At 44.7% G+C, this 288,358-nt stretch overlaps 4 protein-coding genes and 1 long non-coding RNA gene across 9 annotated transcripts in view; 3 read left to right on the top strand and 2 right to left on the bottom strand.

Annotated features, from left to right (window-relative positions):
• Positions 1–73,461: 73,461 nt before the first annotated feature.
• VASH1 (vasohibin 1) lies at positions 73,462–91,078 on the top strand. 3 transcript variants are annotated; one of them, XM_028719049.2, is made up of 8 exons: positions 73,462–73,773; positions 74,037–74,437; positions 80,797–80,885; positions 81,687–81,743; positions 82,553–82,627; positions 83,212–83,593; positions 85,137–85,249; positions 86,468–91,078. In XM_028719049.2, the coding sequence occupies exons 2-8, from the start codon at positions 74,165–74,167 to the stop codon at positions 86,538–86,540; spliced, it is 1,062 nt and encodes a 353-aa protein (XP_028574882.2). In that variant the 5' UTR covers positions 73,462–73,773; positions 74,037–74,164; the 3' UTR covers positions 86,541–91,078. The 3 variants fall into 3 exon arrangements, with proteins under 3 accessions (XP_028574882.2, XP_028574871.2, XP_028574861.2); XM_028719038.2 differs by having other exon boundaries at positions 73,645–73,773; positions 74,071–74,437; XM_028719028.2 differs by having other exon boundaries at positions 73,645–73,773; positions 74,068–74,437.
• Positions 91,079–94,132: 3,054 nt separating this feature from the next.
• On the bottom strand, positions 94,133–108,859 carry ANGEL1 (angel homolog 1). Of its 2 annotated transcripts, none has more exons than XM_028719016.2 (10): positions 108,483–108,859; positions 105,425–106,018; positions 103,658–103,884; positions 103,098–103,167; positions 101,655–102,088; positions 99,971–100,097; positions 99,478–99,588; positions 97,993–98,062; positions 96,593–96,756; positions 94,133–95,472 (listed from the first exon to the last, which is right to left on the bottom strand). In XM_028719016.2, exons 1-10 carry the CDS (start codon positions 108,544–108,546, stop codon positions 95,312–95,314), a joined length of 2,022 nt encoding a protein of 673 aa, XP_028574849.2. In that variant the 5' UTR covers positions 108,547–108,859; the 3' UTR covers positions 94,133–95,311. The 2 variants fall into 2 exon arrangements, with proteins under 2 accessions (XP_028574849.2, XP_028574830.2); XM_028718997.2 differs by lacking the exon at positions 108,483–108,859 and adding an exon at positions 107,729–108,009.
• Positions 108,860–112,400: 3,541 nt separating this feature from the next.
• Positions 112,401–137,686, top strand: LRRC74A (leucine rich repeat containing 74A). The gene is made up of 14 exons (XM_028707138.2): positions 112,401–112,437; positions 114,393–114,512; positions 115,618–115,793; positions 116,719–116,826; positions 118,952–119,048; positions 120,805–120,854; positions 122,403–122,484; positions 126,687–126,772; positions 128,753–128,947; positions 130,181–130,276; positions 132,045–132,188; positions 134,219–134,326; positions 136,075–136,160; positions 137,626–137,686. Exons 1-14 carry the CDS (start codon positions 112,401–112,403, stop codon positions 137,684–137,686), a joined length of 1,446 nt encoding a protein of 481 aa, XP_028562971.2.
• Positions 137,687–142,170: 4,484 nt separating this feature from the next.
• LOC114584928 (uncharacterized) lies at positions 142,171–235,708 on the bottom strand. 2 transcript variants are annotated; one of them, XR_013392077.1, is made up of 3 exons: positions 235,076–235,690; positions 232,279–232,424; positions 142,171–142,516 (listed from the first exon to the last, which is right to left on the bottom strand). It is a non-coding gene; the product is annotated as an uncharacterized LOC114584928 (long non-coding RNA). The 2 variants fall into 2 exon arrangements; XR_003703764.2 differs by lacking the exon at positions 142,171–142,516 and having other exon boundaries at positions 231,967–232,424; positions 235,076–235,708.
• Positions 235,709–287,608: 51,900 nt separating this feature from the next.
• The window catches only part of SWI5 (SWI5 homologous recombination repair protein), a gene marked incomplete at its 5' end in the record, with an annotated part of 795 nt that continues 45 nt past the window's right edge, over positions 287,609–288,358 (top strand). Inside the window, one exon of the mRNA XM_028720569.2 lies at positions 287,609–288,358. This exon is cut by the window's right edge and continues 45 nt beyond it. Coding sequence (XP_028576402.2) covers positions 287,609–288,151 — 543 coding nt within the window.

Raw genomic sequence — 288,358 nt, 5'->3', positions numbered from 1 at the left:
CAGCATGAGTTTGACCAAACTGCGGGAGGTAGTGGAGGACAGAGGTGCCTGGCATGCTCTGGTCCATGGGGTCACGAAGAGTCGGACACGACTAAACGACTAAACAACAACAACAATTCGAGACTGCCTTCCTCTTCTCTGCAAGCTACAGGAGAGGGGAGGGGCTCCACCATTCCTCCTCCTCTTCAGTCCAGTCCCTGACAGTAGAGTTGGAAGGCACCCTGAGGGTCATCTAGTCCTGCAGGAATCCTGCCCACAGCCACCCCTGGGTGGGTTTCGAACCACCTTCTGGTTAACAGCGAGATGCACTGACCCATTGTGCCACATGGGAAATTTATTTAATTTATATAAAGGTAAGGGGTAAAGGGTAAAGGGACTCCTGACCATTAGGTCCAGTCGTGACCAACTCTGGGGTTGTGGTGCTCATCTTGCTTTATTGGCCGAGGGAGCCGGTGTACAGCTTCCAGGTCATGTGGCCAGCATGACTAACCAGAGCAGCGCACGGAAACGCAGTTTACCTTCCTGCCGGAGCGGTACCTATTTATCTACTTGCACTTTGACATGCTTTCGAACTACTAGGTGGGCAGGAGCAGGGACCGAGCAACAGGAGCTCACCCTGCCGCGGTGATTCGAACCGCCGACCTTCTGATCGGCAAGCCCTAGGCTCTATAGTTTAACCCACAGCGCCACCTGCATCCCTATTTAATTTGTATATCACCCTTCAAATATACAGTAACAAATGTTCACACTGACAAGGATTTGTCACAAAGTCACAGGTATGAGATGGAAATCGCAACTTGCGATTTTCTGTGGGTTGCACATAAAGGCAGGAGAGATGTATGAACACACAAACATAGACAGGGCCCTGCTGGATTCATCTAGTCCAGGATTCTGTTTCCACAGTAGACAACCAACTGTTGTTCTCAGCAACATTCTATAGGAGGTTTTGCAAGAAGCTAGAGACTGAATTCATCTGCTAAAGAGATCCAGGAAATCATTGTCATTAGGGAGAGGCCATGAAATTAGTACACTTATTTATTAATTAATTATCCACCCTTCACGCAAAGGTCTCTACGTAGGTACAACAATTTAAAATACAGCATTAAGAACAGTTTCAAATACTTACAATTACAAATAATAATAATAATAATAATATATTGCAAATATACATACTGAGTTGTCAAAAATCCAGGGTTAAGCTTTTTAATCTCATTTTAAAACAAGGGAGTTATTCTCAGTCTTGCCAGCATGAAGCCTTGTAAAAGTAAATGTATTAGAAACAGACACCCTGCATCTCAAACTGAAGAAACATAAGAATGGTTTCATAAACTTGCTGAAAATAGTGTTGACACCTTAGGTAGCAAGCATAGGGATGAGGAAATGAATGAATAAGAAACTTGTCCTGTTGCAGCAGTCTTTAGTATGTAACCTCACAGCCAAATGCATTTCTCTAGTATTAATTTTCCCAGTGCTTCCCCCCCCCCCCGTCGCCTCTCATCATCATTGTATTTGTATTGCATTTTTAAATTACATGGGTAAAAAAATGAATGGATGAATAAATGAGTTTTATATATACATATGTACTGTATATACAAATATAGATTTGCTCTGATTCAACTGAGTGTGTGAACAAAGCGTTCTCTTCCAAACCCAGTAATTGCATAGTAAGTCATCTGTTTGGTGGGGAGGGAGGAACAGGAGGGAGAAAATCCAGCCCTCCAAACAGCAGATAGCACCAGCTACTGGAATACAAATATGAACCACACACACATGGCACCCATTCACACATGCAGTTCCTCAACCAGAGATTTAGGTGGGGAAACACATGGCTCCAAGGGTAAAAAACACAATACATCTCAATTTATACTCGCTTACATCTCGGTTCTCTTCTACCTACTAATACAAGTTATTAATATTTTAAAATAATATTTAAAATATAATGTCAGTGCAAAAAAGACACATAGGTACAATAGAAAGAAGGAATAGGTATAGGAAAAGGAGAAGGGAGAATGAAAACCTGGGAGATGGAGGTCTGGGGGTATTGTTTAAACTGGGAGTGGAGGATATTTTTCAGCTCCATGGCCAACCTTCCAGGGGCCACAGGCCAATGGAGGGCGGGGCCAGAGGCAAACATGGGTGGAGCAAGGGTTATGAGTCTTACCTCTGCACAGTAGGCCACATTTCAGCCATGCTGAAATGAAAGCTTTCATACGCACACTTTTTTTATTATTAATTGGTAAAATTATTCATATACTGCTATTCATTTTTAAAAAATCAGAGCAACCAAAGAAAATCTTTAATAAAAAACAATTTTAAAAAATCAGAGCAGGTTACAACAGTTGTACATACAACCATACAATAAAAATAAATACACAGTTTTTAAAATCAGAAATCAACTACTACCGAATGATGTTTTTGACCGGTCCGGTTCCGTTCCACAGCAAAAGAATTCCTGGACTCGTAGCAGAGCGGGCACAGCGCGTGCTTGACATGTGAGTGAAGAGAGAGTCCACACGCTGTAGTTCTTCTAAACTAGACAGCTTTAAACACCCTGTAAGCACCAAACCTCACAGTTTTCTTACTCACCGGCATTAGCTTGGTGGTATAGAAATGCTGAAGACAGGAGTGCCTGGCATGCTCTGGTCCATGGGGTCACAAAGAGTCAGACACGACTAAACAACTAAACAACAACAACAGCAGAAATGCTTTCAAGAGATGCTGAAAGATTAAAACAGAAGGTATCTGCTGAATCTCTGTTGGCAGAGAATTCCACAGGACTGGGCCAGTAACAGGAGAGGCTCAGTTTCTTGTTGCTGTCAAAGGAGCCTCACCAACTCTGGGGACAATCAGTTATGCTCCTGCAGATGATCTCAAGTGATCAAGCTGCAAATAATTCTTCTGCCAGTAAAGCAATAGGCTTCGTCACACTTCAAAGATGCATTCCAACCAGGCAAAGTCAATGAGGAGAGTGTGGAGCAGAGCTGGTGAAGGCTACAGCCTGGTAAGAGTCCCAAAGTCCTGAGATTCCCCACCCATGGGATGCAGGAGCAGAGAACCTGTGGCTTTCCAGGTGCCATCAAATGGCAAGTCCCATCATCCCCAGCCAGCATGGTAATTGGTCAGAGATGATGGGAGCTGAAGTCCAATAACATCTGGAGGACCACAGGTTCCCCATCCCTGATTCAGTGCAGAGATTCAGGGTTGCCCACGCCATTTGCTCAGCAACCTCTTTTGCTTCTCCTCAATTAAAAACAAGTTCACCTTTAACTGCCTATTCCAGTAAATCAGATGTTCTCTATCACCAGTGTGCAATTCTTCATTCTTCTGGCACTCAGCACTTTTCCATATGTACCTCTCGGAAAAGCCATTTCATGTTTTGGCAATGCCCAGATATCAAGTAATTATCCACTTAACATACACGTCCCATTCCTTTTTAAGCCAAGAGTACTTGTTGCATCTACACCTAATATACAATGTCCAACTTCCTAGTTCTTTCTTTCATTGTCCTATGTTCTACGTGGATTACTCATTTTATTGAAAATATTGAAAATGTTACTTCTTTCATGTCATATATTTTCTTACATACAGTTTAAACTAGCAGATCCCTGCAGATGCTTGATTTATTGAGCTTAGGAGCAGTTGTGTCATAGAAATTCCCAGTACTTACCATTCAGTTGCTGAAATTCATACTCTCTAGCTTGGCTTGAAGTTTGTTCCTTATTATGTGATCAGGTTTTAAAGGAGCTCAACCAGTCCCTAAACTACAGGTTTGGGAAGTAGGGGGATCCTTAATGAGACCTTAACCTTGACCTCTTCGCTCCCCGTCTCAATGTTAGCCAAATCACAATCTCACTATAGCCAGTTATGGTGGTGGGTGTCAGCCATCAACACCAAGGGAGACTTGGCAATCATTTTTTGACTCCCATTCCTTCCAGACTTCCTGCCAGCCAACACTAAAGCCAACCAGGCCTTTAGTGTTGTGGTACCTGCCCTTTGGAATGCTCTCCCCTTAAATATTAGGCAGGTTCCACCTCTGTAGTCCTGTTGGCGCCTACTGAAGACCGTCGTCTTCCAACAAGCCTTTTAAGCGTAGATCTTCCGCAGTCTGTACCTGCACTGGACTTGTTTTTAAGATGTTTCTTGCTTTATCTTTTGTTGTTTTCCACCCTGGGCTCCTTTGACAGGAAGGTCAGAATACAAATTTAACCAGTTAATTAAGGGAAGGACTGGCGATGCAGTTGCTACTTTGCATGGACATCACCAAGGAGCAACATTGCTAACTCCCCACCCCCTCCCACTGTTCCAACATTACTGGAGCCAGCCGCGTGGGAATTAACCACTGCGCTCAGCATCAACCACCCTGCTCCCAGCAGTCACAACAAGGTACCTTCATGATCTGGATCAGAGCCTGGGAGCCAAAGTGCTGCTTAATCAAAGAAAGGGGAGAATTGCAGGGGGTGGGGTGGTTTCAGCCTGATCCCTTTAGCAAACATCCGTTAAGTGAATGGGATCCCTGTTTATATAGTATAAACGTAACCCACTTCCAGCCTTCCTGGTGTGGAGGAGCATTTTCAAGCTGTCTTTCCACCCCCGCCTCCCCAAAACCCATGGCCTCTCCCTTTTGCCTGCCTGCTGTAGATATACAAGGCTAAGTTGATGAGCTGTTCAGCTTAGTGTGAAATGTGTTACATTTTCCCCCCAGCTGCTTCCTGATTGCAGTATTTACTTTTAATCTCCTCTGCCTCAATGCCCGATAAAAACTTTGTCACATTAGATGGTGACAGATGGGGAAGAGAAGGGGGGGATCACTGCAAGGGAACGTCCTGGCTTCCCAATAATTTTTCACAACGCCAATTATGTCCTTCAGTGCTTCCCGGCATGTGCACCCATGTCAGCAGAGAAGGAAATAGAAAGGCATAAATAAAGACAAAACCAGGCGCTGCGTGGGTTTAATCTGCAGAATAACATTTCTCATTTGGGTGAAATATCGTTGAATTCTCCCCCTGGACTACACACGAGGCTCAGGCACAACCAGACTGGTTTGCCATCGGCCTGGAAAAGACCTAATCTGGCAAATGGCTCTTTGGCGCGATGGGTTTTAGAATATGCATGCGGCCTGCCCTGCAGTTCTGAACGTTTCCCTTTAGGGGATGCCATTTCCCCCAGGACAGAAAACCAGCCGCTATCCATTGGCATGGGCCAAGTCATTAACTTTCATGTAAATTTAAAATTGGCCTTTGGACTATCATGGCCTTTGAGCTAAGGAGAAAACAATTCAGAAAGATGCCCCCTTCCTCACCCACCCCTCCAAAAAAACAAACCCCTGCTTGGCCAAGGTACAATCCAATTTCCAGCTGAGTCAAATTCAGCAAGTTCACACTGCCTCACCTTGATCTTAGCCAGGTTTACTTGGGTAAAAAAGTGGCGCTGGTTCAAAGTAAGTAAGTGCAGCCGTTATTTCTTTCAACTGTGTCATGGGTTGGAGAAGCCACAGATGCTCAGGCCTGACAAGGGTGAGGAGATGCAAAAGCAGACAGGGCTCTTTCATCTTTAAATACAGAATACAGAATCTCAGCAGGTATGGCTTGGTGTGACAGGCTGCATTCACCCTCTCTTCTACAGCGCTATTAAAGTCGTGGGGGACCTGTCTGCTTTTACACCAGGCCACTCTAGGCCTGACTGACTAGCCCTATGCAGACGTTTAGAGGTGTGCAGTGCCATACCCTGAATACGCAGGGGAAGTGGAATTATGATGGTAGGCCCCACATTCAGCCCATGCATATTCAGTATACTTCAAATGCAACCTGAAATCTTACAAATAATTTTAGTATCCATGACGGTGGTTTTATTGTATGTCTGTGCCCAATGATTTTTATGATTGTTGTTGTTGTTTGTTCTCCTTCTGAATGATGCCATGGCCAATGGCTAGTGCCATAAAAAGTTTAATTGGAATTGGAACCTGAAATCTTAAGGGAAGACACTTTGAAGCCTCTCCCCAGAAGAGGAGGACAAGAAGTATAACTAAAATATACCCAGAAAGCTAAAAATGTGCTGTATACGTTCTAGTAGAAGTAATAATAATAATAATAATAATAATAATAATAATAATAATAATAATAATAAAATTAAAATTAAAATTAAAATAAAAATAAAAATAAAAAATTATACCCCACCCATCTGGCTGGGTTTATTATTATATTTATTTTATTATTTATACCCTGCTCATCTCGCTGGGTTTCCCCAGCCACTCTGGGCAGCTCCCAACAGAATTAAAAGCACAATAAACATCAAACATTAAAAACCTCCCTAAACAGGGCTGCCTTCAGATGTCTTCTAAAAGTCAGATAGTTGTTTATTTCCTTGACATCTGATGGGATGTTCCACAAGGTGGGCAGCACTACCAAGAAGGCCCTCTGCCTGATTCCCTGTAGCTTCACTTCTCACAGGGAGGGAACTGCCAGCAGCCCCTTGCCAATGCTTGCAGATGCTGCAATATATAGATCTTGTTCTATATAGTTCTTGCAAAAGGCAAGCTTCATCAACTTGTATTTTTTTAAACTCTTGGAAACTTTGAATTAAGGAGAAAAACAAAAAGACCCTTTCTCTTAATACTTTTGAGAAAACCATCCACTGAGAGCTTAGGACAGGAGTCAGCAACCTTTTTCAGCCATGGGCCGGTCCACCGTCCCTCAGACTATGTGGTGGGCCGGACTATTTGGGGGGGGGGGATGAACGAATTCCTATGCCCTACACATAGCCCAGAGATGCATTCTAAATAAAAGGACACATTCTACTCATGTAAAAACCACGCTGATTCCCAGACCGTCCACGGGCCGGATTGAGAAAGCGATTGGGCCACATCCGGCCCCTGGGCCTTAGGTTGCCTACCCCTGGCTTAGGAATTCTGGTTTATTCGCTTCCTGCTTTCTCTCGCTCTTGATGAAAGAAGCTGTAAAACTGACAACTTTACATTCATATGGTTTCTCCTTATTACTCAAGAGGGCTTCCCTGATGGAGGTGAATGTGTGTGGGTGGGGGGGTGCTTTTCCTTTGACACTGATCTACTTAAGCTCCAGCTAAAAGGAAGGGCAGGGCAACCTGCGTACCTGAAAGAAAATATGCCTCCGCCGTGTGTGTAAGCATGCATAAGTGAGGGCATATGGGAGAGATGGTGGGGATCACACACCCTTTTGCTTAACCCATATTTTGGTCATATTGTGTACCAATTAATTCCCCTGGGTCTGAGAGCTTTCTCCTTGTTCTGTTGTGATGCCGTCAAAATATCCTATCTTACCCACTGAACTGGAGCTGAGTTAAGCAAGATCTCTCTTTGGATTTTCCAAGCATCCAATCAGATCCGATTCGGCAGGTAAGATCAGCGACAGCCCTTGAGAGCTTGGCCATGCTTGCTAGGGCTGGTGAGAGTTGTGGTTCAGCAACATCTGGAGGGTCAAAGATTCCCCATGCTTATTACAGGCGGGTAAGCAGATGAAGCTGAGGTTCAGAAGACTAAGCCCTAAACAGTGAGCCTTTAGGTATTCGGTCATTCTGGACACATTAGCAATGTTCTGGAGCCAGAAGTCCTTACATATAGTAGCACCACATGAGCACAAGAAAGAGGTATCAGCAAGTAGACTTGGTGGAACCTCGGGATTTGCAGAAGTTTGAAAAAATATGGGGGGCGCTGGAAATAAGGACGCAAAAATTCAAAACAAACCCCCAAACAGCCCAATGACTCAATAAGCCTTTATTAATTGGAAATACATTTTTTCCAGAAGGTTCCACAATTTTGGCCACTAGTCCTGTGTCCCTTTCCCCATACTGGCAGGGGAGCAGCTGAGTAAGCATATGTGACCATAAACCAGCAGTGTAGTCCAGGTTTAGCATCCAGCGTAACTGCACATCTAATGCACCATCGCCCTCCTTTTGTAGACCAATAGGCAGTAGTAGCCCGACGGAATTTTCCCTGGGATTATATTGTTAGAGGAGTTTAAAGGTAGGCGCTACAATAGAAATTATATGCCCCCTACATGTTTGGTTTGATTACCGTATTTTTCGCTCTATAAGACGCACTTTTTCCCTCCTAAAAAATAAGGGGAAATGTGTGTGTGTCTTATGGAGTGAGTGCAGGCTGCACAGCTATCCCAGAAGCCAGAACAGCAAGAGGGATCACTGCGCAGCGAAAGCAGCGATCCCTCTTGCTGTTCTGGCTTCTGGGATTCAGAATATTTTTTTTCTTGTTTTCCTCCTCCAAAAACTAGCTGCGTCTTATGGTCTGGTGCGAAAAATACGGTATATTGAGCGAAAAATATAGAGAGAGAGTGAAAAATATGGTATATTGTTTGTACGTTTCATTTAGGCCTTTCTGTGTACAGTGGTACCTCTGGTTATGAACTTAATTCACTCCGAAGGTCCGTTCTTAACCTGAGGTACCACTTTAGCTAATGGGGCCTCCCCCTGCCGCTGCCGCCGCCGCCGCTGTGCGATTTCTGTTCTCATCCTGAGGTACTACTTCCAGGTTAGCAGAGTCCGTAACCCAAAGTGTTTGTAACCCAAGGTGTTTGTAAAGGTACCACTGTATTGTTGTTTTTTTTCTAAACTAAAACCTCAGTATTCAGGTTAAATTGCCGTGTTGGCACTTTGCGATCCATAAGTGGGCTTGGGGTTGCAGTTTAGGCACTCAGTCTCTAAAAGGTCTGCCATCACTGCAATAAACGGACCGAAAGCTGAAAATCTGTTGGGAGGGTAGAAAACAAGTGGGCCGGAATGGAGTGTCTTGGAAGGGAGTATTCCTGCCTGGCTGGCACCCTGAACAGGTCTCATTGTTGTGTATTTTCAATACAGTTTTGAATGTAATTTATAATGTAATATTGGGCCACTTTGAGCTCTGCCACCCCGTGCCACATGCGCACACTTAGAAAATAACTACATGGTGATATTTGCTGCTGTTTACCTCTTTTTGCCAAAGCTGAAGATAACACCCGGACTAGTACAAATGATTCAGTTCTGCCTGTAACACTGGAGGTATGATGCCAACATTGGATTCCCTCCCTTTGACTTTTTCTTCCTCCACCTCTGCCTCCTCTGTGATTACGAAAGCCTTGCCTCTCATTTTGCCTCAAGTCACAGTGGTCCCAGGATGGCAAGGAGGGAGTTACGACCCCTTTGAGCGCCATTGGCTCAGCTTATTCATGTCACACAGGAGGGGGCTATTGTTCTCTTGGGCAGCAGAGTACTTAGGTTCTAGGCAGTGGAAACTTTAAAATCTGTTCTCGTGATCAATGAGCATCCTCTGTGAAATAAAACCCCTCATCCATGGCAACATACTGTGGACTTTCAAATGACCCCTTGTTTGATGCAGAGCAACTGAAAGGTCTCTTTCACCAAAAGAGGCAGGCAACATGCATTTATAAACAAATAAATCATTATGCCTAGGTCATACTGAGGTACCTTTATTCGGTTCTTTCTTACAAGATGGATAAACCACTTTCGGAAAAGATTTTCAGAGCAGCTGAATAAATAATATCGCTAAAATTGAAATCAATAAAATACTATCCATACAAAATACAGCATTGAAATAACTGTATTTAAAAAGCTACTGTTTTAAAACTACCAGATAACTACATGATAACTACATAAACTACATTTAGAATACATTATATAAAAAAATTGAAGCTGCATACTGTACTTTTGTTTTAAATGTTTAACATAAGTATGTCAAATTGTTTAAAATGTTCAATTGTCAAAAGTTGAAATGTTAAGGATGTTTAATTCTTTAAAAAATATTCAAAATGTTTTAATGTTGTGTTTTAAATTCTGTGACCCCCACCGAGACCTTAAAGTGAAGTAATAAATCAAAATGGTGATGGTAAGTATGAAAGCAGTTTCAGAGGAAGAGCATGGGATAATTTTAAAAGACTTGGCACACTGCCAGCAAGAGAACAAGGCAGGTGCCAGGCAAACTTCTTTGGGGACAGCATTCCACAACCACGGCAGCACTTCTGAAAAGAGTCTCTTCCGTTGGACTGCCATATATCCGGGCAGAAAGGCGGTGCTTTGTCCTGGGTCTTAGGCAAGTCAATCAAAAAATTGCAGGTTTTTGTTTTCTGTTTTTTGTTTTGCATTTTCCTTTAAAGAGCTCAACAATTACAAAATAAGCACCTGCTTAGGGCATCAAGGGATGGGGAGCACCAAAGAAATTTTCCATTGCTGGATTTTTAACATTAATGGTCACAAATTGCTCGGCTGAGAGTTAATTTTCTCAGTCGAAGTACATTAAAAATCCTAACTAAGAACAACTATGAAGCAAGGCAGGCTGGATGCTTAACTCTACTAAGCATAGAAGCAGATGTGTTGAATAATATTAGTTTTGAGGATCTGATCTTTGCAATTAGAAATAGTAGTAGTTTCCCCCCCAAATATAAATAAAGTGGAAGTATACAAAAATAAATATTATTTTCCATTTTACTGTAGGTTTTGTTTCATTTTGAAAAATAAAATTTTATTTTATGGTTTATTATTGTTTTATATTTTGATTTAGATATATATGGGGATACTAAAAACCTTTGAGTGCTTAGGGCCTCTAAAAGTCTTAATCCAGCCCTGCTTCCATCACTATAGATCTCATTTTCATATGGCAGGGGCATCTGGAAGATATTGCCATTATATAGTATAATCCCTAAGTAGCACAACTGGATTTAGTTGTATCTGGGTAGTCGGGAGTTTCCTGTTCCTGTTCTGTCCTTGTTAGAGAGAGACAATAAAGTTCTTGTCTAGCTGCCTGGGCAGTGAGCCATCTGACGCCTGCATGCCAAAGAACCTTCTTTGGCAAGCTGAGATGGCGGCATGCTAATCCAATTGTTATTCTTTCTCAGAGAACCTTGATAGGATTCCCATCTTGTGGTGGCCATGTCTCCTAGTTTATAAAGGACAGTCCTCTACTGGAAGGGCTGTCAAGTCCAAATCTGTTTTAAAGATAAAGAACCACAAGAAGAGAAGAAGAAGAAGAAGAAGAAGAAGAAGAAGAAGAAGAAGAAGAAGAAGAAGAAGAAGAGGAGGAGGAGGAGGAGGAGTTTGGATTTGATATCCCACCTTTCACTCCCCTTCAGGAGTCTCAAAGCGGCTAACATTCTCCTTTCCCTTCCTCCCCCACAACAAACACTCTGTGAGGTGAGTGGGGCTGAGAGACTTCACAGAAGTGTGACTGGCCCAAGGTCACCCAGCAGCTGCATGTGGAGGAGCGGAGACACGAACCCAGTTCACCAGATTACGAGTCCACTGCTCTTAACCACTACACCACACGAGAGAGAGCAGGAGGGGGCCTTGAAGTTGTCTGTCAGCAATTCGCACCTGGAGAACAGCCAGAAATCACCAAGGGTGGTACTCAAAGCAGCACAAGCTGAGCTCAGATGGGGCAGCAACACTTCATGTCCTCCAACATTTCTCTGATGAAAATAGGGATGTCCTGTTCTATTATTATTATTATTATTATTATTATTATTATTATTATTATTGTTATTATTATTGTTATTATTATTGTTATTATTATTATTATTAGGCTTCCAACATAAATAAAAACATAATAAAACTTTGACCCCATCAAAATTGGCGAAAATGAATTAAAAAATCAGTAGTAAGTGTTGGAGGTGCAACCATAAGGATGGGAATCTATTCCACATGTGGTGGACATGTCCCAGAATTAAAGTATTCTGGGACATGATTTACGAAGAATTAAAAAAAAATGTTAAGAAGCATTTTAAAAGAAATAAAACCAGCATTATTCTTACTAGGTATCTTCACAACAGACATCCCAAAAGATAATAAAAGAGTCTTTCTATATGCAGTAACAGCTGCTAGGATTGTGATTGCAAAATACTGGAAAAGCAACACAATTCCAACAAAAGAAGAATGGTTATTAAAATTAAGTGAGTATCTCAAAGTGGCAAAACTATCAGAATTAGTAAGAAACCAACCAAGTGAAGAAATCAGGAGAGAATGGGATGTCTTTGCAAATTATATGAGGAAAGCAGGTTCCCAAAATTATGATTGGCTTAGCCAAGACTAAAAACTCCACAGGTAAACAAATTGTCTCTCCACAATGTATAAAATAATTACAGACAACCAAGATATGAGATATACTGATATAGGAACCGTATAGTGGTCGATGGAAGTCAATCTTTTTGTTTTATTTTCTTTCTCCCCCTCCCCCTTCTCTTTGATATATTCTTTTTCTTTACTTGTTCTATTTTTAGTTCTGTATTTTTGTATTTTTTGGCATTTTTGTTTCATAATGTATTTTTTGTATGTATGTAATATGTATATAGCAAATAAAAATATAATTCCCCCCCCCCAAAAAAATACCCCCATAATTAAACATTGAAAACTTCCCTATACAGGGCTGCCTTCTGGAGTCTTCTAAAAGTTGTTTAGTTACTTTTATCTCCTTGGCTTGGGGGTTGCATAACTATGTATAAAAGCTGGTGCACATATCCAAAAACGGATGCTGCAAATATTGATAAGATTAGGCATTAGTGGGTGAAGTCCACTATGACCAAGAACTCTCAAGTTTCCTTCCTGCTTTCTGGTTACTGAAAATATGGGTGTTTATATACCTGTCTACTTCCAAGGCCACCAAGGACTGCCTGTGGACACATTGCCCTTTCCATAACATTTTGGACCCCTTCCCAAAAATTTCAGCTTTTTTAAAAAGTCCTTAGGCTGAGAGAAAGTGAATTGCTCAAACCACGCATTTGGTCTAAGGATGAGGTGGGGTTCGAGTCTGGGATATCAGTGTTTCCTTGTGGTATATAAGAGACTTATGAGGAAAGCTTGAATCCCTTGGTCACAAAGCTCATGTTCAGAGATGAAACTGTGCTCAGGACCTAGTTTGTCCTGTCATCATCATTTGTAAAGGAAGTTTCATCCGCCATTGCTTTGTTTAAAACTACCTGAGAGACATCTTGAGTGTGTACTGAGGGTGTGTGTGTGTGTGTGTATCGGAGGTTAGTGGTGTAAGTGGGGCTTTGGTTTGTGAAGGGGGAGAAGGGGGTTCCAGAAAGATTACCTCACAGCTAGAAGTTGTTAATGAAAGAAATAAATTAGCCAAGCTCATTTTTCAGGGAATTCTTGTGTAAACTGGAAATTTTCCAGTCTGTGAGCCCCGTACAGGCCTACCCCATAAATCACAGCAAGCAGGTTGTCTGTACAGCAAGAGCAGCCTCGTTCAGAGATGGGGAGGGAAAGAACCCAGCATATGTTTGCGGAGAAAAGAACCAGAGAAGCAAAACGGAGAAGATGGATACCTCCCTCACCCGCTGCTAGGAAAGAGAAAGGATTGGCCCCGGGCACTGTGACATACGCCATTTCCAAAGAGCCCCTCCCCCCAAACCAGGGGAAGGCACCTGAAATGGGTCAGCTTTTAATTGAATACAATATTAATTACACCATGCACTATTAACGGTTTGTGGGATTTGACTAATTAATGTAATAGTTTCTGAGTCACGCTCATTAAATATGAAAATTACGCTGGCGAAAGGTATCGGTTTCATTATCAATCTTGTATGGACAGGAGGGGGGAGGGGAGGTTGGGTTGAGGGGAGAAGATACCCACCTTGACTTATTGCGCAATTAGCTTCTCCCTTTCGGAGCTCACCTGCGGATGACGGGAACAGGGCTAAATTCAAAAGGGAAGCGGTGATGAAAGAAGGAAGGTGGACAAGGCCATGGAGAAAGAGAGAACACTGCACTGCGTAGGGTGGCCTAGGCAGGTTGACCTGTGGATTCTGTGGATATTATTGCATGTTTGGAGATGCAAGACAGGGAAGCTAATTCGAGAGGTGGCTTTGGGAATAAAAATTCCTGGAGTCTGCTCCCATTTCTGGGACAGAGGATTCGTACATTCACATACTGTTCTGTCCCAGATGGTGGTCTCAGTCAGGTGATGGGTTCCAAACAAGACTTCAGTAGGCCAGCCAAGGCAAAGCTCAATATAAACGTAAAGGGACCCCTGACCATTAGGTTCCGTCGTGACCGACTCCGGGGTTGCGGTGCTCATCTTGCTTTATTGGCCGAGGGAGCCAGCGTACAGCTTCCGGGTCATGTGACCAGCATGACTAAGCCGCTTCTGGTGAATCAGGGCAGTGCACGGAAATGCTGTTTACCTTCCCGCCGGAGCGGTACCTATTTATCTACTTGCACTTTGACGTACTTTCGAACTGCTTGGTTGGCAGGAGCAGGGTCCGAGCAACGGGAGCTCACCCTATTGTGGGGATTCGAACTGCCGTCCTAGGCTCTGTGGTTTAACCCACAGCGCCACCCGCGTCCCAAAGCTCAGTATACTGTGAGGCAAAGTACAGTTTCCAGTAAGGCAAGGTAAAGTTCCAGGGAGCACCTTGGACAGCTCCATGCAGAGCTCAGACTGTAAAGCTACATTTACCATTGCCTCAGCAACAGACAACCCCTGCCTGAGACCTAAGTAGGGCTTTCTGAGTGGTTAATCACCTCCACTGGGAATAATAATAATAATAATAATAATAATAATAATATATAATAATAAAAAAAATTATTTATACCCCACCCATCCGGCTAGTTTTCCCCAGCCATTCTGATTAAAAACAGAATAAAACAGCAGACGTTAAAAACATGCCTAAACAGGGCTGCCTTCAGATGTCTTCAGAAGTCTTTTTTTTTTTTTTGCAATGTAACAAGCTTTATTAATAGTCTTACAATACATTACATATATATAGTGCATCTCGTAGAGTAAATTGAGATTTCAATCATAGACACACACACAAAACATATACTTGTCTTTTCTTACATAGTTATAAACCTTAAGCTTCAGCTGTGTTTATGCTACCTTTTATGTGGTTATTAACAAAGATTATTAACAAAAGTTATTAACAAAAAATATCATAAAAACTTTGGACTTCCTGTCAATTCCCATTGTATGCTTTTATTCTAATACAGTGGTGCCCCGCAAGACGAACGCCTCGCAAGACGAAAAACTCACTAGACGAAAGGGTTTTCCGTTTTTTGAGTCGTTCCGCAAGACGAATTTCCCTATGGGCTTGCTTCGCAAGACAAAACGTCTTGCGAGTTTTTGCGAGTTTGTTTCCTTTTTCTTATAGCCGCTAAGCCGCTAAGCCGTTAATAGCCGCTAAGCCGCTAATAGCCGTGCTTCGCAAGACGAAAAAACCGCAAGACGAAGAGACTCGCGGAACGGATTAATTTCGTCTTGCGAGGCACCACTTTAGTGAATGTACCTACCATTATTAATCTATTCTTTATATATTCTCTAATATATTCTTACAACAATTTGTACCCTTAATCTTATTTCTCCTATATTTCTTTATCCAAGGTCATTCAAATGCTGCCATAGACGAAAAACCATTGGTATATTTTTGTACATATCTCTTGTGTTTCTCCCATTTTTGTGCAAATTCTTGTCTTGAACTGCCCTTTAGGCTGTTGGTCAATTGCGCCATTTCCACCTATTCTTGTAACTTATTCTGCCAATCCATTATAGTCGGAACATTTCCCCCTTTCCAGTTCTTTGCTGTTAATGTTCAGGCCACTGCCGTAGCATATAGAAATATTTCTCTTAAGTTTTTCAGGATATCTTTATCAACAACGCTTAACAAAAATGCTTCTGGCTTTTTAAAGAATGTTGTTCCAAAGATTTTTTTCAGCTCATCATAGACGAGGCCCCAGAATTCTCTTATTTTCCTACACGTCCACCACATGTGGTACATGTCTCCATTACTTTCCCCACACCTCCAACCATTACTCACGATATTTTTATATATCCTGGAAAGCCTTGACAGGGTAAGATACCATCTATACTGCATCTTTAGCATGTTCTCTTTAATATTGTAACACGCCGTAAAATTCATAGTTGTTTTCCAAAAGCTTACCCATTCTGCCAACATTATGGGACAACCAATATCTTGTGCCCATCTGATGATGTCTTTTAAAAGTCAGATAGTTGTTAAAGGGACTTTGCCTGCTTCAGCCGCCATGGACTCGTAGGAGACTGTGGCTGTGGAGTGCTTCTTGGAAATGGGGGCCACCCGGATTCAGTGTTGATGCCTCTTTCCACTCTGACACATCTTCTAAAGTCACAGCCTCATTTGCTGAACCTGGGATGTCTGACCCTGGAATCATGACATGTACATCTTTCTGTGTCCCATCACCCAGTGATTTATCAGTCATTGGTTTGGAGCTGAATGTATGAAGTGCCTCATTTTGGAAAGTATTGTCAACAATGTGATTTTTCATTATGCAAAATGAATTCGTCTCTCCAGGCTTTTCTACAGCCTGCTACTTGATGAGCAACAACAGTGTATTGCATTGCCTAATGCATTTTGATGGCTGGTGGCTACTGCAAGCTTTTGTGCATTCCCCGCCTATTTAAAACCAGCTTTTGAAGTTTGAATGTAAGTGGCAGACACAACAGCAGCAAACTTCGGAATTTTCTGGAGGAAGGTTGTTAAAAGGTATCTGATGGACAGAAATAGCTCAGGGGCTATAGGGTGCTGGGTTTTTTGTTGTTAGGATACTATTTTAATGTTTTAATGTTGTATTTTAATCTTGTTCTTTAAGCTGTATTTCAATCAATTGTTTTTATATCTGGTGTTAGCCGCCCTGAGCCCGGTCTTGACTGGGAGCATAAATAAAATTTATTTTTATTTTTATTTTTATTTTTATCATCATCATTATTATTGACAGCTAGCATGCTTGCTCCCCATCTGGTCAACCTGTACTTTCAAAAAATAAGCAGATGATTACAAAAGGCACCAAAAGTCCCCAGTACACCTTGAGAAAACTGGATGTTTAAAAAGCTGCCCTAAAATTTCGCACATTTCAACACTTGATGTTGCAGTTGATGGTTGATGTTTTGCAAATGGAAGTCAAAACTATTATTTGCTATGTGCCTGCTCTTTCTGCCATAGCTTCTGTGCACTTAAAGGATTAATAATGTCATTGACCAACCTCAAATAAGACTGTTATAAGTGTCAAGGAATGGATACTTTGGTCAAGGCAGAGCAGGGCTGAAGATGAGCTGCATCCCCAACATTCTTCATTGACCTACTTCAGCCAGAATGCTTCTGAATAACAGCTGCTGGGAGCCACAGGAGGAGAGAGTGCTGTTGTGCTTGGATTGTGCTTGCATGTTTGCCGCAGGTATTGTCAGAGACCAGGCTGAAGAGTACAACTCTGATGAGGAATGGTGGGAGCTTCCCCCTCCCCCTGCTCATGGCCAGGATCCTGAAACTCCACAGGAGCAGTGGAGTAGTGTTGATTTGGAACAATGGTTTGCTGAGGGGCACAGTTCAGAAGACAACAGTTGGGCAGAACTGGGAGGGGAACAGCAAGAAGAAGAACGGGAAGAGAGTGAGCTAGCAGACTCTCTCTAAGTGGAAGATGTGCAGCCTCTCAGTCCCAAGGCTAGGGGATTAGATAAGGTAACTTTGCAAAAGAATCAGTGGTTGAGAAATCAGGTTGCTAGGAGATGAGAGGACGGAAGTGACTAGAGGGAAGTAGGAGGGACCTTAATTGAGAACACCTGCACTCTGAGAATGGTTGCTTGTTCTTTTGCTGCGTTCATTAAACATTTCTGTTACTGGTAAGAGACTGCTTTCTCTTTGTACGGCTTATCTACGGCTAAGCAGGGAGGAAGCCGAGCCCCCAAAGCCTGACAGGCATCTGGTTGGCCACCATGAGGACAGGATGCTGGACTAGATGGGCTACTGGCCTGATCCAGCAGGCTCTTAGGTTGGGAGCAGTAGTCTGCAACATTTGTAGGTCATGTACTAGCACCACAGAGAGCTATGTTCAAACGCCTGTTCAACCATGAAGCTCATTGGGTGAGCTTCAGTCACTATCTCTCAGCCTAACCTTCCTTGCCCAGTTATTCTGGGAATAATGAAGGAGCAGAAAACCCCCCACATACACAACACTGAGCTCCTTCAAGTACTATGGGGATATAGGCCCCCCCTTTTTAAAAAAAAATAGCCCTTCCTACACAGCTGGATTTGTTCATTCATACTGGGCAAAAGGGGAACGCGGGTGGCGCTGTGGGTAAAACCTCAGCGCCTAGGACTTGCCGATCACATGGTCGGTGGTTCGAATCCCTGCGGCGGGGTGCGCTCCCATCGTTCGGTCCCAGCGCCTTCCAACCTAGCCGTTCGAAAGCACCCTCGGGTGCAAGTAGATAAATAGGGACCGCTTTCTAGCGGGAAGGTAAACGGCGTTTCCGTGTGCTGCGCTGGCTCGCCAGATGCAGCTTGTCACGCTGGCCACGTAACCTGGAAGTGTCTGCGGACAGCGCTGGCTCCCAGCCTATAGAGTGAGATGAGCACACAACCCTAGAGTCTGGCAAGACTGGCCCGTATGGGCAGGGGTACCTTTACCTTTACCTTACTGGGCAAAAGAGTGAGGGGCAGAAAATCTGTGAGATTCCAAGGTTCTCCCCACCACCACCACAAAGGGGAAATAATGAGGAAAATGTCTAGGTTGCTCACAGAGATTTAACAATGAAACTCATGACAGAAGGAGGCAACGGCTCGCGAGTGAGATAAAAGCCTAACATAACATAGAGGGAACATTTCCCAAGCACTGCAGAGGGACTAAGAGGCCCCATCCCTGTTAACAACAATGAATAAATGCTGCTCAGGGAGCCCCTGGCAAAGCAGGAGGAGGGAGAGATGGTGCCAGCTCTATTATTTTTATTGCTGTCCTTTTGGCTGATTCCCGATGCACTTGGCGTGTTCTTAGTAGCAGTGGGGGGCGGCGGGGGGGTGAGGTGGCCTTATGCCAAAGCTGCAGGCCTAGGTACTTTTCATTGTAGGTGCTCTGCAGCTACAATATGGTGATAAATACACAGAGGGGAGTAACAGAGGGCCCAGAAAGGGTGGGTTATAGAAAGAATATGATCAGTCTTTAAAGAGACAAAGAGAAATGATCCGCAATTAACTTAACACATTCTGAAACTTGGAGGAAAACCAGATTTAAAAGAAATCTGACAATGAATGAGAAGAAAATGCAGAAAGAGAGACACTTTGCCTCCAAATGCCCATCGCTGGGTATCACAAATGGAGAGGGCGCTGTTGCAATCAGGCCCTCTTGCTTGTGGTCATCCCAGTGAGACATCTGGTTGACCACTGAAAGAAAAGGATGCTGGACTAGATGGGCCTTTGGTCTGATCCAGCAGATCTCTTCTTATGTGCTGCAGTGAGCTGCGGTCAGCTTGTGAGCACCAGCTTGTAGAACTTCAATAAAGTCCTGCCCATATTGGTCTGCATTCAATTATTGGCATGAGGTTCAGAAAGTCTACAAAGTTTGCTGCTTTTGCCCTTAGTTCTAGAAACAGGAAAGCTGAGGCAGACAAGAATCTGGCATGCAGAGGCGAATCAATGTCACGTGATCCTTCATTCCTAATTTCCATCTAGAATGGCAGCAAATGGATATGGTGTGTCAGGGGCCCCAGCTCCACAACCTAGGCTGGAGCGATGTTCAGGCAGGGCCCAGAATATAATTTGCAGTAGTCTGAACTTCCTGAGCTTATTCTCAGAATCTTTTGAGATAGTCCAGAGAAATGGATGCTTTTCAAAATGAGCAAGGGGAAATTTGCCCATCTGTTATGACTATGCCCCAAAGTGACAAAGCGAGAGCCTTCAAAAACTGCCCTCTGGTGATGCCATGGGTAGGTAAATGGACCTGACTGAAGAAGTAAACTCAAAGCTTCTTTTCCTCTTCGAAGAGGAAACAACACACCCGCTAAAGCTAGCCAAAGTGGTAGCATAGAGGAAGTAATCTTCCCAGTGGCAACCATTTGACAAAGGGAATAGGTTTTCTTTCACTGTATTCCATATTGCCTGCAGTTAGTTTAATGTTCCAAAGACCCTCTGTTTAGAATAGTCCTGCGTCAAATCTTTGCCTCCACTTTCACGTTCCGGGTTGAAAATAACCCTTGCAGGGAGAATGGCAACCCCTTGTTCGTTGTCATTGCTCCCCCTCAATACGGATAACTTTTGCACTACTTTATGTCCTGGTTAGAGCTCCTTTCTCCTCCCTAGACCAATTCCAGCTAATCAGGGATGATGTCATGAACAAGATGACATTACAGCAGGATGTAGCCAATCAAATTTGGCTATGTGACAATATCACTGAGGACAAAGAAGCAATTTAGGAGTGAAGGTAACACTTCCTGCATAATCACAAGAGTTATCCCAGCCAGTCAGGTCACAGATTGCCCTCACTTTGATTGAGTTAAGTCTTTCAGCACAATCCTTAAAAAATGAAAAATAACTCTTAAAGGGGAGGGAGACTTATTCAGACTGCTGAGAATGTTCGTGGAAAGTGCTCCCCCTTTTAGAGTGCCCTAATTTTGAATAGTTCTAGGTGGAGTATTTGAAAATATGTCAAGGAATATATATATAGAGAGAGTCCAGTGTCCCACGCTTTTGTCTATTGAGATGAAGCTGAACAACTAATGCTTTTACCATCTGACTCAATAAGTTTTTATTAATGGGCCTTTTGAAAGAGGTATATATATATATATGCACTGCACTGAGGCCAACGAAATGGCAATTTGCCTAATAAACAAACAGTATACAAGCTATATGTTTATACATCCGTTCTTCCTGTGCTTTTGGCAGCTTTCCTGGCTGTGTGCTGCTCATTCAGCAGCCCTGCTCCAGCACGAGAGCATTAAGTAGATTGGTATCACTTTCAATGGTTTTCTCAGTCATTGACGTTGAAAGTTTAAGGTGCTGAGTTCATTGAGGAAATCTTTCCTGTTACATCTATGCCTCAAGGAAAGCCAAAATGCGACAGGAAGAGGTTATAATAAAGCTGGTGGCAGCACTTTACGCAGAACTGCAGCTCAAGTTTCCCTTTGTATTTCTTTCCAAAATGCTGAAAGGTGACAGGAGACCTACCAGTGTGCTCTGTTCGTTACTTCTCTATTGCACGTATAGTCCTGAAGTGCTCCTAGGCTCCTGTCCCTGCAGAATACATGGCTCACTATATTAAAAGCAATTAGTCAACCACATAAAGATTTGTGTCTTTGTCACAGGTTCGTCCACCTCTGGACACTCAGCATAATCACAATTCTACTGTTTATCCTGTCACTTATTCCTAAGGTGGAGCAAAGGTGAGCCCTCAACTATTGAGAGGCTCTCTACCTCCCTCTTTCATCTTGCTTCAGGTTGATTCTGCAAAGTGAATAAGGGGTTTCTTCATATGCAGATTACTGTTTGTGTATACTATGGTTTGCATGTGATCATATGCATTGTGGTTTCTCAGGGCTGAGTCGCATGCGCTTGTAAGTTACCCAATGATGTATTAGCATTCAATGAATCACAACTGCCTCTCTTGAAAAGATGGATTATTGATATACTAAGAATCAATGGTGCAGCGGAGGTGGGACTGTAATGGAGTGCAGCTCTGGAACTTTTCTTTTTCAGAGCAGGAACGTTGATGTCATCTGCTGGAGCACAAAGTTAATTAATGGAACTTCCTCCCTCTGGCAAGTGAATGCGGAGCTACTGAGGCTTTTGCTTGTGACCGATTACCACAGAGGAATTCAGAGAACGAGGAAAACAATCAAGCAGAGGCCAGATACATCTTTCTGTTTCTTGGATGGGGTTCCTACTTCATGCTGGCTGTTTAGATGGAAGCATTTCTTTGCAGGACTGTTCACATCTGCTGAAGGCTGCAGATCTTTCAAGTGCCATGTGCCCTAAAAGTTGAACTTGCGCAGTCAGAAATTCAACGTAGCTCACCTGAGGAACTATATCTAGGTTGCAGTCATGCAGATTCTAATCACTTCAGAGTTATGCTATGTACTGATGCGGTTTGGAGGGACAGGATATTTCTGTATTTCTGTATATATACAGCTGGCCGTATTTTTGGACTCTCCAGGGGTAGTGGTGATTATGGGGGCTGTCAAGATAGTGCCTTTACTGACCACAGTTCCCCAACTAAGGATATACTGATGGTAGTTGGTGTGAGTCTTTATTTCTTTAGTAATTATCTTTCATTGGTTTGGGTATTCTGCTTTTTATTGTCTATAGTTTTATATTTCTTTTAAAATCCTAAGGCAAAATATAGCATCTGAGGTAAAATGAAAGCTTTGCCGGTGTGGTTTTATCCTGCAACGATTTTCCAACAGTCATCAACTATTGTTTCCCAGGTACAATAGTTTGTGGGTGAGAGAATGATAAGGGTCCTACGCGGCATATTCCTATCACCCAAATGACAATTTCCAAGAATTTGGGAAACCACAGCAGTTAAATTAGTTACTTATTTGTTTAAGACATTTATATACTGCTTAATTATTTGCATTGCTAAGTGGCAGACATAAAAACAATCCACAGGAAATTGATCAATGTTGCTATGAAGAACATCAATAACTTTGATGTTGTCACTGAGCAATGAGCAGACTCATAAGTTCAGCCTTTCGTTATTGCCTTTACTATATACGGGTGCTTCAAGAGTGGTAACTCCTCGTGATATCCAGGCCCCGCTCTTCCACGATAAGGTACAAACAGAATCTCAATTGCCTTTCCACACTTAGGAGGTTATTGTGCTTTTCTGTGCTTGCATCACAGTAGGTTAGCTCAGTTGGTTAGAGCATGATGCTGATAATGGCAAGGTTGCGGGTTCAATCCCTGTATGGGACAGCTGCATATTCCTGCATTGCAGGGGGTTGGACTTGATGGTCCTCAGGGTCTCTTCCTACTCTAAAGGTAAAAGGTAAAGGGTAAAGGACCCCTGGATGGTTAAGTCCAGTCAAAGGGGACTATGGGGTTGTGGCACTCATCTCACTTTCAGGCCCCCTGCAATCCTATGATTCTGTGTTTTGTACATAGTAGTCAGTGTGTGACACAGCAGAGAAAGGACAATTCTGAGCATGCCATTTCTAATACAAAATTTTAAAGTAAAACTTTTGATCAATTCCCGCCCCCCATATGTGCTAAATCACATTTTCTAATTAGCCACTGTTTGTCCTGACTTGAAAGATTCACTTACAGCATGTTTGCTAAAAACATTCTGATAACGAAGTATCGGCTATAAAAAGGGCTCAAACCAATCTTTGTACCTTTAGTGAGTGATAGTCAACATCAGTCGGAGCAGACTCACTGAAACCAGTGGGACACAGAATCGTAGAACTGTAGATTTTGAAGGGATCCTGAGTATCAACTAGTCCAATCCCTGCAATGCAGGAATCTCAAGTAGATCATACATGACAAATGACCATCCAACCTCTGCTTAAAAACTCCCAAGGAAGGAGATCCCACCACCTCTCATGGGAGTCTGGCCCATTGTCAAACAGCTCATGAGTCCATTGATTTCAGTGAGTCTACTCAGATTTTGACTAATGTTGGATATCATCCACTAGGTGATATCACCCACTAGGGGTTGCCACTAAATGAATCTTCAAAAGTCCATCCCCCCCCAGACCATACTAATCCTTTCTGCCACTTCCTAAAGAAAGAAACAAGATCACATCCATGAAATCGAGACACTACATGAAACAGTTGCCGAGTTCCTAGCCAATCATAAACTGAACTTAAACAAGCCACGGGTGTTTCCATTCAAAACATACCTTGAAAATCCCCCTGGTTCTCAAAATATGCTATCAATAAAGACTGCCGAATAAGTACATTACTGTTTTTACACAGCCGTTTAGATTCTCTCCCTCTCGCTGGCCTGGGGGAGTTATAAACCCGTAATTTTATGGGCAAAGCAAAGTTTCTTACGTGAAGGTTGCTGTTGACTGACTGACACAGCCCTTTCAGAAGGAGGCCCTGGGGAACAGACGTTTCTATGCCAACACAGGATTGGCTCAGCATGTACTGTGGTGGCTTATCAGACAAGATGTACACAATTATATAAAACGTAGCCTGCACATTTTGAAGGACAAATTCAGCAAACTTCCTTTGCCACATTCATACTTGACCTCCGCTTTCGTTTTGCTTTAATTGCAGCATTCCCACAACGATCCATTCCACAAATGTGCACATTCGTCACATGCCATGTGCAAGTTCCTGGATCTCATGATTCCTTGCATATTTCTAAGCACCAAATGCGTTTGAGGTGAAAAGCTCCCAAATCATCCAGCCTGCAATTTTTCAGGGCCTTGAAAGGATTATTATTCTCCGAGGTGCCTGGTAGCCCTGCTCTAACATTAAGCTGAAGCTGTCTTGGCAGTTTGATTCCTTCTGGACATCTCCTGGGGAGGAAAAGGTTCACAGCCAGCTTAGCCCTCGCTGAATTCTGGCATCTCCACAGTGTACCTCTCCATTTGTCAATTTTAAGTGATAATTTCTATTCCATCAGATACATACTATAAGAATATAAACAAATGCCTCCTCCTGTATCAGCTCTGTGATCACTTTCCTTTATAGCCATCATTTGTTACACATGGACAGAAGGTCCTTCTGTGGAATTCCAAAGAGGCTATCACCTGGATGATCACCACGAAACAGGGGCGCATTTACTTTCCAACCAAAGAGGCAGCAGAAGAAAGCCTATGATTTATGCCAAAACTTCAACACGCTCCAAAATTTCTTCCCACTCCAGTCCCATCAGTGCAACTGGAAGACAAACAAATCAAAGTGGTTCGACAGCAACTGGGAACAGGAAAGCTCCATTCAGGGGATTATTTGTTTTTAAGCTGTTTCCGCTTCTCTTTCATTTCTCTTTCTTTCACATTTGCTTCTTAGGGCTGGGGACTACTGTTGCGTGAACGTGATACCTGTACCCTTAAATGTTTGTTTATTTAAGGATCCAAAAACCACTCCCCGATGAATGTTTCCAAAGCAGTGTGAAGGGGAGAGGGGACCATGCACAGGAAAAATCGAATCTTTTTTTAAAGTGTGTTTTTCTACTTTGGCTGCTGGCAATGGCACCAGCCAGCTCAGGGAAATGTGTAACTGGTTGCACAGTTCAGTGCTATGGTGGAGCAACCCTTCCTATGCTGCACCCCAGTCTGAAGTACGAGTTTGAGTGTGGGACCAGGACTAGGGAAACCCAGACTGGTATCTCCCCTTATTCACAAAGCTCACTGTGTGGCAGTGGGCCAGTAATTATCTTTCAGCTTAACATCACAGGGTTTGACAGAGAAAATGTGGGCAGGAATCATGACTGCTCCTTTGAGCTCCTTTGGCAGGATGTTGTTGTTGTTGTTTAGTTGTTTAGTCGTGTCCTACTCTTCATGACCCCATGGACCAGAGCACACCAGGCATTCCTGTCTTCCACTGCCTCCCGCAGTTTAGTCAAACTCATGCTGGTAGCTTTGAGAACACTATCCAACCATCTCGTCATCTGTCGTCCCCTTCTCCTTGTGCCCTCCATCTTTCCCAACATCAGGGTCTTTCCAGGGACTCTTCTCTTCTCATGAGGTGGCCAAAGTATTGGAGCCTCAGCTTCATGATCTGTCCTTCTAGTGAGAACTCAGGGCTGATTTCCCTAAGAATGGAGAGGTTTGATTTTCTTGCAGTCCATGGGACTCTCAAGAGTCTCCTCCAGCACCATAATTCAAAAGCATCAATTCTTCGGCGATCAGCCTTCTTTGTGGTCCAGCTCTCACTTCTCACTTGGTAGGATATAAATGTATTAATAAAGAAGAACTGCTGGATTGCATCTGCCCTCTGAGCCCAACATTCTTTCTCCCATAGCTGTCAACCATATGCCTCTAGAAGCTCAGAAGCAGATCATGGAGGTAGTGATGACCCTTCTCCTTTTATTTGTCCCCAGCATCTAGTGTTCAGAAGTATACTAAAAGGTGCCCGACTGCACCTTTTTGTGCATTACCATAGCAAAAGAGATGTCTGGCCACCTGCCTTGCTTCCATCCCACCCTGGCTTTTGCTAATGCCACGCAGCAATGGACCATCTCTCATTGCTGGGGAATGGGTGGCCACAGGGAACATCTAGGTGTAATTAACCTAACTACTGGAAGGAACCTGACTGTAATTAGCCTAATTAGTCCTGGTAATTGACTAACGGAGGTGGCGTTACTAGGTGGTGATGCATGGAATCCACATTCGCTCTGGGCTGCTTTGAATGCTCATGGCGTTTTCTTTTCACTTATATTTTGTGATGCTGAAAAAACATAAATATGGAGTTTAAAACAAAAAAACAACATAAACATGTGCGCTTATTTGCTTTTCTGCATAGGGCCAGGGACTATCCTAAAGTGAACATAAATGGAATAAGTTCTCTCTGGTCACCAGTTATTAGTACTGAATGCATCCTTTGCCAGCCTGGTGCCCTCGAGATATTTCAGACTCCCATCAGCCCCCGACAGGGATTAGGGCTGATGGGAGTTGTAGTCCCAACCATCTGGTCTCTTTTCCTCTCAAGCAAGCAGCATGCTGGCTCAAACATTCGCTTAGTTTAAGGAAGAAAGAGATCGTGGAAAGAAGCATCTTCTACAGATATGCTGCCTCCCCCCCCAAAAAAAGGGATCCTGTGTATCAGCATCAGGATGCCTTAGGGCTTGTCTGGATGATCAAAAATATAGATGCCTCCAACCACATGATTTTAGCCTTTGTACAATAAGTGATCCTGTGATGTTCATCCAGGTTTACCAAAGTGTGGAAGGGAGGGGGAGAGCAGTACTGCAGGGATAGCTTGATTCCTGTTGCCATCTCTTTAAATGAAAACCCAGGGAAGATGTGTACTGAAGAGGGGGAATTAGACTGGCCTTACCATGTTGAAGTAGTACAGTGCCTACAACTTTCACAATCCCTGCCTGGTGGGAGTTGTAGTCCAGAACATGTGGAGGGCACCAGGTTGGGGGAGGCTGTGATGGTGGCAAAGAGATGAGGTCCTTCCATCATATGTCCCAAACTGAAGGATACTTCCAAATGGCCTAGACCATGGGTAGGCAAACTAAGGCCCAGGGGCCGGATCCGGCCCAATCGCCTTCTAAATCCTGCCCGCGGACAGTTCAAGAATCAGCATGTTTTTACATGAGTAGAATGTGTCCTTTTATTTAAAATGCATCCATGGGTTATTTGTGGGGCCTGCCTGGTGTTTTTACATGAGTAGAATGTGTCCTTTTATTTAAAATGCATCTCTGGGTTATTTGTGGGGCATAGGAATTCGTTCATTATTTTTTTCCAAAACATAGTCCGGCCCCCCACAAGGTCTGAGGGACAGTGGACCGGCCCCCTGCTGGAAATGTTTGCTGACCCCTGGCCTAGACTATGGAGGCTGGGAACACTATCTCCATGCAGAACGTCCTCAACAAGGTGCCTGAACCTGAGCCACTGTGGGAAAGCGCTTGGGTTGTCTTTGGACACTTCCTGTATTTGGCTATTATAGGACTCCCAGGCAGAATGGGAATCTGAACATGACTGAGGGCCAAAAGAGTTATTATTTGTGAAAGTACAGATCCCAATGTTAATATAGGCTGCATTCTACCTCCACTGTCAGTTGTTTTTCCTCTGAATAACACTTGCTGGGAATCTTTGGTGGGCAGAGGGCTGTTGTGCTGATGTTCAGCTTGCATGCTTCCCAGAGGCGTCTGGTTGGCTGCTGTGAGAACAAGATGCTAGACTGAGTGGGCCATTGGCCTGATCCAACAGGCTCACTTCACGTTCTTATGTTATTAATGTAGCAGGCTGTATCCCTTTTTCCTCTCCGAAATCCTTTCTTAGGCAAAATATGCATGAAGGAGAAGTGGAAAGGATGGGGTGTACAGGTTGCATTCAGAAGCCCGGGTGTAATTTTTAATGGACTGAGACATAAATGCAACATGATTCACTTTGAACAGGGCACCTGGAATAGATGGAAGTTAATTAAAACAATCCCTCATTTCTCACCAAGCTTAAAACTTCTGAAGACTGTCTAGAGGAGGAGTAAGAGGAGGGCTTTTTTTTTATTACTCCTAGATGGTATTCAGAAGGCCCATAAATACATCTCATATAGCCGTGATCCCATTCATCTTGCTGCCTCTCCTACTCTTCTTTGCCAACAATCAGATCCCAGTAAACAACCTCAAGTGAAATTTGCAACTGTCAGATAAACATTAAAAATGCTTCCCTTGTCCTTTGCCACTGATAGTCCCATTAATATTGTAATGGAAGAAAAAGTTATGAAAATGAATGCACACCAGTTTGGGAAGTGGATGATGTGCACTGCTGCCAGGAAACACACACACACACACACACACAAACACACACACACACACACTTAGATGGGAACATAGGAGTCTTCCTACTGGATCAGACTGGAGGTCCATCAGGTCAGAGCTGTTGTCAAACCTGTTTCTCATGCACTGCTTGAAATTGTTGGGGTCTCAATGGACCACTGAAGAACCTTTTCATTTGTTTGTTCTGCATTTGTACAAGAAATACTCATTTTGCTTCTGGATTAAAAATGTGATGATGATGATGATGATGATGATGATGATGATGATGATGATTTGTTGGAGCCCAACAGCATCTGGAGAGCCATGGGTTCCCCATCACTGCTCTACTGCACAATTTGACAGGTGGGTCCAATAATTTTCCACAAAACTCCAGCAATGATTCAGTTAAAATCCCAAGATGATAAAAATGACAAAGAAACAAAACAAGACATCTCTATGAACTTAATGTTTTCCCTTCCTTTCTGCTCTCTGAGATTCCAGAACAAATCCAGAGAATGTTATTCTTTGATGCTGTTTCTGTTCATTTGGGAGCAGAAAGCAAAGAGAACTAAAACCTTAATGAGGTGAAATGTCAACCAGGAGGGTATTTTCATTTAAAGGAAGAAAAATAAAAGGAAATGGATATTTTAACTTTTATCTCTGAGTAAGTTAATTTTCACACTTAACTGCTGAACTGGCTAAATTCTTTTCTTTTCTTAAAGACCTTTATAAATTTCATCATTAATAAAATCAGACATTCAATTAGCAGAGAATTTCTGATTGCTTACTGTGATTTTCACCAACTCCTTTTCATTTCCCCCATTCTTTCATTCCAGTCCTCCTTTCCACAGTTCTTTCTGCTCCTGCACCCCATGCCCGAAAAATCAGGGGAAAGTGAAAATTGATCCCATTAACCTCTGTCATTACCTAAATCCATCTCTTAATTAGTATGAGTTAATATGATTAATCAAAATAATGAGACAAACCTATTAAATTAGGGTGTTTAAATTACAAATGGAAGTGGTAAAGGCAAAGGGGCTGATAACAAATAGCTGCAGTTGGTGGTAGTTTTTCAAATGATATGTGACAATCAGCCCAATGGAAACCAACCTTATCCGTGAGAAAGAAACACCCAACACTAACCCAGAATAATTTCGCCAGGCTATTACTGTTGTATAAGAACCCGTAATAGGATATCACTCCACAGAGTCGTGTCATAATAATGTTTACCATTTTGATGGTGCATTTCTAGTACTCAAAGCACTTTTGTTGCTATTTTGGATTGTTTATTCAGCTTCTATCTTCTTCTTCTTCTTCTTCTTCTTCTTCTTCTTCTTCTTCTTCTTCTTCTTCTTCTTCTTCCTCCTCCTCCTCCTCCTCCTCCTCCTTCTTCTTCTTCCTTCTTCTTCCTTCTTCTTCTTTGGCGATCACTTATAGCCAAGTAAGATTGTCTTCCATAAACATGGTTTCAACAGTGACTGTGACTGTGGAGGCCAGTTCTGGATCCACACATCCTTCCACAGTGGGGACATACGTTTCTGGGCAGGAGTGGATCAAGGTGAGGGTTCACCAAGCGTGCCTTCCTCTTAGCACTTTCTCCCTTTTGTCCTGAGTTCGGGCATCTCCAAAGCCCATTATATCTTTGGTAAAGGCTATTCTCCAACTGGAGCGCTTGCAGGTGAGAGCTTCTAACTAGAGTGGTCACTTTAGCATCACCAAGATGAAATTTGAACTGGGAACTATTTACCTCAGGTTATTAGCCACCATGTTAAATGGTGGCCCCGTGTGCCTTTAGACCAGTATCTCCCCACCTGGTGCCCTCCAGCTATTTTGGATTAGGCTAACCCCATCCTCCCTGAGCCATTTGCCATTCTAGCTGAGACTGATGGGAGTTGTAGCCCAAGACCTCTGGAGGACGCCAGGTTGGGGAAGGCTGTTTTGTGGAGGATACTGAATAATATCCATAAAATGCTGTTGTCTCATTTCTCATTCCTCTCCACCTTCTTCACACACCCAGTGGCATCTGGTTGGCCACCATGGGAACAGGATGCTGAAATAACTGAGCCTTCGGCCTGATTCTGCATGCTCCTCTCATGTTCTTTACTTCAGGATGTCACTTTCAGGATTTTTCCTCTCTCTTTTTGCTGCCTTCCTGCACAGACCCTTTGCAGTTGTGAATTTACCATCCTTATCACTACTGGGCCACCAAAGGGCTTTGCCCATTCATACAACTATGCACCATCACATGACAGGAAGTCCCACCTACAATATATATATCTGCACCTCTGCAAAACCAACTCTGCACCTCTGCAAAACCAAGCAAATCTCTCACATTTGACTCCCACATTTTCAGAACTTTAATTTCACCCAATGAGTCATTAAAACTGAGACTCTGGTGTGCTCCAGAAGTGATGTCAAACCTTTATTGAGAAAAGGGCTAGTGTTCACAATTCTGCATGTAACAGGTCTTAAGGCACAAAATATCGATGAATAATGATACTCATATGATACTGCTAGGGACGCAGGTGGCGCTGTGGGTAAAACCTCAGTGCCTAGGACTTGCTGATCGTAAGGTCGGCGGTTCGAGTCCCCGCGGCGGGGTGAGCTCCTGTCGTTCGGTCCCAGCTCCTGCCCACCTAGGAGTTCGAAAGTACCCCTAAGTGCAAGTAGATAAATAGGTACCGCTTTATAGCGGGAAGGTAAACGGCGTTTCCATGTGCGGCACTGGTGCTGGCTTGCCAGTTGCAGCTTCGTCACGCTGGCCACGTGACTCGGAAGTGTCTTCGGACGGCTACGGCTCCCAGCCTCTTGAGCGAGATGAGCGCGCAACCCTAGAGCCAGTCACGACTGGCCCGTACGGGCAGGGGTACCTTTACCTTTACCTTTTATGATACTGCTAAATAAATCATAGCAAATTAGAAAAGGATGTCTCCAAATGGCCCAGCCAAGATGATGGCTTTTAAGATACATGTCAAAATTTGATTTCACTGGCCATAGATCCACATTCCAACACCTTTTAATTTTGGTCATACTGAATATGGTGTTCTTATAATAAAGTATATCATAGCAAGTGTTGGGTATGTCTAAGAAATATATAAATTTCCAGAGGCCCAGATTAAACACACACACACACACACACACACACACACACACACACACACACACACTGTGCAGTGAACCAATGTGGTATGAAGGATTGTGCCATTGGAACCTGTGTCCAAATCTTTGCTGAACCATGACACTCAGAGAGTGTGCCAAGTCCCACAGGCTAACCTAACTCACTGAAGCTAAAACAGAATAGTTCCATGTATACTAGAGGAAGGATCAGACACAAATGTGATAAATAAATTTTGAAGCCTTTCTAGCTAAGCAATGGACTATAAATTAAATTTCTATACTTTGGCTCTGACACTGAATGTTTCTGTGGACTTGGGCAAGTCTCTCATCTTTTCTCGTCTGAATTTCATAAATGAACTCAATAGCACATGCAGCATAATGGAATCTAATTCTTACTGACCAACAATCTTAAAATGTGATACCCTCATTCATTATAAGAGGGCAGGGGTAATATTCCAAAGCTGACCCTCGCACTTTTCATCAGAGGTCAACCAAAGGTTAGACATTCTTATTGGATTTCAATCATTCAAATGTCCTTTTGAGCTACAGTCAAGAAATTTGGTTCTTTCATTTGTTATGGGCCACTGATTAAAGGAGAAAGTGGGAAACAGATTTGACATTTCTGGCACAGGTCACCAAAAGGCCATCAGTTTAACAATTAACAAAAGCTACATTAATTTGTTTCAGGGGATAGCTCTATGGTAGAATTGAAGTATACAGTTTGGGGACAAAAAAATCACCAGGAGTACTTCACTAGGAATGGAGGGGAAATTCAGTTTGATTCAAACTTTAATGAGAACCATCCTAATTCACATTTTTCAAAAGAATATGCAAACCAAACCGCAATAATCATCAAAATTCACACTTCTCCAAATTTTGATGTGCAGGTCTCCAACCAAATAATGTGTACAAAAATGTGTATTTATTAAAATACAATGCATTTATTAGCGAAAATAACTTATAAATGTGCATCATATTGGGGCAAGTTGCTTGCAAAATTGTGTATATTATGAGAAAATTGCACTGAAATGCTTATGAAATTTCATGAAGACTTAAAAAAGAAATTAAGAAGTGAAGCAGAAATGTGGAGAACTGAAGAATGGGTGTGTGTGATTCTTTACTCTCTTATTAGTAAACAAACAAACAAACAAACAATCCAAAAGAGACACACCCTCGTAACTAGATCTCATTTTGAAAGCCACACCTCCTTGCATGGTTGGCATTCATGTACCTTGGGAGACAGAGGGAGTGTGCTTTTTGGGGGGTGAAGTAGCACATTATAGTCTGAATGTCCATGTAAGCGGGTGGGGTTGTGACATTCACCAGTTTTAAGCACAGGTGAGACAAGAGGTTGTGGTGTCTCAGGTAAGTTCTTTTGCCAATCCATCTTCTGTCTAGCAGGGCAGAACATACCTGCAGGTCCTCCAACTTCCACAGGCAAACATGTTCATTGTCTGTGCAATGTTCTCCCCCTTTGTGAAGGAGGGTGACACCTTGCTGCAGCATCAACTCCACAGGGCATCATTTATTTTATACAATTCTTTATTTGGGGGGTATTTAAGCAGGGAGGGAATTCCACAAAAATGGTGCCACCAGTAAAAAAAATAATTAAAAGCGCCCACCTATGTGTTACCAGACGCCAATAATTTTCAGTCCATGCCAAAACCAACTGGGTTCCATTAGCTGACCAAATTGCCCTTACCAGGCAGCAGAGAGGAAGGTGTTTTTTCAGGTAACCTGGTCCAAAGTTATTTAGTAGCAGAACCTGAAAAGTGGCTCAGTGGCTAGTTGGCAGCCAGTGTAGATCCTTCAGAGCTGGTGTGATATGTGGCTAGTAAGGAGCATCACTCTCCATTCAGTCTCCAACTGTCAGGTTTAGCACTTCTTTCATACAAGACACAACACGCTGGCAGTTTAACTAGGTAAAGGTAAAGGGACCCCTGACCATTAGGTCCACTCGTGGCCAACTCTGGGGTTGCAGCGCTCATCTCGCTTTATTGGCCAAGGGAGCCGGCATACAGCTTCCGGGTCATGTGGCCAGCATGACTAAGCAGCTTCTGGCGAACCAGAGCAGCGCATAGAAACGCTGTTTACCTTCCTGTTGGAGTGGTACCTATTTATCTACTTGCACTTTGACGTGCTTTCGAACTGCTAGGTTGGCAGGAGCTGGGACTGAGCAATGGGAGCTCACCCTGTCGCAGGGATTTGAACCACTAACCTTCTGATTGGCAAGTCCTAGGCTCTGTGGTTTAACCCACAACGCCACCCGCATCCCTGGGAGTTTAACTAGTTGAGGTTTATTAGCAATAACAGGCTTCCAGCAATCCGAGCTTCCCACAACTCATTCCTCACCACCAGAGTCAGTTGACTCGACTGGCTTCCTGCCCTTCCCAAGGCCAGATATACCCAGGCCTGCACCCGCTTCCTGTTCGTCTTCCTTTGTTCTAATCGCTTGCTCCGCCTCCTACTTCTTGGAGACTCAGGTGCATCCAATTCCTCCTCCTCAGGAGTTGAATCCAACTTCCTCCTACCACCTGCATCCTGCTCCTTCATCTCTGTGCTGCTGCGAAAACTTACAGGCAGCATTCCAGAGCAAGAAGGGCTTACCTCACTTTCGTTGTGTGAAAGAATCAAGTTTCTATTTTCCTCTGCCTCTTCCTCCCCCTCTGCAGAGTCCTCTCTGCTGGCCATGTCTCCAACACCCGCATTCTGCACCAGCTTCAGCCTCTGAACCAGCTGCATGTGAAGGCTGAAATAAAGCACCCTATGAGAGTCCACACCTGACATTCTCAACACATGAATCTCTGTGACCAACTTATTCCTGTCCAGTAGGGCTGTACACAGCCCCCAGCTGATCTGCCCTATGGCCCCAATCCATGGGGGAAATGGGTTGACCCTCCTGGGGAACCACCAACCTGTCTTGCCCCAGATCTAGTCCCAAATAAGTTCAGGAGTGGGACTGATGTGGGTCATTAAAACCTCAGTTAAACACATATTAAGTGACTTGTACTGGACAGAAATTTGGAAACGTTTCACTGACAATGGAAATAACCACAGTTGCTTGGACTGTCCATCTCTTGAGTCTGATTATAAAATAGATCTTCTCCAGTAAGCTCCACATAAGAGGAGTTCACCGCATTCTTACAGTCTGCTTCACTGTACTCATGGGAGCATCATTAAAATGTCTTCATTACGAGCAGAATTTGTGAAAAATATTTATGCAAGCCATATCAAAAGCAGAACCTTCAGGGTGTGTTATTATCTGCTGTATAAAAATTCAGTCCAGGAGCTGAAAACATACCTTTTGACCAGGCAAAGAGACATGCACTGGTGGGGGAGAAACAGCAATAATAAATCTGAACTATTTGACTAATAATGAATCATGATTACCAGGTTCTTTTCTCCGCACATTCAAGGATGAATCAAGAATGGTTCCTCTCTCCAAACTTACCACCAAAACCACATACAGTGGTACCTTGGTTTAAGAACAGTCCGGTTTAAGAACAATTTGGTTTACAAACTCCGCAAAATCGGAAACAGTGTCTTGGTTTGAGAACTCTACCTTGGTCTAAGAATGGAATCTGAATGATGGAAGGGCACCGGCGGCAGGAGGCCTCATTAGGGAAAGCACACCTCAGTTTATTAACAGTTTTGGTTTAAGAACGGACTAAATTTGTAAACCGAGGTACCACTGTATAGTGTTGATTTGTCACTTTTCAGCTTTATTATCAGTGCCCTTAATCTGAAAATTGGGGTGTGTGTCTTCTGGAACTGTGCTGCTACGTGAGTCAGCTGGCTCACAATGAAGCATGGCACTCAAAAATGGGCAAGTCAGCTGGCCGTCTCCCCTGCTGCTGCCCCTACCTGGCAGCTGCTGGCTCCCTTCCCTTCCCTTGGCTCTCGCTTCCTTCACCTGCACTGCACCTCACACCGTCAAGGCAGCAGCAGCAGTGGCTTTGGCGGTGGCAGAAAGGGTGTTGCACACATCTGCCACCTCCGCTCTGGCAGGGAACAACCTTCCCTGCACACAAGGGTTCCACTTCAGGAGGGTTCCATTGCTCAGTACAAGTGCTGGCTGCAAGCACCGGTTCATCCTCTTCAGTGGCGGCACTGGAAGGCTTCTGTAATTCCATGAATGTCCCAGGAAATAAGGACAGTTGACAGGTATGGTGTGAATGTGGCCTTATCCGCCCATCAAATATGTGTGTGGAGGGGGAAATAATTCAAAAAGGCTATAAATCTCAGCACAAAATTGACAGGCGTGCCCCTTCTGACCAGTACATTAGCTATAAAGTAGCAAAGCTAGCATTAGATTTGCCAGACATTAAGGACGCATCTGCCAGATTAGCCAAGAGGACTCACTGAGGATGAAAGGTGGAGACACTTGGGTGTTCAGCTAACATACTAAGCAGGATGCAGCTCAAGACAGTCCCTCTACAGAGCTAAGGGGAATAAATAATGGTGGAGCTGTACTTCCAGATCAGATGTGGCCATGGCACCCACAGCACATTTTGAACCACTTTGCCTGCCCATTCCACCTATGTGCTGTTCTGACAGCCTCCAGTCCTAAAGATTTAGAAGCCTGAGGAATAGATCAAAGCAAGCTTTTTAAAACACACACAAGCCATTAAATTGGGACTAGTATTATTAAAAGGGGGAAGGGCAAAGGGCATGAGAGGAGTCACAAGGTCAGTGACCCCAGCCAATGGCTGGTCAACCTTTGTTATAGGAATGGAAGGCTGCAGCTAAGAAGGCATTGCTGGTAGCCTAATGGGGGACAACTGTGCCCTGTATAGTTGAAATGCCCTGGGCCAAATATGCCACCTATGCCACCACACACACATGCATGAATACACAGCACAAATTGTACCCCTTCTTTCAGTGCTGAGGATGCTCACCTGTACATCCTCCCTTCGGCACTGGTGTAAGGTAGGAAGAAGCAGCAATGAGGAAGCTCTGGAATCGCTGATGAGGTATTGGCTGAGGCTACTTTTTGGTTCTCCAATGAGAGGAAAGAGGTGGCTCAACGCTGGTGGTGCTGTGGTCTAAACCACTGAGCCTAGGGCTTGCCAATCGAAAGGTCGGAGGTTTGAATCCCCACAATGGGGTGAGCTTCCGCTACTTGGTCCCAGCTCCTGCCAACCTAGCAGTTCGAAAGCACGCCAAAAAGTGCAAGTAGATAAATAGGTACCACTCCAGCGGGAAAGTAAACAGCATTTCCATGCGCTGCTTTTATTTCACTAGAAGCGGCTTAATCATGCTGGCCACATGACCCAGAAAAACTGTGTGCGGACAAACGTCGGCTCCCTCAGCCAGCAAAGCGAGATGAGCGCTGCAACGCCAGAGTTGTTCATGACTGGACCTAACTGTCAGGGGTCCTTTACCTTTACCTTTTACAACCAAAGCAGAGAGGCAGTAGCTGGCTTGGTATGCCTGCAATGAAAGGCTTGAAAAGGCAGGCTGCATCAACTCTGCTGCAAAAAAAACACCTCTTGCTTCTTGGTGCAGTTATTATAGCAGAATCCCATCTGGACAACAAAGTTGGCAGTTGGCTTGGTAGGAGTATCACCGTAATGAAAATCCCAGTGGCGGCAGTGACCACTTCAGGGATGACCATGAGAGTAGAGGTGCTACACCTTGATACTTGGACCATGGCACCTAGCTTGGATGAATGTGGAAAGAAAGGAACATGGAAGGAAAGTTGTTGGTTCTCATGTGAGGGAAGAGCCCACGCCAAAGGTGGGCATGAGGGCCCTCTGGGTGACAACCAGGGTGGCAGTGTTTGTATTAACCTAGGTAAAAGATCGGGTGGAGTTCTTCAATATTTGAAAATTGAGTCTTGGAACCAAACCATTGGATGCAGGTGTAATCATCTGAAACATGATGGTGTGTGCTACTGTTCTATTTTGTGTGGTGATTCTTCAACATCAACTTTATTGGACTGGTCAAGTTGTTTGGATGCCTGATTATTGTCTTCCAAAGCAACTATTCAATTCTGAACTTAAAAATGGAAAGCATAATACTGGTGGTCAACAAAAATTCCTTCCAGTAGCACCTTAAAGACCAACTAAGTTAGACTGAACACACACCGGTGTTCAGTCTAATTATCTTGTTTCTCTTCCTAGGTTCCTCAGTGTGTATCAGAGAGTTCCAAAGATACTGCTCACTGATCTCCAGTTAAGAGTTCCACAAACTCACATAAGAGTTCCACAAACTCACATATCATGCTGCTGCATTAGGGGCCCTGCTCCCTCATTTATGACCAGATAAAAAGCATATATTTTAAAGCAACACTCATTGTTATTATACAATGTTATATAGATTTTTTGTACATGTTGTTGTTTAGTCATTTAGTCGTGTCTGACTCTTCGTGACCCCATGGACCAGAGCACTCCGGGCACTCCTGTCTTCCACTGCCTCCCGCAGTTTGGTCAAACTCATGCTGGTAGCTTCAAGAACACTGTCAAACCACCTTGTCCTCTGTCGTCCCATTCTCCTTGTGAAGGAATGGGTTTCCCAAAACCCAAAACTGACTGTGCCATTTGACTTCCTTCCTCCTGTCCCGGAGCAACACAGACCCAATCGGTGAACTCAAATAAGGCTACACTTGTGCCCTCAATCTTTCCCAACATCAGGGTCTTTTCCAGGGAGTCTTCTATTCTCATGAGGTGGCTAAAAAATTGGAGCCTCAGCTTCACGATCTGTCCTTCCAGTGAGCACTCAGGGCTGATTTCCTTAAGAATGGATGCGTTTGATCTTCTTGCAGTCCATGGGACTCTCAAGAGTCTCCTCCAGCACCATAATTCAAAAGCATCATACATGCTTTTTTTGTACATACTGAAGTGATATAAAAACAGTGGCATTCAATTGTCTTTAGATGGTGTTTTCCCCTCAACACCTCAATGCAATCCTCACTGTTGCATTATATGGCAGAATAATAAATTATTATTATTATTATTATTATTATTATTATTATTATTATTATTATTATCAGTTATAACTTCTGCCAAAACTGAATATAAAATGGAACTAATGGAACTAAATGGGAACTAAAAATGACAGTGATTCATCACGAGTGTGGATAACTATGCTAAAGGCACAAGTACTATAACTATGCTAAATGAAGTTCTATGACCATCATAGAGGCCTTTATTAAGAGAGAACCCAATAACTCTTATAAAGTCTTCCCAGATGATTGTTTGATTGTTGTTTTTCGTTTGAAGGAAATCAACTGCTGAACCTGTGAAAGGATGATTATAATGAGTATGAAATTCTTATTCTTATTCTTATTATTAAAGGTAAATGGACTCCTGACCATTAGGTCCAGTCGTGGACGACTCTGGGGTTGCAGCGCTCATCTCACTTTACTGGCCGAGGGAGCTGGCATACAGCTTCCGGGTCATGTGGCCAGCATGACTAAGCCACTTCTGGAGAACCAGAGCAGCGCACAGAAATGTTGTTTACCTTCCCGCTGCAGCGGTACCTATTTATCCACTTGCACTTTGACGTGCTTTCGAACTGCTAGGTTGGCAGGAGCAGGGACCGAGTAACGGGAGCTCACCCTGTCATGGGGATTCAAACAGCCAACCCTAGGTTCTGTGGTTTAAACCACAGTGCCACACGCGTCCCTCATTCTTAATATTACTATTTATTAACTACCTTCTAAACCACTGCCTGAAGACAATTTACATGTAAGATAATTAAGAACAGTTAAAAATACAAAAAAACAACAACAACACACAACCAAATACATTTAAAACAATACTAAAACATTAACAAGTGGATATTCATGGTAAAGACCTATCTATCCAGCTGGGAAAGCCTGTCAGAACAAAAATATATTCAATTATTTCCAGAAAGTGCCAGTAGTGAGTTCCCTGTCATATCTTGACAGGAATTTAGTTCCATAGTACTGGGGCAGCCACACTAAAACCATTAGTGAGGATTCTGAGATCTTTGGAACAGGCAGGAGAAACTCTTACACAGACTGTGGCGATCTACTTTGTGTGTAAGGGATAAAGTGGTTGCTCAAATAATAATTTTCTGTACTGAAGCTACCTCTGTAATTGTCTAGCTTCCATAGCTAACATGTCCATTAATTAGAAGTCTGGTGTGAGTATCTTCTCCAATACATACCAGAAAGCAGGAAATATAGCATCATACTCCCTGTAAACAGGTTCCTCCAGACTTCCATTTTATTGCATGCCCTCCAACATTTCCCCAATGAAAATAGGGGCGTCCCAAATTCCATAATGGTAATTTTACTATTTATACCCCACACATCATACTGGATTGCCCCAGACACACTGGACAGCTTCCAACACATATAAAAACATAATAAAACATTAGCCTTTAAAAAAAAAAAAAAAAACCCTTCCCTATACAGGATTGCCTTCAGATGGCTCAGGGGTTGGGTAATTCTGTACCCTCCAACATTTCCCCAATGAAAATAGGGACATCCTGAGGAAAAGTGGGAGATTCTGAGATCAAATCAGAAACCGGGACGGCTTCTCTAAATCAGGGACATCCCTGGAAAACAGGGACACTTGGAGGATCTGTTATTACACATTCATGTTTCATGCCCATGATGCTTCCAAGTACTGTTTGCAGTTGCAAATGTTTTGAGGCAAGCAACCACACAGCTTAATTTCCAGTCAGTGCATGTCCTGTAACTTACTTCTGAAATCCCCTAACTTTTTGTACCACCAACAACTGTTCTGGCTTATTTTTGTCCCACTTTCGTTGTGCTATAGCCCTCCCGGACAGCAGTAATGTGGCAGTGTTGCAGAACAACTAATAAAGCAGAATAAATCCACCGCAAATGCACTATTATTATTATTATTATTATGAATGAAGAGCAAGTGCTTCCTCCTTTTTCATGCACACTGAATGGTGAAGTGGGGAGTCTAACCTGTGATAATAAGGACTGTGAGCATGGAACAAAGGAATGGCAGTAATTCAGGATTAAGTACTGTTGTTGACTAACCAAAGTGAAGATTTATAGAAACTTGGCTCAGGCTGAAAAAGTAGGCATTTGGTGCCCCCACGTGGCCAATGGGTCACAGAGTAGCTCATTTTGTTTTTTCTGGTCACAAAGCTGTGGAGGAACTAGGCATAAAAGACAGTCCTTCAGGTCATAACCCAGGCTGCCTTTCAGGACTTAGATAGCAAAGCAGTTTTAAAACCTGAGTTCGTAGAAGATCCAGTTCTAAGTCATTTCATGATGAAGACCTATATGAAGAATCAGGATAGCTAAGAGCTATAGAGTAAAGCTTACAGGCCAGAATAGGGATAAAGCATTAAAATATGGATTCAGGGCACTTCTAGGTTGTTGTTATTTTGGAGTGGGACTCAATCACAAATTCAAGTTGATTTGGAACTCCCCCCACCAAAACAGATCCCAGCTTTTTCCCAATAAGTGACATGAAAAAGCACTGGAAAGTGTGGGAAAACTTGACCCAACATCATCTTCCATCATCACAAACATGTCAGAATAAACCCTTGGGAAATTTTTAATGTCTGGTGTTTTACAATTTTTTATATGTGCTGTAGGCCACCCATAGTGGCTGGGGAAACCCAGCCAGATAGGCAGTGTATAAATAAAATTTATTATTATTATTCAATAAATAACAACTATTGTCTAACCTCCCCGCAAAGTATGTACAATCAAATCAGGGAAAATCTACTATATATTTTGAAAAGTTTTCTGCTTGTTATTCATTCGGACACTTCTTAAGGTGTCTTAATAATTATTGTTGTTTTTAATAATACGAATTTTGCATGATGGTTCCTGAGTTCAAGGAGCAGGTTTTTGTCTGTTTTGGGGTACAACTGGATGCCATATTGAATCAAGATGGTGGACCGAATCTTTCAAATCACTGATATCAAAACTGCACTGTGGTTTTTTTTCTGTTTCTTAGAATTCCTGAGCAATGCTGGCTATGAAGCTGCTAATGTTTAATAATCAGGTCCTCTGGAAGTGACCACGGTAACAGAACTGATGAAATACTCAGAGTATTATTATTGTTATTGTTATTAAAATTTGTATGCTGTCCTATACCCACAGGTCTCAGGGCAGGTCACAAGATAAAATCGCAATATCAAAACACAAAATACATAATCAAAATAAAAACACAAACACAGACAACACAATGCCGCCACCCTCCAACACATTTTAAAAGGGCATAGGATGTCAATCAGACAAAGGCCTGGTTAAAGAGGAACGTTTTTGCCTAGCACTGAAAGGTATACAGTGGTACCCCAGATTACATACGCTTCAGGTTACACACGCTTCATGTTACAGACTCCGCTAACCCAGAAATAGTACCTTGGGTTAAGAACTTTGCTTCAGGATGAGAACAGAAATCACGCAGCAGCGACAGTGGGAGGCCCCATGAATTAAGTACTTAACCTGAGGTACCACTATATAATGAAGGCGCCAACTGAACCTCGCTGGGGAGAGCATTCCACAGACAGGGCGCCGCTGCAGAAAAGGCCCATTCTTGTGTTGCCACCCTCCAAACCTCTCATGGAGGAGCCACACGGAGAAGGGTCTTGGAAGATGATCTCAGGGTCCAGATAGGTTATTATAGAAAGAGGTGGTCCTTGAGGTATTGCGGTTCTGAGCCGTCTAAGGTTTTATACACTTTGAATTGGGCTCGGAAACTAATTGGTATCCAGTGCAATCAGGCCAAGATTGGTGTAATATGCTCAAACCATCTTGCTCAGACATTTCTGAGGGAAATGCTTTGGAAAGTGTGGGATGAATGAATGACTAATGAGAAGACATAACAAGCAAATCAAGATGAATGTTCGTTAACATATGATCTCCCTGTAAACTAATCAGAACAAATGCTCAGTAAAGACTGGGTATAATCTAACCTCCATGCAAGCTTTGTGCAAGCAAGTCAGGATGGATGTGCAAGGCATAGGTCTTCTGGAGGAGCCCAAAGAGAAGCAGAATCCCACACAGGTGTGGTCATAATTTGCCACTCCATATGCACAGCATCTCCTGCAGCCACGCTGGTGCCAAACATATTGCTCTGCTTACTTTTGGACCACATCAGTGAGGCTGAGAGTGGGGTGGGCAGCCCAGGACCTCCATACACACTGCCTAGGCTTGTGCCCCAGGGACTTCACCCCTGGAGGAGCACTCCATCGTCTCTCAAGACAGACAGATGGCAACAATGGACAGGTGAAGCTTTGTAGCTTTGAGTCCCATCACCATTGAGAGGTACACAGTCTACAACAAAAGCATGAGTGTCACTTTTGTGTTTTGAGTGGCACTGATCTTCTCTGAGCCATCAAGAAACGTGTGGCCTTTTACAGAGAATATTACCACTTTGACAAATGAGAAAAGCATGGCTGTGAAATCAATATTTTGAAAGGCAAAGTGTTGTGGACACCCTTCTCTTCCTAAGACATCCTAAAACTATGAGCCCAGATCAGCTTCCCTTCTGATCCTAGCTTGAGGCCCCATGCTTCTGAGCACTTAGCGGCCAACATGGACTACATTACAAATCCATTTAAAATGATGTATTTGCCACTGGGTTCTAGCTTCTGATCTCTCCGGCAGCTAGATTAATCCTCTATGCAATTCGAAGAGCAGAGTTCCCAGCCTCTCAGGTCGTACAAATTCCCCACCCTCCCACTTTGATTGCTGATCACTTGGCACCATAAATCACATAAGAAAAAAACAGCAGCAATCAGAATGTATTTTATCCACTCCCCACCCCCACCCCCACCCAAGATAAGGGATTGGATCTTGCAAACCATCTCACTAAGGCGAAGTATAAGATGTTCAGGTAAATCAGGGTAAGGGAACCTGTGGCCTTTCAGATGCTGTTGGATTCCAACACCCCTCAGTCCCAGCCGGCATGACCAACAGTCAGGGTTTACTGGACTTGTAGGTCAACAGTATCTGGAGGACCACAGCTTCCTCATCTCTTATCCCTACAGTCAGTGGTGCAGCATGGGGGCCACAGGAGTGATTGCCCCAGGCGCAAAATTGTTAGAAGGCACAAAATTTCAACACCCAATCCTGCTTCAATACAGCTGCATGCTTCTGTTGCTGGTCTCCATTGAAAACGGCTTCGCCATGCAAACCAGGAAGTGACCTCTCCAGACAATGGAACGACTCTTCTTTTCTTATCTCTGTGGCTGCAATCTCCTGGGTGACGAGGATACCATTAGGCAGTTGAATGCGCAGGCGTCCTCTGTTCATTTCCCTCCCTCCCACCCGCCACCTCTGTGCTGCCCCAGGCGCTGGCATCCCACGCTATGCCACTGACTGTAGGGATTAAGCAAGCTTCAAGCTGATCTTAAGGGATGGTTCCCTTTGAATAATACATTTCTTAGGGGAGTTAGGTAGACTCATTTAAGACGGATCTGTAGGTCCAGTGCCAAATGATTTTGCCTTTAGTTTAGCCAGTGTATGTGCATTAGAACTTTCTCATTCCCACCTACCAACACCACCTGATTTAGAGAAACATCTGCTGATAGGTATATACATCAGGCATGTATCAGTCCACAGTGTTCAGCAAGGACCAAGAGCCAGTTCTCATCAAGAAAATAACAGAGAGAGATAGAGAGAGAGACCTTTTGCATTTTATTTATTTTTTTAAAAATCATCTCTCTAGAAAACTGGCCTTTTGTGTGATGGCACCTACTCTCTGTCAGAAAGCTGTCATCTCTATTTTCAGTGCCTCTTTATGTCGTTCCTTTTTCAACAAGGCTTTTAAGCGGAGAACTGTATCTGAATTGGATTTGAAATTGCTTTTACATCGGAATTGGGTTGTTGTTTTTCAAATGTTTTGTTTTTATTGTGAAACCACTTCCATATATTTTATGGAAGCCAATTCATAAATGAATTCAATAAGTAGGTGCTATGGAGGAGGTGCAGATCTTTAGTGTACTTGAAATATGCAGGCCTTCCCCCTGCCATCCTGACTGACACCGGCACATCTACTCAGAAGTAAGACACTGGCGGAGTTCAAGGGAGGTTATTCTCAAGTAAGCATGCATCAGACTGCAATATTACTTGTTTTAGTACTGTGCAACCATTCAATTCCCCCCTCTTAATCATCCATCTAACGATGGATACAAGCCACAATATCTATGTTCTCCCTGTGCTGTTGGAGGGAACATGCTTCTAAATGTCAGATTTTCTTGGCTTTCAAGTCCCATCAGTCCCACGGCCAGTGCATATCGTCCAACATTTCTCCAGTGAAAATAGGGACATCCTATTCCATAATAATAATAATTTTCTTATTTATACCCCACCCATCTGACTGGGTTTCCCCAGCCACTCTGGGTGATTTCTAACATATATATAAAAATAATAACGAAACAATCAGCATTAAAAAAACTTCCTTCAGATGTCTTCTAAAAGTTATATAGCTACTTATCTCCTTGGCTTGTGGGTTGCATAACTCTATACCCACCAATATTTCTCCAATTAGGGACGTCCTCAGGAAGAAGTGGGATATTCCAGGATCAAATCAGAAACTGGGGTGTCTTCTGTAAATCTGGGACTGTCCTTGGAAAATAGGGACACTTGGGAGGTCTGCCAGTGGTCAGAGATGATGGTAGCTGGAGTCCAACAATGTTTGGAAGACACCAGGTTCCCCCACCCCTGGTTTAAACCATGTAAGTATGTAAGGCCCATCCCTTATTATGATGTACGCTCCAGGAATTCTACCTGGAGCAGACTGTCCAGATACATGAAGTCTCAGAATCTCTCATGGGTCTATCTTTTAGGGAGCAAGGAAGGAACATGTAGCAACACTACATTGCCAGCTTTCCTTTATTTGTCCCTGTGAAACGCAATCAATATCTTCAGATTGATTAAGTGCATTTGCAAGCTCCTTGTTCTTGAATGTGGCCTGGGACAGGCCGTTTAGTATTCCCGGAAGACAGTGTCCCACCGAGAGTGAAAAATCAATGACCACAACCTTCATGGCCTTTGAGGATATTTACTTATTTGCATGCTACGTTTTAAATTTTTCATTTCATAGTGAAGTCCATTTTTTAAATGATTTTCTGGGGAGCAGTCTTATGGGCTAAATGTTTGCTTTTGCCAGCTTCTCCCGAGAGCAGTTGGAGTTGAGCGACCGTATTCTTCATCATTTATCACATTCAGACTCAATATTTATCAACAAAGATTTTCTGTGGCTGGAGGTTGTATTCCCCATTGCATCCCTCTTACTTTATGTTTCATATAGTTTTTACATTCTGCTTCAACCCTCAAATAAATACTTAAATATATAGATATGAATATAAGTAAATGTTTGACTAGATCTGAACCTTGACACCCAGCCCCAGGGAGAGCTGCAGCACTAAAGGGACAATATCATCAGGGGGCCGCTAGGGGCGCATTGGAAGATGCTGACAATTCCATCTCTCCAGCTCACACGAGGTAATTAAGAGGCTGATATAGGAGTATGCAGCCTCCCTTGTTACCCCAAGGGAATGGGGAACACTGCCTTGCCTGCGGTTGCCATAAATCACCCCCAGATTCGAAAGAAGGGGGTGAGGGCACTAGGCACACAGCCCTCGTGGGAGACGGCTCTCCCTGAAGCTGTCTCTGATCGCGCGTACTGGTTGCAGGAGCTCAAAATAAAGAATCAGAGAGAAGCAAATGCACATATTTCGAGTGAAGATCGGGAGATAAGACTGCTAATTAAAGTGATCTCTGTGAAGTGGAGCGACGGGCTGGACTCAACAATAAATCAAGAAGAAGATTCATCGAAGGATCGGTATGTCGGAGCAGGACTGGAAAGGGGGGGGGGACTTTTCTTTTTTTATCTTATGTGAGTACCTAACAACCCTCCCCCCAAGAAAGAATCGTTGCAAATACTGATTACAAGCAGGATAATTAAGAACTGTGTGGAAATAAATTACTAATCAAAGACATGGCTTGTGGGAACATCGGGAAAGGAATGAAAGCTCTTTGTGACGCAGTTAAAAAAAGATTTGTTACAGCAGGCCTGGCCACAGGATGATCGAGGGGGAGGAGGACCATGGCTTGTTATTACACCGGACTGTGAGTTTGACCTGGCAGGGGCCCCTGAGAAAATTGAGGAGAGACTGGCAGGCCTGTGGAAATTAACGGACAGACTTTGGGAAAGTTTTATACGGAAGTGCGGAAATGGCATCTGTCTATCTTGATATGGCTCTTGGAGGAGTGTAAAATCCACACAGGATATAACAATGTTTGTTTTCAACCCGCTTGTGGAGACTACCAGAGATCACAAAGAAAGGAATTTATGATAACAACAAGAAGATGAGGAAAATAACAAGGAGAAGATCGAACAGAACTGTGAATACTATTTTGACAGAACTGTGTACATTAAAGCAGCAGCAAGAGAGATGCTTGGATCCCTTTCTGAGTTCGAAGCATGGGTACCCCCAACAAAAATTTAAAAATTTGGCTGTGTAATTTGGAATTAATGTGATTTGGAATTAATGTGATTTGATTGGCCTGTTAATAAAAATTATTTGGGGGGGGAAATAAAGGGACAATATCAGGACCAGAGAGAGAACTGGTTGACGTCCTTGTAGGCTCAGACCTTTGCTGCTGTGAGTAGCTGCAGCTTTGTGAGATCAGCACAGTGGTACCTCGGGTTAAGTACTTGATTTGTTCTGGAGGTCCGTTCTTAACCTGAAACTGTTCTTAACCTGAAGCACCACTTTAGCTAATGGGGCCTCCTGCTGCTGTTGCGCCGCCGGAGCACAATTTCTGTTCTCATCCTGAAGCAAAGTTCTTAACCCGAAGTACTATTTCTGGGTTAGCGGAGTCTGTAACCTGAAGCGTATGTAACCCGAGGTACCACTGTAATAAGAGTAAGACAAAGCCCTGTTACCTTGAGAAGTGAAATCTACAATTGGCTTCTGGGGGATGCTCTTCTTCATTTGGCTCTCCACCAGAACTGGGTCACCAGTGGTGGGTAACTGCTGAAGGGATGACCCCAAAGGGAAGCTATATTTGCATTTGATTTTAAGGAACTGTTTGATAAATTTGACTGTACTTACTTGGGTTGCCATATGTCCTCTTTTTCCAGGACACATCCTCTTATTCAGAATTAAAATTTCTGTCCAGGTGGATTTTTTTAATTTGACAAATATCTGGGGGTTTTGTTTGTTTGTTTGTTTGTTTTTTGTTTAAAGTAACCCAAGATTTTTTTAAAAAAATAAAATAAAAACAATTTTAAAAGCCTCATGTGTTGTGCTCCCACCCCTCGCCATTTTTCATGAATGGAATGGGAGCACTCCGGATCGCCCGCATGGCTTCTTTCTTGGGGCCAATGAGGAGCGGCGGCTGTAGGCCAATGTTGTGGTTGTGTGGGTGTTTGTAGTTGCAGCACCTGCAGCTCTGCTTAAGCGAACTCTTGCCTTTCCCAAGCCTTTTGCTCTTCTAAAGCTACTGATATAAAGCACTAAAGATGAGACTAGCAACAACTTTTCCTCCGTCTCTTTCTCCTTCTTCTTTTCCCCCTTCACCAGAAGGCCCTAGGGCAGATTACAGCCATATACAACAGCAGGTGGCTCTGTGGGTTAAATCACAGAGCCTAGGACTAGATCAGAAGGTCAACGGTTCAAATCCCCGTGACGGGGTGAGCTCCCATTGCTCGGTCCCAGCTCCTGCCAACCTAGCAATTCGAAAGCACATCAAAGTGCAAGTAGATAAATAGGTACCGCTCCGGCGGGAAGGTAAATGGTGTTTCTGTGCGCTGCTCTGGTTCGCCAGAAGCGGCTTGGTCATGCTGGCCACATGACCCGGAAGCTGTACGCTGGCTCCCTCGGCCAATAAAGCGAGATGAGTGCCACAACCCCAGAGTCGGTCACGACTGGACCTAATGGTCAGGGGTCCCTCTACCTTTACAACATTAAAAACCGATTAAAACAAATTACAGTCACAACTGGAGTGAGTCCTAACCATATAGATCTCAGGATGAAGAGGTGTGTTGTCGGCATTCAACAAAACCGTATAATGAAGGTGCCAGATACAAAGCCCTAATTTATTCCATTGCCCTGTACAAAATGTGCTTTTCCTGTGGCCACTCATGCTCATTCTATCACCTCACCTGAAGACCAGTTTGAGAACCACTGCTTTACCAGAGTCATTGTGCTCATCAGGGGTGCCAACTTGAACGAAATATTGGAGGGGGTGGCAGGTAAGCCCCACCCTGCACAATCAATCACATGATGCTGCATGTGCACACCATTCAAATGGCAATGCCCATCAATGGGCGGGGGCAAAGGGACCTCGGCCACTAGGAGTTGGCTCCTATGGTGCTCATTATGGTTTTGTACTGATATGAGAATGTAGTGCACAACATGCCCTTTTGGGAATAGAAGGCCTCTTACATTTATGGAAAGGACTGAGATCCAGCAGATGCCACATTCACACTATACAGTAATAGCACTATGACACCACTTTAAACAGCCATGGTTTCCCCCAAGGAATTCTGGGAGCTGTAGTTTGTTCAGGTTTGCTGAGAGTTGTTCCCCTCCCAGAGATACAATTCCCAGAGTTCCCTGAGACGAGGGATTGATGGTTAAACCACTCTGGGGACTGTGACAGTGTGCTGTAAATGTATGGTGTGAATGTGGACAGAGATATCAGAAGAAGGGAGAGAGGATTTTCAACAATTCTCCCTCCCCGCTACAGCCCTCTTGCACCATCTCCCAGGTTGTACCAGAAAGTGCCTCAACCCCCTAAGTGCAGATTTGGGAGTAGGGCAGGGGTCTTCAGGGGGGAGATGGAACTGGCAAAAATCAGCTTCCCACCCACCTGTGCTCCAGCAGGAGTGTCCCATACACAGGAACTCTGGATCTGTCCCTATATACATCGCCACCACTTCAGCTGTCTAAACTTTTACCATCTCTATGCAAGGCTCAGTGTCATTGCTTTTATACTATCTGTGGCAGTCACCTTCCTGTTATCAGTTCCTACTAATTAAAAGATCAGGAGATCTGGAAGGTCACCCTGAGGGACAGGTTGCTCTTTGCTTGGCGAAGAGTTAAATAGCCCAGGCCCTCGTCCAGAGACATGGGGAACCTCACAACTCCATCTGAAATGCAAAGGTATTTACCTGTGTGCTTTGTAACAAGGGTGGCATTGCCCTAATGAACATGCATTTTTTCCCCCAGATAGGACAGCTAATTTTTGAATTTTTTAAATTTTACAAACGTCAAATAAGAAAACAGAATACAAAGAAAATCACATGGATTTTTATTTTGGAAAAAGGTTCAAACTATGGGAAATCAGAAGGAAGGACACCCAAACACAAACACAAACAAGAAGATCACTAATGAAGGGGAAACAGAAGATAACTGGTCACAGTCCTTGGTATTATCACAGGTAAGCTCCTGGGGCAATCCAAGCAAAATCAGCCAAGGAAGTGCTACCTAACTAGAGAGAAAGTTATGGGATTGTAGTCATAAAGCAATGGGTTGTACCCAGTATTACTCATACTCAGAGTTTAGCCATTGGAATGAATGTTACTGAGTTTGTAACTCATCACATTCTCCCAGTTTGTATCAATCCATTGCTGTTAAGAAGGTTGCTTGGGAAAAGTAAAAAAAGGTAAAAGGTAAAGGACCTCTGACAGTCAAGTCCAGTCGCAGACGACTCTGGGGTTGCGGTGTTCATCTCGCTTTACAGGCCAAGGGAGCCGGCGTTTGTCCGCAGACAGTTTGTCTGGGTCACGTGGCCAGCATGACTAAGCCGCTTCTGGTGCAATGGAACACCGAAACCAGAGCAGTGCATGGAACTGCCATTTACCTTCCCGCCGGAGCAGTACCTATTTATCTACTTGCACTTTTGGGCATGCTTTCGAACTGCTAGGTTGGCAGGAGCTGGGACAGAACAACTGGAGCTCACCCCATCACGGGGATTCAAACCACCAACCTTCTGATCGGCAAGCCCTAGGCTAAGTGGTTTAGACCACAGCAGCATTGTGAATTGAGCCTAGAAACTAACTGGCAACCCGTGCGGTCGTGCCAGAATTGGTTTTATATGCACTGACCATCTTGCCCTAGTCATCAATGTGGCCGCTGAACTCTGCACCAGTTGCAGCTTCCAAACTACCTTCAGAAGCTGCCCCACATGTAACCACGGTGGTAAGCTAACCTAGAGGTCACCAGGCAGCAGAAGTTAGGCTGCCACTGTTAGAGAGGAGTGAAGCTGATGGGAGGTGTATTGCACTAACAAAGCTGATGGAGCTTCAAATGACAGTAATGGTGCCTCTAAGTTCTGCACCTGCTTCTTTAGAGGGAGTGTAACCCCATCCAGAGCAGGTCATGCCCCACTCATCTGGTCTGTCACATATGAGATTAATTTATTTTAGTGTTTTACTTTCTTTAAATTTTTATAGTGCACCTCCTTATCTAATTTTCAAAGAAACTCAACGTGGCTCACACTCCAAAACACAAAACAACAATAACAGATTGTTGCATGTGACACTAATTTCTCAGTGGTGAGAGACCTCGGGGGCACTGGCACGTACCCAGGATTCAGTTTCCTTGGAATGAGGGTCAATGAAGAAGAATATACAGTTTTATTGGCACAGATATACAACCTGAGAATAGGATGGAGTTGCTCACAGCATTACAATCCGCAAAGATCTTACTCCCCCATTAGGTTGCCAGGAGAGCCCAAAGTCACAGTTTTGGGTCCAGCACACAGCAGGCACACCTCCGCCCCCAAATTTGCCCATACATGCCCATTGTTCTTCTTCCTAGGATGCCATGGCATCCAGCCCAGTCGGGGAAATGCTCACCCATTTGTCTCTATGGCAACAGGTACAAGTACCTGTAATCAGTGGTACTTAACTGGCTAGGGCCATTACCTTAATAAAGGAATTGGTTTGGCTGGCATCCACTTATGCATTCTAACCCCATATGCACAGGCTTGCAGGTTTGAAAGGGATCCATAGGCATCACCCAGACTGATCCCCACAAACCCATAACAGTATGTCACAATCCCCATTAAAGTCTACCTACCATGCACATTGCAAGCTAATTCCTACATGGTGTGTTTTTCCATGCTGGAATGTCAGAGTAGGAAATGCTGCTGCTAAGGTTCTCCAGGCTCAGTCTTGCTTTCAATGAGCTAAGATGGAACATGTTAATGTGTGGATACAAAGCAACCAAGAAGTTTGTGCTGGTCCTGGAAATCTGTACCTCGGTCATTGGCTAAAATGCAGTTTTCTTCCATATCCCTCCTATTGTATATCACAATCCACTCTTTGTGCCGTGTGATGGCACCTGAGCCTTGCCCTGAGCCCATATTGGCATTCTGCGGTGAGGGGAGGCTTCTGTCCACAGCAGGCTGAGAAAGGAAAGACACACTACCTTCAGGGAAATTTCTGAGCACAAAATGAATGTCATCCTTCCGGGGCTCTTGTTCTTCCACTCCCTCCCCAGCTTGCGAAAAACAAGTGCTTGTTATCTAACAGGGAGAGGGGACAAATTAACATAACCACTTCTCCACACAGCAATTAGTAAATGAAATCAAAACAAGGGAAATGTCCTCCATTTATCTCTTCCTGCCAAGGAGCACCTGACTGCCATATAATCCACAGCAATTAGCCAAATAATAGGACAGTAGGAGATTTATCATGATGCAGGAATTAGGGAGGGCTCGATTAATGTAATGTACATGAGCCGACAGAGCACAGCTACAGGGGGGAAAGAGAGAAATTTGGTAACGTGGCGTTGAATGCCTTGAGCGAATGCTTTTGTAGAAAGCCATATTTTGAAAGAAGGGGCGTTTGCATGCAACAAACTAGAAGCCCATGTTTGTTTCCATTGGAACACTAATGCAAACACTAAAAAGGTAAAGGACCCCTGACAGTTAAGTCCAGTCGCAAATGACTCTGGGGCTCATCTCTTTACTAGCCGAGGGAGCTGACGTTTGTTCACAGACAGTTTTTCCGGGTCATGTGGCCAGCATGACTAAGCCGCTTCTGGTGAAATGCCATTTACCTTCCTGCCAGAGTGGTACCTATTTATCTACTTGCACTTTTATGTGCTTTCGAACTGCTAGGTTAGCAGGAGCTGGGACTGAACAATGGGAGCTCACCCTTTTGTGGGGATTCAAACCTCCGACCTTCCGATCGGCAAGCCCTAGGCTCAGTGGTTTAGACCACAGCGCCACCCGCGTCCCAAATGCAAACACTGGGAGGGGACATTTGCAGGGAAGGACATTCATGCAGGACAGGGTTTGAACCTCCCACCACCTGCTAATTCTACATATTTCATTTTCACTTTAAAATATTCATCTGCTCTCTCTCAGTGTGGCTTACATTGCAGCAGCTTATTATGTTATTACAGAGGCTTCCTGCTTCTGCTGCTGGAAGCAATGTACTTGTTGCTGTGGAATCTCAAATGGGGAGGGTGCTCTTGCAGTCAGCTCCTGCTAGAAGGCCTTTTCCGTAGGCTGACCACTGTGAGAACAGGATGCTGGGCTAGATAAACCATTGGTCTGATCTAGCAGGCTTTTCTTATCAGGCCTGGGGAGGCCAGATCGCTAGGATGAGGGGCACATTTGACCGCCAGCTCTCAGTTTCCCTATCCCTGGCTGAAAGAGGCTTCATTATAATTTGTTTATTTCTCATATCTCTGATCCTCTCCCACAAAGTCCTCTTCTGCAAAGTCCTAGCATTGGAAATGTGTTCCAGCCCAGGCTAAGCAGGAGGCCTGCCTCAAATACAGCCCTCCCCGGGAGACTTCCAAAGTTCAATGGATTGAGCCGCTTCTTCTCATTCCAGCAGGGAGGCAAAAAGAAAGGGAGGGAACTATGGAACTACATCAGGCAGACCCAAATGCTTCTGAAATCTCAGTTATAGAGAGAGAGCAAGACTGGTAATTACATACTGCTCAACAGCCCCATTTTAAGCAGGACACCCCAGAATTACAGAAGCCATCCTAGCTTCTGTTTGGATCTTTGAATATCCTGCCTTTTGTTCTGACACACTGATATTTGTTTTTTGGTCATGTGCTCTGACGGGAGTCAGTTGGCTCGTGCCAGAGTGGCTGACCAAAAAAACGAGTGCCCCGATTTTGATTCCCTCCAGAGTTTGGAGGGTATGTAATTAATACATTTGTAATTATTTCATACAGATACCAAATTATGCTGAACCATAAATACTGCACATTGCAAACACCTATAGGGGTACCAGCATCAGTGAATTCAGCTTACCATGTAAATAAAAGATGTGGCATAGGTGATGTGATTGCAATAGTTAAGGTACCTGAGGAATTGTGTGCTCTGCCCCCTCGGCAGTGCAAAAGGGGATCTGCCTCCTAGTGGGGTGGTGGAGCTGGGGGAAAGGAAAGGAGGGAAAGAGTTGTCAAAACAGCAGGGAACCAAAATGGCTTGTGGACGGGGGCGGGAAGGGAGGACTGATTTGTGTTGCAGCATCTATACTGCCACAGGCATGAAATAAACAAGGTGCTCGTGAGACAGTTGCAAAGCAATTTGTTCACAACAGGCATGCTAGTGAAAAGGGAGAAATTCAAAATCCCACACAAGCCCCATTCAGATATTCCTACCCCACAGGTAATGTGAATGTGCGTATGGAGAAGAGGCGTTGTGACAATAAACCTTGTTCCCTAGGCATATACACTCACTGGCAGATCTGCATGATGGCTGTATATTCATGCCTCCGGACTGTACACATGTAGGCTCATAAGCGCAGTCGGAGGCGATACTATTTGAAGAGTCATTGACTCAGCATATCAGCCTGTTCACAGAACTTTTGGTACACATACAGGCACATTGCAGATGGGCAGATGAATGTGACGGCAGTTCCACTTCCCCTTGTGCACATTCACTGCACACACATAGGAATAGTGCTTCGGTAATACTAAATTCTGGGGCTTTTGTATGACCTAAAATGCCCTTCATTACACAAATCAGAGTCTGAGTTTCATATTTGTAGTGAAATATTGTAATAGAAAACCATAACCAGCTGTTGAACTAGTCAACAGAGTCAAGGCTCAGGCAGAACATGCATGAGAGGAGCACATGGATATTTTCATCAGAGGTTTGCTTTGTTCAAAATCTTAAACCCATTTAAAAACACACACACAAAACCTCAAAAGGAAAAATCTCGAAAGGTAAAAACATGACATCTGGCAGTAATGGCAAAAACCCTGCAATATAAACTGTGGTCTCCCGTGGGCACCACTGTGATATTTCAAACAGGACTGTCACCTTCCACCAATGTGCCCCTGCACCCAGAGTGCCCCATTCAACCAAGCAATTCATCCCTCTTTGCCCTAGTGTAAATGAAATGCTCCAAAGCATTTTCAGAAAGCAGATACTTTTTCAATATCTGTTGATGCATTCCAAATACATCAAAGTTTGGGCTCATCCACAATTCTGCTTGTAAATGTCCTGCGCTTAGAAAGCATGAGTCCAAGTGGCTTTCTAGGCACAGGACTGAGTGGTTTCCCCCTTGCCGCACTATTTTCCCAGGAGAAACCCATACTTTAGCTCTAAATCAGAGCAAACATCAATCTGAAGAAAGTCCAAATTGCTGTTTGCTCCAATTGAGCACTAAAGAGTGAATTCCCCCAGGGAAAAGCAGTAAAACAAGAGTCAGTGTGGATAAGTATTAAGAGAGTACCAAATTCTCAGAAGAACTGCAAAGGCTGAAATTCTGCTGTGAAGGTGTCAGAAGTGCAACAGCAGGGATCATCCAGTTGGTCACCTAAGAGTTAATTCTGCTTCCGTTTGGACAGCCAACAAAAGAAAGGGTGAAAGTGTTGCCTAGCAACCACTCAAAATGGGATGATCTTTCTGAGGTGACTCAAGTTCTGATTGGCTGTGTGATTCTGAAGGGTTTTTTCTTTGTTTTCCATAGACCTTTCCCAACTAAGGCCTTGTCCACATTACCAGCTTAAAAGGTTGCTAGGTTGTTCTTTTTCACAATTCGGATCATAGGTGGTTTGGGAGGAGAAACGCATCGAAACACAGTATTTCATAAGAAAAGCCAGGTTAGATATGGATTGCGGCTAACATCATGAATTTATCACTTCCCAAACCAGCAATGGGAGTGCACTGGATGCAGATTAAGTGGGAGGAAGCCTGGGAAAGACAAAGCTCTTTGTTCCTTTCTCCTCAAGTTATATCCTGTTCTTGTTCAGTTTACCTCAGGAAAGTATTATCAGGTTTTCCCCCCCTGGACTCCATCTGCTTTATTCCAGTCATTCTGCCAACAGAAAGTTGTGCCCGATCCAAACGTGCATTAGGAACTGGGGAGTGAGAAGTGTGCTTCAACACAGAGACAGATGGATTTCTAAAGCAACCAAGACAAGAACCAGGTTTACACCTAGAAACAGATAACAACGTGGAAAAAAATGAGCCAAGAGCAGCCCTGCTGGGCACAGGGTGGGAAGCCGAACTTGCAGCTATGAGGAGACTGACTTTAAGTTCGACCTTCAGTGGAACTCCTTAGCAGTGTATGCCAGGCAATCGCTGGTAAATCTTTATTAATTTTAATTGGCGGCGCCCATTTATAAGAACCATTAAAAAGGATAAATTGAGCCCATCCGGCGTAATGTCTTTTGTTAATTAGTTTGTCAGCACTGTTTTAATATCCCCTAATGACTTCATATTTCAGGCCTGACATTAAAGGAGACGCTGTGAGAAAGGAAATGGTCTTATCACTGTGTACCTTTTCTCTTTTTTTGAACAAAAAGTGTCCTTCCAGGGACTGACCAAGGTTAGGTGTCATTAACTCAGAAGCAGGTACGGTGGGACTTGGAGGGACACTCCTACTTGAGCCAAATGTCTCCTGTCACTCCCAGGTCAGGGTGTCGGATGTATCTCCCCATGAAGTTCTCTCTCACAACTCTGTCTGCCTGGAGTCTAGAAAACAGAGTTGACGGAGAGAATCCATTTTGAAATGCTGGAGGCCTTAATCCTCACTTGTCACATAGAATACTTACCTTCCAGTCCTTCTGCTCGATGGGATGCCTTTACACACACATCCTTGGAATGAAATTTCCTTCAAAAAACATGTTTTTCTTCTCAGAGGGAAAGCTCCAAAGACAGTTTGGCTAGTCTAGGGCAAGAGTGGGCAGACTTCAAGCTTGTCAGGTCTATTTATCTGCTTTTACCAGACAGTATTTCTCTTGCTCTTGGCTCTGGTTGATTGAGCCAATCAGAGCCAGATGCAAAAGAGATACAGGCTGGGTCCACACACCCATTTATTGTGTATTCACTACATTCCCAGTCCTGTGTTTCTAAATGCATATTGTTGTTGGTAGGAGGGTGTCTATTGCAGATATTAATATTGTGCAGTTTGAAGCATAAAAACTGACTCCCTTTAGAATAAAACAATGTTCAAGCTTACTAACCAGACCTTCTTGGAAAAAAGGTGCAAAAGTAATCAAAGAGGCACTCAAATTATTCCATGACATATGCCTGTCCAAGGCATAGGTTCATCTTTGAAATAAAGGAACTTATAACCAGAGCTGATAAACAGACCTCTCTCATACATGGGCTCCATTAGTCTGCATTTCAGCCCAAGGATGTTGAGCTCCTTGGACAAAACAAAAAAAATTCCTTCCAGTAGCACCTTAAAGACCAACTAAGTTAGTTCTTGGTATGAGCTTTCGTGTGCATGCACACTTCTTCAGAGCTCCTTGGAGGGAGTCATTTGCACATCCTTCTCTCACAGAGCCTGGGAACAAAGAAAGACAGCCACCACCCTTCCAAAATGACAAATTTGCAACTGAATACTTTCATCACATGATCTAAAGTTAAACACTCAGTTTAAGAGCAGAGAACACCACAGTTAATTATCAACTAGTTAGACCTTAGAGAGCTCTTAGTATGCTGGCTGGGAAAATCCACTATTTAACAATACACATTCAGGCATTCTCCATTTCAGTGTCAATCAAATAAGTATACTTAACAGGGTCACTCTGGTGATGCCCTGAATTCCTTCCAGTTCTTGGGGTCCCGTACTTAGGCATGGTTAGAACCTAACAGAGGAGTTTGCTGAACTGGTGAGATAAGTTTATTTCTAAGACAACGGCCTTAGCTGGCCACTGATGTGTCCTCATCAGCATTCCAAAAGAATGAGCTATGTTGTGAGTGCTACAAGTAGGTGGTGGTGCCCACCCGGCTAATGGGTGGGTTTTTCCTCCACCCTCCTCGCCTAGCTGCTGGGTGCATGGTGTGATTTACTGCTGGCTCGTTCCTGTCACTAATTTAATTGGGGGAAGTCAAAAAGCTTTGGCTATTTACTGCAAACCAGCCAGATATCTGACCGTAGATCTTGATCTACCTGACTTCTGCCCACACTAATGTAGGGGAGCGCTCAGAAGCCAATTATTTTCTGTGAGAAGCAGAAAACAATGCTAACTAGTCAAAGCAAACCCTGCTTGAATCTGTTCTTTAAGAAAAGCTGTTCTTTTCTTTTGAGAACTATAGGGACAGAACTACCTAAAATGTATAAAAACTTATTCATGTATGCTACTAGAGCGGCTAGAATGTCACTCGCCCAAAAATGGAAAGAAGCAGAAGTCCCAGCAAAGGAAGAATAGACCCAAAAACTTATGGAATACGCAGAAATAGAGAAACTTACTGGAAGAATAAGAAATCTAGATAACCAACTTTTTTTTTAATGGAAATGGTTTATTGAATATTTACAGATAAATTGTAAATGGATAAGATCATTGGTAGGATTATTGTAATAACCTGCAGTTTTATAAGAGTATATATTTAAAGTAGATGAATAAATGAGCAAATTAAGTTAATTTGGATATGCAGAGGATATTAAAAATAAATTTAAGGAACCGCAGAAAGAGGGGGAAGGAAGTCAAATTCTGAAATGTTGAAATGATTGTAAAATTAGTGAAATGTATAAACTTGAAAAGTATAAATAAAATTTGAAATACTGGGGGGATTTGTTCTTTAAGAAGAAAATTGGGGGTTCCTATACTACTGTAATAAAGAAGAAAGGGGATCAAATTTCTTCAGATATTTATTGTCACTTTTACTGCTAGTCATACAATTGCTTATTTGTATAGCACTGTCGAGATGCCTGGCACTGTAGATATTTCCTGGACCCCCTGTGAGAGAAGTTCAAAATCACAAATCAATACAGTCATCCCTCGGGTTAAAAATGCTTCGGGATGAATATTTTCGGGTTGTGCTCCACGGCGACCCAGAAGTAACGGAGCACATTACTTCCGGGTTTCGCCACTTGTGCATGTGCAGACGCTCAAAATGGTGGAAGCAGCAAATCGCGACCCACGGACACGGGTTGCGTTCGCTTCAGGATGCAAACAGGGCTCCGGAACGGATCCTGTTCGCATCCAGAGTTACCACCATATAAAAGCCGATGCAAGTGTTGTTGTTGTTGTTGTTAAATACATTTCTATCTTTCACACATGCACAGCAACAGATCAGGGGAGATGTTCTTTAAAACGAAAACCTAGCAAAATAGCTAGGCTAGGGGAAATTCTATGGCTTTCCACTAGGTGGCAAAGTAAAATCTTGTTTGTTGTTGTTGTTTAGTCGTTTAGTCGTGTCCGACTCTTCGTGACCCCATGGACCAGAGCACGCCAGACACCTCTGTCCTCCACTACTTCCCGCAGTTTGGTCAGACTCATGCTGGTAACCTCGAAAACACTATCCAACCATCTCATCCTCTGTCGCCCCCTTCTCCTTGTGCCCTCCATCTTTCCCAGCATCAGTGTCTTCTCCAGGGAGTCTTCTCTTCTCATGAGGTGGCCAAAGTACTGGAGCCTCAGCTTCACGATCTGTCCTTCCAGTGAGCACTCAGGGCTGATTTCCTTAAGAATGGATGCGTTTGATCTTCTTGCAGTCCATGGGACTCTCAAGAGTCTTCTCCAGCACCATAATTCAAAAGCATCAATTCTTCGGCGATCAGCCTTCTTGATGGTCCAGCTCTCACTTCCATACATCACTACTGGGAAAACCATGGCTTTAACTATACGGACCTTTGTTGGCAAGGTGACGTCTCTACTTCTCAAGATGCTGTCTAGGCCTGTCATTGCCCTTCTCCCAAGAAGGAGGCGTCTTTTAATTTCGTGGCTGCTGTCACCATCTGCAGTGATCATGGAGCCCAAGAAAGTAAAATCTCTCACTGCCTCCATTTCTTCCCCTTCTATTTGCCAGGAGGTGATGGGACCAGTGGCCATGATCTTCTTTTTTTGATGTTGAGCTTCAGACCATATTTTGCGCTCTCCTCTTTCACCCTCATTAAAAGGTTCTTTAATTCCTCCTCACTTTCTGCCATCAAGGTTGTGTCATCTGCATATCTGAGGTTGTTGATATTTCTTCCGGCAATCTTAATTCCAGCTTGGGATTCATCCAGCCCAGCCTTTCGCATGATGTATTCTGCATATAAATTAAATAAGCAGGGAGACAAAATACAGCCTTGTCGTACTCCTTTCCCAATTTTGAACCAATCAGTTGTTCCATATCCAGTTCTAACTGTAGCTTCTTGTCCCACATAGAGATTTCTCAGGAGACAGATGAGGTGATCAGGCACTCCCATTTCTTTAAGAACTTGCCATAGTTTGCTGTGGTCGACACAGTCAAAGGCTTTTGCATAGTCAATGAAGCAGTAGTAGATGGCAGATGAAGCAGAAGTGATCCCCTTCATGGATCACTGCCTTGCCGTGGTGAAGGGGCTTGAAGAACTCAGAGAAGCTATGAACTACGCCAAGCAGGGCACACAAGATGAACAGGTCATAGTGGAGAGTTTCGACCAAACGTGATCCACCTGGAGGAGGAACCGGCAAGCCACTCCAGTATCCTTGCCAAGAAAACTCCATGGACAAAGACAACAGGCATATAAAAAAATCTTGTTACTACAGCATAAATCAGGTACAGGTGAAAGTGTGTCTAGTCTAGAGCCCAGCTCCTTGAAAGAAAGAAAAAACAAATAAGAAAATAAGAATCATAGAATTTCAGAGCTGGAAGGAATCCCTGAGGGTCATCTAGCCTAACCCCAGAATGTTTTCAAACTCTTGTTTCATTTTTTAGAATGCAAGCATCTATGCACAGCTTTGTTCTTTCAAATGCCCTACAATGCTCATTATACTGTAAAATGGGGTCGCAAACCTGAGGACCTCCAAAGGCTGCTAAACTAGGGCTGCCATATGTCCGGAATTTCTTGGACATAGCTGGGATTTAGCCGTCAGAAACACGGGAGGAAATCGCTGAAATGTCCAGGAAAATCCAGATGTATGCCAACCCATGTCGGAAGTATAGATCAACAACTTTTGTGTCCGGATTTTCACTTTTTGAAATATGGCAAGCCTAGCTAAACCCTAACTCCCATTATCCCTAGCTATTGGAGATACTGACTGGGACTGGTGGGAGCCGTCATTCAACAGCATCTGGAGGTTAGCCCAGGTTGGTCGCCGCCACTGTAAAATCTGTGACAAAATCATTTCACTTTTTTGCCCTTCACTCATTCGGTACTAATTGTTTCCCATTCATATCACCTCCAAAGTCGTCACCACCTCCAACCATCATATAAACAAAATACAGTACTATCTTCCACAGGTTTCCTTTTTCGTCTTGGCTCTTAATATTTTATTTCAAGATTCAAAGTGACACATTATCACTCAACAGTTATAATCCTGTTCTACAATACTAATGATTTCCCGCCCACCCAACCTCGATGTTTATAATTATGATTACATACAATTGCATTTTTAAAAATCCCATCCTATCCAGTTTCATCTTTAACAAATTTCTTACGGTGCTCTGCTATTTTCTCCCCCTTAGTCTTCAAACTCCACTATGGACTTTGCATATGAAAAGTTACTTTTCAAATAGACTAGAAAAGGTTTCCAGTCCTCCTTGAATGATTCTCAACTTGTATCTTCTACAGGTTTCGATGGTCTTATCGCAGGACCACTTTGTGTCTCTCCTGTCCGTCTCAGAAAGATCCACCTCTGTGTTTCAAGAAGCAATTCTGCCAAACATGGATGTTTCAGAAAGGCTCCACCATCTTATTTCTTCAGCGACTTTGACAAATATGTGCCAAGACATTATTTAAAATGTTCAAATTTCATCAGGATGTGGTATCACAGTGACTGGCATCTCCTGTTGTTAACTGGAGGCAAAGGAAATGTTGATTAATGCCAGTTCAGGCAGCTCCTAGAGCAGCCCAAGAGAATGTGGCATAAGATGTATTAAATAATTTGGCGAATATTATTCAATCTGTTCTAATCAATGACAAAACGCACTCGCAGGGCTGAGGCTCTGTGCCACTGCCACCAGCTAGGCAGACCCAGCAAAGCAAGAACAATAAACTGTTTTGTAAATTGGAACTCCACCTAATTAAATGGAAGCACTTTGCTACAGCCTAAGCAAGCACATTATTTAAAGATATATTTGAAGGGGGGAATGAACAAGTCACTTTCTTCCCTTTCAAAAGTTAAATGGTGTTCTAGATGACTGAGCTGCCCCCAAAGCCTTTCACAGACTTTTCTCTTAAAACCACAAATGCAATTTTATTTTATTTTATTAACAAGTTATGTAGCACAAGGACAGACTGGAGGGAGGACAGACAGTTAACAGGTAGTTCAATGTAAGGGATTCATTCATTCATTCATTTAACTATTATTCAATTGCATTCTATTAAAAATGGATTTGTTCTCAGTGCTAAATATCAAGTCTGGAAAGAACTGTGTATATTATGCCTAAAAGACTTAATTTCAAAGTGTCCAGTTTAGTTTGTTCTTGAGGACTAGTCTGTCTGCTGCAACAGAGAAGCCTTAAAGTAACAAGATTAGAAAGGCCAGCCAGATCTCTGGTCCATGGGATAACTGGATAGGGAGGATGGAGAGAGCTCTAATATTGTCATTCTTATGAAGGCTGGTGACATAAAAATCCCAAGAAGCAGAGGCTCATGACTGATGTGGGAAGAGATTGATTTGTCAGTCAAATCCACACCATAAATTTAAAACATTCTTATACCACATTGGAAAGGAAGGCTTTGCCCAAATGATCCTGGGAACTGCAGTTTGTTAAGGGTGCTGAGGGTTGTGAGGAGACCCACCATAGAACTACAATTCCCAGCGCCCTTAACAAACTACGGTTCCCAGGATCCTTTGTGGGAAGCCATTACTGTTCAAGCGGTTTAAGAGTGCTTTAAATGTATGGTGTAGATGTGACCCCTGGAAGGCATGTTGAAGAAGAAGAAGAAGAAGAAGAAGAAGAAGAAGAAGAAGAAGAAGAAGAAGAAGAAGAAGAAGAATTTATACCCCACCCATCTGGCTGGGTTTCCCCAGCCACTCTGGGCGGCTTCCAACAAAACACTAAAAGAGAAGATGTATTAGCCAAACTTGGAACATGCCGAATCTAACTGGGAGAAACTCTTAGTGAAATCCCTTGGCAAGCAGCACCAGGTGATCTCATCACGCATGGTTGAAAGCCAAAGTCTGAGTCAGGCAAGACTGACAACATCTGTGCGACAATGGCTTTTGCCTTGAAACTTTTAGTTGGGGTTGGGCAGGCTTTTTGTTAGGGGGGGCAGAACCAAGTTATCTGTGATGTAATTGGTCAGTTACTTAAGTATTTTTATTTATTTACTTGATTTAGGGGGGGCAGCTGCCCCAACCCACCCCCTGGCTATATGCCCATGGTCTACCTCCCCTCTGTCATCACTGTTGACGGCTGCATCCAGACTGCAAACCTCTTCACCCTGTCTTGTGACTTTGCTATCCCTCAAGCGCCCTGCTTCTAGCACTTCCCAGCTCGGCTCCTCCTCTGAGGTGTGGCCAGTTTCCCACCACCCGTCCCCAGGTTCGAAATCCTCTTCCTTTGCGCCTCCCCTGGGGTGCTCTTGGTTGGACAGATTCCTAGAGTCTGGGCTGCTGCCAGTCTGGGCTGAACTGACAAATGGCAGCCCAGTCACTACCTCTCTGAGCTAGACGTCCTGGTATACGGCAGCTTCCTATCCTCACTGCTTGGGTGAGAGGTCTCCAGGGAACCCTGTTTATGCCAGCTTGACTTCTATTGAAGATCTGGTGGGTGTAACATAAATAAATAGATAAGTATCATCCACTGCCATATAAATCCTGCAAATCTTACACTCGCACTCACAAGTTTTTTGGCTGCAATAACCATAATGAGTCTCTGTGGGACTGTTTTCATAAGAACAGATACGGTTTATCACGGGGATCATTTCCAGTTAGCTCTGTTAGAGTTCTGCTCAAGCAAGCATTCCTGCGGGAATAAAAGGGGGTCTGTTGTGTATTGTGTGCCTGTTGTGTATTGTGTTTCCTTAGAATGAAGGTCAATGGAGACTGTGGTGTCTTTCAGATATATGGTTTATTTACACATATATACAACCTGAGCTCAGGATGGAAAGGTTCGCAGAATTAACACCCCCACTAACCTTGTTTCTCCATTAGGTTCCCAGGCAGATTCCCAATACATAGCTTAGGGCCCAGAACAGAGCAAGAAAAGCCTCTGTGTCTCCAGCTAATTCCCCCGAGCCACAGTAAGGATTGCAAGGGATGATGGGAGCTTGCCTATATTAAGGTAAGGTGAAACAATATAATCTGTGCCAAGGAGGGCAAGACAAGCATCTCATGAGACTATGTACTGCAGCTATTTTGCATGGTCATCTATCTAGTACGTAATTAACACAGTGCTCACCCTGGACTTTCATGGTATTACTCTGAACTTTTCAGCTAAGTCATGCCCTCTATAACAGTGAAAAGGGGAAAAAGGCTAAAAGAAATTTATGGTTTTGAAAATGAAGTCTGATATTTTTCTAGTCCTTTATAATGTTATGGGATTGGGGTTCAGCTGGATGTCCTCTTGGGATCCCTCCCAGTAAGGTTAGGTACTTCATGATGGTAGGACCACTTGAATGGCAAAACCTAACAAAGAGATCTGACTCTATTAAGTATAATATTTGGCCAAGTACAAATGATTTGTTGCCAAGGATGATTTTGTAGGTCTGTAGGCTGGGACTGTATTGTAGACTGTATTGTGTGTAAAATAAGATGGTGGGTATCCACCGGGGGTGGGAGCAGCATTGCTTTAATGCCACTCAGAGGCCCAGCAAGAAAAACATGAGCAGTGGCACCAGAAGAAAAAATATGTAGCCACAATGGGGTGCGTGTGTTGCAGGGGGCATCAGCAACATCATGCCAGGGGTCTCCTGAAGTCTGGTGCAGGGCCTGATTCAATATCTGTTGTTGTTGTTGTTTAGTCATTTAGTCGTGTCCGACTCTTCATGACCCCATGGAGCAGAGCACACCAGGCACTCCTGTCTTCCACTGCCTCCCGCAGTTTGGTCAGACTCATGCTGGTAGCGTCGAGAACACTGTCCAACCATCTCGTCCTCTGTCGTCCCCTTCTCCTTGTGCCCTCCATATTTCCCAACATCAGTCCTTCCAGTAAGCACTCAGGGCTGATTTCCTTAAGAATGGAGAGGTCTGATCTACTTGCAGTCCATGGGACTCTCAAGAGTCTCCTCCAGCACCATAATTCAAAAGCCTCAGTTCTTCAGCAATCAGCCTTCTTTATGGTCCAGCTCTCACTTCCATACATACTGATCCAATACAGGCTAGAATAATGTATCTTCATATCAAGTTGTTGCATGACTGAAATGTGCCCCCACTCCCAGAAAATGCAGCATTCAAACCTTGTCTTGATTCCTCCTTAAAAATCTCTCCAGTAGCCACAAGATGGCCCCAGAGGCAGCCATGAATGAATATCAGGACATCTCTGGCATTTATTAATTTTTAAAAATGGCAATCATTTTTGGCAACTGCTTTCAAAACGTGCTTAAAATCCAGAAACCAGAAGGCAGTTCTTCCAATAAGCAGTTCGAGAATTACGGGCAATGAAGCTATCCTTCTGGGAAGCTTGTGAACAAATGACTCAGACACGATCGCTTGCCTTAGAAGCATGTATTCCTGTTTCGCTCTCTGTGCCCAATCTCTTCGATGGGAAATCTCTGTCACATCACAAGTGAGATGACATCAGACGGAAGTCCCATCTAAACAGCTGGAAAAAACACCACGATAACTGAACAGAGAAACAATCTTCTAGCTTAGATTTTGAATTTGCGACTTCACAGTTTACAGCATGAACGTTAAAAAAAATTGTGTGATGATTCACAATTTAAGGCTGCAGTGCTAGACTACCTTAACAGCTGGAAGTCCCTTTGAAATCAATGGAATTTACATCTGATTAGATATGTATAGGATTCGCAGTCTACAGTTAGAGGTGGTCCCCCTCCCAGCTCCAGTGATTCATGATGAGTTGTCAACATCCTGGAGTCCTGAAGTCTTCCACTGAGTATTTGCCTCTTATGCAGTTAAAGATACAGGAGCCTGCCAGGTGTGTGGTCATCTTGATGTATGGAGTTTGTCAGATTTTGAATTCTTATGATAATTCATTTCATCACTAGTTGTACTGGGTTGCCAACTGTTTCTTTTTGCTTATTGCCAGTGCTTTTTTCTGGGGGACGGGACACGCAGGGGTAGGGGTACCCCTAAACATTTTGTGAATCTAAATTTCACATTTCAAATATGAATAGGAAAATGAGAGTACCCCTAAACGTGTGTGTTTTTTAAAGAAGCACTGCTTATTGCTTAGTTATTGTGGCCTCTATCAATCTAGCTAGCTAGCTACTGATGCCAAAAGTTGCCAATTTTTTACTAGCCTCTCCTCCTCTGCCAAGAATAGCTCACCTTACAGCTTATTAGCAGGTAATAATGCCTGTGTCCATGGCATAAAAAGCTTCCATTGCCAATTTATGCTAGTGAAGCTGCTAATAAAAACCTATTAAGAGGAGAGGGCACGGCCTGTGCTACACATTAGAGAAAATTTGGAGAAAATGATGTACCGATGGTACATGACGCCGGTGAAATTGGAAAAAAATGTATAGAACTGGAAATAAAGCCTGCTGGAAGTGTAAGATTAAAGAAGGGAATTTCTACCATATGTGGTGGGCCTGTGAGGAAATCAAAAAGTTTTGGGAACTTATATACAATGAATTTCAAAAAATATTTAGATATACCTTCCCCCAAAAACCGGAAGCCTTCCTATTAGGAATAATTGGAGATGAGATTAAAAAAGAAGATCAGACATTATTTCAATACGCAACAGTAGCTGCCAGGGTATTAATAGCACAAAATTGGAAGACCCCAGATATCCCAACTGTTAAAGAATGGCAAATAAAATTCTTTGAATATGTGGAACTAGCAAAAAAGACGCAAAAAAATTAGATACCAAAAAGGTACAAAGTTTATTGACGACTGGAAAAAAATTATAACATACATTGAAGGAAATTTCAGAAATTTAAAAATCACAGTAGCTGTAACATAAAACTTGTGACGTGTAAATTATTAACAAAGAAACTGCAAAAAGGAAGATTTAGCAAGAAGCCCAAAATCGGGAAAGAGGGAGGTCAACATGTGTATATAGGGGTGATATTAATAAGATGATGTAAACAAAGAAAGATAGTAATGGGAATTTATATTAGTTTATGTTGTTTATTTATGTTTGTTTTTATTTTTGGTTTGTCAAATTAAAATCAATAAAAAGAGATTTTTAAAAAAGGAAAAAAAGAGGAGAGGGCATTTTTTGGTTAGTTGGCAACCTTATATTTAACCCTCCCTTTCACATCTGCTGCAACCTCACCAACACCAAAGTGCCCTCCATTGACTCCAATGAGGAGTGGATTTCAAACCTAATTGCCATGCAAAAGGTTGTTTTGGGAGCTGGCAATAACATTCCCTGCACTGTGACCTCCCCAATCAAAAATCACATGCAAACTCTCTCTCACACATCACAGAGTGCAGGAATTAGGCAACAACTTCCAAAGGGCGGCTGGTGGGAGGCGCAGCTAGTAGGAGCACCAGGGCAGCATCACTGTCTTCATCACATCTCAGGTGGCATGAATCCCCCTAGTTTTATGCAGAGAAGTGGAGGAGATGGTCAGTGCTTCCCAAGCTATGGACTGTGAAGCCTGTGCAAGTGTAACCAAAAATCAAAAAAGGCAAAATCTAACATTTTAACACTTGGGAATGATAGCTGGCCACAAAGTGCTCATATAACCATACAACACAGGTCCTGAAAGACCTACATTGGCTCCCAGTACATTTCCCAACACAATTCAAAGTGTTGGTGCTGACCTTTAAAGCCCTAAACAGCCTTGGCCCAGTATACCTGAAGGAGCATCTCCACCCCCATTGTTCTGCCCGGACACTGAGGTCCAGCTCCAAGGGTCTTCTGGCGGTTCCCTCACTGCAAGATGTGAGGTTACAGGGAACCAGGCAGAAGGCCTTCTTGGTAGTGGCACCCACTATGTGGAATGCCCTCCCACCAGGTGTCAAGGAAACAAGCAGCTATCTTATCTTTAAAAGACATCTGAAGGCAGCCCTGTTTAGGGAAGGTTTTAATGTTTGATCTTTTATTGTGTTTTTAGTGTTGTGTTGGGAGCCACCCAGAGTGGCTGGGGAAACCCAGCCAGATGGGCAGAGTATAAATAATAAATTATTATTATTATCATCATATAGGGAGTTGTTTTAATATGACTCTTACAGCTTGCTTGCACATCAGAGGAGAGCTGTAATAGTCACTCCAAAGAACTTCCTGGTGGTGAACTGTCACTGGATCTCCCACCAAGGTGAGTTAAGAGTTTAGCCAAGAGTGATTTGAAGTTTGCTTAGTCAAGACTTGTCCACCACTTTTCTGCAGAAGAAGCAGAGAAGTTTGAGCAGATGCAAAACTCAATTGCAGCAGTTGCCTGTGCAAAAAGAACGACAACTCATTGAACTGTCATGTGAAAGGACCCTCAAATATGGATTTTTGGAAGCGAAGTTTATCTGATTTTAGCTTCACATCACCAAAATTACTCAGTTATTACTTACTATCTTGAACTTGCTGATGAAGCAGTAGCTGTGGCTGATGCCATTTGGCAATACATATTGTTACGGGTTTGTGGGTGCCCTGAAACACTCTGGATTCCTGGACACTGAGGTTTTATTGGTGCTTTGAGAATTAAGATGGGCTGACAGATGTTGGATTCAGCAATGTAAAGATGCAGGCTAACCTGGTTTTTCCGAACAAAGGCTAATGATGGCTAGTCATCAACCTGTGATGTCGTATGTGGATAGCTTAGCTGGTTAGAGCATGGTGCTGATAATGCCAAAGGTTCAATCCCCATAAAGGACAGCTGCATATCCCTGCATTGCAGGGGGTTGAACTAGAGGATCCTCCCCTTCCAACTCTATTACTCTATTATTCAACTCATCGGGGAAGCCATCAGTCGGGCAAAGCCTGTGCAAGACAGGGAGAGGTGGGGCTCCTTTTCCAGCAGTGTGCAGTAGTGGACAGAGAAAGAAAAGGTTTAGGGTTTCAGCTTGGATGACATAGGCTGAAAGAAAATTGTGGTATTTTGCAAAAGGTTTGAAAAGCAGGGGAGAAGGCGGAGCCAGCAGAAGTCTTGGCAGGCTAGCTGGGACAAACCATTTTTCAAAGAGACCCACAGAAGCTGTTTAGCTGCCTTTGAAACCAATGTTGTGCTTCTGTAGAAAGCAAGCCCCTCTAATTATTATTATTATTATTATTATTATTATTATTATTTCTTCATTATACCCCGTCCATCTGGCTGAGTTTCCCCAGCCACTCGGGGTGGCTTCCAATCAAGTGTTAAAAACAATACAGCATTAAATATTAAAAACTTCCCTAAACAAGGCAGCCTTCAGATGCCTTTTAAAGATAGGATAGCTGCTTATTTCCTTCACATCTGGTGGGAGGGCGTTCCACAGGGCGGGCGCCACTACCGAGAAGGCCCTCTGTCTGGTTCCCTGTAACCTCACTTCTCACAATGAGGGAACCGCCAGAAGGCCCTCGGCGCTGGACCTCAGTGTCCGGGCTGAACAATGGGGTTGGAGATGCTCCTTCAGGTATACAGGACCAAGGCCATTTAGGGCTTTAAAGGTCAGCACCAACACTTTGAATTGTGCTCGGAAACGTACTTGAGATGTAACTGCTGGAGATTCCTCTTCGGTAGACTCAGGTTGTACATGTGTGTAAATAAACCATATATCATAAAGACACCACAGTCTCCACTGTGCCTCATTCCCGAAGGAAACACAAACTAAGCCCCGTTTGGAGATTGGGGTGGCATCTCACAATGTTGAACTTTTCCAGCAATGACTGCTATGAAAATGAAATACAGTAGCAGGCTATGTATCAATACTGATCTGAGGCCATATCTGACAAGCATCAAACCCCACATTGACCTGCTTGTTGGCAGAATGCAAGCTCAGCCATCCAACTGATACTTGCCTAAAGGTACATTAATGTGACTAAAACTATTTGAAATATCCCTAGCTCATTATATCTAGCACTGCTTGTGTATCTGTATGTTTTTATAATTGATTTGTATAGATTATGAAGCAATATCCTGTAATCAGGTAATTGGTGTTCTTGCATTCCCATTAAAGAAAAATGTGGATAAATTTGTAAATACTGTAAATATTTCAACCAATTTTACATTAACAGCAGTGTTAAGTAAATTTTTGCTTGAATGCCTCAAGTAATGATTGTAAAATAGGCGAACTTTGCAATTAAATGCATGCAGCTGATTGCCAATGAATACTTATACTCCAAAACTAATGTGACAATAAATCAATGGGTCTCCAAAGCAAGTAAATTTGGTCTTGTGGGTCACCAAACCAAAAAGGCAAGGACCCACAACTTTAGAAAACTTGATCCTAAGCTGCTCAGGATTTTAAAAGGAATGACCAACTCTTTGACTTGCACCCAGAGCTGGAAATGGGCCAGCAGAGCTGACCAAGACATTATGGTGCCTGAGGACAAGCAGCAAATGGCTCCTTCTCTCAATCTACATATTTATTTATTAAATTTATATACCACCCTTCATCCAATCATCATAGGGCAGTTTACAGTATAAAAACATAAATATTTGTAACATAATAACAAACAGAATAATAGTCGTCGTCGTCCTCCCGCAAAGTTTAAAAGGCCACCAAATGAAGGTGTGTAGTCCTTGAGGTCAAGGCTGGTCAAGTTTTTTCTGCCACCTGAGGCAAAATAAATAAATTCCCCAGGCACCTCTTTCCCTCCCTGGCTGTGAAGATGCAATGATAAATTTAACTTAACAATTTGCTGCCCTTTCGTGACACCCACATTCAGCTGCCTCTGCCTAAAGAAGCTGTTGGGTACCTAATGGTAGGGCTGGCCCTGTAGACCAGCAGATAGAGAATCATGTCAGAGTCCAGGGATCCAAAGGTTTTTCTCTTAGACAACTGTGCCATCACTTTTATTAGCAAAGAGTCCATGCCCTGCTTCTTAAGTGTCTCACAAGCACTTTTTGTGTAGAGTACAGGAATTTTTAAAATGCCCTTTGGACATTTGCAACTCCCAGATTATTTCACAGACCTAAAAAACCCGCTGCTGCCCATTAAATAACAAAGCAGGGTCTCTTCTCTGGGATGCTTGTAGCTCCATTTTGTGAGGAGGAGACAAGCAGCTGTTCTGCCCAAGCAAATCTGTGACTGATTTTGTTACAATTGCATATTTGCTCAGGAATGCATAACATAATAACCTCTGTCTTGTCCCATATATATTCTTTTCTAAACCAAAAAAACTCTTAAACATTGTAATCTTTCCTCACAGGGGAAATCCTTCAGCCCCCTGATTCTGGTTACTTTTTTCTACAGCTTTTCCAGATCCTGACTTTTCCATTTACATCAACAATATGAACATATAGAAATGCATATTAACCATCCGTGTTCATAACCCTGTTCAGGCTACCACAGAAATTTCACTTTACATACAACATGGGGAAAGGGAATACACAGACATAAGAAATCATGAGTTGACTTATCTGTAAACGACCTGTTGTATTGAGACAGGCTTCTCCAGAAACATAAATCAATCCCATTTCTCTGTCCATCGGTGTGTAACATGTGAAGTCCACAGATCGCACCCTAAGGCCAATGAACAGTCATAGATCTGGGTTGTGGGTGAGATCTGAGAGTGTCTTCTCATATGAACACACCACCCAGTGGCGGTGCTTCATGCTCCAGCACCGGGGGGGGGGGGTGGAAAGCAGGCGGGGGCGGGGCTGGTGTGCCTCCCGGAGTCGTGGCGCACCACCCGCAGGGGCGTGATGCCCAATGCGGGCGGGGGGGGGCAGCCACGATGGCACCCCACCTGGATCGCGCTGCCAGGGGCGGTGCGCTCCCCCTGCACTCCTCTTCCTCCGCCAGTGACACCACCATTTGAAAATAGCTTCTAGGAGCATAGAAAAATGCTTTACACTGAGTTGCAGTGGCATAGTGGGGGGGGGCAGAGGGGTGGTTGCCTTGGGTGCAAAATTGTTAGGGGTGCAAAATTTCAACACATGGTGCTGCCTCAAGGCAGCTGTGTGCTTCTGATGCTAGGCTCCATTGATAATGGCTTCACCATGTGAACCAGGAAGTAACCTCTCCATACAAGGGAACAACTCCTCTTATCTCTGTGGCTGCAATGACACAAACACCATTAGGCAGTTGAATGCACTTGCGTACTGCGTCAGTTTCCCTCCCTCTCACTCACCCAGCCCTGGGCACTGGCAACCCATGCTACACCATTGGAGCATTGGGTCCATCTAGCTCAGTCATTTTTGCATTGACCATCAGTGACAGTTCTGCAGGGTTTCAGGCAGAGGCCTCGCCCAGCCCTACCTCCTAGAGATGTTGGGGGTTGAACCTGGGGCTTCGTGTGTGCAAAGCAGATGGTCTGTCCCTGAGCTACAGCCCTTCCCCATCCAGAAGAACCTTGCACAAGGCTGATCTGCCCCCTGTTTGTAAGGCCAGTCCTGAACTCCATGCCTGGGGGTGATAAGCCAACTTCAGATTGCTTTATTTGTGTGGACCAGGGAATTCCCTACACACACACCCTTGCAGCATGGCCACTAGTCACATGCAGTTGTGTATCATTTTCCAGCTGGGTGGGGGGAAACCCATTCAGTTATTGGTTGGGAATCTGAACTGAAATGCAAGCATTAATATGCATTTGTACAATAGTGTAGCTCTTATCTTTTATTTCAGTTAACAAAATTTATATACTGCTTGTTTGTCAGAAAACCCTCTAAGCAGTTAACAAAAATATAAAACATCACAATTGTTGATTATAAAAACAAATAAAAACTGGTATCTATAACATTTCAGCGATGGTTAAAACCAACATTAGCTAAAAAGGAGGTAAAACACATGTAATTTCTACAAGTCTGGATAGGCGTGCCTGAACTAAAATGTTTTAAACGGATACAGAAAAGAATAATTCATTCATTCTTTCATTCATTCATTGGAAGATCACAGGACAGTTTACAATATAAAAACACAATTCTATACAGAACGATAACAAACGAAAACAATACCCGCCCCATCCAGAAGCCTGTCCTCAATGCCAGAGAGCTCCGCCCTGGAGCAAGAGAAGTAAAACCTGAAGACAATTGCCTCTGAGCATGTACAGAGTGCCACCGTAACAACAATCCGTTCCCAAAATCCGGGGCTAAGAATACGCAGCAGAGCGCGCGTCTTGCATGCAGCTTTAGAAAGGGAAGGGAAGACGGGGGCTTTGGGCTGAGAGACACCCCTCCTTCTCCCCTCTGCCGCTCTGGCTACAACGAAACTTGCAGCAGCCTCCTGATTTGGGGCGGGGGGTGTCACTGTCCCTTTAACCAGCCGCGGCCGCCAGGAAGCAACGCATGCGCAGGGCGAGTTTGGCTTCAGGGGTGGGTGGGATGGAGGGAGGGAGACCCAGCGGCGGCCGCCCCCCGGTGTCGCCCTCGGGCGCTTGAGCGCCGCCAGCACCAGGCCGGCTTTTATTTTATTTTTTGCGCGAGCAGGTTCCGCAGACCGCGGCCCTTGCGCGCAGGAGGAGCAGCCACAGCAGCAGCAGCATCTGCCCCGCCGGCTCCTCCTCCTCCTCCTCCTCCTTGTCGTCCAGCGGGCAAAGCGAGCCGCTGCCTCAGAGCGGGCGGGCGGGCGGGCCTTTGTCCCTCCGGCTCAGCCGCACCCACGGCTCGCGGGTCTGGCCGAGAGGAAGCGAGCGCGCGCGCGCCCCTTCCCCGGCTTCTCTCCCCCGCGCGCGCGCCCGCCTCGCCCCGCAGCCGCGCTCTTGGCATTGTGACAGGAGCTGAGCTCACCTGCCTCGCAGCCGGCCGGCTTTGGGCTGCGCCTCAGAAGGACCCCGCGAGGGTGAGGAAGAGGAGGAGGAGAAGCACCACCACCCCGCCTCCCTCTCCCTCCCTCCCTCTCTCCCCTTCTGCAGCCGGCAGAAGAGCGGCTCCTCCGCTCGCCTGCGCCTGACTCCCGCCGCCGCCGCCGCCGCCGCCGCCGCCTTTTGTTTAGCTTCTCTCAGCCGCCGGGCGCGCGGGCGGCGAGTCTCTCCCTTGGCTCCCTTGGGATGGTTTCGTGGACTTGCTGCTCTACCGGCTGGCGATGCCCTGCTAGGTGAGTGAGGCATTTCAGACTGAATAAGAATTTTTTTAAATATGCATTTCTCTCCCCCCCCCCCAAACCCCCCCAACCCCTAAATCCGCATCGTTGCTGCGCCCCTGGCATGTGAAGGGAGAGCGATTTCGTGCAATCGCTTCGGGGCTCCTCCGCCCTTCTGGTTGGCGGGCGGGCGGGCGAGTTTGGCCCTGGGCTCTGCTGGGCGCTGCGGGCTCCGGGCGTGAATGAGCCACACCCTCTTTGTCTCGTCTGTCTTCAAGGGCCTCGGCTCGCTAACTGCCATGTCTCCAGCAGCGGCCAGCTCGGGCCCCAGCAAGCGCCAGAGGCCCGGCGGCGCGGCGGCGCCCTAAGCGAGCGGGACGCCGAGCCGGTGGATGCGGCCGCCGGCATGTCGGGAGGCAGAGTGGACGGCGGCGGCGGGAGCGGCGCGGCCGCGCATCGGAGGTCCGAGGCCAGCGAAGGGGTGGCGCAGAGAGACGAGGAGCAGGAAGAAGATGCGGAGGAAGATCTCCGAGATGGAGGAGTCCCTTTCTTCGTCAACCGAGGCGGGCTGCCCGTCAACGAGGCCACCTGGGAGAGGATGTGGAAGCACGTGGCGAAGATCCACCCCGAGGGAGAAAGGGTGGCCCTGAGGATCCGGGGAGCCAGTGACCTGCCCAAGGTGAGAGGGAGCTGTTTCGTGCAGGTGTGAGCTGAATCTCGGAGTTACAGGCTAGCGAATGAATGAAATAGGAAGATGGAGGGGGGAGGGGGAATCTGGGATTGAAACCCGGAGGTGAACTGCAGAGTGAGCATGCAAACTGCTGGGGTTCTGCCTTTGCATACCTGAGATGGTATCAACAGGTCTTTGATGTCTTTGTGTCGTCTACATTAGCGACTTCTTGTTTGTTAATGGAGTCTGGATCTTCCATAGCAGCACAAGGGAATGCAGAATTCTTGGAACAATCTTTGGGAATGCTGCCTGTTTTGATGAGGAGTGTGCTCAGATTGGCTCCAGAAGTGCCCTTTGTGTGCATGAGTGATTGAGGTAACTCAAGTAGCCTCTGATAGCACTATCCGGCTTTTGAACAAATTTGTTAAAATATTAATGCTGAAAGCATATGAGGTTGGGACCTGTGCTGGGGTAAAGTAACTGAATAACATGCACATCATCATCCAAGGCTGTAGAACTGACTTGCAAAAGGGCTACAGAATAGGCATACTGCAACTAGTTTGGGCTAGAAAAGGAACCGTTTTGAGGAAGAGACGGTATTAGAAGAAGTTTTGCAATAATTTTTATACTGGACGGATGAGGCTAGTATACTACTCTTGATGCCTACAGTATGATATGAAAAGGTCTCAAAGTCTCCCTTTGTCCTGCCACCAGGCACGCAACATTACAACAGTTTCATTTATTGAAAGAGGAGTGCAAAAAAGGCACTTCAGGCTCCCTGTTACACCATTTGATTCCACTGGAGACATTGTGGTTTTTAAAGAGCAACATATAGATACTACATTTTGTTAAAGGGCAACGTACAAAATAGAAAAGCTTCAAATCTGTTGACCTGCAGCCATAAGACGTCAGATAATACGGCTTTTAGTGGGAAAAAGTTTATAGCCATTGCAACATTAAGCCGATCAAAGCTTTGGGATTTTGATAAACTGGGGGGATTATTATTATTTTTAAATGCTGTGGAGGAAGCCAGCTCCTTTCCAGTTGTGTTCAAGTACAGAGGAGAAAGAGTTATTGGTTGCTGTTTCCACCTGGGTTTTTAAAGGGCACAATCGCTTATTGGAGGTTATTTCTGCCCTTCCTTTTAACGAATAAAATATTAGTGAAACCTATGTGACTCTCCAAAGATTAAAGTATCAGTATACTGATATATATTGGGGGGAGTGGGGCTCAAGCATGATCTTTGAGGTAGTCCAGGACACCGAATGGGTTGGGTATTTCTCAGATGAATCTCCATGAAAGTGTGGAGGAGTGGCTACACGAGTTAAGCCCCAAAACATCATAAAACCCTCCCCAACAGGAGGTTCCCAGAGAAGGCGCTCTCAGTTTCCACACAAGAAATGCTTCAGAATGCATTGTAAAACGTACGACTACTTATAACCGTTCTAACCAAAAGGTGCTTTCAGAACACCAAGAGAGCAGTATGCCAACTGTATGAAGGCAGTTGTGTACACAGACCAGAAGATGCATCTGCACAAGGGAAGGCAGCAAATGCACTTTACAGCTGTATGTGCGCACACACCCACAGACTAAGGATTGCTCTTACTTGCTGTGTGCTGAAGGTGTCTCTGAAATGAAACCAAATTCCAGATCAGAACAGCCATCTTATTATGTTGTGGCAAAAAATGACTAGTAGCCGTCAACATTTATCGTGGTCTGAGCTTGGTCAAGGTGCCTGAAGTGATCTAGACACTAAATGTATAGGGAAGATTCAGGAAAAAGAGTTGCACAAGAGCTGTAGGTGCCAACTTCTATCAACTTTTAATGGAGGCAGACAAAATGTGAATGCCACAAACCTTAACAGTCTCAGCCCTTAGTCCAGTGGGCTTGGGCGATTGGGGTTTTTAATAGAATCCTGCAGTCCAAATCCTGAGGTGCAAAGAATGGGTTCAGGGTTGACCGGATACCTCTAAGCACATGCTCAGCCCAGGAATTTGTGGCCAGTACTAGAATCTGGCACACAAGTTCTTTCACAAAAACATTCACTCCACCTCAAGCACGCGCGTGCGCACACACACACACACACACACACACACACACACGCCAGAACAAGATTGGAGGTAGGAGAGCTTTCAGGGTGTTCCTAGTGTTAGACAATTGGCAGTCAGAAGCTCTTGCTGATCTACTGGAAACTGGGATGCTGATGAATTGCAACTGAAATAGAAACAGGAACAGAAATGGCCAAAGTTCACTTATTCACTTATTCAAAGTAGAAATCAATCCAGTGAATACAATCAATATTCACTGCTGTGGTTTCTTTCAGTCCACCTACAATATGTATTGTGTTTCCTTTGCACTGAAATGAATGAGAAGCAATAACACAATGACAACATAACTTGAATAATTTACTGTGTAAATTATGTAGCAGTTTTTGGCAGAAGGCAAACTGCAGTGGAATGGAAACAGTGCTGCATGCGACTGATATGGGGCAGGATGGGAAGCAATGCCTTTGTACATCCCTAACTGCCAGTCGCCTGGAGAGCTACCCATACATCTTCAGCTACGTTCTCCACACCCTTGATCTAGGGAGATTCCTCAGTAGCATGTGACGGGATCCCTGTTGTGCACCCACAGTGGGGATCCAGGGGTTTGCAATGGTAGCAAGCAGTTAAAGGTGCCAAAACCAGAAGGTTTGCCACATGGCTGCATTTTCAAGTAGCTTCCATGCTGAGGACTACATGCATGAGTGGGACCTTGGCTGCTGTTACCATGTATGGCAGATGGTTAGCATGTTTGCCTCAGACAAAACAGCTGTTAATAGCAAGTGCAAGCAGTATTAAGTGGAGTCCACTCTACTTCTCCATTTCAAGAGTGCTGGCTTTCCATCTGTCCTTGCTCTCCCCAGACTGCTGTCTCCCTTGGCTCACCCAACTCAGCCAGCTGGCATTGCAATGCACCAAATGCCCCCTATGCTGACGTTCCCTTCCTTATGCTCTTTAGTAAGGTTGTGTAGATTTCCATAATTTATTTATTATAAAAAATCCAATACACAGTTCTCTGTGTGATGTGTAGAAAGTTTTTGGACAAGTTTTTAAAGAAGAAGAAGAACAAAATAGATAAAAGACCATCCAAATGCCACCATATCATCCATAATGAGCACAGAGAGCAAAATCTAATAGCAGCCACAGCCACTTGTATCAAGTGGTCTTGATCTCAGAAAGCTAAAAAACCATCTCAGAAAGCTAAAAGTAGCCCAGCTGTAAAAGGCCAAAAAAATAAATAAATTGTTCAATGTAATTAATATTAAAATGTTAATTTAAAATGGGAGGGTGTTAAAAAGTTGTGGGAGAACAAAAAGTTGTGGTGTGCAGAAAGGCCAATTAAGTAGGTGCCATGGAGGTGTTCCTCAGTTGGGATGAAGTAGGGTCATGGCTGCATCCATGGAGTAACTCTCTGTGCTTGAGCTTGAAGGAACGCTTTAACAAGGGGCCTCCATCGATTATATTAAGGTACAGAGAGGTCCATAAGGGGAGATTTGGGAATAAGGGTTATAGAAGAGCCAGAAGGACTTGTTTATTATGAAAGAAGTGAACAAAAGTGCATCTCAGAGTTAGTACTGGGCTATATTATGTACCACCTAAAACCACATTAAAGGTACATGATACTTTATCATTGTATATTATTGCTAAATGTTTCCCCTAGATGTTTTGTGATTTAATACTAGAACACACTAGACCTGCCAAATCTCCACAGTTCCAAAGCATCTCTGTAATACTTTTTTCTGTAGACTTTATATCTGGATGAGATCCAGTCCCAAGTTCTCAGAGTCAAACATGGGTGGCTGGCAAGTCTCGTAGTTCAATGCCAGGAATTCACACTTAGATTTATGGTTTTGTCTGTATTGCAAAATGCAACGAGAGTATTTTGTGTGGGAGCGGTTGCCGCAAACTAACAATGGTGTTCACTGTCCTGCCTCTGAGGAAATATATATGCTTTGCAAAACTTCTACAAAGTAGAATCTCCAGTAAAGCATTGCCTTGTTGGGCCCCCTCTAAACTTCGACCACTTTAATGTTGCATTAGGTGCCCAGTTGGGGACGCGGGTGGCGCTATGGGTTAAACCACAGAGCCTAGGTCTTGCCGATTAGAAGGTCGGCAGTTCGAATCCCCGCGACAGGGTGAGCTCCCGTTGCTTGGTCCCTGCTCCTGCCAACCTAGCAGTTCAAAAGCACGTCAAAGTGCAAGTAGATAAATAGGTACCGCTCCGGCGGGAAGGTAAACGGCGTTTCCGTGCACTGCTCTGGTTTGCCAGAAGCGGCTTAGTCATGCTGGCCACATGACCCGGAAGCTGTACGCCAGCTCCCTCAGCCAATAAAGCGAGATGAGTGCCACAACCCCAGAGTCGGTCACGACTGGACCTAATGGTCAGGGGTCCCTTTACCTTTACCTTAGGTGCCCAGTTATCTCTGTTGGTATCCTACAGTGAATTCACACTGCCCGTCCACATGGAGACCATCTTATTACATGCAAACTTTTCTGCTTCCTTTCAGATATTCCCCTGAATGTGATGAAACAATTCCTAAACATGTTAACTGGCTCAGGAATCAAACTTAAGAAGAACAGGCTTTCAATCCTTGAAAAAAATCCAAAATGTCTAAGACCAAACAGCCATGCATTTAAAGGGGGGAGGGGAGGACATCATGTGGACACCCCTACATTAAAGGGGAGAAAGGCAGGTGCAAATCCACATTTTTCTCTGATGTGGACAAGCACACTGTCTCTTCTTGGCTGTGTTGCTGACTTCACTAAGTAGCCATAAGCACGACACTCAGCTTTTCAAAGCTCTTCAGAAAGGGCTAGCAGCCACAGATTTATGTTTCCTTTTAGCAGTTGCTTGGATCAATTAAAGCTTTTGCTTGGACATATTTTGAGTGGAAAGCAGCAGGGCAGTGTCCCAACAAAGCATTAACACAGTTTATCAGTTAGCTCTGAGATAAAAGGGACAGATTACTGTCTCTCATTCTGCCCTCCCTCCCTTTCACTAAGTGAAGACTAGGATCCTGGATAAAGAGGAAACCTTAACCTGGTCTGGGCTCCAGGCCCAGGTTTGTGTAGAGTATACTGGATTCCTCATCAGTTTAATTGCTTAAGTGAAGGACTAGTTATAGGTATTAGGAGATTCTTCTGCACTTTTAAGTGGTTTCAGTTACACTGGGAATATTTCATATGCGAGGTAAAGCAGATGGGGAGAAGCAGCAACAGCAACTTCTGCTTCTTCCAGCAGAGAAGGAAGCAACTAAGAGTACTGTTTTTTAACATAGCTGCAATTTAGATAAGGCACAACTTCTGTATGGATTAGGTTGACTAGCAACTCTTCTAGTATTTGGAAGGTTGTGTGTGGAGGTTTGCTTGTTTTAAGGTTTTTGTGCCTCCACCATTCACTTGTTATCTGTAGCTTAGCTCCTTGGCTTAAGGAGTGTGTTGATTTAAAAAAAGAAAAAAATCTGGACTCTCCCAGGCAGTTCTCTCCTGTACAGCTCTTACGCCTTAAAAATGCCCAAGTGCCTGCACTGCATTTCTGGAAGCCCATCTAGCATTATCACTTTGCTTGGCAAGTACATTTCAGCTCTCCGTTTTCTCTTTCTCCGGTGCACACCCTTTCTGGAGAAACTAATAACTGCTAAATGTTGCACCCACCTGAAGTCATAGACCTTTAATGGCTCTGCCTAAGGGCTGGTCTCTGTGCATTTAGCATGCTTAGCTTTCAGACCACAGCTCATCATCTTGAATAGTAACGAGCTCCACAGCACTAGGAGTGGCTGTAGGTGCTCTAATTCCAACCCCTCATTTTAATCACCTTCTGCTAAGAGTGGCTGCGTGATACTGATAGCTGGGACTCCTGCGCTGTTCCCTAAGAGATGTGAAATGTGTTCCTCATTCACAGGAATAACCTGTCCGTTTCACCTGCATCTACTTGCTGCTACTACTTACCATAGTTAATGCTGGCATAACACTCCTTAAGTCTGTGATGCACATTTTTTATTTCTGCTGCAACTGCTTTCCAAATCACTTTGTGGTATCCTCCCAGCTCATCCTGCATATCACAGCTCTTTCCTTTTTTGAGAATTTCTTGAAATAATCAGACTTCTCTTTTAGGTTATCTGAAAATGGAATAATTCTCTCTTGCTTTCTTGCTCTGCATTACTAACCTCAGGTGACCGGTAATAAAAATGAGCTATTTCGTGTGGTTCTGTGGAATGATGATTCAATGTGCCTTCGGTGCTGTGTCTGGGTGTGGGCTGTGTCTGTAAGTTGATGTCTGTTTGGTGATCTCATACCTTGCCTCCACCCTCCCCCTCTTATGCACAGATTCCCATACCAAGTGTGCCTACGCTCCAGCCGTCCACTCTTATCCCTGAGCGTCTGGAAGCTGTACAGCGTTATATCAGGGAGCTTCAGTATCCTTTTGACCTCTGCCACATTGCCAAGGAATGAAAAGGGAAGCCGGGCAAGTTCCCTGCTTTGACCACAAAAAAGAATTTCTGCCTGCTTGGCACTTTAGACCAACTGGGGAAAGAAGCCCAGTCCCCTCCCAAAGGAAACTGCTGTTTGTGGTTTTGCCATCTAAAACTAGCTTCCTTTTGTTTGTTCCCTTGGCATCTTAGCATCCTCTGCGTAAGCAAGATGAAGTTAATCCATTGCAGGCTTCTGGTATGAGAAATGCATTTTACTTGATGCCCATTGTGCAATCCAAAAGGAGGAACTCTGCATTTAATTCTTTGAGGAAGGTCAGGGACAGGAGATAATGTGCTGCTCTCCTCTGCCTAGCTTTGGTAAGGAAGAGGGATTTAACATGTTGCTGAAGGCTCTTGGCTATGCTAAAAGCCAACCATGTAGGTGCCCATAACTGCAACTGGCACCAGTGGGAGCTTTTCTGTGGCTGCATGGCCAGAGAGGGGATGGAATTTCATTAGTATTGTGGCCAGAGGGAGAAGGGTTAAATTTCTCCATGCACAACTGCAGCCTGATGAAAATTGGTAGCTATGGACTTGCTATTAAATCATAAAAGCAACAGCCTTGGCATGGTTTCTAATTATGCATTTAGCATCACATCTAGTTTGTCCCAGAGCACCCAATTTCTCTTTTTGTTGTTTTTGTGCTGTTGATGCTTTGCTAGCTAGGAGTTTTGTGATTGTAGCAACTTTCTCTCCTTCAGCTACCTCTTCCAAGCTGTGTGGCCCTTAATTCCTTGTTCCCAGGTACAATCACACTGGGACACAGTTCTTTGAAATCAAGAAAAGCAGGCCTTTGACTGGGTAAGTACTATCACTCTGAAGTCATCCTTGTTGGATCTTACCTTCTCTGAAGACTCTACTGGGGCTGGCCAAAAGGCCCAAGCTGAGCTCTTTGTTGGCTGATGTCTCAATGACTTGCTTCCCAGGGGAGGCACAGCACAAAACCTGAACTCAAGTTGGATGCAGCTGCTTGGAGTTTTGACTTCTTGCCCAAACTACAGTACAAGAGCACAGTACTCTTCCAGATGCTGAGGTCCTGGAAAGTATGCATAATAGTCTGTAAAAGAGCAAGGTTCTGTCTTTATTTTCCGGATTTATAAGCCTTATACAGTCCATATACTTCCTGCTTCAGTATCCCTGAACTCCATGCAGCATAGTATCTCGGAACCTCTGTCATTCATTGATGTCTTGCTTATATAAAGACATTCAACTCATTTAATGAACACTGGAGCGGCACATTCCTGATTACGCGTGGCTTTTTGCAGACCTCCGTTCCACCTTGCACTTGTTCCTCCTACCTCGGGAATAACAAAAGAGGAACACCATGGGTTTGATCAAAATAGAAATTAATCCAAATATATGTGCAGGATGCAGTCTGGCTTGGAAGATGAATTGTCACTGAATTATTGAAGGGAAACTGTGTGTCATCAGCGAGGGAGAGGGTTGTGGTGAGGAACTGAGTCTGAATCAAGCAAAGGGTTTTCCTTCTGTCCTTGTGCGACCAGACCATTCTGTCCTCTCCCAGACCATTCTCTCTACCTATGGTCTGCTTGAAACTAACTCTCCCCCCCCCTTAATTCTCTTGCTCCTCCTGTTGTCTTGTTCCATAGGCTGATGGATCTGGCCAAAGAAATGACAAAAGAGGCTCTGCCAATCAAGTGTCTGGAAGCTGTGATCCTGGGAATGTATCCTTTTCTCTCAGGAGAGTGTGTGCATATCAGTTCAAGCACAGTCATTTCAACAGGATGGCTTTAATACTGTAGCATTTGAAGCCCACCATGTCATGTCCTGTCAAACCAGCTAGCAAAATACATCTGGTATTACCAAGCATTCCATTTGGGGGAACAAATTCTTGCCATAATAAAAAAAAATATTTAGGAGGTGACAAAAGGCCGACATCAAGGAAGGGCATGGTGAGTTTCCTCAGGCAGGGAGTTCTCTTGTGTCTCAACCAAGAAGAACCAAATGAGCTTTGTACCAAATAGTCTTTTTGGTCCACTGATGCTTCAGGACTATGCCCAAGTGCATGACTGCCTGTAGCTATCACTTAGGGGAGAAGGTCCCTCCAAAGCAGACAGGTCTGTTCAACTTGTATCTTCAGGTGAGATCAATGGGGTTTGCTATCTAGATCTACCTATCTTCGTAGTCCTAAGAGTTGGACATAATCAACCAAGGTGGCTAAGATATTGTTGGAGATGTGGGGAAGGGCCCTTACTATATTCTTCTTTCTGTTGTACCACCTGTTTCCTGAATGCTTCACCATTCACAGTTACCTCACCAACAACATGCCAACCCTGGAGCGTTTCCCCATCAGCTTCAAAACCTACTTCTCAGGGAACTACTTCCGCCATATTGTGCTGGGAGTGAACTTTGGGGGCCGCTACGGTGCCCTGGGCATTAGTCGGCGCGAGGATCTCATGTACAAAGCGCCCACCTTCCGCACGCTGAGCGAACTGATCTTTGATTATGAGGAGGCCTACCGGCGCTGTTGGCACACCCTAAAAAAGGTGAAGCTTGGCCAGTGTGTGTCCCATGACCCACATAGTGTGGAGCAGATTGAGTGGAAGCACTCCATCTTGGATGTGGAGAAGCTGGGCCGTGAGGACTTCCGCAAGGAGCTCGAGAGGCATTCCCGTGACATGAGGCTGAAGGTGAGAGGGTGGGAGATGCTCTTACCTTGCGAGTGCTTTATTAATGCTGAGTTCTGATTGCTGGGGTCAAGCCTTGAAGCCAAAAGCCCTCGGTTGAGTTTGTCTAGTTCAGGGGTAGCCAACATGGTTCCCTCCAGAGGTTGTTGGACAATTACTATCATGACCATTATAATCATTATTCATTAAATTTGTATACTGCTCTTCATCCGTAGATCTCAGGGGTGGTTCACAGCACAAAAATACAAGGTAAAAACGCAAAATGCATAATAAGAAAAAGAACAAACCAAACCAAACCAATAACCTCCTCTCCCCTCCTACAACAGCTCCAATCCTGCCTAACCATTGGCTATGCTGACAAGGTCTGATGGGATTTGTGGAGGACGCCGTGTTTGCTGTCCTTGAATCCTCTTACTTGGATGCCTGTTAATGAATTTTATATGCCATGCTTTAGGGCAAAGTCTTTAAGAATCTCTTGAGTGCTAGGCAGAAGTGGGCTAAGGAATGGAAAGGAGAGGAGAATTGTTTGCTTCTCCATTGATCCAGGTCTCAGATCTGTCTGTTTACTCCATTTTTATATTGTGTTTTTATTAACAAACTGATAGCCGCAGTATCTCGTTTATTCTGTAGATGTACCTAGGATTCCATCAGGCTGCAGCAGACAGAACCAGGGCTATTCTCTCAGCTCTGCTGAGAGAGCAGCTTGCTTTGGTTCCTCCTCTCCCTGAACTGTTTTATATTCCAGTTGGTCATTGCACAATAACTACTATATTTCTGTAAGAATTAGTGTGTAATTTGCTTTCCCGCCCCCCCCCCTTCCTATCTCCTTTTTGTGTGGTGTCTTTTTAGATTGTAAGCATCTGGGCAGAGACCAGTTTTACTGATCATACCTAAGCAACTCTGGGAGATTTTCTAGTGGAACAGCAAAATGCTTTAAATTCATAAGGTGTTGATGTGAGATGATGCAAGACAGCTCACACTGTAGTAAAATGCATGCAGAACCACCAAGAATTGGCACAGTAAAATGGCCAAGAATATGAGCTGGGCCATCCCTGACTAAAATCTCACTCCGCCATGCTCTGCAGCTATTCGGAAGCTGCGGAAGTCCCATTGGATGTTCGGCTTCCAAAAATAGTTCGCAAACCAGAACAGTCACTTCCGGGTTTGCGGCATTTGGGAGCCGAAACATTTGAGACCTAACCTGTTTGAAAACCAAGGCTCTCTCCATCCTGGTGCATTCCTCTTTTGGCCTATAGCTCCAATCGGCCCCAGCCAGCATGATCAATAGTCCTAGATGATGAGAGTTGTAGTCCCAAACATCTGGAGATTTGCAAGTTGAAGAAGGTTGATTAATGCAACATATTGGTTATGTGCTTTGAACATTTCAGAAGGAGCTATACATAGATGCTTAGTGTTAGCATTCTCCGCCGTAACCTCCTTCTCCTTGCTCTTAATGTTTACTGCACTTGTTGGATGTGAATTTACATGGCTACTGTGGGAAGAACCTAATGGCTTCTACTGCTCATTGTCACTTTCCTCCTCCTAGATCAGCAAAGGAACAGGGCCACCATCGCCCACCAAGGATAGGAAGAAGGATGTGTCATCCCCACAGCGAAGCCAATCCAGTCCACATCGTCGCAATAGCCGGACAGAACGGCGGTGAGCACAAAGGATGTTGATTCTATGTAGATGACCAATCCTGATGTGGGATTTTTGTCCCCATCTCTCTCCTCATTTATTCTTATTCATTTCACTTACAAATCACTTCCCCTGAGACATTCCACAGCAATTTGCAATATAATAAAAATGTATTTGAAACAGTTGCCTATATAAAAGCAGTTAAAGCAATTGCATATAGAAAAATGATTTATATGAAACAGCAATAGCATATACATACTATTAAAATCCAATAGCTGTAACAACTTATTGTAGTTTTAGCATGCAAGCAAATCTGCAGTACACACTTTTTGAAACTTTATAGCTGGTTGTCATCTGAGGCACATGTCACAAAAATTTACTTGCATCTTTTGGGTGCATACAGCCTCTGATTGCTACTTCAGCAACACCTCACTTTCCATCTGTTTGGATGTTGTGAAGTTGATCATAGCACCCACCAGCAACTTTGTTACGTTTATTTCTTTGCCATCTTTGAACTTTTAAGTGCAGCTCCTGAGTGGAGCCCTCAGTCCTACAGAGCAATTGTGCAGATGTTTATTTAGGCATAAGCCCAACTATGTTCAGCAGAGGTGTGGGGAATCTTTGGTCCTCCAGATGTCGCTGAACTACAGTTCCCACCATCCCTGGCTATTGGCCATGCTTGCTGGGGAGTTGTAGTCCAGCAACATCTGCAATGTCAAAGGATCCCCACTTCTTCCCTAGCAAGCATGTGTTAGGATGGCAGCTTCAGTGTCCCACAGGGTTGGAACAGACATCTGCACCTGCTTCTAAGTCAAGGAGGTCTTCTCTCCCTGATATGCATAGCAGAAAATAAATCCATGCCATCTGCAACCTCACCCACTCCCCTCTGGCTTGGCCAGATCACCTTGGGGAAGCTTAGCAAGAAGCTGGCACTACTTCCAGCCTTCCCCAAAGCTGCCGCCATCTCTCCCGAGGTCCCCCAAGGGTAAAGCGGATGGATAGTTGGGGACTGAAAATGTGGCTGGCCAAGCCAAGAGTTGGACCTCTGCCTGAACTTATTCTTTGAACATTCAGCATGTCCAGTTGGCTGAAAATCCCTCCCATCACTGTAGTAGCTGGGTGGGGCATTGAGAGGTGCATATTCAACCCTCTCTTTAACAGTTGGAAAAGGTTCTGCACAACGATACTCCATTTCACTTGTGCTCCTCCCTTTCCCCCTTTCTCTCCCCTACCCTTTAGACCATCTGGAGAGAAGAAGCCTACAGAGCCCAAAGCTATGCCGGATCTCAACGGTTACCAAATCAGAGTATAAAGAAGTCTTCTCACCATTCAAGGATTGCTTTCTGGACACTTGTTTGGACTGAGTCTGCCCACAAGGGGCGCAATGTGTGGGGAAAGGGGCACAGAGGGCATGAAGTGCTGGTTTCCTCCGAGGTATTTCCTGCAATGCTGAACCCCCCAGAGCACTATTCTGTGGGGTACAGGGCATTCTGGGAGTTTGCTTCTCTGACTTTTAAAGGGGTGATTTCCTCCCCCTTTATATATATATTTTGTAATCCAGCAGCTAAACAAACTGCACAAGCAGTGGACTCTGCCAGACAGTGTTGCAGTGTTGTACAGTATTGGTAAGAAAAGTCGTCTTTTTTGCTGAGTTGATGGCGAGACACTTGTGTCCGCCAGCCCAACGGGAACTGAACTTCTTTTAATCCCTTTAGAGAGGCATATTTTCCACCCTTTATTTCTGAAAGAATCAAGCTGGTATGAGGCCTCGGAGAAGTAGGGTCTGGAAACAAAAAGCTGAATCCTGTGGAAGAATTTTTGAATTTGTACCGTCTGAGAATTTTAATATTTTTATCGAGTTGGAGTGAGGAGAAAGCAAGCACCGTCTTTGCATATGCCCTGAAACCACCATCTTGTACTTCTGTTTCAAATGATGGAGTGCCTTGTATGATGAGAACAGCGCTCTCCTGCAGTTCCTGCAGCAAGGTGAAGCCGGCCAGTTTGATGTCCCAGGAAGTGAGCCTTCATAGCGGGCAGCTCAGGAGACATTTCTTGCATGCAGAAGCCAAATGAAGGATGGTAGCATCTTAACTGGCCTAACCGTGGCCCTCGGCCACTGTGATGCATTCAAGAGATTGGTTGGAGACCAGTTTTCCATCTCTTTACTTTCTGGTGCTATTCTGGTGTCTCGAGTGCATTGGCAGAGCATCATAGCCTTTCAAAGTGGGAGTGTGATGTGGATGCAAAGAGCAGATCCATATGACTTGACTCCATGAGTATTTCTCCCTTTTAAAGAAAAAAGGATGTGTTGCGCTCCCTCTCTTTTAGCAACACAACCCTTGCTCGTTCTCTTTATCAAGGTGTTGATTTGTTGTCATTTAAAGATCACACACTGATTATTCTTAAGGTATACCCATAGCCTTTTTTAAATGCAGATAGTAACATATAACTGGGGTACCAGCCACATCACATCCTGTGGATCTATCACTGTTTGTGCCCTCTTTTCTGGTCCGTCCGTGTGCCCACCACCTCTGCCAATCATATTCTAGATAATGAAAAGTATGGGGTTTTCCATGTCTGTCCTTGACTGAAGCCCTGTGTTGCCCTTCTGTCTGCCATATGTTTTTAGCGGAAAATTTGTGCCAGTGCACCTGTAAATCCTTTAAAAAAAACTTAAGCCACCTTGTTAATTAAATGTGGTAGCACGTCTCAGTGCTCCATCCATGTCCCTTTCTCAAAAAACATGGATGGATAGGTGGGCTGGTGGCTGTGGGTGCAGTCGGGACAATTTCAGCACTTAATTTAAGGGGGGGGGGATCTCTGCATCTGGAATGGTCATTGCAGATAGTGTGTATGCAGAAGACATGCCCTGGGATGATAAAGGATGATAAACTGAAATGTGGGGAGGACTAGTATGGCCACAACCTTAAAAGGAGCCTGCTCTGCAGACAGGGCTGAGATGTCCCTCCCAGGCAGCAAGTGAATCTGAGATGCTGCTGCGACAAATGATACTCGCTCGTCACTCATCCCTGTTGATTAGCTTATGGCCTCTTTGGGTTCAATTGGCTTTCAGAGCAGTGTGAACTCGGCAGTAGCTGAGAGAGGGGACAGTGCACAAAAGGGCTCATGTATTATGTAAGGGACGCAGCTTAAAGCAATGAAGGGAAACCTGATGCCCTCCAGATAGTCTTCTGACTCCCTCTATTCCTAGCCAGCATGGTCAATGGCCAGGGATAATGGGAGTTGCAGCCCAATAACATCTGGAGGGTTGCAAATTCCCCATCCCTGCTTCAAGAGTGCAAAGCACTTGCTCCACAGTATCATGTTTCCTAGTTCTCTTGTTCCATAGGATCTGTTCTGGCTGTGGATTTTCCATCATCTTTTCCAGGAAGTCTGATTGCCTTTTACCACTCTCCCACCCCACAACAGACAGTATTTTCCAGGTTTTTACTTAAAGAAAAACAACAACTCTTTTTACTTAACTGCCTTTCTGTAGCAGGATTGAGCTGGTCTTCCTCTTGACTAGTGAGCTGCTGCAAAGTAATTAAACATTTCAGAAGATGGTGTGCTGTGGGTGTCTCTAGCTATAGGGCCAGGGAGTGTTGTCTGTGATCAGTATTTTATTTGTGAGTTGTGGACGGAGGAAGAGGCAATAAGGTGTGGGGCTGTAGGCCCAAAGAGGAGGTGAGATCTACAGTATGTTAACCTAATTGGGGTGTGGGGGGTGTGGGAGTTCACACGTGGAATATTTAACATGTCTTACTACAATACAGAATGTGTACAGACACTTATGAGCCAAATGCAAACATATCATGTTAGAAAATGTTCACAGATTTAAAAAATAACAACTCTTTTGGAGCATTGTTTAAGGAACCATCCAACATGCTTGTTGCCTGTCTCCTTTTGTGTCTCTACAATTAAGAAGAAAAAGATTTTAAATATGACTGGATCATATTTATATTTAAAGATGGATGTTCTTTTTGTAGTTCACATCGAGCCTCATTTTAGGTAATAAATAGTGAAATTCTACTGAAAACGAAGCCCGTATTAATCCATTAGCAATTGCCTGTGTTGAAATGTCTGAAACATCTTCCTCTTTAGAATAGTGGGTCCTCTCATCAAAGTCCTCCAACTATCCCTTGTTTTTTTCTTTCCTAGCTTGTTAGCTGCCAAGTTTATCTGCATCATGAAAGGGGGGGGGGAGGGATCACATTCATTACTGGGGCCATGAACCTTTGGTGGCTGAGAGATGAGCCTTAATGTTTAGTCATCCTCCAGAGCTGGAGAAGTTGAGCCAAGTTTCAAGATTAGATGTAAAGGAGGTTGGCATCCATCATGTGGTCCTTGAGGTGAACTGATAGTGATCTATCTGCAGGAAGACCCTTATAAAGAAGCAGTCTAAGTTTGGTGGGTTGCATTGTTCATGAAACTTGCAACTAATGAGAAAGTAAACATTACCCACAATTGGAACAAGTGTTCTTTTGCCATGTAGCAGTCTCTGCCTGTTTTTGTTTTCTTAAAAAAAATAATTAAAAGACTGGCTGTAAACAGAGAATTCTTTAGTTGGCAAGCTGGAACAGACTCTGAGGAAAGCTGCAACCAGCAATTCAGCTGTGGCAGAGGTGAGAACTGGGTATATTTGCAAGAAAAAGGCACAAGGGGAAAACAGTTCTAGTGATATTGAGAGGAAGAAGCTGTTTGCTGTCTCTGCTGAGCTTTATAATTACAGCAAAGGGGGCTGTGACAGAAGGTTAGGAAAGAACTCCTCAATTGTCATCAAACTCATGGGTGCGAGTGTTTTGAACCAGGATGTCAAATTTGTCAGAATGACCAGTTCTAGTGCTTTGGTAAAAGAACGGTATTGACTTATAGCAGTTGAGCCTGCCAGGTCTCCCTGCCTTTACAGACGTTGGACGGACATCGCAGCAAGGAGATGTCTTGCCCACACCCAAGCAAACATTCATGCCTTCTTTCTACACAGAGCAGCATACGTCACTCTGGCCAGGACTTCCCATCACTCCACCTGCCCAGATGAGGACATAGGTGGCAAATGCCCAAGTCTTACAGATAGTTCCCCTTTCTGGGCTCGGAGCTCACAGATAAGGGTAGCATCAAAGCAAGCCGATTAGCCTATATCAAAGCAAGTGATTATAAATATATATGAGCTCAGGGTTACAACAACTACCAATTAATTGTGGGGTTACCTTGCTCCCCAGTTCAGGGGAGCAACAGGTTGACTTAAAGCAGTTCTGATCAAACTCTCTACCTGGAGGAAACACAAGGCACCTGTTGGAGAACCTCTGCATGTTGCAGGCACCCTGGAGCAGGTCTGGAACCATTTTGTACAACTGAGAAGCTGCTGTTCCCCTTGATGAACAGAGCCTGTGCCCCCAAACAAGCACCACCCAGCTGCCTATTGCAGAATATGATGCATAGTGGAAGGAAAGCTTGTTTGCTATTTCTGATTTCTACACTGGGGAACCTTTGCCTAACCTTTGGACTCCTGGCATCACTGCATCAAAAACAACTGCCTTTGAAGGATGGCCAGTAAACAGAAATCACTGCATATCTCTTGTGAACCAAGCCTATGTGTCTACACTTGTCTTCTGCTTGTGGAATGCTCTCCCCAGGAAGGCCCTTATTACATATCTTTAGGCACCAGGCAAAAAAAGTTAATATTCCCCAGGCCTTTGGATAATTCTAATCGATGGCCTTTTAAACTATGTTTTGTTTGTTTGTTACAATGGTAATTTTGAATTTTTATATTATAAACTACCCTGTGATCCTTGGATGAAGGGCGGTATAGGTAATTAATTAATTAATACTAAATAATAAACTTTCCTGCTCTAAGATGTATGAAATGCACTTGTGATTTAGTGCCTTGTTAATTGACTGCTGTTCCTGCCCTTTTAACAGGCCAGAAAGTTATCTATGCTGGGCTCCTTGGGGAATCCTAAAACGAAGCATGATCTCAGTAGCAGATGTCCTGCATCTCACCAAACCACTCTTCCCACTTGACATGGTGTGCTGGCCACCTGCTTCAGACAACTGTGACTCCCTGTAAGCTGAGCAGAGTGTGTCAGAAATAAGATGATGTTCATGGCACCTTGGGGGTTTGCTTTGACACAATCAGTATGACTTACCCGGTTTTAGCAGCTAGGTTTTGTTTTCAGAGCTGTTGTCATAACAGCGCATAACTGAAGCAGATGGTTTGCTTTCTTCTGTGACTATTGTGTGCGCTCGGTATGGAAAACTAACACCATTTGTTGGATCTTAAGCAGATAACACAGACCCTCCTTAGGTCTTGCCTCTCAGTTCTGGTATTTCTTCCCAAAGTTCTTTTCTCCACCATTTGCACCGTGTAAGGGAACAAAAACAGCATCTCTCCCATCGCATACATTTAAAGCACATAGCTTCCCTGCAGAATCCTAGCAATTTTCACTTAAGCCTTATGGAGGTACAATTCCCAGCCCCCTTTACAAACTCCAGGACTCTGTGGCAGAAGCTATGAGCTTTAAATATAAGCTGTGGGTGTGGCCTTGCAGGCAGTGATGGCCACCTATAAGGATGACATTAAGAGAGGAATGGACAAAATCATGGGAGGATAAGGCTATCCATGATGGCTATGCCAACAGAGGCAGTATCCTAGGAACTGCAGGAGAGGAGCGTACTCTTGTGCACAAAAGCTGTCTGCAGGTTTCCCCCAGGCCACTGTGAGAACAGGATGCTGGAGCAGATGGGCCATTGGCCTGATCCAGTAGGTTCTTCCTATGTTCATAGTTCAATGGTGCTGCAAGCTGTTTATCATGAAAGGTAAACTAGGCTCTGCTTTCTGTGGGCCCATTCTACCCAACTGCCAATAAAAAATTGTACTTCTGGGCTAATCAGCATGATAGGGATACTATAGCCAGGTGGTGTAGTAAATCAGAAGGCTGACAACCATGAGGACTCCCTGGTCAAAGGAATTTTCTTTATTTCTGTAATCATCATTGCTGGGTGCAGTTAATACTCATTATTCCAGAATCTAGAAGAGTAAAGCTATGATGAGCTGTACAAGGTAATGCCAGAGGCCCTGGTCATTTCCCAAAGTTGCCATGAAGTAGGGTTCTTTCCAGTAAAGTTAAGACTTGGCTTTTCGTTGCTGCTGCTAATTTTCTGGTGTGATGATGTGGCTGCTTGCCCTCCCATGCATGCCAACAGCCAAATAAGCTTTGGCAATGACACGTATTCTAATCAAAGAGGTACATGGAGCCTTTATGGATTAGGGAAAGGAAATAAAGTAATACATTTGACAGCCACTCAATATGCCTCACGTAACATGGAGACTTGCCATCTTAACATTCCCACATTTGGAACTTAATAAGCATCGCTGTAAGTTTCTGGCTCCTTGCACTGCAATTAAGTAGTCACTTCTATGTCCAAGAAGTGTCCTCATTCTTTACCCACCCTCCACTTCAGGAAGCCTTTCCACCATGCATTCCTAAAAGTGACCACCACCACTTCCTTGCAGGAAGATTAAATAAATGAAGGCAGAACTTTTCTCCAGCTGGGGTAAAAAAATGAGGCAACCTGTGCCCCTTCTCACAGAAATCCCAGAAAGTTCACTAGAAGTTACTTCCATGTAAGCGGACACAGGATTGCAGACCAAGTCTCTTCTGCCTTTAAGGTGAGTATACTCATATTTAGGGCTGTATGTGTATACTTAACCTGCACCCAAATAAAACCTTAACCAAATGTAACCCCAACTCTGCAACTTATATAGATTAAGCAACTTTGTTTGCACTTGCTTAATTTTGCTTCTGGAAAATTGTGAAAGGAGAGCAATAAGGGAGTGACACACTGTGCTGAATACCCCTCTCCCCACCCTTGAAGTCTTACTAGGCCTTCCACACTCCATTCTGACACCTGAGGCACAAGCCTTCTCAGTAGTGGCGCCCACCCTGTGGAATACCCGCCCATCAGATGTCAAGGAAATAAACAACTATCTGACTTTTAGAAGACATCTGAAGGCAACCCTGTTTAGGGAAGTTTTTAATGTTTTATTGTATTTTTAATATTTTGTTGGAAGTTGCCCAGATGGGTGGGGTATAAATAAATTATTATTATTATTATTATTATTATTATTATTAATTAGGGACGTGGGTGACGCTGTGAGTAAAAGCCTCAGCAACTAGGGCTTGCCGATCGAAAGGTTGGCGGTTCGAATCCCCGCGGCGGGGTGCGCTCCCGTTGCTCGGTCCCAGCGCCTGCCAACCTAGCAGTTCGAAAGCACCCCCGAGTGCAAGTAGATAAATAGGGACCGCTTTCTAGCGGGAAGGTAAACGGCGTTTCCGTGTGCGGCTCTGGCTCGCCAGAGCAGCGATGTCATGCTGGCCACGTGACCCGGAAGTGTCTTCGGACAGCGCTGGCCCCCAGCCTCTTGAGTGAGATGAGCGCACAACCCTAGAGTCTGTCAAGACTGGCCCGTACGGGCAGGGGTACCTTTACCTTTTATTATTATTATTAGTAGTAGTAGTAGTAGTAGTACTACTATTATTACTATTACTATTATTATTATTATTACTGAGCATTCAACAAGGCATGGCCCAGTGCCCACATACTTCCAAGCTTACTTTCATATCTGTAAGAGCTAGAAAGATGCATTTCTATAAAATGAAAAGCCCTATTGGCCAAATTCTACAGAAAGCTCCTAAGAGGTGTTATACTCAGGTAATCACTCCAGAGAGGCTCAGTGTGCATAATATTAAAGTGGATTTCAGGATTTGCAGGCACCACACAGCAGGGTGCATCTTCAGCAGCAGTTCCCACTGTGTTCGCCAGAGGGCTATACACAAAGTGCTCTCACAAAGCATCCTGCTCAGTTTCACCCACGCCATTCCAACCAACTGAATTTACAACTTTTCTGAAATTATAAAATTTTATTTTATTTTTTCAAGTTTTAAGAAAACATTAAAAATACTGACAACTCCCAATGCATTCCCTCCCCCCACAAAATTTGTGCCATGGCCCACACAAAGCTGAAGGTGATCCTGTGGATTCCATGTATCAAGGAAAAGATGTGGGTTATTTAGAGGCTGGCCTTAACTCTGCAGCCGCATGCTCCTGTCACAATTCATTGGTGATAAAGGAAAAAATGAGCAGCAACTGCCAGGACCAGTTGAGGTACCCAGTACTGTGGCTTACAAGCTGTAACAAAGAACAAAGCAGCGCTCATTTGGGTTTTTGCCACATTTAGTCAGTCTTTTTCTTCCCTGAAGTGCCACCAGAGGCAACAAAAATGTCACAAGTTGATGGGAGAGAGAAAACAGCCTTCTCAAGAACCTGAGCATAAAATCCAAGCGGGCTCTTAAGAGCAGAGATAAAAGTCTGTTACAGTATGAGCAGGTGGCTTCCAAATGTTCATGCAGGAGAGCTGAATTTTGGCAAGGTGACCTCCACAGGGTACGGTTAGTTCACACGGGTTGATTTGATGCTACTTCCAAGCAGATAAGAGAAACAACATTTCAGTCAACAAGCACCCACCTTTGGAGGTTATGAGCAGTACCAGCACTTCAAAAAAGCCCTTTGTTTTGCACACTTGCAAAAATCAGCAGCAGCATTCTGGCCTAGGTGCAACAGAAACAGTAATGTATGGGCCAACTGCTGCTTGTAATGAAAAGAAAAAAGAATGAAGCCCAGATTAGACTCCGGCTCAAATCATCTCTAGTCCTGCTAAGGTCTTTGTGGTGCACAAAGACATGCTCTGCTGACTTCTAAGCAATGGTGGCTAAGCAAACTTGCCAGGCTGATAGAAATCTGCTAATTTGCTGGCGGGAAACACTTTGTTAAAAGAGAAAAAAAAGCTGGTGCAGCAGCCATAAACTGGCAGTGAAGCACTGTAGCATTCTGGGTGAACTCAGGTTATTTCCTCATGAAAAAAGAAGTGTGGGAGAAACGAACAAGGACATCTCAAAAAGGGGAGGGGTGAGGGTGGGGAAGATAGCTTTTGCTTTTTTTTTTTAAAGATAGCTAATGTAAACTTCAACGGCATGATTTTCCCATTCAGACCAACTCTTGCGAGAGTCCTAGAGATCTGGCACATGATCAGAAGTCAGAGATCTGTAGGCCAAAGCTGGCCAGCAGACAAAGATGATCAGATGAACAGAAAGGGTTTGGCAAGCCATTTGCTGACCAAAGGATGTCTTCAGAGAGGAGGGAGAGGTGGCCAAGCAGCTTTAGGGCTCCATCTTGGTACATCCTGCGACCTGAAAATGAATCACAGTTGCAATAAGAGGAGCACAGAGCATGCACACTCATTCCCCATGTGGAGTGGCGGAAGCATAAGCTCAACCACAGACAGACTGCAATGAAAGTGTCAAAAAGTAAAAATACTGATATTAGCAACTGTCATGGGCACACACACAAAACACTGTTTTCAGTAACTAAATAATGCACTAACACAGACACACTTACACAGCCTCTCAAAATCATAACCAATTAGTTTTCTAATTCTACCACCATCCCTCCCTGACTGCAATATCCTAGATGTGTATTCAGCTCATATTCCCAAATCTTTCAACATTCAATAAAATATGAACCAGGAAAACAGGAAAATGGCAATTTTGAAGCTGCCTTATACCAATTGTCTGCCTCAGTAATGTCTACACTCACTGGCAGGGGCTTTCCATAGACAGGTCTCTCCCAGCCCTACCTGGAGATTCCAGGGATTGTACCTGAGACCTTCTGCATTTTAAAGCACATGCTCTACCAGTGAGAGAACATGTTGCCAATACATGTTGCAGTCACCACGCAAGTGATCACTAGCTTGGTAAGTATAAGCTTCATTTCAGGTTTTACCCTCTCAAATGACTCTCTCAGGCTTCAGACCTCAAATTAAAGTGGGGGAACAACACAATGTAGATGTTCAGTACAGTATCTCCCTGTGACAAATTGTGGACAACACTGGACATTGACATTAGGATACTTTTCTTGAGAGCTTTCAGGAGCCAGATCAGAGATGTGAGCATAGATCCTGCTGAAGAAGCATTTGTGGGAGGCAAGGGGCATAGGTCAGAGCTAAAGTACAATAAGAAGGAAGAACTTATGGCAAAACAACAGGAAGTCAGCACTCTAGTCTGTTCCCATCACAATTAAAGGAACAGCCGTAAGAAGCAAAGCACTTACATGATCACCACTGCAACTCACTGCAGAGTAATAGCCAGATGAAAAACAGGGGGAGTTATGCATTTTATGACTACATAAACTGCCATCCTCAGTGGCTCACTGAAGGGCTGAGGCTGAGACAGACAGGCAGTCCATCACAAAAGCTCTGATGAAATACACAAAGTATAGCCATACAGGAGATTTAAGTTCTGTAACACTCACATTCTTCATTATCACTCTTGACAGGCTTTGCTGAATAGAAGATGTAATCAACTGTGGCCCCGACACCCATTGGCATGGTTGTAATCTCAGGGCAACCTCTCTCAGGCAGGAAGTGGCTGTAGGCAGAAGTCAGGTTGAGGCCATGCTGGATACTGCCTGGATACCTGTACAGGAGAAACAGCTCCCCATTCCCAAAACATGGGGAAGAGGAGAAGAAACTCAATTAATGCAAGAAAAGCACTTTAAAAGTACTACTATTCAACTAAAAGCACTTTAAAAGTACTACTATTAAACTACTCAACTCTGCCTTCCACAGACATTTGCTTTGCTATTACTGCCTGATCCTAGGGAAACTCCCTTAAATTTGATTACAACACTCTATTTGATAAATGACTATTTTCAAGGGGAGTCTGCTCAGAGCCCTAAATCTTGCTAAGGTGGGACCAAGCTAGTGTAGCCTTTATAACTGTTGCACTATCCTGGCATATATCTAATCTTATACAGTAGTACCTGCTTCAGGTTACAGACTCTGCTAACCCAGAAATATTACCTTGGGTTAAGAACTTTGCTTCAGGATGAGAACAGAAATTGTGCAGCAGCAGCGCAGTGGCAGCAGGAGGCCCCATTAGCTAAAGTGGTGCTTCAGGTTAAGAACAGGTTCAGGTTAAGAACAGACCTCTAGAACGAATTAAGTTCTTAACCCGAGGTACCACTGTACCTCAATTTGAGTTTCAAGAGAGATTCTCAATTGGCCCACCCATGGTTGGTTTCAATTTATTTCATTGTAACAAATAAAACGGGGACGCGGGTGGCGCTGTGGGTAAAAGCCTCAGCGCCTAGGGCTTGCCGATCGAAAGGTCGGTGGTTCGAATCCCCGTGGCAGGGTGCGCTCCCGTTGCTCGGTCCCAGCGCCTGCCAACCTAGCAGTTCGAAAGCACCCCCAGGTGCAAGTAGATAAATAGGGACCGCTTACTGGCGGGAAGGTAAACGGCGTTTCCGTGTGCTGCGCTGGCTCGCCAGATGCAGCTTTGTCACGCTGGCCACGTGACCCGGAAGTGTCTCCGGACAGCGCTGGCCCCTGGCCTCTTAAGTGAGATGGGCGCACAACCCCAGAGTCTGTCAAGACTGGCCCGTACGGGCAGGGGTACCTTTACCTTTAACAAATAAAAAGAAAAACTCCCTCCTGTGACCCAGAGAGCAACTGCAGTATGAAGATTAACTTGCTCTTGCAAACACAGCCCCCTTTCCTTGGAGAAAACCTTGACTCTAACATAGGCTTTGTGACAAGGATTATACAATCCCCTCCAACCAAAGGTGACTCCACTATGCTCTCAAGATAACAATCCTGGCTATGGAACTGTCTCATTCATGGGACCCAACACCCTTCCCCTTCAAGTTACCTTGAGTAACACAGATCTGGATCAGAGTTGTTCACTACAGTGAGCTCCTTAGGCCAATGTGCAGGACGGTCTGCAATGCACCAAAGAAAATCCAGATCAGATACACCACTGAACGTACAATTTTTGGGTTAAACTCACAATTAGTAACCCCATCCAAACTGCTGCTTCAACAATCTACATTGTCAAGACCAAGTGGCAAAATGGGAGAGAGTGGGGAACAGGTAAAGGTTCCAGCATTCAATGAAATATAATGGTGCATAAAGAGATTGGGAGGTGAGAACATCTACCACAGTTAGAAATGGGCCCCTCCTGCTTTCTCACCTCCAGAACTGGATTAAGCAGTTCATACGCAAACAGGAACAAGATAAAACCAAGACAAGGCTCAGGTGATGAGTAAAGGTGCTGCTCTTTCAAGTAATAGATTTTGCCCAGAATTGAAAGAACCACTTTAGGAATGCCCAAGAGTAATTGTAGACTTTTTCGTAAAACAGCAAACCTGCATGACATACACAAGCTGCCTTTGTAACAGTCCTAAATTTCAAAATAAATAAATTTCCAACAGTATTAAAATAAATTTGCCACATGGCATGGAAGGCTGATTGCTATTTGAAAAATACAAGCCTCAATGCTTATGTTTTGTGATCCTTGGACTTAACTTGCTGTTGGCACATAATGGACTATCATTACCAAACCGCAAGAGGGTGTCCTCTGGAGAAGATGAGAATAATCCACAAATATCTTTTAATCAGAAGATTGCATGAGGCAGATTTCAAAGATTGGGGGAAACGTAATCAAATTTGACACTCTTTTCAGAATGCAAGGTTTGCTACAAAGTCCTCAAAAGAGCCACAGGGAACCAAGAGAAGTATGCGGCGATGCTTCAGCCCACCAATGAACACCTTCAGCAGCATGGGCATAGCCAAGGGGGGCAGCTGCCCCCGCCCAATCAATAACATTCAATAAAAATACATAGCAAACTGAGGTTCTGACCCCTTATAAAAGGCCTGCCCCACTAACAAAAATCCTGGCTACGCCCATGTTCAGCAGTGCCTCAAACCATTCAGTATTATTATTATTATTACTAAAAAATAATTTGTAATAAGTTTTACAATTTTATATTCAACACAATCAATATTATCACAAAAAGAATGTATAAATCTCTACCTCCCCCACCCCACCTCCCGTGACTTCCCACAACTTCCTCTTCTGGTTCATTAATTATTTACTTCTCCTCCTGTTTTTTCCTACTTTAATTTTAATTAATTAAATATTGTTATAATCTTATCATTTTTGTACCATATTTTCACATTAAATCTTACCCTTTGTTATTTCCCCATTATTGCATCTTGACCTTTATACTTGTTTTCTTAATTGTAAGTGTTTACTCAAACCCTGCTAGTGAGTCCAAACCATTCAGTATTAAAAGATCTGCTCCAACTAGGTGTATCATAGTTGCAGAATGAAGCGGTGGGAAATTTGGGATACCTGGCGTGGCATCCGTCACACCTTCCAACAGGACCAGATCTGCAGGTCGCTCACATGCAACATCACAATAACGGAACTGAAGCAGGAAGTCACGGCTGTATTTGCGCCTATCTACAGGGAGAAAGGCAGATCAAAGGAGGGAAATAAAATGAAGCATTTAAGTTGATTTTGATTATTTTCACACAACCTAGTGTTGTTATTTGCATGAAGTGGAGGTACAAGTCCACACTGCACCCATACAACCATCAAAATGCAATTGCAAAACTCAAATGCTGGTTAAAGCGAGGGGGGCCCTAACCTACAATTATGGATGACGGGAATACACACTTTTATGAATAAACATTACTTATAGGATAGTAACATTATATGTGGTTAGGCTCTTAGCCAGTCTGATGGTTTTAGAGTGTAAAAAACTAGCAACTTTCAGACAGTACATTAATGGCAGAGAACAAGTCTCTGCAACACTTGTCCTTGTTTCCACCATGAAGCTCACCTGACTTCTTGCTTTGGCATAGACTGACATACTGGCAGCTGTCTGTAATCCCCAGAGAGCTGGGCCACAGGGGAGTCAGCAGTTTCCGCTGGTGTGGGTTCTGACAGAAGTCTTCCTGTCCAGACACCTACAGGGGCAGAACACAAGCACACGCAAAAGTGTTTTGAAACACACCATCTTCTCAAATACAGCAAAATTTATAGTAGGTGCAGCCACACACACAAGCTTAAAAACTGGCACCTACATCTACAGTTTTGTGACTATGCTAGGAATTTACAAGCAAAGGAATTAGTCACTTAGTCAAAAGAAAGAAAACCCAATGAAGGGTGTGTATTATGGGATCAAGGCTGCTGTTGCATGCAAGTTTTTGAAGCACCCGTACAGTGCTGCTATCATCAGAATGCCAGCATGTATCTCCCACCACCCCAATTTAATCTGAAGTTATGCTTTCCAAAAATAATACAGCAAGTTAAGGAAGCCTGTTGCTAAGGACGCTTTTATAATACTATGCCTCTGTCTGAAAGCACCCAGTCTAAACTATTCCCGGGTAATCAAGAATGTTAGAAATCTAGCCTATAGCAGATGGGGGTACAACAGCAAACGTGTGGTTGTCTCAAGGAGAGAAAAAGGTTTAGAATCCAGTAATTTTAAACTGATATATGCATGACAGTTTTCAATGTGCATCCAATGCACACCCTTATCTAGCAGCCCACACATGCTGGTAGCTTCAGTTTATTCTGCTTCCATCTGACCATTCGGCAAAACCAGCATAGTTTGTGCCATTTGCATAACAGATTTCACATTTTCAGTATAGAATAATACACCCATTTGACTTTCTGCTTTTCATAAAGTTTATTATTTTCAAATGAATAAAATAGAATACATTGGGGGCAGCTAGAATGAGGGGAAATATTTTCTATCTGTTCTAAATTGAATGTATCATAATATCTGTTTGAACATTTAATTTAACGTAGAAAAGTTTTGTTCTCAATAACTTCCTATTTCTGTGCCTGCTTTGTCCACCGCCCCAGCTTCATGTTTTGTGCTAATATACTAAAGCAGCGGGAAGCTGGTGGTCATGTGGGTTAAACCACAGAGCCTAGGACTTGCCGATCAGAAGGTCAGCGGTTCGAATCCCCGTTCTCAGTCCCTGCTCCTGCCAAACCAGCAGCTCGAAAGCACATCAAAGTACAAGTGGATAAATAGGTACCGCTCCGGCGGAAAGGCAAACGGTGTTTCCGTGCGCTGCTCTGGTTTGCCAGAAGCGGCTTAGTCATGCTGGCCACATGACCCGGAAGCTGTACGCCAGCTCCCTCAGTCAATGAAGTGAGATGAGCGCCACAACCCCAGAGTCGGCCACGACTGAACCTAATGGTCAGGGGTCCTTTTACCTTTACCTTGACTAAAGCAGCAATGCAGGCAGCTGTCATGCAGATAGCCTAAGTTTACATAGATTCTAGCATGGACCTCTTCCTGTAGCACCTATGACCCAAATACAATAATGGCCTTTTTATCACAAGAGAAATTAACTCATTCAATTTCTCTTAGTGAACTGACCAAAGCCACAAAAAAAGGTGGTACAATGCTAGAAAATCTCAGAAGCCGCTAAGTCTACAGAGGAAAGGCATGATACATTTTAAGCTGAGTCAAGAGATGTTGCCATCTATCCCCTTTCTCTGCTTACCTTCCAGGCTGGCATTCCATGGTAGTACAACTGGCCATTCCGAATGAACTTGTATAGCGGTGAGTCAGGCACAGAGTTCAGGTCCCCACATAAGATAATAGGGCAGTAATTGCCATCAGCCATTTTTGCAGTCTTGTCTACCTCGGCTAGGAGCAGAGCCATCTGAGCCAGTTTGATATCGCCCCGACGGGGATTATACAACACATGAGTGTTTGCAACACACAAAGGGCTGACTGATTTGTCTCCCAAGCTCTCTGGGAGTAAAGGTTGTAACAGTAATACCAGACCCACATTGTCCCTGTTGAGGATGTCCAAGCCAGGCCGAAAGTATTCAACAGGACTAGCACTTATCAACTGAAACTTGCTTTGCTTGTAGCAGATTGCACAACCATCTGTCTTCCTGCCTGTCCTCCGCTTGTAGATGCAGGCGAAGCCTAGCCAAACAACAAAAGGCTTCATCAGATCAATTTAAACAACCAAGAACTTAAGGCTGCAACTCTAACACATACATGGGAATAAGCCTCACTGAACTAGAAGTAAATCTGCATAGGATTAGGCTGCAAGTCTCTGTAGGCAAGATTAAATTATATCGAGATCTTACACTTCTGTTTTTACAGTGTCCAGCCAACAAATATTCCTCCTGTTCCTATTGTGAAACCATGCCAAGCCAAACACATCCAACTGTCGCAGGAGTTGGAGCAGATTCAGGAAGGCAGGGAACCATGTCTGGGGTGAAGGTTCCCTACTCTGGTACAAAAAAGGGCCAACCTAAAAGTCAGACGGTTCTAAACCTGGCATGATTTTATTCACAAACTAGAGGTTATAGAGGAAATGCATACAACTGTCTCCTGATACAATTTTTCCTTGTTAAACTGAAAAGATGCTACAGGAGCTCCCAAGTTTGAGCAAAGGAATGTCAAAGACTGCTTAATCCTTTTTGAGCCTGGATGTTTCCCTGCACAAAATCAGTTTCCCCAACTTGTTTTCCACTAGTGGGGAGAAGGGTTGCTGGGATCCATATCCTGACTCACAGGAAAAACAGCTTGCAGGTAGGAGCAGGATTTTGAGTGAGAAGACAGCAGGAGGGAGAGAAGTTAAGCAGCTCCTCCTGCATCCTGTTCCTAACTGCAGCCTCCCATGGCTGCTTCTCATTTTTTATTTTAAAAGGAATGTTGACTTTAATCCCCAGCATGAGGCTAAAACTCCACTCCGAAAATCATGGGAGAGACAGACTAAGCCTCTTACTAAATGATATCCTTGTGTGACATTAAAGATAGCAGAGAAGCTCCAACTTCCCCACAACCATTCCTTCTATCAAACTCAGGGGTTAAACAAATCACCCCAGAAAAATTGTGGCCGCTAAAACTGGGTAGAAAAAGCAGTGCTTGGAGGAATCCATAGGAGTATTCTTGAGCTAGTCTCCATTGCAAAAACTACTTATACCCATCATTGTAAGTGTTGGTTCCAGCTGTTCCCAATAGTGATTCTCCTGAACTTCTTGGAGACAAAGAATCTGGAAAGCAACAGAGAACATACTTAGCAGCAGCTCTCCCAAGGCAGCACAACAGATTAAGTTCCCTCACTATAACTAGTTCTGACTGAATATCTTCCCTATACCTATTTCCCCTACTACAGAGTGGGAAAATACAGCATCCTTTGGGACTACAAGCAATTACATATTCAAAAAACTACTTAAAATAAGGAGAGGAGGTGCAAAGAGTTCAAGGAGTGGGAGACTGAAAGTGAAAGTGCTTACAGATTCACAGCCACTGCTACCTAAAACCAGAAAGTTCTCAGTGACCCTTGATAGGAATCTACAGACAATCCAAAATAAAAGACAGGTTTACAGTCAGGTGAGCTATGTGTGAGAAGGACCCAAATTCCAGTTGCTGCAAGTGAGGACTCTGGGGGCCATATTATCAGACACTAGCTAAGAGCAATATACTTAGGATTTCCCTCTCCTCTCTAACTAATATAGTGCCTAATGCAAATGTTACACTCACTTCAGGATCCCAGTGCTGGATCTCCTGTAAGAGATTTGTAAAGCGATAGCTCCAGTCCATAATGTCTGGATGGCAATGCATATAAAGATGAGGGCTCTGTTCTATCAGGTCCTGGGCCAGAATGTTATACGACATGACTCTGAATTCAAATAAAGACCCAGCCTCTGAGCTCAACTCTGGGATGCAAGCCTGAGCAGAAAGATCTTCCCAGTCTCTCCACAGAATTTCTGCATAATGACAAAGAAAGGAAGACAAATGTTAGAAATATGGGAGTGGGGGATGAGGGAATAGGCAGAGGAAACTGCATGAGGGAAAAGGCTTAAACCCTCTTCCAGAACCCCAATCCATTCCAAAAGTTCAAACAGGTGCTTTTAATTTAAAAATACAGTGGAAGATCCTGATCACAGATCTCCAGCATCACAAATAGTTTGACCCTATGGACCAAATCAGATGTGATGTTAAATGCACCCTTATGTTTCACATGCATGGTTTCAAAAACTGCAAATGGCACCAATCTGCCTCCCCCACAATGCAATTAGAAATGATTTTCACCAGGACCAAAGCAGGGGATGAAAGAGTTAAATCCTCTCTAGCTGTGATCCTCATAATTACAATCTTTTAGAAGCTACTACTTACTTTAAAAGGTACTTGTTAAATGCAAAGACACATTTACTATCTTTACAGTTTGACCCTAAGTTACCTCTGCTATGTGGGAAATGAAGGATTAACCATTCACCAATTGCTTGAAGAATTTGAACTATGATATAATCGTTCAGAAAGATTATTCAGATTGTAAAAGTACTCCACTGGCAGAGATAGGCGACCAATGGATAAATGTATTTAAAAGCAACAAAGTTAGCATGGTGGCATCTTGAAGATTAATAGTGTGGTATTTTATAGGCCTACTTCACAAGATGAATTTTTACAGCAACAGACTAAGATAGCTAGTCTTCCAGATTTAAATGTATTGAGGAAGAAAGATTCTGCAATGCTCACAAGTTTCAAACAAGCACTAGATTCATTTCCTTGCAACTGTACTCTGAAACGTCATGTTTCACAGATAGTAATACACTTTGAATAACTCTCCTTTTACTACTTTGCCAGGCAATTCTGATGGCAACTATTCACAAAACCTTCTGCCTATGCTTTTTGGGCTGTAATTTTGGTCATACTACATTAAACTAGTAATAACATATCCAAGGGACGCGGGTGGCGCTGTGGGTAAAAGCCTCAGCGCCTAGGGCTTGCCGATCAAAAGATCGGCGGTTCGAATCCCAGCGGCGGGGTGCGCTCCTGTTGTTCGGTCCCAGCGCCTGCCAACCTAGCAGTTCGAAAGCACTCCCGGGTGCAAGTAGATAAATAGGGACCGCTTACTAGCGGGAAGGTAAACGGCGTTTCCGTGTGCGGCTCTGGCTTGCCAGAGCAGCGATGTCACACTGGCCACGTGACCCGGAAGTGTCTCCGGACAGCGCTGGCCCCCGGCCTCTAGAGTGAGATGGGCGCACAACCCTAGAGTCTGTCAAGACTGGCCCGTACGGGCAGGGGTACCTTTACCTTTAACATATCCAAACATGAAAGGAGTCCAGCAATGGACTATGCTTCCAAGGCAAAACTTTGAAGGAGTCTGCGGAAAGATAATACTGGTGTTTTTCAGCTCTGTTGCAGCCTTACACATGGCAAAGATCATACAGTCATATTATATTGGAAAGTTTTGCTCTATGAAAGCAGAGTCAAAATCAGAAGATAAAATACATTCCTTATACTCACCATGATAAGGTATCTCTAATGGGAGTGGCTGAAACTGACCAGCATTCTGAAAAGGCCACACTGCTCCCTCTGTTGGTCCCACATCTGTCTCCTGGGCAGGACTCCAGGCTAACACTGCAGGGTCTTCAATCCACACTTCTGTAGACAGAGGAGCAGCTTCAACCATCTGAGGATCAGCCTGTGTCCTTACTGCTGCCCACATAGCATTGTCCCCTAAGGCCTCCCTTTCTTCTGCGGGTAAACTTCCTGTCACTTCTACAAATTCCTGTAGTCCAGGAGACGTCTCAATCTGGACCTCACTTGGCAGCTGCTCCTGGCCACCAGATTGTGGTGATACATTCAGGTCGCTTAAGCTTGTCATCAGCAGCTCTGGGCCTTCCAGCCACTCAGCATCTGATATCGTGGGCACCTTCTCTGGTTTTGAAGCACTCTCACTGGCATGGACCTCACCAGCACCTTCCTCCAGCCACTGCTGCAGCAGGGCTTGCTGCTCCTCTGAGACAGGCTTCCCACTGATGGGAGCAGATAGGCCGTCTATATGGGTGGTCGTGCTCTTCGCCAGAAGCATGTTCTTTCGACATGTAAAGAAAGCATCTGCCAAAATAAGCCAACAGCAGATGCTGATTAAAACAACATGTTTCCAAAGGGTAGCAAAATTAGTTGCCACAAAATTATTAGAACTCAACAGTTTATGATACAAGGACAATTCAGAAGGATCAGCAAAAGGTTGGCACAGTAGGGCACACCTGCTTTTACCAATCCTGAGAAGGTGGGCAGGAAAGTAGTCCATGCCACTGTCTAAAGCAGTCCTACATTGTTGCAGGTTCATGATTTTGAACATTTGGGTTTAGCAATATCAAGACTTCCTTGATCACTTTGGCTGATCTCAAAATCTCAAGGATTTTCTATTATTGATTTGAGTGCAAATAGAAGTAACCATTAACAGACATTCATTTCCAAAATATTCTTACCAGATCAGGAGGCATTGTTAAAACAGATAGAAAAGTTAAACAAGTGATATTGGATTACCTCATGAACTGGAACAGAATGTAAAGGTTTTAGCTATGTTATCTGGCTGGTATATGTATTTAGGAAACAGTAGTTTCAGGGACGCGGGTGGCGCTGTGGGTAAAAGCCTCAGCGCCTAGGGCTTGCCGATCGCATGGTCGGCGGTTCGAATCCCCACGGCGGGGTGCGCTCCCGCTGCTCGGTCCCAGCGCCTGCCAACCTAGCAGTTCAAAAGCACCTCCGGGTGCAAGTAGATAAATAGGGACCGCTTTCTAGCGGGAAGGTAAACAGCGTTTCCGTGTGCGGCTCTGGCTCGCCAGAGCAGCGATGTCATGCTGGCCACGTGACCCGGAAGTGTCTGCGGACTGCGCTGGCCCCCGGCCTCTTGAGTGAGATGAGCGCACAACCCCAGAGTCTGTCAAGACTGGCCCGTACAGGCAGGGGTACCTTTACCTTTACCTTTACCTTTAGTTTCAGATTGGAAGGGAGCAAGAAAACAGGGCAGGGGAAGAGGTTTAAAAATCTCTCCCAAAGTCATGATCCCAATCAAACAAACCAGACAGATCTCCTGCATAGGATCTAGCGTGGCTATTAGATGACTCCTCTTCTCTGGGTTAGCATGCTAATCCTTGTTCCCTCACATTTGTCTTTTAGTCACCTGATATTACATGGTAGCAAAATATTTGTCATCATGATGGGTAGAGTGTGATGCAGGACGATAACTTTATTATGCAAGAAACTAGGGCCAGGGGTCACAGAGAAAGACAAACCCTTAAGAGTACTTTCCAATGTGCTGGAGCCCTGAAAATTGATACATTTACAGTTCAAAGCTTTGAATTGTTAGAAAATTCTGAAATGGGACATCTGTACCCCCCTTCTTCAAAAGGGGGAGGGGGAGAGAATGTATTAAAAGCATACCTCAAAAAGGTACTTCCAAAGCCACATAGAAAATGAAAATTGGACACATATCTAGCTCCTAACACTCTGGTTATTAGAAAGAGTCATACAAGGAGACAAGGTAGTGCTAGGTTACTTAGAAAACTGAAACTATACATTCTCACTCACTCACGCTCAGTGTAACAGCGACCTAACTTAAAAGGATTACAACACAAATCTGAAGTGTTTTGAACAGTTCAAAAGACCTATATGTTTCATTTATTATGATTACCACAAATACACGCGTTTGCCTACTCTTCCTACGCTCCCGCTCACACTTCGCTCCAAACCACCTGCCTCCTTAATCTCTTTCCCTACTGCCATCATCCAGCCAAACCATAATTACTGCATCTTACGTACAGCAACATTTGGTAGGGAAACGCGGGGCGAGAGTGGGAGATTCACAGTCTTCTTCGTCTGGCCTTTTGGGTTATTCCCCCCCCCCCCCGGACGCGTGCGCATGCAGCCACGCACACCTTAAAACACACCCTCTTTGAGCGTGCGTGCGTTTTCGTTCCGTTCACGGCGGGATAGAGAAACAGCATGGGTAGAAGAAACCAGCCGACGGTACAAAAGCACTATTTGCATTCATTGCCCCGCCCACTTCTGCGTCGGGTCCCGCCCACAACTGGCACGCCTGTCCTGCTCCCCCTCCCCCCCGCCGCCGCCCCTCGGTTGCCCATATGGGCAAGTGGCCATCTGGTTTTAAAATAACACAGCCCCCCACTGATGTTAAGCACTTTATTACACTGAAATAAAGCACCGGCGACAGATAATGTTGTCCCCGTGAATGTAGGGGCAGAACTGTTAACAACCACCACCACCACGTCCTTCGTGGGGGGGGGGGGCGGACTTCGCAAAAAGGGGTCCCTGAGGCGGGGAGAAGGGGAGGCTTCCAGGCCGCCAACTGAGCGTCGTCCGGCCAGGCCTGGTGAAGAAGCGCCGAGGGGCAGCGGGGATTCCTGTCAGCTTTGGGCCTCGGCTGACAGAAGCCCTCGCGTCGTGTGAGAAGCCGCCGAAGCCGCCTCTTCTTTCTGAGGAGGCTTGTGGGGGGCAGGGAAACAGGAGGAGCCCGGGGAAAAAGGAGGGACGGCGGCGCGGGGAGGGGGGTTACCTCGGAAAGCCCGCAGGAGCCGCGCCACGGGCAGCAGCACGTAACAGAGCACGGTCCCGATCATGCCGCCCGCGCCTCCCCTCCCAGCTGTGGGCCACGCGCGAGGCCGACTCCGCCTCAGCGAGGCTCGAGCGGGCTGATTGGGAGCGGCGCGCGGGCGGGATGAGCCGTTGGGCGTCGCGGCGGCCCGAAGGCCCTCCTTGCTTTGGGAAGGCTGGCGGGCCCGGAGGAGCTTCCCCGAGCAAGCGGGGCTGGTGCTCAAGGACTGGCGCGAGAGGCTTCGGGAGGACGCGGCGCCGTCTCCGCCGCCCGTTTGACGGAGGCTGTGAGGGGGGACCGAGCACCTGTACAGATCCAGCTGCTGGATCTCCCCGGTGCCTGCTGCTAAATGCGGAATATCCCAAGCAGGCGCTTCTGTGGGAAACTCTGGAAGCCACCCCCCCCCCCTCAGCCCATGTTCATTTATTTATCTTAGTTCATAAAATGTATACACCCGCTTGGTTTTAGTAGCTGGGAGGGGGCACACTCAAGAAGCTAAAATAAAGACAAAACAATAAAATTATCCTTGAAAAGTTTGCAGCCGTCATTTAAGAGTATGCGGATAGATAAGAACACACTACTATAGGATAGACTGAAGCCAAATTTAAAATCGTGCACGCTTTCTAAACATCTGGGCAGCTTGTCTAAATAAGACAGCCAATAAACAGGCCTTTTGTTGATCGGATATGCATCCTATGCCCTTTTAAAAGGCTTTTCTTTGGGGAGGGGGGTATTGGGTTGTTCTTATTTTTTTCTGTATTTTGTGGTTTTATATCTCGATTTTATTATGGGAACCACCCTGAGATTCCCCAGGTATAGGGCGGTATATAAATTCAATTGATGATGATGATAATAATAATAATAATAATAATAATAATAATAATAATAATAGGTGACTTTCAGTGGGTCGCTCTCTCTTGCAGGCCTAACTTTACCTCAGAGCATGGGCGAAGCCAGGATTTTTTGTTTTGGGGGGGCAGAACCCTGGTTTGCATTGATTTTGATGGATTTATGGGGGCCAGCTGCCTCCCCCCCCCCCCCGGCTGTGCCCATGCCCCAGAGGGTTATTGTGAGGATGAAAGGGGAAGGGGAGTCTATTTGACAGTGGAACCATCTCCCTCAGCAGGTTGTGGACTCTCCTTCTTTGGAGGTTTTTTAGCAGAGGTTGGATGGCCATTTGTCAGGGATGCTTTAGCTGAGATTTCTGCATTGCAGGGGGTTGGACTAGATGACCCTTGGCGTCCGTTCCTTAGTACTCTTATGATCAAATGTCGGCTACCTGTGGCTTCTTAAGAGGAAAGGCACAATACAGATGTAAAAAATAAATCGTTGGGGCTTCCCAAATTTTCTAAGCGGGGAGGGGTGGGTACTGCAATGAAGCAACGGAATTGCGTTGGGAGGCAATTCAGGTGCCCTGCGCTCAGCGCACATCTCACTGCTTCGTGGTTGTGCAGATCAGCATAGCAGCCTGTCAGGTGCACACCTTAGGAATCTCCTTCTGGAATATCACACACAAACCTCACTTCAGCATATCCTTGTGGTAGACTTCTCACCTTTTCCTCTGCAGTTGGTTATGTGCTTTATGAGGATTTTAATAATAGCATTAGCAGCACAGAATCAAGGTTAATAATTACTATTGATGAATCCAAAACTGGACTGTGTGGTCTGTGAAGCATTCAGGAGGCCATCACATCTTCCCGAAATTAAAGAAACATGATACTTGTTTACTAGTGTTTTTTAAAAAGTAAAATAATTTGGAAGGGAAGGAGTTTCCTTCTGGCGTCTCGTACTTAAAAAGTCAGCTTCCATTTCCCCCCACAATCCAAAGGCTTAGAGCTTCTTTGAAAATGAAAACAGTTTATCAGATTTTAACTCCATTATTTTAAATTACCTAATTTAAGAAGGTCCTAAAAATAATAATAGTACTGCCAGCTGCTCTGATTAATTTTTCTCTTTTTTCATTATCTTTTTTGCCTTTTCCTGTCATGTAAGGCCTGGGTCATTTACTTGAACCATGTTGGTTGGTTTACTAAATTTACCCCTTGCTTGTCTGCAAGATCACTCCCAAAATAACTCTATCACCAGCTCCAGTCTTGGATTCATTTACATGCTCATGGAATAAATCAGAGGTCACATTAGGTGATAATTAGAAGCCTTTCTTCTTGTCTAACAGTTATGACTAGTGCAGCTGTCACTGAAAACAAGAAAACAGTCTCTGTTTGCTAATTAGAATTGTAAGCAGCTCACAACTTGCAGCAAGAAAACAGAGACTTGACAGGCACCCAAAATAGAAAGCAAGAGTGGGTGTTAATGGCCCAATCCTATACAAATTTAAGCATGTCTAAACATCAGTTTTCTTTACCTTGTCCATTGACATTCAATATATAATTTTTATGAGCCACCCTAATAATTGTATTTATTAATTGCTGTAACCTGTCCAAGGACCTTATGGTGAAGGGCAGGTAAGAAATCAAATAAATAATAATGATCCCAATGAACCATCTTTTCAACAACTTTGTGGAGGGAAAGATGTCACTACCACATTCAGCTTGGTTTCCTTCTGTATTGTATGCGACTTTTGGATGGCAACAGATTTTACCATTTTTGCTGTCCGTTAAGAAAGGCTATTATTATGAAGACTCTTGCTCAGCACTACCTTACCAGCGTTCATGCCTATACAGTGGCACCTCGAGTTACAGACGCTTCAGGTTACATACGCTTCAGGTTACGGACTCCGCTAACCCAGAAATAATACCTCTGGTTAAGAACTTTGCTTCAGGATGAGAACAGAAATCGCACGGCAGCAGCAGGAGGCCCCATTAGCTAAAGTGGTGCTTCAGGTTAAGAACAGTTTCAGGTTAAGAACGGACCTCCGGAACGAATTAAGTACGTAACCAGAGGTACCACTGTATTACACAATATTTTAAAGCTAATATTAATAAAAATTATGGTTAAAAATTTACAACTCGCTTTCAGATGTCTGCTATTTATGAAGGAGTCAGATAGGAGTGTCATACAGATGGTACATGTCTAAATGTTGTGATTGGGAAGAATTCTCACAATTCTCACCTGTGTCATGAATTGTTGTGATCTGGCTAATTTAATAGGCTTTAGGGTGCCAAATCCATATGCTGATCTTAATCGGCCACCAAAGGTTGACTGTTGTAAAAAAAATCACCACATTTAAAGAGAGGGAGCTGAACTTGGGTTATGAAAAGTAGCAGCATTAGTACCCAGAACCATACATTATTTCTTAGAACCTTGACAGATTTAGCTGCTCCTTAAACTAAGGTTACCAGACGTCCCCATTTCCCGGGGACAGTCCCTGGATTTACACATCATTCCCTATACAAAATCCATTGAAGTTGAAAAGTGTCCCCAGTTCCATTGAAAAAAATCTGGTAACCTTACCTTAAGCAATCAACAGCATCACTTTCTGAAACAAAATCTCTCACCTGAATTCTGATCCATTTTGATCCAGCTCAGCAAAGAAGACCCGATGCAAGTCTGAGCTATGTGACCATAGGAGATACTATATATCTTGAGTCACAATGTCTAGATGAGGTCATGGAATACTTGAGATGAAATTAAAGTGACCTGAACTCAAGAGGAGGCAAACAGCATGCACAACACTCAGACAGTCCCAGTGACTAGGAAATGTCTTCCTAATCAGAAACAATCCCATTTGGATTCCACATCACCAGCTGACACCTTAGGTCATGGAAATGTTTCTGTGATGTAAAAAATTGTTATGGTTGGGTAACTCCAGTAAACATTCTGTTTCGAAAAAATCTGAAATAGAGAGCACAATAAATTACATATAACACTATAAGAAAGGGAAGAATCCACAAGCAGACCGCCTGGTTCCTTAACAACACCATGGACTTTTTGAACTTTGACTTTGAGGAGGATGAAGGTGAGAGTGTTGTATGTGTTTTGTTTAAAACAGCAATCACCAAACGAATGCCCTTAGAGCTTTAGCAGAAATCACAATTACCTGTGTATGTATAAGAGCCAAAAATGAAAAGCAGGGCAGGGCATTGGTATCTTGATGAAACTCTGAAGTATTCAGAGTTAAGTGAGTCCAGAAACCAACTCTCCTTCCCCACAGCAATCCTTTTCACAAAAAGAAACTAGGAAGTGATGCTCACATGTGTCAGGAATTATAAAGAATCTCAGGTTGATGAAACAGGCAACAACAGTGAGGCTGAGGTAGAAGAACCAACCACAAGTATCACCAAACAGGGTTACACACTACCACAACAGAAAGGCTGTCTGGACTGATAGGACTGGGGGGAGGGGGCAGAATTAGGGAAGAACATCTGGCTGGCATAGTAAAGCAATTGCCTCGGGCAGCAGATGCTATGTAGAGGCAGTGGTAGCTTCTCAGTCATTCCACCTAAGCCTCCTACCTGTTTGGTTTTGCCACATGGCTTGTCTTGCATCCCTTCACTTGCCTGCTGCCATCTGGTACAGTGAGGGGACATCCCTAGTGTTGAAGCAGCATTCAGCTGCCCATCCAGCTGGCTTCTGAATATGGAACCGGGGAAGGAGCTCACTACCTTATCCTTTGCTGCAAAAATTATTGGGCCAACCCTGCTTGGGTGGCCCATTTCGCTTTTCAAAATAAGGGGTTGACCTTAGATGGCTTTTTTGGATCCTTTATTCTATATTATTTCATTTCATTTACGAGCCATTCCCAGCACCCACCAGAATCTTTGATTGTAAGTCAAGATAGTTTTGAAGCCCAGTTCATTCTGAATTGTGGTTATCAATTTTGTTATTTATTATTATTGTTGCTTATTAAATTTGTATGCTGCCCTCCATCTGTAGACCTCAGGGCAGTTCACAACTCAAAAACGCAAGATTGAAACACAAAATACATAATACAAGAACAAGAAAGAAAGAAAAACAAACCAATAAACCAATAAACACACCTGTCAATGGCCTCAACTAACACTCTTTTTTTCCACCCATATCGATACCTGAATGGCTGAACTGGGGATCATTCGTGTCAAGCTTAAATATTGAATAACACTCAAGAAGGTTGCAGAAGTGCAGCTCAGTAACCCAATAAGTGGAAGGAAGAGGTTGAACACCCTGTGCAAAAAAAGAGATTGAATAAAGAGTAACACATTTTTTCCCCTTTCCTTCATTTGGCTGGACGAGGTATAGCAACAAATCCCTTGTACAGTTTGAGTTGTCTTAAGGGGCAATTTTCCAAAGCTGTTTCTGCCTAATTGTAAAATAAATTATGAATTGGAGGTGAGAGAGGTGGAATCACATCTAATAGCATCTAGTTACAAATCTTGCTTCCAGTACCTGTGCACAGTGGCATTCAAACCATTTCATCTTATTAGAGAACAGCACAATCCCCACCCCCAACCTCCAAAGCCTTCTCTGCCTGATACAAAACACAGCCGGAGTGTCTTCCAAGTTAGCAACACAAGAAAGAGATGAAAGCAGTTGTCATCATTTTAGGTGGTCAACAAAATGTGGGGAGCCCAGTCACGGTAAGTGATTGTAGGTGTGAGAAATGACAAACACCAAGAATGGAGGAGAACCTCATTTGAAATAAGCAACAGCACACACATTGCAAGGCGAACATCACAAGACAGCTAGTGGTGGACTTTTCTGGATCTCACAGCAGAAAGCAACCATCAACCTCTGACAGCTTTTGGGTGAGTGTCATGCACACTGGAGAGAAGGACGAAGATCCATGGATGGGGAAGGAGAGAGAAAGCTCTTTAAGGCGCTTGGGTTCATGAATGGCTTCACTGATGGGCAACGAGGGCGTCTTGTGTAGTGTAATAGGCATAGCAAGGGGCTTGTATTCCTATTGCAGAATGTGTGGAATTAATCTCATTCCAGATGAGTATGGCGAGATGTCGGAAGGCAGCACGTCTGCAGAGATCCTATCTGTTACTGACACCACTGACAAAGAAGAGAAGTCAAGGGATGAAAATTCTGACACAGACCTTGAGATAGAAGGTGGACTGTTTAGTATCTTGTCTTCCAGCCAAACCTTTCCCCTCAGCCTCATAATAACCTTGTAAGATAGTAGTGACTTTGTCAAGGACACACAGTAGTCATGGGCATAGCCAGGGAGGGGGAGCTGCCTCCCCAAATCAAGCAAATCAATAAAAATATTTAACTAACTGAGGTTCTGCCCCCCAGCATAAATCTTGGCTACACCCATGTCAGTAGTTGTCTGTTTAAAAGTATGGGTTCTGTTGCTAAACTGAGGAATGCCTCTATAACCTTCATTTTAGTTCATCAAGGTAAAACAAAACATGGATCAGCCACAGATATCAGTGTCAAAGTTATTTGACAATAGTAGGCCTTGTCAATCTTATTTAACTGAAGGCTAAAGCGAGTTGCTAGCCACAATGGCTAAGCTCTTGCTCCACAGTCAAAAGCAGTAATGCTTCTGAATTCCATTTGCTGCAAGCCTAAGGGGGGAATGGGGAATGTTTGTCTGCTCAGATCTTGCTTGCTGGTTTCCCATAGACAGCTGGTTAGCCACTGTGAGAACAGGATGCTGGACTAGATGGGACATTGACCTGCTCTTCTTATGTTCTTAGTCTCAAAATGTTATATAGGAACCACAATCTAGTTCTATTTGCACTTACTTGTATGTGACTAGTAGCCCAGCCCTTAAATGTACAGAGACATCTGTATCAGGAAACCATCAAATAAAATGTGGACCAGCCATGTACAAGAATGTGCACCTACATCAACCCTGCAAATGGATTTTCTTTGTTGTATTGGTTTACCTGGTTGCTATTGTCTTGAACATAAATAGGATTGATTTAACTACAGATGCAGTGCATATTGTAGTGCAGGCTTGGCTAACTGGAAGTATAGAGATATTTGTGATCTTATGATTCTTTCCTGGAATCAGTGTGAGTTTTGCACATTTGCAAGGCATAAAGGAGAACTTCAGAGGTGTTTAGTTGCCTAATATTTTAGGGGCCATCAATTTAAACCTTTCCTTAGTGACTGTGCTACTGAAGTCTAGGTCAGGACACGTCTGTTTTCTTTGTAGTGATCACAGGGGAAATGCTATGCCAATCAGACTGGTTTGCTTTTCCAGATGTTGACCGATCATTTGCAACCATAAAAGGTGCAGAACTCTACATAGAGGCTTGCAAGCTGGTAGGAGTGGTTCCTGTCTCGTACTTCATTCGTAACATGGAAGAGCCCATCATGAACCTTAACCATCATGGGCTTGGACCCAAGGGAACGAAAGCCATTGCCATTGCTCTGGTTGTAAGTACTTCAAAATAATAGTCCACACTATTTCACATCAAGTTGATAGGCTTTTTCCCAGTTTGGGGAGAAAGAAGATTATTCTTAAATGTAGGAAGAAAGAGGACACTGTCTTATCACTAGATCTGGTTAACCGTACTGCGTAGATGGCAACTTCCCTGTCCCCATATTTCCCCTTCACATTTGGAGCTTTAACGAGAATTGCAATTGTATTTATGTTCTTTGTTTACATTCTGCAACTTGGTCCCACACTGTTTTCCCCATCAGAATCACATTTCCCAGCTCCTACTAGCCCTGCTAGGGGAAAGGTTGGTATCTGTATTATTAATTTTGTAAACCTAAGAGGTTATATTTACAACCAAGATGTAAACAAAAAAATAAACAAACTGCCTGTCTTCCTCCCATGGTAAATGTGGGTGTGGGTGTGTGATTTTGATCAGAGAATTAAAAAAGGTAAAGGGACCCCTGACCATTAGGTCCAGTCGTGACCGACTCTGGGGTTGCGGTGCTCATCTCACTTTATTGGCCAAGGGAGCCAGGGTTAAACAGGAAACTATCCCCCCTCCACAAACACACACACAAACAAACAAACAACTATCCCAATATAATTCATCAGTCTCCTGTGTGTAAATTCTCCCTCTCCCAAAGCTGGTTTTCATCTAGAAGTAAAGATCCCAATGGTGTCCTAATCTGCTCCTCTGCTTAGCTGCTGTTTAAACTTTAAAAACAAAGCCCATTAGCTGCATTCACCCAATTAACGTTAACTCTAATGTTAACTGTCCGGGCTTACAGTTCTTTGTGGTTTTGTGATGTCGAGCTGCGAAAACTAATATTTTGGGCAAACAGAGAACTTTAGAAAATGCCTTTTCTGTCAGTCTGTTCTGCTGATTTCCTGTAGTTCTTTATCCCTCTTTGCATTCTTTAGTCCAACACAACCATCACCCACTTAGAGCTAGAAGATAACTGGATTCTGGGCGAAGGAGCCACATACCTGGTGCAGATGCTGCGGGAGAACTGCTACATCCAGGAGATGGTACCCAATCTTTCCCTGTATGGAGGGTGAAGGGAGTTCACTTACTTGACGAGTTCGTTCTTTTTTTGGTATTGATTATTATTGCTATTATTGATGTGCAAAGTGTTTTACAACCTTTTTCTTGTTTATCTCTGGAAACTGTTCACGGGCCTTCTCATTTCACAATAATCGCTTACATGTTTTCAATGTATGAAGTCCCACGTTCAGCCCACACCCCTTCAATTATATGTTCTCGGATACAAGGGCTAGGAAGGACTTAGGTCTGGAACCCTAGAAAACCATCAGAATCATAGTAGTTGATTGATCTATTGGCCAAACCTATTTGGTGTTTCGCAACTTTCTGACTAGTTGCAGGACCTTAGCCAGACCTTGCAGAGTAAACGCAGAATCCACGGAAGCAATTGGCAACTTGGCTGCAGACAGGATAGACGAAGCAGGAACCAGGAACTTGTAGTTAGGTGTTTATTATATACAGTGGACTATTTACAGGAACAGAACACGGATCTTTTGCTAGCTCTCTCATACACGACTCACAACTCCTACACTGACACACAGAACTCTGAACCTCTGAACTATTGAACTAACACATTCCAGTTAGTAGGCCATTAATTATCACTCCCTTGAGAGAGCCTGACCAATCAGAGAGCAATCTCCATGTCTCTGTTATCACCAGGCAGACTTACTCCTTCATATTGCCTTCTGGCTGTCTGCCAAACCTTAATTGACTCTGTGTGAGTAGCTGCACGTACACAGTTTCCCAACATGATCAGCTTCAGGATTTTGGGAGTCCCTGAGCAAGAGATTGTTGATATACCTCCTTATCTGGTGGTGAGAGCCTGGAGACCATCCCAGGGCCCTCTGCAGAAATGCCATGTGCAGCAGAGCTAAGCCCCACATCAAATTATTTTGAAAGCTAAATTTAGCTTTCTAAAATATACGTATCATTGCCCATATCGGTATTGCCCGTAAGTAGCATCTTCACACAGTCTTTTGAGATCCATGCGTAAGTTCATCCCTTGAATTCTGCATTAGCCCCTAGAATAACATCATACTCTGGGCCCATATTCACACAAATCCTAAAAACAGGCAGCTTATCCATAGATGTGCACTGAAATTGTAAGGGGAGGAGAAAATTTCATATTTTTTTGCCGTCCTGTTTGTGAATACAACAAGTCAGGGCCCAAATACACATGACTTTAAATAAATTAACGCAGACAACATGCAGGTTGTTTCAAATGCAAATAGGATCTAGAAGGAGGGTATAGTATTTTAGGGAACTGCAGAGTGTGGAGAGTATAAACCTTTCTCTTCTGCCAAGGTCTCTCCAAAAGTGCTGCCCCCAACAAATACTCCCTGCTGCTTGCACCAGGAGAGAAGCTTGCATCATAAACAATGAACCCCCCCCCCCTTGTGCAAATAGCAGGTGGGGATGGATTTTCACCTAGGCCAGTGCAGCAGGGTAAAGGTTAAGATCTCCCTCCACGCATCTTACTATTTCAGTGCTGCTCTCTCCTGCTTCAGATGAAAAATATGCACATTAAATATGCATTTTAGGTGCAATTAACATTGACATACATATTTATACTTGCTCTCTGTCTTTTATTTAATAATACATTTAAATGCATATTTTGAGATGTTCAAACTGCGCAGAAGTGCATCACAGCATTTGGAGAACAGAAACACCAGCTAAGTTTTGATCCTCACCAGAGGTGCCGAGTTCTGCACCACATTGGGGGGGGGGGATCTTCATTGTGTGCAAGATTGGGGGGAGGGGCTCAGCTCTATCCCCACAAACGGGGGAACGGCTGAACTGTCCTCAGCCCCATAGAGTTGGTGTCTGTGATCCTCACATGAATCTGAGTGGTGTGTACCAGTTCATTTTGTATCTTTGCAAAGGTCTAACTCCACTTTCCTCAACTTGGTGCCCTCCAGATGTTTTGGATGGCAATGCCAATCAGTGGTAAGGGGTTATCAGAGATGTAGTGCAATGACATCTGGATAGTACCATGTTGGGGGTAGGCTGGTCACATTCCTCAAACGCCTCTTTATTCAGAACAACTTCATCCTTTTCAGATGTTTGTCCTCTTTCCTTGCCTTATCCCGCCCCGCCCCCCATGCATTTCAGAATATTTCCAATAATCATCTCAACACAGAAGGAGCTGAAGCTATCTGCAGGATGTTCTACAATAACATTTCAAATATCCGGGCTGTTCAGCTTTCAGGTACGGTTTCTACCTCTATAGACACAAGTGGAATGATGCAGCAACACTGATATTTCTGAATACTGTACACAGGAACACATAAAAGTAGCCTTCCTCAACCTGGAGTTCTTCAGATGTTCTGGACTGAAGCTCCTTTCATCCCTCCCTGACCACTGACCATGCTGGCTGGGGCTGATGAATGTTGAAGTCCAAAACCATCTGGAGGGCACCAAGCTGGGGAGGGATATTAGACAACAAGACTGGGAAGACCTGTGCCTGAATTCTTGGCTACTTCCAGTCAGATCAGGCTATACTGGGGCTAGAAGAAGAAGTGAACCTGCAGATTTTCATGTTTTTCTTATACAGTGGTACCTCGGGTTACATATGCTTCAGGTTACATACACTTCAGGTTACAGACTCAGCTAACCCAGAAATAGCGCTTCAGGTTAAGAAGTTTGTTTCAGGATGACAACAGAAATCGTGCTCCTGCGGCGCGGCGGCAGCAGGAGGCCCCATTAGCTAAAGTGGTGCTTCAGGTTAAGAACAGTTTCAGGTTAAGTACGGACCTCCGGAATGAATTAAGTACTTAACCCGAGGTACCACTGTAAATGAGTGAGGGTCAAGTGGGACCTGCAACAAAATGTTGCAGTGTGGAGTGCTTCCTATTCATGATGCCAGCCAACCATACCATTTTCTAGGGGCCTGTCCACATTTCAGCAGTATTTAGCTGTTAGTCCACTTTTAAGGTAAAGGTAAAGGTACCCCTGCCCATACGGGCCAGTCTTGACAGACTCTAGGGTTGTGCGCCCATCTCACTCTATAGGCTGGGGGCCAGTGCTGTCCGAAGACACTTCCGGGTCACGTGGCCAGTGTGACAAGCTGCATCTGGCGAGCCAGCACAGCACACGGAAATGCCGTTTACCTTCCCGCTAGTAAGTGGTCCCTATTCATCTACTTGCACCTGGGGCTGCTTTCGAACTGCTAGGTTGGCAGGCGCTGGGACCGAGCAACGGGAGCACACCCCGCCACGGGGATTCAAACCGCCGACCTGACGATCAGCAAGTCCTAGGCACTGAGGTTTTACCCACAGCGCCACCGCGTCCCTTAGTCCACTTTTACCCCATTTCAATTAGACTGTAGTCCCGACCTGTACATATTTGAATTTGTATATGAGGAGAAATTTTGGTCTTTGCCGTTAATACCAGTAGAAGTTCCCTTTTGTCTCCACCTAATGTTCTGATTCTATTATGTGTGTGTGATGTGAACTCCATGCATGACATCTGAGTCATTCCAAAGTAGGAAGTCTGTAAGCCCTTTGGAAGAAACCATGAATAGGGATGGAAAAAGGAGGGAAGGAAATGAGAGAAACAATCTTAAACCTCTGCTTTGTTCTGCATTGTTTTGACTTGTGACGTTTGTAATACACTATCCATGTCTGGGGAACACATCACACAAGTCAATCTCTACAAAGGAAACTGTGCATGCAATGTACTGAGCAACAAGTTCACATAAAGCTATGGTCAGTGCTTTATTTCTGGGGGTACACAGGGGTAAGCACACCCCTAAACATTTTTTAGAAAAGAAAAGAAAAGGCACTGCCTATGGTACATTTAACAGGAGGACTCCAGCTCCAAATGCAGCTGTTTCAGTCATGCACAAAAGATATATGTACTTTGCATGTGTTGTCTATGTGATTTTCCTACATGGAAGTGAAGTCAATGTAGGTAATTGACTTGTGTGAAACAGCCCTCAGTTAGCATCCTCTTTTCCTCTTCAGGAAACAACTTTAGGGAAGAGACAGCACCATATTTTTCGGAATCATTAATGGTGAGTAACTTGTGAGCTGGGGAAACTGGGAGTCTGTGCAAAAGGCCGTAAATGAAAGGTTATGATGCACCCTTCAAAGTGAGGGTTGGCAATGACCTGTGGCAGCGGGAAGAGAAGCTACTTCATGCCTTGTCTGCTCAAAATCGTTCTCGCCAAACTTTGTTTATTCATGCAGTGGGTGGGGTGGGGGGGGATGATTTAGTCCCTACATCTTTCCCCCTGCAGATAGAAAAACTGCTGTCTGTAGAAAGTATGAACAGGTGAATGGCAGGAAGGGAAGAGCCTCTCACTCCGCCCACCTAGTGGTCACCTGATTTTCTTTCTTTTCAAAATTGTCATAAGGGAGCCTAATGGAACTGCTTCTCATGTTTAATTTAGCCCTAAGAGGAAATGTGGGTTGCCAGGAAGGTGCTGTGGTAAGAGGTACCATTATATATTCCATGCACTGGAGGACTGGGGAGGGAGTATCAGGGAATCAGAGAATAAGAGACCAGAAGAAAAGAGGACGGGGAATATTTTCTTTCATGCTATACTGACAATGTTCTTCTCAAGTAAATGTGCTCAGTACTGTGAGTAAAAAGGAAGAAATAGCAGCACACTGTTTCATCCTCCCCGTCCCCAATGCTCCACTACAGGGAATGAATTCCTTTGTGCCTGTTGACAGCCTCTTGGGTGAAATATTATTGCTGCTGAACTTCCTGGTTTTTTTGGGTTGGGTTTCTTTATGGGTCACTGTATTGAAATTTGAAATGTTGAAATCTTAATCAGAGGCAGAACTTTGGGGTAAGGTGTGCATTGAACCAGACACTGAGAGTATGCCACCTTATAAAAATACCTGCAGTGATGCTTCAGAATACCAGTTGCTTGAAACTGCAGGAGGAGATTGTTCTTGCGCTCAAATCCTTCTTGTGAGTTTCCCACAAGCATCTGAGAACAGGGTGCTGAACTATATGGGACGGTGGCATGATCCATCAGGCTCTTATTTATGTTCTTTTGTCATCACTGTCAGTATCTTGGTGGACTAGGTTGATGCACACCACAAATGGGTGTTTATGTGCACGGCAAGCAATGATCATTAAGGTAAAGGTACCCCTGCCCATACGGGCCAGTCTTGACAGACTCTAGGTTTGTGCGCTCATCTCACTCTAGAGGCCGGGAGCCAGCTCTGTCCGCAGACACTTCCGGGTCATGTGGCCAGCGTGACGAAGCTGCTCTGGCGAACCGGCACCAGAGCAGCACACGGAACGCCGTTTACCTTCCCGCTATAAAGCGGTACCTATTTATCTACTTGCACTTAAGGGTGCTTTCGAACTGCTAGGTGGGCAGGAGCTGGGACCAAACGACGGGAGCTCAACCCGCCACGGGGATTCGAACCGCCGACCATGCGATCGGCAAGTCCTAGGCGCTGAGGTTTTACCCACAGTGCCACCCACGTCCCAACAATGTTCATTAGATACTACAAATTAGGCAAATGGGATGTCTAAGTCCAGTGCTTGGTCTGAAGGCTGCAACTGAGCTCATAGGTCTGTGCACCATTTCTCTCCACAGGTCAATTACAGAGTGATAGAGCTGGACCTCAGCCACAATGAGTTTGCTGACAAGGGAGGAGAGCAGCTGGGACAGATGCTGGGTAACCTTCTTCATTATTTCTACATGGCTACCAGTGGGACCAAAGAGTTACGTGCTCCCTGCTTCCACAAGCAGGAAGAAGTTCCAAGGGGCAACACTACCTGTTTGCAGTGGCGTAGCGTGGGGGGTGCAGGGGGGGGCGACCGTACCGGGCACAACATCTGGGGGGGTGCGCTCGCACTCGCAGCTCTCTGCCCCTACCTGGCTCACGAGTTAGGGGGTGCAAATTACTTGCCTTGCCCCGGGTGCTGACAACCCACGCTACGCCACTGCCTGTTTGGTTTCCTTTTGGAGGAGAGACAGACCCTCCAAGTGTCCCTATTTTCCAGGGACGTCCCTGATTTACAGAAGCCGTCCCGGTTTCGGATTTGATCCCGGAATGTCCCGCCTTTCCTGAGGATGTCCCTTTTTTCATTGGAGAAATGTTGGAGGGTATGGGGTTTTGCGACCCCCCAAGGCAATTCTGTATAGGGAAGGTTTTTTTTTAAATGTTTTGTTATGTTTTTACATATGTTGGAAGCTGCCCAGAGCGCTGGGGCAACCCAGTAAGATGTTTGGGGTATAAATAGTAAAATTATCATCATATAATGGGATGTCCCTATTTTCATTGGAGAAATGTTAGCGGGTATGGAGAGATCGCTGGAGTCTTCTGCTGCTTTTGTAACAGTTGGCTTATTTGCAAATGTATAAATATAGCACAGGTGGAAACTAGCACCTTAAGCATTCCTAGCAGGCAGCAGATCCACTAACCCATTCATCATTTATTCTGCAAGAAGCCTATTGTGCAATGGCTCCTTCTGAAGCAGTGCATTGGTAAATTTATCATAACCATTTGTTTAAAATGTAATAATTAAAGAAGACTTTGGGAAAGCTAATATACCATGCCTGTATTTTAATGTTGGTACTCTGCCTTCCAAATACGGTATGATTCCTGACAATTTAGAATATCCCTTGACTGTGTAATCCTAGTTTCACCCTTGCAAAACTACCGTAGTTCCCAACACCCATAACAAATTACAGTTTCCAGGATTCCTTGGGGGAAGCCAGGTGCTTTCAGTGCTTTAGATGTATGGCAGACTGCCAAAACAAAGAAAGCTAATCAGAAGGAGTTTCTTGTGTAAAGACTGCGAGCTCACTTCAGTTCTTGTACTGAAAACATTTTTTTCGGCTCATAATGTGCTCAGAGGCATTCTGCATCATTTGTTAACTGGCTCAGGTTGATAAATCTTTGAGTTCTAATTTTAAAAAAATTGGAGTGTGTCTGACAAACCTGAAGTCTGCTAACTCCTGCTCTGGAGGCAGAAATGCAAAATAAATAAGCAGCCTCATCATTTCATGGATTTGAGACCATGTTGTGGCCAGGAGACATTCCATAGGCACGACGTCTAGCACCCACACCCACAATGCAGGGCTCTGACGCGACTTCCAGTTACCTGAGGCCTCCTGAGACCTCTGATGAGACTTCTGGTGGAAAGCGGAAGTTGCTTTTGGAGGTCTTGCAAGGTCTCAGATGTAATTTCTGAGGCCTCAGAAGAGCCGCTGACCTGCCAACCCAACGTGACATCATAACCTGGGGCCCAAGTCAGTGCCTCTGAGGCATTCAGTTTACTTCTGGAGTAGTGGGTAGCTTTGCCCTTCCGTATTGTGGAAGGAAAAGAAGGCTGGCCTTACCAAGAAAAATTCAAGCCGTAGTTACCAAGGGTGGCCCTGTCAACTTGCTTTAGTCTTCTTTCTATCAGATATACAGTGCTACCTCGGGTTACAGATGCTTCAGGTTACAGACTCCGCTAACCCAGAAATAGTACCCCGGGTTAAGAACTTTACTTCAGGATGAGAACAGAAATCGCGCAGCGGCAGCGGGAGGCCCCTTAGCTAAAGTGGTACCTCAGGTTAAGAACAGTTTCAGGTTATGATCGGACCTCCAGAACGAATTACCGTATTTTTCCCTCTATAACACGCAGATTTTTTCTCCTAAAAAGGAAGGGGAAATGTCTGTGCGTGTTATGGAGCGAATGTGTGGTCCCTGGAGCCAAAAAATCAGGCAAAAGTCAAATCGTGAGTCACGGAGAAGGGAAACCTGAAAAGAGGAAGTGGCTGCTTTCCTGCATTCTGCCTCAGGGTCTTACTGCCCACCCTCCTCTGTTTCGTTGCTGTGTTTGCTCAAACGGAACAAAGAGCAGGGAAAGCCCCTCCCCTCCAGGCAAGCAGAGGGGAAAGAAAGCAGAGTGTCGTTCCTTCTAATTCCTCTCTGTGCTCCGGTGCTGGCTGGTTTGGGTGCTTGGGTGGGGGGAAACTTTTGCCTTTCTTTCCTCCCTCCCGTTAAATCCCTCTCCTGCATTCTTAGCCAGCTGCTTCTCTGCACACCCCTCTCGTGCTCCTTTTCCCTTCTTTGTTTTTCCTTCCCTCCCCACTTAAAATGTGGTTACAAAGCATAGATCCACATGGATCCTCAGGATCTTTGCATTGGGTCACCCCAAATTCACCATCAGATCACATAGCATGTCCATGGCTACAGCCTGCCCCCCAAAAATCACGCACCCACTGTTGCCTGGGGCTGCAATGGTGCAAAAACGTGGTTAAAAAGCATGGATCCACATGGATCCTCAGAATCTTTGCATTGGGTCACCCCAAATTCACCATCAGATCACATAGCATGTCCATGGCTACAGCCTGCCCCCCAAAAATCACGCACCCACTGTTGCCTGGGGCTGCAATGGTGCAAAAACGTGGTTAAAAAGCATGGATCCACATGGATCCTCAGGATCTTTGCATTGGGTCACCCCAAATTCACCATCAGATCACATAGCATGTCCATGGCTACAGCCTGCACCAAAAAAATCACACACCCACTGTTGCCTGGGGCTGTAATGGTGCAGAAATGTGGTTACAAAGCATGGATCCACATGGATCCTCAGGATCTTTGCATTGGATCACCCCAAATTCACCATCAGATCACATGTCTGTGGCCACAGCATGAAGCACAAAAATGATACATCCACTGTTTCATTCAGAATGTTTTTTCCCTTGTTTTCCTCCTCTAAAAACGATGTGCGTGTTATGGTCAGGTGCGTGTTATAGAGCGAAAAATACGGTAAGTTCTTAACCCGAGGTACCACTGTACAACATCATTTTTATTTTTCACTTACTGGACAAATAAGCTTCTAATACTCTTCCTGGGAATAACACCCCAAACTTTTAGAGCATTTCCATTACACACAAACAACACACATTTTTTGGTGTTAAAATGGATATCAGATATGTGATTTCTAACCAGATAAGAGTTTCCTTGAAATTAGTCTGGAGCTTACCCCCTTAGCAGAAATAGCATTTTCACAGAACCAATTCAGCATTGTTAATGTTATTAATCCAGCATGAAGGTCAGCGGATGCCTGCAAGAGGCAGATAAATCCATCATTATGATGAGAGCCAAAGGGGTGGTGGATAGATAGCTTGATACGCTTATGCCTCAGTCAAAATCTGGCTTGGAAACAAAGGCTTGCTTCTAAAAAAGGATGCACCATCCCAGCAGCTGTGAATTCCAACTCCCAGCAGCCCCAGCCACTACGGTGGGAGTTGTAATCCAGCAACATCTGAGGGACACCAAATTGGCGACTTCCATGAACCAAGAGGGAAAGCTTCTGGGAATGTATAGGAATCCAACTGTTTTCTCAAATCTCTTTCCACCACAGCTCTGCAGAGGCACAATTGGGTCCCAGAATTAGAATCACCTTAGAAACTCTTGACTGATTATGTTTCAGTGTACGTGTGTGTGTGTGTGTGTGTGTGTGTACACACACACACACACACACACACACACTCGCTTCAGAAGGTAACTTGGTTGCCCCTTAGAAGTCTGGCCACATCCCTGGGAAAGAACCGTCACTGTTGACAACTGTATGTTAAGACTGTATCATTGCTGCTGAGGCATTTGCAGGGAGTGGGGAGGCAGAAGGTTGAAGGGGCAGGAAGGCTTTATTGTGAAAGGCAAAGAAAAACCCTCAGCCATTTCATATTTAATGGCAAGAACCGACCTGCCCCCAAATATGAACCCCACCACCCCTGAAACGTCCAAAAATCCCTGGGCCATCCTAATTATGTCAGTGCGAGTCTGGGATCATCACAGAGCCAAAGAGCCATTTATTTTCACCCACTCCAATCTTTTTCATCCTCAGCAAGTTCTTTTCTTTTCTTCTTTCTCCTCAGCCAACAATGAATCGCTGGAGGTTCTGAACCTGAGTTGGAATCACCTGCGCATGAAGGGGGCTGTAGCCCTGAGTGCAGGCCTCAGGGTAAGACTTCGTTGGGTCTCGTCTTTGCGGATCCTGGGGAGAGGATCCCGGGAGCAAGACGAGGCTGGAGACCAATTCAGGAATAATGCCTGAACAGGACCGGCGTGTGGGGACGAAGAGGCAATGGTGGAAAGAGGCCTGTGGTGATTGAGAGCAGCAAACTTGGTGCCCTTGCTGCTCAAAGTACCTTTTACTGCCCCATCTCATAGATGGTTGGGGTGGCAGCGAGAGTGCTGTTGCGCTCAGGTCCCTCTTTCTGGTTTGCATGGGCATCTCCTTAATCGCTGTGAGAATAGGGTGCTGGAGTAGATGCACTATTGTCCTCATCCAGCAGGCTTGTCTTATGCTCAGTGTGGCAGCAAAATGGGCATGCATTGGGAGTTGGCACATGTGCTTTTTTTCCTGGGGGGACGCAGGGGGACGCATACCCCTAAACATTTTGTGAATCTAATGGGAGAAGAAACTCAAAATTTTAAAATTTTTAGTTTATTCTCTAGCACGGTGAATCGTCAGTTCCGTTGAATAGCACGTTGATTGGTCAGTTTTGTTGTTACCACCTCCGATGGCGGCCTCATTTCCTGTCACGGTGTTTCCTGAGTCTCAGACGGAAGCGAGCGTTTAATGTGTGAAGCAGTGTGGAATGTGGATGTCTGCTGTTTTACTGATGAAAGTTTGGCCTCATTGAGGGGCAGTATTTCAATACGAGTTGGAAAACTACTGTGAGCTGTCAGCTGTGTAATATGAGACAATGCATGTTCTTCGTACTTTTGTCCATTTACTATATTTATTTTCCCCGGTTTGAACTATAAAATAGCAATTCACTTGAGTCAAAATGAGAGTACCCTTAAACATTTTTTAAGGGGGGGGGGAGCACCTGGTAAAGCCGTACCATACCCACACCATCCAACTTTTTCAGATAAAAAACCGGGATGAGCGACATTCAGGACGTGCTCCTGGGCAAGTTATGTGACCTGTGCCACTATCTCGCCCCAAAAAAGCTTTTTTGGGGAGGGACAAGGTAGCATGTGATATCGTGGCACGCAAAAGGGCCACTGTGGTCTCGCTTGAAAAAACAGGATCCCCCCCTTTCCCCCCTGGGACACTCCGTGGGTATGCCATATCTACCTTGCTGCCCACTCCAGGTGAGGCCCCTCCAAGTCAACCCACATTCCAAAGTCCAAATTGGGCACTATTATTTATTATTTTAAAACACTTTTATACCCCACCAGTTTATATTTTAGAAGATTTCAAAGCAATGTACAGCAGTGATTTTTTAAAAAGCATCTCTAAAACCACAACCCATGAGCTGGGAATATAAACTAGCCCTGTGAGGAAAATTTTGGCTGGTGGGTTATAAGCTGGCACAATTGCCTGGCAATAAAAGGATTAAAAATAATAATAAAAATCACTGGTGTTTGGACAGGCACCAAGAGGAAATTGAGTTTGTTGTTTGGTGGTGCTATTAAAGGTACAAGTTAGATACCATTATGTGAAAACTGGCACTGAAGGAGCAGACAGGATTTTGTGACTTGCAGCTGATCCTAAAGGAATTTTGGAAGAGCCATTCACAGTGTAATAAACTGGACTTTTACAACCAGAGAGCTTTACCGTGCCATCCTCAGCATGTCTTCTTGGAAGTAAGCCCCTCAGTTGGTACCCATCTGTCTTGGGAGACAATGAAGGAGTGTGCCTTGCGGGGGGGGGGGGGAGTGTAAAGTCAGACCTTTGGGAGTTACATCGCCTGCTGTGGCTGTAGGTAGATATGGGAGAGACATGGTTTGTTGCAGCTGGGCAGATGAAGGTGTCTGTTTGTGCTCCCTTGGCGTTTCTTGTCTCTGTGCTCCTCCTGAAGAGTTCTATTTTTATTATTTCTATTATGTCTCCAGAACTGGTTCCAGGGTGATTTACAGGGTTAAAAAGAACATATACATGAAACCACAAATAAATGTTAATTTCTCCTCTCTCTTTCTCTTTCTGGAGGCCAACGGAGCATTGAAGGTACTGAACCTTTCATGGAACGGTTTTGGGAATGAGGGTGCTCTGGCCCTTGGGGAAGCCCTCAAGGTCAACAATGTGTTAAATGAGCTGGACATCAGCAGCAACCATATCAACAACGAAGGGACATTAAAGTTGTGCAAGGGGTTAGAAGTTAATGGTACCCTTAGAATCCTGAAGGTAGGATTTTATTTTCTGAGCTGGTTTGGAGCTTGGCAGCATATGGTATATGAAGGATGTTTTGTTTTTGTAAATTGTTTATTCAAAAGTATTTCTAAACCACTTAATTTTTTTTAAAAAAGTCTAAGTATTCAACAACCCTACAAGTGAACTTAAAGAAGCTAGAACAATATCATAAAAGCAGAAGTCAAATGGTGCAAAGTCCAGCCTATTGATCAGAGAAAGCCAGCAGAGAAAGATACGTCTTTACAAGATGTTGGGAGCAAATAATTGATGATGTTTCAGGTATAGCTGAAGGAAGGCTATTCCAAAGTGGAGGAACGTGTTAAACCGAAAGGGTTTTTTTGTTTGTTAGCTGAAAGGCTATGTCTACATCTACAGTTCTCTGATCAGGCGGACATGAAATTAAAAATGAGAAACTCCGTGGAAAAAGTAAAGAAGAAATATCATGATTAATAAATCACACACCATTAAAAAGGGCAAGATGCCACATAAAACTTATGTTATAACTTACATTAAGTGACTGATTGTTGATTAAGTGAGAAACGTAGAGACAAACATATGATGAAGATGCCAAAGAGAGTTCACAACTTATCTGAGAAACTTCCAAATGTCTTCTGTTGCTTTTGAATTCTCTCTTCCTCCACAGAAAGTGTGGCTGAAGAACCAAGCCGTACACCCCCCGCCACACACGTTATAATGGTAGTGATTGGGATTTGCCCTGACTAAATTATTATTGTTCTCTTTAAAGATCTGTTTATATTTACTGTTATGATGTAGTAGATATAATCGGGACAATTTATTTATGTATGAATGCACTTTCATAAAAATATATAGCAAAGTGCAAAATATAAGAATAAAATCAACAAAAACATCCATAAAAACATAAAAAAAAATCAATAAATTTGAATATAGTACATACTGATTTGTTAAAATTTTCAGGCAGCCCAGTGTGTCCCTGCTGCTCCCACATCCCAGTCAGCACACCATAGATAGCAATAGATAAGCAGTGTGTTCCACTGTCCTTAGTCCTGTTACTGTAATTCCCATTTCTCAGATCAAGAACTGAGGTAAAGCATTTATGTATTGCCATACAATATCCATGTCAGAACTGAAACCATCCCAGACCTTTCAACTCAGTTCTTTAACCTTAGGACTACTGATGGTGCATTCCTTTCTAGCAAGTGAAATCTTTCCTATCTTCAGATCATATCTGATTTCTTTTCCTTATAGATGTCCCACAATCCCATTACAGTAGAAGGCGCCATTGCTCTCGTCTCATGTGTCAGAAAGAACACAAGCACCAAAATGGAAGAAATCAATATTTCGGTAAGAGGATACTAAGGGAGAGTTCAGCAGCCCTCATAATTCATAATGCTAAAATCCTGCCTAGGCACAAATGCAGACAATTCCAGCAAGAGAGTAAAGCGTGAGGCATCTGAAGAAACTGGTGTGGTTGCATAAGGAGCTTACAGATGAGCTGGGGTTTAAGAAGGGCACCTATTAAAAAATGGAAGAAAGGGGAAATCATGAAGGAGGAGTATACACGAGTAACCAACAGTTGCAGGGAAACGGTCAGGTGGGCCAAAGCTCAGAATGAACTCAGGCTTGCAAGAGAGGTTAAAAATAATTTTAAAAGGTTTCTTCAGCTGTTTGAAGCAAGAGGAAGAGTAAGCAAGTATTAGGTCCTCTGCATGGAGAAGACGGAGAAATGCTAGGAGGTGACAGAGAGAAGGCGGAACTACTCACCACCTACGGTACTTTGCCTCTATCTTCACCCAAGAGGAAAGTGCCCAGTCTGGTGATAACAGAATAAACAATGCAAGGAGGCAGCAGCAGCCCAAGATAGGAAAAGAGGTAGTAAGGGAACACCTAGCTCCCTTAAATGAATTCAGATCTCCAGGGCCTGGTGAGCTTCACCCAAAAGTACCAAAGGAGCTTGCGGATGTAATCTCAGAGCCTCTGTCTATAATACTTGAGAATTCTTGGAGAACAGGTGAGGTCACTGCAGACTGGAGGCAGGTAAATGTTGTCCCCATCTTCAAAAAGGAGGGGAAAGAAGGCCCAGGTGACTACCAACAAGTGAGCTTGACATCAATACCAGGAAAGGTCTTGGAACAGATAATTAAACAGTCAGTCTGTGAGCACTTAGAAAAGGATGCAGTGATTACTGACACCCAGCATGGCTTTCTCAAAAACAAGTCATGATAGACAAATCTCATTTCTTTTTTGATAGAGTTACCAACTTGATGGATCAAGGGAATGCTGTGGACATAGTGTATCTTGATTTCAGTAAGGCATTTAACCAAGTCCCCCATGATATTCTTGTGGGAAAGTTGGTAAAATGTTGGTTGGATGAGATAACTGTTAGATGGATTTGTAACTGGTTGGCTGACCAAACCCAAAGAGTGCTCACTAAGGTTCTTTGTCATCCTTGAAAAGTGACAAATGAGAAGCCGCAGGGTGTTGTCCTGGGTTCAATCCATTTTCCATTTGTGTTGCATCTGTTTAGATTATAAACCTGAGGACAGGGGCTGTTTTTAGTGATTGGCAAATCACACTGCAAGCCTTTTTTTGATAAATAGCAGTGTGTGTGTGTAAATAGCAAAGTAAACAAAAAGTTAGAAGGGGGCAGAATCAATTATGCAAAATGAGAGCATTTGTTCTATTCATATAATTCAATTTTTGGATTACCTGGGCCCCAAATTTTGATTGAGATAGATTGCACAAGGTACACTCAGCCAACCCCTGGACATTGAAACCAACCAGAGAGGCTCCAGGGTTGTCATCCCATTGTAACCGATTATAGTGGAACCTCGGTTGTCAAACGTAACGCGTTCCGGAAGCCTGTTTGGCTTCTGAAACATTCGAAAACCGAGGCTCAATGGGGCAGTCTGCAAGCCCCATTGAGAAAAAAGAAAAAAGAGAAGCCATTCGGCTTCCGAGGCACATTCAAAAATGGAACCATTTACTTCTGGTTTGTTGGAGTTTGGGAGCCAAAACGTTTGGCTTCCAAGACATTTGGCTTCCGAGGTTCCACTGTATATGGAAATGGGATACAGCCTGTCTGCTCTAAATCCAATCTGCTCTGCTTTAGAATGTGCTGGTGAATGAAGGCTTCATCAGGTTGCTGGATGTAGTCTGTGACATACGGCCTGAACTAGATGTCGTCTATGGAGGGGTTGGAGGCCACGTTGCCCATAAGATTCCACCACGGCCAGATGCAATGAAGCTGATTCAGGTGAGGTCCTCTTCTCGCATTTTTGTCATGTCAAAGAGAGAGTTTGCTTCTCTTTGGGTAGCAGTGGAGAACCCGTGGCATTCCAGCAATGATTAGGCTCCCATCGGATGGAGTTCAGTAACTGACAGGCCACAGGTTTCCCATTCCTTTCTTAGTGGCCTTGCTACACAGTCAGACTTTTCAAACAGTGCATCCACCACTGGTTATTTACAAACCGCAGACTTATCTCAAGGCTGCACTTGTGCTACAGAAACACTGCATTACCAGAGAGAGCACACCCCTTAAAAGCCATGCTTTTGCTGCCCATCAAAATGAGGTTACTTAGGGTTGGCATACATCTGGTAAATCCCGGACATGTTCTCTTTTGGAGGGCCAACATGCCCATCCATGGGAAATTATTACATTTTAAAGGAAATGTATGGGGCTTTTCATTTGTTTTTGGCACGGGTGCAAGCCGCAGCTGCTGTCACCCCGAGCTTGCTTCCCTCATCTCTCCTCTGGAGCAGTGTTATGAAGTGTGTAGTTTGCATGCAAGCCTGCAGTTCTCACATGCAACCTGACTCTCAGTTCTAGGGAATTTTTGATGTCGGAACCTGGATGTACTCAAGAGCTGGGCACCCCAAGAATGAACAGACAACAGAGATGCATCAAAAAAGGATTCGGCTTATTGTCTCAAAAAAAGAGAGAATTAGCACTAAAATATTGAAAAATGTCAGAAAACAGCACACACTAGCCTTGGTTTAGAAGAGTTTAAAACCAAAATGCCTTGTCGACATAACCCTTCACTGCCCAGAGTGGCTGCAACAACCCAGTCAGATGGGTAGGGTGCAAATAATAAAAATACTATTATTAAAGGTACAAGAGTCCTTTAATAATAATCTGGCCATGCTACACATAAACCAGCTTCCTAGTCGACTCCTGTTTTCAAAAGCATGCGTTCTCTACAAGACTCAGTAGATGGTGCTATTGAATGGGAAAATAACATTACAGTACTTCTGGAGAGAAAGCAATTACTCTCCAGCCTGACCTAATCCGTAAGGGTGGCATACTCCAGGTGTTAGGGACTACAACTCCCATCATCCCTGATCATTGACCACACTGGCTGAGCCTGATGGGAGTCCAACAGCTTTGGGAGGGTACCACATTGGCTATCCCTGCCCTACATTTTGAGGGCATAAACTGCTGTGCTGAGACAGAGGTTCACTGGAGCCAATATAAGAGTCCCCCCCCCCCCTAGCAACACAAAGACCCAGGCCTGGAGTCAGCACAAAAGCTTCTTTCCACAATTCTGAAATATAAACACCCTAAAATTTGACAAGATTACTCACAACTTAGTTGCATTGTCTTCGATAGTGCTTGCTCCCAAGTAAATGTGTATTGGACTGCAGGCTAAATTACAAGCTGCAGTGTATCAAATTGCAAGAGACCTCTTCCAGTATCTTTTGATTTTGCAATTTATTACCAGGCCTTTTGTGTCCATAGCAAACATTTAAATAATAAATCCCATGGTGATAAAATAATCCAAGAGAATAAAACAGCACAAAAATAATCTTGATTTCTTCCTCAGCACTGACATATTTATAAAAATCAACACTGTTCTTAACTGCTTAAAAGGGAAAATAGAGCTGGCCTGATGAACATCTCTGGGGAGGGTATTTCTTTAAGTGAGTGCCACAACTAAGAATCATCTACTAATCTTAGGGCCCATCCATACTGTTTAATGCCTTGAATATTCTTGCAATGGGCAGGTTTAAGTAAATGGATGATATTTTCAGTTAATAAAGAGCACCCAGTAACATATTTGTATTGTAAATGCTTAAAGATAAACCGGAAGGAAGCAAAAGAATAAGCAGAATCGCTTCAAGTGTGGTTCTATCTAGTGGTTTTGAGCAACAGAAAACATAGCCTCTGCACCAGAAGTCCAAGATGTAGATATAATCTGAATATATAAGAAAAACAGTAAATGCTATCCATGGGAGAGGGATCGGACTTGTGGTCTCACGTAGGTTTCTTCTATTTTCTATTCCTAGAACTATTTAGATGAACACAAGTTGAGGCTCTGGGACTTCTTTAGGAATATGGACAAATATGGCAACATGAAGATTCCCGTGGCGGAGTTTCGAAGAACCATGATGCTGGTATGTCCCAGAGGCCGACTATACTAGAATTTCAAAGAGATTTGATTGGTTTAAATTATCACGGATTCTCTCAAAGACCCCTGGTTCTTGCAAGTTCACTGGGGTGTCTGCAATATTGGCTGGGAGGACTTCAGCCCTTTCCCAGAACTGCAGTTCCCATGTTTTCTATGGTTGGAAAGCGAAACAGTCAAGCAAGTGTGGAAGCAATTTAAACGTTTAGTGTAGACAGATGAAAACAAGACTCATTTTCTCACATTGGTACATCTCTAGCTACTCCAAGTACCTACCACAAACCCTGTGGTTTATTGTTACAATATTTCATTTTTATCCCCATAAGTACTGCTGGTACAGAGAAGAAGATGGGAAGAGAGACAATTGGCTCATCAAACAGTCAGGAAAAGCAGTGACATTTGTTGGCAGGGGTTGTGGCTGTTTAGAGAACGAGACGGGTTGCAGAGATTGAGCTATCTGAACACATAACTCAAACAAATCAGTGTGGATGCGCTGAAACATTATTGGCCAAAGTCTAGATGTGAGATTGGCAATGGGCAGGGCGGGTGCTGAAATTAAAATTCAGAATCCGTCATGGACATAGATATTGGAAGTGGTGAGCGAGGGTCATGAGGGTTTTCCACCTTGTGTTTCAGGCCAGGAGTGCCAGCTTGGCCCCTGGGGCCGTGGGTGCCTGGGGCCGTGGGTGCCATGCAGTGTGCATGACCATGGCACCGAAATTTGTGGGTTCCCAGCCCTTTCATGGGGAATTTTGTGGGTGCTTGGGCACCCGGGGCCCCAGGGAGTTGGCACCTATGTTTCCAGCAGATTGAGGTGTATTATTATAAACAGGAGGGACGCGGGTGGCGCTGTGGGTAAAAGCCTCAGCGCCTAGGGCTTGCCGATCGAAAGGTCAGCAGTTCGAATCCCCTTGGCGGGGTGCTCCTGTTGTTCGGTCCCAGCGCCTGCCAACCTAGCAGTTCGAAAGCACCCCTGGGTGCAAGTAGATAAATAGGGACCGCTTACCAGCGGGAAGGTAAACGGTGTTTCCGTGTGCTGCGCTGGCTCGCCAGATGCAGCTTGTCACGCTGGCCACGTGACCTGGAAGTGTCTCCGGACAGCGCTGGCCCCCGGCCTCTTGAGTGAGATGGGCGCACAACCCTAGAGTCTGTCAAGACTGGCCCGTATGGGCAGGGGTACCTTTACCTTTACCAGGGGTCAGCAACCCGCGGCTCCAGAGCCGCATGTGGCTCTTTTACACCTTTGCCGCAGCTCCGGGGCAGATACTAGCGAGGGGAGGAGGTGCATTGTGTGCCCCGACACTCCCCACTGTTTTAAATGTCACAATGGTTTTGCGGCTCCCAGTTTGTTTGTTTTTTCTTCAGTCCAAGTGGCTCTTTTTGTCTTAAAGGTTGCAGACCCCTGACCTTTACCTTTATTATAAACAGTATGTGTTTAGAGAAGTTGAGTTAGGAGGAATCAGCAGGCTCTGTCTGTTGCATGGTGCCTTTCTCAGCAGATAAGATAGGGGAGAGAGGGAGGTGGGCACTATTACCTTACAGCCACCCAACAGATGAAGGAATATACCAGGAGGGCGGAACTTCTGTCCCTCCAGATGTTACTCGACTCCAGCTCTGGCACAGCCAGCAGCCAGGCGTGACAGCAGTTGTAGTCCATCCACATCATCACAGGTTCCCCATCTCTGGAATATGTAACTGTACTCAATTTCAATAATGTTATTCTTCTTGTTTCACAAGCAAAAAAAGATCCCCTTGGACCGGGTACAGGTTGTGGAGCTGGTGCGTAAGCTAGACCAAAGCAGGACGGGGTACGTGGACTACAGGTGAGTAAACAGTAGCCAGATTTGGCCTGTTACTCTATTCTCTTCTCGATTTCCGGTTTTCATTCAAGAGATCAAATAGATCTCTCAACCAGGCCACAGGTCTGCATTTTCCTATGGCATGACTTCCAAAATTGTTCACCTTTTACAAATCTGCTTGGAAAAGGGTGCACACCACCGACCTCCATAGCGTTCTTTTGAGTTAGGAGGAGTCAGCAGGCTCTGTCTGGACAACAAGGAGGGAGCCAGTCTAGCTTCTCTAGGGAGGGAATTCCAAAGTCTGGGAGCAGCCACTGGGGAGGCCTAAAGGTGCTAAGGCTTGGACTTTGATGGTCTCTAAGGGGTGGGACGTGGGTGGCGCTGTGGGTTAAACCACAGAGCCTAGGATTTGCCAATCGGAAGGTTGGAGGTTTGAATCCCTGGGACGGGGTGAGCTCCCGTTGCTCGGTCCCTGCTCCTGCCAACCTAGCAGTTCAAAAGCACACCAACGTGCAAGTAGATAAATAGGTACCACTCCGGTGGGAAGGTAAATGGCATTTCTGTGCGCTGCTCTGATCTGCCAGAAGGGGCTTAGTCATTCTGGCCACATGACCCGGAAGCTGTCTGCGGACAAACGCCGGCTCCCTCGGCCAATAAAGCGATATGAGTGCCTCAACCCCAGAGTCAGCCACGACTGGACCTATGGTCAGGGGTCTCTTTACCTTTACCTTTAAGGGGTGGGCAATCTTATGATAATGCCATATGCCAGAGTTTCCCAAACTTGGGCCTCTAGCTGTTTTTCGACTACAGTTCCCATCATTCCTGGCTACTGGTCCTGCTAGCTAGGGATGATAGGAGTTGTAGTCCAAAAACAGCTGGAGAACCCGGCTATCGGGTTTATTGTTCAGACAGCTCTCAACTTAATGGCCAGCGCATATTGCTTCCCAGCCTCTGGCAGGCTGGTTATGTGCCTTCAGTGTCATGTGCAGGACTGAGCCTTCGGCACATAGCCCCACATGGGGTAATTATGTGCCCAAAGCCGATTTCTACATGTGATGTGGTGGATATGTGTGAGTGTGGGTTTGAAAGCAGCACATGCAAAAATACTCTTCCTTTGGCTGTTCTGTGCCCAGCGCTAAGTTCTTTGCAAAGGTCTGTTGGGGGATGAGGGAGAAAAATTCAGGTCTGCATCCCATATTGCGTGAGTGAAGGGCAGCTTGTACAAGGCTCTGTTCTCCAATTTGGGGCAATTTCTCCCTCCCACTGCAGCCCTATATGACATTGCTCGCCATGTTTGGTAGGCCCCCAGCCCTCCTGAGATGCTTTTCAGGGGGAGCAGCATGGGGTGGGGGTGGAGAGAGTGGAAGGGAAAGGAAAGATCAGCTGTGCAACCTTCTGCTTGTGCAACACTGGATAGAACTCTCAGCAAACTTTCTTTTTTCAAAAAACAAATCCTCACTGTTTTTTCCCCCTTCGCCTTTCAAATTAGTAATTATAAAGTTGAGGAGCCAGAAAAGAAGCCTGAGGAGGTGGAAGAGGAAGAAGGCTAATCAGGCGTCAGGTCAGCCAGTGAAGGATGGAAGGATAAGTTGTGTCAGGAAGACAAGAAACATGTCCTGTGGGCTGAGGGGGACGTACTGGAAGTGGGGAAATGATCAAAAGTCTTGACTTTAGATCGTAAAATATACTGAAATATCAACTGATTTCCAAGAGAAAGAAATACAGAATCTAAAATATTCTAGGGAAAACACAGTACAACCCCCAAGCAGTGTAATAATAATAATAATAATAATAATAATAATAATAATAATAATATATTTATACCCCACCCATCTGGCTGAGTTTCCCCAGCCACTCTGGGCAGCTTCCAATCAAGTGTTAAAAACAGTACAGCATTAAATATTAAAAACTTCCCTAAACAGGGCTGCCTTCAGATGTCTTTTAAAGATAGAATAGCTGCTTATTTCCTTCACATCTGAAGGGAGGGTGTTCCACAGGGTGGGCGCCACTACTGAGAAGGCCCTCTGTCTGGTTCCCTGTAACCTCACTTCTCGCAATGAGGGAACCGCCAGAAGGCCCTCGGTGCTGGATCTCAGTGTCCGGGCTGAAAGATGGGGGTGGAGACGCTCCTTCAGGTATATAGAATTATTATTATTATTATTATTATTATTATTATTATTATTACTATTATTACTATTATCTTTGCATTCCCATGTGGAACTGTGTGTGTCATGGTCACCAGTTAGACATTCCTGTCATGTTACTAGCGACAAACAACATGATTCTCCCACCTAGGCTCATGCCATTTTGCGAAATCCTTTTCATTTCATACATCATCATCTAATATGCTTTATATTTATAGTGTGGCAGAAGCAGTTTTAGTGCTTTCTAGATCAGGAGATGAAGAGCCTCCAGGTGTTGACGGACTCCAGTTCCCATCAGCCCCAGCCAGCATTGTCAATGGTCAGAGATGGTGGGAGTTGTAGTCCATAGGGAATGCACTGGTTCCCCGTCTCTGCTTGAAACAGAGACACATTTTTGTTGTTTCTGAAGCAAGCTCTTTTAAAAATTAGTCCAGCAAGTGATGACTAACACACACACACTTCTCCCTTCAGCAGCCATGCACTTTTCTGCAATACAGCTCTGATATGGAAGCATATCCATATTGACAGTCAAATGGAATCTACACACATAAAAAAACTGCTGTGGTGGTTTTTTTTTTTAAAAAAAGTGTTGAAAAAAATATATTGAATTTACCATAGCTCACCATCGCCATCAAGTGTCACATTTGTACATTGCACCTTACAATACAGATGAGGCCTCAGAATGGGCAATACTGGGCTTGGTAGACAAATAGTCTCACTTGGCATAAGGCAGGCACTGATGTACTTATGCTCCTAAATATTTGTATTCGTTAAGATAGTATGCATAATTGTATCCTAAAAGCAAAAACATTAAGATACTTCATATTGCTGTGATTTAAGGATGAAGGGTAAGCATAAAGGTTCCAATCAGTCTGCCTTCCTTGCACACTGAGTTCCTGTTTCTTTCAGAAGAGTGAGTTTTAGCAGGTACAATACTTGCTTTACCTGCATAAATTTCCTCTCCTACACGACTATGGGCTCATCCACACTTCTGCTTGTCCCACTGCTTCCCCCTGGAAAAATCCACACTTTAGTGCTGAATCGGAACAAATGGCAGCTGGGTTTTTTGCAGATTGCCCATTTGTTCCGATTTAGCACTAAAGAGGGAGTTTCTGGTGGGAAGTGGTGAGGCAAAGACAAAACCCATGCTCAGAACCATGCTTTCTAGACACAGGACAGGCAGAAGTGGGGATAAGCCCTAAGAAAGATTTGGAGGTTGTCTTTTGTGCTTCAGATTACCGTATTTTTCGCCCCATAGGACACACTTTTTCCCCTCCAAAAATGAAGGGGAAATGTGTGTGCGTCCTATGGGGCGAATGCAGGCTTTCGCTGAAGCCTGGAGAGCGAGAGGGGTCAGTGCGCACCGACCCCTCTCGCTCTCCAGACTTCGCGCACCTCTCCGCAAGGCGCGGGAGCCCGGCGCTGGGCTCCTGCTGCTTGCGGAGAGTTGCCTGCATGCCGAAGGCTGGGTGCGCTGAGCTCAGCGTGCCCAGACGGTGCACCTCTCCGCAAGGCGCGGGAGCCCGGCGCTGGGCTCCCGCAGCTTGCAGAGAGTTGCCTGTTCTGGGGGCTAGGGTCGGGAGAAGCTCGGGCTTCCCCCGCCCCAGCCCCGCGCCTGGGGGAAAAATAATTTCCCCCCCTTTATTTCCCCCCCAAAAAACTAGGTGCACCTTATGGGGCGGTGCGTCCTATAGGGCAAAAAATACAGTACTCCAGTCAGCACATTTTGAGGCATGCCTGCAGGATCTGGACAAATTTCTCCAAACAGCTGAGGCTTCCTAAGGAATTTTGCTCTTATTCAAGAGCATGACAAAGGAGATTAGCTGTATTGCAAATTGCAAGGCACTGTTGTTTTGCAAAGTAGCAACACTGGGCTGTGTGATCTGCAGTGCCTCCCTTCTCAGTATTTTGTAGGAGGAATTATCATAATGTTAAGTTTGCACAAATAAAGCGGATTAAAGTGCTCTGTTAAAGTGCAACAAATCCCCCTCTTTTTAAAAAAAAAACCCATACCACCGACTTCTTGTAGTTTTGAAAGAAACAGAGAAATACATGGAAAACTCTGAAATGAATGAATGGTTCATTACAAGATGTGCAAACACTCCACAACAGTATTAGGATGAATGCAGAATGGATGCTCATTGCCATATAACCACCCTGTAAACAAAGCAGAGGAAATGTGCAAGAAAGACCAAACATAGTCTAACCACCTTGTAAGCTTTGTGTAAGCAAATCAGGATGAAATGCTGCATAAACAGGTCGTCTGGATGAGCCCTTAGCTAGAGATACAGAGAACCGTTGAGCGGCTGGGTCACCATGTCAAAAGTTTAAAGGTGAGTAAACTGAGTTCATGTGAGGCTGTTTTGGAGGGGCCCAAGATGCTTCTTGTGCAGATCCAGCCTTTAGATGAGATTTACCATAGTTTTCCATGTATAAGATGATTTTTTAAATTACAGTGGTGCCTCGCAAGACGAAATTAATTCGTTCCGCGAGTTTTTTCGTCTAGTGAATTTTTCGTCTTGCGAAGCACGGTTTCCCATAGGAATGCATTGAAAATCAATTAATGCGTTCCTATGGTCAAAAAAGGGACGCGGGTGGCGCTGTGGGTAAAAGCCTCAGCGCCTAGGGCTTGCCGATCGAAAGGTAGGCAGTTCGAATCCCCGCTGCGGGGTGCGCTCCCATTGTTCGGTCCCAGCGCCTGCCAACCTAGCAGTTCGAAAGCACTCCCGGGTGCAAGTAGATAAATAGGGACCGCTTACTAGCGGGAAGGTAAACGGCGTTTCTGTGTGCGGCTCTGGCTCGCCAGAGCAGCGATGTCACGCTGGCCACGTGACCCGGAAGTGTCTCCGGACAGCGCTGGCCCCCGGCCTCTTGAGTGAGATGGGCGCACAACCCTAGAGTCTGTCAAGACTGGCCCGTACGGGCAGGGGTACCTTTACCTTTACCTATGGTCAAAAAAAGTCCAAACAAAGCCAAATTTGGTACAACAAGAGTTTAGTAAGTGCTCTTTAAAGTCACACATACTGTAAAGAGCATTTCAAAATTCAAATCCAGATTTTTTTAAAAAAAACAGCAGAGTGGCCCAATGGTCACAGAAAATCATAAAAATGCAGGAAAAAAAACAATCTTCCAGATTCTTGCAAACCCCTCCCCAACTGTTCCCCCAGCCACCCACCACACAGAAATTCAAACCCAGAATTTTTTTCGTCTTGCGAAGCAAGCCCATAGGGAAATTCGTCTTGCGAAGCAGCTCAAAAAACGGAAAACCCTTTCGTCTAGCGAGTTTTTCGTCTTGCAAGGCATTCGTCTTGCGGGGCACCACTGTATAAAATAATGTTAAAAATTGGGGGTCATCATATACACGTATAGTGCAGAGGGGGGGGGGCGGGCGATTGGTTGCAGCCGTGAGCAAGAGATTGTCAGCAGCAATTTGGCGGGTAATTGGTGGCTGTGGCAAGGCCTGTTGATGGTTGGCTGCCGCTGTGGCAATTGGGCGAGCGGTTTTTGGCAAGCACCACACACACACACACACACACAAAGCTGAACAACTCTGGGCAATCTCCCCATTTTCTTAAATGGAGCCCCCTAAAATGGGGATCGTCTTATACACGGGGGGGGGGTCTTATACACGGGAAAATATGGTAATTCTTGACAGAATGACCAAGTTCCATAGCAGTAGTTAATCCAGTGAAAGGCAGGTATGTAACAGATATATGATTCTGTGAGTCTATGAAATTTGTGCAACCATTTCTTTCTTAATACAGGGTACTTTGAATCTCACCATTGCCCCTCTTCAGGAATATGATATTATACAAGTCTGATAATAAGAAATGTGGCACACTGATAGTTCACAGTCTATGAGTAAGCTAAGGCAAAAGAAGAGTCTTAAATCATTGAAAATATTTTTATTCAGTGGGTTGTGGAAAAGCAAATGCAACGTAAGCTCGGGCATATAAGAAAATACACACCAAAATAGCATGCTGACTTAGCTAAAACTCTGACTTAGCTAGAGGATGAAAAATGCTTTGTCAGGACTAGATAATAAGTTTCCATAGTTATAAAAGAAGTTGCTGTTCCGTTTGCAGGTTGGCTTCTTAATCGCAGAGAACAAAGCGAGCCCAGGAGGACTGTATATTGTACTTATTTCAAACATCTGAATTGGCTTTTGGTTTCCCGGGTTCAAGGATGACGATCCAATCAAAGGGCTGCTCTTTCTTTAAAGGCTTTATCCAGCCTCTGTAGATGGAGAGAAAGAAGGGCAGGAACGGAATAAAATTGATGCATTGGCTAACTCTCCTGGGAAACCGAACTTCTTTTAAAATCCTAATACGAAATGTGATGTGCAGCAGACTGCATTATTCCTCTGTTCTGTACAGTGCCTGGCATCCTGTTTGTTTGCACATGTAAAAGCATTCTCTAAAAGCTTTCACTTTGGCCAAAAGGGGTCTCAGAGCTGCTTAGAAGCTCAGTAGGGAGACAGTCCCTACCCTGCCTTCAGGCTTACAATCTGAAAGAGATGACACACTTAAAGAAAAATAAATGGGGAGGGAAGAGCGGAATGCAAGCTTAGGCAATCAAGTTAGGGTTCTTACGCAGCAGCAGCGGGGGTGTCCACCAGCTAGGACAGAAAGTCAGGTCTCTGTTTGTGCCCTCCAGATTCAGGTACATACTAGTACTTTAGGTTTGCGGAGTTAAAGTGCATCAAAGCACCCTGTTGCCTGAGTGCAACAAATCCACTTTAAAAACAACACACAGACTTTTTGCAGTTTGGAAAGAGACAGGGAAATGCATTGAAAAGTGTCAGATGAACAAATGATTGATGGGAGGGCTAGAGATGGGAAGGCCTGGGAAAAACCCGGGAAAATTTGGAAAAGTCCAGGTTTTTCCAAAGCTGATTTTCCCCCAGGAAAATGGTGTGTGTGTGTGTGTGTGTGTGTGTGTGTGTGTGTGGAATATTCAAACTATATCAAACTGGGTTTTTTTTTTCAATTTTTCTGGAAAAAAACAGCTTTGGAAAAAAATGGGGGGAAATACCCCTCCATTTTTCCGGTTTTTTCCCAGGCCTTCCCATTTCTAGGGAGGGTGTGTGGACACACCACAAGCAAATTAGAATGAATGTTCCTTGTTATGTAACCACCCCATAACCAAATCATAACAAATGTTCAGTAAAGAGTGCACATCATCCAGCTGCTACATAAGCAAATCAAGAAGAATGCTGAATAAACATGTCCCCTGGAGGAATGATGTGTCTGTTTCACACTCATTTCCAGGACTGCCAGTCTATTGCAGTCTTACATACCAATGATACCACTTTTCCCAGGGAGGTGGGATGTGAACACCTGATTACCAGATGACTCTCTGCTTCCAGAAGGCCCCATCTATTGATAGAAATCTTCTTCACAACAGTTGCATGGTTGACTACTTTGCCAGTGCCATCAGGATGATCTCCAGCAGTCCTGCTGGTTCTATCATCACTCTCCTGAGCAAACCTTAGCTTTGCAATTATAGACAGGACTGGGAGTGAACTCATCCAGACTAACCCTCCAACTGCAAAACAGTATCCTAGTAGAAATACTAGACAGGTTTGGTAACTGCAGAAGAGAAGCACTTGAAGCACAGTGATGATCAAAGCACCCTCAAGGAAGTGATAAAAGAGAAGAAATCCATGCAACAGGACAAAGCAATACTATGTGCTGCGTACTAAGGCAGGGCCTTCAAGGTGGTGGTTCTGCTACATTGCTGAGTGCACCAGCGGATGGACTTCTCACCTGGAAGCATTCTTTGCCCCTGCATCCACCCAGCCTTGCAGCTCACTCACACAAGGCTCCTCTGTATAACAGAAATGGGAAGACTTGCAGGACCTGCTTTCTTTTTTACTTGAAGGTTGAGGTCCACCAACTGGAGCCACGATGAAAGACAGACAATTAGAATAAAATAATTCTGAGCCCATGAATTTGGTCCCAGTACCAAAACTGAAGGGACGCGGGTGGCACTGTGGGTTAAACCACAGAGCCTAGGATTTGCCGATCAGAAGGTCAGTGGTTTGAATCCCCGTGACGGGGTGAGCTCCAGTTGCTCGGTCCCTGCTCCTGCCAACCTAGCAGCTCAAAAGCACGTCAAAGTGCAAATAGATAAATAGGTACCGCTCTGGCGGGAAGGTAAACGGCGTTTCCATGCGCTGCTCTGGTTCGCCAGAAGCAGCTTAGTCATGCTGGCCGCATGACCCGGAAGCTGTACGCCAGCTCCCTCGGCCAATAAAGCGAGATGAGCGCCGCAACCCCAGAGTCAGCCATAACTGGACCTAATGGTCAGGGGTCCCTTTACTCTTTACCTTTACCAAAACTGAACTGATTGTACATTCTTTACACACACACAAAATACCTCCGGTTATTCCACCCTCTGTATCAGAAATGGGGAACCTCAAGCAGCTCTCCAGACTTCCCTCTCTGGCCCTTGCCACACTCCTTACTGGGGCCCTGACCCACATCCTCCAGTGCTTTTGCCTGGGTGGAATAGATCCTTGAGCTGTGATTGTGATGTGTATCCAACTCAGGCTGGCCCTCGGATCAATAAAAATTCCTCTTCCCTGCTTTACAGCTTTTTTCCTTTCAGCAATGTAATTGGTGTGTGTGTGTTGCTTTGTTGTTGCCATTGATAAACAAATGGGAGGAGTCAGAAATCTTTGCCGATGCACTGCAGATGACCCAGAGGCTTATCTGCCAGTACAACCTTCTGTCCATCCCTGCAGTGTATGGAAATCACTGTACCGGTAGAGAAAGGTAAATGATTTTGATCCCAAAATGCCACTGGGTGACGTTGGGCTAGTCACACTTCTTTGAAGTCTCTCAGCCCCACTCACCTCACAGAGTGTTTGTTGTGGGGGAGGAAGGGAAAGGAGAATGTCAGCCGCTTTGAGACTCCTTTGGGTAGTGATAAAGTGGTTTATCAAATCCAAACACTTCTTCTTCAGCTCCCTCATCCCTGCTTTTTTTTTAACCCTCCCCTACCTATCCTCCCTGTTGCTTCACAGAGGCCTGGTGGACACGCGGAATCAGATGGTGCGTGACCAGCGGCGTCAGCTCAGGCTGGAGGAGTCGCAGAAGAAGAAGGAGAAGCACAAGAATGAGCGTGTGCTGCAGACGTTCAGGAGTGCCGTGGAAGTGGCCACGCCGCACAGCTCGATGGTGATCTCTCTGAGCCAGAAGTCAGTGGTGCAGCCGGAGCCTGATAGCCCTCCGCCCACCCGTTCCTCAGCCACCCCTCTGAGCTCATGGCATTACCCAGCAGCGGCGGCAGGAGTGTCCACCAGCAGCCAACATTCTGCTGGCCAAGCGCCCTCTTCCAGCAACCCGCTCTCCCAGAGCGAACCACATTCTGCCTCAAGGGGCATGCCAGCCTCCAGCCTGGAAGTGAAATTCTACTCTGAGCCCAACCTAAGTTGCTCGGAAGCCCCGGTTCGTTCCCATTACAACATGGCCACCTCAGAACTAGAAGTGGATTCCAGTATCCAACCCAGCGACATGGCTAAGTCCTACCGAGTCATGCCTGTGGGGAACAAACATCTTCCCCACAGACACCACTACCAATGGGCCCAAGAGCATAACACTGTTGCCAAGATGCAACAAAGACTCAGATTGAAAATTGCAAAGAAGAACAGATAATTAAGTCCATAGGGAGTTACTCTAGTCCCCTCAGTCGTTGAGCAGGAAATCTCCAAAGGAGGTTTAGCACAGGGCAAATCAGTCTGGTTTGATTTCCACACCCTACAACACAGTGCAGTGTAACAACTTCCTTAAGCACACATGGCTTTTGGGGGGGATATTTTACTACCTCAGAATACATTGGAATCATAATACGACAACGCTAAACATACTAAAGAAAAGTTTCTTCTCCATGATTAAAAAAGTTAACCAGCTTCCAAAATTCTCAGGTCTCACAGCAAGATGGGATGAAATCACCGTGAACGCTTGAGGAGTAATGAGACACAAACTTATCACTCAGGTTCACTAGACGGCAAGGAGAATTCATTGGGATCAGATACTTTGGTGGGTTCAGCAAGAGAGATCTGTGCTTGGAAGCAGCCTTCCGCACACATGGCTGCTGAAGAAGCGGAGCTGGATGCGTATCCACATTAGCGTTATGAAAATTATCCAGCCCAGGGAAGTATCTGGATGCATCTCTGAAGGAGGATTGGTTGAGGCAGCCATTGCTATGTGTCAGGTCAGGACCATTTTGTGCAGAAAATAAGACTGCCAGAGGAAGTTAAAACCCCTTGCTTTAATATCTATTTATAAATTATAAAGAAGTTTCTCTATACATCATGTTTAGGATGTAGCTAAGCTTGTTAGTAATGTCCTGGTCTAGGGATGGGAGAGAATTTTGATTCAGATTGTGTGTAAAGGCAAACCTACCTAATTTGCAGTTTCTGAAACAAATTGAAGCCCAGCCATCCTTCAAAATTCTAACTTCTAATTTTGCAATGCAGTTCTCCAGCCAAATAAGGTATGCAAAAATGCATATACTTGGGTAAAATGTGCATTAAAATGCACATATTGGTGAAAATAATATACATAAAAATGCATTGAGCTAGGTAGAATCGCATACAAAAGTGCAGATATTAGGAGAAATCTGCGCTAAAATGTTATTGAATTTTCATGAGAACTTCAAAAAAAGGTCACAAACTGATGTGAAAATGTGGATAACCGAACTTAAGATTGGAAATATTAGAAACTGAGAGAAATAAAAATTGACAGATTTGCCCATCCCTACCCAGGTGTGTCCCCAGTTTAAGGTTATGTCGTACAGTGGTGCTTCGCAAGACGAAATTAATTCGTTCCGTGAGTTTTGTCGTCTTGCGATTTTTTTCGTCTTGCGAAGCACGGTGTCGGAAAAGTTTTGGAAAAGCTTCAAAAATCACCAAAGTCTTCAAAAACCTCAAAAAAGGCTACCACACCGCGTGCTATGAGTTGCTCCTCGAAGTCAAGTCGCAACTGTATTAACGTTTTTAAGAAAAAGGAAACAAACTTGCAAGATGTTTCCGTCTTGCGAAGCAAGCCCATAGGGAAAATCGTCTTGCGAAGCAGCTCAAAAAACAAAAAACCCTTTCGTCTTGCGAGGTACCAGTGTATTGTGAAAATGGGATGCCTTTTAATGATGAGCTACCTGATAGGTTGCTTGAAAAAAATGGGTCCTTTAGCTGGAGAGTGGAGACCACAGCTCAGCGATGGAGTACAGGTGTTGTGTGCAGATGGGTCTAAGTTTAACTCTGGCGTAATAAGGTTATCAGAGAACAGGACTGGGAAAGATCTCCTGGAGACCTTGACAATCGACTGCTAGTGAATGTAGAATGTATGGGGCTAAATGGATGGTGCCTTAACTCAGTACAGTGGTACCTCTGGTTGTGAACGGGATCCGTTCCGGAGGCCCATTTGCAACATGAAAAGAACGCAACCTGCAACAGCACGTCTGCGCACGTGCGGGTTGCGACTCGCCACTTCTGTTTTTTTAAAAAGATATTTATTAGAATTTTACAAAATGAAAAAAGAAAAGTACAAAAAAAATAGTTAAAAAAACAATTCCATCTTTCCATCACTTATCTTTCATTTGCTTGTTTCCCAGACCTCCTCACACCTCCCTTTTTGTATTCCCGTTCAATTTGTTAGTTCAGCAAATCCTTTCCCTCTTTGTTTATCCTAGTCTTAATTTTAAAATATTGTAACATTAAATTTTTGTCTGTTAATAATCCATTTTTTCATACTCCTTATAGCGTTATAGCTAAAAACCACATAACTTTTCATCCAACATCATTCTAACATTCATTCATTTTACAATATTTCTGTAGATAGTCTTTAAAGCGACTCGCCACTTCTGCGCATGCGTGTGACATCATTTTGCGCATCTGCGCATGCGCGAGTGGCAAAACCTGGAAGTAACCCTTTCCGGTACTTCCGGGTCGCCGCAGAATTTAACCTGAAACAACGTAACATGAAGTGGACGTAACATGAGGTATGACTGTATATGGCAGCTTCCTGTGCTTATATGGCATGTCTCAGGAAGCAATGAAAAATAATTGGCAATATTTTATGACAGTTGCCTTATTAGTGGCATCCAGAATCTAAAAGTTTGTAGCAGTGGAAAAAATAACCAGTTGCAGGCAGTCAAGAATTATCAGCAATGGGCCCAAATGGGAAGATGAGAGAAGATTCTGACATCAGGATGGAAATGATTGGCTCTCTTGATTGTCAGGATTCAGTTCTTCACACTGCAATCTTGCATACAATTTCTTGGAAGTAAATCCCAAGCAAGTCCGTGGAAATGTTAAAAGTTGGAGTGGATTAGTCCTTTGTCATGAAATATTGATGCCACAGAACTTCATTCCTCAGTTTGTTGTGAGATCTTGCTTTAGTGAGGCTGTAAAAATTCTGTGTAAAACAAGTGCAAGACATAAGCTTATGTACTGGAAACAGCTATCAGAGCCGCACAACCAAATTAATAAAATAACTTAAAATGTACTTTGTGTCAGGGACCCATCTGTGCTATTCCGCTGAAAAGGAGAGACTTCCTGTAGCAAAGCAGTGAAACCAAAAATTCTGCAGCTGTCATGTTGAAACGAGCTTTGTTTTCCCATGAAGGTTTGCCCTCAAAATAAAGAGAATTTGTAATACTGATAAAGTTTCCACATCAGCTTCATTCACCAAACATGAAGTGGCAGCAATACAGAGCGCACTGCCAAATGATTCCCATTTTGTTTTGCCCTTCCTGTCTACCAGCTCCATCTGGTGTGCAGGCTGAGACCCTACCTGCCCGCGGACTGTCTCACCAGAGTGGTGCATGCTCTGGTTACCGGTATCTCCTGCTTGGACTACTGCAATGCGCTCTACATGGGGCTACCTTTGAAGGTGACTTGAAAACTACAACTAATCCAGAATGCAGCAGCTAGACTGGTGACTGGGAGTGGCCGCCGAGACCACATAGCACCAGTCCTGAGAGATCTGCATTGAAGAAGAAGAGAAGAAGAGTTTGGATTTGATATCCCGCCTTTCACTCCCTTTAAGGAGTCTCAAAGCGGCTAACATTCTCCTTTCCCTTCCTCCCCCACAACAAACACTCTGTGAGGTGAGAGGGGCTGAGAGACTTCAAAGAAGTGTGACTGGCCCAAGGTCACCCAGCAGCTGCATGTGGAGGAGCGGAGACTCGAACCCGGTTTCCCAGATTATGAGACTACCGCTCTTAACCACTACACCACACTGGCTCTCAGTACATTTCCGAGCACAATTCAAAGTGTTGGTACTGACTTTTAAAGCCCTAAACAGCCTCAGCCCTGTATACCTGAAGAAGTATCTCCACCCCCATCATTCAGCCTGGCCACTGAGGTCTACTTCTGAGGGTCTTCTGGCAGTTCCCTCACTGCGAGAAGTGAAGTCACAGGGCAGAGGGCCTTCTTTTTCGTTAGCGCCCTCCCAGTGGAATGCCGTACCATCAGATGTCAAGGAGATGAAGAACCACACAATTTTTAGAAGACGTCTGAAGGCAGCCCTGTATCAGGAAGTTTTTAACGTTTGACGTTTGACTATGTTATTATATTCTGCTGGAAGCCGCCCAGGGTGGCTGGGGAAACCCAGCCAGATGGGCAGGGTATAAATTATAATAATTATAATAATTAATAATTATAATTATAATAATAGAGGCAGGAACAACAAATTGTGAGCCTTGACTTGCCATGATGGGCAAACCAGCACTTGTGGTTTATTTCTTCCAAACAAACAGCAATGAGGAAAGCTTGCAACAATTGGAGCTATTTAGTTTAGAGGGAAAGTTTTCCTCCCTCTCATAATACTTCAACGTGGGGTATCCAGTGAAGCTGAAGAGTGGGAGATTAGGGCAGATAAAGCAAGCAAATCTTCACACAGAGCATGAAATCGACCACCTCAAGGCTCAGTGATGCCCCTGACCCTAACTTAGATGGCTTTCGAAGGGGGCGAGATGTACTCAAGGAGGGTAGGGCTATCAATGGCTACTGGTCATGGTGGCTGTGTGCCAGAAGCAGAGGCAGCAGGCCTCTGAAAATCAGCAACTAGGAATAACAGTGGGAGAAAGCTAATGCCCTCATGTCCCACTGATGTGGGCTTCGAAGTAGACTGTATGAGAAGTAGAGGAAGCTCCCTAAACGCAATAGATGTGGTAGACAGTGCTTTTTTTTCTGGGGGTATGCAGGGGTATGCATACCCCTAAACATTTTGTGAATCTTTCTGCTTTTGTCCATTTACTGTATTTATTTTTCCCAATTGGAACTATAAAATGGTGATTTTCTTGAGTTGAAATGAGAGTACCCCTAGACATTTTTTAAGAAAAAAACAAAACACTGGTGGTAGAAATGAACAGACTAGGACTCATCCATACATCCCTGCAGTTTACAGTGGTACCTCGGGTTACATACACTTCAGGTTACATACGCTTCAGGTTACAGACTCCGCTAACCCAGAAATAGTACCTCAGGTTAAGAACTTTGCTTCAGGATGAGAACAGAAATCGTGCAGCGGCAGTGGGAGGCCCCATTAGCTAAAGTGGTGCTTCAGGTTAAAAACAGTTTCAGGTTAAGAACGGACCTCCAGAACGAATTAAGTACTTAACCCAAGATACCAATGTATTCTGTTTGTCCCATGATTTCTAGGCACGGGCCCAAGAGGTTTTTCTTTTGTCCCGCCATGTTCCCCAAGAAAACCCGTGGTTTACTGCTAATTGGAACAAACGTCATTCCACAGTTAACCTGGTTGATGTTTGTTCCTGGTCAAAGCGACAGGGCAAAAGAAAAAACCTCTCAAACCAACAGATATGTGCTATAGATGAGCATCCTTGATTTTGCTTATGCAACCACTTGGCCACTAGGTGTCAGCGAAGTTCCAAAATTAAAGGAAGTCTAGTCTCTCCATGTCACCTTACCTTTCTAAGGAGAAACTCACCCATGATGTTACCAACAATTGCCTGCTGAGTGAATCCATGGAAACAAGCTTCCAGCTGTTTTTATTTGTAGGCCTTAACACATTATTCCACCATCCTTAAATTTCCTCGCTGGTTGTTGTCATTATAACTTTATTTATGTGTTGTATTATACCCAAAGGCCTAAACACAACTTACATAGTAAAGAAATAAATATTAAAAATATACAACAATAAATAAAATTGAACACACTCAAAAATTCCTGCAACTACACATTTCCCCCCATAAATTTATCACCAGTGATCCCTATTAAAGACTAAGCAGCTTAAAACCATCCATGGAATGAGTGAAAAATAGATAACAATATTGAAATACTTGGGTGCATTAAAATGTCTTAGCCTGGCCCCACAAAATATGTTCAACTTAGCTCCAGATTCACCTGTGGGGTAAATTTGCCCAATTGCTGTCTACAAAACACTTTAGTTCTTCTGGTCCTGAGGAGGACAACTTGAGGCAATAATTACATGTCCCTTGTAGATATCCGAAAATATGTTTTAACCCTTTCCAAGCCACTTCAGTAGGATTTCTTACAAGCCTACTCAATATTCCAACAGAATAACTGATATCTGGCCTACTCCATTGAGAAATATACATCAGACTTCCAACAGTAGAATGATACAATTCAGAATCTATTTGCTTTGAACGTTCCCCCTCAGGAAAGCATCAGGAATGCACAGTTATGAAGGTGTCTGGAGGAGCCCAGAGCCAAGAACAACCCTGCGTCCTTTCCCTTCTTCCATATATCTGGCTGCTCACAAACAGGCCAACACCTTCCTGTTTTTATAACAGCAGCCGCAAGTTTTACTTAGCCTCCCTTTACATCTTCGTTGCCCCGCATCCCACCCACCCAGAAGCCAGAGGGCTTTCCTGGCTTGTTCTGTCAAGTGCCGTATCTTCCATCCAATTGTGCTGTGAAAATCCATAGAGAAGGACAATGGAGTTTGCTACTTAAGTCCAGAAGGTAGGCAAATTCCAAGACGAGATTGGAAATTTACACGGAAAGAACAAGAAGTAAACGTTTCCCGTGCTTAAGGCAATTCCTGGCTTGTAGGAATCGCCAGAAGTCTTGCCTGTTTTGTGCTCGCCTGCTGGCACATGTGTTTGCAATTGGGTGTGCATGCGGAAAGCAAAAGTCAGTTTATCCACCTTCCATTCATTGCCTAGTTGATTGCATAGTTTATTGCCCCATCCTTTCCCATACCATCAGATGTACAAGGCTGGAGGGGTCATCACAAGCCTGTTTGGTCACAGCAGTTATTGCACTTCTTGTTCCTGTGAAATATGGCAAGGAATTCCACGAATGTGTCCATCATATGGAAACTGTCCCTACTGAAGTGAGAGCATTGCATCTCAAATTAGGCCATCTACATTGGGGAGAGCTTCAGATAACAGAAATATGGAAGAGGCCTGGGTATCATGTTGCAGAAAGAATCTTCTAAGAACATCAAAAAAACAGGATAGGTATCAATAAAGCAGCCTGTTTTTAGTATCACAATGCATTGTTTTGATTGCATAAAAGCACATTTCAGTGGTCTCTGCTAATTGCTGGAGATGAAATGTGCCCCTCTTTTTGTATTCCAGGGAATTATTGCAGGTTTTAACCCACCCATCCCAAATTTTGCAGATATCTATGCAGGAGCAGACTCCTTATTAACCAGGAGCCAAGTCACAAGCCACATATTTTGTTTAGGTGAATTATAGGTGAACAACCAGAGCTACTTCCTCCAGTCGATCTAGCTAATAGCTGAGCCTTAGGCTTGGCAAGACTCTCTTCAGATAATCAGCTGATTGCTGGTGCTTGCAAGTCCGCCGACCAACAGGACTTCAAAGCATCCTGCAAATGTCTTCCTGGTTCAATCACAACTTTACTTACCTGTGCCCACCCCATTCAGACGTCAGGTGTAGGGCAAGTTGTGTGGCTTTGCTCAGATGTCCTAGCAAGCCAAATATTTCCTCATTTCTTTGATTTATAGCCTGCCCTTTGCTCGGAGGAGTCCAAGGCAGGAATGGGGAGGCCTGACTCGGCCCACCGCCCAGAGTTTCTCCACCTCTGCCTCAGAAAGCCCAAAGAAGGAAAGTTTGCAAGGACAAATGTGACCGCTTCCAGCACTGCAGATTATCTGGGCCATGCGATTGATGCTAATGTTCTTTGCAAGACAGCAGGAAAGGTCAAAGCCATAACGGATATCTCTGATAGTGTATAAATCAGACGAGTTCTTCTATTACAGATGACTCATTCCTCTTCTGGCTACAGTCCTAAAGCTTCTCCGTGATTTTGTAAGTCAAGGAATATCCTGAACAAGGAAAAGCTTTCTGAAAGTCATGTACCTGGAACTAGTGCCTTGGAAAAATCTCTGCTGGTAGTTTTTCATTACATATTTGTTCTTTGAGTTGCGGGGAGCATGACCTAGAAAACAGCTGCTGTGCACTTATTCCTGGTGGTAGGAGACCTCCCTGTTGGCAGATTTTCATGCCAAGTGTCATTCCATTTGCCTTGCAATGCTGTCCCTCTCCCAGAAACCAGAACCCCCAGCTACCAAGAGACTGACATACTATTGGGCTGTGGTTTCCATTGGGGCAATAACTTTATGTGTAAAATGGAGAATGGACTTAAGCACTCACAGAAGCTTGAGCCCTTTATGAGTAAGGCTTGTAAAAGAATTCAAAGGACCTGAAGGAGCTGCCGCTGACACCCAGCTCTACTGTCTCCACCTGCCCCTGCCCCAGCCTAATCCTGAACAGTTTCCTGTAGAGCTCTGGGAAGCAGGGATGGAGTGGAGCAGAGGCAGGCTGTGTTGTGAGCCCTGATGTGATTGAGCTTGTGCTGGCAGGCTCCAATGCGAGAGGAGAAAGAAATGGAAGTGGTGGGAACCTGTTGGAGGAGTGGGGCTCTCTGCTTTCCAACCTGACTTCTATCACTTTGGAAGGGGAAGCAGGGATACTGGCTCCCCCATGACCTTCCTCTGGAACAGAGAACCTCATTGGAGGCTGAGGAGGGCTTTGATCAGCTATGAGCAGGGGAGCCTGAACAGGAGTCTGAACAATGGAATGCCTTTGCAGATGGAGCATGCACTTTCAATCTAGACATTCCCTTAAGGCCACACCTCATCTTTCAAAGCTGGCCGAAGGCGTGGTGAAACTTGTTGGGACAGCCTCATAACTTTTGTCCAGTTCTAAGCTGTTTGCCCTGCCCCTCAACTCTTGATCCATGACTCCTCGGCACTTTGTCTGCTGCCGAGCCTGAACAAGGATCTCTTCCTTACTTACTTCCTTACTTCACTTTCCTGAACAAGGATCTCTTCCTTACTTACAAGTAAGAGCCTCTGTCTGCGTGTGTTGGGCAGAAGCCAGGACAGGCAGGAACAAAGCGCCACCACTTTTTTCAGAACAGATGAAGGACTATAATGTCATCTGCCAGTGTGCTATTTTCTGATCCGCTGCATGCCAAATAAGCCAAGTGGAGGAAGAGGCAGGTTTAAACACATAGCAAAGGTTTAGAGTGCCACTTTTATCTGGACAGCTTTCAGCATTTTTAGTGTGTCCAAAACGTCACAGAATAGTGAGTAAAGTTTCCAACTCACCAGAACTTTTCATCTGGCTGTATGTGAAGCAATATGGGAGGCAGGAGGTGAGCACTGGGAGAGGGGGAGCGGGCTTGATATTGAGGTCATAATCTGTTGAAAATTTGGATGCAACACAGGTTACACAAAAGCAAATTGAGCTGCACCCAATCTTCCAACACCCCTTCAATTCTTGAGCACCTGGATAGCTCACTATTCACAGGATGCAACCTAAGGTTCACAGGATAGAGAGGTCACCATAGAGGTGCAAGGTACAGGCATAGTATACAAATCTGGAAGTCCTTTATTCTGTCTCTTTTAACCCCATGCGAATGGCTTTCTGCAAGCTGAGTTGCACCCAAACTTCCAATGTAAACTCTGCATTGGTCAAAAATCATTTTCATTCAATAGCCGTAGAAGGGCCATGCCTTCTATGGGATGTCCATTCAACACTCTGCAATCCCGTAGCCAATGTTTGTTTGGGTTCGCGTGTCTCTTTGCAGCCACCAGAGAGCGCTCTGTTCTCACACATATCATTGGCAGCCTTAAGCCAGGAGTAGAGCTGAATGGCCAAATTTCGGAGTGTGTCTGTCTGTCTGTGTATCCCTCTCTCTCCCAGCCCTGCATACACACGCCTCAGACGAACTCTGCTCTTGGAAAGTTTTCTTAAGCCTCTGGAAGTCCTGGCAGACAAACAGCTTGTGAGCCAAAGAAGGAGCATGACTCTCCCCATCACCATCCTGCCAGCAATCTGCAAAGCTGTCTTTGACCTTAATGTATCACTGTCTGGTACCAAGCAGGGATACCCACCCACTCTCACCTGCCCACAAAGGGATCATGGGGAGCCATGTCCTTAAAGATTAAGATGCATTGTTTTCACTGAGCTGTAGAGAAGCAAACCTCTCTCTGGGAGGGCTGGAAACAAGTTGAAACGGAGCCATGGCTCAGATCCTTGAACCTACTGTGTCCTTTTTCCATTGAGAGGAACATACTTGTGCCCCTTCCAGCCTGGCTTTTCATTCCCTCCTTTAAGCTGTAGGGAACTTTTCCCATCTTCCCCCGAAGGCCTGCTGGTTATCACAGGCTCTGAGGAGGAACAGGGAAGAAATTGATTCAGTTCACAGTTAAAGGGGATTCTCTCAAACCCACATCTTCTGAAACAATATGAGCACCAAAACACAGCCATTTATTTTTAAAACGCATGAAAATTAACCCACATTTTAGTGTGGATTTAGTGTGAATATTTCCTAATAAACACATTTTTGAATGCAGTTTTGACAAATGTACATGTTTTTGCAAGTAATGTCCCCTAATGTGTGTGTGGGGGGGAGCATTGTGTTTTGCAACTGAAGAGGGATGTGTCAGTTGGTAGAACACGAGTCCCTTAATCTCAGGGTTGTGGGTTCAGGCCCCACATTGGGCAAGAGATTCCTGCATTGTCGGTGGAAGAAGATTGGAAAAAGTTTAAAGTCTACTTACAGAAATACTGTAAAATTAATGAATGTTAGAATGATGTTGGATAAGAAGTTAAGTGGTTTTTAGCTATAATGCTATAAAGGAATATGAAAAAATGGATTATTAACAGGTAAAAACTTAATGTTATAATACTTTAAGATTAAAGACTAGGACAAACAAAGAGAGAAAGGATTTGCTGAACTAACAAATTGAACTGGAATACAAAAAAGGGAGGTGTGAGGAGGTCCGGGAAACAAGCAAATGAAAGATAAGTAATGGAAAGATGGAATTGTTTTTAACTATTTTTATTTTGTATTATTATTTTTTATTTTTTCATTTTGTAATATTTTGAAAATCTTAATAAATATCTTTTTTAAAAAAAGATTCCTGCATTGCAGGGGGTTGGACTAGATGATCCCCGTGGTCCCTCCCAACTCTATACAATTCTATGGTTGTTCAAAATTCACACTTACTCGAATTTTGCAATGCAGTTTTCCAACCAAACCATGAATTTATCTGAATCCCATTGAGGATTATTTTATGTATCTCTAAAAGAAAAGGTTTTGTGGATTTTAGCTGTTTTATTGATAATTTTATCATGCATATGGCTTAGAAGGGCTTGTGCTTAAAAGAAGGGGAGGAAAGTCATTCAAAACCAGGCACCTCATGAGCATCATAGTGCTGTAGAGTTGGAAGAGATCATGAGGGTCTTAGAGTTCAAAAACAGGAAGGAGGGATACTTCCTGTTTTCTGAGCCTCTCTAGGGGCTCCTGCAGACATCCTTTTTTTGGTGTATTTGTTATGATTTGTGCTCATGATACAAAGGATTTGAGGCTTTGTTTCCAATTGGTCCATGTCCCATAACTTCCTACCGGAATCCTGCCACCACAAAGTTTCTGGCAGGGGGTTAGTGTTGTGCTTTCGTTGCACCATGGCTCAAGAGTGCCCCATCAGACAGCAAAAAGGTGGGGGAGCATCACAGAACGAATAAAGCAGAATGACATGTGGATGGTCCAATATAAGATCACTACCAGTGCACTGTTATTGCTTCAATGGCATGTTGCAGAATACAACCACAGAAAGACCTGGTATGGAGAGAACCTTAGACCAAGTCAAACTGTGCCCATCTAGCTTAGTGAGGGCCACCAATTTGGAAAATTATAAAAGGGGATTAGGGGATTAGGCTATTAATAGCTGCCAGTCATGATGGCCATATATTTCCTCTGTTATCAGACACAAGATACTATTTTGAATGTGTAGCTCCAGTGCTGAGATAAGAACATAGTAACAACCTTGGCAAGACATCCTTCAACACTTATCATTTGTTGTGATTCCCTTTCCCTCTACACTTTAACTTTCTAGATCGCTTAAATGAAAGCCGTGTTTCTGATCCACTTCATTGACACCTTGTAGGTGGCAACATACTGATGTCTACTATATTCTATGAATGCAGCCACATAGCCCCCAACATTTATCCAAAGAAAATAGGGACATCCTAAGGAAAAGTGGGACATTCCGGGATCAAATCAGAAACCAGGACAGCTTCTCTAAATCAGGGACGTCTCTGGAAGATAGGGACACTTGGAGGGTCTGACACTGTGCTGATCCTTCCAGAGCTGTGGTTGCCAAAATGGTGACTGTGGGACTTCCCATGGGGCCCAGAAAGGCTTTCTGCCCCTTCTGCACTCCCTGCCAACTATGCTGTCGCATGGCAAAAATTCCCTTCACTTGAGTAATAATAATAATAATAATAATAATAATAATAATAATAATAATAATAATAATAATAAATTTATTATTTGTACCCCGCCCATCTGGCTGGATTTCCCCAGCCACTCTGGGTGGCTTCCAACAAAGACCAAAAATACACTAAAATGTCACACATTAAAAACTTCCCTGAACAGGGCTGCCTTCAGATGTCTTCTAAATGTCAGGTAGTTGTTTATCTCTTTGATGGGAGGGTGTTCCACAGGGCAGGTGCCACTCCCGAGAAGGCCCTCTGCCTTGTTCCCTGTAGCTTTGCTTCTCACAATGAGGGAACTGCCAGAAGGCCCTTGGCGCTGGACCTCACTGTCCGGGCAGAATGATGGGGGTGGAGACGCCCTTTCAGGGATACTGGGTTGGGGATGTTTAGGGCTTTAAAGGTCAATGCCAACACTTTGAATTGTGCTCGGAAACATACTGAAAAACACATAAAGCTGAGAGAGGAAGAGTTTTGCTCTTTCACACTTCAGTTCTATGTGCTTTTCAAGGCTGAGATTGGCACCTGAAACACTTCCGGCGGCGCGCGTCTCCGGGGCGAGAAGGGATTCGGCCAGGAGCACGAACCCAGTCCGGTAAACAGGGGGAAAAGGGGGTGCTAGAGGGCGAGAGCACCCCAGAAACACATCCGGAGGGTGTCCGGAGGTACAGGGAGCCAGCAGAGACCGGGCGCGGCTCACTCCGCTGTCAGGTAACCTTTGTAAGGCGAGGAGAACAGCGAGGAGAGCAGCAGGTCCTGGGCAGCCATTTCCTCCCCCCCGAACAACGGACAGCCCAGATCTCGCCGGAGATTAGCGCTCCGCTTCCACGAGTAAGAAACCCGGGACGGTCTAAGTGTGGAGGTTAATTAATACTGGAACAAAAAACCCCGGGGGAGAGAAAGAGGGAAACCCAGGGGGTTCAGTCGTTTCCAGGGGTCGGCGGGCACGCAGAGAAATTGCAGAGCAGAGACAAGCGTATCGAGCCACCACCAGTGACTATTTTGTTTTCCCTGAAGTTTCTACGCAAAAATACTTGACCCTCCTCTAGAATAAGAGGGGTCTTAGCAGGGAACAGAGGACGCAGTTATCAAATTAGAACCATCTATAAAACGAAGGGGACGCCGGAAGACGCCATTCTCACCGCGCTGCGCCCAGCGGAAAAGCGGAAGAGAAGCGCCGGCGCCATTAATGAGAACAAAGTAACAGGCAACAAACTGTAAATCTATAATAAGGACTAACCTGGTCTAAAACTCTGCAGGCTGTGTTCCTGTCTATCTCCTGTCGTTGTGGCGAGGAGCTGGGCACTTTTGCGTTTTTTGGTCTGCTGTTGTTTGCTCGGCGATTGGGAAACAATTGTCTAATTGGGTTGACGGACTTTTCGGCTGACGGACTTTTCGGTTTATTTACGTGGTGAGCCTCCTCCAGAGCAGAAAGCGACAGAGAGAGCCACCTAGCGGACACAGCGGTTACTGCGCCTGGGAATTCTTATTTTGACCTTACCTTCCCCTCTCTATTTTCTTCTACCCCAGCAGTTTCGCATCCTCTCCTCAGCCCCCCTTTTCCTCCCCTCTCACCCTCCCCCGCACCCTCCCCCGCACCCTCCCCTGCCTCCCTCCCCTTCTTATGGTACCCCCCAGATAGAACAGAGTGGAGATTTTGAGGGTGAGACCCTCAATCCATCATCTGCAAAATTAATTCCTCTAACAAAACTGCTATAAGATCCCACTGTGCTGTCTGAAAGTATACCCCTTTTTTGTGGACATAAGAACTTCCAAATCTCTGAATTCTAAGACTGCAGGACCCTCTTTGATATTCCCAAGGGTATAACACGGCGAAAAGGAATAAACTGACCATAGTGCAATTTAAAGACTGCCAAAAACCGAGGGACGGGTTTATCAAGGCGAAGTGAAACTTGGCCAAGAGCGTTAAAACTACACTGTTTGTTGTACTTAGTACTGGATAAAATTAAGAATGTCAAACACTGGGAAAAGACCCGAAGGGGGAACACCAGTGGAAAGAAAGGGATCAAAGCAGGAAGGGGATTTCAGAGCAGAGATCCTAAGAATGTTTGCGGAGATAAAAGAGAGTGAGAAAAATGTAGAACGTAAATTAGAACAAGTAGAACACAGAATTGGGGAAGTAGATAAGAAATTAGACGAAACAGTTAACGAATTGAAGAGCCAACTCAAAGAGGTATTCAGGAGGACACAGACAGTGGAGGAAGGTCTGAAAAAGACAAGAGTAGAATTGAAAGATGTAAGACGCGAGGAAGAAAAAATCAAAGTTGAGATATTGGAATTGAATAAGAGTCAAGAAGATATGAAAGACTGGATTGCTCTGAATGAACTAAGGCAGAGGGAGGCTAACCTTAGGATGAGAGGTATACCTGAATCTCAGGGAGAGAATATAAAGGAGAAACTAATAACAGAACTAGCTCTTTGGTTGGAGATACCAACGGAAGAGGTAGAAAGGGCAGTCCAGTCGGCTTTTAGACTAAAAGCTAAGCCCCCAAGGAATAAAAAATTTGTAGGAGATTGCCTGATCATATTCAAAGATAGAGAAATAAGAAACAGGATTCTCTACAAAAATAGAGAGAAAAGGTTTAATATCGAAGGAAATAACATAATAATCTTTAAAGATATTCCAGTCAGGCTGCTGAAACGTAGGGACTCCTACAAAGAACTGGTACAGATACTCAAAAGAAACAACATTGAGTTCAAATGGGAGTTCCCTGAAGGCATCTCCTTTACATATAGGAGTAAGAGGCAAAAATTGACAAATCCAGGAGAAACAGATAAATTCTTAAGGAAATATAAAGAACTAAAACCTCAAAAAGAAAAGAGTAAAAGAGAGGGAGTGGGACCGGAGGGAGATCCAGAGGGGGAGTCGGGGAGCTCGGGGGGGGAGGAGGGGGAGGGGGGAGGGACGGGAGAGGAAGCTCCAAAGGAAGTTTAAAAAGAAGCAACAGCTGTTCTTTCTTTTCCATTAAGTTCTTTCTTTTCCCCTAATTAAATCACAATGGTGCTAAAGGTATATAGTTGGAATGTTAATGGGATGAACGATAAGGGAAAGAGGAATCGAATTGAGCATATTCTGAAGAAGGAAGGTCTGGACGTCATTTGTCTCCAAGAGACCCATATCGCGAGGAAGCATAAAAGAATCCTGATTAATCAAAGACTGGGGAATGAGTTTATTTCCTCAGACCGGAACAAAAAGAGAGGGGTGGTGATTTATATAAACAAACAAATAGAAGCGAAACAGTTATTTAAAGATGAAGAAGGAAGGATATCAGCTGTGCAAGTTAACTGGCAGGGAGAAAAGATAATAATAGTGGGAATCTACGCGCCTAACGATAACAAGTCAGAGTTTTATGGGAGGTTGGAAGAAAAGCTACTTGATTACGCTGACCAGAAAATCATACTATTGGGAGATATGAATGGAGTGGTGTCGTTAGAAATGGATAGATTGAGAGAAACAAAGGGAAGAGAAGGGAAGCTACCCAGAACGTTTTTCTCCTTGGTTCAAAATTGTAACTTAGTAGACATTTGGAGATTCAAACACCCCCTAGATAAGCAATATACCTTCCATTCAGAACCCAATGATTCATCATCAAGATTAGATCAGATATGGATCTCGAAAGAGCTAACTTCAAGATCGGTACGGGCGGAGATACAGGTCAGAACAATCTCAGATCACAACCCACTAAAAATGGAACTAAAAGGGCAGGAAAGTAGATTAAACAGATGGAAACTGAAGGATTATTTACTGGATGACCAAGAAGTAGTAGAAAAGGCTCAAAATAGACTAAAAGAATATTTCGAAGATAACTTAGGCAATAACACAAAATTAAAAGTGGTGTGGGATGCAGGCAAGGCGGTGATGCGGGGCTTCTTTATCCAACAGAGTGCAATCAAGAACAAAAGAAGGGAAAAAGGGAAAAAAGAAATTATGCAACAATTAGCAGAGAATGAACAGGAACTAATTAAAAACCCAAAAAATAAGAAAATAAAAGAGAACATAAAAGTCTTACAATCCCAATATACAATGTTGATAAACAGAGAGATAGAATGGAAAATCAAAAGATTGAGACAGAGGAATTTCGAATATGCCAACAAAACGGGGAAGTTACTAGCTTGGCAATTGAAAAAAAGAAAGGAACAGAACACGATAAATAGGATAGTGGTGGATGGAGAAGAGATAAATAAACCTAAAGAAATAAGGAGAGCCTTTCTGGATTTCTATGGAGAGCTTTTTAAAAATACAGGAAAGAATAAGACGAGAAAAATAGAGAGATACTTAACATCAAAAAACACTAATAAGATTCCCACAGTAGATAAAGAGAAATTAAACGCCCCAATTGAGACGGAGGAAATCAAAGCAATTATAACGGACCTAAAAAATGGGAAAGCCCCAGGCCCAGATGGGTTCACTAGTAGATATTACAAAGAAATGGCACAGGTTTTGCTGGATCCACTACAAGAAGTAATGAACAATATTCTTAAGGAAAGAGAAATACCGGAGACGTGGAAGGAGGCACTGATTACACTAATCCCAAAGCAAGACTCAGATTTAGAGCAAATTAAAAATTACAGACCTATTTCCCTATTAAATATAGATTATAAGATCTTTGCGGGAGTCCTGGCAAGAAGATTCAAAGCAATTCTAGTAAAAAATATCCACAGAGACCAAGCCGGCTTCTTGCCGGGTAGGCAAATGAAAGATAATATAAGAAATATTATTAATATTATAGAATACTTAACAGAAAGGTGTGACAAACAAGGTTTATTGCTATTCGTGGACGCTGAGAAAGCGTTCGACAATGTAAATTGGGAATTTCTGCTGAGGCAATTGGAACATATGGAAGTAGGTACTGAATTTTATAATGGGATAAAAGCAATCTACACGGAACAAAGAGCAAAACTGATGATAAATAATGTGGAGACGGAAGAAATAACAGTAACCAAAGGAACAAGACAGGGATGCCCACTGTCCCCACTGTTATTTATAACGATATTAGAGGTTTTACTGGATTCCATCAGAGACAACAAGGAGATTAAAGGAATCAGGGTCGGCCAACATGAACACAAAACCAAAGCTTTTGCAGACGATCTAGTTGTAACAATGGAAGACCCACTGGATTCATTAAAAGAGGTACTCAGAGAATTTGATCAATTCGGGGAAGTAGCGGGCTTTAAACTAAATAAAAGGAAAACAAAAATAATAGTTAAGAATATGCAAACAGATAAAATAGAGGAATTACAAAGAGAAACAGGAATAGAAGTCACAAAGAAGGTGAAATACTTAGGGGTATGGATAACACCAAAAAATATAGATTTATTCAAAAATAATTATGATACAGTATGGAAAGGAGTCAAGAAGGACATAGAAACGTGGGGTCGGCTTAAACTGTTATTTTGGGGCAGAATAGCAACAATCAAAATGTCGGTTCTACCAAGAATCCTATTTTTATTTCAAAACATCCCGATTATCAAAGGTACAAAGATATTTAAAACCTGGCATAGAGAGATTTCTAGATATATCTGGCAGGGGAGGAAGCCGAGAGTAAAATTTAAATTACTAACGGATACGCAAGAGAGGGGAGGCTTCGCTCTTCCAGACCTGAAATTATATTACGAGGCATCTTGTTTATGCTGGGTTAAAACATGGATAAAACTGGAAGATAGGGAAGTACTAGACCTAGAGGGCCACGACAATCGATACGGGTGGCATGCCTATTTGTGGCATGGGAAGAAGAAAGGGCATAAGGCATTTGGGAATCATATACTTAGGGGCCCCCTGATGGAGGTCTGGGAAAGATACAAGGATGTGCTAGAACCCAGAACACCCCAATGGCTGTCTCCATTAGAGGTTATGTCCGTTAAAAAGACAAACATGAGAGCCAACTGGGCAACCTACGAACAACTGCTAACGAAGGAGGAAGGAAGGTGGAAAATGAGGCCGTTTGAGCAGGTCAAATCCCAAGTGTATGATTGGCTACACCACCACCAGATAAGTGATATGTTCAGGAAAGATGTCAAAGACAAAGGATACGCTGACAAAAAGTCTAGATTTCAAACCGAGATTCTGGAGAATAATACAAAAACCCTATCCAAAATGTATAAGCAATTATTAGATTGGAATTTAGGCGATGAGGAGGTCAAGGCGGTAATGACACATTGGGCCAAAGATCTTGGCCGTAATATTTATTTTGAAGAGTGGGAAAAACTCTGGAAACAACATCTAAAATTTACGGCCTGTGTGTCACTCAAAGAGAATTTAATGAAAATGTTTTACCGCTGGTACCTGACCCCGGTAAAATTAGCCAGAATGTACAGATCCTGCAACAAATGTTGGAAGTGCAAGGAAAGGGAGGGGTCTTTCTACCACATGTGGTGGGAATGCCAAAAGGTCAAAGGGTTTTGGGAGGGAGTATATAATGAAATAAAGAAAATACTAAGATATACCTTCGCTAAAAGACCCGAGGCGTTCCTGCTAGGTTTGGTAGGAACGGAGATAAAGAAGAAAGATCACAAACTGTTCCAATACGCAACAACGGCAGCAAGGGTACTAATAGCCAAAAATTGGAAACAAGAAAGTTTGCCGACAATAGAGGAATGGAGAGCCAAATTACTAGACTACGTGGAGATGGACAGGATGACAGGAAAAATAAGATATATAAAAGATCAGAGGTTTGTTAAAGATTGGGAAAGTTTTACGGAATATCTGGAAAGTTTAACCGATGAACAGATAACACTAGTGGGCTTTAAAGGTGCTTTGTAAGAAGTAAAGGGTAATGCCAAAGGAAAACGGATGAATGAGAAGGGTTAACGGCATTACATAGTAAGAAATGCGGATTTATTTCACTGTTATTATGGACGATCCGTGGAACGGCAGAAGGAAGTCTTCTTGTAAAAGAATAAGAGTATTGATATAGTTTGTTTTGTATTTTGATTTTTGTAAACCAATAAAAAAATTATGCACGGAAAAAAAAAAGAGATTGGCACCTGAAAGGTGGGTCATAAATTTAATCATCTTCATCACTGGCCCCTCTCCCTGGCACTCTCTTCCTGCTTACTTCTCTGGCACCTCTGGAATGAATGTATCCTTTTATAGATCTTGTTCATGTCTCCCCTTCCCCCTTTTCTCTCCTTTCGTTCTAAATTAAATGACCACGAATGTTGTGGTAAAAGATGCTAGGGCCCCCTGATCATTTTGGCAAATGGAAAGGAGCATCCTCGCATGTGGGAAGTGTGTGGTGTCAGATTACATGATCGAGTAGGTGGATCAGCACATCAAAGGATCAGTACCCTAGGTCATAAATCTCATGAATTGGGACGGCAAACTGCATCAGCCATGCTGAGAGCATACTGCAGAATAATTGCCTATGTATATTACATGACAATGTCAGCGACATCATCCCAAATGCAGAGGAACATTTCCAATCTAGCTCTGAACAAATCTCAAAACCATTGTTCCCTTCTTAGCAATGGCAAAAAATGAATGTGAGCATTTGTTGGCTAGGTTTAGCTCAGCTCTATTTAAAAGTCATTTCCTGGAAATATTATGAATTTTCTTTCTGAAAATGTCTCCTGCTAAACATGGACAGCATAGAAAATATTTGCATTCTGCACTAAATCCCATGTTTGAAGAACTTGTGTTTTGCATTACTTCTCTTCTGGAGGAGCACACCCATGGCAGAAATCTCACTCTCCAGAGCCAGGCAGCTCTACAGGAGAGCTGGAAAGAAAATCCTCACAAGAGAACATAAGAAGAGCCTGCTGGGTCAGGCCAATGGTCCATCGAGTCCAGCATCCTGTTATCACGGTGGCCAACCAGATGTCTGTGGGAAACCATTAAATTATTCAAGCTCAAGAGCCCTCTCCCCTCCTGTGGTTTCCAGCACATTGCTGTCTCCCAACATGGAGGCAGAGCATAGCCAGCATGGCTAGTAGCCATCAATGGCCCTCTCCTCCATGATTTTGTCTAATGCGCTTTTAAAGAATGGTGTGCCATGCTTAAGTTTAGAGCAGGGTTGTTTATTTTTAAAAGTATTTTCCACTTAAAAAAACCTTTACAATCAGTGATAAAGACAGGTCAGAATGGAAATTGCAGCCTTCTCAGGGACACGGGTGGCGCTATGGGTTAAACCACAGAGCCTAGGACTTGCCGATCAGAAGGTCGGCGGTTCGAATCCCCGTGACGGGGTGAGCTCCCGTTGCTCAGTCCCTGCTCCGGCCAACCTAGCAGTTCGAAAACACATCAAAGTGCAAGTAGATAAACAGGTACCGTTCCGGCAGGAAGGTAAAAGGCATTTCCGTGCACTGCTCTGCTTCGCCAGAAGCAGCTTAGTCATGCTGGCCACATGACCCGGAAGCTGTACGCCGGCTCCCTCGGCCAATAAAGCGAGATGAGCGCTGCAACCCCAGAGTCAGCCACGACTGGACCTAATGGTCAGGGGTCCTTTTACTTTTACCTTTTATGTCCCTCGTGGGGGAGAAGTCTGCCTTGTTACAGATGCAGTAGGCTGAAATTCATCAGGTCTAGCAAGTGATAGGGAAATTGCTGCAATAAACATTTGGCTGGTCTTAGGTGAAGGAAAGGCACCATTTTGTCTTCCATCTCAGGCAGGAAGATGGTTTTGGGCTGGCCCTGCACGGTTTGAAAACTGCTCCTTGAATAATGGAACCATGAGGAGACATGTCACAGACTAAGGGAAGATATAGATCAGAGAAGTCCTTAAAAGGAAGTCTGCGCTGTTGTGCTTCTCAAAGAGTTTTTTCTTTGCCTGCACATGTGGAAGTGGCTTGGTGACGAGGAATCAGACCAGCTCAAATGGCCTCACTCCACTTTGAGTGTCAGGCATGGAGCCAGAAAGAAAGGGAGTCAATTCCATAGTTTGCTTTGCTCTGGAGGGTCTGTGGGCCTCCCATGAAATACCAGAAAACCTCCTGAGTCAGCAGCTCACTCCTACTCTTGGAATAGTCGAGATTCCCGGACGGATGCAGTAACTTGACTCTGCTCCTGGCTCAGGGCAGCCACCAGCTGATAAAAAAAAATCTCTGCCTGGACTATTAATAAAGCCTATTTTGGGTTCAGAAGAAACCAGCCTGACTGATGAATCCCCTTGGCTCAGAGGCTCCAAATGAGGGCTGCCGGGTTATTCTTTCTTTATTCAGTAGAAGCTGGAATGATGCTAATGGAGTATGTATGAGAGAGAGGGAGGGAGGGAGGGAGGGGGAGAGAGAGAGAGAGAGAGAGAGAGAGAGAGAGAGAGAGCAGGGTCTGGTCCTGCTATCAGGTAACATGAGGCAGCTGCCTCAGGCAGCAAATTCTGAGGGCTGGAAAGCAGCTAGAAAGCAGTGCCATGTGTTCTGCCCTGCAGACCCTAAGTTAGCTTGCCGCCTTAGCATGTATAACACACCGATGAGGCAACCTGAGGCAACTGCTTTGGGTGGCATGACTAAGACATGGGCCTGGATCTGTTGGTTAGGAGCACTGGTAGCACAGCTGGCCTTAGGGACCAAAAGGTCTCAGGGTGGCCCTGGTGGCGATGGGTGGACTACAGCACAGCTGAGGCAAAGGCCCTTGGAAAACTGAGTCTACTCTCTTTCAGCCACGCAACCTAGCTCAGCCAAAGAATTCTCCCTAGCAACAGTACAGTAGCTCCCTGTTCAGTACAGTACCTCTGCGCTGAGATTGTGTGGCATTTATAGCAGTAATTCACCTTTGTAGGAAAGTGGCATATAAGTTCAACATCATCATCAGCTGCATAACAGCAACAGCAGGCATTGCCAAGCACTTAAAGCAGATTTGGTTCAATGCAGTGGCGTAGCGTGGGTTGTCAGCACCCGGGGCAAGGCAAGTAATTTGTGCCCCCTAACCCGTGGATTTGCACCCCCTAACCCGTGGATTTGCGCCCCCTAACCTGTGGATTTGCCCTAACCCCAGATGTTGCGGCCGGTGCGGCCGGGCCCCCCTGCACCCCCCACGCTACGCCACTGGTTCAATGTGATGTCATTGCTACAGAACGGCTCAGTCCTGGACTATGGTTCTTAAAGTTATTAATGGCATGTTCAGTTAAACCAATGAGAATATCATCAGTGTGCATGAGGAGTTCACAATCTAAATTTTGGTACAAGTTGCTCCTAGTATACAGTATACACTAGCATTGCTCTAGTACTTTATAAAGACCTTCTCTTAGAATGCACTGGCTTGCCTTGCAGAGGAATCGGGACCTTGGGTTGCAATAAATCTTGAATCCCTTTGACCATTCCCTTCTGCACCACCATCTGATATGGAATACCTGGTCTCATGCATAATATTGCCAGCTTAAGAGCAAATTATGAAAAACCTCCAGTAATGTAATGAACTCACAACTCATAAAGGTTCTGGTGTCCTTAATAGCTGTTGGGAAGGCAGAAGCTCAACAGGTTAAGACCTGGAAATACAAAAAAAAAAATAATACAAATTTGCATACTTCTGCATATGCATGCAAATTTTATGCACATTTGTGCTCTTGGTTGTGCGTGTGGCAGAGGACTTAATACACATATATCAGACCGAGGAAATCCTGTTGGCAGCCTTGTAGCCACTTATGTAGCAAGGGTAGATGGGTAGCACAAAAATCTATAGGTCAGGAACATAGCTGTCAAGTGTCCCTTATTTGAAGGGACAGTCCCTTATTCCAGTGCCATGTCCCGCTGCTGTCCCTTATTGATGGATGTCCCTTAAATGTCCCTTAAATGATGTCCCTTAAATTTCAAAGGAAGCATCTCCTCTCCCTCCCTCCCTGCCGGCCAGGGAGGAGGGAGGCTCCAACTGTGTTGTTTGACTGTGTTGCTCACCCAATAAGAAGTCTAAGAATGACTGGGGGGTGGAGCTTGCATGCCTTGTGTGTGGCTAGTTAATGCAAGCTGAGGGGGTTTTTGAATGCTGGACACCATTTTGTTGCACGTGCTGCTGCAAACTTTGCAGTGCAAAGCCAGGCCGGGGAGCCATCTTAAGTTGAGGCTGCATAGGCCTTGTGGTGCATGTGATTCAGATTCTATTCAGTTGAACCTCTGGTTACAAAGTTGGTTGGACAGTGTTCTCGAAGCTACCAGCATGAGTTTGACCAGACTGCAGGAGGACAGGAAGACTGGAGTGCCTGGAACAGGTGAGGCTGCTGGTCCCTTATTTTCAAGGCTGCTGGTCCCTTATTTTCAAATCTGTAAGTTGACAGCTATGCTCAGGAATCCTAGGACATAGTAATTGAATACCTTTACCAGCAAAAAAGAAAAAAGAAAAAGGTCCATATGACTCTTATATTGTCATTGTATAGAAACTAAATGAATTCCATTAGTGTTCAAATGCCTTTTTCTTTTGTCTTCCCTCTCACACAGCTAAATGAATTTATTAAGCTTATCTACCCACTGGGGGATTTCTTTTCTTCTGAAGGAATCTTTGCCTAAGACTTCTGCTGCTCCTTATTCTCACTTGAGTGGAGGTGGAATCTGTTGTGACTGAGACATTACTTGTTAGGCAAGTGTTGTTTTTATCTAGAAGGAAAAGGGTAGCAGCCCCCATGCTGGTAAGCACCCGTCACACAAATGAAGTGCGACCTCTGTGCTCCTGCCAGTTTTCCATTGCAGCCTTGCATGAGACCACACTTGGATGACCCTCGAGGTAAGCATGACTGGAAGAACAAGCAGTCGTTTCTTCAGCCGCTTCCCCAACAAGTGGGAGTTGATTACAGACACTCAGCCTTGGATATGAAGAATGTGTACTATAAAATAAGGATTTCCAACAGTTATCTGGTATCTCAATTTGTTCTTCCTTAAGAGGAAGCCTTTGTCCCGTCTTCATCCACAATAAGTAACAAAGAGGGTCAAACTAGATGTTACACTTACAGTGTAGCATGTAGCTACATATCCTTCATTTTAGGCACATAACTTTACAGGGAAGGGAGGTAGTGGCAGAAAAGGCTTGTCTCTTTTCTTCCTACTGCAGTCAAAGCTAAGCTCACTGTCCATGGACAGCTGCAATATGGGGGGGGGGGGGAATGTCTTACTGACACCAATTAGAAGTTTTTTTCCTAAACATGAAAGCCACACAAAGGAAAAACGTTGGCTCTAACTGTGCTAGGGAGGGAAAAGTCTCCCTTCCCCATGTGATTTCTTTTGCTGTTTCTTGCAAAGGAAATGAGATGGAGATATAGGCCACTTCCAGACAACCTCCTTATTGAGCATTCCTCCTCATTTGTTTTCAGGGAGGTTAGACTATCAGCTTGTCCATGCTGGAGCAAAATGTAGCACTGTGGCTCTAAAACGTGACAAATTCTAGCCTCTTGACTAACATTACGGTATTTGCAGTCTATTTATGAGTAGGCAGCAAGGATGGTCAGTTTTTGGGAGCCATACATAGGAAAATCTGGCCTGCACACTTTCTGGTTTTCTTTAAGGGGGGCCATGCACACCTGCTCACACCCCCATATTGGAAAAAGGCCGTGGAGAGCAGAGGAGGAGCGTCTGAGAGGAAAACATTGTCCAAATGCATTCCACAAAGCTCCACCTACGGCTGTGGCTGGCAAGCAGCAGTGGAACAGCAACAAGATGGAAATGTGCCCAATTTCCACACAGACAAAATCATATCCTTATGACCTGTTTGTGGAAGCAGGCTTGGTCTGCCTTTTAGATGTGTAACTGCAGTTTTCTGACTTGACATTAATTCCAACATCTTTATCATAAGGTTTTAATCATACATTGTGAAATCAGCTAATAGGAGCTGAAAAAGTATCTGTGGAGGAGTTGGGGAAACCAGGCAACGAGCTCAAGAGTCACATTTTTAGGACTCTAAAAATAGAGAAATCAAACAATGATGAGGGGAATAAAAATATACAAGTGAACAGCTGTAATTGAACACCAGTTGTTACATTAATATATTTTTTTGTGGAATCTGGTTGGCTCAGGCCACTGTTTAATCTAAAAGATCCTTAGGAATGGAAGTCTTTTTCAGGCCAATTTGACTTGGCTGGGAAGGTCTGGAATGTGCTCTTCCCCACATCCCTCCCGCTTAAGCAAGCGGACTGCGGCACAGAGCCTGATCCCTCTGTCTCCTTCTATTGTTGCCATGTGCCGTCAGCTTCTCTTTTAGCACATTTGCTTGCTTGAGATGGAAGTGGAAACCGAGGAACAAAATAGCCAAAGCCTCTCTCTCTTGAGAATGCAAGACACATTTGCCATAAGGAGGAATCCATGTAAGGGGCGGGCCAGGAGGGGGTGAGCCCATCACAACAATGCCTTACATTCACATTTGAGTGCTAAATGTATTCCAAATGCCAGAATGGGGGGGGGGGCACGTATCTTGCAATTCTTGGCTTTTGCTTCTCATTGGCCTTTTTTTCTGGATACAGAGAGAAGCTCACAAGTATGTGTCTTTTAATATTCACCATTGTTGTTTAGTCGTGTCCGGCTCTTCGTGACTCCATGGACCAGAGCACGCCAGGCACTCCTGTCTTCCACTGCCTCCCGCAGTTTGGTCAAACTCATGCTGGTAGCCTCGAGAACACTGTCCAGCCATCTTGTCCTCTGTTGTCCCCTTCTCCTTGTGCCCTCCATCTTTCCCAACATCAGGGTCTTTTCCAGGGAGTCTTCTCTTTTCATGAGGTGGCCAAAGTATTGGAGCCTCAGCTTCACGATCTGTCCTTCTAGTGAGCACTCAGGGCTGATTTCCTTCAGAATGGAGAGGTTCGATCTTCTTGCAGTCCATGGGACTCTCAAGAGTCTCCTCCAGCATCTCCTCTAAAGCATCAATTCTTCAGCAATCAGCCTACTTCCAGCTCTTACTTCCATACATCACTACTGGGAAAACCATAGCTTTAACTATACGGACCTTTGTTGGCAAGGTGATGTCTCTAGGTATGTTCTCCTTGTTTCCCCATGACTCCTCCTCTGTTCTTATGACCTCCCACTTCATGTGTGTCTCCGAAAGTGCTGTCGGTGCTGTCTCTCTCCCCCTACCATTGGTGTGCATGTGTGAAAGGCAGAAATGCAGTTTAAAATGCACTTGTATCCAGTCTTTAAATCCTATCAGTGACCATACAGGAAAGTGGATTTACAATCAAAATTTTCAGCTGTCTTGCATTTTTTGTATCACCTGTGGGAAGGGCCTCTTGCATCTCAGCAGTGAAGACTTTCCACAGCACTTGTGAAAAAGCTCACCTCTGTGCTACCACAAGCCAATGTCTTCAGGCCATGGCAAGACTAAGCAGGTTCCATCAACACAGACCTGATTCTGGTGCAGTGCATGGCATTAGCAACATTTTAACCTGGGAAAGAATAATTTGTGAACTGGGAGAATGTTCATATACTGAAGCAAGAGAAGATTCACAAGTGATAAGTAACACATTTTAGAACGCACGTGAAATGTCTGCCCTCATTTTCTAACTCAGTGGGATCAAAACAACACACTCATGTCAACTACTGCCTTGGAAATCTAGGTACTGATCTTTATCTGACTCTGAAGTGAAGATTTCCAATCCCCCCCCCCCCAAAAAAAATTTTTTTTTGATGTAAAACAAACCTGAAAGGGGATCTGGAGCTGTACTCGAAAATCCTGATTATGGAAAATGGATGGGGAGTGGTGTGTTAAAAATAGAACATTATTTTCCTCTGATACCTGCACAATTGAATCTGTGGGATTTGTTTAACACTGCTCGACAACTGGAGGCTATGAAATTTTGTTCCATCTACATGCAATATTTTTTAATTGTGGCATATGATGGATACACAGTAGCTGAACAGAAGAATATCAGTTTCCACTAGCAATGCACCACGTCAGAGAGCTGTGAGGTTGATCCCAAACTGTACAATAAAGCATTTCTATATTGCCTGAGCCTCAGATGGTGCTTCTTGCTCTCTGCTATTTGGTACATTTCATTCAAAGCTTGCAAGATAATTGCATCTGCTTTGCTGTTTCAGTCTGAAAATGAGGGTAGGGGAAGAGTTACTGCAGCTACAGATGTGGTATTGCTTTTCTTCTAACCATTCAGGAGAGAGAGAGAGAGAGAGAGAGAGAGAGAGAGAGAGAGAGAGAATCCAAAAAGCCTGGTTGTTATGGCAACAGCATCTCTGAAACTGATCTTGTGTCGTGGGCGGCGGCAACTTCCTAGCTGTGAAGATGAACTGAAGCCTAGTGACTATATTAGGTGCTGTTGTCAGAAGTCTATTGGTGAAGGAGATAACTCATTCAGTTTCACAGAGTTTGCTGAATTAGTTCAAAACTGTCTGAACTGTGGGAATTGGACTCTCATTCCCATTTGCAGAGGATGAAGAAGACAGGCCTGGGTCGTTTGATCCTTTAATTAGTTCTCTTTTCCCCCTCCTATAAAAAAACTATGCAAGACATTCTCTTTTAAAGTTTAAAGAACAAACACTATTTTCTTAGTGTATTTGCAGTTGCCGATTAAAATATATACAATGCAGGTGAATGTTTCTTAAATTGCTAATGCGTCCTACATAGACTAACTCTGAGGCAGACAGCAGCACAACACATCTGCTGCTCTATTAAGACTGTTCCACTAACTGCCATAACTATACCGACTGAAAATAACTGCCACAGAGTGTATGACGTCATAGAGCTCTACAGCTCTTGCGATTAATCTTTTACATATGCATGAACTACACCTGAAAGGAGAGAGAGAGAGAGAGAGAGAGATGGATCTATTATTTTCAAAGTTTCAGGTTCTGTGGGGGGAAATGGTGCAGTTAGGTAATTTTATACTTTATTGTCTTATGTTGAGGACTCTTCAGATGGTGTAAAGCACGGGTAGGCAAACTAAGGCCCAGGGGCTGGATCCGACCCAATCGCCTTCTAAACCCGGCCCACGGACGGTCCAGGAATCAGCATGTTTTCACATGAGTAGAATGTGCCCTTTTATTTAAAATGCATCTGTCAGGGGTTCAGGAGCAGAGGCGAGGGCAAGGGAGGAAACAGAGAGCGAGGGGGAGGAGTCCGAAGAAAGGATGAGTGATGACGACGACCCGAGATCTCCGAGTCTTTCCAGTGAATTGGAAGATTCACAGAAAGGAGCGCCAGTGGCCAGAGCAAAGGGGGGGCCTAGGGGGACACCCCAGGAGGAAGGGACCAGCGGGGGTTCAGAGGGCAGCAGTTGGAAATCGGGGCCAGCGTCCCCACCAGAGCGCAGTGGAGAGGAAGGACGTCAGGGATCGAGCCCTGGCAGCTCGCAGCAGGGAGGAGGGCATGAGTCAGGAGTGACCACACCCCCATCGGGGAGCGAAGAAACGGTCAAGCGGAAAGTGGAAGGCTGGGCGCCAAGTTCAAATGCACGGGAAGGCGGCGCAGTAAGCAGCCCGGAAAGGGAGCCAGGTCCTAAAGCCCGACGCAAGGAGACAGGAGGGTCCGGGGGGTCAGCGTCAGAGGAGTCCCGGAGGGAGGAGACCACGGGGGGCAGAGGGACCCAGAGAAGGACGGTCAGGCGGAAAAGGTGGAGTAAGGCGAGGATATTAAGTTGGTGTACGAGGGGCGGAGATTCAGACGGAGCTTCGCCGGTCTAGCCATAAGACGTAGAGTTGCACGCAGCAGCTTGGAAATGGAAACTGTAAATCAATAAAGACTTTTATAAAGCGAACGCTGGCTAGCGTGATCCTCTGTGAGCTGGGATCGGGGAGCAGCTCTGACAGCATCTCTGGGATATTTGTGGGGCATAGGAATTTGTTCATTCCCCCCCCAAAAAAAAATCCGCCCCCCCCAGGTCTGAGGGACAGTGGACTAGCCCTCTGCTGAAAAAGTTTGCTGACCCCTGGTGTAAAGGAACAGCACTTCCGCTCTTGCCAAAACTGCCTTAGGTGTCAAGCCAGGTGTAAATGCATTTGATAGTCTACCACCACCTCCCCTTTAGCGCAAGGCAGAGAGGAGTTTCCAGGTCTATAAGCCAGGATTCTTTTGCCTGGGAGAAGGGAGCAACCCCAAACATCTCCCCATCTCCACAAAAGCAGCACAGCTTGCTTTTCCCGTGAATCCCTTTAGGCTCTGTGGGTAGCCTGAAGCCGACAGATCTAGGCACATGGGAGAAACATAGTCCCTTGAGCCTGTCGCAGAACACAATCTCAAGCCAAGACAAAGCCAAATTAGAGGAATGCTATTAAGAATAAGACTAAGGGGCACAAAGAAGAAAAACAGATTGGTACTACAAGAAAAGCAAATGTTAAGAATCTAGCTAGCCTGTGGAAGACTAGCTGTGAACATAAGAACATAGGATCTAGTCCAAAATCCTGTTCTCACAGTGGCCAACCAGATGCCTGTGGAAAACCTACAAGCAGGCACAGGGCACAAGAGGACTCCTCCGTTCCTGTGGTTTCCAGCAACTGGTATTCAGAAGCATTACTGCATCCGAACATGGAGGCAGAGCATAGCTATCAGCCATTGATAGCCTTATCCTCTGTGAATTTTTCAGATTTCCCCCTCGTCCTTAAATGTAAGCGAAGTTTTCTCTCTCCATAATTAACCATAACTCTTCATCTGTGTGGAGGACATGCAGCTTAATCAAACCTTTCTGGAAAAATGTTTTCACAGAAAACAGCTCAGTAATTCAGCGAACTATGCTAGGTACTCCACAGCTTGCTTTTATTAATGATTTTTCACGGAGACTAGAAAGATCTTCAACACAAGGAACTGTTCGCCTTCCTCTTGTTGGCAGCGAGACAACTCATAGCCCCCAACTGGAAAGATCTGACCAATTTACAAATTCACAACTGGGGGCAGAAAGTGTGGACAGTCGCATTGATGGAGAAACTTAGGAAACAGGTGAGAACATTTAAAGGACAAGTCAGATGAAAACTTTATTGAAACCGGATGTCCGCTTATAACAGACATGAAGAAATATATTGGCATCCACTGCCTGACACATCTACAACTATGGAGCAATGTATTTCATCAAACCTATGTTCAGCTGTGGGGAGAGACATATAATTTTTGTGTGTGTTTTTTGTGTATATTGATGCTGGAATATCAAAATCAAAACATTTCTTTTTATATATATAAAAAAATCCATTTGTCATGCATTTGTCATCCACATTATCCCTATGCAGTGCCTGATGCCATCGCTGTGACATGATGCTGCTATTAATACTATGCAACTTGGGAATCTAGAGAGGACTGACATCTCTTGCTCTTCCCTGGCAACTGGCAAGAATAGCATCTCTGTATACCTTTTCTGAATTTTGCATCTGGTCTAACACTTGGCCCAGATTTATTCTTAGTGAAATTTAGCACAGTGCTGCAGTTGTTTTGAAATATTTGGAACAAAATGACATTACACATAACCACTTTTTGATGTGAAGAGTTATAATTGTGAGGACTCATCCACACATCCCACTCCTTCCCCCTCTAGGAAATCAGCTTTTTAGCGTCAGTGGGGTTTTCTACAGATTGACATGTGCTCCAATTCAGCACTAAAGAGTGGGTTTTCCCAGGAAAAGAAGCAAGGCAAATGGGGACAAGTGGAAGTGTGGATAATCCCTAAGCAAAGGAAAATGACACTTGTTGTTGTTTAGTTGTTTAGTCGTGTCCGACTCTTCGTGACCCCATGGACCAGAGCACGCCAGACACTCCTGTCTTCCACTGCCTCCCGCAGTTTGGTCAAACTCATGTTGGTAGCTTCGAGAACACTGTCCAACCATCTTGTCCTCTGTCGTCCCCTTCTCCTTGTGCCCTCAATCTTCCCCAACATCAGGGTCTTTTCCAGGGAGTCTTCTCTTCTCATGAGGTGGCCACAGTATTGGAGCCTCAGCTTCGGGATCTGTCCTTCCAGTGAGCACTCAGGGCTGATTTCCTTCAGAATTGATAGGTTTGATCTTCTTGCAGTCCATGGGACTCTCAAGAGTCTCCTCCAGCACCATAATTCAAATGACACTAGAAAATGGCAAATGAAGAAAATGACATTAGTAGAGACTTAGGCGGCACACCATACATTGAAAGCACATGACTTCCCCCAAAGTATCCTGAGAACTGCACTTTCCTGGGAACTGTAGCTTAGTTGAAGTTCTCAGGATCCTTGGGGCAGGCGCCATGTGCTTCAAATGTGCTTTAAATGTACAGTGTGTCCGTGGCCTTAAACTTGGGGTATCCATGTTTCTTGCATATACTGTAATGAGATTTTCTTGGCTTCATGCAGTTGAGATGTCTTGGTAACCCACACAGCAAGAGATTAATTCTGCAGGAGAGGCCCTTCCCTTAGCACTTCTTTATATGTTTTCTTTTCTACCCCAGAGCAATTTTGCTTCATGGCTTCTGAGACAACTGAGAAGGGCTGTTAACAAAAAGGAGCCCTATTAGCCAAGACACCCTCCTGGAGGTGTTTGGGAAGAGATATTAAGCTGCTGTCGAAACCAAGCACTGATCCCAGAAGCCAGGGTTGATTCTGCCTGACATCTGTTTTCTTTCAAGATACTGCCATGCGTATTAGATTCCATCAAAAGCCATTTTGCCACCTAGTTGTGCCATTTCATAGAATCATAGAATCATAGAATCATAGAGTTGGAAGAGACCACAAGGGCCATCGAGTCCAACCCCCTGCCAAGCAGGAAACACCATCAGAGCACTCCTGACATATGGTTGTCAAGCCTCTGCTTAAAGACCTCCAAAGAAGGAGACTCCACCACACTCCTTGGCAGCAAATTCCACTGTCGAACAGCTCTTACTGTCAGGAAGTTCTTCCTAATGTTTAGGTGGAATCTTCTTTCTTGTAGTTTGGATCCATTGCTCCGTGTCCGCTTCTCTGGAGCAGCAGAAAACAGCCTTTCTCCCTCCTCTATGTGACATCCTTTTATATATTTGAACATGGCTATCATATCACCCCTTAACCTCCTCTTCTCCAGGCTAAACATGCCCAGCTCCCTTAGCCGTTCCTCATAAGGCATCATTTCCAGGCCTTTGACCATTTTGGTTGCCCTCCTCTGGACACGTTCCAGTTTGTCAGTGTCCTTCTTGAACTGTGGTGCCCAGAACTGGACACAGTACTCCAGGTGAGGTCTGACCAGAGCAGAATACAGTGGCACTATTACTTCCCTTGATCTAGATGCTATACTCCTATTGATGAGGCCCAGAATTGCATTGGCTTTTTTAGCTGCCGCGTCACACTGTTGGCTCATGTCAAGTTTGTGGTCAACCAAGACTCCTAGATCCTTTTCACATGTACTGCTCTCAAGCCAGGTGTCACCCATCTTGTATTTGTGCCTCTCATTTTTTTTGCCCAAGTGCAATACTTTACATTTCTCCCTGTTAAAATTCATCTTGTTTGTTTTGGCCCTGTTCTCTAATCTGTCAAGGTCGTTTTGAAGTGTGATCCTGTCCTCTGGGGTGTTAGCCACCCCTCCCAGTTTGGTGTCATCTGCAAATTTGATCAGGATGCCCTTGAGTCCATCATCCAAGTCGTTGATAAAGATGTTGAATAAGACCGGGCCCAAGACAGACCCCTGTGGCACCCCACTAGTCACTCTTCTCCAGGATGAAGAGGAACCATTGATGAGCACCCTTTGGGTTCGGTCAGTCAGCCAGTTACAAATCCACTGAGTGGTAGCATAGTCAAGACCGCATTTTACCAGCTTCTTTACAAGAATATCATGGGGCACCTTGTCAAATGCCTTGCTGAAATCAAGGTAGACTACATCCACTGCGTTCCCTTCATCTACCAGGCTTGTAATTCTGTCAAAAAACGAGATCAGGTTAGTCTGACATGACTTATTTTTCAGAAATCCATGCTGACTATTGGTGATCACAGCATTCCTTTCTAGGTGCTCACAGACTGTTTGCTTAATGATCTGCTCCAGAATCTTCCCTGGTATTGATGTCAGACTGACTGGGCGGTAATTATTTGGGTCCTCTCTTTCCCCCTTTTTGAAAATAGGGACAACATTTGCCCTCCTCCAGTCTGCCGGGACTTCGCCTGTTCTCCAGGAATTCTCAAAGATGACTGCCAGTGGTTCTGAAATCACATCTGCCAGTTCTTTTAATACTCTTGGATGCAGTTCATCTGGCCCTGGAGACTTGAATACATCTAGACTAGCCAAGTATTCTTGTACTATCTCCTTAGTTATTCTGGGCTGTGTTTCCTCTGCTGAATCATTTGCTCCAAATTCTTCAGGTCGGGCATTGTTTTCTTTATCGGAGAAGACTGAGGCAAAGAAGGCATTGAGGAGTTCAGCCCTTTCTGTGTCCCCTGTTTGCATTTCACCATCTTCTCCTCTGAGTGACCCCACGGTTTCTTTGTTCTTCCTTTTGCTACGAACATACCCATAAAAGCCTTTTTTGTTGCTTTTAACCTCTCTAGCAAGCCTGAGTTCATTTTGTGCTTTAGCTTTTCTGACTTTGTGTCTACACGTGCTGGCTATTTGTTTGAATTCCTCTTTGGTGGTTTCCCCCCTTTTCCATTTTTTGTACACATCCTTTTTTAATCTTAACTCAGTTAAAAGTTCTTTAGATAGCCACCCTGGCTTCTTTAGGCACCTTCCATGTTTCCGTCTCATTGGTATTGCCTGAAGTTGTGCTTTTACTATCTCCCTCTTAACAAACTCCCAGCCATCTTGAACTCCCTTTCCTTTTAGTATCACAGTCCATGGGATCTCACCCAGCACTTCCCTAAGCTTTATGAAGTCGGCTTTCTTAAAGTCGAGAAATTGAGTCCTAGTATGCTTGGCTGCTCCTTTCCGCTGTATAGTAAACTTCAGAAGAGCATGATCACTCGCGCCTAATGATCCTTCCACTTCTACCCCACTAACCAGGTCATCAACATTGGTTAGGACCAGATCTAAAATGGCCAGATCTAAAATTTCCTGGGACGCATGTTGCTGGAGGGGGTCTCTGGGGTCTGTCCAGTGGAGATGACCGCAATCACCACCCCAGAGGTTCTGGAGAGAGGAACTGGTCATAGCAGAGAGCACCAGAAGGTCTGCTTTATCTCCATCAATACACCCACTTGTCCGCCACCTTCTTCTGTGTAAGCCAGCATTATTTTCAATGTTCACCCGGTGGCACTAATGACCCTACAATCAAAACCCATGGAGCAGAAATATCCATAATGAATTAGTCCCTAATATCACAATGACTCATGTAAACATAAAGTTGCATCCATTAGACTCAGAGTAGACTCGCTGAAATCAGTGGACCTCAGTTAGTCATGTTCATTAGCTTCAATGGGTCTACTCTGAGCAGGACCAGCATCAGTTACAACTCATAAAAAATAAAATGTTGAGAAAATCCAAATATTAGATTCAGAATATAGGTCATAATCTAGAGAACCGAGTGATTCATTCCATATATGCACCCGGAGGTGCCTTTGGCACTTCTTTTCCACAGCAATGTGCTTGTCCTGCTTTCAAGTTACTTTTGAAGTATGGGTGAAATTCAAAAGTGGCACAAAGGAAGCCATTCAAAGGGTGAAAGCCTTGGCAGATCTAACAGGCACGTTGAATTGTGGCCATGGTGGTCCAACAAGCACCGATATTTCAGAATACTGACTTCATAAATGTAAAGAAGCAAATGGAGTATTGCAAACTCTTAAATTCTGTGAGTGTGATCCAGTGGGTGGACATTGGATGGGTTGTAAACACACAGGCTGAAATCTTTGCTTTGCAGTGGACTTCCTGGATAGTCTTGGGTCATATTTCAGCCTCTGCTCCCCATTATCTTAAATTTAACAGAACTGATGGAAAGACAATCAAGCTAATGTAAAGTACCTTGCAAATTAAAAATTCCATGTACCTAATGTTTGTGCTGAGGCACATAATCAGTCCTGGAGAGGGCATTTAGATCAGCTTTTTCACAACAGGTGAAGCACAGTCTGTGGACAGTCATGGGTGCAAGCGGGCATGAATGCAGGGATTGATGTTCTGAACCGTAGGCCTAGCGGAGGAGAGTGGTTGGGCATGGGTATACCAAGGAAGGATGCCAACAATGCCAGAGTGATCAGTTCTAGTGCTTTGTTAAAGAAAGGTGTGGACTTATAGTCTGCCAGGTCTCCTAGCCATTACACATGTGGGAAGGACACCGCAGCAAGGAGATGGCTTGTCTGCACCCAAGCAAACATTCATATGTTCTTTCTACACAAAGCAGCATGTGCCACTTTGTCTAGGATTTCCCATCACTTCACCTGCCCAGATGAGGGCATAGATGGCAAATGCCCAAATCTTACAGATAGTTCCCCTTTCTGGGCTCAGAGCTGAGCACCCCAAGCCCACAGATAAGGATAGCATCAAAGCATGCCAATTAGCCAATATCAATGCAAGTGAATATAAACATATATGAGCTCATTGCTACAACAACTACCAGTTAATTGTGGGGTCCTCTGGACTACCAAGATGGCGTTTGCAGAGCTTCTGGAACAGTTCACCTTTGGTTCAACACAGTGGACCAGAACGGCTGGATAAGATTTCAAAAGTTTGGGGTATTTTGAAAACAGAGAAATTTCCATGGGTGTGTGAAGTAAGGGGGGGGTGACAGCTAGTAACAGTCTAAAAACAATTTATTTCAAAAAATAATAATATGACAGCTCAAATAAACAATTTATCACCATCATCACAATCATCAAAATTGAGGACTGGCCACATATAGTTGTCAATTTATTTGTGGCAGAGAAATAAAATAGCAAAACCATATCTATCATCTATCTATCTATATCTATCTATCATCTATCTATCTATCTATCTATCTATCTATCTATCTATCTATCTATCTATCTATCATCTATCTATCTATCTATCTATCTATCTATCTATCTATCTATCATCTATCTATCTATCATCTATCTATCTATCTATCTATCATCTATCTATCATCTATCTATCTCTGAAGAGCAGGAGGAAGTAAAAGAAGCAACTGGGGAAGAAAGGGAACATGACCTTTTCCAATTCTGCATTATGAGGTTCAGAGTGATGCATAAGTTGCTTGCTCTGCCCCAAATCGCATCGCTGACATTCCCAGCTAATCAGCCCCATCTGTAAGAAGCAAACACGCCACCCTTATGGTGGCATTTGAGCAGAGATGCTTTCTACCCCTCTTAGAGGCCCACATCTCTGAGCAAGGCTACAGTGACTCTTGTACCCTTGCAAAGCCTTGCTGCTCACTGTGTGCTGACCACATTCCCAAAAGAGTCTCCAAAAGATCTTATTTTTTATTAAGTAAAACATCCCATGTGCATGTGGAGAGATAGTAGCCTTGCAGAAGCCAAGGCACCTATGTGAGCTGACTTAGTTTTAAGCCAGTTCTAGGTATGGAATCTGATTTATGGGGGCAGGAGCTGTCAGGGATGCTGCCGGCAAGGATGAAAGGGCACTAGCAATGTTTTTGCTGCTGGGGATTTAGAACTGGAATATTTCAGGGAAAGGATACTAAAAGAGAGGGGAATTGTTGCTGCCAATTTGGCGTGGTCAAGTAAGGGGCCTAGAGCTGGTATTCAAAAGGTAAAAAAAAGAGATGGGAGAAATCCAATGCTGGTTTTAGATGACTCTCCAAATGCAAAACAAGCCTTCAGCCCTAGTCAGGGAGCAGGCAATCTCAGCCTATGGGTGGCAATTAAAATACCTCCCTGTCTTCACCTGTAGCCTGGGATTGGAAGTGATTTTGATAGGCATTTGATTCATTCCTAGACATTTGTTTTCAAGGCAGCTGATATGTGTTCAAACCACATGTGCTGCACTCAGAATGTCTTTTCAGTCTTTGATCACCATTGCTTCACTGAAGTTGGTTTGGTTCAGTCAACAATGCCAGTGAGAAGGTTTTGGATTTGTAAAGCCACAGGTTTATGGAGGTGTTTGCAAAAGTGGCTACCTTCACTCTCGGTTCTCCATTTGCTCGATGGGAATTAAAAATATTCACATTGTCCTCATTTTTCATAATACTGATGTCCTGCATCTGTGTTGTTTTTATTTCATTTAGATAATTTCTATGCTTATTTCTGGTAGGATTGGTGTGAAGCACTCAAAGCGTCTCACCCTGGTGAGCAGTCTGGCTGCTGAATTCTGCACCAGCTGCAATCTCCAAACCATCTTCAGGGGCAGCCCTATGTATAATGCATTGCAGGAATCTAACCTAGAAGGTACCAGAGCATATACAACAGATGTTAGGCTATCCCTGTCCAGATGCTGATGGAAGGTCACCTGAGCCTCAAGTGACAGCAAAGGATCCAAAAGTACCCGCAAAGCTATGTGCCCATTCATTCAGCGGGAGTGTAACCCTATCCAGAGCAGGCCACCTCCCAACCATCTGACCTAAGGAACTGCCCTCTAACAGTGACTCAGGACTCAGCTATACAGCTGCAAATAAAACATGTTAAGTGCGTTGTAAAGTGCATTATACAAATGTGACACTAGATGGCGATGGTGAGCTATGGCAAATGCAATACATTTTTCAAAATGTTTTTTAAAAAGGCATTTTCACAGCATTTTTTATATGTGTCTAGATTCCACCTCAGTCTTATCTGGATTGAGACAGCAAAGTATGCCTTCTTTGTCACCTTCACAGCCACTGAGTATGCTTGATAATGAGCCCTCACCAGTGTTCAGTTGCATTTATCAGGAGTTTTCCTCCACTTGTCTTCAAGCCATCTTCCAGCTTGTTTCATTGAACTTGGAGTATACCAAGGAGCCAAGCAGGCTCTATGAAGGTGATGGTGACTCAAAGCAACTTAGAAACACAACAGAGATACAGTCGTACCTCCACTTACGTATCCCTCTGGTTACGTAAACTTCGGGATACGTAAGCGGCAAAGCCAGAAGTATATTTCCGGGTTTTTGCCACGCGTGTGTGCACAGAAGCTGTCTCTCCGGCTGCACAAACCTCAGGATCCGGCCGGACCTCCAGAATGGATCCCGTCCGCAACCGGAGGTACCACTGTACTGAAAACTAATTACAATGGTACCTCGGGTTAAGTACTTAATTTGTTCCGGAGGTCCATTTCTTAACCTGAAACTGTTCTTAACCTGAAGCACCACTTTAGCTAATGGGGCCTCCAGCTGCCTCTGCGCCGCCGGAACACGATTTCTGTTCTCATCCTGAAGCAAAGTTCTTAACCTGAGGTACTATTTCTGGGTTAGCGGAGTCTGTAACTTGAAGCGTATGTAACCTGAAGCGTATGTAACCCGAGGTACCACTGTACAATAAATGCAATCAATAAGGACCTAAAAAAATCAAACACATCTATATAAACAAAAGACAGGTCTAGCAGATTCCTTCAAAACAACAGCACAGAAAAACAGAGCAACCATCCTTTATCTCAGAACCCTGCGGCCCCAATAAAGCTCTGCAGGATGGAGCAGAAGTGACATGATCCCTCTATCTTTTATTTTTTTTTTCATCTGGCAGTCATAGCCTGGACAAGCTTTGGATGGCGAAGCTGAAAGTAGCCTGAGGAATGGGGCCTTCATATCAACTCATGTCACATTTTTGGAAACCTAAAGACCTACCGGGAAGAAGAGAGAGAGCTTGAGAATTCAAACCACATCAAGCTCGTGGGCACGCAGAACCCTCAAGAACCTGGCCTGAAACCCAACGCTTTTGATAAGTGAAAGCTAATTTAAAATGCTTTAAAAGTGTCTAAGTAGATCTGGAGCAGGTGCCAAGAGCCTTGGAGATAAGGAACTCTGATATATAAGTCCCTCATTTACACACACACACACACACACACACACACACACACACACACACACACTGGGCTGGCCCCTCCTGGTTTTCTTTTCTCTCATTCCTTCTCTGCACTAAGAAATAAATTGTCTGCATCTGTCAAGTCTGATCCTCTCAGCGTTTTAATAAGAGGCAGCAGAGGACCGAGACGGGGATTGAAATGGATCTCCGAGTCATGATGAGGCGCAGATATTCCTCACTGCACCCTGCCCAGGTTGCCCTGTCATAAATCATTGTTTGTCAAATCCAATAAATCTTTGAACACACACACACACATGCCCAAATGACACCGCCTTCTGGGATCTCCAAAGAGCTTTGGGCTTCCAAAGAGATGAAGGAGAGAGGAAGAAATGTTGTGCATGGCAAAACCAAGAAAAGGCTTTTCACTCATTCTTCCGTCACTCCTACACCTTTCAAATCCATCACATGCTGAGGTGAGTGCCCTGAGGTGGTGGTGGTGGGGCCAGAATGGCGGCCTGCATGCGCTCATGTGAATGCAGGCAAAAGAGGGAGCAGAGCGTAGGGGCCAGAGATTTCACTGCCTGAAATCTCTTTAGATTTAAAGCACCCTTACGAAAGCGCCACCCCCAGATCACCAAGGAATCTATGTGCAGGTGGAGTGCCTATAATTCATACAGGCCAATGCACTGTGGGGAAGGGAAGGCAGCTAGGTCAAAAACTCAAGACTACAGGATGGTGTGCCGCAAGACTCCACAGAGTTTTCTACACAGCCTTGAAGCATCTTACATTAGGGGCAGTCTGTTAAAAACAAGAAAAGCAAAAACCTTTGCCATTTACAATGCCACTGTCCTCCTTTATTTGCTCTGTATTTGAGAGCTAGCATGTGGGAAATGGCATTTTGTCAGCTTTCAAAATGGCCTCGTATATTTATCACCTCACTCATGGGTACTGAGGGAATACGGTTTTAAAGCCACTCAGATGAATGCAGTAACATCTTCACTTTAGTCTCTCTCTCCCCCCCCCCCTCTGAAAAAGAGACGTGTCTAGATGCACATGCTGTGTTAGGGTGCAATTTTCTATCTGTATGTGTGTGCACATTAAAAAATACATGTCTGTGTGATTATATCTGAGTGAAACTGAGTGCATAAATAGCTATATATGAGTAAAGGATTGTGAGTTTTCTGTTGATTTGTGTTGGTGAAGTTTCATGCCTTTAAAAAAAATGAGCGTAGAATGTGTTATGGCATTATGAATGCCATTGTGAGAGGTTGTGTGTGTGTGTGTGTGTGTGTGCCTACGTCACTGACAGCCTTTATGTTCTCATAATATTCACAGTCACTTCACTGGTTAGAAGATGAAGCAATGCAGCCCCTTTATTTCTCCAGAGTGCTGGCGGGTTTTTTTCCTTGATGCAGTATTAATGAATACTGGTGAAGTAATTATCAGAACCCTCCAGGGGCCTGACTGTGAAAACAAAGTTTCGCATACCAGTTTTGGAAGGCTTCTGTGCTCTTTGCAGACTTTTCCAGGAAATAAGCTGGTTACGACTGCAAAGAAAGCATTGGAAATGGCAGAGATGTCTGATTTTTCAGCCTGTGAAAACAGACACTCCAGGCTGCAGAAGGCACAAGGATAGGGAGAACACACCAGAGACCCAAATCCAGAATGTTAGCAGAAAGGGCCCTTTCTCCTCAAAGCTTTTTACTCCCTCAGCTGTCTTCAGGATGGCCTGTATCAGAAGTTCCCAAACTATCACCTGGGGAGCACTGGTCATCCATTAGCTCCATTCAGATGATTCACAGAGAAGTTCCAAAATAGTCCTAAACTTGATTCCCCCTCCCCACTCCACCCCATCCCAATAATGGAGATTGGTGGTCATTTTTAATGTGGGCGGATTTATTGATCAGGCTAGCATGCATGCAACGCACAACACGCACATGACCTCATGCACGTGCAACACCCGCCCCCAATCTTGAGCGCAAGATGGTGCCTCTGAGCCCTTGTGTCTTTGTGTGGCCTTAGGATCCACCTTTGAAGGAGCACAATTTACTTCCAGGCTACTTCTGTTTTGGCTGCCAAGAGATTCAGCTTGGATAGCTCCATTGGTTAGAGCATGGTGCTGATAATGCCAAGGTTACAGGTTCAATCCCCATATGGGATAGCTGCATATTCCTGCATTGCAGGGTGTTGATGATCCTCAGAGTCCCTTCTAACTCTAAAACTCTATGAGTCTAACCCTTGAAATAGGAACGTGCTGGTTTCAGCTAGGGACATCCGTTCCTGACTTGCAGTTCCTGTCCAGATGTTGGGTCCCAGTTCCCATCAGCCCTAGGAAGCATCTCACCAGACAAGAAACAATGGAAGCCATTACCCAATAACTTCTGGAGTTCCACGGGGTCCATCGCCCAACCTTTAAAAATTGTTTTCTCCATAAAGGCATATTTCTGGTCTGACTTGCCCACACGTTCAGGCAGCAAAATGCCTTGGTTCAGACATCAAAATGCTTTGCACTTGGAGCAGGATTGGGGGGCAGAATGAGCAGGGTGGGGGGGAGCTTCAAGGAGTAGGGCTGGCTGACTGCATTTTTAAGTAAGTGAAATGCACATTGCCATCTAAAAAGATGGGCCCTGTAAGATCATAAGAGTCTTGAATCTACAATTGCCTAAGTGCCCGATTGCTTGAACATCCCAAATATCAAGTCGCTGAAGATGTCCATTATGCTCATAGCAGCTGCGTCAGATTACCAAGAGCGGAAAGCAGGAGAAAGATCTAACCCAGAATCAATCACGGAGGAGCTGCTTCTTCATCTTGAAAGGATTCCATTGCCCAAAGTTCGGAGGCAATTTTACAGTACTGTACACTTTGGAAGGCTTGCCAGGCTTGCTGTCCTGTTTTGACACCAACTGTCCATTGGGTGGCGCTGTGGCTCCAACTGGGCGGCACTACGAGTCGGCAGGCCAGTTTTAGTACCAGATGCAGGGAAATTTCCCTTGGTGCACAAAATAAAAATAAAAATAGTCAATCAGTAAGAGTAGCGGAAATGTAATAAATATATATTGAAGGGGAATTTTGAACCCTAATATTTCTGTACTTGGAAAGCATATTTATTCTATAATCAGTCCTGACTTTCAAATACTGGAACAATCTCCCGTGAAAACTTGTTATGCATCAGATATTGTAAGAGGACTTAGGGCTTGTGAGGTTTGCAATCCAGGTCAGCTCTGATTTGGGTGATGCTTTGGAGGGGTGACTCCAGTATTAAGCACTGTCACACTACGATAGCACCTAGAATAAGGTTACCAGATTTTTTTCAGTGCATCCGGGGACACTTTTCAACTTCAATGGATTTTGTATGGGGTAAGGTAAAGGTAAAGGTACCCCTGCCCGTACGGGCCAGTCTTGACAGACTCTGGGGTTGTGCGCCCATCTCACTTAAGAGGCCGGGGGCCAGCGCTGTCTGGAGACACTTCCGGGTCACGTGGCCAGCGTGACAAGCTGCATCTGGCGAGCCAGCGCAGCACACGGAAACACTGTTTACCTTCCCGCTAGTAAGCGGTCCCTATTTATCTACTTGCACCCGGGGGTGCTTTCGAACTGCTAGGTTGGCAGGCGCTGGGACCGAGCAACGGGAGCGCACCCCACCGCGGGGATTCGAACCGCCGACCTTTCGATTGGCAAGTCCTAGGCGCTGAGGCTTTAACCCACAGCGCCACCCGCGTCCCACCTAGAATAAGGTTACCAGATTTTTTTCAGTGCATCCGGGGACACTTTTCAACTTCAATGGATTTTGTATGGGGACTGATTTGTAAATCTGGGGACTGTCCCTGGGAAACGGGGACCTCTGGTGTGCTTGCTGCTCCTTCTTATACTCAAGTAATGATGAATTTGTGATCAAATGTGAATCTACATGAAAACATGTAAACAAAAATGACAAAGAAGATGGCTAGATTAGACCTTTCAAACACGTTTGCCTTAATTTAAAGTCATGTGTGTACCGGAATGCATTTTTAAAAATACAACTCCCATCATTCTTCCAGGACAGACCTCCAGCATATTTAGCCTTAGTATAGAACTTCCATGCCTATAAACATTTGCTGGAACAGGTTAAATGTCCCAAGACCTAAAAACTAACAGGATGGAGCTTTGATGGAGACTACTGGTCCACATTTTATTAGACTGCCCAATTTCTCAGCCAAATACAGTTCTAAGTGGTGGTTTTAAATGCCCTGCATTGCCAAGGACCTCAAGGTCTAAATGATTTCTGCCTCCCATATGGACCTACCCATGCCCTGATAAGATCCTCAGAATAGGCTGTCCAGTTTCAAGGGTACAAAGGGTAGCTATGGGGAAGATGGCCTACGCTTGACTCCAGCTCCTGACAGGGGAATTGAACCCTGGTCTCCCAGGTCATAGTCCAACACTCAAACCACTGCACCAACTAGCTGTCATGGATCCTGGTAGGGGGCAGCATCAGGGCCTCCAACATCACATCTGCACCAGCGCCCATAAAACCTCTAGGTGGCTGTGCAAAGCTGACCACCAGGTGGGGAGGCACCAAAGTCACTTCTCACTGAGGGTGCTACTTCTCCTACGGCTGAGGTGAAATGGCCACAGTGTCTGTGCCCCTAGTTCTCCTACGGATGAGGTGAAATGGCCACAGTGTCTGTGCCCCTAGTTCTCCTACGGCTGAGGTGAAATGGCCACACTGTCTGTGCGCCTAGTTCTCCTACGGCTGAGGTGAAATGGCCACATTGTCTGTGCTCCACACAAGGCACCATTTTTGAGTGATAAAACAAAGAAGTGCTACATCTGCATTAATCTAACTAAAATTAACTGGAATTTGTTGTCATCCAGCACACATTTTAATTACCATGAAATACTTATATTGAACAAACGCTGCATCGTTTTTGTCACACATTTCCAGAAGGGAAAAAATGAGTTCAGAGTGGGATGACTTCTTGTGGTTTGACATGCAATGTTGATGTTTATAATGCCGATGTTTTATAAGCCACCTTGCTTTTTTCTTTCTTCCAAGGAAGTCAGAGTGGAATTTTTAAAAGAAACAAAATCTGACAGCACTGCTGGGGGCTAATCTTGTGATCTGTTTGTGGGAAGGGGGGAGGCCGAATGGCTGGCCTGGAAAAACTCCGGTTCTTGCACATCTTCAGCAGTAACACACAAAGGAAGTCAAGCAGCTTTGTGGCAGAATCTGATAACGCGTTGCTCCTTTGTGGGGAATACTCGTGCCAGAATATATGCACACTAAGTAGTAGTATGATATTACCTTGGAACGGAAAATCAACATGCATTTTGTAGATGCAAGAGCGTGAGGGAGCAGGCAAGAATGTGGAGAGCTACTGCCAAAATCTAATATTTAGCATCCATTTGGAGGTTGCATTCTGATACATGGACCATCACGTGGGTTTGTTTTTTCCTATCTCAAATTCATTTCTTCACATTTGTGCAGCAATTTGCAATTTTTAAAAAATCCTCATGGAAATTCATCAAACTTTTAATGTGATTTTTTTCCAATAAACACGTTTTGGTGTTACATATACATTTTGCAAACAATTTCCCCTAATATAAAGCATTTTAAAGTACATATATGAATTTTTCTATATACTGTTGGGGAACCTAAGTCGTAAAATTCAGAGAAGTACAGATTTTGAAAGATAGCTGTGTTTCATTGAAATTGGCCCATGGACACCATGAAACATGGTGCTTCCATGTTCACATTTAAGCTTTCGAGAGAAGAAATATCTGGTGAACTGCCAACCTTTCATGATAACCTGGCTCCTATTTTCCCACTAGAAGTGCTTCTTCAGTGTGACTCACTACCAGGGGTGTAGCATCGGGGGTGCCAGAGGGGCCATGACTCTGGGTACAGATTATTGAGGGGGCACGAAGCAGGCACCCCCATGCGGGCACCTCTGGCCTTCTACTCCTCTCCGCAGGCATTGGTTCTGGACTGACCAGCCTCTTCCTGGCACTATGAAGTGTGGAGTCAGGCCAGCCATTTCCTTAACCAGCAATCTGTCTTCATTGGGGCCAGCCCAACCATGAGGCAGACCGAAACAGCTGCCTCAGGTTGTGTAATACTCCACAGTATTCCGCCACGATACTCCACCACTGCCTCCACACAATCTTGTGGGTCTCTCATGAGATCTCACCAGAACCAGCTGCAGTCACTTCTTGCTTCTCCAGTGGAGACCCTCACTTAGGGGCTAGGGAAGGTCATGTGAGGCCTCTCATGAGGCTGTCATGAGATCTCGATGGAACTTGGAAGCCACAGCCACAAGGCTTCGGTGGAGGTGTCAAGGTGGAACATGCGCAAGGCAGCACCTTCCCATTTCACCTCGGGCAGCAAAATGGGATGAGCCATTCATGGTCCTGGTAGTGCAGACCTGGTTCCTGTTCCCTGACTTCCTGGTTTAAGCCTGCTGGTGTCTTCAAGTAGGTTGTTCAAAGCCACCCAGTGATTTCGTGGCTAAAGGAGGATTTGAACCCTTGCCATGCCAGTTCAAGTGTCTTTCCACTCCACAGCAGGCCGTATCCCATTTCTACAATGACTCGTTTAGATTGATTTACTTACCCGGCATATTTTTTTCAGAATAGAAGCCTTGTTTACAAAGCCACTGAAATCAGATTCTGCTTTGCATTCTTCCACTGGAAGAATACCACAAGTAATACAACTAGTATAAATTCTAAAAGCATTCTGTATCTTCACCAAGGGACCTGTGACTTGGGATTTTATGCACTCTACCTACAAATGGTTCTGATTACAAACCAGGATGCAACAGTCTGTGCCAAAAGAAAAAGAAAAAAAGAATGAGATGGTGTACAATTCAGCTTAGTTATCCATAGCACTGTTGTTGTGTTAACCTAGGGATGGGGGGCTAGCTGCAGTCTGTGTCAGCAGATCTGGCCGCTGGAATTCTTGGGAGACAGACAGAGCAGTTTTTCTTTGCAAAGGCAGAAGCAACATTGTCACCGACTTGTTTTAAAGGCAGTCGCTGTCATCAGTTGAACATGACCCCTTGTTGCTGTGCCATGAAAATATTTATGTGTTGCATGGCTAGCGGTGGTTGTGCATGCTCAACACATTAATAGGCACCCATGTTTGAAATTATTTTCCCAAGTTATTTGGTGGCCACTGCTCTGTTTTCCCCCTCTCCGAAAAGCAAAGTCGCTGTCTTTGGAGATCGCTATCTGCCTTGGATGACCTTCAGCACAGAACAAAAGCTTTGAGTGCCTCAGTGACTGTACTCAGGGCTTCTCTCCACTCCCTTTACCCCACCCTCTCCCTGTCTCTAGGCAAGCCATCAAAACAGTCAAGGCCGTGGTTTGCTGATCTTTTGACACCTAGAAGTTGCAGCCAAACTCTTAAGGAATCAAGGAGAGAAACACAGAATTGGAAGCTGGAATTAGATGTCATTTTCTAAGTAAGACAAAGGTTTGCTAAGTGTTTAGAAGTCCTCAGTTTTTATTTTTACAAAATAGTTTTGGATTCTTAAAATTATTTCATGCATTGCATGCATTTGTATGTGATTGCAGTCCCTGACACAATGGAAATCATGAGAGAACCTTTACTTAAAGAATTAAAATGTGAAACTGCTGATCTTCTAACAAACAAAAAAAAGCCTGTAACTTGTACCAGAGGACCGGAAAGGGGTCAACACCAAATTTTTTAATGGAATCTAGGGAGAATCTGGGAATTTACATGCTAGCTAGCTAGCTTTTTTGGGAAAACTGGTGGCAAGCATTGTTAAAGACAGAATTGCCAAATATATAGAAGAACAAGTCTTGGTGAAGCAGTACCGTCCTGGTTTCTGCTATGGTAAGTCCTGTCTCACTAACCTTAAGCATTCCCTGAGAGTGGCAACAAGTATATAGATCGAAGCGATTCCAGTTGGCATCGTGTGCTTTGGAACTAACCAGTGAAGTTGCATGCGAAAAGATTCAGGACAGACAACAGGAAGGACTTCTTCACACAGCACAGAGTTAAAACAATGGAGTTCACTTCCTCAAGATGTCATGATGGCCACCAACTTGGATAGGTCTAAAAAAAAAAGGATGTGACTAATTCTTGGGTGATAAGGCTATCAATGACTACTAGCCAAGATGTTCCACCTCCACAGTTGGAGAAGTATGCCTCTGGAAACCAGTTGCTGGAGAGCACAGGGGGAGAGAGGGCTCTTGTGTTCAAGTCCTGTTTGTGGGCTTCCCATAGGCATCTGGTGTGAGAATGTGATGGGCCTTCAGTCTGATTTAGTCTGTTTCTTAATATGTCCTTAGAATACAGTAATAGAGGGTATCTGTCATGGCATCACACAAGTTTATCAGAATGCGATAAGTTTTTATGTTACACATTTGGGTGGGGAACACTCCCAAATAGAAAATTGTTGGGCTGAAAGGTTGGGGAACAATGTCAGTATCTGAGATTCCATAAATGAAGGAGATGAACATATATCCCAATCAGTGAGGTGGGTAGGAGGAGAGAATGCTATCCCATGGGTTTTCTGTTGCCTCTTGCTATTTATTTGAGACAATGTACTCTTCGTTATGGTTATTCCTTCAAAGAGTTCAAGAAGAAGAAATGTTTGTACTTCATCTAAAATCTAGAGGGGACACAGACTCCCTCAGTATTCCATCCTTAAATTGTTTTTGGTAGGTCCATCACATATACCCAGGATGTGGATAAACTGCTAAACCGAACTTAGGTTAGAAAAACATTATTCTGCAGTACTTGACTCCAAGCCCTTTGCAGCCCTGCAGGGAAATCAAAGACGACAAACAAAAAGATTAGGAGCAGGGGTGATTAATTTTATTATTAATTAGGCTGTTGGTTTATTTATGTACCAATTGGCGTGCATGATTTCATAAAAGGACGTAAGAAGAAAAGCCTTTTTGCCCTGAGGCATAAACAGATATGGAGAAGTCTAGATGTGCCCTGTGTGGCAGGGAAAGTATTTTCTGCCTTCCCAGATCCAGCAGAGGAATGGGGATGGGGCAGTAGGGGGGAGGGTCTACCTGGGGGACAAATGGGTAGGAGGTTTGAAATATTGGAATAGGCCAACAGCAGAGATGGGGCCAGATTACGTGCTATGCAGGAGACTAGAGTAACTTCCAGATGACCTGAGCATTTGTCCAGATTTGTTTGTTTGTTTGTAGGTTCCACTGCCAAGAAGGGCTTGTCTTCCATGCCCACCTGCCTATGTTTATTTGGAAGGGCAGCACTTACTGCTTGACATGGTCCTTTACGTATCCAAGCCCCAAATCATTTCATGTTTTAAAGGCAAACATCAGTACATTGAATTGAGCCCAAGAACAATTTGTACAGAATAACATTGCAGGCATGCATTCCATGCTGCAAGCTGCACTGAGGACTCGTTTTTGCACCAACTGCAGTTCCTGAGCCATCTTCAAAGGTAGCCCCACGTAGAGTGTGAAACGTTTTTCTCATCTGTGAATCTCTCTGCTCCCTTGTGATATCAAGAACAAAGAGACTGAATCTGTAGGGGAAATGAATAAGATGCTTTATAGCATCCAGGGTCAGAAAGGAACGGAATGCTAAGTATTACACCATGTATAGCACATGAGTCAAAAGTATGCTACCATGCTCCTATATAAATTCCCAGTTATTTAAAATATAGAACCTTCATCAAAAGATACTACAGCATAGTAATTGCAAATAACTTGATAGGTCAAGAGGCATGCATGCTGCAGGCCCTCCGACAGCAGGGAAAGTAATTTCATAAGGTACGCCCAGTTGACTTGAGCAAGACAAGGTAAGCTCCAGTCTACTGAGGAAAGCAAACTTATCAGAAGCTAACAAAAGCAAATAAAGCCAGCTAGCCTGGTCCAAGTTTCTCAGGCCAGATTTGGTTTGATCGGAGCATGTGAACAAAACTCACTAGTTTTCTGAGGTAAATGGGTGTGTATTGGTTCAGCCTCATTTCATTCTGCCCAATATTAACATTCCACTACCCTTCTGTGACCTCAGCCAGCAATTTCCTGAAGCATCAGATCAGCATATCCAGTTTCAAGCAGAGCACTGTCCAAATAACTGTTGGTATGACAAAAGGCATACCAAAAGAAAGCGAGCGAAAACTGAAGCTAAGTCCGTAAAAGAAACAAAGAGGCGATTGTTAAATGGCCACAGGAACACCTTTGCTAAAGGAGTCTGTGCGCTTTCCTGTTACTTTTGCCTTTTAAAAAGCCAGGATTGAGCGATTTATCCTAATGACCCTATGGAATGCTGCGAGTCAATTCAAGTGTGCTCTTCCTTAGTGTGACTCAAGCCTTTTCCGAGCCTCTCACACCTCAGAATGTGGCAAGGATCACTTTGTCTGATCCAGCAAAGCATTTTTTCTTGCCCATCTCATATCCTTTCACTCATGACTTTTCAGATCTTCAGGAAACTTAACTGCGTTCCATTACGCTCATGACTTGCCCAAGGCCACCCAACGAGTGGCCTTGGGAAAGTTATTATCCCTTAAATCCCATTACTGCAATGGAATTTGAACTCGGTCTCCCAAGTTCAAGGCTACCCTCCCATCTTTAGGCCCCATGTTTCAAACCAGCACTAGATTCAGTAGTCCCAGGATACCTGAGGGGGCGGGGGAAGAGCAGACAGAGATTGGCCAACCATAGACAGCAAGCTGTTTCCTTGATGCAAGCCAAACCCAGCTGGTGTTTTCTTACTCCTCTGACTTGCATGTGTGTTTTACATGACTATAGAAGGAGCAATCAGTCAGCTCCCAAGAATCTTAGCAACAGCAGCAGCAGGAGCAGTGTCCCCTGGAAAGGCTTGCAGCAGCTGAAACAGTGATGACTCAGCAGCCTCTCCCTCTCTGGCCGCTTGCTGATCCCTGGCAAGAACTCCAGCCCAAGTCCTCCTGACTCCCTTGTTTGGGTCAGTGATTTCTTGCTGGCACCAGCAGATAAATTCCTGGATCCTGCTGCCCTTGGCACTAGAGAGTAGCCAAAAGGAACTGACAGCTGCAGCCAAACTGTGCACAGAGCGCGTGCTTTTCCATTCTTGTTTGCTTAAAAACAGAGCAAAAGAATTAAAAGCAAAACAAATCCAATGTGAAGTTAGTCAATGATTACAGAGCAATAACAGAGCTCAGCGTTAGCAGGTGCGGGGTGGAGATGGACTGTCTCTTCTGGCCTTTGGGAAGGAAAACAGCTCACTGGGTTTCAGGGTGGGCTGGGGACACGGAATTGCATCACCAGAGGCTTTGTTTATTTGGCTTAAAATAAAGTCTGGAACTTCAGCCTTTGGTTACGTGCATGAATCTTTCACCTGGTTTAAATTACAACTGGTGCAACAAGTTGAGCTGGTCTCAAGTCAGTGTCCCCCTTGAGCTTATTACTTTGACCACATTGCACCCAATAGTTCACTTGTCATTTTTGATGAGGTCCGGTGGAAATGGTGTATATATAGATATAATTTTACATGCAGTCACTTTCACAACTGTTACAGAGGTCTGAGATCTGCAGATGATTTTAAAAAAATTTATAGGCCACAGACTTGTCAAAGTGGCTTCCCTATGCATGATTCTATGATATATATATATATATATATATATATATATATATATATATATATATCTCGAAGCAACAAATGCCACCAAAATTATCTAGAAAAGCTGTTCTTTAAAACAACAGTATTTTACAATAAAAACAAAAAAATAACAGCATCATATCTTTAAGAATAAACTACTTGGAATAAATGGAATTTTTAAAAATCTATTTAAAGGCTTGTATTGATGGAGCCGTCTGCACTTCAGTTGAGAGGAAGTGCTGTAATCATGGAGCCACCACTAATGAGACCCTGTCTCTACTTTTGTATTGCATGACAAACTCATCCCACCCCTTCCAATTTATGAATAGAGTGTAACCAGCTGAAGATAACATTTCACATACCTTCCAATTCGCAAAAGGCCATGCCACAATGCATTTGTTAGTTTTTTCAGTGCTACAAGTTGCACTAGCCTTGCTAGTTGGCTCAATTGGTTAGAGCGTGGTGCTGACAACGCCCAGGTCACAAGTTAGATCCCTGTTTGGGTGCATATTCCTGTATTGCAGTGAGTTGAATGAGATAATCCATGGGGTCCCTTCCGACTCTATGATTCTATCCTTTGGTATGAATGAGATTCTATTGCAAGGATCATGTTCCTTCGGGGGTAGTACCCCAACAGGGGTAATCTGTTAAGGGTTGCATGCTGGCAGTGGGTAGTGTAGAAGCCAGATCAAAAGTGAGCATAACTACTGTATTCCTTAAAAAATAATGTCAAAAATTAGGGGGCGTCTTATATTCTGGGCCATCTCCCCCCATTTTCTTAAATCTGAGTCCCCCAAAATAGGAGGAGTCTTATACATGGGGGCATCTTATAGACAGAAAAATACGGTATTCCCTTTCTCTCTTTTGTCACCTCTTTCTGTCAGCAGGCAGGCAGGCAGGCAGACAAGCAGACAAGCAGGCATGCTCACACAAACACATCAAGTCAAACAGAAACACACATTCGGACAGCACTCTCATTCTTCTGTTCACCAGCAGTGGAGCAGGGGAATCTCTGCCCTTCACTGTACAGCAATGGGAGGGGAGAGGGAACTAGGCAGGAAGTTCTCTTGTCGCCTTTAAAAGGGATCTCTGCTCTCTCTGGGGTGCCACCATTGCAAGAAGGTCTTAGAAAACCGGAAGAATTCCTGTTTCCTGAGCTGTAAGACCTTCTTGCACTGGTGGCACCCCAGAGGAAGAAGAGGTCCTTTTTAAAGACAAGAAGAGCCACCCGATTTGGGGACTGAATGAGTTTTGGGTACCTTAAAGCAACTAGCAAGGACTGTGTGGATGAGGAGTAAGCAGAAAATCATTTTGGTCTTTAAAAAAGCTAAATGGGGTAGATATGGCACATGGATAAACAATCCCTGATTTACAATCTGGACTTCCAAAATGCCACACACAGAGCTATACAAGCCCCGACAATCTGGGCTCAGGGGTGTAGGAAGGGGGGTGCCGGGGTGCTGGCCACCCCTGGTGCCATTGTGAGGGGGGTGACAAAATGCCAGCTGAACTTGACGCTGCCTGTGTAGTGGAACCGAGTGGGGTTGAGTTGCATCGTGACGCCAACACGTCCCCTTCCCACCTCTGTGGCCGGGCACATGCACAGTCAGCTAGACCCTGCTCTCCCTGCCCATCCATGTCTCGCCCTCGCTCAGGTGCTGTGTGTGTATCTGTGTGGCCGTGCACGCCGTGGTCAAAGCTGTGCTGCTCACAGGGCAAAGCAGGGTCCTTCTGGGGCTGACGCAGACTCCCGAGAAGGGCGTGGAGGTGCCTGTTTTCGCCTTTCATTTAAGGGCCAAGGCACGCTGGTTTGGGGGTGAGGGAGGCGAGAAGGAGCTGTCTCTGATGAGGCAAGGCGGGATCAGGACCAGCAACAGCATCGCCTGCGCGGCTTTCTTTAATGGGGGGTGGAGGGAGGAAGGGGGAGAAGGCAGGATCTACATCATGATTGCCTGCACGGCTCTCTTTGACAGATTTCAATTTCAATGGGGGGGGGGTGACAAAAAAAAATCCACACCGGGTACCACCTGACCTTGCTACGCCACTGTCTGTGCTTTAATGAGATTTACTCCCAATTAAGTTTGTACAGCACGTTTGCTCAGAAGTAAGTCCCAGTGCATTCAGTGGGGCTTACCCGCAGGTAAGTGTGCTAAGAATCACATCCTAAAGACATTTAGAACTGGAGCGTGCCTTATGCTGTTATGTTTCACTGCTGTTTCTTTGAAGAATTCGTCTGCAACAATGGTCGTTCCAACTGTGCTAGATGCTGTATGGTTTTTAAGTGTAATTTTATTGCTTCTTTTATTTCTTATGTGTTGCGTTTTATGGTATTCCAATTTGAATTCAAACTGTAATGCAATAAAACGCAATTTGTAACGCAAACAAAATGCAAACTTCAATTAAAAGTCAATCTGAATATTTAACGCGATGCGTGTGCCGTCTCCTGGCTTCCACCACAAATCCACAGACATGCCTGAATGGAGCTTATGGACCACTGGTGGTCCTCAGGCCACAGTTTGGGAACCTCTGGTCTAACATCTATACGGTTATGCTGCTGTCATTGAAAAGAGTCAATGTGGGGGACAGCTAGCATCTACTACACCTATTACTCCAAAGGAGGACTGCTGTCAAAACAATAGGAATCCAAAAGGGGAAGAGCAGGGATTTCTATGATTTCTATGCTTGTGGTTCAGCAGGAGAGGGGGAATCTGCTTGTGGAGCTTTTTCGTGGCCTCCTTTCCTGCCCCTCCTAAAAGAAATCCCTCTGCAACAAAAACATGTATGTGCAGAATCTGCCTCCTCAGCCGCAATGGTGTCCGCACCTCCAAAGCTGGAGCCTCCTTCCTCTGAGCGGGAAATGACTGAAACATAAATAGCTTGGAAAGAGCCAGGAAGCGAAAGGCCTTTCTCCTTCACCCCCCCCCCAGCCCCCGCTCCTTGGCAATAGCCGTGTATAGTTACAGTTTAATCTTGGAAATGTCAGACAGCTGTTCCCGGTTGCTAGGAGACCAGCGCACATTATGCAGATGTCGAGGACCTCAAATGTCTGCCGGAAATTGCAGGCTGAGCAGTGTGGGGAGAGATGCACATTTCCCTGTCTGGGGAGCCCAGCAGGAGTCTCCCCCCCCCCCCCATACATACATGCACACACACACACATGCAAATACCACCCCAACCTTGAAGAGTTTTGGACGGTGGGGGCGGCTACTCAGTCGACTCAATACATTCTGGAAAATAAAACTGCACACAAAGGAATCTGGAGTAGAAGGTATATCTCAGCTTAGTGCAGCAAGACAAGCAAACTGGGCCGAGGGGGTGTTGTTGTTTTACAGCACTGCTCTGTAGTAGAGCCAGCTGCTAAAAAAAGGTTGGAGGCCATTTTTGCAAGTGAAGATTAAACGGGCTGCATTTCCCATATCTATCATATGAAAGGAGCTCGTATGATCATCCATTTTAAGAACAGCTCGTTTCTAATTTCTATCTAGCATGATCAAACTTTGTTTTACTTAATGGACATTTAAAAAACGAATGAAGTGGCTGGGCCAATCCAAATCCTGGTGGGAAACCCAATTTCTGCCATGCATTAGCGGTACTGGCAAGTGGCAGTACTCAATGGCATTCTTGAAATGAAAAAAGCACACCCTGTAGGCTAGGCTTGAATGGGGCTTTGCTACCCAATAATATGCTATAGGCAGCATCCGTGCAGTGTTTGTAGCGGGGAGGCTTCCAAGTGCCTATTGCTGTATGTCTCTGAGAATGCATTATTTGTAAGGCTCTAAAAAAGTACCCTTTGAGGAAAGGGTTCAACAGAGACATCTAAAGAGCAAGCAGAGGAATCCTATGCACCAGTTAGGCTGGTGGGTGAGGATAGAGGCTACATGTCATCTAGGCCTGTCCCTCTCCTCATCACAGGTCGCAGAGTCCTGCAGGAATAGCAGAGTAGCTGGGGAAAGAGAGGGGGGGGCTGCCCAGCTGCTCCCCACTGACCAAATGAGCAGCGCAGGGGAGGTGCTTAACCCTTCCCTCTCCACTGCAAACCTGATGACAATTGCCCCACATGCTTCTACTAAGTTTTTCAGGAGGAAACAGTTAAATCTCTCTGCCCTGCCCTCACAATCACCCTGCAGTCATCAGATAATTGGCAAGAAGAATCTGAGATATGTGGAAGTGGTGAGGTGGCTGCAGAGTCCCACTGCTCAGCTGAGGTGTGATTGTGTGTGAGAGAGGGGGGGCAGGAAGGGCTGTCATCACTCACTTTTGGCTTTGTAAAACGACACACACACACACCATCATCCCTGGAAATGCCCACTTGTCAGAAAACATGCGAGTGATGATGCCCACATGCCACCCACATATGGAAGAAGCCAATGTAGTCCTGACAGAAACACCCCCCTGCAGCACAATATGCAAAACCACAGCACAGCACCCCAATCCATCAGCCAGCACAGCCAGTCCCGAGGCGCCTCTCCAGACTGGGATTCAAATCCCCTTATGCTGCTCGGAAGCACTGCTTTGAAATACAACCTACATAGGGAAGGAAGAAGAGCCCACATAACACAGCGCACACTCACACACACACATATCTCTGAGCAGGAGAACGCAGAAGGACGCAGAGAACAAGCACAGGCCTGGGGGTGGGTGGGGGATGGATTCAAGACTCACCCAGGGAGGGAAGGACGATTTTGCCAAGCAGGGACAGGCCAGGACATGTGACAAGGGCAGCCAGAGACTCACAGGGCATTATCCGGTGGCTTACTGCATAGGCCTGGGGAGCAGGAGATGGGAGTTTGAGTCCCACCAGGAGGGAAGGAAGAAAGGCAATTTCAGGGACAAAAGCAAGAGACTTCCTGCCTTATTTCTTAACCACTCAGCCACAGATGTGCCATGATAAGGAATTTCTTTCTCCCTTGCTCCCTGAGAACCAGTCCCAGATGCCAGGAGCACAAAGGCTGCAGGGAGGGCCCCAGCGAGGTGGGTCAGCTCCCAGTTTACATGCTGCAAGTCCCAGATGTGAATCCATCGTGGGGGCCCATGTGCAGGCATAGATCTGTCTGGTAAGAGCAACACATAAAGTTTACCTAGCTGCCTGGGAGGCTCAGAAGATCATGATAGAGTACCGTGTGTTGTGATTCTAGTATTATTCACACCCCAGTACCCAGGAAGCTTTTGGGCTAATTATAGGCTAATTAGGGAGGAGAGTTTTCTGGCCCATCCCTGTCTGGTGGGCATAACCTAACAGGACCAAAACAAAACGATGACTAAAGCAGACACCAGGGCAGCAGTATGTGTTTATAGAGGAACAGGTATGCCTCATGTAATTGGTAGGATTTGTCATACGTTGTTGCTATTTTCTCCAGTCCTGTTTCCACGTTTTTAACGGAACTGGGGTTAGTTTTTGAAATATGGCAAGCCTAAAAGGAATGCCTCGCGCCCAAACTAAGGCCTTAATAACCGGCACTTTGAACCGTGCTGCAGAATGAACAGGGATCCAATGCAGATTGTAGAACAATAAACTACATAATCTACACAGGAAGAGGTTTTACAGGGAGTTCTGGAAATGCAGGAGACTGAACCTCTGCATGCAACACAGAGGCTGTGCCATTGAACTATGGCTCTTCCCTCCAAATAGTAACATTCTGTCCCGGTGAGACACAGAAAGATTATATACAGACACTGCACCAATTTCACAGAGTCTTTTTTTAAAGACTGACTCTGCTGGCATGGGATCCCGGATCCAAGCTCTTAGGATCCCAGACGCCACAGAATGAACAGCTAAAAACAACACACACACGCCCCCCGCCGCCCCCCATCTGCTGAGCACTTTGTCAATATCATGCCAGGTTAACAGTAACTGAAGGAGTGGAATAGAGGCTGCTGAGGAGAATAAATTGAGCCAGGTAAACAGCACTGCGGTAGCGGCGGGGGCAGCAGCAGCGAGGGGTTGCCATGGCGACGGAGCGAGTGAGCAGATTGATCGATATGCCTGCATCGCCTCATCTGGCTGCAAGCCACGTGCTGCTACGGAGGGAGCAGGAGGAGGGGGATTTATAGAGGGCGGAGGGGAGCCACAAGCAGCAGGGACGTGGCCTGAGATCCGATATGCCGCAGCGGCGGCAGCAGATCGATCGATACCGTGTTGGAGAGCAAGTAATTGCCTCCCCTCCCAACGTGCCCTGGCAAAGCTGAGAAAGAAACGTGTCCCTAACTCTCTGCCCAGAGATACCCTGCTCCAGTCTATCAGCGAGGTTTGGTGTTCTGGTGGATTTGTTGACTTGGAAATCTCTCTCTCTTTTTCTGTTTCTCCCCCATCAGCCCCCAGCCCTTGGCAGACGCCGGAGTGGCTACCCTTGCCTTTCCTGGTATCACTGTTGCTGTTGTTGTCAGCCTTCTAGTCCTCTTTATGCAGGGCTGTCACTGCTCAGTACAGTGGTACCTCGGGTTACATACGCTTCAGGCTGCATACGCCTCAGGTTACAGACTCCGCTAACCCAGAAATATTACCTTGGGTTAAGAACTTTGCTTCAGGATGAGAACAGAAATCGTGCGGCGGCAGCGGGAGGCCCCATTAGCTAAAGTGGTGCTTCAGGTTAAAAACAGTTTCAGGTTAAGTACAGACCTCTGGAATGAATTAAGTACTTAACCCGAGGTACCACTGTACTGACAAAACATCCCCACCCTGGGGAAGAAAAAACAAAGCAAGCTTACAAGATGGGCGGAAAGCACTCTACCAGATATGACCATCGCAAACAGCCCTTCTCAATGAATTTCACCCTGAGGTGCAGAGAGATGTCACCATGAAGCCGAAGCAATGTAGAAGACACACACACAATTTATTATTTTGTGTGTGTTTCATCATAAAGCATAGGGTGAATGGCTTCTGATGGATCGATGCTGAGGGTCTGATTTTGCTTTAACAGGCTCCTGCCAGGCCACCAGTGATGAGTGACTGGATGCTGAAATGAAAGAGAGAGGAGGGAGGGAGGAGAAGAGGAGCAGGTTGAGAGATTAGGTCACAAGCAGAGGAAGGCAAGGCGCTCCAGGGATGGAGCCAGGCACTGCAGGGGACCATTTTGTAAATGGCAGCTGCCCGATATTGTTAAGGTTCTGCCTTCATGCCAACAAGCTACTGCCTTTCCTCTCCTCCCTGATATATATCACAAACTGGGCTCGTTTTGCATTTGAGCCAGCAGCTCAAAGTCTAACCGTATTGAAGCAAAGAACATACAGTACATAGTAAATCGGGAAGGGAGGATTTTATGGAGTTTCCTTCGAGGCTGTGCCTAGTTCCTGGTCACTAAAATCAATGAGACTGGGAGGGAACTATGTTTAGGACAGATACATCTTTTCTCCCCTCTTCATTTTCTGCACCTGTACAGTGGGTGTAAAATATGCACTAGCTATTAATGTCCATTCATTTGTAAAATGGTTCCCTCATCGCACATCTGTGCAGCATTCGTACATGCACCTGACCGGCATGAGGCCAAGGGCTGATCGATGCACACAAGTCCGTCTTACCACTGGGTGACTGCAACATGCAGTTATTACTCGGGTGTGTGAATGAGCCAGATTTGGCACCATAGATAGAAATTCTGTATCTTTTCAGGGGAGTTAGTTCCTTTTCTTGCTGACCGGTCATTGTATAGACATGGAGAAAATTCAAGATGGGGCCGTGCATGTGTGAACCAGCTTCCCAGCTGTGACATGAATGAAAATGCCATCAGGCCTTCTAGGGTGAGAACCATCTCTCTCCACCCTCAAATGGCAGCGTCAACAGGAGCATGGTTCTGTGTTCCAGTTAGTGCTGAGTACAGGGCAGCCATCTGCAGAGATCGCAAGCACATTTTGAGACCAAGGTCACAATCACTGGGTCAGGAGGTGCTGAACCAGACGTGTACGGCACAGCATTGCGATAGAATAAAATTGAAAAGAGGCATAATACAGTGGTACCTTGGGTTACAAACTTAATTCGTTCCGGAGGTCCGTCCTTAACCTGAAACTGTTCTTAACCTGAGGCGCGCTTTCGTTAATGGGGCCTCCCACTGCTGCCAGTGTGTGATTTCCGTTCTCATCCTGAGGCAAAGTTCTGAATCCAAGGTACTACTTCGGGGTTAGCGGAGTTTGTAACCCGAAGTGTTTGTAACGTGAAGCATTTGTAACATGAGGTACAAATGTACTGCACAATGTTTGCAGGATGTTCCCTTATTTGGAGGACGCCATGCCTGTCCTATGAAATTTATGCTAGCAGGAACCAGTACAGGGATGACAGCCGTCTGCGGGTTGTGCCTCTCAGGCTGCATAGACACTATACCTTTAAAGCACATTCAAAGCACATTTTAGCCTCAAAGAATTCTGGGTGTTGTAGTTTGTTAAAGGTTGCTGAGAAGTGTAACTCTGTATGGGGTAAACCACAGTGACCAGAATTTTCTCTCTCTCTCTCTCTCTCTCTCTCTGTGTGTGTGTGTGTGTGTGTGTGCTTGGAATGTGCTTTAAAAATATAGTGTGTAAACAGATTTAGGTGTGCTGAGTTAGCATGTCTTAATACCGCAAACGGCTCTGTCTGGAAGCAAAGCTTTCCTGGAGGAAGAATTAGGTCACTCCCACAACCAGAGTGAAATCTGGAACTTGAAAACTGGCTTGAGAACTATAAAACAGGTAAAATTTTATACTTTTAGTTAAACAATTTAAATTGGTCCAGTATAAGGCATCAGTTTATTTTGTACATCTGATTTGTCATAGCCAATATCACAGCATTGGAAGGTGTGAGACAGAATCTCTGCTAAGCTAGGAACAGTGCGAGTAGTCATCTTTTTCCAACAAAGAATTCTTCACTGTTTGTACAGTGTACATAGGATTTTGGGCAACCACTTGACCTAGGAGTGCCCTCATCCTGCAGGGCAGTACCACAGCTGGAGGAGAATAATTTGAATTGTAGGCTGTGATGCAGCAAAGAGGCATTACTGTATGATTAATGGATGCTATTAATTCAGGAGAGACACAGTTTTTACCGAGCAGTAAAAACTCAGGACAAATATCAGACAGCAGTCACTGTCTAGTGAACAAGCGAGCTTTGATACAGGTGAATTTTTATACTGTACTCAATTGACTTTCCCAGAATGAAGGAAGGTTACTTGGGACACAGCTGGACACTTCCAAAGTAAGCGAGCTAACAACTTTTACAGAATAAACGATAATAGCGCTTGCAGGCTGTTTGGCAATTAATAACACTCCAGCTTGCAAACCCATGCATTTAAAAGGAAGGAGCTGTCAGAGCAGTCACAAAGCAACATCAACCACCATGTGCATATGTAGAATTGGAGATCTCCAGGACTGGAATGGATCTGAATACATCTTGTCAAAGCCTGTGGACTGAGCCAGCATCCGTACCATAAGCAAGGCTGCAGAGGCGGGGCAGAAACAGCAGGGAGTATTCTGGGCAATGTCTTTCCAAAGAACCCTTCAGGCATGTGGTTTTTTCTTTCCTGTCTGAGCAGTTCAGCTGGGGAGGGGAGGGGAGGGGAAAGGAGCACTGTGCACTGTGCATCTGTGCTATGGGACAGCTGCAGATTTCTATGCTCAGGTGAAGAATTCAAAGTAATAGGGGAAGATAGGAGTACTGGATGCCCAGCCCTGGATGTTAAAAAATGGTTTCCAAATGGGAATGTTGCAAAGAGGTTCCTGGCTGATAGATGCAGCTGCTTTGGATCTCTGGAGCAAGCAGAGATTTTTCTCCCTGCTCCTTCAGCCTAAAGGGCTTTGAATAAACAGATACTACAAAATGTTAAGTAGGGCTGCCATACATCCAGATTTTCCTGAACATTACTGGCCCTAAGGAAGTCAGACTATCCTCCACCAGGGCCAGGGCCTTTTCAGTGATGGCTCCGACCTGGTGGAATGCTCTGTCCCATGAGACTTGGGCCCTTCAGCATTTAACCTCCTTCCGCCAGGCCTGTAAGACAGAGCTATTCTGCCTGGCCTTTAATTTGAATTCAGCCTGATCTTTTATTTCCCTTTTCTTCCCTCCCCCTCTCCTTTTATGAAGATTACCCGCTCTCAGACCCCACAACTAATTCTCCCCTGGCCTCCTCGCTGGCCCAAGTAGGACTAATTCAGCCAGCTAGCCCTGGTGACTATCTAATGCTTATTGGATGAATTTCCCCCAAATTGATTTTTGAACTTTGAATTCTATTGTCATTCATGCTTTTATACTGTATTTTATGCTGCTTCTATGTTGTATTACAATTAAGTGTTTTAAATTTGTTGTTAGCCACCCTGAGCCGGGTTTTCTGAACTGGGAAGGGCGGGGTATAAATAAAAAATTATTATTATTTATTATTACTGGGATTTCAAAGGCAGAATTGATGTCCGGGGGGAATTTCCAAAAGGCAGTGCTGGATCTTAGGCAACTCAATTGAAAAATTGCATGGGGGGGGGGAAGGTTGGCGTTTTGTAAAAAATAGCTCAACAACTTTCGGGGTATCCTGGTTTTTACTTTAAGAAATATGGCAACCCTAATTTAAGCCTCCAATGCTCTCCCCTCCCCCTCCAAAATAAACTTCCCAATCTGGTGCCCTTCATACTGAAAGAGACTGATGGGAGTTTTTGATGGGAAAAACAAGCCGTCTGAAGGCAATCCTGTATAGGGATTTTTTTTATTAAAAAAAGTTTACTGTTTTATTATGTTTTTATATATGTTGGAAGCTGCCCAGAGTGTCTGGGGCAATCCAGTAAGATGTGTGGGGTATAAATAGTAAATTATAAGTATGGTATGGGATGTTCCTATTTTCATCAGAGAAATGTTGGAGGGTATGCTTCATAAATCTAAAAGCACATTTCAAGAATCCTAGGCATGGTAGTTTGTTAAGGGTGCTGGAAACTGTGGCTCTCTGAGGAGTGAACTACAGTTTCCAATATTTTGGGGCAAAGGTAATGTGCTGTAAATGTGCAGTGTGTATGCAGCCTGAGACAGTGAAGCCGAAAGCACATCAGGGTTGGGAGAAGGTTTGTATAAAATGCTATATTGATTCCCCCCCCCCCCCTTAACAAAGCTTTAAAAAGAGTGTTCAGAAAGGCCATCACTTTCTGATTCTGCCATCCGTATAATTCACTCCATATTTATAAGGGAACAGGCACCGTGTGATTGCTGCTCTTTTCCTTGTTCGATGTTTCTTTCAGCCATCTTGAAACATCTTTGCCTACTTACCACCAGCACAGAGCTGCAAACACCCTAAGCCTACTTCAAAAAGCAGCAAGGGACAGAAATCATCCAGGCTTAATGGTGCAATGCCCCAACAAAAGGCCGTCCTTTGGGACAACAGCAAGCACGTGGTATGCATCTTCTTCGCGACGCAGCAGAAGCAGCCTCAGGGGTGAAATAACCAGCTGCTGATGTCACTATTAGATACACAGACAGCACTGATTTCAATACAACAGATGCACTCCCCACCTGGCACCTGGCTAGATATTATACAACCCACATCGCACTCACTGCTGCAGCCTCAGCTACTACAGTAACCTCCAAGAAACATTGTTTGTATCTCGAGAGAGAGGTTTGCATCCTTCTCTTATTACAGCGATCTAAATTGGGGGGGGGGGTTCCCAAACTGGTTTGTGGACCACTGGTGGTCAGCAAGGTCCATTAAGGTAGCCGGTGGCCTGTCTGCAACAACACAAAATCATATAGCATCTGGCACAGCGCAGTGCAATTGCTACAAAGGCAGAGAATACATTTAAGTAGCTGCTGAGACCCTTGGCAATTTTCAAGTGGTTTGTGGTGGGAGAGGGCGTTTGGGAGCCACTGATCTAATTTGTTCTGCCAATGGGGCTCTGCATCCCTTGATTGCCTTTTCTTAGAGCTCCCTACAAGAATGCAAGGGCAGCCCTGTTGAATCAAAGCAAAGGACAATCTAGATTGTAAGGCCCTTGGGAAACAGACTCCATTCTTTGCAAAGCCCAATATATATGGGTGGCGGTATATAATGAATAGTAATGTTCTGTGGCTTGTTGTTTGTTCCCGATTCAGCAGTGAACAGCGGGTTTTGTGGCGGGACAAAAAATCCAGCCTCTTGGACCCGTGACTTGTTGTCATGGGACAAACAAATGTGTAGATGAGGCCACAGTTGTACAGAGTTTGATGAGGCTTCTCCCCACCCTCCCCTTGTGCTGCTAGGTGCTATGGAGAATGTAGAGCTTTATTTATGGCAGTTCAACCACACATCTAGGATTTCTGCAGCAATTGTCACTAGCTCCATAGGGAAATGTTCCGAGGGGACTGCACCATTTCCTGGGTCTCTGATTTCTTTTGGGCCTTATTCATGGATACAGCTGAAGAAAAGCTAAATAAATCAGAAAAGTAGCCACGTAGCATGTACACATGGAGAGAATCACTATTATTATTATTAAATGTCTCTCCTTAGCAGTAAAGGAGTTTCCACTCAAAGCAGAAGGATTACAGAGTCTGTGCTGCATCTTGCAACAATTGATAAGGCAGCTCTCTTCTCTCCTGTGCAGGAAGACCTGTAGGCCCTGGATGCTTGTGAAGCTTTCGCATTTTCCCATGGGAGAGGCATAGAATCACAGAATTATAGAGCTGGAAGGGACCAGGGGATCATCTAGCTCAACCCCCTGCAATGCAGGAATATGCAGCTGTCCCATGCGGGAATCGAACCGGCAACCTTGGCACTATCAGCACCACACTCTGAACCACTGAGCTATCCATGCAAGTTCCCCTTTAACAAAAAAGCAGTAGGAAGTAGAAGGATAAGCATTCTTGCAGCATTCATTCTTCACCACTTCTCCAAGCAACTGAAACAATCAGAAAAGGGATTGCCAGGTCATTGACGGCTAGCCATGTTGACTATGCTGTGCTTCCATTGTCAGAGGCATGGATATGCAGAAGTGTCCATTGCTGGAAGCATCCTGGGGAAGAGTGCTCTTGTGCTTGTGTCCTGCTTGCCAGTTTCCCACAGGAATCTGTTTGGCTTCCGTGAGAACAGGATGCTGGAACAAATGGGCCATCGGGTTGATGCAGCAGGCTTGTCTCATGTTCTTAAGGTCAGTGATGGAGAAAGGAGTATTGACGGGGAAGTCAAGGGGCGCAAGGACAGTGCCAGACAGAACCTTCCCCTCAGCTCCTACAGCACTAAGCAGAAAGTAGAGCAGGGAAGGGACCTCTAGGAAAGACTACAAAAAGGTGTAGCACCACACTTGTTGATGTGGGTTGTGCCATCTTGCCCAATTCTGCAGCACTCTGTTTGAACTAACAGCAGTTACCAAGGGGAATGGCACAGTCCTCCCGTGCCTTGCGGCTGTCAGGCTACCTCCTGTGTTTTTGTGATTTAATCTTTAATATAGCCAATCGTATGCCTTCGAACCTCGATGTGAAATGTCTCGACAGCCCCTGACTGCCTCTGCTTGGTCCCATGCTGTGCTTCTCAGATTGTTGATCCATAATGTTCAAAAATGTAGGTCTGCAAGTACTGGGCCCTGTTCCCGTTTCGGACTTTAAGGATGGACAAACAGGGAATGAAGGTCTCTAGGAGAGAAGTAATCAATGAAAAAAAGAAAGCAGAGCACAGTTGCCAGGTTGAACTGGGGCCGGGAAAGGCAAGCGAGAGAAGGCCAGGATCAGTGCAGAAGAGTCACGTCTAATAACACTGCAGCATGGATGGGTTTAAAGCCGTTCTGCCGTTTCCATAGAAACAGCATGTGTAAGAGCTGACTTTGAGAGGCTTCAGAAGGTGAAAAGCAAGGAGAGGCATCCTCGCCTCATGGGGGCTTTGAATTACAGATAACTATGCCGTCCCCCGTTTAGACGTTCTCCCTGAACTGAAGCCAAGAGAGACCCCTGCCAGGACATCCTACATGTCCCTCAAGATGGAAGACGGTCCCAAGGAGAAATGGTTCTCCTCTTTCGCCTCACATTGCGTGTCTTGGGTTTCCTATCTCGTTAAATGGAGAAAGCACTGAAGAACACAGCCTTCTGTGGATGAGGGGAGGAAGCGGAGTCTGTTGAAAACCGCTTTCAGACTGTGACAGTAGAAAGCATTTCTCACCCTTTTCCCTTTTTCCCTTGCCTTCGGTATTTGTGCTCTCTGTATCCCTTCTTCCCAGGCTCTGCCTCATTTTGTTTTCCGGTAAATCATTTCCCCCACCTGCAGTCAGAAGTTCAATCAATCTTCTGCAGTACAATTTTATTATTTGCAGACCTTGATGCTTGATCCAAAACCATGCTCCCTGATCGGAGAATGGTTGCATGCACACCACACATTTAAAGCACATTGCTTCCTCCAAAGAATTGTGGGAGCTATCGTTTAGGCCTTAGACAATAATAATTCCTAGCACCCTTAACAAATCACAGGGCCTAGATTCTTCAGGATGCTCTAAATCAGGGGTCAGCAACCTTTTTCAGCCATGGGCCAGTCCACCGTCCCTCAGACCAAGTGGTGGGCCAGACTATATTTTGAAGAATAGGGGGGGGGGACGAATTCCTATGCCCCACAAATAACCCAGAGATGCATTTTAAATAAAATGACACATTCTACTTATGTAAAAACACACTGATTCCGTGGGCCGGATTGAGAAGGCAAATGGGCTGCATCCAGCCCCTGGGCCTTAGGTTGCCTACCCCTGCTCTAAATGTACACAGCCTCAGCATGGTGAAGCGCTTAATGTGCCAGACAAGCCCTGGGGAGACCCCATTCAGCCATGAAGCTTGCCAGCTGAACTTAGGCCTGTTGTGGTCTCTCAGCCTCACCTTCCTCACATGGTTGTTGTAAAGTGTGTTGCCTTGAACCCTAACGGAAGGAAAACAGGATGTAAATAAGTTATCTCAGGTGTAATAATAAATAATCTCAGGTGTCATGGACTCACTAGCAGGGCTTTTTTTTCCCCCAGCCAGAACTTGACAGAACTCAGTTCCAGCACCTCTCAGGTGGGTGCCATTGCTGTTCTAAGAGAATGACGTTCATGGTGAGTTCCAGCACCTCTTTTTATAGAAAAATAGCACTGCCTAACTATGGTTTTTGAAGGTACTTCATGCATTTGGCAATGGTGAACCTAACCTTCATCTAGAGAGTATGTGCTCAACTGAAATGGTACCAGAGACAACCAACCATTCATAGCTACTTCATGAGTGTACCTATATGGTTTCATACATTTGTTGCATTCACAGTTGCATGTTTCAGTGGACACCAGAACATCTAATATGTATATCTTTGTGAAAAAGTGATGTTTGAAGCAGCCCTCAGTGGTGAAGAAAGAGCACTCTGCCCATACTTATAGAGGCAATTTTCTCCAGCCATGTCATAAAAGCAGAGAAAGGATTAAAAAAGAGTTCCACATAACGCATGGAAGCAAAGGTTCAGCAGCCTAATAGCATCTTTTGAAACTGGTTCCTGAAGTGATGGTTTGTAATGTAGAGATATTCTCTTATCTGGAACACTGCTCAACCTTTTCTCAGAAATTAGTAATTTGTGAACATGCCCCAGGTCAGTGGGACTGTTGGAGCAGAGGAAGGACTGAGATTGCTGACTGATTCCGCAGATTAAAGTTGTGTTTTATGCCTGTCCTCAATCTGTGATTTATATTTATAGACCCAAATCATTCCAATTCCAGGGCCTCTGATGAGCCCTGGTTCAGATTAAGAAGTGAAGCATCTTCTTCTGTTTTCCTAACTGTAAACAGGGCTTGATGGAAGATAAGCCATTTTCTCCTGGTGTGATTATAAAAAGAAGTTCCATAAACCTGCATTATCTGTCTAAAATGAGGCTAGGTCTTTCTAAAAAAGCTGCTAGTGGAGGACTGAAATTTGCCTCTGTGGCCTCTTCCAGACATCTAGTCAAGCATCCTGTTCTCACAGTGGCCAACTAGAAGCCTGAGGGAAGCCTGCAAAGAAGGACTTGAGCTCAAGAGCCCTCTCCCCTCCTGAGGTTTTTAGCAACTGGTATTCAGAAGCATTACTGCTTCCCACCAGGGTTGCCAATTCAAATGAAATATTAGCGGGAGCAGGTAAGCCCTGCCCTGCATAATCAATCACATGATGCAGCACACACACACATCATTTGAATGGCAATGACCATCAACTTTGGGGATCCAGGCCCCCTCAAATATTTTATTGGGAGGGCCAAATGGACCTTGGCCCCTCGGAGTTGGCTCCTGTGCCTCTGACTGTTAGCTATGGGGTGTATTAATATTAGAGCAGTCAAGTACAACATTTTCCTTTTGCCTCGAATGGACACATGGGAATGTGGCTCCAGACAGGGAGGACTTCCTGTCATACCTGCTCTGGTGATTCTTCCCCCTGCGTGGGATCAGATAGATGGGCCTGACCCTAGCTGACCAGATAAAAAAGCTGGCCATGCAAGTATCTCTCTCTTGGTCTCTTGACTCCCTTACTTTTGGACACTCCTGGCTCTTAGCCAGCTCAACCTTCACATAGGGTGGAGCCCACAAGCAGAGTCTGAGATGTAGCTCAGACTTCTTTTCACTGTAGCTACAAGATAAAGCCTGCCTTCAGATTACTACTGTGAACTGAGTGTGAATAAAACTTAATTCTTACTTTTAAAGAAGACCACGTGACGTTGTTATTATTTTAAGAGGGAAATAAAGGGGGAACTTACCAGGAACAATCCAGACTGGATTGCTTCATAAAAGGATTCGAGCGAATCATCAACTTGCTCCCAATAAGTTGCAAAGGGAATGTGCTCTGCTGTTTACTCACTCGCATGAGTGAGGAAGGATAATATCAAAACAATATATCCTCTCCTACCTTCCTTGAGGTTCCCACATTAGCTGCCCCTAGCACTTACCACTTTCTTAGCCCACATTTATATTGCACCAAGAGACCTTTGGAATGGTACTTTTCCATTTGCATGAAAATACATGCACATTAAAAAGTAAGAAGGGATGTAAGAGAAAGCTTGAGAAGGAAACATACAAGGCATGCAATTTTTATCTTCAGGAACGTGGAAATGCATTAGACATCTGAGCTCAGCAAATCAAGGAAGCCCCATCCATATTTCATCTTTATATTCTGAACTGAAACAGCAGCAGACAAAAAAAAAAAGAGAGAGTCTGGAAAGATCGACAGTTAATTGGAAATGTTACATCTGCTTATATGCAGAAGGCATAAATATTTATACCCTGAAGGCTGGTTTTGGGGTTTGCTCCTAAGTAGTAAAGAGAGAATTATATCTTGAAGAAAAAGTCCCCTTTCTCTCCCCACCCCTTTAGTAAATGTGAGTAGTTTTTTTTATTCCCTTAAATGGGAGCACTCTGCTCTGTGTCTTCCTTTTATTTATTCATTCCCGCTGACTTCAGTACGGAACTGCATAGACTGTATAGGTACCACAAAGACCAAATGAGTTGGCTTCTCATTATGGAGTGAGAATGAGGGGAACAAGCCTGAAAGGAGCAAGTCGCAAGCATTTGTGGGGGTGGGAATGGCTCAGAAATGCCTGCTGTTGTGCAAACTTTTTAAAAAGTCCATTTCCAGTCAGAATACAGGTTGATCAGTGAAGATGTCAATGGGCAATCTCAATGTTAAATGCAGCTTAGGAAAAACACTGGTAAACAAACAAGCAAAAATCCCCTGACATCTATGGCTGCTCCAAAAGGGCCTGTTTATCGAGCATTCATCCTGATTTGTTTGAAGAGAGATTAGACTACGGTGGCTACTTAATGTGCATTCATCCTGATTCGTTCGTGGGGAGATTTTCGACTACGGTGCATCAAAGCAAGTGTCACCCCACATTTTGCAGTGCATCTTCCCTTCACTTTCCTAATGGAAAAAATAAATCTGATCTTATTGGGAAGAGGGGTTTGTTTCAAATCAGCTCTCCTTCTGCAACCTGAACTTGCTGGCTTGTAATTAAATTCCATCTTAAAAATAGGAACAATTGGTGGTGTTTGGCTTTGCAAAGATGCAAAGGAAATGAGCTCAGTTGGTTGGAGCATGATGCAGGTTGCAGGTTCAGCTTCATATTCCTCCATTGAAGGGGGTTGGACTTAAATTATCCTCAGGGTCCTTTCCAACTCTGTGATTCTATAGGAAATTTCTTCAGCCTTTTGGGATATTTGATCACAGGTAGATATTTTTGAGAAAACATTAATGTGTGGTGAAATAGGCGAGAGTGTTCTTGGGTGTATTCTGCCTAGTTGCTTGATGTGTGGATACCACCCTGTCGGCTACGATTTCCATATCTTCAAACAGCCAGGAGAGAAATGCATATCTTCTGGGAGAACTTCCATAGTCTATTAAAAACATACAGAGAAGAACAGCATGGCACCTGCCCCCTCATTAGAAACAGTCAGTTCCCCAAATCCTGTTGGAACAATAAGGTCTTCCTTCCCCTGCCAGCAGAAGGACAACAAGGAAGGAGTCACTCCAACTTCTCTAGGGATGGGGTTCCAAAGTCTGAGAGCAGCCCTCAAAAAGGCCTTCTCCTGTGTCCCCACCAATTTTGACAGATTGTGATTGCTATTCTACCTGAAATGTTTTCTCTCTTTGCTAATGCCGTTGTTCTCTACCTTTGTACTTTTATACATCAAAAATAATAAGTATATAATTTAAGGAAGAAGAAGGAGAAAGGAGATGGGTTTCACTCCCTTTACCAGTATGTCCCTGTTTGTGGCTCCCACGGCCATGCGCTTTGCATGTGGACAGGGCAGGGCCACCCTGTTTCATCTCGTTTGGCTCCTGGCCCATTGCAAAGCCAGTGACTGGATAAGCCCACAAGTGAGCAAGGGGGAGACTGACAGTCCCAGCAAAAGCCCCGCCAAGAGGCCCAAGTTGTGGCAGGTGCCCAGAGGCCACTGTGGACAGCTTGGCCACACACACACACACACACACACACACAAATCCCGATCTGGATCTGACTGACACACCTCTGAGGAGGTAGGATTGGCTTTTCGGAGGGGTAAGCAGCGGGAAATTACTTTCCAAGCATTCATAGTAATTTATGAAGGAAATTTCATTATGCTGTATAAGCAGTGCTGTGTGTTGGCTCTTCCCCACCCCCTCCTTCTGTTTTCTCCCCCTTTTCCCAATGCCCCAGGAATTGTGAACAAGATTTTATTTTTATTTTTGTCATAACAGATTTTCCTATGGGATTATTTCTTTGGCTCTCACTTTTCTTTCCGTTTCCACAGCAACTGCAGCTGGCTCATATGTGTAGTTGCCATGGCAACTCTGTAGTGTTGGAGATTTAGGAGGGTATGGTGTGTGTGTGTGTTTTAAAGGATGCAATGAAGTAAAAATTAGATTAGTATTCCATATGCTTCATGTGGAGCAAAACCTGTCTTGACTGTTGAAAACAACCAGATCCTTTCCCCCATTTCTCCCTTGCTTTTATCTCCCCAGCTAAAACCAGACAATGGCTTCCTACAAAGAGATGAGCACAGGCAGAGGAACTGGATGTTGGCATTTTACCAAGCCTGCCAACTGTAAAGCACTTTTCAAAGCGCATTGTGGGAAGGAGCCAACCTTTTTGAAATGACAGGCACATGTTAGTCTGCAAGGTACTGGCTTCCTTAAGTTCATGGCTCCCTCTCCGATGAATAGGTAGAGGTGATTAAGCTCTTTGGATATTTTAATGACAGCTGAAGTGGAGCCCAGTCTGCTTTCTGCACCCCTCACCCCTGCTTTGCAATTTTCCTGTGGTGGACGGATCTCTATAGGTCCGGATATCTCATCTTAAGCACGAGAGCAAGTATTTCTTAGCACGCATGGATTTGTGCCATGTGTGCATTCAAGGTTGTGGGCTCTCCTTCCTTGGAGGCTTTTAAGCAGAGGTTGGGTGTTCATCTGTTTTGGATGCTTTAGCTGAGATTCCTGCATTGCAGGGGGCTGGACTAGACGACCGTTTGGGTCCCTTCCAACTCTACACTTCTATGATTCTAAGATCTTAGTACCCGTACCTTCAAAAAGCGTCACCCAAAGAACTGCTCAAACGTCACTTCCCAAGGGGAACTTGATGGCACAGCCAATGCAGCACCGCTGAACTCACCTCCTAGCAGCTGGTGGGTGGTGACCTCAGCCCTGCCTTCTGCAGGGATCAATTTAGCAATCAAGTTCCCCATGGGACATTGGCTGTGCAGCCAATCCAGCGACATCTTTACCTGCACCACACCTGACAGCACAAATGGGTATAGTTTTTTGAGGGAACTGCCACGCAGACCAAATAGGATCTGTGGTGACCCAGATTTGGCCCAGACTGGAGGTTTCCCACCCCTGATTTAAGGTAATGATTTGCCACTGGACTGGACTGGACTAGACACTCCCAGTCTGTGATGGGCTGAATCTGGTATATCTCCCCAGCCTCCACCACATATGACTGCTGCCCCCCAGTGCCTGCAAATTCATCCACCAGTGGCTGCTTGGGGTGCGACTCTTAATCCCCATCTCCTGCTCTTCATCCCACCTGTAACTGGGACAGGATTTCCCCATCGGAGAAGATGGGCAAAGCACTCCCTGCCCCCATGCCATGCTCCACTGCAAGGGCTTTATGTTGTGTCCTGTGGGTGCTTCACCTAGAATTATCATAGAACTGTAGCACTGGAAGGGACCCAGAGGGTCATTCAAGTCCAACCTCCTGCAATGCAGGAATCTCAACATACGGTCTCCCATCCACTTTGAAACCATACCAGACCCTGCTTAGCTTTGCAAACGTGCTCACAGTTCTACTGCTACACCACCAGGGTGGCATCAAACAAAGTCACCCCAGATGGGATGCAAACCCACAATCCCTGGCTTAGGAGGCCAGTGCCTTATCCATTTTGTATAAATCTGGTGGGATAAGCAAATGGCGTTCAACTGGAAAGAGCAGTGCTGAGGACCAGCTGCCCATCTCATCTTATATGGGCCTCCTACCAGCCCATTCTGGCAGAGACCTTCACTAGCAAACGGGGTGGGGGGGTGGGGTTAAACTAAACCATGCCAAGAGGAGTATGTAAAGCATCTCTGTTGGCAGCAGCTGGCAGGGAAATGTGGGGCAACAGAGAAATCAAGTGATTGGCATAGAGAACATACTAAACTCAGCTTATTCTGGATTGGCGTGGCTCTGAATGATCCCTTCCAGAGAAGGGCCTGCATGGTGCACTGGGGGAAAACTGCATGAAAAGCTTTCCTTCTTCCTCAACTACTTTGCAAATTCTTTGTGCATTAATTCCCAGGTAGTGCACATCGATTCGCTGTCTGCAGTGCGCCTCCATTCTCTCTTCCTTGCATGTCAGATGCCAGCAAATTATTACTTCCGTCAGTAATGTGCCTCTTAACTCATGCGTCCTCCACTTCCCTGTATAGATTCCCATTGATCAATATCCTCTCATGAGCTCTCCTCCCAATTTTTCTCATAGCATTGGTTAGGGAACTTTTTTCAGACCAAGGGCAGCTGTCTATTTAAATTGACTTTTTTATTGGATTTTGAAAATTTTAAGAAATTAAACTTCAACACAAATTTCCCTTAACGTTTCGACTTCCCACCCTTACCTCCATGATGTTTCTAGTCCAGGCAGAGGCAAACTTGGCCCTCAAGCTGTTTTGGGGCTACAACCCCCATGATCCCTGACCACTGGTCCTGTTAGCTAGGGATCAAAACATCTGGAGGGCTGAGTTTGCCTATGCCTGTTCTAGTCCCACCTGCATTATATGGCATATTGTTTATCTAATACATATTTCCTCTGCCATCATCTCCCTTCTGCTGCCCGTATTTCGAATCCTGACCACGACTTCACTTGACTATACCACTTTCTGAAGTAATCCCACTATTCAGGGCCGGCTCCCCAAGGGCATTTTCCACCAGTGGGCAGGGCTAGAGGCAAAGTGGGTGGAGCAACAAATGTAAATCCCTCTGTCCTCCATCCACATAGGGTAGAAGCGTTATCAAGAGTTGGACACATTCCAGACAGGCAAAAACACCCGAGATATGAAGCAGGGTAGTACAAGCTATGGTCTGGGGAGAGGGTGTGTGTCCTGCAGCTAGTTCCAAGGGCCAGATAGGGAGGCCTGGACAGCCCTGAGGTTACCCACCCCTGGGTTGCCAGCTTTCTACTGCTCCAGCTCCTGTGCAGTTGCTGTGCCATGCAATAATTTAGCAGGCAAAGCTTTCCCTGTTGTGTTATCTCTCCGCTTAATTTACTTAAAGCAGAGGAATAGCACCAGCAAAGCGAAGTTGGCAGCGCCGACAATATGAATCCTCCAAAAGAAGCTTGCCTCCGTGGTACTCATGCTCTCTCATGCTCAGACATGGCCACTTTTGATCCCTGCTGAGTTTGAGTCTATGAAGAGGAGACAACAAGCCTACAGGTCTACAGCTGCAAAGGTAGGCACCAAGGTAAGCGGAGGACTGCAGCCATTTCAGGCATCCATCTTGCAGCGAGCAACACGGGCCTTATCCTGGTCCCGCCCTCCTGCTATGTGAGAGGGATGAACGCTGTGGTTCTGGGCACAGCAGTTAAAGAGATAAGAGCTGTAGCACGTTGCCCAGGAAGGCAGTTTACCTGGAGTTTTATCCCACTGATCATCATTGCATCTGTAGTTCCCATTTTCACTGAATCTATAGCATCCAATTTATGTGGGTTTTTTAAATATAATAATAAAAAATAGACTTGTAATGTTTTTAAAATCCCTATTTCTTTTCTCCATCCCTGTTTATGGATTGTGGAGGGTAAGAGCAAATGGAAAGGAACGAGACAGTTGTTTTCTGCCAGTGTTTGACACCTTTATTAGCTAGGTTATAGCATGCTTCTCATAGACAGAAGATTTACACGATGGAATGCAGCCATTGTGCCTTCCCCGTCCATGCAGCAACCGACAAGTATATTTCTGTCTCCGCCGCGTCTGCTGCAGTGTCACTGGCTCCCCCCCCCTTTCTTCTCCTATGCACTGCCTGTATTTAAAAGTGCATTTGTGTGATATGTCTCTACAATAAACTGCAGTTTTTACAGTCTGACCTTTCCTATCAGATTGGGTCCAATAGATGAACCAAATGGAGAGAATTATTTGGATGCAGGCAGGCTGGTTTATTGAGGGGGGTGGTTTCAGCAGTGAGCTCTGGTTTTTATAGGTTCGCTCCTAGACCTGATCACCATTTATTTCAGCAAAGAACTTGGAGGACTAGACAGAGTATTCTTTGGGGAGGGAAACCAACCAACCAACAGCTGCTTTTCTTCTTCTCATACTTTATCCTCTTCAAAACTTTATATCCACTGTCAATCCACCTCTCTTTGGCCCATTTCCTGGTTTATTCCCATTTCCTTCTTTGAAAATACTGTAAGGTTGCATACACACTAACCCGTTTGTATGCGCAAAAGTATAGTTTTTCCTCAATCCAGAATCGTTCGTGTTCATCTTCAACATGCTGCTTTCAATCTAGGTTGTTTCTAGATCCTGCCATCCACGAGAGTGGCTGCGGCTACTTGAAAACCCTCCTCTTGATTAGGATAGCTGCACCTTTTTCTCCCTGCACATGCCGTAAAGGTAAAGGTACCCCTGCCCGTACGGGCCAGTCTTGACAGGCTCTAGGGTTGTGCACTCATCTCACTCTATAGGCCGGGAGCCAGCACTGTCCACAGACACTTCCGGGTCACGTGGCCAGCGTGACAAGCTGCATCTGGCGAGCCATCGCGGGACAGAGAACGCCGTTTACCTTTCCGCTGGTAAGCGGTCCCTATTTATCTACTTGCACCCGGGGGTGCTTTCGAACTGCTAGGTTGGCAGGCGCTGGGGCCGAACGACGGGAGCGCACCCCGGCGCAGGGATTCGAACCGCCAACCATGCGATCGGCAACTCCTAGGCGCTGAGGTTTTACCCACAGCGCCACCCGCGTCACATGCCTTAGGTGAATAAAAAAGGAAGTGGCGATTGCGATCTTGGTATCTGCCCAACCATAACATCATTTGACAGGTGTGGACACACTGCTGGATAGTGTGGAATCAAACTGTAAGGACATTTTAAGTTTGGAATGAAACTAGTTTCTGAGTCAGAACTTTCCAAGGGCAGAAAATATGCCATAGATCTAGATTTTGTGTGTGAACTATGTTGGAAAAAACTCTGTTTTCATTGATTCCAGAATAAAATGTTGCATGTCTGCAGCCTAAGCCAATGTTTGTTAAACAACCAAATGAGCTCTCCTCCTCCTGTCAAAAAATCCTTTATATCTTGACATCTATGCTGTTGGCTCAGTCAGCCCCATCACCTTATAAAGCGATGGATTATATCTCTCACTGTTCTAATATAGCAGTAAATGAGAGATTCACACTCACACACTCACACCATGCAACATCTCCTAATGTTCTCTGGGAAAATCCCATAGTTATGCCAGAACAGGAGTGCTTAAGTTCTGTAGCTAGTAAACTACTGCTTTGGGGAAATCTGACAGACCCAATACCCATCAATGCTCCAAAAAATATGAGAAACAAGGATAAGTAAAAACAAGAGGAAGGTAGGCAGAAGCTACCCAAGAAAAAGCAATGGGAGCAATTCAGCTATTCAGTACACCAACTGATCAAAATAAGGAAAGGAATAACCTTAAAAACTCAACAAAATAAGAATTATTTGAGCAGAGGTTGCCAGGTACAATGAAGATGCACTCTCTCGAGTCAGGAGGGGTCTCCATCCCTGATTTATTGCTTCATTTGCACCCACCCTGCTAGCTCAAAAGATACTTTTTGAGAGGATATTCTTATGGCATAGAGACATCAGCAAAGCCAAGGTATAAGTGGTGCACATGGCAAAAGTCCTGTGTCACAAAACACTTCATCCTCACATCAGCTTTGTGAGATAAGCTGAGAAAGGATGAGTAGCTCAAAGTCATACAATGACCTTCATGGCTGAGCAGAAATTTGAAGTCAGGTCTGCTTGTTCCAAATCAAGCATTCTCTCCCCTAAGCCAGACTGGCTGCCTGTGTGTGTGTGCATTTATTGTCTCTCCAAAATTGCTGTGTGCCCCATTAAGGAAAATACATGAGTATGCATACATCTTCCCCAATGAAACAGCTTTGGAGAGGTGTGATCTGTGCCAAAAGAGAATGGCATGGGGAAGAAAGCTAAACCCCCTATCCTTCCAGCTGTGTGCTCCATATTCAAGTTTCCTCTACAACAGCTTTTTAAGTCATTTAAGCCTGAGGTTCTCCAGCTGTGGCCCATAGACCATGTGTGGCCTGCAAGTTCCATTGAGGTGATCTGCAGAAAGGTTGAGGTTCAGTCATGTTTATCTGCACTCAGCCCTGCTAAGCCTAACAAAAAGCATAACTGACTTCACATAACTTTGCTTACAAAGGCAGGCATATCCGTCACACTAGAGAGGCAAGACCATTGTTATTAAAATATGAGTTGGGGGTTGTTGTTTTTAAGTTTATTAAGTCATCCACCAAGACCGCCACCAATTTTCAAGTGATCTACAAAAAAGTTTGAGAAGCACTAAAAAACCAAAGGTGAGACGCGGGTGGCGCTGTGGGTTAAACCACAGAGCCTAGGACTTGCGATCAGAAGGTCGGCGGTTCAAATCCCCACGACGGGGTGAGCTCCCGTTGTTCGGTCCCAGCTCCTGCCAACCTAGCAGTTCGAAAGCACGTCAAAGTGCAAGTAGATAAATAGGTACCGCTCCGGCGGGAAGGTAAACGGCATTTCCGTGCGCTGCTCTGGTTCGCCAGAAGCAGCTTAGTCATACTGGCCATATGACCCGGAAGCTGTACGCCAGCTCCCTCGGCCAATAAAGCGAGATGAGCGCCACAACCCCAGAGTCGGCCATGACTGGACCTAATGGTCAGGGGTCCCTTTACCTTTAAGAAACCAAAGACCCAATCAAGGTTCCCCAGCATCTCCACTAGTTTGGCCCAATATGGTTTTCCTCTTTTGCAGTAAGCCATAAAGTGCTGTAGTGTGAATGGAGTACATCTGGGGACAATTGTCCTCGTTCCCCTAACCTGTTTCAGTAGATGCGTCTGGGGTGGTTCATCTATGCACTTACATCACTTGATTTCTCATCACACATTTACACAACACATGAGGACGCACAGCTGAATGTGTGAATGGCCTCAAGTGAAATGGGTTCAAGGCAATATGTACGTATGTGATGGTGCATTCACATATGCAAACCAGCACTTGATGCTACAGCCAGCAAGCAATGAGCTTGATTGTGTGAACCAGTCATAACTCACAGCTCTGACACAAATTATTTCTCTGCCTCAGGACGAAACTAATGTTCTGTGCTATGGGCAGGATTGTTAATCAAGTCTCATCCTCCGAAGGTGACAGAACAGACTTCTTCACCCTCCTTCCGTCTCTCCTTGATTTCACATTGAGAAGCTGCAAGCAGAAGACGCGACAGTGTGACAATCTACTTGATCCAAATCCTGCTCTGCATTATTCATGCATTTCTTTCCCATTGCTCACATTTTTGTTAGCCTTCATTCAGCCAAAAGCATGTTGAATGTTTCCCTGTTTTAGATGTTCTAATCTCTTCTGGGTTCCCTCCCCCCCCCCACTTGCAGAAATGAGGTGTGTGCATTTGTGAAGGATCCTTCTATAATAGCTAATTCTCCCCTCCTTTACACCCCTTCCTAAACTATATATGTGCATAATCTCTTTACATAAGAAAGAATCAGAAAGGAAGAGCAATAAGGTAGGAGAGAGCCACGCCTTCTTTTGCTACCCTGCACAATTTAAGCCAAATCCCAAACAGACAGAGTCAGTACACGGTATAACATTTCTCCTTCATGGGACAGCTCTTGGAAGATGAATGCCCACAGATACATACACTAAAATATTTCACTGGCGTGGATCCACTTCAGTACTATTGCTCAGGCACATGGTTTTTATTTATTTATTTATTTATTTATTTATTTATTTATTTTTAAAAAACCAAACACATGATACTGTCTGCCAAGAGGGCTTTGCCTTCTTCGTTCCCTCCACAGCCTACAACTGCCTGCCCCCACCCCCGGCCAAAAAAAAGCAATGTATAGGTTCCCCCTTATTTTTTTGGTTTGCTTTGTAATCTCTACTCTTGGCAGTTATTTTGTAGGAAACAGAAAGCGTTGTCAGTCTGCAGCTTCTTCCTCGCTCTCGCTCTTCCTTTCTCTTATTAAATTGTAAAGCCCCATGGGCACTCAGACGTGCTTGGCTTCTATCTTCATCACTCAAGCAGTGATACTGCACTGCAGGGATGGGGAGGCAGCGGCAAGAATCCCTGGAGGGACTCAACTGCTCATCAGAAGGACTGGTATCCAGGCAACCAGCCTCCCCTGCCTGAGACAAGCAGAAACAGCTGGGAGCTTTGAAAACTAGGAGAAGCTACTGTAAAATGAGCAAGAAGGGAGGAGGGTGGAGAGAGAGAGAGAGAGAGAGAGGTTGGCTGCCTTCTTGTAGGCATAACATTTGCCCAGCTACAGATGGCCGCCATGGCCAAACTTCAAACGGCCACTTTTTCTCTCTGAACCATGCACTGAACTCAAGGCTGCTTCAGTTAAATTGCTCTTGCCTATACACCCAGTAAATGGTGGCAACTGGAGCTGATGGGATTTGTAGTATAAAAACACCTGGAGGGCACCAGGTTGTGGAAGACTGATTTCAATGTCAGGAAGGAAGTCCGGCCGTGAACCAGGAATAACATTACCAAGCATAGGAGCAAAGTTGATAGGCATTGCCATTCAAATGGTGTGTGGCTTGTGATTGATTATGTGGGGCAGGGCTTACCTGCCCCCTTCCCCAATATTTTATTCAAGATGCCACCCTGCTTCCAAGTACACTTACCTGTAGGATAAATGCATGAGGTTTAAATTCCACGCCTAAGAGAAATAACGAGCAAGTCAAACATTCGTAGCTAGGGGGGAATGACCTCTCTTTTCCTCTCGCTAGTAACCAGGAGTCCTCCTCAAATCATGTCAGAGAAAGGCAATCCTGATCAGAGGTTGGTGTTTCCAGACAGACCTGAGTTTGTAGGCAACAGCAGAAGTGAATTTCTGTGAATGGATCCTTGTTTGGAGCACACTTGTAATGGAAAGGCATTCATGCTGAGGCTTTCTGAGTAAAAAAAAAACCCCAAAACCCTTCTGCTTATCATAGGAAGTACATACTTGGATAGAAAAGATTCCTAGTCCAGCTAACTCAAGTAGTTGGAGAAACAAAGGCAGCCATGCTTGCTGTTTTGTTCTCAGGAGAGAGATCGCGATCCCAGATGACCTCGCCTTGAGGTCCGAAGGGAGAAGTGGGAGTTGCAACCTCAGAATTCCATTCCGCATCAAAGAAAAGAGGGTCACCCAGTTCAAAAGGACAGTGACAGTTTAGGAAGCTGGAAGTCTCCTGCTTTATCTGTTTTCACCCCATGCTAAGCCTCTTATCTCAGCAAGCTGAGTTGCACCCCACTTCCAACACTCCCAGCATCTGTTTATTTCTCTCTTTAAAAAATCAGTTCCTCCTCTTGGAGAGGAGGGAATGAAAACACACAATTCATTTGGCCATCAAAAATCACTCCCATGTGTATAAACCATTAACTTCCTGGCCAAGCCAGGAAGCAAATTGTATGTATGACACACACATGTACCCATTGCATCTTCAGCGGCACCTAAGCCACTTGTAAGAGTGATCTCATGTTGGGGGGAGGGGAAGGAAGGGGAGAAGCAGGTTCTTGAATTGAGATGTCTGTCATACGCCTCCCCATACTGTGTTATCCTGTGTGATCTTTGCCACAAGCACACAAGCTGTAACCCGATTCAATGATATTTTTTCCAATATTTCTTTACAAAGAACTGAAACCTAAACAAAAGAATAGCAAGTGTTTTCTATTACAGTTGATTTTAATTATATGAGTTTTAACAGATTAGTCTCTGAACTGAATGTGCTTATGGGGGGAAGGGGACAATATTTCTGAAGCGAGATACTACCAAGGTATTTTCTTTTTCTTTTTGGATGATGCACATCTGTGTTCCATGGCTGGCATAATCTTATAAGAGGCAGCCCTCCCCTGTGTGTGAGAGAAGGGAGAATGCCTCCTAGGAAGGTGCAGATTTTATGAGTGCTTGTATTAAACAAATAATAACCACAGCATTTGAACTATTTCTATCAAGTGATCTGACCACTCCGTGTGCATTATTAAGCAGTAACCCTCGTAAAAACCCTGCAACGCACATCAGTATTGTTATTTGCTTCCAGACAACCTGTTTATTGAACATTCATCCTGATTTGTTTGCACAAAGTTTCAGGGGACTTAGATGAAATCAGCTATTTACCAAGCATTCACCCTGTTTGAAGGGAATGGAGGGGCTGGGGAAACAATGGAGGAAGAATGAAATGTGGTTCTTGATGCACCTCCCCACACGACCATCAACTGTTTTGAAAACACCTGATGGAACTGCACTCAAGATTGCATCTCTGTCTTTCACATAAGCACAGCAAGAGCGGGAGAGAGGATTTATTAAAATCTATATGCCGCCCATCTGGCTGGGTTGCCCCAGCCACAGTAGGCAGTTCTCAACAAAAATAGTAAAAACACAATACAATAGGGTTGCCATACGCCCAGAATACTGCAGCCGCAGTAAAAATCTATTAGAACAAAAAAATACCATGGTGGTTCTCCCCGTTAGAAGCAATATCTTTGAAAAAATGGAATATGAGGGCTAATTGGCCGACATACAGAGAGCTGATAACTGAAGGTAAAATTAAAAGACTTTGAGGAGATAAGAGAATTGGTAACTGATTGGTTACAGTATCATCAATTAAATGATATTTTTGTGATAGATAAAAAGGAAGGTTTTAGTTATGAATCATCAAAATTTCAAAAAGATGTTCTAGAAAATTATTGTCAAAAATGTATAATTTGCTCATGGAGTGGCATACAAAAGATGAACAGGTTAAATATGTAATGATACAATGGGCAAAAGACTTGCGACATAATATACAAATGGCAAAGTGGGAGAAGCTATGGAAAACAGAATTGAAATTCACGGCATGTTGTTCACTGAAAGCATATGAAAATGATGTATAGGTGGTATTTTACACCCGTCAAGTTAGCAAAAATGTATAGAACAAGTTCAAATATTTGATGGAAATGTAAAGAAAAAGAAGGTACCTTTTATATGCGGCGGACATTTAAAGTAAGTAAAGATTTCTGGGAGATGATATATAATGAAATGAAAAAAATGTTTAAAATAACTTTTGTTTAAAAACCAAAAGTTTTACTAGGAATTATAGGTACCGAGATACCAAAGGATCAGAAAAGATTGTTTATGTATGCGACAACAGCTGCATGGATGCTACTAGCCCAGAGATAGAAGGAAGAAACTACCTGACCAGAGAACAATGGCAAACCAAGTTGATAGACTATGCCGAAATGGCAAAATTAACTGGGAAGCTCAGAAATCAAGAAGACAAGAACTTTAATAAGGAATGGGAAAGGTTTATATTTTATTTACGAGACCACTATAAACAGGTTAAAACATTAGCAGGATTTTAACCACACTTGTAAAGTATGGATAATTTAGAAGGATTAAAAATTTGGATAAGTATTGATATGCAGTTAGAAAAAATACCATTAGGACCCGTGGAAGGGATGAGGGGAAGTCAGGAGATTCAGAGCAATCTTGACATGTGGAGTCAGAACTGCTTTTTGTTGTATGTATATACCTTTAAAAATCAAATTAAAAAATTATGCAAAAAAAATAATAATACTGCAGCCACAAGCAGTGTCCGGTCAGAAATCGGCTAAATGTTCAGGAAAATCCAGATGTATGGCAGCCTAGGTAAGCAGTATCAATTTCCCTCAGAAATAGCTCAAAAACGTCCAATTTCTTTGCAATTTTGCAAAAAGAGCTCCAAAACTTTTCTGTTCGGATTTTCGCTTTTTGAAATATGGCAACCCTGCAATACAACATCACACACTAAAACCTTCCCTAAGCAGGGCGGCCTTCAGATGTCTCAAAAATCACATACCAAACAAGCCTTACTTCCTCCCTCCCCAAAGGAGAGGGGGCACGACCTAGCCAAGCCTTCTCTAGCCATTTACAGCTCTGTAGTCCTTAAGCCCTTCATTTGCTAACTAGCATAGCTATGCATTGTGAAGTTTCACTTCAAAATCTCCCACCATTTTCAGGTGGGATTCACCAGCAACTGTGTTGGATTGAGAGGTCTTGTGCAACGAACCTACTTCCCCCACAAAGTCAGGCTTCTTGCTGTCAGAGAAAGTGACAGAGAAATGCACTAGAAAGTGGGGGGGCAGCACTTGTTTTGACGCATATCATCTAACCTCCCCCATAAACAAATCAGAATGAATATTCATTAAACAGCCAACATTATCTAATCTCCCTGAAAACCTATCAAGATGAATGCTCAATGAGCAGGTCACCTGGAAGCACCCGTAGCATCTAATTATAATTATAATTATTTATTATTTGTACCCCGCCCATCTGGCTGGGTCTTCCCAGCCACTCTGGGCAGCTTCCAACAAAGATTAAAAATACATTAAAATGTCACACATTAAAAACGTCCCTGACATTTTTTCTGAGCCTTCAGATGTCTTCTAAATGTCAGATAGTTGTTTATCTCTTTGGCATCTGGTGGGAGGATGTTCCACAGGACAGACGCCACTACCAAGAAGGCCCTCTGCCTGGTTCCCTGTAGCTTTCTTCTCGCAGTGAGGGAACTGCCAGAAGGCCCTCGGCGCTGGACCTCAGAGTCCGGGCAGAACGATGGGGGTGGAGACGCTCCTTCAGGTATACTGGGCCGAGGCTGTTTAGGGCTTTAAAGGTCAACACCAACACTTTGAATTGTGCTGGGAAAGGAGAAAAAGAGTGGCTCTAACTTCCATCTCCTGCTTGCACTGACTCTTTGAATACTTCTCCCTCCAAAGGGCAGCCCCATATGGCTTTCCTGGTCTTTTCTGGTAGCCTTCTCCCGTCAAGCTCACACAATGCCACTTGCCAGGAGACAAGAAATACACCCAGAGGGCCTTGGCAGGAGCATTCCAAAGCTAAAAATAGCTATGGGTCAGCTGTGAAGGAGCCTGAGGCCCTTCACTGCCCCCTCCCTTTCTCCCTATACTTTACCTTCCCATGCACAGCTGGTGCTGCAGTCACCAAGAGGACAAACAGCCCCATGACAAATCCTGGGTCTGCCTCTTTCCATCAACAACTCCCCCCTCCTCTTCTCCTCCAGGCATCTCTGCTCCTAGAAGCCAGGTTGCTGCTAAATTATTACAGGGAGTAGGAAAGAAAGAAAGAAAGCACAACGCTGTTTTGGAAGCAAGGATGGGGAAAACCATCCATTTCCATTTCTCATTCTTCCAAGTTCTTAAGTTCAGTTCTCCCCATTTCTACCTTGGTTTGCACTTGAAAGGGCCCATCCACCTGAAAATTCACCAGTGAATTTCCCCTAATACACAAATCTGTGTGCATTTTTGCCAAATGTAAACCTTTTTGCAATCTTCCCTGATATAATGCATTTTAAAACGTTGCTTTTGCTAATACATTTGCATTCTTCTGCACACCTCACACTAGTATAATTGCATTACAAAATTCAGAGAAGCGTGCATTTTGAAAGATGGCTGTGCTCACCTTTCAACATGAACTGAATCAAATTTCTCCCCCCGTCCTTAGCTGGAAGCAACCCTTTCATTCAGTCAACACTGACAGAACACCTTGTGGGGATTTGGGATTATAGAGAGAAGATAGTTATTGAGTCTTGTCCTGTTCTTATCAAATGCATTTCAATGAAACATTCCCGCTTAGGCCCCTTTAAATAATATTCCAGTATCTTTCCAGCAGCTGCATAATTTAACTTTGTCTGCTTTTCCTTTCAGTCAAGCTGCCATTCAATTAGCATTTGCTATAGTTATTTTAACAAACATTACCAACTTAAGTCCCATTGATTTTAGAAAGGAACATTTACGTATACACTTTATTCTCCCACTGTAATCAGTGGCGATTAAGACTGCAGCCCTATTCAAAAACAACTACAAAAATGTTGTTTTAGGTAGATTGGACTCCGTAGCCTCTTTATAGGAAAGAATTGGCTAATTCAGATAGATGCTGGTGATGTCATGTTGATATTGCTGCTTGGAGGCAGAGAACGTGGGTGTGTCCTCTTTTAGGTCAGAAATTGTTCTTATTTTGCTTGGGGGGATCTTTGATATTTGTAGATGTTCATGACTTAAAATCCTATGATCTGAGGAGCAACAGATGGATCCCTTGAGCCCTTATGGTTTCAAAAGGACTTATACTTCAAGGTTAGAAGGACATAAAAAATAATTTTATTTACAGGCATGCATATTGTTGCAAACTGCCCTAATTTCTGAGCAGTGTGAGATTCCAGGGGTCCCAGACGCTTACGCAAGGTTTGTGTTTCCTTTTGGAAATGAGGCACAGTGGAGACTGTGGAATCTTTGGGATTTATGGTTTATTTACACATATACGCAGCTTGTCCAGGGTGCTTGCAGCCAAAGGAAGGCACACGCCAGAGACTTCACTCTTTATGGTCAAAGGTAATGCTTGCAGTCACTTCTACAGCTCTGGATAGCTGCACACACCAATCTAGAGTCTTGGTAGCTACTCCCAGGTGCGTGTTGCAGCAACTGGGCACCACTCCCCCTCCACCATTTTATGTACCTTCCCTTGACAGGCTGCGAACAGGTAGCTGGAGACTACGCCTGTGTGGAAACGTCCTCTTCTCTTCCTGCTTCAATTCTCTCCTAGTTCTGGGAGACAGTGGTGCAGGCAAGGCGGGGAGAAGCACTTGGCCCTTCACTTGCCTGGCCGGCCTCTTCCTCCTCCCTTTCTGAGCCATCCTGCGCTCCACTCTCCAGCTTTGAAGCTTCCCCTTGCCTCCTGGCTGGTTCAGGTGCCCACAGAACCACTTCCCTCATCTCCCGAGGGCACCTTTGCCCAGGTCCTGACACAACCTGAACCTACTTTGGAGGAGTCCACAGCATTAACAGCCCAAAAGGATCTTGTTTCTCCCATAGCCACAGCCTTGGATTCAAACAGAAATCAAACAACATGCTCTGCCTCTCCGGCTTGCTGATTTTCTTCTATATCACCTTACTCCTAACTCCAACCTCTCTACTCTAAACTCTTGACTTTATCTGTTGAGGGAGGAAGCCCCCCCCCCCCATTTGCTGCCTGGCACAGACCCCTCTTTGATTCTTTGTTCACTCAATGGACCTTCACTCAGGCCACCACTCTACACAGGAAGCCAGTCTGGTTTAATTAGCTTTTAACACTCACTGGATCCAGTGATTAGAGAGGCCGGCCAACCAGTTTAACACCCCACGCCTTGATTAAAGTCTAATACTTACTGGAGCCAGGAATCATAGGTCTCTGGCACCCACAAACTCCTAACATTATTATTCTCCAAGTTAAGTAAAACAGTCGTGATGTATTTTGTACTTCTTTAATGGATGCAATTTTATCATTGGTATTTTTCCTTAATGGGGACGCGGGTGGTGCTGTGGGTAAAAGCCTCAGCGCCTAGGGCTTGCCGATCAAAAGGTCGGCGGTTCGAATCCCCGCGGTGGGGTGCGCTCCCGCTGCTCGGTCCCAGCGCCTGCCAACCTAGCAGTTCGAAAGCACCCCCGGGTGCAAGTAGATAAATAGGGACCGCTTACTGGCGGGAAGGTAAACGGTGTTTCCGTGTGCTGCACTGGCTCGCCAGATGCAGCTTGTCACGCTGGCCACGTGACCCGGAAGTGTCTCCGGACAGCGCTGGCCCCCGGCCTATAAAGTGAGATGGGCGCACAACCCCAGAGTCTGGCAAGACTGGCCCGTACGGGCAGGGGTACCTTTACCTTTACCTTTTATTTTTCCTTAATGGTGTTGGTATGAATTTTTTTGAAAACAAATACGTAAAAATAAATGTTATAAAAATCCTTTCACAAAAGGAAATTTAAAAATCTAGACTCCTAGCAGAGGGATCTTCCTACTCAAACCTTCTAAAGGAAGAGGTAACTGTTTTCATTTGTGTTTCTTCTACCTACCCACAGATTGGTGCTCCCAACAGGAATTCACAGTATGGGGGGCACCTGATAGGGCTCTCCAAGGTGCCACCCCCACTTTGCAGTGCCCTCCCCTTGGGACACATTTGCCCTCTTCCATTTACAAATTTAGATGGCCACTGAAGACGTTTTCATTTACTCAGTCTTCTGTAAACACAGGCTAGATTGTTAATACCTAACAGTTGCTGACTTTTTTGAGGGGCCGTTAATGGTTCTGGCCCCTTCATGGATCACTGCCTTGTCATGGCGAAGGGGCTTCAGTAGCTCCAAGAAGCTAGGAGCTTTATGCCAGGGGTCAGCAAACTTTTTCAGCAGAGGGGCCTGGTCCACTATCCCTCAGACCTTGTGGGGGGCAGACTATATTTTGGAGGGGGGAAAGAACAAATTCCTATGATCCACAAATAACCCAGAGATGCATTTTAAATAATAGGACACATTCTACTCATGTAAAAACACGCTGATTCCCGGACCGTCTGCAGGCTGGATTTAGAAGGTGATTGGGCCGAATCCGGCCCCCGGGCCTTAGTTTGCCTACCCATGCTTATGCCATGCAGGGCCACCCAAGACGGACAGGTCATAGCCGAGAGTTTAGACTAAATGTGATCCACTTGAAGAAGGAACTAGCAAACCACTCCAGTATTTTCCCTAGAAAACTCCATCAAAAAGAAGCTTTGAGAAGAGAGTTTCCAAGGCATGCTCTGGTTCATGGGGTCACGGAGAGTCAAACACAACTAAGACGACTAAACAACAACAATGGTCCTGGGCCATTCTTATGGGTTTTTTATTATATGTATTTTGTTTTTTGTATCTTATTGTAAATTCCCTTGGGAAAGTGATCTAAAACTGTAACTAAGATGTAAATAAATTGGCTAATCTAGACAGAGCTTCTCTATCGCCGTCATTTTCCAAACCTTTGCATGCCACAAAAGCAAGAGGGGCCAAATCAACTTCCTCGGGGGAAGCTTCTCTAACATTTAGGGAATAACCATGTGATGCCTGTTTGTTCAACACACAATTGATAACCATTTATGGAAAGGCTGTAATTTTCTGAAAAGTGGAATATTGCTACCTGGAATCCTCTTTGGGTCTGATGGCCCCACTGAATAGCTGGGGAAACACCTTTTCCCAGGGGAAATATAAGGGTCTCCTTGGCAACAGCTTCCTGCTTTGCTGGCTTCAAGATTTGTGTTAGATGTGAAGTCCAAAAAGCGCTGTCTGCAGAAGAAAAGGGGGGTGGCGGAAATAAAACAGGAAAAAGCAATGTGAGGTTTTATGCCCCAGAATTCTGACTAAAGCAACATTTAGAAGCTCTCGTAAGCTTCCTACAGAAACCAATGTCAGTTCCCTTCAAGGCTTCTACTACAGGAAGCTCCATTCCCTGTATCTCCCCACAACAGCATTCATAACACATTCCTATTAGCAGTATGAAGAGCTATGAATGGATTAAATGTGCTCGCTCTGCTGTGCCCACATTTGCACTCTCCGTCTCTAGGCTGCTCGCTTAAGCTAAGCACGATTCAAGTGCTTGCAAGGGAGATCCCTCAAGAACTCTTTGCTGCAGCCAAAAACAGCAATAGTGATGATTCCATAGCAGGAAAACTGGGGCACACCATGTCTTTGTGCTACCGGGGGCAAGAAGAGAGTGCCCATCCAGGGGGGGGGGGGGGCGCTGCAGCTGCAGTCGACTGGCAAAATTCCACACCTCGATGTTTTATTTATAAGTGACAAACCCAACATCGATGGAATAAAATGAAAAAAAATCTCTCATCTTCAGGAAACTGAAAGATAAACTTCCATTATTTACCAAGCACCATCAGTATGCTTGGGCACACAGCACAGGCAGAGAGAAAAGAAACAAACTCCGCAGCCTCAGCCACAGGAGGGCATCATTTCCTGACAGCATCTCCCAGCACCAAAGGTGGCGACAGTTTTACTATTTCCTCCAGGAATTATATAGGACACGTGAGATATGGAATGTCACGTGTAGCACACCAGTTAAAACAGAAGGCATTTGGTGCACACAGAACTGGCAAATCCTCAGAATAGCTACCAATTTGGGAGCAAACTGGCACAGCTTGAGACTAGAGATATCAGCAAAGCTCACCGGGTTCAGACCCAGAAACAAGATTTTGGGAGTTGGGAAATGTTCATCTCAAAGAAGAGGCGAGCATGAGCAGCAGCTGAATTCTTCTCTAGCTCAAGTTAAAAGCCAAGCTGGGGAAGATTTCTTGGCTTACCCTTCCTTTGAAGAGTTAATCCTAGGAAAACTGGGACACGGGTGCAAAAGTTCACCCCCTGCATTAGACCTTATGCCAAGGGTCAATCCTCTCCCCCCCCCCCCCAGCCTGCATCTCCAGCTGGGAATGAAGCCCTACCTGAAACCCTGGTCTGGGTTGTTTTGCTTTTGACACTGGATGGCTCAGTTGGTTACAGCGTAGTGCTGATAATTCCAAGGTTGCAGGTTTGATTCCCATATGGGACAGCTGCATGTTCCTGCATTGCAGAGGGTTGGGCTAGCCGATCCTCAGGGTCCCTTTCAACTCTACAATTCTATGACATATATTACATATATGTACACATACATACATATTACATATATTTCCTACTGTACTATGTCGGTGGTGGTGGTGGAATCAGTCTTTTTCATGAGACGATGGAAGAGTGTGCCTTTGGGGGTGAAGTCAAGCCGTTGGAGAATTACAGCGGTTGATATGAAGACCAATATGGAAGCAACATGTTTTGTTGCAGCTGGGGCAGATGAAGGCATCCAGTTGTGCTGATACAAAGTGTACCATGATGTTTCTTCTTTCTACATTCCTCCCAGCCATCATTTCTCTTCTAGTCACTCCTGTATATAGCTTTATTATTTTTCTTGCTTTGTTTTAACTTGACTGTAGGCCATTTTTGGGTTGCTCCTGACCAGTCGATGGGACAGTAAATTTATTTATCATTTCATTTACAAATTGTATACTATGAAGCATCTCAAACTGATTTCATGATGCAATAAAAACATACACTAAAACATTAGGCAGGTTTTGTCGGGGGAGTTTTCCAACCAAGAGCCCTTTCACACAACAGCCTATTGCCACCCATTTAAACTCCCTGTGCTCAAACCAAAGAGTTTCAGCTTTTGGCACTTGGAACAATTGAGGTTTGGCTTCAAGCACAAGTCTAAAATAGCAGGGACAAACCGCAGGATCTGAAGTTAGCGAACATAAAGTTATGGAGAAGCTAAAGAAACAACTTCTCCTGCCCTTGACCTCTCTTACTTCTGGGGCCTCTCATCCGCAGACCGCAGGCAATTTAGCATTCCACGCTGGGGAGAGAAATTCACACGACTCAAACAACAGCAGCAAAAGAATCAGAAGCTTCAAAGCCAACAGCCTCATTGTGCATCTCAGAGGTCATGATCTTAACAGAGCGCTTTGAGGAAATAACCTCAGAGCCCAACCAGAGACAAATCTCAGCTCGGAACATTTAACATCCTGTTCTGCAACCTTGCGGAGGCTTCAAATTGTGCACTTCCTGCGTCCAGGCCTGTGTTTTACAAGGGCGCTTGTGTCTGCTTGAGCTGTAAGCTGCCTCTCCGGGCTGTTTTAACCCTTCACCATCCTCATCCCTTCCTGCCCTCATCCCACCTGGACCCTTAAGGATGCAGGAAGGGCTGGGAGCAAAGCCATGTGGCTGTGGCTGCCTGTCTTGGGATTGGAAATGTAAATTCCCAGCCTTTGCAAAGGAAGCATCAGCAGCCACTGCTCCATTTTTCTCTCCCCTCTGTTCTCCCCTCCTGGCGGCTCTCCTCCTGCCTGGGAAGCGAGCAGGCGCAGAAGCAAACATACACACAGAGCTTTGTCAACGTTAATTACCAGAAGCCAGGAGCCCAGCAGTCATCCTGTTGACTAATTTGTCAGACGCTGCTGACTCAGCATCAGGGAGGCCAGCTTGCAGGGAGGAGTGCAATCGGGGAGCGGACGCCTTTATTCTTCCGGCCTTCCCTTCATCCCAGAGCCTTGTGTGGTGGCTGTGGGTGACCACCTCCATTCAGAAGATCTGTGTCTAGGGCAGCTTTTGATCCAAAGGCTCGCCAGCCAGGGATAGTTGAGGAAGGGAGCAGATTGGTCAGGCTGAGCTTATGCTGGCTGTTGTTGTTTTCCTTCTTCAACTAGGCTTCCTCCGCTGTCATTTGACGCAGCCCCTGCCCGGGTGAGAGTAGGACGAGAGATGGCTGGGAGACAAGCTCTGCTCCTGATCTGAAGGACAAAGTGCCTTCAGGTGGGCCCTCACCTAACAGTACTTTGTGCCCCAACACTAGCAGCACTGTGTAGCTGCCATTTAAAAATTATTGCAGTGCCCTGAAGCAATGCCACATCAGGAGAACTGTGAGTCCTGTAAGACTTTAAAACGGGGCTAGGGCAGGGGTCAATAGCTGACCCTGTTAGCAGCTTGGGTGCTGATGCCAGCCCTGCTGAGGACAAAGGCTGTGTAAACACTGCTGATTTAAACCACACAGGTATTGTCAGTTGTTTCATCTCAAAGTGCAGTTGTTCCCTCACCTGTAGGCCATGTTTGGGTCTCCCTTGACCAAACAACAGGATAGCAAATTTATCCATTATTTCATTTACAAATTGATTACTATGAAACATCCCAAAGCAACTGCATGATGCAATAGAAGCATAACACTAAAACATTAGGCTATTAATAGGTATCAAGCAATGTCTTCCTCAACAACTTTGCAGCTTTAGATGTTGGCATCCATGGTCTGAGCAGACAAATTTAGGTAGGGCCAATTCTCATAAAGCAGCAATTTGTGTGTGTACACCGAGGCTGTTTTAAGAGTACGCTTTAAAATGCGATGTGTGAACATGACAAGCGTTCATTTGACGTGTCTTAGGGTAACATGCATGACTGCAAGCTGTAAACCAGTTTACTTAACAAAAATGTGTATTAAAACCAAAGTGTAGAACTTCAAGTGTGAAGTTACTGGGCAGTTTGGCATATGTTGAGGGTGAGGGAGATCATTCTTTTTTAAGAAGTAGTGAATATTTAAAATTGGAGGCATGATCCAGATTGTCCCTGCCTGTGGAGAAAAGAGCCCATATCTTTGTGGCTCTGCAAACAAGAGAGAGGAAACAACCTGAGAGTGGAAAGCAAATTTCCAGCACAGGCCACGGCGGGAGTGCTGTTGTGCTCAGGTCCTGCTTGGCCACAGAACAGGATGCTGGATGGGTCTGATCCACCAGGACTCGTCTAATGTTCCCACCTTCCTTCTAATGTTCTTGCCTCCCAAAACGTCTCCTGACAAAAGTTCTGACAAACGTTTGCTGCCTCCTAAAAAAAAATAGCCACCTTGCAGAATACTCTCCAAATATATTCTCCACCATTTTTTTGTGGCAGCTGCAATTTCCACCCCACCCCAAAGGCCTTGGAATGATGTGAGATCTGGAGCATTATTGAAATATACTCAGAGTCGCAAAGTGATTTCATGCTCTTTATTCAGCTCATAGTGGTGAGGAGGAATGAATGAATGTCTGAGGGGTCTGCTTTATATACATTATTTACACAATGGGCTGCGCATGATTGGCTAATTCTGGAATTCTACTGTAAGCCAATCAGGTTGTGGATTCACTTCTATCTGGAGCATGATTGGGTGGTTCCTGCCAACCAATCATACTGCTGCATTGTTCTAAGACCAATCAGACTGCTGCATTCTGAATCCTATTGTTCTAGGACCAATCAGACTGCTGCCTTTTGGATCCTATTGTTCTAGGACCAATCAGACTGCTGCAGTTTGGATCCTATTCAATTCAGTACATAACACCCCTCCCCTCTAAGTTCCAGTCCTGCCCGGGAAGTCGCATTCATAGTCCTCAAGGTATGCCGGCGGCCTACGTGTGCATTGCGGCCTGGGGTGCTCCCTGGTCTGGGGTTCAGGTTCTGGCTCGCGTTCCAAGGATGCTGGCTGTGATGGGGCTGTTTGGTCTGGTGCAACCTGCTCGCTCAGTCGTAGTTCTGGTTCCGGTGTCCTTTCGGCCTCACGGGTCCTCTCTGTATTTACTGATTCTGCCTCTCCTGCTTGCCCTTGCTGCTCTATGGGCCTCACTGCCCCACTGTTCCCTTGGGACTCCTTTGACCTGTCCTCCTCCTCCTGGTTTTCTCCCAGGAATCGTCGCCGTATCTGGTCGCAGTGGCGGCGCCAGCATTGCCCCCCATCTGTTAGCACCTCATACGACACGGGGCCAGTGACCCTGGTGACTGTGGCGGGTACCCATGCAGGGCCTGCCCCAAAATTCTTTGCGTACACTGGGTCCTGGGCCTCGAAGGTCCGGGAGTTCCTGCCTTCCCCCACCCCTACCTCATCCTGAGCTCTATCGGGGTGAAGGCGGTCCAATCTGATTGCAAGGCGCCGACCCATTAGTAGTTCAGCGGGGCTCCGGCCAGTCGTTGAGCTGGGGGTGCTGTGCTGTGCTAGAAGGAATGTGGCAAGGCGGTACTCCCAATCCCCTTGCGTCATGCGGCGAAGGGTGTCCTTGGTGGTCCGCACCATGCGTTCTGCTTGGCCATTGGTGGCCGGGTGGAATGGCGCTGAACGGATGTGGCGGATGGCATTCTGCGCTGTGAAGGTTTGGAATTCTCCTGACGTAAATGCAGTCCCGTTGTCTGAGACGAGAGTGTCAGGGAGCCCATGGGTTGCAAACAGCCTGTGTAGTACCCGGATGGCTGCGGACGTAGAAGTGGACGGTACCAGTGCGACTTCCAGCCATTTGGTGTAGGAGTCCACCACTATGAAGAATGTTTTCCCCTGAAAGGGGCCAGCGAAGTCCACATGCAGGCGTGACCATGGTGATCGGGCGGACTCCCAGGACTGGACTGGGGCCCTTGGGGGATCTGGGCCGGATTCTTGGCAGGCCTGGCAGTGTTTGACCCAGGCCTCTATCTCTCCGTCGATCCCCGGCCACCACACATAACTCCTGGCAAGGGCTTTCATTCTTACTACCCCTGGGTGTGTCTCGTGTAGGGCTGTGAGGACCCTTTTGCGGAGGGGCTGGGGAACAACGACCCTGCTTCCCCATAACAGGCACCCCTTGTGGGCTGACAGTTCATGTTTGCGGGTTGTGTAGTCAGCGAATTCTGGCCCGGGGCTGCTGCTGGGCCATCCCCTCCACACCCAGTCCAGGACCCGGGAGATGACCCTATCTTTCTTGGAATGGTGTGCGACTTCTTGTGCCTGAATGGGGCGGTCGGGAAGCAGCTCCAGGCTCATAACCTCTTGTGCAGGTGCTGGGTCGGGGCCTGTTTCCGGTAGTGGTAGCCTGCTGAGGGCGTCCGCATGGCCCATCGCCTTCCCAGGGCGGTGAATCAGTGCATACTGGTAGCTGGCAAGGAAAATTGACCACCTGAGGACGCAAGGAGACAGCACTTGGGGGGTCTGCTTTTCGGGGGCAAACAAGCCAAGCAACGGCTTGTGGTCAGTCACCACGGTGAAGGGCCGCCCGTACAAGAAATCATGGAATTTTTTTACTCCTTTCACGATTGCCAGACCCTCCTTGTCGATTTGCGAGTAGTTCCACTCAGTTTCGTTGAGTGTCTGGGAAAAGTATGCCACCGGTACCTCTCTTCCATCCGGGAGTTGGTGTCCCAGGACAGCGCCAATGCCATAGGGTGAGGCGTCGCATGCTAGCACCAGCGGCAGCCTCTCGTCGAAGTGTGCCAAGACCGAGTTTGAGACAAGCAAGTCCTTGACTGCCTGGAATGCGGCCTCCTGACGCTGGCCCCACACCCAAGGGGCCCGCTTGTCCAGGAGTCTGTGTAGGGGCTCCGCTGCCGCCGCCTTGTGGGGAAGGAAGGAATGGTAAAAGTTCAATAGTCCCAAGAAGGCCTGAAGTTCAGTCTTGTTCTTGGGCGCTGGGGCATCACAAATGGCCCGTACCTTGTCCCCAGTCGGGTGGACCCCTTCTGCGTCCACCATAAATCCCAGAAAGTCCACCTGAGGCACTCCTAGTAGACATTTTTCCCACTTCACCTTGAGACCCGCCGTCTGGAAACGGTGCAGAACGGTGCGGAGGCGGTCCTCAAACTCCTCTGGTGTGGGCCCGGCAATCAACACATCATCGAAGAAGGGGGTGACACCAGGAATCCCTTTAAGTAGAGAGTCCATTAGATTCTGGAATATGCCTGGTGCCACGCTGACACCGAATTGCAGCCGCTTTACCCTGAATGCTCCTCTGTGCGTCACAATCGTCTGTGCCTCTGCTGTGGCCTCATCTACTGGCAGCTGCTGATATGCTTGGGCCAAGTCCAGCTTGCCAAAATTTTTCGACCCAGCCAGGGTGGCAAGGACATGGCTGACCACTGGCACTGGGTATGCATGGGCCGTGAGGGCCTTGTTTATGGTACATTTGTAGTCTGCGCAGATGCGTACCGAACCATTAGGCTTGACGGGTGTGACGATTGGGGTTTCCCAGGGGGCATTAGGCACCGGCTCCAGCACTCCTTGCTCCACGAGTCGGTCCAATTCCTCGACTATACGGGGTTTCAGGGCGAACGGGACCCGGCGGGCCTTGAGCCTGACCGGTCGTACTGCGGGGTCAAGCTGTAGAGCAATGGGGGGCCCCGTATACTGTCCCAATTTCCCATCGAAAACCCCCGGAAATTCCTTGCATATGGCGTCCACGTCCACTTGTAAGCTCATGTGGTTCACCCCGGTGATGGCTAGCCCCAGTGGTCCAAACCATGCCAATCCCAGTAAGCTAATGTAGGGGCCCTTGACCACAAGCAAGTCCAGTTGCCGCGTCCGCCCTCGGTATTGCACCCTGAAGGTCCCCATCCCCATTGTGGGGACCTTACGTTTCTGGAAGTCCCGGAGGGTGAATGGGGCTGGCCTGAGTTTGGGACCCCCAGTAGGACACAGTTTCCTTAAGGTCCTTGCCGAGATTATGGATAGAGTTGAACCCGTGTCAAGCTCCATGCGGCATGGGGCCCCCTCTATCTGTACCTCTACATAAATTTTCTCTACGTTGGGGTGGGGCAACTGGTATACCTGGAAGTCCGTGAGCTCCGTTGAGTTGCCTTGGTGCGTTGGGCCCCGGGACCTGGGGCTCTTGGATTGGTCATCTGATGCCTGGCGTCGGGTGGGCCGAGCCCGACACACCCGGGCGATGTGTCCCAATTTTCTGCACTGCCTGCACTCTGCGTTGCGGAAACGGCAGGTCCTCCTCTCGTGACTTTCTCCACAGCTAGCGCAGTTCCCTCCTTCTCGTTGAGGCAGCTGTGGTATGTGGGCTGCTTGAGTGCGCTGCTGTACTCTGTGCACCTCCTCCCTGTCGGATCCTGAGTCGTCGGTGGTCTTCGTGGTGGACCCTCGGTTGGGACGGCTGGCTCGGCCGTGCCTCTTGCGTTGACCTCTCGGCAGCTTCCGTTGCCAGGGCCTCCTCCAGAGCGACCTGGAACGTTAGGTTCTTCTTAGTGTAGAGGCGTCGTTGCAGCTTCTCATCCTTCAGGCCACCGACGAGGCGGTCACGAAGCATGTTCTCCAGCTCTGAGAAGTTGCAGAACCGGGCAGCTTGGCGGAGAGAGGTCACAAACCCAGTTATGGTTTCCCCAGGGGCTTGCCGCTTTGCGTAGAAGGCATTTCGACAAGCCACCACTGAGGGCTGTGGCGAAAAGTGCCCCTTCAGCTGTTCCATTATTGTTTTGTATGGAACAGTAGCGACGTCTTCAGGTGCAAGGAGAGCCCGGGCGATTTCAAACGTCTCCTCTCTGCAGACACTGAAGAATATTGCCCTCTTCTTGGCGTCTTCTGCATCGGTGACCCCTTTGGCTTCTAGGAGGAAGGTGAAACGGGAGGCGTACGCTTCCCAGTCTCCAGATGCTGGGTTGAACGGCGAGAAGCTGCTGTCGGTTGCCATTCTGAGTTCCTTGTGTCCCGGAGCTGAAGCCTGGATAGACGGTGCGAGGCAGCGGTGCGGCAGGTGGCGGTGCTGCGGTGCTGTGTGTGGCAGTCAGCTCAGCGGGATCCCACCTTCGTCGCCAGTGAAATATACTCAGAGTCGCAAAGTGATTTCATGCTCTTTATTCAGCTCATAGTGGTGAGGAGGAATGAATGAATGTCTGAGGGGTCTGCTTTATATACATTATTTACACAATGGGCTGCGCATGATTGGCTAATTCTGGAATTCTACTGTAAGCCAATCAGGTTGTGGATTCACTTCTATCTGGAGCATGATTGGGTGGTTCCTGCCAACCAATCATACTGCTGCATTGTTCTAAGACCAATCAGACTGCTGCATTCTGAATCCTATTGTTCTAGGACCAATCAGACTGCTGCCTTTTGGATCCTATTGTTCTAGGACCAATCAGACTGCTGCAGTTTGGATCCTATTCAATTCAGTACATAACAATTATAAAAGAGACAAGATGGCAGCCAGGCAGCCAACACTGCTGCTCTTGCTATTTGCAACAGCAGCAAAGAACAAAAACAAAACAATCCTTTGGAGAAGATAAAAGCTGCTGAACTGCTGCCACTGTTGCATTGCAGCCCTCACCCCAAGAAATGGACACCATCTGTCCTGTGGGAAGGCAGAAGAGAGCAAAAGGAGGCAGGTAAGCAGCCAAAGACAACCTCAGCCTGCCCCCCACCAACAAGGACAACTTTACATTTTATATAATGTATTTTTAAAAAATATTTTAAATTGATAAACTGCCTCGGGTGCCCCTGCCAGAAAGGAAGTATAGAAATGTAATAAATAAATAAGGAGCTGTTGGGAGAATTTCTTATCAATACAAGAGAAGTCATCCTCCCAGTTCCTCTCTCCACAAATAGGGAGAATTTCAAGAGGTTCCTGCTTGCAATATTGCAGTGATCATGATAACAGAAGCTCCCTCTGGGTTTGTGTGGCCAGGGAGAGGGTAGAACCAGGCCCATGCTTTTGTCCAGACGAACGTACAGCCAAAGGTGACAAACTAATTTGCTGGATAATTCCCAATCCCAGGCTTGCCCTTGGTTTCAGCCATGAGTCAGCCGCTCTGCCTGTCAAGGCTGGTGGGTTCCTCATTAAATCCTAATGGAATCTGAACAAGCATCAAAGCAGGAAAAGGGCCATGAATGTGTGACCAGGACTTGGGAAACAGCTCGCTTGCATACAAGGCTAGCGGCAGCAACCGCAGCTGCGAAACTCGTGCCAAGCCTGAATTCCATGTGCCGGGGGAAATTGAGAGACATCACCAACAACTGGGCTCTGTCTGGAGAAAGCAAAGCCCAACACTTTCTTGAAACGTTCTGACCTTTTCCTCGTTTAGGGTTGCCAAAGCTTTGCTACTACTTCAAACAAAAGTTTTGGGTCTCTTCTCTGGCCAGACAGTAGTCCGGCCAAGAAAAGCAACTTCAGAGATTGTGGAAAATATGCCTCCATCCAGATGAATATTATGCATGCAGCCTAAATATGTGAAACAGAGATGGTATGTGGTGAAGTGAACACCCATCTGGGTTTCAGTCCCTCAAGTAGGCAATTGTTTTTTGGAGGGTTTCCAGCAAGTTGTAGCCCCTCTCGCTTTCTATGCTTCAGTATATAGCCTGTAAAATGTGAATGGTAACCACCTTGGGAATCACACAGAATCTAAACCTATCCTTAAAATCAGTTCAGAAAGGGTTTTGTCTTTCAGTGAACCAGGACTGGGCCGAAACCTGAAACCTCTTGACTGGAACCAAATTGGTGAGGGCTCCTCTCAGCTTCTTCAAGGCTTATTCCAGCTCTGTGGGTCTGTCTTGAGTCTATTAAAAAGATACAATAGAATCATAGAATTGTAGAGTTGGAAGGGAACCCCTGAATGTCATCTAGTCCAACCCCCTGTACTGCAGGTATCTCAACTAGATCATGCATGACAGATGGCCATCCAACCTTTGCTTAAAAACCTCCAACGAAGGAGAGCCCGCCACTTCTCAGTGGAGTCTGTTCCAATGTTGAACCAGCTCTTATGGTCAGAAAGTTCTTCCTGATGTTTAGTCGTAATATCCTTTCGTGTAACTTCAGTCTGTTGGTTCAGATCTTAGCCTCCTGAACAGATGTTTGCTCAAAAGTCTCTTTAAAATTAAAATCGGGGTGGTGCATAGATAAAAACCTCTCGGTTTGTCACAGAAGACCTTCACATGAGGCTAAATAAAAAGGAGCTCACTTCCGTGTCATTTTGCTGACTTCCAGCAAAGGAAGTCAGCGGCTCCCAGAAGCAAAAGGCTTCCTCAGCCCCACTTGACTGGTCAAGAGAATTATCCTGATTTCGCTTTGCAGCTGTGGTTGGACGACTGCCTATGTGTATGCAATAACTTGCTTGCAGAATTGCTGTTGCAGAGATGCTATTCAAGCCGGCTGAATAATTCATGTGTGAATAAATATTCTTTGTTGAGTTGTGTGGTTCTGCTGACTCAGTGTAAGTCAGCATTGCCAGAGCCTCATCCAATTTGCTCATTTAAAGAAACGTCCAGGCCTCCTTCTTCCTGTTTTCAGTTGGGACAGCTGATCCAGGGATTATCGGCATCCTCTGCCCTTGGTCAAACAGTGTGGCCGTGACGTATTGGCTGTGCTTACATGTACAGTTTACCAATGAATCTAGCACATAATAACTCGCTCATCTGAATAAAAATAAAAGCTGTTCTTGACAGAAGAGGCTTTGAATGGATTGTGGCTACTGTAAGAAATCAAGAACTAGCAAGTCAGTCTGAAAGTAGGCCAACCCTGGGGTCGTGAATTCTCCTTTCTCCCCCCCCCCCCCTGTTTTCTGGTTTCGATCCAGAAGTCACGCTTTGGTTATGCTGGCCTTAAAATACGGCTTTTCACACTTCATTCAACACTTTGCTGCACAGTCGCTTAAAGGAAGCTGTCAGTAGCCATGTGAATGCAGCTCTTGGAAGGAATGCCATCTTTTCCCAAGCACAACACCTGAGAAAAGCAAAACTCAGCGAGTTCTGTCAAGAATGGCACCCTTCTGAGATGCCAAGTATTACTGATATATTCTGTTGACTGAAAATGAAAAGTTTGGAATAATGTGTTTCAGCTGTAAGATCCTTGTGGAAAGGACCTTGTCTCTTTTTTTGATGCTGCTCTGTAAAGCAAAAATACTGCATCATCAGCATCATTATTATATATGAATAACAACAGCAACTTATCATATATCATTCTACGCGTGCAGATCCTGAGCCAAAATGGTAGTATCCACAGAGACAAGAAAGGTATTTGCAGGCTTGGAGGAATCCAAGGGGATTTGTGGGGTAGGGCATGTTAAGGTCTGAATCCCTGAAGAGAGCCCAGCAAAGACTGAGCATTGCTGAGCAGCCACAAAATGCTGGATGAATGTTGGAACAGGGTGAGGGGGGAATAAAAACCCAGAGGGGTTAGGGAACATAGTAGAATATCCCAGGAAAGAGCATGGGCAGTGGCTGGAACCTGAGCAGGGCTTTAGTCTGCAAAATTTTGTTGCAGAACCTACATGCTACTTCTAATGTTAGGGGCATAAAAGGGGCACTTCCCTTTGCTTGCTTTTCTCCACTCAAGGGTCCATACTTTATAAACCTTTTTTTTTAAAAGATATAAATGAATTATAATAAATTTCCACTGTCACCAGCCCTGGATTGATTGATTGATTGATTGATTGATTGATTTTTGGTAGCCTTAACATAGCTTCTCCATACCTCACTAGAGAATAAGGCTGATGTACCAACCGGGGAGGGTGCCTCACCCCAGACCAGTGCCAGATTTACATATATTTATATATAAATATTTATAAATATTTATATTTTTATATTTTTATATTTACATATAAGCTAAACAAGCTATAGCTCTTGGGCCCCCCAATGTGTTCTTGGTATACGCTTTCATATATGTGTGTATCTGAAGAAGTGTGCATGCGCACGCAAGCTTATACCAAGAACAAACTTCGTTGGTCTCTAAGGTGCTACTGGACAATTTATTTATTTTCTAATACAGCAACAGTGTTATGTGTTGTGTAGGCTCCTAAGATGTAAGTAATGGGCCCCGCCTGCTAGCCTGCTCCCTAAAATATCACCATATTCATATCACGTATCACATATATTCAACACAAAAAAGTGACTTGTTGTTGACAAAGGACAGCTGGACACATAAAGGGCCCCATGACCTTCAGAAGCTTAGGGCCTCATCGAACCTAAATCCGGCCCTGCCCCAGACTGTCACCAGATCGCAGGAGGGATTCAAGCAGAATTTTAGGTTTGCGAGGTTAAAGCAGATTAAAGGTTTCTGTTGCCCTAGCGCAACTGACATATCCCCTTTTTTAGCATCATTTCAGGGTGTTGAACTAGATGGTGCCCTTCCAACTCTACAATTCTGTGATTCTATGATAAGCACTTTTTTTGTGCAAAGCGAGGGGGGAATGCATTGCGAACGAACGACTGGCAGGAAGATTGATAAAGTAACACTCCGCCCCACCTCCAAGCAAAGGGCGGCGAATGCAGCAAGCAGGCTCTTATGTTGCATAACGGCCTTGCAAAAAGAGACAAGAAATCCCAAGGAATGCTCAGCGAAGGCCGCCTATAATCTCCACGTCAGCTTTGGGGGAGCAGATCAGGATGCCTGCACCATCAAGAGAGACTGGGCGACGCTTAATGCATGTATGCAGGAGGGACCTGAGGCAACCCGATATCCGGACTCTTTCTCACTCTTTGGCAGCCATCCGGGCTTGGGAGTGTTTTGTGCCGGGGACCAATTTCCCATTGACTGCATTCCCCCACCCCCCACCGGATTCCCAGTTGGGCAGGAGGGGGGATTTCTGCATGGCATCTCTCTCCCTCATCTGCCGCACTCGGCTCCGTTTCATACGCTGGGGAAAAGGCGCGATGGCTTCTCCTCGTCGTCGCGCCCAGTTTTTCCTTGACAGGCGCTCTCGCCGCTACTCAAAGCCAGAATGGCGGCGGCTGCTTCTTTGGTCTGCTCAGCTGTTGTCCCATAATTCATTCCCCCCAAACACAATATGCTGCTTGTGTGCTACTTTTGTCTGAAAGATTTAATAAATACAGGTTTGGGGGGGGGCGTTCCTTTGGGATTGCTTGTTTCAAGCACGCACACACAACACCACCCCAGACTCGAGCCCCTGGAACTTGCCAAGTGGTTTCAGGCACCTCTAAATATCTTCTCGCCACCCGAATCAATCCATCTGCTGAGCAGCCGCGGCCTCTGCCTGGCACGGGAGCGTGGAGCGCCCGCTCCGTCGCAGTTGCTCTTCTTTGGCCCGACACCTTTGTTTATTAGGAAGGAAACGCGGCCCTTGCCCAATTAATGCATCCTCCAGTCGCCCATAATATGCCTGCCCCGCCCCCGCCCCCGATAACCGAGAGGGGATGTTTGCATTTAAGAAGATGGCAACGAGAAAAGTGAGGCTCGGTTTCCTACACTTTCAATTCCAAATCAATTCTCGCCCAATCCTGGAGAATTAACACTCTGTTAATGTTGCAATGTCACAATCTGTCTCAGGATGTCACCTTCTTTCACCTTGTAAAAGAAAGCTCACATTCTGGCTGCATTTTGGATGAAATTATCTAAACCGAGTTGTGTTAATCCAGGATAATAATAGTAATAATAATATCATCATCCAATGTGTTGTTTGGGGATTGTATGACAGGAAAACAATGCAGGTTTATGTTCCCTTAATTATAGAAAATTCAGTGTGTTAGAAAGATGGGCATGACTTAATTTATTCTGGTCTGGGGAAATTTTCAGCTGTTAAAATGAGCAGCTTACACCCAAAATCAGTTTTCTGCAGCAAAATATTCCAGTTGTTGGAACAAGAAGCAAAATTAAGGGATAGCAATGTGCACTCCTTTGATATATATATATTGGGGTGGGTGTCCAAGCAGTGTGCAAACACAGAAAGGATGTGGTTAACGGAATACAGTATATGAATTCAGAACAAAGCTTTGTTATGTTACTGTTGTCTCAAGGCTACTTACAGTAAAATGGAAACAAAACCCTTTTTTTTAAAGCGCAGTAAACAACAAAGCACTAAAACGGGGTCATACACCACTTCTCAAGATAATAAGGAAAAGCCTACCACCCTCTAACAATATCAGCATGATTGCCACTATAAGTTAACCAGCAGTAGTAACCTCCAAACAGCAGAGAAAATTAACAATCAGATGCCTAGGGGGAAAGGAAAGCCTTTGCCTGTCACTGTTATTGTAGATATCAGGTGACTCTGTTTTGGGAGAGCTTTCCTTAAAGAGGGACCACCATCAAAAAGGCTGTCTCTTAGGCCTTCAGCAGGATCTTCCTAAATGCCTGATAATGGTCCCCTGTGTTGAAGTGTGGGATTTAGCTGTACTTGGGGAAACTTACAGGAGGAATGTGGGTGAGACATGGGGAGCAAAGTGTCCATTGTTGATTTTTTAAGAGACTGGAAATCCATTAGACATGCCGGAAGAATCAGCAGTGATCATTAATCCTTTTATCGCAATAATATGTATAAATAGATGCTGGGTGACACATAGAGTGGTGTGTGTACACATATGTGTATGTATGCATTTGGAGTGTTTGCTTTACATATTCTTTTAAACTCTATTTAAAACAATAGAAAATAGCAACGGAAAGCTCCTAGGAAGCCATGTCAATTTATTAAAATCACAGAGGCTGGATTTGTACATTGATTGGTTATTACTGTTGACTGCATTTTTCTCCTGTCCTTTTCTCCAAGCTGTTGGGAACCATTTACATGCCTCTCCGGGCCTTTTATGCTCCAAACAACCTTGTGTCACAGGAGGAGCTTCCTGACTTGTGGGAGATTTGAACCTGGCTCTTTCCAATCCGGCTCTTGACATTTTTAACCACTTCACCACGCTGGGTCTTAATTAATGATTCATGCAAGAGATGGGATCTCAGGACCCTCAAATTCTATTTTTATTCTTCCTTATTATCAGAAACCAAGCACAGAAGTAGAGGCTGCTCTGCTGGCTCCCCAGACACAACAGTCTGTGTGGTGTTTAAATAGCAAATGAAGGATCACTTGCGTTGCTTTGAAGCACCCAGGATTTTCTGCACTAAGGAGGAAACAAAGGGCATCCCCTTGGCAAGCATAAGGCAGCTAGATGGCACCGGATGGTACTTCCACTGCTGTGCTATGCCAGCTCAGGCCTTTCCTTGAATGGCAGCTGCTGAAAAGCAGCATAGGATATAGTGCAGTCATAAATCTGATTTAACACAGAATTTTGTTGTTGTTTAGTCGTTTAGTCGTGTCCGACTCTTCGTGACCCCATGGACCAGAGCACGCCAGGCACCTCTGTCCTCCACTACTTCCCGCAGTTTGGTCAAACTCATGCTGGTAACCTCGAAAACACTATCCAACCATCTCGTCCTCTGTCGCCCCCTTCTCCTTGTGCCCTCCATCTTTCCCAGCATCAGTGTCTTCTCCAGGGAGTCTTCTCTTCTCATGAGGTGGCCAAAGTACTGGAGCCTCAGCTTCACGATCTGTCCTTCCAGTGAGCACTCAGGGCTGGTTTCCTTAAGAATGGATGCGTTTGATCTTCTTGCAGTCCATGGGACTCTCAAGAGTCTTCTCCAGCACCATAATTCAAAAGCATCAATTCTTCGGCGATCAGCCTTCTTGATGGTCCAGCTCTCACTTCCATACATCACTAACACAGAATTACCTGCGACCAAGTGCCCACATTAAATCCACCGTAAAGAAAGCATGCATGCTCATATCATCCTAGAGCCACACCAGTGCTCCAGTTACACTTACATTAATGGAGTAGTGGGGGAAACGAGTGCCCAACCCTTAACAGACTGAGAAATCAATATGGAAGATTGACTCTACATTGGTAAGTTGTAGTAATGGTGCTAGGCAGCTTAGAAGGGCTGGAGGGAGAAAGAGAGAGAGAGAATTCTGTTTCTAATACAAGCTCATCCTTCCTTAGTGCTATCTCTGCAGAGTCAAGGCAAGGTTAAAGCCTAACACTAAGAGATTTAAGGGGTTTGCATTTTTATCCTACATTAAACTTTTGGCCTCACTCCTCCCAGCACCCGATTAGAGTTTTGCCTTCTAAACTTGTCCACATGGCCCCTTGTGTGCCTTGGGGTGGGCAGGAGGGAGACACAGCTGTTTTTACAGGAAGGTTATTTTTGTTCTGCCTGGCCTTCCCCCTCTCTGTTGCTTTCCAAACTTTGAGATCTTTTGGTCAGGGGCCATATGAAGGGTAGACTGCTCAAGCCAGAGCTGCCCACAGGAATTCAGGAGATCAAAGCCTTCAACAACACAAGCTGAAAAGAGAAGGGGAGAGAGAGAAAGAAGAATGTATGAAGAGCACGTTGTGGGGGAAAGCCCAACTGTATGGCCATAAGTCATATTTTGTTGTTATTTTTTTTAAGCATCTATTGTAGCAGTGGTTTTCAAAATTCCTACCTTCAAGGAAGCTTAAATCTGTTGACTTCCTGGCAGTACCTTCCTTCAGGTCAACTGTTAAAGGATTCTGGGACGTCATTCTAGGGCACAAAGAAACTGGCCAGACCTATTGGTCCTCACTATTGCACAGAGCAGAAGATAGTTCAGTATCTGCCAATAGATATTTGGATGATTTGAAATAGATTGGCAAGGGTCTGTGGCTCCTAATTGTCTAATATGAGCAACAGCCAATAAGCTTTTCCCTCCTAAGTTAGGTTGCTGAAAAAGGAATGCTTGGGGAGAAATCAGGGCAGGACTTTTGTGTGAAAGGACTTGTGAGCCTGGGCTGAGCCAAGAAACACCCTGATCCTTCATGTTTAGCATAAGTCAGTCTTGCTGAGCCACTGTTTTGCACCTGGCCCTGGTTGGTATACCTCATGGTTCTTAGTGGGGGGGAACCCAAGTAGACCCCACAAATCTGAAGCCTATCCAGTCTGTTCTAGGGCCCAGAGGATGCTGTTCCTGCCCATTGGTCCTCACCTTTATGCCCCTGAGTGAGATGAGGGACTACAACAAAAATTTCCCTGAACTTCACCCATCTGGTACCTTCTCCCTGAAGAAACTCAACATCAACATTTCAGTCTACACCTTGAAGAAGCAATGTGCAGAGATGGCCTATTTATAATATGTGTCATATCTGCGATTCAACAGCCCCAAACAACGTGTGACCTCAGTTTGCCACCAGAATTATAAATCCCGGGCTTTTGAAACAAACAAATGCTATCTAGGGCGCACTGATGGGTTTTGTCTGTTTCCTTCTCTTAATCTGAGAGTATAAGAACAGTGCAGACAGAGGTGCATATAGTAAAGCAAAAGTCTTTACAGCAACAGTCGGTCAGAGCCTTAAAAGCAGGGCATGATGGAGAGAGCTCTTCTCTGTTGTTTGTCGCAGAGAAGTGAATGTCAAAGGTTTACTGCCTGTGAATATAGTTATTCTATTTTTAGCCATCATGGCTTGTAGTAGCTGATAGACCTATCCTCCTCAACTGTGTCTAATCCTGGCTGAGAGATAGAGATGGCAGTCATACCAAAAAATTTCCTGGGGGTAAGCCCAAGAGATTTTTGTTTACTTTATTTTTATTAGTTTTCAAATTACTATAGAACCACAAAGACAGGTGAACAGAAGAAAAATCATAATGCATACCAGCTAAAGGCAGGCCATACTACACTTGAACATATTAAATAATAATATAAATAAAAGGTAAAGGTAAAGGTACCCCTGCCCGTACGGGCCAGTCTTGACAGACTCTAGGGTTGTGCGCCCATCTCACTTAAGAGGCCGGGGGCCAGCGCTGTCCGGAGACACTTCCGGGTCACGTGGCCAGCGTGACAAGCTGCATCTGGCGAGCCAGCGCAGCACACGGAAACACCGTTTACCTTCCCGCCAGTAAGCGGTCCCTATTTATCTACTTGCACCTGGGGGTGCTTTCGAACTGCTAGGTTGGCAGGCGCTGGGACCGAGCAATGGGAGCGCACCCCGCCGCGGGGATTCGAACCGCCGACCTTTCGATCGGCAAGCCCTAGGCGCTGAGGCTTTTACCCACAGCGTCACCCGCGTCCCTTAATAATATAAATACCCGAGTTTAAATCCTGTGCTGCAATGAACTTTCTTGGAAGATTTAAGCAAGTTGTTCTTTTGCACATTTCAGTCCACCCAACCTCAGTCTTTAATATGGGCGTAATAACATTCATTGTCTTTGTAGCCCTGGATTGAACTGCAAAGGAAGACTCTCCCTTTGGGGACCATGGTTTGAATTATCCGAGTCTGTATACCCCTCATACCTTTGAAGGCGTATTCAGAGCCTTCAATTTTCTCCCTCCAAAGAATTCTGGTTGCTGTAGTTTGTGAAGGGTTGCTGGAAACTGTAACTTTGTGAGGGGCAAACGACAGTGTCCAGAACGCTCTGAGGGAAAGAATGTGCTTCAGATGTGCTTTGTGGTGTGTACACAGCCTATTAGAGAGGGCTTCCAGTTCTTCTTTGACATTTAAATCACCTGACATCATATGACATCGATTGATAGGTGGGTGCACAAACGGTTGGCCACCTCTGGATCCACTTTCCCACTCCTGTTTTAGTGAGGAAGTGGGCTAAATTTATAAGAACAGCATTTACATAGATATATTCTTTTTTAATGGAGAAGGAACTGGCAAACCACTCCAGTATTTTGCCAAGAAATCTCCATGGACATAAAAAAGGAGAAGCTTTGAGAAGAAAGTGAGAGTTTCCAAGGCATGCTCTGGTTCATGGGGTCACGGAGAATCGAACACGACTAAGACGACTAAACAACAACAAATCTTTTTTAAACATTTCATTTAAAGACATTACTAAGAACATAAGAAGAGCCTCTTGGATTGGGCCAATGGCCCCTCTAGTCCAGCATCCTGTTCTCACACTGGCCAACCAAATACCTGCAGGAAACAGGCAAGCGGGATCTGAGCACAAGATGAGTCTTCCTTTCCAACTGGTTCTCAGTAGCATTAACTGCCTTTGGCCAGGGAGGCACAGCATAGCTATCAAGGTTTGTAGCCATTGATAGCTTTCTGTATGAACTTGCATAGTCCTCCTTACAGCCATCGCTGCCTCCTGTGTGAGTGAGTTCCATAGCTGAACTAAAAGGTTACCTCTTTGAACAGACAGATAACATGCAATATCTCTAATAGGGGTGGTATTTACACCTCGCGCTTCCTCTATTATCTCTCCATTCCCTTCGCTTTTCAGGCGGCTTTCAGGATCAGGAAAACGGTGCCGCGCAATATGGCAGTTCTCCCACCGGCTGTGAATCCTGGGACTCCTGGGCTGCACATCCTGCGGCCGCCTCCTCTCTCCCCTCACCCTACATGCTTCCCTCTGCTGATGAGCTTGGCACAGATAATGAGTGTTATGCAGCAACAGCTGCAGACAGTTTCCCATCCGTCTATTTCTGGTGCAACGTATTATGTGCGTTTGTGGTGCCGAGCAATATATATATATATATCTCGAACTTCGCATGCTTTAATCTAGAGGGGTCAGGAAATACGAGCAATGAAGGCTCTTATTGTGGAAGGCTGGAATGTGCTGGAATGTCGGCATTGTCAGGCAAGGGGCCCTAGGCAGTGGAAGGTAATGCTGACCTCACTGTCTCACACTTGGTTTTGCCTGCCTCCAGAGAATGCAGCAGAACAGCCTGTAACCCTTTTGTGCCCAAGCCCAGGCTGCTCAGGCTTCTCTTTCAGAATGTGTTCCTTCACTCTCTCTCCATTTGTTCTAAGCGGGCAAAGAATTTTCAAACCATCCCTTCCAGGTTATGAGGAATGACACTTTTGCCCATCATAGAACCAGATGGTGTTCCACATAGGAAAATTCCCTGGCACGCTAACTTGCTAACCTACAAGAAATATTCCTCTCCTCTGCTCCCCATCTCCCAATAAATACCTGTCCCTTTCCACTAGAGAGGGTAACAAACAAGGAAGAGAATTTGTCTTAATTTCACAGCAGCGTTAAGAGTTGTATGGAGTGGGAGGCATTTATCATACAAAAACTGTGCCTGCCTGCAAACAGTGGATGTTTCACGTGCACTAAATAAAACATATCCCTGAGATTCTCCATGCAGGTTAACCTAAAGGAAAATTCGTTTTGAAAGGTCTTGTTTAATCAATAGTCTATGTTCTGCTGGTAGCAGAGAACGAGATGTAAAATAGGTTAAGATAAATCCTTCTGTTGCACCAATCTGTGGTTGCAGTAGAAATATACAAGCTTACACTGAACTCTTAATCAGCTTGATGAAGAGTTATGCAGAGCTTCAACTACTGCATGCCCCAGTGTTGATAGAAGTTAGTTCAATAAATAAGATTACTTCGCCTATTTGAATGAGGGAATCTGTTCTATCTAACGAAAGAATTAAGAACAGGTCCACCCTGTTCCTACATTTTCTGACATCCTGTTCTCCAAACAGTGCCAGCCCTACCATTAGGCAAAGTAAATCAGCCACCTCAGGTGGTAGATGCTGGAGGCAGTGGTGACAGCCTCCAGCCTGTTCCTCCTAAGGGCCAGGGCATTCCCCTTTCCTTGAGAACACAGCTGACCTGGACTTGCTAAACTAGCCCACTGCCTTCAGGGGTAGTGGAAGATGATGTTGTTAAGATTATTTGTAACCCGTCCTTATTTATTTTTAGTTTATATCCTGCCTTTCCTCCAAGGAGCTCAATATGGAATACCCGGCTGTTTTCCTCGCAACAATCCTGTGAGGGAGGTTAGGCTGAGAAACTGTGACTGGCCCAAGGACACAACAATTTATTTATTTCTGAAGAGTTAACATCAATTTAAAACAAATACAATCAAGAGACTTTCTATCTCATCAACAGTGTTGAAGAAAGATTCGACTGGCAGCCCAATTGGCTTCTGTATGTGGACTATGGATGGAGTGCCATCTTGTCTGTGGTCACAGGGAGCAAAATATATTAGACTGGCCCTCCCTCTAAGGCCAGAGGCAGCATGCCAGTTCCTGAGGAAGGGCAGAAGAAGAAGGCTACTACCTTTGTGTGGGCTTCTCACAGGCATCTGGTTAGCCACTGTGGAAAACAAGGTGCTGGACAAGTTAGGCCTTTGGTCTGATCCAGCAGGGATCTTATGCTCTTATCTTCACACAAAAACAACTCCTACTGAGGGCTGAAATATTTCAGGTGTGTGTCCTAGGTAGGCATTGCATCCTTGTAAAGGTAAAGGACCCCTGACAGTTAAGTCCAGTCGCGAACGACTCTGGGATTGCAGTGCTCAGCTTGCTTTACTGGCCAAGGGAGCAGACGTTTGTCCGCAGACAGTTTTTCCAGATCATGTGGCCAGCATGACTAAGCCGTGTCTGGCAAAACCAGAGCAGCACATGGAAATGCCGTTTACCTTCCTGCCAGAGTGGCACCTATTTATCTACTTGCACTTTGACGTGCTTTCGAACTGCTAGGTTGGCAGGAGCTGGGACCAAGCAACGGGAGCTCACCCTGTCGCGGGGATTCGAACCACCAACCTCCCAATTGGCAAGCTCTAGGCTCAGTGGTTTAGACCACAGCGCCACTCGCGCATCCTTAGAGGAGATCAGTTAAAGGGGCAGTTGTCTGCTCTTGGGGTAAGCACCCTAGTGAAGCTTAGGCATCTCCTGTTGCCTCTGGGATTCATGTACTACTGAAGTCAGCTTCTCAGTTTCAGTTACTCATTTTTCTAATCCATAGTTCACATTTCCATATCGTTCTGATTTATTTATTTAAGTCTCATGAAAATCCATCAACATTTCAATTGAAGTTTCTGCCAATCTACACATGCTTATGTGCAGGTCTTCCCAAAATGCACATTTTTGCAAAGCAATTGTGCATGGTGCAAGCTATTTTCAATAATATATGCCTCTTTATGGACACTGCAACCCAGCATATGCATTTTTATACATGTTGCTTGACTGGAGAAACACACCACAACATTTGGCTAAGTGTGAACTTCAGAGAATGGTTGTGTTTTTGCGGTTCTCATGTTGATTCGGAAGGTGCAAATTAGGTAGGTTTGCCTTTAAATATGAACTGAATCCCCTTTCTCCCCCATGCCTACCCTTTACCTCTTTAGCAGCATGGCAGGACAGCACAAAGGGAAGGAGAACAGATCACAATCTTTCAGCTCAAGGAATTACATTCATGCTTGGTGCTTAATTCCATGGCTGCCTTTTGGGTTCATTTCCTGGTCATCCAGAGCCTCGCAGCACAATCCTGGTTTCCAGTCAGACTGGATTCCCCCCAACTGGTTTCTGGCTGGCCTGGCTGGATTTTGAATGCCCAGAACCTATTTATTGTTAAATTGTGCGCCTTTGGGCCTTTTTAAAAAACAAAACAAAACAAAAAAACCTCCAAGGTGATAGCCCTAGAACTCTTGCACAATTGAATGAATGAAGTAAACAATTTGGTTGGAAATCATTCTCTTTTCCTGTATTGCTGATATGTGTGTTATCAATATGTATCCTCTAACATTGGATGAAGGAAAATTGGTATACTTGTTATATACTGGTTGTGAAAGAAGTCAGTAAGCTCTCCAAAGAATATTAAAAATTAGAATGCTGCAGCATGATTGTTGACAGGAATGAGACCTTGTCATGACACCTGCGCTCAGAGATCTGAAATCTAGTTGCCGATCTGCTCCTGGGCCAGGTTCAAGATGTTGCTATTAGTATAAAGGTAAAGGGACCCCTGACAGTTAAGTCCAGTCGTGGACGACTCTGGGGTTGCGGCGCTCATCTCACTTTAATGGCCAAGGGAGCCAGCGTTTGTCCGCAGACAGCTTCTGGGTCATGTGGCCAGCATGACTAAGCTGCTTCTGGCGAACCAGAGCAGCACACAGAAACGCAGTTTACCTTCCCGCCGTAGCAGTACCTATTTATCTACTTGAACTTTGACGTACTTTCAAACTGCTAGGTTGGCAGGAGCAGGGACCAAGCAACAGGAGTTCACCCCGTCGCAGGGATTCGAACTGCCGACCTTCTGATCGGCAAGCCCTAGGCTCTGTGGTTTAGACCACAGCGCCACCCGCATCCCTTTGCCATTAGTATACAAAGCCCTTAATAACTTGGGACCAGTCTACCTACGAGATCACCTTACCTCATATGTGCCCATTTGACCACTTTGATCAGTGGAATTGGCACTACTACAAGCACCACATAATACTCATTATGCATTGGTAAGAACTCAGTCATTTAGTGTGGCAGCATCTTTGGAACTCCCTGCCTATTGATATCGAGCAGATGCCTTCCCTGTATTATTTTCAATACCTTCTAAAAACATTCTTGTTTAGACAAGCCTCCCCTTATGCTTAGAAATGCTTTGGATTTTAATCTGTTTTAGTACGGGCTTCCCCCCACTTATGCACAATTGACTGGTATAGACGAAGCACTGGGAAATAAATAAATAGATCCAAGCCAGGGTGGGTGAAATGTGCACCTTTGCAGGGAGCATAACAGACCTACGAAAAAATTGCATTCATATGAAGACAAGAATCTTGGGTTGCAGGTGTGGTTGGGGGGATGGGGAAGGTCAGAACGAAAGAAATGGGCCTCAGGCTAATGAATCACACCTGGCCAGGTGAGTCAGCAATAATTAAAGCTAATCTCTTTGAAGGTTTCCAGCATCTGCGAGCAAAGTAAAGCAGCAAAAGACCCTGGGCTGGTAAACAGGGCAAATATGCACCTCCTCATGTGCAGATGTTGGCTTTGAAAAATGTTTCTGGAAAAGTCTTCCCCTTCCAGAAGGAAGGTAATCATGAAGATGCCAGCTGCCGAACTGCATGGCATTTTCTAGAAGTGATGAAAATAAATTTGGTGCCCAAAGTTTGGAGCTGAAAGTGAGACAGCCTGTACACTTTTGCAGAGGGTTGGACTAGTATACCCTGCTTATATGAGCATGTTAACAAAGTCACTAGTTAAAAATCACACCACTTCAAAAGATGTTTAGTTCAGTATTACTCAAGGTTTCTTTAAATAAATATTACATTTTCATTCTGTCCTTCCTTCAAGGAATCAGGGCAGCATGGATCGACAAGTATAGGATTTCTTCCACTACTGCAATTTGTCCTCACAACAAGCCTGTGAGGTAGGTCAGGTTAAGAGATAGTGGCTCTCCCAAGGTCACCCTGTGACCTTAATTATCGAGTGAAGAATATTATCATTTTTTAATTTCGTCTCTGTGGTCCTAGCCTGATATTCTGGCACCACACGGGCTGACCTCAGTTAGCTTAAACTGATGGGCTGAGGTTGGCCAGCCCGGCCCTATAATTAGGCAGGGTGGGACAGCTTCCTTCTGGCAGCAGTTTTTGAGATACTGTACTGATAAAGGGCAGCAAACTGCCAAAAGAATTGGTTGATCATAATGCTGTTTAAAATGTTTTTAGCATCATAGATGGTTTGATTTGGATTTTCAACCACTGGCACCTACATTTATTGGACCATCTCTGGAGTTTCCGGGTACTAGCACCTCTCTGTATCTGGCACTCCCAGTGCCAGTGCAAAAAAACCCCCCAAACAACTCAGATCAATGTATTGGCCACACAGGCAAGAGCAGAAAAGAGAGGAAAGGTAGCAAATTGGCAGGCATAGTGTGGCTATAGATGGAGGATCAGGGCAGCAAGAGTCTATTTCTCCACTACATTCATTTCTATAACAGCATGTACAACAAGGTAGCGTTGCCACTGTTTGACTCTGCCCTTACAGCTAATAATTTAACAATACAGTAGATTGATCTGCAGCAATTAGTGATTGTATTTATCTCCCTGCTGTGAGAGGGTCCCCCTGCTCCTTTCTGCATAGCAAGGTAATGTAGAAGTACTCATGAGCGAGCTGGGCAGCTGTTTTGTGGTCAGTTGGCACCCCTACAGCAAAGATTTGTGGGAACATTCGGAGCAGTATGATGAAATGTACAATAAGAGTAGGATGGCCATCTTTTGGCGGACAAGGCTCTTGAGCCTGCACAGCACACCAGAATTCAACAAAATTCTCCCAGGAATTGAAAAAGGGGGGCACCTGGTTAAGTCTCTGTCTGTCACCTAACTGGTAAAGACACAGGAACTCCTGCCAGGCCAATAAAAGATGATGACTTTAAATGGTTTCTTTTGTTCCTGCTGAAACCACAGTGTGGTGTGTTTTTTATTTTCTGCTAGGAAGGGGTTAACTGGAATGAATGTCCTTGTTGAGTTCCAAGTCTCCTTGCATTCCAGGGTAAATAGTGTTTTGCAGAGGCTGGTTACCTATGGCAACAGCTGAGGGGAATATTGCAGGCGAATTTTCTGAATCACAGGCTTTCACAGCCCATAAGTTTATTCCGCAGTGAAAACACTTCCAGCTCCCCACCTCTGATGTAAGAGGTATGCTTTTTTAAAAACACACACACACAACCATTTATGTTGCAAGCAAGAGGGGGTTTGGGGGGGGCAGGAGGCTCAGGGAGAGAAACCCTTGCAGAATTGGATACCACTGCATCAGTTTATACAGCATCTTCGTTCTGACATAGCATTAACATGAGATGCATGAATCTGTAAAAGGGGAGGTGGGAAAATAAGAATAGTGAGTTGTTCCGCAGGTGAACAAATCAGAAGTACAACCATTAGCTAGAAGAAGAGGCTGTTGGATCAGGACTGTGTTTCGCCGTTGAATCAGAGCAAACAGCAATCTGCAGGAAACCCGACTGCTGTTTGCTCCAATTCAGTGATAAAATGTAGGACGCGGGAAAAAACCCACTCAGGCACAGAGCTTTAAAGCATGGACCTGTGCCTAGAAACACAGCATAAAAGGAAGTCTGGATGAGCCCTAAGGAAAGAAATTTCGTTTTGGCTTGGTACCAAAAAGATTACAATGTCGGCATCTGTCAAGTTTGCGGAATACCCTCCCCATACAAATAGGGGCGGTTGACTGCCTGTGCTTGTTACTATGCTAGGTATTTTTGTTTTTATGTTGTAAACCGCCTTGTGATCCTCGGATGGGTGATATAGAAATTTAATTAACAATAATAAGGATGCCACCACAGAGCGGCTACCAGGTCCTCTGCCTGCCTATACAGTGTATATAGCCAGTGTGGCTAACCTGAGAGACTCGGGTTTAAATCCCACCCCCCACTCAGTCATGAAGCTCACTGGGTGACCTTGGGCCAATCACTCTAGCTCAGTCTAACCTACCTCACAGGGTTGTTGAAGGGTTTAAATGAGGTGCGGAAGGAACCACGTACTTCCCCTTGAACTCCTTGGAGGCAAGGCGAGTTATAAATACAGTAAGCCTTGTTGGAGTGTGAAATATACTCGGAGTCGAGTGTGGATTTCATGCTCTTTATTCAGCTCATAGTAGTGAGGAATGAAAGTTCCCCCAAAATATCTGCTTTATATACATTATTTACACAATGGGCCACACATGATTGGCTAATTCTGGGATTCCCCTGTAGGCCAATCAGGTTGCGGATTCACTTCCACCGGGAGCTGTATTGGGCGGCTCCTGTGGACCAATCATACTGCTGCATTGTTCTAGGACCAGTCAGACTGCTGTATTCTGACTCCTATTGTTCTAGGACCAATCAGACTGCTGCCTTTTGGATCCTATTCAACTCAGAACATAACAAATTGTATAGTGATCACCATATGGGAGAGCTGTCCATTCCTGCATTGCAGAGGGTTGCATTAAATGATCTCAGGGTCCATTTCCAACTCTACAGTTCTGTGCTTCTTGGTCTCAGTCACATCCTCACATGCATTTAAAGCATTCTTACACTGCTTTAACCGTCACGGAGAATCCTGAGAGCTGTAGCTTATACGACTGCTGGGAACTATAGCTCTGTGAGGTCAGCACCTTTCACAAACTGGAGTTCCCAGGATTCTTTTGGGGAAACCATGGCCATTAAAGCACTAGACTAAAGCTGTGAATGTGTGGTGTTGCTGCGACAACCGAATCTCTGAAATCCACACCGCATGAAATGATGCCAAGGGCTGCAAGTCCCCCCACCCCACCCGCCGCAAATTTAAAGGCTATTGCTACTACTGTGATGAGCTGGCTTAATGCATCTCTCTCTCTCTCTCGGAGAGAAAATAATACTATAGTGATCAAGATAGTTATTTTGATACAGAATACGTTGTAAGAAGGTCAATTAATTCTCAACGTCAGCTCAAATTCCTGCAGAAAGCGAAACATAATTTATGGCTATCTCTAACAAACAGTAGCTGACCTTGTATTCTACATCTCTTTACTGGGTGAGCTGTGCTCAGTGTTGTGCAATAACACGGCAAATTTCAAGGCTTGGGGGAAAGTGTTTTCTGAACAGCAAGAGAAGCAGGATATTATTAGAGGAATTTGCTACATTTATCCACCCGGGTTCACAATCCAGGTCATTAGAAAATTGTATTTGCTGTAACAGGAGGGATATCTCACCCACTAGTAAATATTTAACACCGGCTGCAAAGGACTGCTCCGAAAATGTCATTTTTGGAAGCTTTTTGAAAGATGCCATTGTTCATTGTTGCAGAAGGAATAATCTACACTTGCAGGGTGGGGAGGAGTAAAATGTAACACATTTGTTCTTATCCCAGAGACACACACACATACCAAAGACCTGGATTGTGGCTTTTTTTTTTTTCTGTTAAACTTTCTTTAGCGAACAATGGATGTTATTTAAAAATTATGCACTTAATCTTTCTTTTTCTTTATTAGCTTCTTCCATCTCTGTACGAGAAAGAGATTGAATGTATTGATCAGAATGTGACACATTTGTGATTTCCGCCTCCCCCCCCCCTCCACCCTCTGGCAGCAAATGGAGGTTAATGGGTTAGAATATAGTTATACAAATTACCTAATGAAGCAGAGGGAAGCTGTGGAGGAAGAGCCTTGACATTAGATGAGAAGGGAACAGAAAAGAGAGATCCAAAGTTCAGAAGACAAAACTGGGGACATTCTCCAGCTTTCTTAGGGCTGTCATCAGATTGGAGAAGTCTTGACAGATGAATTTTGGTCCATTGGTCCAATATACACAAATCCACATGTTAGAAATAATAGCTTTCTAAAGAAAGGGGGGGGGGACACACAGTACTTTTGAGTCTCAGCAGACGCCATTTTAGAGGTGTTTCTTCTCCTCTGTCACACAGGAGGGAACGCCTCTTTTAAGTAGCGATGCTCTCAGGGCAGGAATTTGGAGTACCGGTAGATGCCTAATGGCCTACTCAGTAGAATGAGCAGGTGGGTCCACAATGCAGCAGGCAGGGCTGAGTCTACCATTGGGATGAGTAAGGCAATCACCTAGAGAATACCACCCAACATTTTGAGTCCAAAAAAACCAGGATGCACATCTTCCTGTCCGTGTGAGTCAGGGAGCCCCAAAGATGCAGTTTTTCAGGGTCATGCAAGATTGTGGCCCTGAAAAAAACACCTTTTGGGGAGGCAAGGTCAAAATCGTGCAAGATCACAGCACCCAAAATGGCCGCTGTGCTCTCACGTGAGAAAACGGGATGTCCCATTTTTTTTCTGGGACACTTGCAGGATATGCTTGAGAGACAGACCCCTTCCCCTTCCTCTCCTTTCTCCTGAGCCCTCCCAGCCATTCCTCTCTGTCGGAGATCAGAGCTATGCCTGCCACAGACCTCTCATATACACCTTAGGCTAGCCTGCTGCACCAGAGCACAATGCCCCATTGCCAGCGTTGAAGTCAGGTTCGACTGCCAGTTAGCTTCTGTAAATGGAACAGAGGGCGGCACCATCTTGCCCATTGCCTCAGGCAGCAAAATGGGTGGCCATGTTTTAAAGTAAGCAAAGTGATCGAAAGAGGGAACCCATTATATCTAGAGTCTGAAAATATTTAACGCCGCTACTGCTTTTAAGCCTGTGGCCACATTCAGGACATACATTTAAGGCACCATGGTAACAGTCATGGCTTTCCCCCTCTCACCCAAGGAATTCTGGGAGCTGCAGCTTGCTAAGGGTGCTGACAGTTGCTAGGAGACCCCTGTTCTCCTCCCAGAATTAGAATTCCCAGAGTTCCCTTGGATGATGGATGGATTGTTAAACAACTCTGGGCAGTCCCGGGATGGTGTTGCAACAATTGAAACATTGGCGGAATTGTCGCTACCACATAATACCCATTCTCCCCATCCACTGCCACAGTGTCCTTTCTCTTGGCATATCAAGAAGAACAAATGACAGCAAAGGCTGCAAGGTTTTCAAGCTGGGGCAATCAGAATAAGAGCCACTATTTGACTATTGATTCAAAACCCTAAAATGTATTTTATATAATTGACTTTTTATTTCTATGCTTTGTGTATTGTATTGTTGTTTTATTGCTATGGCTGATGGCTGACGCGAATAAAGATTCATTCATACCCATTCTGCATTTGCAATAACTTGCAATAACATTTAGGCAGCACCTGCACTTTGGAACTCCCTGCCAATTGAGATTAAGCAGACAGTTTCACTGTACTCTTTTCAGCACCTGCTAAAAGCATTCTTGTTTAGGCAAGCCTACCCAGAAACTTAGAAAGCTGAGGTATGTTTTAGTAATTTAATTTTTGTATGTTTTAAAGAATGTGAACTTTTCTCGATTTTCTTGTTTTATCTTTTTGTAAACTGCTTTGAGGGGTTGTTGTTGTTTACAATCAAGCGGTGTATCAATTTTATGAAACAAACAAACATTAATATTAAAACAACACATTTAGTATCTATCCAGCCCATTTCTGTAATATGTAAATGTCCCATTGTAAACACATTTGAGTAGATTTGTCTATACATGGCAATGCCTCTCACCAGTCCTGATGTCATGTCATCATGACATCACTGAGGAATTGCAGAAACACTGGGCTGTGCGTTGCAAAAACCATTCATTTTTAGCATGTTCCACTCCTCTTCAGTTGTCTTTCCTTAGGCGAGATTTTAAAGGCACCAGAAGCAGAATGAACAAGAAGATAAGACTCCATTACAGATTTCCTGGTTGGAGCCTTAGAAAAGAAGAGGGAAGAAGGAGGCATTTTTTTGTTCGGCTGTGTGCATTAGGTTCTCATTTCCCACCAGTTCCTGAAAACAAGCCTTGCTTTGGGAGGGAGGGAGAGAAAAATCACACACAGACACATAACATTTTTCCATTAGCAGAGCAAGCAGGGAGAAGTAATGGGCTGGGGGAGGGGGGCAGTAATCAGAGAAAGGAAAACGCCTGGGCGCCTGCTCTGCCATAAATTGCATCTGGTGGTCGGGTTATTAAAGTGACTGCATTAAAGTCATAATTCAGCAGGTCAGCAGTGAGCAGACTCTGCAATCTCTCCTCCATCATCCTTCCCAAACGCATTTTCTGAGAGGACTAAACCCCAGTGGCCTGAATCAGCTTTTACTGTAGTGCTTAATGACTTTTCTCCCTCCCCCACCTTAAAGGACTTGGGAAGGGAGGGGAAACAGAAGGAGGAAGCCAGGCTACCGATGACATCATTGGCGCTCACAAAAGGATGCTGCTGCCCAGCCCAGCTGAGAGGAGAAAAAAGGAATCCCCACTTTCCATTTTCCCTTGCAAGGCAAGAACAAGCTCCAATCCACTCAAAGCCTTCTGCTTCATAAGATGCTTAATTGACTTGGATAAAGATGAAAAGGAAGGGTGAGATATATTGTTGAGAGTCTGGTGCACATGTAAAGAAGACATCTTTTGTATTATTTTGATCCAGTTAAGCCAGGGATTCTCAAACCCTTTATGTTTCCCCTTCAGAAATTGCTGTGTTTTCCTGATGTGTAATGTTTCCATGCCCGCCCCATGCGGAAATCCACTGCAAAAGCTGCCAGTTGATCCAGACAGGATCTATTCAGTTTCAACCCTACTGCCTGCTTTTGCTCCACAGCACAGTTCCTGAAGTGTGTTACTTTGTGTTAAAATGAGGGACAGAAATCTGGAGTCACTTCCAGAGCAGACTGGGAATTTTCCAGATGCAGATGTCAAGTAAGGGGACCCAACCACTACATATGAAGTCGCCTTTGCACTGAATCATGTTATTGGGTCCATCTGGCTCAGAATTGTTTACTGACTGGTAGTGGCTCTCCAGAGCTTCAGGCAGAACCCTTTCCCAGCCATACCTGGAGTACAGGACACTGAACCTGGGACCTTCTGCCTGCAATGCAAGTGCTCTATCCTCCCTCTTATGTGTTATATGTTGATCTCACATTGCAGCCTTCCTATATTGCATATAAAAGGTAAAGGGACCCCTGACCATTAGGTCCAGTCGTGGCCGACTCTGGGGTTGCGGTGCTCATCTCGCTTTATTGGCCGAGGGAGCCGGCGTACAGCTTCCGGGTCATGTGGCCAGCATGACTAAGCCGCTTCTGGAGAACCAGAGCAGCACACAAACGCCGTTTGCCTTCCCGCCAGAGCGGTACCTATTTATCTACTTGTACTTTGACGTGCTTTCGAACTGCTAGGTTGGCAGGAGCAGGGACCAAGCAACGGGAGCTCACCCCGTCGCGGGGATTCGAACCGCCAACCTTCTGATCGGCAAGTCCTAGGCTCTGTGGTTTAACCCACAGTGCCACCCACGTCCATATAGTATGTAGCATATACAGTACTGTACTGGAGGCTTGCGGCATCGTATATAGCAAGGCAAGCACAGGTGGCATAGCCCAAACAAATGGCTATCGTACATGCAAAACAGCCTGTGATGTTGCACCTCTTTTCCCCAGGTACAGCTTTCTGCATTCCTAAATTGCTTCCCACATTCCTGGTTTGTTTCCAGTGGTGTCTCACCTAATTGCACAACCAGCATTGTGGGAACCTGCTGGCTGCAAGCAGCCTGAATTACAACATCATCAGAATGGAACCTGAAACCAATACTGAGGGCTAGAAGCAGTGTTAGTGCCTTGAGATAGGAGTTTACTGTGGAATCGGAAGTACTCATGTATGCAAGGTTGTTTTTTGTTGTTGTTGTTGTTTTTCTAGTATTGGCATTGCAGCATTGTCATCAAACAGCAACCCATGCTTTTTACATTTAATCCACATTTTCTCTTATTGCAGAAGAGCTGCTGAGTAAAATTAACTTGTTATAGATGTGTAGTCGTTGCTCATATGGAAACTTGCTAATGCTGTTTTGCAGGGGACAGTTTATCAAGTCTGTGGTGGCATTCAGAATGTGGTTTCGAGTAGTGGTAGCTGTAGGAGTAATAATAACAATAATTTATTATTTAGATGTCCCCCATCTGACTGGGTAACCCCAGCCACTCTGGGGGCCTGAATAGCACACCGACACCCCCACTCCCCTTTGCTCCTCAGCTGAGAACTTGCCCATTTTGTTTCCATTGATCCCCAGTCCCAAAGTGAGGGTCATCTATTTGTCAAATCATTGTGTTTGTTTTGACGTCTATAGCCCTAAATGGCCAGGGACTCCATTACCTGAAAGAGCTTGTGTTCTTTGCAATCTGCTGTGGAGGCACCTCTGGTCATTCCATCAACACAGGAGGTCAGAGGATCTATGACTTGTCAGAGGGCCTTCCTAATAACGGCACCCTGATTGTGGAGCACCTACCCCACCAATGTTTGTCTGGTGCTGCTGTTGCCCATCTTTCAACAGCAGCTGAAGGCCTTTCTTTTCTGCCAGGCTTTCAGAACAGATATGAGTATGGCCTGAACCAGAAGACATTTATCAGTGTTTTGCTCTGTGTTTCCATTGTATTGCAATTTATTGTTTTTACTCTTGTAACCATAGCTCCTATTTTATTGTACTGCAGTCTGTATTGTTAACCCATCCTAACATCATATGCAATGAAGGACGGGATATACATGTCAATCAATCAATATTTCCAGTAACTGCTGCATGCTAAAGGCATGACCAGATTGGAAGAGGTATTCTCTCAAGATCTCTGCACAGTAAATGTGAAACATTACCTGGGAGACGGTAAATGCAGTACAGTATATACAGTGGCCTTTAAAAAATATATATGATGATGATAAAGGTCTTTAGCATTCTTGTGAGCTGTGCACAGAAGACCTCAGTAGTAAAAAGCAAAAGCAAAAATAAAAGGACATGAATATCCTCATCCAACCCCAAAAGCTTCCATTTTGCTCATTGTGAAACATGATACAGCCCCTGGCTGGAGAGAGCTGCTAATGTTTGCTCTTTCACACCTCCTGAGGATTTTCCCCCCTAAAGATGTGCAAGCACAGGTACAGAAATACCTCCATGCATGTCCAGAACAGAAAAACAAATGGAGGTTGGGGGGAGGCATGATTGAAAGGAGAAATGAAAAAGCAAAAAATAACCCTGATACATTTCCTCCACTGTTGCTGGATGACAAGCAGGAAAATAGCAATGAAGATTACCACTGGGGGAAAACAGAAACGTATGAAATCTACCGGTAACTTGCTCAAAAAACACATAGGAAAATCAGGTAATAATAATATTAATAATAATAATAATAATAATAATAATAATGTAACACCCCCCCATCTGGAAGCACCATCTGACTAGCTGCAGCAAACATCGGTCATAAACTAATGTGGGGATTTCGGTATTTTTTGCATTTCATTTTATTTATAGAACCAAAAATGTGCCAGGTTTCTTTTTACAAAAAGGGAAAAGAAACTGCTTCCTGCCTAGGCAATTTATAATCCAAACAGACAAGAAAAACAGAGGAGGAGAAAGAAAAGAAAGACGGGAATAAGGTTTCATATGCAACTCTGTATGTTCACTTGCAATACTGTAGCTACCTGCACAATCCTACTCAAAAGTAAGTTCTATGGAATGCAAAAGATGTGCCTGACTACTTTATCAAAATGAAATTAAAGAACAAAATCTTTGGAGGGAGGAGAGATTTTTTAAAGTAGATGCAGATATAAAATGAATGTTTTGTGTTTGGTGCCCAGTGCATTGTATCAATGACACTGACTAAATATGAGTAGGGGGAGCTGCAAATATGGGGGGGGATAATCAGGGGAGATTTTAATAAAAATTTACCGCAAAGTCGGTTTCTTCATTGTGCAAGCATAATGCCTGTCTTCATAGGTAGCTTGCCATCCCTCCATTTTCTTTTGTTTTCTACTGACAAATGAGAGTGCGCTTTCTCTCAGAGATTGTGCTGCGATATGAAGATTCTGTTTACCAGGTCTTGCAAGATTCCTAAAGATTGCCACACATTTCCCTTGCTGTGTGACAACTACTTTCTCTCATGCACTTTGAAGGCAAGCAGAATGTCTCATTGCCGATTGCCTGCTGGGGTTTATTTCTCTCCTGAGAACGGAATGTAGCTTTGACGTCCCAGGAGAATGAAATCCACTGTGACTGAAATCTTCTGAAGAAATAATATCCAAGCAAATTTCTTATATCACTGCTTCCTGCCACTGTGACTCAGCCCTTGTGTGGATAGGCTAATCTGAGGGACAAGCAGGTGTGCAGTAGACATGATCCATTCAGTAACTGTCCTTTCCACACACCAGGCGTAATCTGAACTCCAGCCTGTTATGGTCTTAGACAGAATGCAAATGGATTTATTTTTTTAAAATAGGAGATATACTATACTTCTTTACTGCAGTCCTATGAATGTTTGTAAATTATACTTTCGACAGATAGCAAAAAAACAAAACATGGCTACATATGCAGTTTCAGAAATGTGCAGAAAATGTGAAACAAGTAAGGAAGATATGTCCCATTTCATGTGATGCTCTTGCGGAAACAGGCAAATATTCATTGCTGGATTAGGACTTGCACATGCTTCTGTGTGGGCATCACAGTTCTCATGCAGACCCCCTTGAAAGTGCTGGCTGAGACCATGGCGGTGGGCAGGGGGGGTGTCCCCCATTTGTGGACCCAAGTTATGTGCCACACTTGGTTGCATGCCACTAGACCTAAATCAAAGCCACCATCTTTTATTTTTTGATAACTCGTGTTCTATGGGACCAGACAAGATAACAGTAAATAGTTTCACTAAAACCTCTAAAAAACAACTTGAGGGAACAGACTGTCTGGCAGTCTCGTTCATTGAGCCCTGTACTGACACCTCGAGTGGGCAGTGACTTTCCAAGATCTTGAGCAGAGAGAGAGGCCTTTCCCATCACCTGTTAGTTACTAGGTAGCAGCTGCCCGATCCATTAACTGAAGATGCCAGGAACTGAACCCTGGACCTTCTGCACGGAAACGAGGTGCTCTACCACTGAGAGGTGATCCCTGATATTCCCCATCCATGCACCTAACATGTGCACCTAAACATGCAGAGTGTTAGCCCATGTTTGCAAACACATTTTATACAGCCTGCCGCAACAAAAAGTACAGTCATACCTCGGGTTGAATATGCTTCATGTTGAGCGCGTTCAAGTTGCGCTCCGCAGCAACCCGGAAGTAACGCGCTCCGTTACTTCCGGGTTTCGCCGCTCGCGCATACACAGTTGCTCAAAATGCTGTCACGCGGAACGGATCCCGTTCGCATCCCGAGGTACCACTGTATTTTATAAATAAAATAGGGGATCAGAGTGCAAGAGCACACTCTCCTCCTGTAGCTTCCAGCAACTGATATTCAGAAGTATTGCTGCCTCCAAAAGTATCCTTTACGCCAGTGGTTTTCAATCAGTGTGCTGTGGCACCCTGGGGTGCCTTGAATGATGGTCAGGAGTGCCGTGGGCAACACTGGTCTCTGTTCCTATTTCCTTCCTTCCCTTCTCTGATGTCCTCTTGTGTCTCTGCCTCCCAACAGGACCGCACGGCTGTTTGCTGCGGCAGCCCTAGCTACAAGCTCCCCAGACGAAGAGTGCCCTGGAGCTGGCCAAGAGGTGCTTCCCAGGCCCCTGTGGGGCAGTGTGAGGAGGCACCTCTCTTTGGGGCAGGGGGGCAGCTCAGAGACAAGGGGTGGCAGGTGCAGCTGCCCGGAGGACTCCCAGGGAGAGAAGAGAAGAGAAGAAAGGAGGCTGAGGGCACACTCCACAAGGGAGGGTGTTCAAAAAGGGGTGAGAGGCTGCCAGCTCTGCAGGCAAAGGGTGACATAACTGAACCGCACAGGGGTGCCACAGAAAGAATGTAGTTGTTCAAGGGACCTCTGGACCCCAAAAGGATGAAAACCTCTGCTTTGCACAATTTGTCTGGCCTGTGGATAGTAAAGGTAAAAAAGGTAAAGGACCCCTGACAGTTAAGTCCAGTCGCAAATGACTCTGGGGCTGCAGACAGTTTTTCATGTGGCCAGTATGACTAAGCCGCTTCTGGCGAAACCAGAGCAGCGCACAGAAACGCCGTTTACCTTCCCACTGGAGTGGTACCTATTTATCTACTTGCTCTTTGACGTGCTTTCGAAATGCTAGGTGGGCAGGAGCAGGGACCGAGCAACAGGAGCTCACCCCGTCGTGCAAGCCCTAGGCTCAGTGGTTTAGACCACAGCGCCACCCGTGTATCATTATGTAATTAATTCACTAGGTGGCACTTAACTTGGTTGTATCTGAGTGTTGTTGCTCTGTTCTTGTTTAAAGGAGAAAATAAAGTTCTTTTCCTGATTTTTTCCTCTGAACCCTCCATGACACCTGGAAATCATCTCCACTGAATATGTGTTGGGGGAGGGAGAATCCCCTCTGAGTAAATATGCTTAGCTGTGTAATAAATGCATGGAGTTAATTGTAAATTGTGAATAAGCCCTTTAAGATAATAGCATCTGTCAGGGGTTCAGGGAGAGAGGCACAGATGAGGGAGGAGACTGAGAGCGAAGGGGAAGAATCCAGGAACGAGGAGGAGGAGGATGACAATGACTTGAGGGCTTCCATGAGTCTCTCAAGTGAATCGGAGGATTCCCAAAAGGGGGCGCCCCTGGTCAGGCCAAGGGGAGCCACAGGGGGGACTCGTCAGGAGCAGGGGAGCAGTAGGGAAACCCCGAGTGGGAGTGGGAGATCGGGGCCAGCTTCCCAGCCGGAACGGAGTGAAGGGGGTGGAGTTCCCAGTGTGACACACGGAGCAGAGCAGGAAGCAGAGAGGGGAAGGAGATCGGGGCAAGACGTCCTGCCGGAAGGGGCGGAGAGTAGTACAGAGAGTAGTATAACTGTCAAGAGGAAGGTCAGGGGTAGCGAACGCGCGCCAAGTTCAAATGTGGAGGCACGTGGAAATGCGGAGAGCCCGGAGGAGGAGCCTGGTCCCAAAGCACGGAGGAGGGGGGAGCAGGCGTCTGGGGACTCAGCGTCAGGGGAAAGCAGGAGGGAAGGAACCCAGGGGGGCAGAAAGACCCTGCAGAAAAGAAAGGACAGGAAGAGGTGGACTAGCACAAGCCTCTTAAACTGGTGTAGAGGCGGGACTGATTCAGAGGGGACTTCAGCGGTCTAAGCGTAACAGACGTGGGGCTGCACGCCTCGGCTGTGGAACAAACAATGTACTTCAATAAAGACTTTTGTAAATAAAGTGGACTTGGCGTTGGTCTCTTGTGAGCTGGGACCTGAGGCGGCCCTGACAGCATCCTTTGTTCAGGGACCTTGCATTACTTCATTTTATTTTGCAGTAAAGAACATTGAATCATGTGCCACAAAAACGATTAGAAAATGTATTGATTGCATAATTTAAAAAACTCACTTCGTCTTTCTAGACAGACCAAGCACAGCCAGCTTGAGATTAAGGTGTGGTTCAGAAGCACCGCTCCTGCAGAACCATATTTCTCAGTGAGTCACAGCTTTTGCCGCTCTGCCTCCCGCAGGAACTGCACAGGGAGGACTATTTCCCCCTCACCTTCCTCAACGGTGGATGTGGGCGATCAGCGCCACAAATGCTAAATCAAGCCCTGGTTCTGCTGCATAGGCTGTTTTTCAGGCAGCCTGATATTCTAGGCATATCCCCGTGGCAATAAAATGAGCATCACATCCCAGCCGTGACAGCAGAGGGAATCTAGAGCAGCTAAAAATACATCACTGGCTGCCTCTGAAGCTTCGCACGCAGAAGCCTTTTTCTTGTGACCTCTGCTCCCTCCCCCCGCCCCCCTTGCTCAGTTCAGGCACTGGAGGCGGATTGTGAACAGCTTCACCTTGGAGACACAAGTATGTGGAAAGCGCAGGACGAATTCCCATGACATAGAGCAAACCAGGCTAGCATGCATTTTGTGTGTGTGTGTGTGTGTGTGTGTGTGTGTGTGTGTGTGTGTGTGTATTAGTTGTGGAGTGCAAACATGCTTGCTCCAAAAAATTCTCTTCGAAAGCCTCCTTTGCAAATGCTGATGTAGAATAATCTTCAGCTTGTCTGAGTGCTCACATGCCCAACACTTACTGGATACCCATACAAATATCTGTGATAGTTATAGTCTCTGATTATCGATGTTTGATACCTGATCATCAGTCCCCTGCAAGTATTTGGAAGGGGACATGCAATGGCACACAGTACCTGACATGCAATGGTATGAAAATCACAGCGATTCCCCACCACCATTCAACATGCACAGTTCAGTGGCAGACTTTGGGTTCTCAAATTTCAGTGAGCCTTATGTGATGCTAAAATTTGGCACGCGCCCCTGCCTCTCACGCTGCATTCTACACAATTGTTGTGGTGCCGGCACCCAGTATGACTGAACTGGTCATGCTACCCTAAAACCACCTCTGCACGCTTTTTACTTTCAGTAAGGCCAGGGCCAGGGCTGAGGTGGTCGTGGGCTACATAGAATCATACAACTACAGTGGTACCTCGGGTTAAGAACTTAATTCGTTCCAGAGGTCCGTTCTTAACCTGAAACTGTTCTTAACCTGAAGCACCACTTTAGCTAATGGGGTCTCCCGCTGCTGCCACGCCGTCGGAGCCCGATTTCTGTTCTCATCCTGAAGCAAAGTTCTTAACCCGAGGTAATATTTCTGGGCTAGCGGAGTCTGTAACCTGAAGCGTCTGTAACCTGAAGCATCTGTAACCCGAGGTACCACTGTATAGATGCATCTAAGAGCCATCTAGTCCAACCCTCTGCAATGCAGGAATCTCAACCAAAGCATCCATGGCATATGGCCATCCAATCTCTGGTTAAAAAGCCTTCCAACAAATGTCCACTAGCTCCTGAGGGAGTCCGTTCCACAGTCAAACAGCTCTTACATGTCCCTCCTCTTTCAGTGGGCCCTGCAAGGCTTACCTGACTGCAGTGGCATTGCTCCAAGCAGTGCTTGGTTGGGACCTGCCGCTCTTTCTAATTGTCCTCAATGTCCCCTATGGATGCCAGCACACAGGGGCAATGTAAGGAATTAAAAGCATGACCTGAGAGCTGCTAGGAGTGTTAGGTCGAGGGGGAGAGAGAGAGAGAACTAAGAAGGCCCTGGCAGCTACCCAAGGATGCCAATGCTGACGCCAGCGCTGACCTTCAGGGAAGACTCCCCACATTGCCAAGAAACTTCTGCATCCCACTCGCATTGCAGAGGATTCCTGGGCATGTGCCCACTAAGTTCACATGGAGCAGTGTCGGGCATCGCCAGAGCCCGCTGTGAATTGAGAGTGTGCCTTAGAAACAGCCAGTGTTCCCCTGCCACTGGATCAGGGTGGAAGGAAATCAGTCACATAACCAGTGACCAAGCTGCCTCTTAGCTGAGCTTCACACAGAGGAAGCCTAAGGCGGATCAAATTGCACTTTTAACTGTGTCTTCAAATTCCATGCTTGGGATTCCTTATATGTTACTTTAAAAAAAGAGAGAGAGAGAGAAAAGGCAGCCTGGGGCACACCAGGAACCACAATGGGGAGGTTTAACCCTTTATTCCCCACACTGAAAATCCCTCAGTCTAAAGCTATTGGGTGCCATACGCAGCTTCAGGGGAATGTTAGAAGGAAAAATGGTGAAAGGGGAAAGGATTACACCCACTTCCCACTCATGCACCCCGTAGTCCGGATATGGATGGGGACCCGACGACGCTGCGGCTATTTTTAATTATTAATAATAATAATGAAAGTAAAGTAATAATGGCATTCAGACACATGTAAAGCAACACAACTGGAACCTGCAACAAAATGCTGCAGTGTGGAGTGCTTCTGTTCACAGTTCCAGGTATTCTGCACTCTGTCATGTCCTTCTCCACCATACTTTCTGGTCCAGTGTTCTGGCTTATTTGCCCCCTCCCACCAGCAGTTGGGCATTCATGCCCGCTGAATATGTTCAGCTATTATTAGGCTGCTTTTCTGCCCTCCCCTTATTTTTCTAAAAGCTTTTCTCTCTCTTTTTGTACTGCAAAGCTTGGAGTTTCACCACACCTGCTGTTATATCCCTCGGCTGATATCTCCTGTTATGGATACATAAGGATCCATACTTTCCTATTCGTATGTAGGATGGTGTAATCTGACCCTAGAGAAACCAGGATTCCCCAGGAAAAGGTTTTACAAACCAGTGGTGTATCTAAATTTATTTTATTTTATACTTGCCCTGCAATAGCATTTTTAATCATAGCATTTGCAAGTTATGCAGTGATATTTACAGCATTTGATAAATAAAGAAGAAGAGTAATTAGTATTTGCTATTTGGCATCATATGAGATTTCATATCTGAAGGCTACTAAAATTAAAACAATATAAAATCCTACAATCCTAAATGAATTGTGCTAAATGGCTCTTAAAGGATAAGGACTTTTATTACAGCATCACTCTGTGTTTGTGTGTGTGTGTGTGTGTGTGTGTGTGTGTGTGTGAGAGAGAGAGAGAGAGAGAGAGAGAGAGAGAGAGAGAGAGAGAGAGAGAGATATTAAGGTGCTACCAGACTTCTTGTTTTTTATACCATAGACTCCCTCTGGAAATTGCAAAAAAATTATATTATTCATATTCTGAATTTTCAGTTCAAACATTTCACATTCAAAACAGCAAAATTCAATTTTTCCTTCAAAGCTTCTCATTTAAAAAAAATTAAATGATGACATTGGAAAACGCAGCAGTTTATAGATTTCTGTTCCTGTTCTGTTCCTATTGCCCTCACACTCCAGCCTGGTAAATCAAGGAAGTCAGGTGGTCTCTGCTGCTGTTTGGCGGCCATCATTTCTCATTTGGTTTTACTGCACACAGTGAAACACCCCAAATATCTCTGGTATTAACATGCACTCTAGGATGCCGCAGCTGTGATTGGATCTATTTATAACTCTCCTCTTACATTACCATCTCGAAAACATCACATAAAAGAGGAAAGTAATGAAATCTCCCCTTCTCCAGTCATCTCTCTCTAATCTGAAATGGCATTTCCAGGAGCTATTTTCAGTGAACCACGGAGTCTAGAAACAAAGGCATTTCTTTCTCTCCCACTCAGACAGCATTCAAGCTCGTACAGAGCCACAAAGCGATCTCCTCAGTACCACTCACATACATATTTCTTCCACATGGTCCTATATTATCCATGTCATCTTATTCACACAAATTTATCCTTTCTTGCCAACACTTTATACACAAGTCCAAATCCTCTGACCTAAAATTTCCTTTCAGCTACACAAATATAAATCTTAAAATACTTCCATTTACAGTCCTTGATACAGTATAATCCTTCAGAGGCAAACATTAACTGTCTCATTCACATCTATGTCTCCGCAGAGTTCTTTTAAGGCTGTTTCCTTTCTCTGTTCCTTTGTTAATCACCCAAGACTTAAATTATCCACCCGCTTATGTCCCTCGCTCTTTCTTTTTTTCTTCATCAATGAAAATTGTTCCACATTAATGATCAAATTCATTTCCTACTGAGATTTTCTTGGCTTCTTTTAATCAGTGGGTGTGTTTATAGTCATCTTACCCTGTCTTCGAAAATATCCTCCGCTGTCTAGATTACTGAACACATGTTATGTGCCTCTGAGTAAAGAAAGACTTGATGAATGGGTGTGTATGAAATTGCAAATGTGAAACCTTGTGAATGCTACTGGAGATGAGATTGTCACTGTTCATTTCTGGTGAGTCTATTAATGTTTGTACACATGAAGCTCTGATGTCTAGAAAATATTCAACAATATTTATATTATAGTTTTTCGTTTTTTAAAATCCTGCTTTTTCCGAAGGAGCTCAGAGCGGTGTACATAGCTCAGACTCTTTCAAGGTACAGAAAAACTTTGTGAGGTAGGTTAAATTGAGAGATAGTGTGTACACACACACACACACACACACACACACACACACACACATCTATGCATACATATACCCATTCATCAAAGTACTTAGGGCTGTGAGGAGTGAAGGCCGCTCCCTGCAAGGCCCTTTCCACCTGGCCTAGGGGGCAGTGCCCACACTCACCAGCCCCACTGAAGAAGCTCCTCATGGGGCTGGGGGAACATCGCCCAGCTATTGTTTTATTGATTTATTGATTTAATATGCTGTACACCGCTTTGAGGTTTTTATTAAAAATATAAAGTGGTATAGAAATTGAATAAATAAATAAAGTACATATAAAGGTAAAGGGACCCCTGACCATTAGGTCCAGTCGTGGCCGACTCTGGGGTTGCGGCGCTCATCTCGCTTTATTGGCCGAGGGAGCTGGCGTACAGCTTCCGGGTCATGTGGCTAGCATGACTAAGCCGCTTCTGGCGAACCAGAGCAGTGCACGGAACCGCCGTTTATCTTCCCGCCGGAGCGGTACCTATTTATCTACTTGCACTTTGACGTGCTTTCAAACTGCTAGGTTGGCAGGAGCAGGGACTAAGCAACGGGAGCTCACCCCGTCGCGGGGATTTGAACCGCCAACCTTCTGATCAGCAAGTCCTAGGCTCTGTGGTTTAACCCACAGCGTCACCCGCGTCCTTTAAAACACATATACCCATTATTAATTTACACAGCGACACTTAGTAAGTTTGTGAATCTAGACAGCAGGGGATATTTTTGAAGGCATGGTAAGGTCACCCAGTGAGCATCATGGCTGAGTGGCAATTTGAACCTGGGTCTCCCAAGTCCTAGACCAGCACTGTGACCACTGCACCAAACTGGCTGTCACTCCCTCACTACAGAATGCTGGCTAGTGTTAATACATCTGTGCTCTCCTAAGACTGAAACATTCCAGTCTCAGGGATGCTGTGTGTTCTCTTAAAGGGCCAGGAATCTACAGAAATGTTCTTTATCTGCTCACAGGAAACAACAGCATTGATCAAGACTGTATGGTAAGAAGATGGTTGCTACATCATTCTTTACCACTATTTCCAATGCGGAAGGTGCAGTCTAAGCTTTCCAGTACGAGCCTGCTTCCTTTCTCATCAAAAGTCAGGCAGCTGTGGCCATGATGCAGGAACATGCACAACCTTACAGGGGAATACTCAGTCTTTCACCATCTCCAGTTGCTTTCCCATTCATTCTCTGCAGCCCTGCTCTTAACAAAAGTCAGGGGTCAGCAAACTTTTTCAGCAGGGGGCCAGTCCACTGTCCCTCAGACTTCGTGAAGGGCCGGACTATATTTTTTTTGGGGGGGGGGATGGATGAATTTCTATGCCCCACAAATAACCCAGAGATGCATTTTAAATAAAAGGGCACAGTCTACTCATGTAAAAACACACTGATTCCCGGACCATCTGCGGGCCGGATTTAGAAAGCAATTGAGCCGGATCTGGCCCCCAGGTGTTAGTTTGCCTACCCATGACATAAGTCAACAAGCTTAACATGAGTCAACATTGCGATGCAGCAGCAAAAAAAGCTAACGCTATTCTAGGCTCCATCAACAGAAGTATAGTGTCCAGATCAAGGGATGTAATAGTACCATTCTATATTCTGCCTTAGTAAGACCACACTTGGAATACCGTGTCCAATTTAAGAAGGATGTTGACAAGCTGGAACGTGTGCAGAGAAGGGAAACCAAGATGATCAAGGGTCTGGAAACTAAGCCTTATGAGGAGTGCTTGAAGGAGCTGGGTATGTTTAGCCTGGAAAAGAGGAGACTGAGAGAAGCTATGATGGCCATCTTCAAATAACTTAAAGCTGTCACATGGAGGAGGGGAAATGCTTGTTTTCTCCTGCTCTGGAGGGTAGGATTTGAACCAATGGCTTCAAGTTGCAAAAAAGGAGATTCTGACTAAACATTCGGAAAAACGTTCTGACAGTAAGAGCTGTTCGGCAGTGGAACAGACTCCCACAAGAGGTGGTGGACTCTCCTCCCTTGGAGCTTTTTAAACAGAGGTTGGATGGTCATCTGTCATGGATCCTCTACCTGAGATTCCTTTATTGCAGGGGGTTGGACTAGATGACCCTTGGTCCCTTGCAACTCTAAGATTCTATGATTCTATTGTATCCTGTCATACAGAACAGGTAGCATTGAAGTGTAGATTTGCATAAGCATTTTTCGTTCTTTCTTTCTTTCTCTCTCTCCCATTCTCTCTCTCTCTCACACACATGGTGGGGGGAGGAGGTTTGGAGTGGAGGAGCATAAAACAAATAACTTTTCAAAAGGCAATAGAATAATATCACCAAAATGGCAGGACACTCCAACAGTTAGAAAGATAGCGTAGCACTTGTCTCTAGTCTAAAGAGTCATATGAATTTCCCCTGCCCAGCTGTTACAGGTGGAGAACAGGCAGCTGCTAAATACCTTTCTAAAAGTTAAAAAACGAAAATCACAAAATGGTGTGATCACAGGAAAGGCAATTTACGCTAATCCCCAGCGAAAGAATGGGTACCATTTAAAGGTGCTTTCAACACTTATGGAAACCTATTCCAAACATGTTCCATTAGTACAATGGAAATATTAGTTGTGTTTACGGGGGAGGTGTATTTTTTTCAGAGAGATACACAATTGAGTGATATTCCTGCATCAAATATGCTTCCTCATGAGAAATCACAATGACATTTGTACCAGGGCCAGCCCAATACATTTTGTTTCCTGAGTTAGAGCAGAAATCTTGCCCCCCATCCCAAAGTAAAAATGTGCAATGTGCAGCAGAACCCAAGGGCAGTCAAGTTATTTTGGCACTAGAGGCAGAAAATCCTGAAAGCACCTTTTCCACTCCCTGGTGGTAAAAATATAATAATTAATTATAATTACAAGCAATTAAACATCTATCAATTTGCTGCCTGTTCATGACACCCAAAAATCTGCTGCCTGAGGCAGCTGCCTCCCTCTGCTTAATGGTAGGGTCAGTGCTGCCAACTGTGAATTCATCCTGCCCCTCGTAGTAACCTGGCAGGCTTTTAAATATGTCCAGTCCAGCACACTTTTGTGTGATCTGCCACTGAAAATAGTTCAATGAGTTAGTCAGACTTCACCTCATTTCATGGTTTGTTACCAGTTAGGATTCCGCTTCCTGTTTCACACACTTTTGCAGCTCATGAAAGGTGTTTGGGTCTCATTAAATAGTTGCAAATCCTCCAATTATTAGTCTGGACAAATATTTTTCATCTTTCATTGTCACAGACCACATTTTCATTACAAAGACCTTCTTTTTAAAAAAATAAATAAAAAATAAATAAAGTACATTTAGCAGAAGAACACCCACTGAATCAGTTCACTAATCCTGTAACATTATCCCTCTCTGATGTTTTCCAATATTCGTATACAATTCCACTGTAATAAGGGTCCAAATGTTACACATGAGCGATCGTTGTGCCATCACAAATCTCAGTAACAATAAAAACACGAAGCAAATGAAGGCTGTATTTTATAGTGGAAAACTTTCACTGAATGGATTCCACACACACATACAAAATGACAGAAAATCAATGCCTGTGTATGGAAGAGGTAAACTCATTAACCAAATATCCATTATGTTCACTTTTGCACATACTGCTTCAACTGTAAACATTTTAGCCAATTATTTTGAAGCTGGAATAAAGCGTTCCACGTTTTAAATGCTCCCCCCACCCTACCCCCCGTTCCTTCATTATGGCAGAAAAACTGCATTCTGTATTCAATTCAGTGGGAATGGAGGCAATCAAGAAATAATTATTTCCTTGACAACCGGCTCGGTTATCATTGGTACAGAAATAGTGTGGGCCTTGCAGTTGTCAATCATGGATGAGACAGGAGGCACTCTGGGGAAAGCCTTCATGGGGGGGGAGCTGGGGGGAAGGAGGGATGCATTGCTAAATAACGTCCTATATCTGAGTCAGGGAACTGGAGTGAATGAAAACACTAAGTCAATAGTGAATTGGCACAAGGCTTGAAATGTTTCCCCTTCTGTTTGACATGTGTTCTCATTAGCATGTTTCCAGTATGGTATATGGGCAGCTAGAAGGACATCCCTCTGAACAAAGCCTCCTTTATCCTGAATAAAATCGCTTGAAGGGGAGGAGTGTTTCACTCTCAGTACTATCCCGCCTGCATGGAACAAAATGTGTTATTATCAGATGACTTTTTCATCAGCAAATCCTCCTGCAGTGTCAGAGTGATGTGGCGCTTTGCGATGTCGCAATAGTTGCCACTTCCTCTTCGAAAAACACTTAACACGCATCCACTGTGAGTCATAGGACTGGGTTGTCAACATGCCTTTTATTTCTTAGAGAGCATCCTAGGCTACATTATGAATTCAGGCAGAAAACATCAGTGCAAAATGGGGTCTGTGGGGTAAATTGACAGTTTCCCTGAACTAATGTAAGGATTGAACACACCCACACACATGTACGTTGATATTTTGCATGTAGATTTCTGCATTCACAGAGAAAATGTAGCATGAGAGGTACTACAGTTTAGACACTTCTGCTGCAAATTTTCCCTCAGAAAGTGAGACAAACCCTTGATTTTTAAAAGCTGTTTGTGATTCTAGGGTGTTCCGTTTCTTTAGTTATCAAAAAGCTATACACGAGTGGCTTGATTGGCTTGTAACTGACATGGTGGTTTGTCTTTTTCTTCTTTTGAGTGTGGAAGCAGGCTATGAAAAAAAGTCCAGCAGGCCTTAAAAAAACCAACCCCTTTACCAATCTGTCAGTGAGTGAAAGCCAACTAAGTCATACTCACAGTAGACTCATTGAAATAAATGGGCATAAATACTTAAGATTTCATTGACTTAAGTGTTACTTAGTGGGATATCTCTTATATGGAACATCAAATTGGAATGTAATACTGTAATATAAATAAATAAAAATCTAGCATTTATCTAGAAACTGAAACTCAAGCAAGTTCCCACAGTAAATCACAACAATTCATTTTTGTTTCCTTTATACCACCAAAGAATATTTATCATGACTAGTTTGTAAATGTCCAAAATAGCAGCATTGCAATAACAAACATTTCTGACATTTACCATAACATATAGGCTAAAAATGGGTTGTTGTCAGTCTGTAATCTTCCTGTCTTCAGACCAAGGACACATGAACTCATAGGCCTCCCTGATACTGAGCAGACTGGTTCATCTAGCCCAGTCTACTCTCACTGGCATGGCCCTTCTAGGTCTAAAAGAAACCTTTCCCCAAAACTTCTATTTAAGAACATTTGAACGGGAGATACGAAGCACTGAGATGGTGCTGCAATTCAAATAGCAAAGCAATGAGCTATGGCTCATCCCTAACTGCAGCTGAAGGGGAACTGGTACACTGCTGAAAAATGGACAAGCAACAGAGTCTTTAGGAGGCTGGGGGTTGGGTGGACTTTTAAACCTATGGAGACTGGACTACAGGTCTTTAATAATATGTACTCCAAATAATGACACATAGCTTTAGGACAGAAGGGCAACCCTCTACAACACTTCTTTTCAGATGTTCCACCCAGCCACCTTCATCCAAGAGAGAATCCACTGCCCACGCCACATCAGAGGACTTGGGCAATTAGCAAAAGAAAAAGTTTGAGCAACTTGAAACATGAAATCTGCTGCCCAACGTGTATGACATGGACAAAACAGCAGGAAGGATCAATGTCATGAGCTAAGACCTAGGAGCTACTTTATGAGCTAAGACCTGATTTCACAAATAAACATTGCAGGGAAGGCGGCTTAATCCGTTTCACAATCAGTTCACCATCCCAACTGAAATGACATATACATACACCAACACTGCTGGTTGTTGTTGGGAGAGAAAGCACTATAGATCCGAAGCAAATCTCCCTCCCCGCATGGCTGCTAATACTTAGGGGGTTGCTTTTTGTTTAAAGCAGCATATCCTGTTCACAAACTTCCTGCATCATGTCTAGTTTGTCTTTCAGAGGAGGAGAAGGGGGCCGGGGACAAGGAGCCGGCAGTAGGACAGAGTGGCTCTGTTCTCTGATTAATCAGCAGTTCTCAGGAAACTGCTGTGCTACTGTGTAGAATCATGGGAAATGAATGACTTCAGATTGAGGGTGGGATATCTGAGCACAAGCAACCGCCATGTTAAAGCCTCACTGTATTTGTCAATATGGCGTCATACCCAAACGTGGATTGCCCTGCAAAAGCAAACAAGTGAGGAGCATCTCTGAACGATTCTGGCTTGCCCTGTCTACGCCATCCATTATTTAGTCACACTTCAGCAAGGTACCATTTATATAACTGATTCATTCATACCTCTAAACTTTCATTTAATAATAGGCTTATTACCGAGGACCATGGAGTCTTAAAGTCTGCATTGCTATGATTTCACCAAACAGGGCAGACACTACCTAGTTCAGAATCTGGGGCATATACAGGATTGCCATCCGGCCAGAAAAAGGAAATGAAAACCCTGCCTGGTTTGCTCCTCTGCTTTTAACTGATTTGAGACACACAGCAACCCTTGGCTATCTCGCATGTTTAAGGTAAGGGGCCGTCTCATCCTGTTTCACCCCACAGGGTGGGTGCTGTATGGAACCCCAGACCTGCACCTATTCGTCTGGCCCTAGTGGTATCAGTGCACCTACTGAGAGCCAGCTGCTCTGAAAACTCTTCATTCTTTTTTTGTGGACTTAAACTAGTGACAATAATTTGGAGCCACTGAAATTTTTGCCTCTTATTGAAATAAATTACTTCCCTCCTCACTCAGTCTCCACTCTCTGACACCGCCTAATGTCACTCTGAAATCTTTTCAAAAATAGGTCAGGTTTCTCCAACTGACAAGTACAGACAGGAACATCAACTACAGGAGCAGCAGTTTCGGGATGATTTACATTTTCGACATTAAACACCATGACCTTTCACAAAGGGAAGGAGGGCTTGCCTTTGCTGATATGAAGGCACTGGGCTGACACTCTCAAAGTGAGCCCTCTGTGCTCAAAATCATTGGGAGTTAGACCCATTGCCTTTTGTCACAGTACACTTAGGTATTGTTTTTAGGAAGCTGGAAGCGGGTGGTGATTCTGCTAAATTTGGAGTTGGGCTTGTTGGTTTCAGTGAAGACCTCCCTAATTTTCTCCTCAGAATTCAAGTATTGCTGACTATAACAGATAAAAAGTGTGCATTAACAATGTGAGCTTCTGCTATACTGTCTGGAAAAATGAGTGCTGATGCAGGACTGGGCCCAGAGATCTAGAGGGAGGAGGGATCAACTGAGCAAATCTGTCAATTTTGATTGCTTTCAATTTCTCATTTTTCCATTCTTCAGTTCTCCACATTTTCCACATCAGTTTGTAGATATATTTTTTTTAACTCCTCAAGCATTGTGCGTGCATCAAATGTGCACAACTTGATAGTTGTCTGTATTTATATGCAGACTTTTACCCAGTATATGCATTTTTGTACAGAATATTTGCCTAGAGAACTGGGATTTAAACTTCAGAGAAATGCTAATACAGAAGGATGTCTGTGTTTCAGTTCACATATTGTTCTGGGAAGTGTGAATTCGGTTAACTGAAACAAATTTCTTCCCCATTCTTACTAAGGGCATCTTGCCTAAGACACACACACACACACATATACACACACACTGGAACTTTCCATCCAGGCTCTTAGTATTGCTCCTTATAAATGGGCTTTTAAAACTAAGTTTAATGTATTTCCATTCATTTGCTAGTCTTTCCCATAGGGCTTTATGCATAGGCTTTGGGAACACAGTATCTAAAAAGATAACAAAAATAGTAAATAATAACCTTGCCAGAAATCAAAATAAACAACACCTAGCTTCTCCTGAGGCACAGAACACCTACATCACCACTTGAAAATACTCAGTATTGCCCGTATGATCCCACAGGAGAAGGGGGCCTGCAAAGGAGCAGCCAAGTTTGCATAAAAGCTAAAGCCCAGTCCAGAAAATGGAATGCAATAAAAGTTCAGCTTTGGCAATCCATGTCCCTGTAGAAAACTCAGAGCCAGCAAAAACAAAAACAAAACTACATTTTGCAAGACTATGAATGGCCCACACAAATAGAATCTCCATAGATGATTCTCATGATGAGTGGTACTTCTCTTTCAGCACCTTCTGGAAATGTTCACATCATTACCATGGCTAGATTTGAAAATAAGGTCCATATTTGAAGCACTGTTAAAGAGTCACTGTTCTTTAGAGGGGCAGGGAACTGCATTCCTTAAACAGGTGGTTTACTATTGTCAGAAATGACCATCCCAATATGATCAGTGGAAAGGACCTTTTCAATAGTGGGCTCCTTCAGGCAGAAGGACTGGAATGAATGAATGAATGAATGAATGAATGAATGAATGAAGTATATATTCAACTAAAGTCAGCACTGAGTGCAAATTTCAAGCTGTGTGTGTGAAAGAGAAAGTAGTAATGTCAGAAAACCCCCACATTTGACATTTGTTTCTCAGATTTCTCTGAGACTACAGCTTCCATCCACATGGATTTTCAGGAAACTCTGTGCCCCCACATATGCTTACTAGAGACTAAAACACTTTTTTTTACATTCCTTAGCCAGTAATGAAAGAGGACTTAATCAAGAGACTCTAGTTTTACTGAGGTTCCTTTCCTCTCTTTCTATTCATTTCAGCCTCCAATACACCCATTGAATATGTAAACAAATCAGAAATTACAAGGCCATTGACCCAGGTTAACTGATCATGTTAATAAACCTTGGGAAGATTAGCAGCTTTATGGTCATGTTCCTATCACATAAACCAGCAGGTGCCCCTCTCAGTACAAAAATGGAGGCTGCCAAGGCTTTATTTAGATTGTTCTGTCCAAAGAGAACTGCTGATTCTTTCAGCCTAGGAAGTTGCACACGCCCTATAAAGACACCCATTACTGCGTGGAAGGTTAACTCCTGAGAGGATTCACCCACCTAAGCTAAAGAAGTTAACCATAATTGGTGTGAGGTAAAAAAATAAAAAATAAAAAAGGGCTTTGCTCCATACCAAAAATATATTGCTTTCAATTTTGGCAACAGCATTAAAAACAGCCTTCAATGACTCAACGAATTTCATAGAGATACAATTAAGCCTCCCAATCATGTGGTGAAATCAGAGATATCCACATTTCACAACTGAAGAAAATTGAAGGAGAAAGCTTTAGCAAGTTGGCCAAAGAGAAAGCCAGCATTAAAACGAACACTGAAAAGTAGGAAATCCATTTACAGCTGCCCTTGCCCTGGATTGTCTGAACATGACAAAAATCTGGGTCAGTCAAATATTTTGTACTTCTGTAGGATTCTGTTTGCTTAATAAATGGAATGCAGAAATAAATCCTCCACTGCAAGGAGCACATGGAGCACATTGGTGTGCAGCACCACACTGCATCTACACTTCTTTAACTGGCCCCCTACACATGTCTAGACTTAACAGTGAATTGTGCATCATCACACAAAAGATGAAGGACACAGAAGATGGTGTCTTTCAAAATGATAGAGCCTTCTTCAATAAAGGGGTTTCAAGTACTAACCTGTAAAACATGTGCAATTTGCTTTTTTTTATGCAGCCATAAAAACTGGGAAAGAATTGAAAAACCTTGAGTATTGTTCTTTTAAGGTCTATGGATGAAAGAAGGAAAAGAAAATAAGGGCATGGGAAGTGACATCCAGTTCCAGCTCTTATCTGGTATCTCAGGAAAGGCTTTCTGATACCTCAATGCAACAGAGGTGAAGTTCTGGGTGGTTTGTGTCAATGTAACAGCAGCAGCATTCTACTGATCTCACTAAATTGCCTGTCAGCTGGAACCCCATTATAAAATGTTCCTGCCAAATATTAGGAGTGTCAGGTTGTGCCAACATCGCTTGCTCCAGGGTAGCCAGAGTGAGTCACTGAACTCTTGAGATTCACACTGCAAGTTCTTCAAAGAAGCAGCTGCGGTTTTTGTATGCACAGCAGACAGCGCCTTATCAGTACTGAATAAATCATGAAAATATTGAAAACAAATGTTTTGACTTATTCCTGGCTAGAAGGTGTTAAGGGATGTCTGTTTATTTTCATACATATTCAATACTTTGACCTCTTCCCTGTGTCTTTGTGACATATTTACCTAGGGGTCTAGGCATATTAAAAACAAATGGAAATGAAAAGGAAGAGCTGCCTGGTCCTGCAGAGTTCTGGAGTGAACAGGAGAATGTTAAAGACCACCAACCAATGACTGAAAAGTAGATTGAAACTAGCGGTTTATCTTCGGTTTTTCTCCCCCAAATAACAGCCCAACTCTATATGCATGAAATTCTCAATCTGTATGTTGTTTCTGTTTTACAAACTCATAGAAAATGTACCCTTCTGTGTAGGAAATAACATGCAACCTACTACACATGTAATTGTGCATACATGTAAACATTTTGTAAGATATTACATGAACCCTAAGCTCCATCTCAGCAGTGGTCAGTAACTTGGACCGCAATCCAAAGTGCACTTACTTAAAACTGGGTTCCGTTGAATTCCTTGAGGCGTATATCTTCAAACTTGCAGAGCTTTATTCCAGGGTTCATCATTTGAAACATACCCCTTCTTCCCAATTCCTGGGGATCCTAACAAATGTGGCACAATACAGAATTGACAACTAGTTGTGGGAAGAATGTACGGCACAAGAAACAGCTCTGGTACTGCAAAGGATGCTCTCAGATGATAGTTCTGTATTTGCACAAGTACGACATTCAAGATAACTTATTCAACCCTGAACCAGCTGAATAAAGCTTTGTGCCAAATAACATTGGGGGGGGGGGTTACACACTTTCATTTCATACATTATCATTATCATCATCATCATCACATGACCTGTTCTACCTTACCTTCCCCTACTTCCATGCACACAGCTGCAGAGGCAGTCATTTCTCTGTTCTGTTAATTCAACAATGATGTACCAGTCCAAACATGATCATTCTTCTTTTTGTGCTATGCAGACTACTATGCTATTTTCAAGCTGCTCCCCTTTCACTTGATAAAAAACCATCTGCTACAGTGGAGTTAAGAGAGCACAGGATCAACTCTCAGCCTTCACTCAGAAGTATTAGGTCATTGTTACTACAGGCAGCAGAATTGGGATAGGATTCTTTTCTATATCATGCACAAAAATAGGGTAAACTACAACTAGATGAGAGGATTAAATGCCTCAATGCCCACCTCCCACCTAATGTTACTGTTTAAGGCTTTTGATTGTGCATCAACAGCCATAGCCCTACTAGTTCCATACCTGATGTCAGATGTGGGGCAGGGAGGCATGGTTTTGGGGAAACAGCCTCTGGGCCAAACAGTAACCTGTGCCAGGCTTACTTAGGACCACAGTTTCCCCTTCCCTGATCTAAGCATTGGAACTACGTATTTAATATTTCTGACAGTTAAGAACTAAAAATGTGCTTCTAAATGTTTTGAGCACAGGGGTAAACTACTGAGGCTGCAATTCTAAGCACGTATTTCTGGGAGTAAACTCCATTGAATATAGTGGGATTTGCTTTTGAGAAAACATGCACAGGACTGCACTTCTTATCAGAAAATTGTTCTCTGCATATCGGTAGTGACAGGGGCTTCGCCTACAACAATTTAGCAGGGAGATGACTTCACTGGTGCTTGTCCCTCAGGTATTATGAAGCCGTCTCATGAGGATGGTTTCACTAACCTTACTTGACAGCAAATAATGCACAGCCTGCGTGTAGGCACAGCAGGGGCTCGGGGCAAATTCTAGCCCTTTGGTGTTTTGCGCACCCAAATCACGCACAGCTTGAAAAACAAGGGCTTCTCTCCTGGAGGGTTGTTTTTTTATTATTATGTAGCAGGGTCAACCCCACCACTGAGTATTCAGGCTACTGATTTGGGATGATCATGAAATGACAGCAAATTGTTAGCTCTTGTTCTTTATTATTGTTGTTATTATTGAGGGAGAGCCGCTTGCAGCATTTTCTACCTCAGGCGGCACAATAGATTGAAGCCTTCCCGAATTTTGGGGTGTGGAATTGCTGTTCCTCCTCAGGCAGCAGAATGCCTTCGGACAACCGTGTGAATAGCCTTTTCTAAAGCCCTGCTGACTTTGCCTTCATTATGTGCATTTTGAAATACTGTGCATTTAATTGTTTTTATTTTACATCTCTGCAGTTTAAGGCACTGCAGTTTTAGACTGTTGTAAGCCACACAGAGAAGTGGGAGAAGAGGACGAGAGAGATGCCTCGACGTGGAACAAAGCTACAGTAAGCTCTGGCAAAGCGGGCAACTCGGGTCCAGCCACCCCACACAGCCGAGAGCAGAGAAAACCCTCCCAGGGTGCACCGCGGCGGCGGCTCCTTCCCCCGCCCCTTGCCGCTCTGCCTACCCTGAGTCATTCCATCGGAACTAGCGTAGTTGTAGTAACGGGGCGGGGCGGAAGGGAGCGGAGCGCTGCGCGGGTGGGAGGTTACGAGTTGAAGCCGAGGTGAAGCGCTGGCCCTGCCTCTGAGCTCGCCGCCGCTTCCTCCTCCCTCTCCCTTGCAAGGGCACGCGGCTTCTTTTGGAGCCTTTCCTTCCCGCACTTTCCAAGGCGCGCTGGATAAACCAGGAGATGGCAGCCCCTTGGCGAGGGGATGGGAGCAGAGCCCAGGAGTCAGGGGGAGGCCCTCGGCCAGACCCTTCTCGAGGAGGACGCCCGGGGGGACCCCGAGAGCCTGCAGTGCAAGGTTCAAGTCTCCCGTCCCCTCCTCTCCGACGGCCTGTCAGCCCGCCAGTGACAAGGACGCCTTGCAGCGCGAGATCGAAGAGCTGAAACGCAAAGACCTCGCCCTCGATCAGGAAATAGCGCAGCTGACAGCTGAAGGATACAGCCCGGAGGAATTAGAAACCCACATTTCTCTGCTCCATGAATACAATGAGATAAAAGACGCCGGGCAGATGCTGTTGGGCAGGCTGGCGGTGATCCGAGGGGTGACCACCAAGGAGTTGTACCCTGAATTTGAACTGGACGTGAACGACTAAGTGCGACACTTCAGACCCCTAGACTGTCAACGTTAAGGTCCCAAGTGGTGAAAGCACAAGTCTTGCAAATGCGGGTTTTCCTGGAAGCACTTGATGCAGCCAAAGCTGGACTATAATGATGCAATTGCACCAGGGCCTGTGTCTGCAAGAAGCCCTCTTGTTGTCTGCCAGCTGACTGCTTTGCCTCTCCACCTACGTGTGCTTCGG

Source organism: Podarcis muralis, chromosome 1, assembly GCF_964188315.1.
Source record: "Podarcis muralis chromosome 1, rPodMur119.hap1.1, whole genome shotgun sequence".
NCBI lineage: Eukaryota > Metazoa > Chordata > Lepidosauria > Squamata > Lacertidae > Podarcis > Podarcis muralis.
The sequence above is the reverse complement of the archived record's forward strand: the minus strand, read 5'-3'. Positions and strand labels throughout refer to the sequence as shown.

Excerpts from the sequence above, each read along its gene's own strand:
- ANGEL1 (XM_028719016.2), bottom strand. The coding sequence starts at position 108,546 with ATGATCGGGACCGTGCTCTGTTACGTGCTGCTGCCCGTGGCGCGGCTC. Across the intron at positions 106,019-108,482 it reads GCTCCTGCGGGCTTTCCGAG|ATGCTTTCTTTACATGTCGA; the intron begins GTAACCCCCCTC and ends TTATTTTGGCAG. Across the intron at positions 96,757-97,992 it reads CCAGATCTGTGTTACTCAAG|GTATCCAGGCAGTATCCAGC; the intron begins GTAACTTGAAGG and ends TCTCCTGTACAG.
- LRRC74A (XM_028707138.2), top strand. The coding sequence starts at position 112,401 with ATGGACTTTTTGAACTTTGACTTTGAGGAGGATGAAG. Across the intron at positions 116,827-118,951 it reads ACTGCTACATCCAGGAGATG|AATATTTCCAATAATCATCT; the intron begins GTACCCAATCTT and ends CATGCATTTCAG. Across the intron at positions 130,277-132,044 it reads TGGAAGAAATCAATATTTCG|AATGTGCTGGTGAATGAAGG; the intron begins GTAAGAGGATAC and ends GCTCTGCTTTAG.
- VASH1 (XM_028719028.2), top strand. The coding sequence starts at position 73,727 with ATGGTTTCGTGGACTTGCTGCTCTACCGGCTGGCGATGCCCTGCTAG. Across the intron at positions 73,774-74,067 it reads GGCTGGCGATGCCCTGCTAG|CAGCGGCCAGCTCGGGCCCC; the intron begins GTGAGTGAGGCA and ends CCATGTCTCCAG. Across the intron at positions 80,886-81,686 it reads CGTTATATCAGGGAGCTTCA|GTACAATCACACTGGGACAC; the intron begins GTATCCTTTTGA and ends CCTTGTTCCCAG.